The sequence below is a fragment of the Leuciscus leuciscus genome, assembly GCF_965113295.1.
Source record: "Leuciscus leuciscus genome assembly, chromosome: 15".
Lineage (NCBI taxonomy): Eukaryota > Metazoa > Chordata > Actinopteri > Cypriniformes > Leuciscidae > Leuciscus > Leuciscus leuciscus.
Genome location: NC_138739.1, coordinates 30,213,662 through 30,502,019, shown reverse-complemented (window position 1 = coordinate 30,502,019; position 288,358 = coordinate 30,213,662). Strand labels below are relative to the sequence as shown.

Here is a 288,358-nt window from a genome sequence, read left to right as displayed (position 1 = left end):
CATATCGCGACAGCTTGCAATAATATGGGTCATGAACAAAAGACAAAGACAAAATCACTCACTGCTCTTGGCTGAATAACTTTTGTAGCTTTAATAATGTTCTGTTGTTAAATAAACATAATGCAGGCCTACACTGAAAAAAATATTCTTTGAATTTAAATAAAAAAAATGTATGGTAAGTGGTTGCACACAATTGATTTTAGCTACATTTAAACAAATGCATTAAGTTGAACTTAATCAATTTTAGTTCAACTTAATGCATTTGTTTTAATGTAGCTAAAATCAATTGTGTGCAACCACTTACCATAAATTTTTTTTATTTAAATTCAACGAATCATTTTTTTCAGTGTAGCTGAAACCCTAAACCCCGTGGTTTACACTGATGTTAAAATAACACTTCTTATGCTACAGTAAAACACTGCCGTTCACTTTCAGAAGTTAAAATCTGGAAAAAAACAATGTGAAACACGTATGTAGGTTATATCATTTTAAATATATTTTAAAGATAATTTAAGTTTATTTTACACACTTTAAGCATTATCGTATCGAATATCGCATTATTTAATTAGTTATCGCATATCGCATTTTTCTTCGATATCGTGCAGCCCTACAATGGACCTTTTTTGTCACAAAATGTTGCCGAAATGTTGTTAATGTGACTCACCTTTATGAGCTGGTACCTTAAAGGGATAGTTCACCCAAAAATGACCCCATTTTGAAAAATGTCGGTAACCAAACAGTTGATGGACCCCAATGACTTCCATAGTAGGAAAAAAAAATACCATGGAAGTCAATGGGGTCCATCAACTGTTTGGTTACCGACATTTTTCAAAATATCTTCTTTTGTGTTCAGCAGAAAAAAGAAATTCATACAGGTTTGAAACAACTTGAGGGTGAGTAAATGATGACAGAATTTTCATTTTTGGGTGAACTATCCCTTTAAAGTGAATCATAAACCTACAGCACAAGTTTAGTTTCAATCAAGATCGAATGACTCCTTCATTTAAGCGAATTAAAAACGTACAACTCAATGTAAGTCCGCTTCCCAAACCAATGTCTAATGTGAATCAAACCATACAGATTACTCATTAAATACCACTAAGGAATCATTCAATTCTTTAGAATCTACATACCTGTCATTTTCCCTCGTCATGTACAGGATATTATATTAATAATGTTGAGTGAGGATGGGCCCCCGAGAAAGAGCAGGAGCGACTGTCCTATCTCAGGGAAGATTATCTCTAATTGGGTCGAGCAACAGGGGACGGATACTGTCGTTTCCAGGGCAACAAACTCCAGTGAGGAATGACTTGCTGCCAACTGAGAGAGGCACAATTGTCAGTATGTGTATTCGGGAGAATGGGCCTGTGTCAGCAGTTTAACCGTTTTTAACAATCTTTTATTGATTTTGGTTCACAGAGCGCCCACTTGGCCATGATCGACACGCTGATGATGGCATACACAGTGGAGACGGTGAGCGTGGAGAAGGTGATGGCGTGCATGCAGCAATACTCCACCGACTACCCAGACGGAGATGTGCCCTATGACACAGAGGATGCGGTCACCAGCTGGATGAATAAGGTCTTAATGTCCTAAACTTATCTATAACTGTGCCGGATCATCATCTTAATAACACAGTTAGAGTATTGTTGCATTTGAATACCGGCACACTGAATATTTCCTCATTGGCACGTATCATTTCTGAGGGCATCTTTGAGTGTCGGTGACGGGACGACTCATGTTTACATTCCCTTGCAGCCTAAATCAAGACATTACCTCAAATGTACACACACATGCTAAACAGACCATGAGCAAACCATGGGAGACTGCAAGGACATTTCTCCTCCTTTTGTTGTTCTTATTGTTGACTTATGTTGCCATAAACAATACAACATTTGAATATATATAACAAATCTATAACAATATCTCCATTTAATAATGCAATTATTAAACAATTACCCCAATTTACCCCAAATTATTGTTTACATTTGAATGATATCATTAATATAATATAATATAATATAATATAATATAATATAATATAATATAATATAATATAATATAATATAATATAATATAATATAATATAATACACATACATATTTACTTGAAGTACCCTGAGATTTTAAGTTAACATTTAAATAGTGTGTGTGTGTGTGTGTGTGTGTGTATGTGTATGTGTATGTGTGTGTGTGTGTGTGTGTGTGTGTGTGTGTGTGTGTGTGTGTGTGTGTGTGTGTGTGTGTGTGTGTGTGTGTGTGTGTGTGTGTGTGTGTGTGTGTGTGTGTGTGTGTGTATGTGTATGTGTGTGTGTGTGTGTGTGTGTGTGTGTGTGAGATTTTGTTTGGGTGACAGTTGTAGGTTACCGTTTGACAAGAGTTTACAGTTTGACAAAAGCACAATGTTGTGTTTTACACAAATACAAGTAGGCTAAACACTTTTTGCAGTTTTAATGATGTCCTGTATGAACAAAATGACGGAGTAGCGTTCTGGGCCAGTATCGACACGATACCGATGCCGTGGATCGGATCGGGACATCCCTAAATTTAACAATCATTTATTTTCCGTTGTGTTTGTTTTGAAAAAAAATGGTAGTGACTTGTATATAGACTAATATATAGAAGCTCAAAAATTTTGTTTTACCCATTTTCAAGGTGAACGAATACTTGAAGGAAATCGTAAGTCAGGAGCAAAGGAGGATGGAGGCGCAGAACGCAGAGCCGGTTGAGAATCCAAAGGTAAGTGTGCACTTCCTGTTCTTGCTGAAAACCAGCGATGATTCATGTCACTTTCATCTGTAGGAGGAAGATACAAAAAGTGCTAGACATAAGATGGATTTTTGTTATAATGAGCACTTGTACATCTCCGAAATCTGCTTAGAACAACGTTCTGCCAATCTTTTTTTTATGCCTCAAAACTCAAATGCTTGTACAGATTATTCTAAAATTCATGTATTCTGATACACTTGAATACGGTACTGTGCAATACAAGGTTAAATTACTTAAATACAATGTTGCTTCACAATATTGAACATAAAAAGAATGCAAATGATTTGTGAATACTCATTACTTAAATATTTGTTTTCATTATTAATGATGAGCCAAAACAAAATTAATATCTCAGTATTTTTTCAGCCTTTAAATGATATTTCGCTATATATCTTGTTTAATGGGCAAAGTTATCTGCCCTGGATGTTTTTCGCTATATTAATTTAAACAAATAATATTAATAATTAATATTAATTTTGAATTTATATGTACCAATATAAACAATACACTATATATATATATATATATATATATATAAATGAAAAGTCATATATATTTATTTATTTATCCAAAAACATAAAGCAGTAAAAATGTCATATCAGCACTTCAGGCTTTTTTGACAATAATTATGTAATGACATGTAATGTACAGACAAATCTGTGTTTTGACTGTAAACTGATTCATTGAAATAGACCGTTTAAAAGACTGTTTAAGATTTGTGCAAATTAATCAAAAAGTCGAATTTTTCACTAAATATATATCATAAATATTCAAATATATTGTCAGACCAACAAATGACTATACTTAGGTATGTTAAACCACATGGATGGATGTTAGTCTGTTCAGATTTTATATAAAAGCTGCCTCGGGTTCTCCCGTGTAAGCGTTCGCAAAGTTGACCTGAGTTCACAGGACGTGACGGATATCATCAGCCGTGTTGTCGTGTTTTGTAACATGTTGCTGCGTGAGGGTAATTCTGACTTTGCTGAATCACAGTCCTGCGGCGTGCAGTGTCCCGACGTGGACGTTCTGCCAGGCTGATGTAAGAGCAAAATCTTTGCTGATTCATGTTTTAACGCTTCGCATTTCATCTTCCTGTCCCGGTTTGACAGTATATTTGGCGCACGCGGCGGGATGACGTCGGTCTCACCTGGTTTTACCTTCTCTCAGAGGGAATGCTACATTTATGTACACTGTGTCCTTGCTCAAACCCCTAGACACTGCAAGCCTCCGCTAACTTCCCAGTGCTACTTTTGCAGCATTTGGTTTTCGTCCCCCTTAATTCCGTCTTTAATGTCATAATCTGAGTCTTCTTAGAACTTATGAAGTGCAGAGTCATCACACACATTGCCGTGCCGGGGCGTCCCACCCTGTCCTGAGGTCGTCTCTGGGCTAGGCATCTGACGCTAATGAGAGCAGTCAGTTCTCACAGGCGCTGCGCACTAGCATGTGTGTGTTTGAGAGGACACAATCAGTGCCGAGGAGGAATGTCAGGCGGTTACACAACACTATAAACATCCTGAAACAGCCAGCATGGCATGAAGCGCCCAGACTGACACACAAACACACCAGCGGATTGCAGCTCTGCATACACACAGTATAGTATAGTAGTATAGTATAGTATAGTATAGTATAGTATAGTATAGTATAGTATAATTCATTATATATACTATAGACTTGCCCTGTTTTTCTTTCTTTAAGGTCTCAAACTACACACTTGTTTCTAGACATAATCCCCTGGCAAAAGACTAATCCTGTAACTTCGCAGACTTCTTAGGGCATCTTGGGTACTAAAAATGCATTCATATTGTGATTCACAGGGTTTAATGTCTCTTAGATCAGAGAGTATGAGTTTTTCTCTTCTTCAGTTTTTGAACCCCTAAAGATATTTTGGCGTGCTTTTGATGATACTGTTTTTCCCAGTCTTTTAAGTCTTAAAAAAGTTGAGAGAAGCTTAAAACTGAAAACTAAGAACATGGCGAGAACCAGTACACTGTCTTAACCAGCCGTGACAGCGACAAGCAAACCTTTTTTGGTCGTTTGATCTCTATTTCTATCTATCTGTCTATCTGTATGTCTGTCTATCTTATTATTTGTGTTGTGAAAAAGTAACTAAACCCCTCAAGTTTCAAGGGTTGCCGTATTTGTCTGCTAAGTGTTTTCCGGTGATCTTGTTTGTAGTAATGAAGGGATCGTCACGCTTAATCTGATATGGGACGTAAACAGCTGATTGCGTTAAATAACCTCTGCTTGCTGATGTGACTGCTCTGTCTTTTCTCTCTCATTCATTCTTTGACTGGCTGAAGTCTCCAACCAAGTGGTATATGAAGCTGGTTCCCGTAAGTGTAATTGTGAAATGCATTATTTCATCCAGGCTTTTTCCACCTCGTGGTTCCATCATGCTTTTGTTGCCATGACGACTCTTTCCCATTGTCTTCAGCTTCATTAACCACGCAATAAACTGTTGGCATAAAAATATTTATATCAGGCTGCGTATAAAATAGATGTCATGTTGCCATCCAGGTATTTATTTTTCATTTAAATGTCACTTCTGTTAGTTAAAGGAACACTCCACCGTTTTTTGAAATAGGGCTTATTCACCTTCTTTCCTACATTTAGATAGGTGGGCAAATGCATTTTTGTCTCAGTGCATGCATTGTTTTAGTTTGACAGGGTCGGCGTGAGCTTAGCTTAGCATAATGAATGGAATCCTTTGTTGCCAGCTAGCATGTCCTGAGTAAAAGTGATATAAAAAATAAAAAAAACCCACCTAATAACTTCTTGTAGCCTGCGTATTCACAACAAGTAAAAATAGCGATGCAGATTAACACTAGGCGATTTCCTAAGCAGATTTTGACTTGGGACTATATTAGGGGGAAGCACAGGCGAAGCACTGCTACTTGGGCGCAGAGATATCACGCCCAAGTAGCAGTGCTTCGCCTGTGCTTCCCCCTAATATAGTCCTTAATATATAAGTCAATATCTGCTTAGGAAATCGCCTAGTGTTAATCTGCATCGCTATTTGTGCTTGTTGTGAATACGCAGGCCACAAGAAGTAATTAGGTAGGGTTTTTTTTTTTTTATATCACTTTTATTCAGGACATGCTAGCTGGCAACAAAGGATTCCATTCATTATGCTAAGCTAAGCTCACGCCGACCCTGTCAAACTAAAACAATGCATGCACTGAGACAAAAATGCATTTGCCCACCTATCTAAATGTGGGAAAGAAGGTGAATAAGCCCTATTTCAAAAAACGGTGGAGTGTTCCTTTAAAGTTCCCATCGCATGTTGTATTTTCAGTACTTTTCCATACATTAGTAAATTGTTGATTAGGCCATCATGAACTTTCAAATTAAATGTGGTTTATCCAATGCATTTTACTTTACTGAGTCATTTGTGTATGTCTATTCGCTCCAGGCCCGTTATAGGAAGGAGCAGGCTCTGTCCAGGACGGTTCCCTGGATCCCCCCGGTGGACAACCTCCTGAAGGACAGCACAGATGGCTGTGCCCTCGCCGCCCTGCTGCACTTCTACTGCCCCGCCATCATCAGCCTCGGAGGTACGTCCACCTGCCAAAACACGCAACATTACTGTGCGCTAAATAATATGCAAGGTTCAGAGGGAATAGTGTGTGGAGGCTGTTGAAGACCATGGGTAATTCACATTTTCAATTCAGTTCACATTTATTTGTATAGCGTTTTTCACAATACATATCGTTTCAAAGCAGCTTCATTACAATTTAGAGTGATCTGTGTCCAAGTTATATATTTCAGAAATGTAAATATACAAATCAGGCATTTAGCTAACAATGTACAGTATTCATTTAACTGTGTATTAATTTAGGGCAGAAACAATGAGCTCATTAAAGTAATGAATACTTGGATGACTAGGATATATAGAAAAATAATTACAATGATTAATATATAAAATTAACCCTATTTACTTTCTTATTAAATGTACATAGTCTATTAAGGATGCACCAGATATGCACAATTCAGGTTTAATTGCATATCATAAAAATGTAAATGGGGATGGATTATATATTTGTATTATAAAAAGTTTTGGGGTCATATTTTTTTTAATATTATACGATAGGCAAATATTTTTCCTACCACTACATCAAAAAATACAATAATGTTGTGTATTATTTTAATATGTTTTATATTATAAAATAAAAATCATAGCATTAATATAAGTATAATATTATATACATTTTTTCTACAATATTATAATTGAAATAACATGCATTATGCAATAGTCAAATGTATTATTTTTATATAATGAAATAAAACATTATAGTATTACTATAAATATATTATAATTTGTATATATATTAATATTATATATTTTCAGTTGTTGGAGCCCAGACAAATGCTTTTTTAAACATTTCATAACATAACCGTACAAACATTTAAATCTAGAAAAATACTGTGAAAAATATAAATGTAATAATACTACACATGTTAATAATATATTGTTGTTGTTGTTGTTTTTATTTATAGTATAGGATTATATTATGTTTATATTTTTCACAATATAATACAATTTTCCATTTGGCATTTATTCTATTTATATTCTGTTTATTCTTTATGTAAGTGTTATTTACCACTAAATATTTCACTTTAAAATGTCACATTACAAAAGTGAAGTGTTTTGAATGTTATTTTTAACATGCTGTAAATTGATTTCAGCCATTTGACAAGTTTCACTGGACTTTGAATTAGTGAATACAATAGTCTACAACTACTCATTTAGAAATCCTGAACTTTTTTTGTGACTTTAATCATCTTGAATTTACTGTTAATCTAATCGCAGTGATGAAGAGGACTAGAACTGTTTCTCCACCTAGCTGTGAAATCAAATGATGGACGCAATTAGATTTATCTCCAAAGGCTGAATCACATGACTGTCATTTAGACTCCATGATTAATGGGCTTCTCTGTGATTGGTTGAGCCCTTTGAGAATCTGACAAATAGGCCAGATGATCGGTCTCATTGAGGAGTGCCTGGTTAAAGTAGCACTTTGAATCGTTTTTGATTTACAGACATTTTCCTGAAGGAAACCATGTCACTGGCAGACAGTCTGTACAACCTTAAGCTCATCCAGGACTTCTGCAGGGAGCATTTGAACCACTGCTGCCACTTCAATCTGGAGGACATGCTCTACGCTCATTCTTCCATCAAAGTAAGTCTTCAGAGACAACTTATATCCACATTTGGTTTCAGTTAGGGAGCGTTTTACACCCTGATGCCATAGTAGAACCTTAAGTTTCCCAAGTTCATTGCCTTCAAATTTCACTGGTTGATATGTTACAACTGCGGGTCCAAGTTTGTCAAATTTCTAAGGCCACAACATATGTGATTGGTGGGATGCTGGTTTTTTTTTTTAGCCTTTTTAGCAATAGCGCAAATGCCACCCGTGGGAGTTGGCTTTATTCCTGTTAAAAAGCCAAAAGCATAAGGCGTGCCTTTAAACGCTGGTGCTTAAACAAGCCTCCCAATGGAAGCAGATTCTCTAAAGACTATTGACTAAAAGAGCAACAAAATCACATTTAAAAAAAACAGCAGATATTTAAATATAGGAAGCAGAGATGTACCAATACATGTTTTTAAACAACTCAGTTGCACATAAGGTAGTTATAACACTTTTCTTCATGACTAATTTATTCAAGCATACATATCATTAGCAGTAAATAAGCTCTTCTCTAGTGTTTTTATAGAGCTAGCTAACGAACTGTGAACATCGGATAACTTTTCTGAGGTAAATGCAACTTTAAGTGACACATTGTTTACGAGCTGTTTTATTGACGTCTTTCCGCGGTTAAGACACTGATTAAGCGATTACATGAGACGTGATTTATTTCGGTAAGTTGTACTGTGTCTTTCAACGTACCTTATGATGTTCATGCATTGTTTTTTCGAGCTATATTAAAGTAGAAGAAATTACTCCCCGATCTGTCACGTCCCCTTTAAGAAAGTCAAAACACCATTTATTATTTGAATGTCGTGATAAAATGGACAGAATTTGAAAGATGAAGCTTTGTTTATTATCAGAAGTAACAAAGCACAAAGCTCTTTGTGATTATTGGATGGGAGGCACGCTACAAATAATGTTTAGTACAGGGGAAAACTGCAGATCTGGCAACCCTGGCTTTTTTTGTTTTGGTTTTTTTTTACTGTAAATGTATTATTGTGCATTAACTTGCCCAAAATTCAACACGAGAGATTTTCTTCACACACAGTATGAGTTGCAGTCTGAACAAATTTTTCTGCCCCCTTTTGATTGACAGGATATAATCGGCCCTGCTCATTGATTAGTGAAAATAATTGCTTTAACCAATACCGATTATTGGCCGATACATTGGTGAATCTCCAATAGGAAGAATGGTTTGTTTGATAAGCCATTGTGGCATCTTTGCTAAGCCAAAGAAGCCTAGAACATTTTTTTGCTTTTATAATGTACTTTTCTATGAGATTTGCATCCTCTAAGATCTTAAAATGTTATTTAAAAAATTGAAAAAACTTGCATTGCAAACTACATTCATCAAACTGGAGATTTTTACCTTCAGACTACTCTGTCAGTTATAAAACAGACTCTCTAGACTTTCTCGATGAGATCAGATGGAAGGGAAGACCAGTTTTTTTCTTTCCGAATGTTATGTTGTCATGTCTTTGATCTTGTTCCTCTCTGGTCTGGACTCTAGACTGGATAGAAAGAGCATCTGCAGCCAAGATTTTCAGTCGTGGATACCGAGAAGCCTTTGGGGTTTTTTGCATTAAAAATGTATGATTTTTCTGCCGGTAGTGTTGAAATCCATAAGATGAAACGGTTGTGGGTATTGAAAGAGAATGATGAGATGTAGTTTGGCAATTTTTGGTAAAGCAGTCATTTGGATTTGTAAACCTCGCCACACTTACTAAACCATAAAGAGGTTAGGAACTCCTAAACAGAGAGCAATGCAACTGGAATCAACGTCCCACCTGGTTTTTGTTTAAACTGTAGTTCCACAAATGGTAGCAAAATCTCACACTGTGTTGGGTTTTATTTACAAGCCTCTGTTTAGAGGACATGATCAGCGTCTGATACAGTGCCAGACTTCAGAGCTGAATCTCAGAGATGTGAGTGGAATTGAGAGCAGGTCACTGAGCTGTAACCTTGACCCAGTTTCTGTCAGTACTCTAATCCCAGCTGCTTCCTTTTGTTGAAATGTTCAGTGCGGTTTGCACGTGTGCTTCATGTAGTGCTCCTGCAGAAGATGCCGGTTTGAATCTGGAATGTATTGTGACATGATCGCATTAATTTCTTTATCCTTTCAACTGTAGAGTAAAAAGTTGGTTTTTTATATATATATATATATATATATATATATATATATATATATATATTAAATATTTCAATTACAGCAAAAAATTAAGTTAGCATTTTTGATTGATTGACCACACTAAAGATTCTGTTCCATTCTGTTATTAAGAAATTTTTATTTGTGTCAGGAAGCATTATTCAGGTTTTTACATATTATTTTTTAACAATTAATTGTACTAAATTAACACTTTAAATCGGCCTCCCTAATTGAAAGCAACATTTACGTCCCCTAAAATAATAGATAAGCCTTCTAATAATATGTTCACACTTTATGTGTGAATAAGTAGGTGGACAGGCAGATTGGGGAGAGTACGCGTCTGCCAAATACCATCTGGGTACGGACACGCGCCTGCTCCGGCTCTTTCAACCTCTCCATACAAATGTTACCAGTGGACCCCTTTATTTAGTTATTTAGTTATTGCCAATAGTGCTGGTAGATGATGTTTCATGGAAATGCATAAAATCAATGAGGTTGTGTATGAGAGAATATATAAATTTCACTTTAGAGGATATTTGAATAATTTGACAATGGGTGGCGTTGTTTTTGTTAATTTGCTAGCAAGTGACATTCATTTTATTATATTATTAAAGGCAGTTAACAAATGATGCCTTGGATTAAATGATGAATAAATGCTTTAATCATTTGGTTATATGGAATAGATGTGGTTTAGTGCTACTCAAGCCTACAAAGAGAGCAAGGACTCTTTGTTGAAAGTCAATTAAAATGCTGAGGTAATGTCTTCTGGGAGTGGCGTCAGATAATTGCTGCTGTTAACCCTGTGCCTTTTAACTGCTAGGTACAATTTCTGCTGAGTGGGAATAGTGTATCAGAGGCATTTTTCATCATGTCAGGTACCCTCGATGAATTCAAGGTCATGAATTCTGTAGTCTTGGCGTAAAGATGTTGGTCATAACACAAAAAGATTGTGCTATTAGATGAATAGAATTAGCTATTAAGCAAAAATAAAGCTATATAAACCATACATTATGTAATTCCTTAACATTCCTCGTATATAAGCTATACAATTAAATTTGAAGGAAAAGGATGTTCTTGTCTCCAGGTGGTGTCTGTTCATGAACTAACAGGATTTAGAGAAATGCAGAGACATCTTGTGGGAGAGGAGGAATATTGCATGTACTAGTTTCATACAAGCGTATAATTTCAGGGGACCCCTTGCAAAGTTCTCCTTGTTATTATATATATGAAATAATAAAGCTATTGTTGTTTATTTTTTACCAGAATAACTATCTTGTGTTCATGGCTGAGCTCTTCTGGTGGTTTGAGGTTGTTAAGCCGCCATTTGTTGAACCTCAGGTGTTGGACACTGAAGGTAAGCTAATCTCATAACAATGTTTTTGTCAGAAATATTACATATTTGTATTTGTCATATTACATTTGTATACTGACACATTTGTCATGTGATTTATAGCACCAGCCCCTTCACTGAAAAATCTGCCGTCTGTGCCCATCTCAAAAGTCACAAAGCGAAGTTTCATGGAAAGACCTCCTAGTCCAGACAGACCAAGGTATATAAAAAAATATATTTAATGGAAAAATTCCCCCTCCTGCTTTTTACTTTGTTTGTAGATATTGAAAATCAAATGTAAAATTACATTGATATTTTTAATTTTTATTAATTTTTTTATTATGTTTAAGTCTCCCCCTCCGACCTCAACCACAGACTTCAGGCTCAGGTAAAGTTCAGAAGTCTAAGAAAGTGTTTTATGACAAAATATAAGTACTAAATGCACCCAGTACTTTATAAGTTATATATGTGTTATACAGGTGAGATCAGGCGATCAACATCAATGTCATTTGTGGACAGCTTCATGGGTACTTGGCCCAAGGAGAAAAAGTAAGTGCAACTTCATCTCATTATTGAGACTTTAAGCCATAGAGTGTAAAACTACATGCCATTGGATACTATCCTGTCTTCTTTCTGCAGGTCTGCTGCTCAGGGTGTGTCCTTTGAAATCCCATTCGATAAAGAGTGCACCAATCAAACACCTACTGGCCGAGGAATGACTCGGTCTGCCAGCACTGAAGGTTTTGGTTTCAAGATGCCCCACGGAACAAGGGGCATCAAGAGAAACCTGTCCTTTCAGCCTATCAATGGCAAGAACATGGGCATTGAGGAGGAAGGCTGTCCTGACAGCCAGTCAGGAAATCATAACAGCCGTCTAAATGGCTCAGGGCCACCTAGCATCGAAGAGGCCCTTGAGATCATCCACAACTCAGAGAAGCAATCACAGAGCCCCAGGGCCCATGCGGCTGGTGAGGGCTTCTTTCTTCACCTGCAGAGTAAAAGTGAACCGAACCCCAAAGCAAAGGATAGCGAGCTAGACTCAGTTTCAGAATCATTCAAAGGGGTTGCTAGCTCATCCACCACTGAAGTAGACACCGGCATCCATGTGCTTACGGAGGACATCCAAGAGACATTAGATGAGGACTCATCACTTAGGGATTGTACTGTCAGCATGGAGCTTGACACAGATCAAGACTTTGAGGCAAAAGCTTGCCATAGCCAAGGCTCTACTAGCCCATGTCCCAGCAGCCTTGGTGCCAAATCCCCTGCCGGAAGTATCCCAGCCCCTGCTTTTACACCTGGGATTAAGATGACCAGCTTTGCTGAGCAGAAATTCCGTAAACTGAATCCAAACGGGGAGGCCAAAGGTGGTGCTTCCCAAGGCACAACACCAGATGGTTCAGATCTCGGCATTCCTCACTCTGTCTCCTGGGCCCCTTCGCCTGATATCAGCCCTGCACATCAGCCATCCAAGGACCCAGCCCAGACCATGGCTGCAGAAATGGTGCAACTGCGCATGAGACTTGAGGAGAAGCGTCGGGCCATTGAAGCCCAGAAGAAGAAAGTGGAGGCGGCCTTTACCCGACACCGTCAAAAGATGGGACGCAGTGCTTTCCTCACAGTTGTCAAGAGGAAAGGAATAGATGGCACCTCACCATCTCAGGAGAACACTCCCAGCTTAGAGGGAAGAAAGACGCCGGCAGAGACACCCCAACCTGACAAGTCTCCGCAGAAGTCTGCGGGTGAGGATGGCACATGCGAGGCGGACCTGATGGAATATACGCGCTCCATTGATAAGCTCAATTCGTCCCTGAGCTTCTTGCAGACTGAGATGCAGCGACTGGCCCAGCAGCAGGAGGTAATTATGCAGATGCGAGAGCAACAGGCATGGGTTGTTTTACCACCTCAACCTTCACCACAAAAGCAGGTACGAGAGCTCAGAGGGAGTGGGGCTCGCTCTTCTGGGTCTCCCTCACCCGCAGATTCCCCTAGAGCTACACACCGTTCCCCTACAAACCTTAAGAGGAAATCCGCTTCTTTCCATTCCAAGACGCCAAGGACACCCAGACCCAATGAGCTAAAGATCACTCCCTTCAACCGAGTCTTAAACGTTCCACAGTCAGTGGACAGCATCCCACGCCTCAGAAGGTTCTCCCCTTCTCAGCCCATGTCCTGCTCGTTTACTTATTTGGGAAGTGCAAAGAAACCACCATCAGGAGCTGAAACCACAGACAAGGACATTGAACAAGGCCTTGAGTCATTGTCTGTTGAATGTTCTTATGGTACTAACACCTCCCCAACCAAAGAAACCCAACAGGCAGTAACCGAAGACACTGACTTGAGTGCTAAAGAGCCAGAAGATAAAGGAGGGGAGAACAAACCAACAGAAGAAAGGGAATATCTGAAGAAGTCAACAGATGAGTTTAAACCAGCAATGGAATCTAGTGTGTCAGAAGTCTTGTCGCAGATCGTAATGGAGACCGTTATTGTCACTCCCACTGAGCCATTTGACATTGCCCATCAGACCAACAAAAATTTGATTGAGGTTCCACTGTCTGTTCTCAAGCCCCTGGATGGACAAGCATTAGAAGAGGAAGGTGAAAAGGAGACTTCAGGGGAGAATCAGGACGATGAGCAGAAAATGTGCCGTGGATTCTTCTTCAAGGTAGATTTAAATGTCAAAGGATCCTGTAGATAAAGAAAGCTTGGAAATTAAATCCTCCAGTACCACATGTTGTGAATCCCTTAGTGGTGAACGTCACTATTGCTATTGCTTTAGTGATTAGAATGTGAGTTAAAGTTTTAAACTTAAGTGCGTATCTTGTCCAACACCATTTGGGCTAAAAAAACATGAACGATACTTCAAATTATGTTTATTGAGGATATCGATTTTCTAGACTTTGGAGTAGGATATGTCCTGGACCATTAAGCAACCACCTAACAATGGGCTAAAACGATACAGAACACCTTATCAACCAGCTAACAATGCCCTAACAACTGTCCAGAAGACTTTAGCATTGTGGTGGCAAGCACCAGTCAAATTTTAGAAAGAAACTTTAAAAAATCGTGTTGTTTTAGCTGTTAAAGGCCATAGTTAGTACCCGAAATGCCGTATTACCATAGCTTTAGTTTGGGAAAATGCTGTGGTGTGCGTAATATCTGAAATGTTCTTAGTGTGTACAGTCGCAGAAGGAGGTTAGCTTGGGACAGATCACTGGAAAACGCAGCTGTTGGATCTAGGTCAAGAAACGGAGGGAAATAAATCATTCATTTTATTTCATTCTTCAGGGAGTCTGAGCAGTGTAGCGTATATCTGGTTTATTCAGACTGGTCATATCAACATCAGTATACTGCCTTCAGATACTTGGAAAAACCTGGACATAAAAATATATTAACAGAGATTCTTGATAATGTGCTTATTTTTTCAGGATGACATGAAAGGAGAGGACAGCATGGCCGTGAAACGAGCCGCACTTCTGGAGAAAAGGCTGAGAAGAGAACGGGAGAGCCAGCAGAGGAAACAACAGCTGGAGGTGGAGCTTGAACAAAAGAAAGAGGAGGCCAGGTAACAGCCAGCCCATCTGTCAATCACCAAGACTAAACTTCTCCCCCTGATTCTTAAATCAAATATCGGTCTCTTTCCATAGGCTGAAAGCAGAGGAAGACCGCACAAAGAAGGAAGAAGACAAAGCCCGGCGGGAATTTATCAAGCAGGAGTACCTGAGGAGAAAACAGCTGAAACTTATGGAGGACATGGACACGCTTGTCAAACCACGGCCTGCGGGGGCCAAGCAGAGGAAACCAAGGCCCAAGTCCATCCACAGAGATGTGATGGAGTCCCCCAGGACTCCTGTCAGGGCCACGGCAGGTAAAGGGCGAGCGCCCCCTACTGGCGAAGCCCGGCACTGTATGCTTTGTGCTACTCTCAGCCTCTCCCTGTCCAGCTCACTGCATCCCTCTTCTAACACGTGCTATAACACTTGCTCTAAATATCTATTCTAACCAATTTAATAATTTTCTAACTAATGTAACTAAGTGGTTGAACTGAAGTGGTTGAGTGATTTAAGCATTCTTTCAAATTATTTTGTACCAATTATTTGGACACATCCTACTGTACAAGACAGATTTAAAGTAAAAGTTACAGCTCCTTCATGAATACAATATATATAAACTCTTTTTGTTTAGACAGTTTGAAGGAGTTGAAGAGTCCATTTAGCAACATCATTACAGAGAGCTGTACTGTTATGAGGGTAACACAAAGTTTGGCGGGCTTGCTGTTGTCTTGTGTAACTGTGGGACCTGTCCCGTTTTCTGTTGCATCCAGGTTCACGACCTCGTGTTTTTTCAGTGTCCAGCCTGTCTCTGGCGTCTCTTGGAGATAATGACAGTGTCAGCTCAGATAAGAAAACACCCAGGTAAGAGGCGCTTTAAGCAGTCAACTGAATGAGAAAATGTTTATTTCCTTGTTTCCTTTATTGCACAATACTAACCCAGTATCCTTTGAATTCTCTGTATTTTTTCATTCGTATTCTTGAATGTTCTTGCTTCTTAGAAGCTATAGCTTAGCATCTGGCAGTCTTTTCTTCTTTTTGAGCTCTCCTCGTGTGAGAAATAGAAGGTCAGTCTTGGTTGGATAAGACTCTTTATGCATTCATCTTCTGTTCTAGAAGAACATCCTGTTTTGCTATGAGCTTGGCAGAAACACGAGGAATGATCCCCAATCTTTGAACAATAAAGATGGCTATTATAGTTCACCCATCACAGCTTTTTTGTTTTATTTTGTCATTATTAAACAAGCATTGGTTTAAGGTCACTAAGCCTCACACTTAGCATTGAATGGCACTGAAACCGCAAAAACACTACAATAAAGATCTGCACTTAACTTGCAAGAGACTTATTTAGAGGCTTCAGTAATGTTATCTAAAAATAATACATGTTCATGATCTTAAAGGGTTAGTTCACCCAAAAATGAAAATTCTGTCAGTAATTACTCACCTTCATGTTGTTCCAACCCCGTAAGACCTTCGTTCATCTTCGGAACACAAATTAAGATACTTTTGATTAAATCTGAGAGCTGTCTCACTCCTCCATAGGCTTCTAAAGACGTTATAACTTGCTGGCCCAGAAAATGCCTTAAAGACATTGTTAATATAGTCCAAGTGACTCCAGTGGCTCAATCTTACGTTTATAAAGCGACGAGAATACTTTTTGTGCGCAAAAAAACAAACAAAAATAACGACTTTATTCCACTATTCATTTCCTTCTCTCTGGGCCTCGAGTTTTTTTCACGTAGGATAACTGCGCAGCGCTTCTGTGTTGCACGTCACACGCATCACACACATGACCAGCGTCGGCCAATAGTGAGCCTACGTGTGACGTGCAACACAGACGCGCTGCGCAAAAACACTACGTGAAAAAACTCGAGGCCCAGAGAGAAGGAAATGAATAGTGGAATAAAGTCGTTATTTTTGTTTGTTTTTGCGCACAAAAAGTATTCTCGTCGCTTTATAAACTTAAGATTGAGCCACTGTAGTCATGATGTCTTTAATGCATTTTCTGGGCCAGCAAGTTATAACGTCTTTAGAAGCCTATGGAGGAGTGAGACAGCTGTCAGATTTCATCAAAAATATCTTAATTTGTGTTCCGAAGATGAACGAAGGTCTTACGGGGTTGGAACAACATGAGGGTGAGTAATTACTGACAGAATTTTCATTTTTGGGTGAACTAACCCTTTAATGTACATTTAATATTCGATTGCTTTCTGAGATACGTCACATTAAAAGTATTTTATGTTTGTTGTTTCATTTGATGCTTATGACAATGAAATATAAATAAATACATTAGATAAAAACACAATGTTATGATTAAGAGCTATAATTCAGTCACTAAGACCTCACTGCCTGATTTTGCATGAGAGCAGGAGTTGTTAGTAGGTGTATCAGCATTGTTCCTATCAGAGTTGCAGTTTGCAGGACTCAGTTTATCATGTCATCCCAGTAGGCCTGATTCAGCAGACGGGTGCCTGTCGCCCACTCGCTCCAGCAGTCGTAACGGAGAGAAAGACTGGGAGAATGGTTCCACCACATCCTCACTGACATCCAACACGGAATATACAGGTTAAAATTCTAAAGCTGCAGCTCCACCTCCAGTCCACCAGAGGGTGCTGTGGTATAATAGTTCTGAGCAATACTCTCACCATCTAAGCTTTTCTAAATGACCAAACATTTGGGCTGCATCCGAAATCGCATACTCTTTTGAGGAGGTACTTTTTTTGAATAATTAATTACTTCACAACCACTAAAAAAGTATGTTCTATATAGAATTAATGTATATAGTACTTTTTCCCAACTCTTTTATGAGTACTGTAAATTCGGACATACTTTGTCACATACTGTTTTTTGCCAACTATATAGTAGGGAAGTATGCGATTTCTTACATTCTGTATAAAACATGCTCAGAACTTCGGGTGATGGCTCCATCTAGAGGACTGGAGGGTCAACAGCAGACTCAGATGGTACAATATTAAACTATGACATTGCATAATGCACCCTCTATATTTTTGCTGCAGGTCCAAAATTATATAAAGAGCCCAGCGCAAAGTCAAATAAGCATATAATTCAGAATGCTTTGGCACATTGCTGTTTGGCTGGCAAAGTCAATGAGGGACAGAAAAACAAGATTTTGGAGGTAAGCATGTCTGTTCATTTTCATTACATTTCTATTATATTTTAAGTTTTATTCATTATATTTGTTTGTTTTCTCAAGGAAATGGAGAAGTCAGGGGCCAACAACTTCCTGGTCCTGTTCCGGGATTCTGGCTGCCAGTTTCGCTCTCTCTACACGTACTGCCCCGAGATGGAGGAAATCAACAAGTTGGCCGGCATCGGTCCTAAAACCATCTCACGCAAGATGATCGACGGCCTCTACAAGTACAACTCGGACAGGAAGCAGTTCAGCCAAATTCCAGCCAAGACCATGTCTGCAAGCGTCGACGCCATCACGATCCACAGCCACCTGTGGCAGACCAAAAAACCAGGAACACCGAAGAAAGTAGCGGCCGTAAAGTCCTAGTGTCTCTCCACGTCGGATGTACACGATCTCAATGCACTTGTTTGTACATATTCGAATCCTACAACACTTTTTACACTCTTCCGTCAGTTCGGACACACAAGTTTGCGAAAATTATGCACAACTGGAATGTAAAACTCTACGGGGTGGCAAATGGATCAAACTCATGTGTCTAACACCCAAGACTTTCTGATTCAAGCTGTTTTACTGCACCGTGTACGTGTCGTTTTTATTTAAATGTGCCAAAATAATGAAAAGTTGTCAAGGATGACCTGTTATTTGAATTTGGTACACTAAAGCACTGAATGTTCTTAGTTTGTACAGAAATCTCGCACATATGTTGACGTGTGGCCTTTTTTGTCTATATTTTAATCTTGTTTTTATTTGATTTCATTTTTTACGACTGTCCTGATATGATTGTACGGCTGCTTATGGAAAGGTTCTCACATGCGTAGCTTGTGATTATTACAGTTTAGTACTGCAAGGGAATCCTGTCATATCTAGTATTCATTAACCAGTGTGCTAATGTGCAGTGAGTGGTATTGTTTGCAGGCCGAACCCACTTTTGATGGGTTTTTCAACATTATCTGATGGCATTGATTCACAGCAGGATTGTGAATTCATTTCATTTGGTTCCTGTAGGTGTATTTGCTTTTTATATATATTGGGGTGGGGTGGGGTGGGGTGGGGTGGGTGACCGACTGAAGGAAATGTTCAGCATAATGATCAGTATAATCAATATTTATATTTCATAAAAGGTCTTAAATAAGACTAGGGGTTAAAATCCAAACCTTTCTGTTGTATAGGCCTACATTTTTTTTATTGTTGGTGCGATTAAAAAATCAGACGGATTATGGTGGACTGAATTGTTTCAACGATATTTCCACGGATTAAGATATGCTGGAGTAATAACCATTTTCAAAATACTTTTGTACTGTTATGTATGCTTGTGGTGACTGATCTGAAAAATGTTCCCTGTCCTGGGTCACGCAGAACTATTAAAAGCAGTTTACCAAATGATATTTTACCGGATTGTTGGAGACATTTCCATGTTTTGTGACTGAGGACTAAATCGTTTGAGTGGTAAATTATTTAAAATAAGTCATTTTTTGACTTGTTGAAGAGGTCAAAACATGCCACGTTTTGTACGCCTGGAGTCTGTGTGGCATTTTAAAATGTTATGAATCTCAGTCTGTTAGGATTCCCCCGTAAGGTGCGATCATATTAGCTTGTCCAATATTCATTTATGTAAAATTTCTCGGGCAAAAAAAATGTCCATTGTCAATAGTGTAGTGATGCATGAAGCACAGCTCACAACGGTGTCGCTTTAAAACCAAGCAGCTTTCTGTTGGTCAAAGCGGCGAATTTGCGTGAGCATCTCTGCATGCGGGCATCTTTGCGAAATTACCAATCGCGCAAATACCTATTGAAATGACACGATTTCAACAGAGAAAATTTGTCGAACAAGGATAGCTAAATGTGACCGCATCTTCAATCGTCAAAAGGCAAAATGTGGCTGTATACGGGTAGAGGCTTTTGTTGCCTGATTGAAAAACAACAGCCTTCCTTTTGTTTGAGTAGGAATTGTAAAAATTTTCATTATTTTTGGTGCTTGACTCTTGAAACATAAACATGCACACCTGTTCTCACATACAAACATCTACTGAGTAGTTCGAGTGACGTGTCTGTGTTTGGAATGGAAATAATGCGCACAGCCTTCAATTCAAAGTAGCCTTTTAGGACGCCATCTTTAATCCGTTAGAAAAGGTAGCCTACTACTGGAAATGGAATTCTTATTTGGCCATTTCGGGCCACAAACGGGGGTTATTTAACTGTAAATGAGCACGATAGAAAACTGTACAGTGTGTGTTCTCTGATCTCTCCAGCACGTCTCTCTCTCTTTTATTTTCTTTCAGGCGCTGTGCTGTCATATTGTTCAAATAACATGTTCTTTGCATTCAATAAATTTCGCATGGCCTCATTTGCAGCTTGCTGATTATTCTTTAACTTTGTATATTAACATGCATACTAAAATTGCTGTAGTGCACACTTAAGTACTATATAGAAGTAGTAAGTGCAAAAATAATGATACAAGAAATTATTTTAATAATTTAAGGTTTCTAGTACTCAAAAGTGCCTCTAATTAAAGAATCACTCTTGAATATTCATGACAATATGTCCTGTCAAGCGAAAATATATATGTAAAAAAAAAAATCCTGCAACAAAGGTAAATTTTGTGTTGTTTTTGGAAGCAACATTGTACATTTTTAGAACGTTTTCTTGAACATTTAACACTTAATGCATTAATGTTGATGTAACAAGTATGATATTACAAGTAACATGCATTACAAAATCAGACTACTTTTTTGATGTTACGAGCAGTAACGCATTAAAAGTAACATGCATTATGTAATTCGATTACTTTTTGATGTAACAAGCAATGCATTACAAATCACATGCATTACAAAATCAGATTAATTTGTTGATGTAACGAGCAATGCATTACAAATAACATGCATTACATAATCAGATTACTTTTTTGATGTCACGAATAGTAACGCATTAAAAGTAACATGCATTACATAATCAGATTACTTTTTGATGTTACAAGCAATGCATTACAAATCACATGCATTACAAAATCAGATTAATTTGTTGATGTAACGAGCAATACATTACAAATAACATGCATTACATAATCAGATTACTTTTTGATGTAAGCAGCAATGCATTACAAATCACATGCATTACAAAATCAGATTAATTTGTTGATGTAACGAGCAATGCATTACAAAATCACATTACTTTTTTTGATGTTACGAGCAGTAACGCATTAAAAGTAAAATGCATTATGTAATCAGATTTCTTTTTGATGTAACAAGCAATGCATTACAAATCACATGCATTACATAATCAGATTAATTTGTTGATGTAACTAGCAATACATTACAAATAATATGCATTACATAATCAGATTACTTTTTTGTAATAAGCAATGCATTAAAAGTAACATGCATAATGTAATCAATTTACATTTTTGATGTAACAAGCAACACATTACAAGTAACATACATTACATAATCAGATTACTTTTTGATGTTACGAGTGGTAAAGCATTAAAAGTAACATGCATTACGTAATCAGATGACTTTTTTTATGTAGCTGCAAATTACATTATAATAACACAAATACATTTATTTACAACCAAAAAAGTTACTGCAGGTGAAGTATTTTCAAAAACAACAGTCATAGTATGATGTGTAGCTAAAATATAGCAAGTGATGCATGATGATTAATCAGAATTTCCTCCCAAACTAAAATAAATACTTGAAAATGTAACAATGATATGACTTATAAGATGCAACTTGATGTAAAAGATGTTGTTGTTTTTTTACACCAGCAAGAGTCTCCTATGATAGATGGATGGCCAGCTGCCACTTTTGGCAGTGTATAGAAATAATGCAGGAGTGATTATGTGCATTAAGTGATTATGCAATCAAAATCCATACGCAAAATGGCTTTTTGAATAGGTGTCCTCTATGCGTCAAAGGGTTCATTAGCGTCACATTCGTTGACAACATTAAACATTAAATGCACTCAGTCTCAGTCAGCTTGCTGACGAATCTGGAATCTCGGTCCAATGCAGGCTATATTTGCTGTGTATGTAGGCTATATGATTTAAATGGTTATTTGTGTATGTAAATATGCATTAGGCTACTTTAACGAAAATAATGAGTTGTAGCTATTGTGGAATAAACTAATAAAGTATAATACCAGTTTCAGCAATCGTTCTCCCTCAAAGTTTATATGACACGCCCAACTCGGAAACTATAGGGTATCAACATTTTCTCCGAGTTTCCAGAGATTAACTTGACAAGTTCGTGTCCTATTTTCTTACAAGGAAATCCGTTGTTATGATCATTCCGATTGCAAGCGAAGACAGCATAAGTACACGGCTCATCATCCATATCTGATAATTTCACAATCATCAAGCATTGATAGACTGGTGATTCATGACCAGGATGTGACGGTGTCTCTCTCAGGTGTTGGGTCACGCACACACACACACACACACACACACACAGTCAGACTCACTCGGAGTGAACACACATGAGCGACAATTATTCAGCCGTTCAAGAGCATTTCTGACATCTCTGGTGAGTTGATTTATGCTGTAATAATATTTGTTTAGGCTAATTTAGTAGAATGAAAGACTTTTATGCTTAATTAGACGCTAGTCTTTCTGTAAAGGAACGCTTCTTCATAGGGTTTAGTGAATCCATGTGTACTAACTTAACTTTGACATCAATTTACCTAGACTATGTATTATTGGTCAGAAAAATTCAGGAAAACAGGGTCACACTTTAGATTAGGGTCCAATTCTCACTATTAACGAACTATTAACTTAACAATTAGGCTACTGCTTATTAATAGTTAGTAAGGTAGTTGTCAAGTTTAGGTATTGTAGAATATGGTCATGCAGAATAAGGCATTAATATGTGCTTTATAAGTGGCCTACTAATATGCATGCTAAGAAGTGGGAGTTGGACCCTAAAGTGTTACCCAAAAGTTACACATAAAAAGTCTAAATGGCATTGGATTAGATACATCAAACTAAGTGTCGTTAATTTTAAAGAACGATAACACAAGCACACATCTAAAATGTTTTACATGATAAAACAAAATAGGTTGTTCATAATGAGGATGAAAGTGTGGTTGTAAAAAGCATATTCAATGTGATGAAATTCACCTTTGCTTAATAGTGAGAACTTTAGAAGAACTGACTTAATAAATGAACACAAATCACAAATTGCATTTCAAAAATAAACATTCTATTTTGTGATCTAATGCGATGAAATACACATTTTAAGTGTGACTCTTAAAAATAAAGATTTCAAAAGTTGTTGTTTTTCCAGCAATGCCATAGATTAGAAGAACCATGTCTGGTTCCCCAAGGAACCTTTCAGTGAACAGTTCTAAAAAAGAACTCCTCTAAGTGTGAAGAACATTTTATTCATCTTTTCCACTATAAAGAACATTTTGTGGAATGGAAAGGTTCCATGGATGTTAAAGGTTCTTCACGGAACCATAATTGCAGATAAAGAACCTTTATTTTTGAGTGTACACACATCACACATAAAACACTGAGGTAAACTCAACAGCGTCTCAAGTCCTGCTCTGACTTGCCTGAACGCTAGAAGGGAATGTTCCTCTTTTCTTTCTTTTTTACGCCCATCTGTTTTCCCAGGTCTTCATATGATGCACCTTCTCACCTGTGTTTTTAGTTTAAGTACAATTTTTTTGTGTCTTTGTGAATATATTCTGTAGTCGTGCCACAATAGCATTTTGTTGTTGTTGTTGTTGTTCTACAAAGAGCTTTAACCTTTAGCTGATGATGAATGCCACCTTCAGCATTCACTATTATTAAGCGTATTTGTTTTAGTGAATTGTACGAACAAAGGCCAAACTGGGTGTGTTTTTCCACGTAAAAGGATTTCGCAATGCGAGTGACACATGGAGTGTCATTGGAAGGCTGCAGGTTAATAAATCACAAAGCTTTTCAGTTCAACCTGAACCATTTGCATACTCAGGTACTATGTTCCTATACAGTTCAATTAAAAAGGCCTCTAGTTATACATGAAGCTGGAATTACCAGTTGCTAAATGTGCGAAATGACAGAATGACAAGAGATATTAAAAAGATTTTCTAGCTCTAATCTTTGCAATCTTGTTTGTTTTTTACATTAATTGGTTAAAGAATAAATTAAATATTATTTCTGATAAAGTAAAAATAATACAATTTCTGATATTTATAACATTTAAAAATAATAATAATAATCTTAATAAAAATGACATAATATGCCAAAGAATTTTTGAGCATTTTTTAAGGAATTCATTCTTTTAATGAAGCCTTTTTCATATGAAAAAAATATTAAAATGATTGATTTAAAAACGTATTCATGATTTTTTTAAAAACTGCATTTAGGTTATTGGATTTACAAATAGCACTAATTAATTTTTAATGCCCTGATTTATTATTTCAAACAATTAAAAAAAATTATTATTATTATTTTACAGTTAATGCTACAGACTGATATTTTTGTTTGATAGCAATATTTAAATCATTGTACAAGTTGCATTTTAATGTATTTTGAATAAAATAAAATAAATGCAAATTTATTTTATAACCTTTAAAAAATATGATATATTTATTTATTATATTTTATATTTAATGCAACAGACTGAAACAATTATAAAAATGAATACTGATTTTATTATTCTTATTTAAAGGTTGTTATATATATAAGGTAGGAAGGCAAAATGATGAGATCCCTTCATTTGATGGATTTTTGAAGGCAGCATAGATGTATCCTTCACTGCCTTTAATATCCCACAATCCTGTGCGTTCCATTCCTTGACAGTTGAGCTAAAAAAATGTATAAATATGGCGTCTGAAAGTTGCGGTGTCTGGTCAGTTTGTGTGTAAATGTACGTTTTTGACCAACGTTTTCCATTTCTGATGTCATTTCTAGCGAAAAATTATTGTAGTCATTAAATATTTGCTTAGTTTTCACCAAAGCTCGCTCTATTTTGCTGTAGATCATTAAACCATTACACTTCCTCAAGCCTATCAGTTTTGTGAGGGGCCTTCATGCGCAAATGTTGCCTACAAAGCCATTGCCTGATAAGGCAGCGAGGCAACAAGTCAGTTGCCTAATTAGTCTACCAGCCCTGTGAGCATGTGAACAGGTGGGAGAGGCTCGTCCGATAAGTTCTTACTCAGCAATAATTGGATTTGATGAACACTCTCTAAAGGCATGAGTAACAGCAAGCCTGTCTGCCAGAATGACTAACCAGAATTCTGTTTTTAATTAGGCGAAGTAGAAAAATCAAGCACTCACATTCTCCTCAGAAAACTAGCTCTTATCATGCCTGACTTCCAAAAATGAGCTATTTTAACTTTTATTTTCAGGTTGTTATCTTGATCTCGAACTTTTGGATGTTGCTCAATCGAACACGCAAGACAAGAGCATCTCGTTTGAATGTAAACATTTCAAACATGATGACGGTTGTGAATGATCCCACACGCGAACATGTGAGTTTTCGGCCTCAGGCATCAACAATTTCAGGTGTCCTCCTAGTACCCTAATCCGCACATGTCTCAGCCTGCCTCCTTGCTCACATCCAGCCCCGAACCGAGTGGGAAAACGGCCCGTGTTTCTTGTTTTCAACCGCAAACGATTGCTGTGATCTGTCTTGTTGCAACAACAATGAGTCACCGTTGAATTCCTGGTGTTAAATACAGTATTGTACAGGAATGTTTAGGTAAAGCAGCTTTGAGTCGAGGTGTTTACTAAGGGATGAGTTTGAGTGGAGGATTTTGTTTTCTTTTGTCACCCTCCTGTTGAAATCTAATGGTTCAGTGCACTTCATGCAGGAACAGGCCTTCAAGTGAATCTGCGTGTTTGGGAAGTGGGATCATATGTGTGTGTTTTGAAATAGATCTCAGTGTAACGTGTGTTTTTGTTCTACAGATGTAGACGGGACAGTGGACAAGGTTTATTTCCACTCCTTCAGCATCCAGCATCATGGACTACCACTTTTGGCCACGAAAACTCTCAAAGGATAAACGTATTTGGATACGGACGCCTACATATAGCCCAATCTACTATGGAAAAACATGAGTTAAATGCTGATTGTTAAATATGCTAAATATTGAAGTTATCATTTTGTAGTTTTTTTTTTTTTAGTCAAGAACAAAGCCATGTATTATCCTCTGTTATCCTTCATCGTTCTGCATGGCATCTTTCTGACATTTGCCTACACTGGATGGAGCAATCTGAATAGCACCCCCCGAAAAACCATTCAATATGAAGGTAAGAGTCTTCTTTCTTGAGTTTACAATTGAGTACAACTGTACTCAGCAAATGTAGCAAATACAGCACACAAATCTCATGTTTGTCTATTAGATATGTTATAGAAACTACTATCTAACATAAAAGTACACAACCGACGTCTGTACATCAACTTATTAGTGTGATTTTGACATGCGACACCTCTTTTTGTCTGTATCTTTTAATTAAAATATATGACAATGTAAATCACAATTTTGACTTAATGTATCAAAATTATATTTAAATCATTGTTGTGAAACTTTAATGATTAACTGATTTTAATTTAATTTCTAAACCAAAAACGCACTAAAAATAGTTAAACATCAATAAATAATTTCATAAAATGTTCATAAAATTTTTACACAAATTGTAGTGTTGAGTGCATTCATCAAGCTCAATAGTCAACCCTGTTATTGTAAGAATAAAATATCAAACAAATATTTTGTTTTCTAAAAAGTATTTCTTTTATCGGGGTTTATCGGGGTTTATCGGGGTGTATCGGGGTGTATCGGGGTGGTGGCGGCGCAATGGATAAGACACATGCCTTTGGTGTGAGAGACCGGGTTCGAATCCACTGTGAGACACCAATGTGTCCTTGACCAAGACACTTAACCCCTAGTTGCTCCAGAGGCGTGCGACCTCTGACATATATAGCAATTGTAAGTCGCTTTGGATAAAAGTGTCAGCTAAATGTAAAATGTAAATGTAAAAAGTAGTTTTCATATACTAGTTTAGAAATAACTACAAAAGAACATTTGATACCTGGTAGTTTAATTTGCAGCCCTGTTACTTGCAACACATTCTACCATTGTTTTTTTTAATGTAAATAAATATATATTTATTTATTTTATAAACCTGAAAAAAAAAAAAAAAATTATGTAAAAAAGGAACTTACAAAATTACAAAAACCAGGGTTTTTAGTATGTAGACATGTCGCCAAATGTTGGTAATAGGTTTGAAAATCCCCATAGTGCGCAACATTCGATTTCCAGAAGTAAAAGTCCTATTCATTTTCTCCATACAGAAATTTACTTTGAACTATAACTTATAAACCTTTAAAGACCGACCTACTGTGAGGTACGAGGTTGTTAATCGATAATATTTGATTGTGTTGAAGGGCATTAGCCCGCATTATTTCAACTTAGTTTTAAAATAATCGTGTTTAACGGGAATTTGTGGTGAAAACTACATAAACCATAATGCTGTACAGAAAATTCCACCAATCAGAGAGTTCGAGACGATCAAAATGCAAGCTCTTTAGCTCCGCCCACTCACACGAAGCACTGCGAATGGTGTAATCGAGTCAATCTCCCTATAGTACACTCTCAAAATACTTAATTTGTGTATGTGCCTCTGTTTTTAATTCGATTATGCAGTTCGCAATGCTTCATGGGATTGTAGTTCTTTCCCTCACTAAAGTACCTTTGTATTTTTATCCAATTTTCAAATACTTTTTTGCTTCAAATCAAAGTTTGTGAATCAAAGTTTTGATTCACCTTGTGGCTGGTTGGCTTGGTTCATGGCTAATAACGCTTTAATGAAGACTTTTTTTAAATCCCTATGGAAAAATTGGTAACACTTTAGTTTAGGGTCCAATTCTCACTATTAACTAGTTGCTTATTAGCATGCATATTACTAGGATATTGACTGTTTATTAGTACTTATAAAGCAGATATTAATGCCTTATTCTGCATGACCATATTCTACATCCCTTGATCCAACCCAATACCTAAACTTAACAACTAACTATTAATAAGCAGTAATTAAGAGTTTATTAAGACAAAAGTTTTAGTTAATAGTGAGAATTGGACCCTAATCTAAAAAGTGTGACCGAAAAAATACTTCCGGAATCAGTGCTGCTGAAAAAGAGGGCGAAGGCTGTTGCACTCTATAGCAAATGAATGAAAAATAAAACCTCCTGCATGTTCACATATATATTTAATATTTACTTTGACCTCCTGTGGTTGCTGATCAAACATCCTCCGAAGGTTAAGGACTTCCTTTAGAGTTTAACTCTAATTGAACCATGTTCGTGTTTGGATATAGTACTTGACTGACAAATAGAAAACTCATTGTTATTCTACATGCATTTATGTTTTTGTCCTTAGATAACCATGTGATCATGTTTAAAGAGGAAGGTGTCTGGAATTACTCCACAATGCTGATTAGGGAGGATCTGGGTTTGCTGGTGTTGGGGGCGAGAGAGGCCGTCTACGCCCTTGACATAAACAATATCTCCGTTGCCAAGTCTAAGGTGCCGGTTTGATTTCCTTTCCTTTATCTTTTGGCAACAACAAGACAGAATTCTTCCACCCTGTTTCAAAAAAGCACATCTGTATAGTCTGTATTGATTTCTCTCCACCCATCAGGTGCTTTGGAAGGTTACAGAAGAGAAACAAAAGGAGTGCACCTCCAAAGGAAAACTTCCTGACGTGAGTAAAGATCTCTGTAACTGCCACACATTCTCACAAAGACACTAAACACATCAGCTTAAATACTTTGAACAAGGGAGTTTGTTTTTCTATATGATATCAAAAATCTGATTACCTTTTCAGATCGACTGTCATAATTATGTACGGATGCTGCATCAAATGAACAACAGCATGATGTACGTGTGCGGAACAAACGCCTTTAGCCCAACCTGCGATTACATAGTAAGTGACATAACCAGAATTTTAATATTTACACATTTCCTATATTATTATATTTAATAATTTGAAATATAAATCCTTAATTCTATTGTGAACATATATATATATTAAAGTATAAAGACCAAAAAAAAGAAATAATTGGCTTTTACATTGTTATTCTACTCACTGCTTGCATTTCGCAATCACTTTCTTCCTGGTATGAGATTAGGAATGTCAGGTGTTATGTCATCCATCAAGCGCTTGTGTAATAATGCTAAAAAACAAGATAAAAAACCTTGCGTTAATTGCATTTGTCTGAACAGACGTACAATGATGGGCAGCTGAAGCTGGAGGGAAAGCTGGAAGACGGGAGGGGGAAATGTCCTTTCGATCCGTTCCAGAGATCCTCTTCTGTTATGGTTGGTATGTATGTCGTCCATGCAGGTTTTTTTAGCAGTTTAAAGTGTCCTTTTATGCTTTTTTCGAATATAACCTTTCATGCATTGTGTAATATAGCTGTTTGTGAAGGTAAAAAGACAGCAAAGTTTTAAAGATCAAAGTGCACGACAAATTAAGATATTGTCTCTTAAAAGAAAGAATCGATTTAAACTCCCGAAAAGAGTCGTCAGCAATTCAAGTCTCACTTCCTGTTACAAACCTACGTAACAATGTAAGAAATTTGCATAATGCCAGTCTACCGTCTTCATTGGCTGCCCGTGAACAACGTCTACTTTGACTAGCCCTCAAACATTGTAGTTGTAGCTGAGACTGGAAGACTTTGATTTGTGCTGTCGACATTTTGGGAACACTCACGCTGGAACTGATATAGAAAAAACTACGCTGTCTGGTAGTATTATTGTGTATCGAGTGCTGAGGAAGCCTCTAGAGCTAAAATTCAGATATGGTAATAGCGTTTCGTTTCCGACACGCACTGTAAGTGGAAGACCAATCACAACAGACTGGGCCATCTGACCAATCAGAGCAGAGTAGACCAATCATAACAGACTGGGCCATCTGACCAATCAGAGCAGAGTAGACCAATCATAACAGACTGGGCCATCTGACCAATCAGAGCAGAGTAGACCAATCATAACAGACTGGGTCATCCGACCAATCAGAGCAGTGTAGACCAATGACATCAGACTGAACCATCTGACCAATCAGAGCAGAGTAGACCCATCACAACAGACTGAGCCATCTGACCAATCAGAGAAGAGTGGAGGTTTTAGAGAGACTGAATCTTCAAACTAACCGTTTTCAGACTCTTTGAGAAAAGATGTGGTGTGCAATGTTTATTATGAGAAAATTGTAAACCTTTTGTAGGAGACTTCCAAAACAAAGTTAGGAACCTTTAAAATAACATAATATGGGCACTTTAAATGCATTGTGGAGGGGGGAAAAATTATATATATATTTATTTATTTATTTTTCCATAGATGAAGAACTGTATTCTGCCACGTCCTTTAACTTTCTGGGTTCGGACCCGGTCCTACTCCGCACCTCTCCCATTACACTGCGCACAGTGTTAATGAGCTTCAATGGTATGTCAGACTTCCTCCAGGAAACAAAGATTAATTACAGGCTTTTATTATTCTAATTGTAGATTAATAAAAGGCTTTGTGTGAATAATAATCTAGTATTTATTAATATTTTGAATTAGCTTTTTTGAATTATATTCTCATTTTAATTTAAGTTTTAGTAATTTTGTTATGTGCTTTTGTCGTTTTTTTAATTTTAATAATATTTCCATATAGCTTTTATTTATTTCTATTTCAGTTTTAGTAATTCTACATCAACTTAAAGTTAGTGTTTAGTAATGTACTATTAAGTTTGTAATTGTTAGTAATTTACTTCAACTTATTTTAGTTAGTTGCCAAGGAAACGGTTTTTTATGCACGATTTATATTACATTTTTAGCTATTTTCAGTTATATAAAACAACTTTTAATAGTTTTATTTTTAGTTCACAATAACAACTGCTCCGAACATAGTGAAAAATCACATTTCATTACCCACTCAAGAGCCAAGCTTCATCTACATGGACGTGGTCCCAGAAAGTGAGGACAGTCCTGAGGGCGACGATGACAAAGTCTACATGTTCTTCAGTGAGAACGCCGTGGAGTACGACTTCTACAACAAGCTTGTGGTGTCGCGTGTCGCCAGAGTCTGCAAGGTAACCCTTCACTGGTCCTTTTAACCGGTGCAAACGGAAGGATTTAGCATATTTAGCCCTGATCTTGTAAAGACTTTTGTCATTTTCCCGTTTTACAGGGTGATATGGGTGGTCAAAGGACCCTCCAAAGGAAATGGACCTCCTTCTTGAAGGCTCGTCTGGACTGCTCCGTCCCCGAGCCCAGTCTGCCCTACGTCATACAGGACGTCTTCCATGTCCGCCACAAGAAATGGAGGAAAAGTGTATTTTACGCTGTCTTCACCTCTCAATCGTAAGTTTTGTCCTGCGTGGTCTTGCATCTGAATTCACTCATTCGTTCAGTTGACAGTTGTGTTTGTGTATGCAGGAGCTCAACAGATCAGTCTTCAGCGGTATGTGCATTTAATGTAACCGACATCAGCGAGGTGTTCTCTCGTGGCAAATTTAAGACGGAGGTGAGCGTGGAAATGTCTGATGTGAAGTGGGTCACGTACAACGGAGAGCTTCCTGTCCCCCGACCAGGAGCTGTGAGTGGTCATTAATAGTCTTATATATAGTCTTTAAGGGGATGTATGTAATATTTAAGATGTTAAAATAGTTCAAAAAACTATGTACCAGAATTTTTTTGAGATATACTATGGTTTACTTTAAGAACCCTATTTATATAACATGGTATTTAAATTCTGCTGTAACGAATGTCAAATAATATACTGATATTATCAGTATATAAAGTAAAAAAAAGTGTAAAAAAAACCCATCACATTTTTCATGTGCAATATTCACAGTGCATCAACAACGCAGCGAGGAGTTTGGGAATAAAAGGGTCGCTGGATCTCCCTGATAAAACCCTACAGTTCATCCGAGACCGGCCTCTCATGGACGACGCGGTCCGTCCAATCACAGGCAAGCCCCTGCTGCTCAAGAGAGGCCCGGTGTTGACCCGCCTTGTGGTAGACGTCGTAACTGCATCGGACGGACAGTCCTATCCTGTGATGTTTGTCGGCACTGGTGAGATTCCCTTTAGCCTCTAGGGCGGAGCAGCTCTTAAAGTCAGTTAGAGGGTGTGTGTAAACTGTCATTGAGGAATGTTAATTGTACCTTGGACTGAGCTATTGCATTTTTTTTGTTTTGTTTTTTTTGAGTAGTGTTAAAAAGCTGGATGTAGAATTTTGTTTTTGTAGTGAAAGTCAAATTGTTTTCTGTTTTCCATTAGAAAACGGTTATGTGCAGAAAGCTGTGAACTATGATGGAGAAATACATGTCATTGAGGAAGTTAAATTGTTTCAGAACACGGAGCCGATTGACATCCTACGACTTAACCAGAATCAGGTACGCAATACTGGGGATGGGTATAAGAGTTGCTAATTCAATTATATTCAGATTTGATTTAATTCAGATTCATTTGCTTATAACTCACTTTAATGTTAATTTTGCTTCCATAAGAAACAGTATTAACTAAAGTAAGGAGTAATTTCCACATAATTACATTGTTTTTGTTATGACTCTTAATTGCTAATGATTAGAAAGCCAAAGTGGTGGATTATTTAGTTGCATAGTTCATCATGAAAAAAAGCATGAATCATCATGAGTTGTCTGTGTGGTCCAGTTGTACGCAGGCTCTGCGTCCGGGGTCGTACAAATGCCCGTCAGCAACTGCAGTCGTTATTCTTCCTGTCTGGACTGTGTGCTGGCCAGAGACCCTTACTGTTCCTGGGACGTCACCGCTCTGCGGTGCTCTAGATTACCCACATCACCTGAGGTTGCAAAAGGGTAAGACACTCGCACACAAGAACAATCCCATATCAAGGAAGAATTGAGAAAAAAAATCCTGTCACTTACAGGATGAAGTGTCGTTCCAAAACAAAGACTTTCCCAAAACAGATTGTTTTGTTTTTCAGCAAATTAAAAAAAAGTAATAATTTAAAATGTTAACATTTAATTAAAGGTGCAGTAAGCGATTTCTGAGAAACACTGTTGATATTTGAAATCAACCCAAACAAACACACCCCTCCCTTTATTTAGCTCCGCCCCCAAAGAGCAAGTCTCTCTTTATCACAGCTGAAGTGAAGCAAAATAATGCTTTGCAGAAATTAAAGTGAAGATGACGAACAAACGACATGAACATTCGGTACACAAGAGTATACAAGCACGAGTTCATTGTTAGTTGCCAGCAGCACACCAGCTCCAGACAAACAATGACACTCAAAACTCTCCTGTTACTATAGCTAACATCACAACAGCTGGGCTGCGCTCAGCCCCGACAAAACATTGCCCGTTTTTTAAACAGAAACGGTGATGCGTTGAACACACTGTTCTGATGACGCAAGAGTTGCAACTATGGCAGCTGAGAAGGCCATTCTTTGTGTTCTCTGCACTTGCCTCCCAGAACAAAAGAGCACATCCCAATCGAGTGAAGGGATTGCTGAAACTGAAATGGAAGCACACATCTTACCTAATTCAGACTAATACACATCTATTTAGCCTCACATACTGACTTTATTTGTAGTTCATACTGTTTTAATACCCTGTATTTTCTTTCCCATTTTTAGGAAAAGCACTTAATTACCATTGTTTATTTCTATACCAAATGTCATACACTTACAATGAAGCTAAAAATATAAACAACTACATCATGTTGATATCCTATATTTTTACAATAAAACTTACGACAAACATGTCTTCTAATATCCTCAGTTGTTGCGTATACCGAGCTGCATCGAACACATTTGTAAATGACTTTCCTTGAACCCATTGTGCGAGTTCACTTTAATACCGCGTGCTTTATATACATGTCGCTGCTGATTGGACTGCAGTTCTGACACACCCACCAAACAAGAGAAAACGTATCTCAAACCCTGTTGCACACCGTTTCCAGGAAACATGACGTTCAACCCGGAAACCGTAGCAAAACGTTGCGCACCGTTTTGAACTTAAACGTGCCCCTGATTGGCTCACACCCCTATTGCTGATTGGCTCACTCTCTTTCCTCCCCATCATGAGTGGACACGCCCCCTACTGCTGATTGGCTCACTCTCTTTCCTCCCCATCATGAGTGGACACGCCCCCTACTGCTGATTGGCTCACTCTCTTTCCTCCCCATGAGTGGACACGCCCCCTACTGCTGATTGGCTCACTCTCTTTCCTCCCCATCATGAGTGGACACACCCCTACTGCTGATTGGCTCACTCTCTTTCCTCCCCATCATGAGTGGACACGCCCCTACTGCTGATTGGCTACAATGTGTGTGCTGCTCGGTCCAATCCACTTTCTCAGAAATCACTTAATGCACCTTAAAACAATAAAACTAAATTTCATTAAATTCAGTCAGTTTTTTTGTAGCTGAGGCTGAGTAAATCATTCCTTTAACCACCACTTTGCTTATCTAATATCTACCGGACTACATTTAGGTGTGTATAAACAACCCATACTGACAGTTCACGTCAACCTTTTTGCATTTTAGTAATCTGATACAAAGCCTGAAAGACGGGGATGCCACTCGATGCCCAACAACAGGTATGTAGTAACTTTTTTGTTCTGATTCCACATTAAAATCAGGGCTTTATTTAACATGTTTTCCCCTTCATCAGCTACTGTGGAACCAAAGATCTGCACCCTGGTGCTGGGAAACAACATCAGGTTGCTGTGTCAAGCCGACTCTAACCTGGCTCAGGTCAACTGGAACTTTGCTGGAAAGCCTCTCCCCTACTCAAACAGGAAGTACACTGTTTATAGTGATGGCATCCTTATCTACAACGCTTCAGCCAATGACGCTGGACTCTATACCTGCACGTCAGTCGAGCGGGCGAAAGGGAGACAGTACACCCAAACACTGGCCATTTATGACTTGCGTGAACGCTTACCAGTAGGTGTGACGGATAAGATTAAGACTACATTGGGAATACTTACTGAAAGCCACACAACATCACCAGGTTTGCATAAAATCGAAGAGACTCCTTCATATGTTATAAATCAGGGCAGTGAGAGGAAATGGGTGGTAATGCAAGTGGCGCTGGCCGTGATATCCGTTATGATGGCCTGTCTGCTGATCTGGAACTGGTACATGGGCCACATCTCTCCATTTATGTGCTGTGGGAGACAACCTATCAAAAGCCCCAGGAATCTTCTAGAAAGGAAATACATGGACACAGGAAATGATGCCGTGGACGCTAAACAGCCAATGGTCAGGTTGTGTGTCACAACAAACAGTAATATTGAAGCAACCAGCTTCCAAAGGAATAACAGTAATGGGGATACGACAACGGACATTCATATTTTTAAGTACATTACGGATGAGTCTGAGATTTAAGATTGATTGATTTTTTTAATATAATTTTTATACTTATTTATTTTTTATTACTAATAAAAATACAAATTCATAAATTTCAACTATGAAAGTTCAGAGTTTGTCAAAGCCTCATTTAAAAATGTAGATAAATGTGAAAAAAACTAAATTTTTCTTAAGAAATATGAAGCTAAAACATCCTACCAATCAGTAGCTGAACTTCGAAATGAACTTCGCAATCTTTGTGACATTCACTCTCTCAGTGCCTCAGCCATGTCGCTTCTGTGTGAATGTCAATACAAGTCAGTATTATTTGGTGCCGTGACCCGGTGTACTTAAGCACACGTCTGTTCTCTCTCCTGTTTCACCTCAATTAATACTATGAATTTGGACACACTACTCATTTCGCATACTATTATGTGAAATAATCGCCTCACATCGCCTATTATTTACAGAGAGTGACCGCAATGAAAGTGACTACAGTCTGAAAAGTCTGAATGTTTTTATTGAAATAAAGCTGGAGAGCCATTCCAGTCACATGTCATATGCAGGATTGTTAAATACATTGGCTACACAAAGTCAGTCATGAAACGCTGCAAAATCAACCTCCTGTAGCCCTGTGGAGGGAGATATTGAGCAAAAAGGACCAAAGATCAAGTCACATATTAAAAATGAGTGTCAACCAACCAACCAAATGTCAGCCAACCACAACTGTAAACTCAGCGAGATGAAACCAGGAATAAATGCGCAATGCATATTTATACGCCAGTAGTAAAAATAGCACAGGATATAGCCACATCCATGAATAAATTGTAGCACTTTAGGGAAACTCGAAAGCTATTGGTTCACACATGCTTAATATGCATGAAGAATTAAGGCGGTCTTTATTTCAAAGACGTGAAAAGCTTTAAACAGAAAGACAGCAGGCACAAGATGTGTTTGCATTCCCGGTCATAGAATTAAAAAAAAATCTGAAACGCTTTGCAGCAGTGTATAAAAGGGGCGTGTCATATGCAAATCATACCATTTACAAAAACATTTAATTCATGCTTGTGAATCTTAAAAGTACAAGTGAATAATTCTCCTAAGTAAAACATTTTTTTTAATTAACTGCAAAAGCGCTGATGTGGAAGAGATGCAAGATGGGTTTTTTTGAGGTAAATAGAAAAGCTGCCATGATTTAGAAAAGAACACTCAGACATGCTTTTTCCCCTCTCAAATATCACTTTCCCTAAAACAGTAAAGCGATTGTATGTCGCATACATGTGTATATATATATATATATATATGCATTTCTATCCATTTGTTTTAACATGATCTTTGAATTAAATTTGATATGCAACTATTCTTTTCATTTACAAACAAGTCAATGGAATGACAAGAAAAGTCAAGGCTCAGATGAACTGAAATCAATCCATCAATGTAATATTATATAACAGTGTCCTTTTTTTCTATTTTTGAACTAATGTTCCGTAATTTTGCTGTTAGTGTGAGGGTAGTATGTGTTGAGATGTCTTTAAAGGAGCAGTTTGCTTATTTTGATTGGCCATTTATTCTTCTGGTTAGCGTTTCTGTCAGAATTTGCACCCAGAACAGGGTTTTGACACATTTTCGATCGTCAATCACTTCTATTTAAATCAGTGTTCAAGAGATCTACTCTTTACAGCTAAAAAAAAAAATATATATATACTGTTTATCCACATCCTTTTAAGGAATGATTAACATTCAATCTTTTCGCTATGAAAAAAAATTATTACAAAAGCAAAATAACCATTCACAAGTCTGTGATCTGGCTGAAGTGTTTTCTTACATTCTCTGCACAAAAATATTGGGTAACGTCCCTCTGCAAACTGCCCCTTTGATGCTAAGACAAACAGTGGTGCTCTTGCTCCATCTGTAGTTCAGAAAAGGTATCACCAGGGTCCGCTCTCTGGGTAGTTGGGCACAGCGGCTGGATACTGGGGCAGGCTGGGGCCGGTTTCAGAGATGGCGTTGAATCCGGCTTCTCTCACTGGGGGGTTCTTCCACACACCCGTGCTCCACTCTTCCTGCGCCCGCTGTAAACTGCCTCCTCCACCACGATATAGTCGATGGACCTTTGAGGGGACAACACTAATGTGACACTTTGCTCTTTTGTTTTAACTTAAAGCTGCAGTCTGTAGTTTTTCCTCTTTGTCGCCATCTCTGTTCGAAATCTGCAATTGCAGTTATTCGCGGAATTATCAACTTTATGTGGGTTGTGCCTCGGCACGGCACAGCGCGGATGAATCCAATGTTTTGAGGAGAATGTGCGGCTGTCAGTCGCCGCGCCGGTGTGGATCCTGGCATTCGCAATCACAGATTCTACTTTTTGGAAGTATGACCAACATAAGAATTTTCACCGGAAAATGTAATCTGAACAAGTAAGTAACATTCACTTTTGTTCTGACCAACTAAGGGGAAAAAAGCATTGAGGTAAATCGCGCTGATTAAATCTAACGATCGCTTATCATATCACGTCAAACCGTGCAAATTATACTTTGTTCTCCAATTGTTAATCTTAACAACATCAGCATTGCGTGACTACATTTAATATGTATTAGGGCTACCTGTAGTTCAGTTTGACGGGTGAATCTCCAGTTGTCACTGCTTGTCGTTTGAACCTTTCTGGATCCGCCATCAAATTGATAAGTTTAATTCTATCAAGTGCAAAAGGCTATAAATCTCCACCTCCAACATCCTCACACGCAACATAGCCTACTAGCCGAGACTCCTTCTTTATGTGTACAGATGTGACGTAATGACGCAAAGACATGCTCCAATTTCCCGCGAATATCCACCAGTACCACTGGAATTAAAAACATTATTACAAGCTTACCGTTTTGAATGAGCTAAGGCAAGCAGATTGTTCAGAACGCTGGCTGGTTATGTACTTGCTCATAATTTTTATTGACATTTTTTGGATAATTTTTTACCCAAAAAAGTTACAGACTACAGCTTTAAGGATTTTCTCTTTAAAGTAAAGGTTTTTTTAGTAGTAATGATGAGTTAAGGGTTGTGTGCGTGTTCAAATCATACCTTGATGAGAACAAGTCCCATGAGAACCGTAACTACGGTAAAGAGCAGAGTACAGATGAGCATGAATATAGCCGAGGTTACATTCGTGCTGAAAAACATCACTGTGGCGATCCAACCACTGCGAAGAGAGGAAAATATGGCGAGTTAACATCATTGGAAGTATTAAAATGGCCACACAAAGACTGGGTTTATTGACACAACACAAGTTAAGCTCAATGAGTTAAAATAATAATAATGTTGATTATCACAAAAAGATCCCTTTTGAAAACTAAGAATAAAGAACTACAATCATTTATAATTGTTTTGATTATTACAAATAGTTATCAAAAAATAAATATGGGGGGAAAAAAGTTACAGTTGGGGTAAAGCAAAATACAAACTACCGTTTGGGGTCGGTTACATTTTTTAAATGTTTTTGAAAGAAGTCTATCCAACCCCAATTAAACACCTGTGAACCAGCTAATCTTACTAGGCATACTAGAAACTTCCAGACAGGTCTGTTAAGGTAAGTTGGAGCTAAACTCTGCAGGACAGTCGCCCGCCAGGACCGAGTTTGCACACCCCTGTACTGTGATCAAAGCTGAATTTTCAGCATCATTACTCCTGTCTTCAGTGTCACATGATCATTCAGAAATTAATCTGATTTACTGCTCAAGAAACATTTTTTTTTTTTTGCATGATAAAAGTCTATTTAAAGGCACAGTATGCAAACACTAGAGGTCACTTATTCAAAACAATAACAAAGGCATAGTGTGATGACGCCATGAATCATGGGAGTTGTCGTCTCTTTACCTTCACAGCCGATGGTAACATCCGATGGGACTCACGAAATCATGTTCATCTGTGAGCTAATGTATTAAAGTTGTATTAACGTTACTGTGGTATAGAGCAGGGCAGGAGCGAGAGCCTGGTACGTTTTACCGTGCTGTTTTAATATATGCCACAGTCGGCCGCTGCGCTTTGTTGTTTATGCCTATTTTACGATTAAAGTTACGTTTAAAGTAACATCAACCCCTTTTTTTTCTCTGAACTTTAACATTGTTACAGTTAAGTTTGATCTCTTAAATTCACATCATTTTATTAATAATAAAACAGCCACAAGTGCTGAATCACTACTCATGTCACTTTATCTGATGAATTAAAATTGTGGGGTAATGCAGCGCCGTTTTACTTGGTCAAAACAATCACACTAAAATATGTTTAAGTGCGTTGAAAGTTATGTTAACGTTACTCTGTGCGTTCGCTCGGTGGCTGTTATGAGACCCTTGTTGCACGCCGCTGTAAGCTAGATCGATATTAGAATATCATATTAACATAATAAAAGATGAATGACTTGTGTTGCTAAATGGCATGCGGTTTATAAATTGTATGGTGGAGAAAATGCTGTATTACTGTTACTACGAATAAAGCTCTTTCTGATTTTGCCGTTTTAGCCATTTGACAAAATAATGTCTCTGAGGCATGGTACAAACATGGTACTCATGGTAAATAAAGAAAACAAGAGATTCAAACAATAAGATTAACCATGTTAACCATTAAACATGTTAAGTTCACCTGTCTAATAAAACACATATCATATAAAGCATCTTTGGTGTTTGGATGGTTTTGACGGAAGTAAAAACGAAAATCGAGGGTAATGCAGATGCAGACGCGGGCCATTAAACTGGTTAAAATAGCTGATTTCTCTAGATTTAAACATTGTTGGAAACATCTGGGATAATGCAAGTACACAACTCAACAAATTTACATTGTCCTAGTGGTTTTTGGACATTTTAATCTAAAAAATCGTGTGTCTTTAATGCATCTTTGCTGAATAAAGCTGTGGCCAAACTTAAAAAATAAGGAATTTTTAGAGACCTAACATTCCTTTTTCTTGCAGGGTTAACATTTATATGCTTTTGAAAACTAAATGTCCCCAACACTTGGGCCAAAGTTAGTGTGTGTTGAAATAACGGATGCAGATGAAAAAGACTAGACGGCTGTCTAAATATATAAACTCATGACTTGAGTAACAAGCTGAAGTAATCAAGAAATCCAGATTTGCTTCAACCTAGTAACAGAGGATGATTTGCTGAATTAGACATATGAAGAACCAATCGTGTTGGAGAAAAAAAAGATGTAATGGATCATGTCACCATTTTCATGCTCCTATTCTATAAAAACTGTTTCCCTGAAATTGGTCTGAGATCCTCTGGCCGTAATTAAAGCATATTTACAAATGATGTTAACTCAATTCATATTAAATATCGAATATCCTAACATTTCAATGTTACTCACCATGCACCCCAACCTGATATTCCAAGACACTGGATGAAGGCGAGAACACATTGCAGGAAGAAAATGAAGAAGAAGGCCATGAAGTTGAAGGAACTATCCGCCCTGAAAAGACACACAAAAAAAACAGTTCAATCAAAGTGAACAAACCAATCTCAGAAAATGTGTCCTTCGCCAAAAAGAGTTTCCTTGCCTGAATGCTTTATAGAGCGGCCTGAACCAGCAGGTGTAACTACATGGGCTGAAAACCAGCAGCCAGAGAAGCGAAAAGCCAAAGTTGATCCCTCCACCCCCTCCGGCCCACCAGGCTATGCAGGCCACCACATTAACGCACAGTGTGATAGAGTATACTGGAAAAACAGAATATCAATCATCAGATAAAGCGATCAGATCTTACAGTGATAGCTCACCCAAAAATGATCATGTCGTTCCAAACCTGTAAGGCTTTCGTTCATCTTCCGAACACAAATGAAGATCTTTTTCATGAAACATGAGCCAGTTCTGTACTCTCCATTGACAGCTGCGTCATATTGACAGCTACTCCACTGACATATTCATCATATAAAGCGGTCGTGTCTCCAGAAAATTTGGACTAAACCGCTCAGTTCATATGGATTCGTTCTACGATATCTTTATGAACGTTTTGAAGCGTCAAAGTGGTAGTTGCTTAGCTGTCAATGGAGGGACGGAAATCTCTCAGATTTCATTGAAAAGATGTTCATTTGTGTTCCGAAGATGAACGAAAGTCTTACGAGTTTGAAAATACATGAGGGTGAGTAAATTATGACAGAATTTTCATTTTGGGTGAACAATCCATTTAAAGGATTAGTTCACTTTAAAAGGAAAATTAGCCCATGATTTACTCACCCTCAAGCCATCCTAAGTGTATATGGCTTTCTTCTTTCAGACGAATACAATCGGAGGAGTTATATAAAAAAAAATATCCTGGCTCTTCCAAGTTTTATACAGTAATGGCAGTGGATGGCAACCAACAGATTGAAGCTCAGAAACGTGCATCCATCCATCATAAACGAACTCCAAACGGCTCCAGTGGGTTAATAAAGGCCTTCTGAAGCATAACGATGAGTTTGTGTAAGAAAAATATTCATATTTAACACGTTACAAAGTAAAATTCTAGCTTCCGGCCAAACTACTAGCCCCTAATGCGCAACTAACGCAACTCGTGACGTCAGAAGTAGCGTAGTGCGTCATGGCGTAGCGTAAATATCAGCAGTAAGTCGCATTACATCGGAATCCGTACGTTCGTTTGGCCGGAAGCAAGTTATTTTACTTTATAAAGTTTTTACACAAACTCATCGTTTTGCTTCAGAAGGCCTTTATTAACACCCTGGAGCCGTTTGGAGTTTGTTTATGACGGATGGATGCACGTTTTTGAGCTTCAATCTGTTGGCTGCAATCCACTGCCATTATATATATATTTTTAATATAACTCCGACTGTTGTCAAAAGAAACTCATATACACCTAGGATGGCTTGAGGGTGAGTAAATCATGGGCTAATTTTCATTTGAAAGTGAGCCACTCCTTTAACTGCTTCTGTCAAACTTGGGAACTTCTGAAACCAAACTATTCCCAGTAAAGTTTGCATTTCTTTACTCACAGATCCAAAGATTGTAAACACGACGCACAAGCTGGCAGTGGGGTTGGGGAATTTCCTCATCCACATTCTGGTAAAAACATGGCTTTATGCGAAGAAACTTCGGCAGAGGGGGGAAGTTGTTTGCTCGATCTGTCAGGCAAAAAGAGAAATTCATTTTTTTAACCTACAAATAAACAATAACAAGGGACCAAAAAGTCGATAAAAACAGACATTTATAGTTTTTTTTATGCCAAACAAACCAGACCTACCTGTCATTTCTCAATTTTGAGAAAAGGTGGATAATGTTGATTGTCCCTCTCTGAACTGATATACTGATGTTTTCAGTGCTAAAAGACACACAGATATCCTAAAAACATGCAAAACATTATTAAAAAATAGTTTAGGATATAATAATCAGCCTTTAAGTTCTGACAACACAACTTAAGTACATCTATCTATAAATTACAGGAACGTCTGTCTGTGTGTGTGTTATTCGCATTATCTCTCGAACCGTTAGTCCGATGGATTTCATACTTGACAGGTGTCTTGCTACGGGCACAAGTAAGTGCAGTGCAGTTTGACGTTGTTTGGATTAGAAATGCAAAAGATATCGGTAAATATATCGGTAAAAGAAGCACTTAGAAGGTTGTGGTTTAAAAATAAACATTCTGACATTAGAGGGTTGTGGTTTATTCTGACATTAGAGGGTTGTGGTTTAAAATAAATATTCTGACATAAACACTGTCAGCTAAACAAAGTCAGCTACACTGTTTATTTCTGAATATTATATTTTATTCATGGCCATCATTTGTAGTAGCCTATTCACAAACTCTTTGCTCAAGCGTAGCGTTTTCTCGGAGTTCACTGTGTAGCCTGCTCCCTCAATCATGTAGTTAAGTTTTCCATATTTATTGTATGTCATTATGTCAGTATCAGTATTTGCTTTCTACCACGCACTAGGGCTGTCAAAATTGCTCAAAAATGACGTTCGAATATTCCCTCTAAAAAACACACGAATATTCGAACTATTCGAACATCTGGTTGCGCATTTGGTCAATGCGCAACCAGTTATTGACGTATTCGCATTACGTCAATAACAGGACAAATTAATACAAAGAGACATACATACATTTGTATAGGTAGTTAATTTAAGTTTAAACATATTTGACAATGTATTACCAACACAAAACCAAGTAAATAAACTAATGGCCAAGACCGCAGACCTCAGTCTCGCTCACTCGCAGGCACTCTCTCTCTCTCTCTCGCGCGCCCTCGCGCTCACGCTCTCTCTGCTCATAACGGTTTAAATGAACAACAATAAGCACATGTTGAGTGCTGATCAAGAGTTTTGTGCAAGCAATTTAAGGTCGCGACTCTTGTCCCAAATATAGCAGTCTTCATTCAGTGATTGAAACAAATTTATTAACATTAAAAGTTTTACAGTATAGAACCGACATTGAACGATCCGAGCGAGCTGTGCTGTGGTAAACATGGAACATTTCTGTTTAACGTTAAATAAAATGAGGCACACAATTCCGAGAAATGTGACAACAAAGAACTTTTACCCTGAGCCTGAGGTTCATAAAAAATAAAGCGCTATTAAAAAAGAAAAAGGCTACTTACATTATTGGTGCTTGTATTAAAAAAAGGAAAAACTGACTGCAATTTATTCCATTGTCTTTTAGTGCACTGTCAACTTTCGTTGGCTAGACAGTGCGACTCGTGTGACCTGTCCCTCAGGCAGCGCGCGCGCCCACTCGCAGAGCAGACAGCCGCGCCTCTGCTTCCGCGGGCGTGTTTTTCCATATTCGAAATTCACATTCGAATATTAATTTTAACGTTCGAATTTCTGTTTTTTAAAACTATTCGAATATATATTCGAATTTAGAATATTCGTTGACAGCCCTACCACGCACAAATAAAAATGTCACTGAACTTTTGCTGTGTAATATTAACAATGATCACTCAAACACACCGAACCAACAATTACTAAAAACACACACAAAAACTGATTTTGCACTAGTTGAGTAAATGATAAATAATTGTTGATAAGGGCTTGCTTATGTTGTTTTAAATATGTGTTGTTGTTTAAAATAATTCTACATTAACGATATTTTACAGCATAGTTGAAAACATAGCACAGGCCAACAGCTAACCATGCACTGTCAAACACAACTGCAGTAGAAAATCAACAGTCAAACTATTACACATCTACGCAAATTAGAAATGCCATTTCATGTGCTTAAAAGAAAAAAACATTGCTTTGATAGTATAATAAAATCTCATTTTACAATAAAAATACAATAAAACTTATATTCCCGAAGATACGATACCTGAGCACAGCTAAATATGTTGATGGGGATGCGTCTGCAGTCTGCATTGAATCCTGGCGATCATGTGGCGGACTCGAAGCGTTCTGATGCATTGTGGGAAATGTAGTTCTAAACGCGGCCTGTTTTGTAGGTGGCATTCGGACGTTTTAACTGTTGAACACTACAAGCCCCATCACAAGATGATCAAAGGTGTGGTCTCAGCGTTTGTGACTAGAATATTTACCAGTTTCCCTGCCTTCTGGCAATGAATAAATATGACACATTTCTGTTATTTTTGGCAGAAACTTGTGAATATTTGCGTACTTTGGAATTTTATTATCTCAAGATAATTTAAGATATTTTGCGGAATTACTGACGTTTGTACTTATGCTGTTCAAATATCAATCTTTAAATGTGTCAAGCCTCTTCAAAAACACGGAATCATTTGATCTCAACAGTTTTATTTAGAAAAACACTTTTCAATTCTTAAAGTGCTTTCCGTTAAACAGAAACCCTCAAAACACCTAGCCAAAGCAGTTTGTTAGTTGCACGGAATAACTTTGTGACTGGTTATTTTCATCTGACCAATCCTACACGAGAATCACACTCACTGTCAAATCACAGCTCTTTGTACGTGTTGCAAGGCGGGACCTACCGTGACAGCCAATAACGTGACTCTTCGTTGATCTGACGTAGTACGCCACTGGCCAATCACAGCCTGCGATCCATCCCTGCAACAGGCTCCCGCCAATTCTGAGCGGGGAGCGCGAGGGAGTCTAGCCGGGGATGATACGGGAACGACGGGACTAGGATTACACACGAAAAAGCTGATTCTACAACTCTAAAAGTTACAGAAACTCATCAAATTTACAGTTGACACGTTAATGTTACAACTGGAAAAGACGTGGAGTCGATGACTGGCTTTAAGAAGTTGTGCACGGAGTCGAAAAAAGCGCTCCTCGTTTCCGTTGAACGTTTTTAAGTGAGAGGATCGCGCGAGCGCACGGAGCTGAAAGGCGCGCGGATGGTGGTCGTGATGCTCGCGGCTGAAGAGCCTTTGGCCTCCACTCCACGCAGAGGTTTGATGTTAAATATGAAATAAAACTGGGTTAAAGCACGAATAGAGTCTATACACCGGGAATAGTTAGGTAAATAAAGGCATAGACGGCTACTAGCAGAAAAGTCTAAAAACACCACTTATTACCTGAAATTAATTCTAAAACAATTTTATTCTAACTCAGTTTCTCTGACAAACGATAAGAAAATAATTTTAATGACTTTTCCAGGTAGTATTTGGGGTTGTCGAGGGTTTTATAACTTTAATTAGCATGTTAGCAGGTGAGCTATTGGCTCAGATTTGTTATTTGACATTCTAGCGTACTACACATAAAATGTGACTTTCCTCACGTATAATGTTTATTTTTTCCAGTATTCGTGGTGGTGTGTCGAAGCACGTCCCATTTATGTTGTTTTGAGCTCAATCCAGCTCTTTGTTCCTCAGTCTTGCGCTAATGGATGAACTTTTCACGTATTCACAGGTTCAGTTGCCCAAACTGGCCTACAAACCATCATTCACTGAAAGGCGGGAGATCAAAAATAAACATTTTACGTGTAGTGCGTGCTTGCCGTTACTTCGAAAGCCTGTAAGCGTTCTGCGTTTTATGTGAGACGACTTTACGGCATTGAAAAGATTAAAGTTACTATTTATCCTCTAAAATGAATTCGGATGTGACTGTCAACTGGTAGTTAGCATGCAGACGTAGCTATCACCTTTGTTATGAAGAGACGTGCTTTGACAACAAGTTTTGTTTTTTGCCTCAAGTATTGATATTTAACAATATGTCAAAGTTTACGTCAGAGTGATGTCATTTTATTTTGTTATGACTTGGAATATTTATGATGAAGGATTTGACCTTAACACACACTTTATATTTCAGGCATGGATTGTGTGGGCAAAGCTAATACCAGCAAGAAGCTTGTTCAAGGTAAACAGCTCAAATGTTGATAATGTAAAACCATCTCCATCCAGCAAAATACAATATGGTTTAGTAATACTTTGAGGACCCAATCTATTAGATTATTTCATTTGGGGAACTTGACATGAAATGATACTGCATTTTGCTCACGTCTAATATATCAGGACATCCAACAATTTAGAGGGTGTCAAGTGACAGTGACAATTTGTTTTATAGTGTTACTGTCTTCCTGGAAAGTTAAAATGAAAATGCAAGAGCTTTTCTTTAAAGTTTATCTAACTTTTAAAAACGCATCAGCTCGTATTCTGTGTTCCGTTTACCTCGGAAGAGGGATGTCATTGCTGGGAATGATGTCACACCGTTTTCCAGTACACAGGTCGGAAAACTAACATGGACACGTCCAGGCAAACCTTTGTTGTGCTTGCTATTTTTAATTGGAAATGCAAAAAAGCAGTATTTTGCGCTGAAGAAAGTGACATCTGAAGGCTAACTCTGAATTTGTCCTCTGCATTTAACCCGTCTAAGGTAGTGCGCACACACATTGGGAGTAGTGAACACACACACACACACACTGCACATCGTGGACCAACACCCCCGGAGCAGTGGGCACCCATTTTTTGCTGTGGTGCCTTATGAGTGGATGGGGGGTTAGGTGCCTTGCTCAATGGCACTTCAATCATTTCCTGACGGTATTGAGGATTGAATTCGCACCCTGGTTACCAATCTGAGACTCTAACCATTAGGCCACAACTGCCCCCCTGTGTTTGAGACAGACAAATAACTGAGCAGCCATATTGGATTCTAAAGTCGGGGTTGTTCTGCTTCCCCCCGAGTTTCTCAATCGCAACTCTGACTTGAGGGGACATTCCAGTTAAAACTTCGTACTAGGGACTAGGAATTTCTCACTTCCGATGACAAATTAACGTACCATAAAGGCAGAGGAATTGAAGAGTTTTCTCTTTTTTTTAAGTTTAAGTTGTTTTAAGTTTTCTTCTTTTCTAATGGTGGTTTTACTTTACTGTAGGATGATAAAAAGGTAGAGCAAATTGTTATCCGTAATGTAAAATAGAATGCGTTATGAAAATATTAAGTCTTTAATTAATAGCATTGTAACATATACAAGCCATTCTTCTGTTTCTGAATCTCATAAATGCTGGAATACTTTAAAGTCAGAGTCTGAAGTCAAAGTCAGTCTGCAGATTTTGGGCTGTTTATGGAAAGTCAGTTTTTTTTTTTATTATAAATATAATAAAAATCTATGATTCTGTCTAGTCAGTGGATATCAAACATGTATGATTTTTTTGAGCTGATTTTAGAACACATTGTTTTCTTTTGTCATGCATCTACTAGCAACGAGGCACGCTTTTGACTTTGTGTTGGAACAACTTAAGTCTGGTAGTGGGGATGTCACGATACCAAAATTCCAGTAGTCGGTACCGATACCATTAAAATTTTACGGTTCTCGGTACCAATTTCGGTACCACAGCAAAATCTGTAGAAAATCTTCTATTTTATTTAACTATTTGAAAAAAATATTCAATTAAATTCAATTACTTTATTATTTATGACGGTAATCATAAGTAAATAATACATATAAGCACTGAAGGCTACATGCTGTTTAAACGTAAATATTGCTTATAAAAAAATCAAGTGAAAAATAAACAACCTTCTATGCACACATTATTATTAGTAGTCGTAGTATTTTTAATACATGGAGACGTAGCTAAATCTACTGTACAGTAGCCTAATATAATTATTTCAGTCAATTTCTTCAAGTTAAACCGAACTTTTATTTTGACGGGTTGCCGCGAAGACCTTTGAGTTTCTGTGTGTGTATGATATGACGATAGTTTTTCTCAAATGAAACGGTAAAATGCTCATGAAGTGACTCTCAGAGCGGCTCTGGAGATGGATTTCATCATGTCATCATATCGTGAGGCAGCAGAGACTGAAAACAGCGTGAGCGTCACTCGTGCTTCAGTGACAGTGTGTGTGTGTGTGAGGTGAATGAAACCGCACGTCTGCACCATTTATTCACACAGAGACCAGCTCAGAACATGCAGGGTTAATATTTAAATAGTCTTTTTGCTGTTTAATATACACAGACACTATATATATCGTGGTATATATCGGCTACAGACAGTGCTCCTTCTAAAAAAGTTAGTCTGGAGCCCGGCGTTTAGATAACCATGGAAGCGACTGAAAGCAGATGCCTATTAGTGGGTACACCGGTACTACAGAAATGCTGGTATCGTCACGTTTTAAATATTTTGGTACCGAAGTACCGATACTTTTGACAACACTATCTGGTAGTGTGTGATCCTCAGTCATTCACATTGTACGACACCCAGTTGTTCTCTGACAAAGCCGGCAAATGTATAATGCCAAGTGTTTTAAAATCTGTTTAGATTTTGAAAGTCGTTTTGTGTATTCCAGCCTTAACTAACAATGTTACCTCCCCTACAGCACGTCTACCTTTTAAAAGGCTCAACCCAGAACCCAAGGAATGCAGTGAACCCAAAAGAACCAAAGGTCCGGTTGTTCCAAAGTGTTCTGAGCCAAGCGCATCTGATGGAGAAAATGAGATAGACACCTCCTCCTCCCCGATGCACCGTGGCCCGGCTCTGGTAAACGGCCGCGGTCCACTTGATTGCTTCATGAACCGACGGAAACGTTCCCCAGCCCGCTCTGTCCCTGAAGCCACCATTGACCTCACCGAAGACTCAAATGAGGCCGTCAAAAGCCAGCCTGCACCTCCGGTTGCTGCCACCTGCCCCCCTAGTGAAAAACCGACAAAGACTGCAGAAGATACCACAAAATCTACAGAACCAACCACGCCACTGACAGATAAAGAGACTGAAAAGGATGAGGAAGAGGATGAAGACACCCTTCCACTGCTGGACATAACTCAGGAGTCTGAGACGGACGAAGAGGAGCAGCAGGAGACTGAGGTCAGTCCTGGGAATGAGTCTGTGTTGTCGACTGGATCCAACAGCTCTCTTTCAGTGACAGAGAGCTCACCAGAGCCCAGCAAGAGTGCTCCTACCACCCCTGCCTCCGTGAGTAGAAATGAAGCAATTTTTATTGTCCTTTTTTGCTAAAAGTTTAACCTATTGATCAGTCTCTTTTCTTTACGCAGACATCACAAATAAATGCTGCCAGTACAACGAAGCGACGTTCCCTTAAGGTAAAATCCTGCATTTTACAACATTTAGAAACCCACAATTTGTGTAATGTTAATCTGGTCCTATATAAACAGCATGTGCCATGGAATTGAAACATCTTCAAATCCAAAATAAATGCAAAAAACAAGTGCTTAGAACTATTTTATATAAAAATCTATACATTTATATGTAAAAAGTCAATGTGTGACTGATTGAAAAGTTAAGTCATAAAATGAACAAAAACAGTTACATAAAAAAAAAAAGTGGCAGTGTAATATTTTGCGTTTACACTCCAATACTAATGCACAGATCATTTGACTTACAGTATCAGATTGTTTTGATCAGTCCATTGTTATGGTTATCACTGTCAATCGGATTCAATCATGCATTTAAATATGGTTGTCAATCCAGAAACTTTGCCATGTGTCGTATGAAAATTGAAGCTATCTATTACTCAGTTCAATGCTACGTACACAAATTATGCTAAAAAAAAAAAAGTTTTGCCATCACAGAAATAAATTACGATGAATTAAAATAGAAAACATTAAAAAAAAAATATTGTAATGTTTTCACTGTATTTTGATCAAATAAATACATCCTTTGTGAGCTTGAGAGACATGCTAGTTTAAAGTTTTAGTGTATAGGAATACAACACATTAAAATGATAATAGTCTTTTGCATTTAATAAATATTACAGCTAGGGGTGTGACGATAACCGCAATATCGCGTTAATGAGATGCCTACCGTGGTGTGAGGTCATCACCGCACTTTTTTTTTTTTAAGTTACAGGAGTGCATATGATGTGTGATATGAACTATAAACACATTAATATTTGCTTATAATTTACTGTATTCTGCGAGTCCCATGTTCAAGTGCTTCTGGAGAAAAAAAAAAACGCTTCCTGCGCAAGGGATGCATACTTGTCCGTTAAACATATGGGGGATTTATTTTTTTGTGTGTTTCTGATTATTATTAATTAACTGCTAGGTTTCAGTACTTGTGATGTTTACAGATAATGTTCAATTAAATACAAACAAACACAGGCATAAAAGACAAGCATAACGTAAACAGTTGGAGTTAGATTTTAATTGCAAGTAGCGATCTCTCTTATGTGGTATAGGCAATAACAGTTGACGGCGCTAGCCGAATGACATTATTAAAAAAATAGCCACGAAGTGTCTAAGCCAAATACTGTGTCGCCTTTGAGGCAGGTGACAATTAAGGGGAATCCGGTGAATTTGGACAAGGCAATATGCCGTATTTGTCGCACAAAAGTATCCGTCTCGCAAGGAAATACCACTAACTTAAGACCACATCTTAGAAAAATTAACCATCCTGTGGCGTTTGCTGGACTTAAGTGCACCACACCATACCTTAAGTCGGCGACACACCAGGCTGCGTGGCGTGTCCGTTTTTATTTCGGCTCCCATGTTAACAGCTTGCACACTGTGTGCCTGCGTGAGACGCGCGTCTCAGTTGCGGCACGAGCCGCGCGGAAAAAAGCGTGCATGCTAGAAATAGAACCGACGCCTATTTTTCACGCAAGCCTGTTGGAAGCGTTTCCTGGCAAAATAGAATAGGAAAAAAATGTTTGTATGTCATTTTGACATGAATACATATTAATAAATTACATTTTGATGTTTGAAAGTTTAGGTTTTGACATAAATGCAGATATAAATGTAATTAAAAAAAAATTATCGATTTTCAAATATTGCACCTGTCAATACAGAACGAAATATTCTGTAGCCTATTTTGCCATCAATACTGCCGACGCTGTCTTTGCTGTTATATATTTATGTTTAACATTAAGTATAGGCCTTCCACAACTCTCTCCCCATATGTCGAATATATCACCAATGAGGCTTATATGTCACCTAGCAGCAGCAGCGCTGTTTCTGGTGTGCAAAGACATAAAAAAAGCCACGCAGCTGACACGCAACAGAAACGCCACACTCACACCACGCAGCCAGTGTGTCGCCGGCCTTAATTAATAGTTCATTATTAATATTTACAATTTAATATAAATGTTAATTTGTTAATAAAGAATACTGCTTTATGTTATTCATTTCCATTGTCATTTACAAGCTACATGCGTTCTTGATCGCGTCTGCAGTGTGTGACGCGGCCGCGGGTGATTATTATTTTATTTATTTTTTTAATTTGGGGTGGGTGGGTGGGGGGTCGGTTAACCGCCAAACCGCGAGATTTGTTGCTTCTTTACCACGGTAAGAAAAAATCCCATGCTGTCACAGCCCTAATTACAGCTATTGTAATCAATATCGTGATGGATTTAATATAGAAACACTTTTTTGTCACTATGGCTCTTAAAAAAAAAATATATATTTGGCAACAATGTCAACAGCTTGATATCTGTCTGGGATGCAGGTCATGGGTACACTGCCCAAAGCTGATATTTTGGGTTGTTTTTTCCTACCTCAAAAGCAAATAAATAAAATATACCTCAATGTGAATGTTTGCACTCTGTTAAGGGTTCAAGAAGGATTGGTTGTTTCCTTTTACAATCTTGTCACTGTGGAATTTTGCAAAGCGTTTGAAAAGCCCTTTATTGTCCTTTTGTCCCACAGAGTGTCCAAGAGCAGGAGGAGAAGCAGCGACAGAGGGATGAGAAAGAACGCCAGAAACAGGAGGCCAAAGCTGCCAAGGAGAGGATGAAAGAGGAGGCCCGCAAGCTAAAGGAAGAGAAGGAGAGAGAGAAGAAAGAGAAGAAGGAAAAAGATGAAAAGGAGCGGCGGGAGAAAAAGGAGAGGGAGGAGAAAGAAAAGGCAGAGAAACTAAGAGCTAAAGAAGAGCAGCGGCAAATGAAAATTGAGTGAGTGACCCAGTACAGCATCACAATAGTAGTTGTTCTGGTGTTTTCTGTGAGTATTAAACTCTGGTGTTAATCCATTTAGGGCCAGACTGGAAGAGAAAAGGAAGAAAGAGGAAGAAAAACGGTTGAAGGAAGAGAAAGAAGTGAGTGTTTTTATCTATCTAAGGTTTTCTTTATTGCTGATTGCTTCATATTGTCCTCATTGTGTTTGTGCATCTCTTCAGCGAATCAAAGCTGGGAAGGCTGAGATTACACGGTTTCTACAGAAGTCCAAGACCCAGTTGGCACCAAAGGTAAGAGTCACAATATTCAGTGTAGAATGAAGTCCTCCTGTGTCAAACTTCTTGTGTAAAACATTTACAAATGCTACATAAGATATTTAGAGAATGTGGCCTTGTTGGGCATGTAAAGGACGCACACACAAACGAGCAAAAACAAATCTTTCCCAGTGTTTTAATCTCCAAACACGTTGTGTGTTTCAGACTCTGGCATCTGCCTGTGGGAAGTTTGCTCCTTTTGAGATTAAACCGCACATGTCTCTGGCACCACTGACCCGAGTACAATGTGAAGACGCAGTCCTAGAGGAGCTGGACCGTTATCTTGGCCAACCTGACTGCACTCTAGATGGACTAAAGGACTGGACAAGGCACAAACCTCGCAGATCAGGTCCAACCAGGCCCAGTCACAGTGCAGTAAGGTAAAGCCACACTGAGTCGCTGGCGAGATACTTATGTACTCATCATTTATACATGCAGAACACTAGCTGGTGTTTTTGTTAGAGTGATGTGAAAGGCTTATTCTTTGTTTGTTCCTTCGTGTTCTCTGTTATTAGAGATTGTGTGGTCATTCCTGAAAGCCAAAAGGCAGATGGCGTCCCTGACCGCCACCGTTACGGCCGCATGAAACTCTTGCACTTCCATGATAACTATCGTCCAGCTTACTGGGGGACCTGGCGCAAAAAAAGCACTCACATCTCGCCGCGCTGCCCGCTGAGACTGGACAAGGTAAAAACGCAAGAATGTGTCAATGAAATGCTGCATTTAGGCCACCTTAAATCCCACTGTGCTGTTTTAGAGAGGTCATATCTCAAAAATATTGAGGGACATTTGGTTTGTTCATGGAATTTGTCCATGGATACAATCTGTGGCTATAATTTGGCTACTTGTTTGCTTAGAAGTTTGGATGAGATCCAGTCAGGACAATGGCTTGGCAGTTTTTCAGCATGCAAAGAAGCTCATTGGTCAATGTCAAGGGCCTGAGGGTTCATACCCCCCCCCCCCCCCCCCCCCCCCGCTTCCGCTGATTTTAGGCAATTCGGAAATAAACTTTGAGTTGGTTGAACCATTAACTATGGAGGAAGTTTAGTCGTTGCACCGCTGAGAGATGTACTCCCTCTTATGTACTTGAAGTTTAAGAATTGGCTAGTTGACAGCTTAAGATGAGAAATATTGTATGTCCATAACCTATGGTAGCCCATTTCCACCACGTAAGGGGAAAGATCATATCTTGGTAAATCATATATTCCTTTTTGTCATAATTGTGACTTCTGCCATAATTATATATATTTGCATTTTTCAACTCTTTTTTTTTTCTCAGATCATTAATTATGTTGTATGTTAATTTAAACTTTTTATATAAATTATGACATGTTATAACTATTTACCAATGTATATATTTTTTTTTTTCTTATGTGGAGGAAATGGGCTTCCATAGTAACCTGAAGTGTTAATTCGATTTTTATTTATTTTTGGCTTATCAGGAGCTGCTGGATTATGAGGTGGACAGTGATGAAGAGTGGGAGGAGGAGGAGCCGGGAGAGTCTCTGTCACACAGTGAGGGGGTGAGTGATACGACATCATTATTGTTACATTTCTATAGTGACAAATTAGCCACTACAGAAGCCATGCTTCACACCAGTGAAAATTCACACCAAAGTTTGCCAGTTGGAATATGGTGGTGACTTTAATCTTGCTTTTCCCTCCAGGATGACGACGATGAAGGAGGAGATGATGACGATGATGATGATGGGTTCTTTGTGCCCCACGGTTATCTGTCAGAAGGGGAAGGAGCACTTGAAGACGAGGTACATGGAACGTCACCCTCCTTCAATCGCCTCATTCAGTCACGTCATGACACTAACAGTCTGCTCTTGCAGGAGGGTAGAGATCCGGAGAAGCAGAAGGTGCGTCAGAGGATGAAGGCTCGTGAATGGGAGACTGAGCAGATGTCTAAAGGGAGGGTGAAGGTGTTGGAGGCGGTGGTGCGCGGCTGCCTGTGGGAGGGGGAACAGCCTTCGCTGGACCTCCTGCAGCCGTACGCTGTCTGTATGCTGAAGCCTTTACCCAAAGACGAGCAATGCACCCCTGAACAGGACATCTCACGCCAACAGAGGAACGAGAAACGTGAGTACAATGTGTGCTTAACTTTTGAATACTTGGGATATATTTATATTATATTAAAGTTTTCTCATCTGCTGTCCATGTTGCTTTACTATACATTACAGTGTCTTAATTTGTTGGACCGTCTTTTTCAAATCGAATCATCTATATATTGTTAAACTGAGTCTCTACAAGCATTGTTTGTGTGAGAGATCGTCACAATGCAAATGCAATCCTTGCATGAAGTGCGCACACTGTGTATTAACTGAGCTGAAAGTGGCTGTTAATGCAAAGCCAAGCCTAAAGGTATATTCATTCTATGAGAGGTGCAGCAAAGTCATGCAAAACACCAGTGAAAATTCACACCAAAAAAATAGATGCACCCTGAATTTTCATGATCCCCTTACAAGAGATGCATACCTGAACAAACACTGCCTTCATTACTTTAATAGAGTTGCACATTGCTGGTTCTCTTGAGAGTGATTTGTTAGTTAATGTGTTTTTCACTTTTCTTCAGTGCTGTCACGGCTACTGCCTTTGCTTCATGGGAATGTGAACAGCAATAAGGTCATAATCAACGAGTTCCTAGAGATCTGTCGACAGCAAACATCCTCACCCACAGAAAGCTCTTCGAATTGTATTGACAGCGTCCCACCCAGGTAACCCAGCTAACTGTATCTTTAATATCAGTCATTATGCAAAAAAATTTCCATGGAGCACCACAGGGTTTGTGTAATTTTGTAGGCCAACCAGGAAATTAGCATCACCCTAGTTTCTTTGACAAAAAGCCAATAGGATTTTTCCATTGTCTTTTGGGTTATTGCAGAAAATAATCTGGCTCTGTGACCAACTAAAGTTTATGGTTTTTACATGTTTTGTTCATCATGAAAATCTTTTTCAAATGAACTTTACTTTTATGATTTTAAGCCTAAATACAATTGCCAAAAGAAAAAGCTTTGAAAGAGTGTGATTATAAACACCACAAGGCAAGTAGATTAGTTTTCTGGCATGATGAAGATTATTGTCCCTGACAGCCTGTTGTCCCATTTAGCCACTTTTTAGAAACCGCCTTTTTCAAGACATGAACAGGCTTACAGAAATCACGAGTGGTGTAGTAATGAATAATATTTCAGGCATTTATCCAAAAGCCTTTCAAAACGCACATTAGCTGCTTTCCCACCCTCTGGCAACAAATGAGAATGGTTTGGCTTGTTGGTGGAAAAGTGGCTATTGACTTCTTATGATGGAATCACAAGTGCTAAAATGCTACCTTGTTTTGTGGTTTTATGACTCATTTGACTCATTCAGCACTCAATTGTTATTTTCCTTTTGAATTTTTTTTCTATTTTAGTATGTATTTCTGTGTAAACTGTATGACTAATGCCTGGAAACATGATGTCATTGAGAATGACTTCCAGTTTGCACTCTGGTGTGTCAGAATATTAAGTTGTTACTTAAATGAAGCCACACAACTTATTTTGAAGGATACTGATTGTTTTTTTGTTGTTTTTTGGCAATAGGATCCACATCAGGCGTATCATAAAAGAGAACGCTGTCTACGAAAAGCGCTCCACTTACAGACGATGCTGCTGGTACGTGCATGCGGAAGTTCTGACCCGTCATTCTCAGGAGGCCTTGCCCGTTCCCTGCCAGTGGACCTACCTCACCTCCGGGGCTCAGATCACCCGCGACGAGCCCACCGGCTCACAGGGCAACTCGCCCACCATTTCCACTTCCACCACACCCTCCAACAAGAGGAAAAGTGCCAGCAGCCACTCCATCACGAAGTATATGAAGAAATGTGGCGACTCTGAACAGGTACAGACCAATTATATATACTACTGTGCAAAAGTCTTTACACAAAAAAAATCACACAAAAGTATGTCAGTAGGAAATATCAGTTCACATTTCCTTAATTTGAAGATTAAAACAGCTTTTGTCCAGGTACACTTGCACATAGTTTTTCAGGTAGCTTTGCAGGAAGGTTTCTTCAAGCGTCTTGGAGACGTTGCCCCAGTTCTTCTGGATTTAGTCTGTCTCAGTTTTTTCTATTTCTTCATGTAATCACAGACAGACTTGATGGTGAGATCAGATCATACCGGCTGTTGTCAGACTCATTGTGCATACTAAAATCTCACTGGATTATTACAATTAATGGCAAAAGGAATGTTTGGAAATGCAAACTGATATTTTCCTACTGACATACTAGAGAAAAAGATAGAAATAACTGGCTTAACCATTTTTTGGGGGTGAAAATACTAACATGCCTAAGACTTTTGCATAATACTGTACATATCCTATGTATACCTATTTGTAATTAGGGCTGGGCGATATATTGAATATAAGCGATAATATTGCAATAATTTTGACGACGATGTAAAATTAGAAAATATCGTGAATATCAAATATTTCAAATTCAAGCATACTTTCCCAAAGAACGCGCCGAACGTCCAATATTGCGTCCCCCTTTTGTCTTGTCACGTATAACCGTGCAAGAGACGTGAGGTGTGGGAGGGTCTTTTTTTTTCACATTAGCAAAATGGAGATGACAAACAACACGGGTGTGGAAAGAGACATGGGAGGGGATGATGAATTAGTCTCCAAAAGGAACGCACAATCTGTAATATGGGGGTGGTTTGGTTTTCAGATAACCGATACCAATCAAAATACCGTCATTTGCAAGATGTGCAAGAAGATGATCGCTACAAAGGGTGGAAGCACCACTAATCTCTCTCATCACCTCAAGCGGCATCCTGTGCAGTACGAACAATGCATGAAACGAGCACGATGAAACGTGAGCCATCATCACTAGCCTCGGCCCCTTCATCTGACGAAAAATCTGGTAGGCCTTACGGCCCTATACAAATAAAGCTGGTCGATTCATTCTCTTGCGGTGTGCCATATGCGAGACATAGTAAAAAGTGGGGGGAAATTCCATCGGCGGTCACGTTTCACAAAGCCAAAGATAAGATGCCTGTCAGTACCGTGGAAAAACCTGGCTTCAAACGTCTGCTAAAGACAATCGACCCTCGATACAATTTGCCTTGCCGTAAATACTTTGCCCAGGATGTGCTCCCGAAATTGTATTTCAAAGTTCGCGAACAGCTGTCACAGAAGCTTTCTCAGATAACGCACTTCGCGACCACTTCCGAACCTGCGAACCCTACATCAGTCTTACCATTCATTTTATTGATGGCTGAATTTATCATTGCAGAATGCACTCTCTGTGCTTGTTTTGCACTACTTCAGCTACATTTACATCTGTTCATTTAATAAAAAGCAGTACGTAATCACTTGGTCTAGATTTAACTGCTTAAATTTGCACTTAACATTTTGTATTTACTTTGTAACAATAGCTGTTCTATCTAAATTGTTGTTTTTTAATGGGGGTAAAATAAAATCATGTTTTTTTTTTATTATTTAAAAGCAAATGCAAACATATCGTACAAATTTTGACAATATCGAGACATCAATTTTTTTATATATATATCGCCCAGCTCTATTTGTAATACCCATTTAGACCTGTTTAACTTTGGTTTATTCTTTAGACTGAGGCTATGGAGACCGATGGCTTCCAGGCGGACACTGAGGATGATGAAGACGATGATTGCGTCATCATTGGGGAGCAATCTGGTTAGTACGCGTCTCTACTAAAGCTTTGACAACAAAGATAAATCTGCCAGAACAAGCTTGAAATTTTTTTTCTTCGTAATAGGATCCTCGGAACAGGACGCCAACACATCCTTACCACAAACAGAGAGAAACACAGAGCCCATGGACACGAATGCATCCGAAACAGCTGTTCTTGCCATGCCCTGCCTCACACCAGCCACCGCCTGAGATCTGACTCCTTCCTGTTGGGTTTGCATGCACGTGAACCAGGCGTTCAAAATCTGATCTATGATTCGAAGGATCACACAGTATTAAAGGTCCCAAGAAAGAATCAATTTTTTCCTCCTCTTTAAGTGGAGGTCTGTTAGATGGTGTACTGCTCTTCTTCATAGGTGAAGTCCCACTTTTTGAAAGGCTGATACATTCATCAGCTCTGACACCAATCGGGAGGTTGATGCTGTCTGCTGGGCTCAGTGCTCAGCCAAATTGTTTTAAATTGTTTATTTTTTTTCCTCTCTGAATACTTGAACTGGTGTATGTCTTTCAAAAATAATGACAATTGAAATATATTGCACTTTTATATTCCATTTCTGTTTATTTCATTCTTCTACCCCCACCAGAAGTCCTTCACTTGTTTTCTTTTCCAAGAGGCTTTGTATAAAAACAGCATTTGCCATTTGTTGCTCAGGCTGCTATACGCGGTGTAAATACTATTTTTTTGTTTTTTTTTTGAAAAAAAAATGCTGTAGAAGCTGAAATATAGTAGGAGGCCGTCCAACACGGAACAAAAGCAGCAGCATTGGCATTTCTTTTGGCAAAGTATTTTCTTAATTGTTTCGAATAAACTGCACCCTAGTTTGCAGTTGTAATGGGTTTCCTATAAAGCTTGTTTAAATAAAGCATAATTTAAAAACGAACAACTTTTTAATATGCTGTTAACCAACATTTTCAAGACTTCTGCACAGTCAAGCCATTTGATTTCTTTCATATACACTCATCTCTGACAATGCATTTTATTTCATACATCACATCAAAAGCAGCAGAACACATTTTAAACTACAAATTAGTGAGTGCAAAATACAAGCAGTTTTTACAATATAGCATGGTTTAATCAGTGAGTAGGGATGCACCGAAAATGACATTATTTGTGGTTTAGCCGAAAGAGAAAAAATGACCCAGCCCCTCCGTGTTCAGCGATCAGGTTTTACTCTGGCACGTGTGTGCGCTGCGCACTTTACTCTGCCGCTCACGTCCCAAACGCTCCACTCATGTACCGAACACGCTCACCAGAAAAGCAAAGTCCGCTCAAGTAACGTGCCGACATGAAATTTTTCTGTAGTAGACTTGTTTCTGTTTGCGATAGCCCTATTAATACTGTGCTGTAACATTGTGTGGTATAGCCCTGCTGGTAAAAGGATCTCTGCTATCTGCTCTGATAACAAAAGCTTTATAGGACTATATTATTTTGATAATTGTTCAAAATAAAAAATCTGTTAAATCTGATTCTGTTGCATAAACTGAATGAAGACTAATAAATTGATATTTAATATTTTAAGATAAGGCTATTTTCTGTCCAATTTTTGGGTCACTTTTAATTACAGTGGTTATTTTATTTTATTGGCATGTTTTTAAATTCAGATTCAGCAAAATGATTGCATTTCATTTTTAGTCATTTTCGGTTTTCGGCTAAGAGCATCCAAAATGTTCGGTTTCGACCTAGAATTTTCATTTGGGTGCATCCCTATCAGTGAGTGTTATAATCTACACTAACACTCAAAGTATCCACTTCATTTATTTTTCGTAAGAGCTGGTGCATTTTTACAAACACTGGTTTGTAGTGAAAATAGTTATCCTTTACTGTTATTCTTTGAGGTTATGAGCCATAAATATCTTAATATTCATTTAAACTACAGTTGCGCATATCTTAACCTCACATAAGCTTGTCAATTACGAAAAGAGTTTCTTGTCAACTGTGACATAGTCGCCAATGTCAGCACCTTGAGGACAAACTCATTGCAAAACATTGCATGTGCAAAGGGAGCGCATAGTATACACAGTTAGAGGGGAAACCGTCAAACATGCTGCATGTGTGAAAACAAGTATACCTTGGGCTTAATTATACAAGTTAAGTACTTGACATGGTGACAACTGAATTGAACAGACATTTATCTCTATTAGGAGGTAGATCATTGTTGCAGACCACAGCTTTTTGTCTAAATTTAGTTGCGTTATAACATTCAGGCGTAGTCTCATTTTTGTTAAACAACTTCAATTCAAAACAAGAGACAATCTTAACTTGGTGGTGCTCATGTTACATTTCAAACCGTTGACACAATGAGATTTTATGGTACATTAATCAACATTTCTCTCTAAGAAATAGCTAAAAAGTGCTTAAGATTGCAACAGATCCACTCGCAGACCATATCACAGTGCGCAAACTGAGCTTCTTCCGTTATCACATGATGACTGGTCATGTTACTTCAAGCAACAATGCATTATAATAGGACAGACTGTTTTAGAAATAGGCCCTTAAGGTGCTAACACTTCCCATAATACATCACTGACAGGAAACAACTCCTGTTGTTAGCACCATATAAATCCACCTAGCACATGTTGTGGACTCAACCAATCCTGTGGGGTTGTGGACGACGGGAGAGAAAATCACAAGAGAACGCAGGCGGGACAGGGAGACACACAGCAAGACTCAATTTCAGCTCATGCTCTTGATGTTCTCTAATAACGCCGCTTTAAGCAGAACGTCAGTCTTTCCTCCCGCGGCGGCGATGTCTGATAGCACTGCGGCGTCCCACGAGAAAATCAACAGAGCCGCTGGGGCCTGGAAGGTGAAAACAAAAGTGTGACTCAAATATTGTTTAGTAAATTCAACTTTGCAGACAGCGTTCTTTGATCTGCACCTACCAGGTTGCACTCATTCAGAGCGAACTCCTCATCGTCCTTCAGTTTTTGTCCTCCAGGAACCACCAGCTCAAAGGGCTGCCAGCCGTTCTCCAGCGAATCACGCACAAACTGGTACAACGCTGTCACTTTCTCCCACGCCAGGAACGTGCCTGCAGGGCGTTTAAATGCAAGTTACGCTGTGCAACAAGAGCCTTCAGTTGGCCCAAAGAAGCTAAATCATGCATTGACAATGTATCTAATTAAGGGTTAGTTCACCCAAAAATGAAAATTCTGTCAGTAATTACTCACCCTCATGTTGTTCCAACCCCGTAAGACCTTCGTTCATCTTCAGAACACAAATTAAGATATTTTTGATTAAATCTGAGTGCTGGATCACTGCTCCATAAGCTTCTAAGACATTATAACTTGCTCGAGTTTTTTCACGTAGTGTTTAAGCGCAGCGCGTCTGTGTTGCACGTCACCAACACAGTGACGTGCAACACTGTGCACGTCAGGCTCACTATTGGCCGACGCTGGTCATGTGTGTCATGCGTGTGACATACAACACAGAAGCGCTGCGCTATTACACTACGTGAAAAAACTCGAGGGGCAGTCATGGCCTAGTGGTTAGGGAGTTGAACTGATAACCCGAAGGTTGCTGGTTCGATTCCAGAACCGGTGGGAAATGACTGAGGTGCCCTTGAGCAAGGCACCTAACCCCTAATCGCTCCCCGGGCGCCACACAAAGGCTGCCCGCTGCTCTGGGTGTGTGCATTCACGTTTGCAGTGTGTGTGTGTTAACTACTCACTACTCTGCTCCTAATGTGTGTGCATTAACTTGGATGGGTTAAATGCAGAGGTCAAATTCCAAGTATGGGTTACCATACTTGGCCGTCACGTGTCACTTTCACTTTACCACGTAGGCTCACTATTGGCCGACGCTGGTCATGTGTGTCATGCGTGTGACATACAACACAGAAGCGCTGCGCTATTACACTACGTGAAAAAACTCGAGGCCCAGAGAGAAGGAAATGAATAGTGGAATAAAGTCGTTATTTTTGTGTTTTTTTTGCGCACAAAAAGTATTCCCGTCGCTTTATAAACTTAAGATTGAGCCACTGTAGTCACTTGGACTATATTAACGATGTCTTTAATGCATTTTCTGGGCCAGCAAGTTATAATGTCTGAGTGATCCAGCTGTCAGATTTAATAAAAAATATCTTAATTTGTGTTCTGAAGATGAACGAAGGTCTTACGGGGTCGGAACAACATGAGGGTGAGTCATTACTGACAGAATTTTCATTTTTGGGTGAACTAACCCTTTAAGAATAACTACCAACCCTGGAGTATATTTCCATCCGGTAACCGCACTCTCAGAAGGGCGTAGTTGTACTTTCTTCTCTCTCTCTGCTCATCTTTTTCACGCATGGCTTTCGTTCGCAGCATTGCGTTCCTCTCCACGATTTCATTCCTGTGATGAAAGATCATCATAAAAACACGGTACGAGTCTTTCTCCATCAGCTTAGCGCAAACACAACTGTTGTTGATTTCTTTACTTAAGTTGCATTTCTTTCTTCAGCTCCTCTGCAGTCAGATTGTAGAAGTCTGGGGGCAACTCGAAGTTTGTGGCGTTCTGCGAGGGTCTGAAGACCTGCGGTTGGCGATCCAGCTTGGCTCTGATTGGCTCGCCCTTCTGCAGCAGCTCCAAGTCCACCTTTATCTGCTCCAGAGCGTCCGGTTCCTGCGGCGGCAACACCAGGTACTCCTCAGTCCTATCTGAGATATATGTTATTTAGGGATGGAGATGTGTGAGGGGCTTGGCGTTAAAGAAATTACACGCTTGTCTTTGAAATATAATGGCATTACCTTCGCCGTCCACCGGCAGTGCGGTGCTTTCAAATCCCAGGGCCTGAAGATACTCACGAGATCCTTCAATCACACTGACCTTCTCCTTCACGAGTGAAACAACAAGACGTGAGTGAATTCGCTTCATAAATTCAGATTTCTCTATCCTGGCTGAAAACGATCATACCTGAAACACCTTGTTGCTAACTTTGATCTTCCGATACTTTTCCTCAGTCGGATTCTTGCAGATGTTTTCGATGTACCTGTCATTGGATTTCAGTTGTACATTTTACAAACACGTTGTAGAAAGTTAATATAGTCCTACTAAACAGTCCTCACTTGCTAATGATGTCAATGGCAGCCTTCACTTTCTCTTTGTCTTTATTAAAGGTGTGAATCATCATAACGGAGGCCTCCATCACATCCTCTGAGAACCTCTGTGGAAAAAGAAGCACCTTTAGTCAAATCCACGAGTCATTTCGTAAAGTCTTGCAGATTGCCTTATAATCTCACCATAAGAATGGCTTCCTTGATGTGCATCTCTCTTTCAGTCTTTGTTAAGGTTTTTCCAGTAAGAGGACAGATGAAGAAAACTCCCGCCACTGAGAAACAAGACGGATCCTTCTGCGGAACCCCGGAGGCCTGGAAAAAGTATTAATGATCACAGTCAGGAAAAGAGTGTTGAATCTTAAAGGGACAGGTCACCTAAATATGACAATTCTGTCATCATTTGATACATTTTCACTGAACAATACTTTACAACTCTTCTGAAATCATATAATTATGTGTTATAGAGAATTTAGCATTTTGTATGATACTTTTATGCTGCATTTTGTCATTTTGGAGCTTGACAGTTTCGGTCACCATTCATTTTATTTATACAATATTAAAATGTTACCTGGTTTCTTACATGTAAACATTTATATCCCACAAATGAGTGGTAATCATACGGGTTGGGAACCACGTGAAAATGTAAATTAATTTTAATGGGGTTTTATTTCGTGCAACTATTTAAAAAAATGATCATTTGATACTTGAGATTTAAAGGTCCACTAAATACATTTTTGCCGCTTTTCACAAGTTTTACACATACAGATATAAAAAAATATATATTTTGACCAATGTGTTGGAAATGATGTGTACACACAAAAATGTTTATTCTACACCCGTATGATTACCACTCATTTAAGTCTTAAGGGAATCCTTTTGAAGGAAAGGATAATACATTTTTTTTTTACTGTATTTTATTTTTCTAAACTGTTTTAATTATTCTTAATTATTTTTATTTATTCTATGTAAAGCACTTTGAATTGCCATTGTGTATGAAATGTGCTAAACTTGCCTTGCCTACATAATGTTTAGATCACATGACCAAATACTATTAACATAGAGAGTAGTAGGTCATCCGGAGATTTTTCGCCTACAGTTTTATGAATACTGTGCATTCGGACATACTACTCTCTTTTCACACACTGTTTTCGTCAAATATATAGTCGGGAAGTTTGCGATTTTGGATGCAGCCATTATCTTCTTGGTTACCCCTATATATTTTACACCCCTAACACTGTCTGCAAAAACATTCACTTTTATGTGATGCTGCATCCCTGCCAACAGGTGTCAGCATAAAGTTATATTGTCCAGCTAAAAATACGAACAAAACCCAATAAAACCATTGGACTTGCCTCGATATCTGTGTTCTTCTGACTGGCCGCTACGGCAGCCGCCTCTGCTTCAAGTTCTCGCTTCACTGAAATGCAATAACAAAATGAGTGGCTGTTCATGCTTTAAGATTTTTTAATGTTTTTAAGATTTCTATGGAAGCTTGTTTCCACCATGAAATACAATATAAAAAGTACTTGCAACTTTTTAGCTTACAATTCAGATTCATAACTCAACTAACTTCAGCTGTTTACATCTCACAATTCTGAGAAAAAGATTTGCAAGATATAGCCTATGTTGCGTCCGAAATCATATACTGAGTAGGTGCTACATATGAACTTGAATTTACTGTTAAAAAAAGTATGTCCTATGTAGTATAAATGTGTGTAGTATGAATTAAATTTGGACGTACAACATACGCCATGTTGTTATTGTCACGTGACCTACCAGCATCAGTTGCGTCGCTTCACTGCCATTCATAAATCCTCCCCCGTGGCCTCATGGGATAGTAAAGTGTCCATCACATGCACACTTCAGAATCCCGCCGGAAGCAGGAGGTCATCCAGGTACTTCTTCCCTACTGTTTTTCGAATACTATGAATTCAGACATAAGGTGCATCCCAATTTGCGTACTTATGCACTATTCTATGACGTTTTATAGTATAAATATAAATAACCTTATAAAGTTCATACACTACACAAATGAGTACATAGTGCACAAGTACATAGAGCATAAGTGTACAGAGCGCCATTTGGGACGCAACTATACTACTCTTTTAGTGTATTGTTTTTCGCATACTAGGCTATATAGTATTCCAGTAAGTATTGGATTTTGGATGCAGCGATAAACAATTCTGACTTTTTCCACGCAATTTCAAGTTTAAAATGCGCAAAGCTGACTTTTTTCTCCGAATTGTGAGATATAAACTCGGAATAATTTTTTTTTTTTATTTACTCGCAAGACTTTTTTCTGAATAAAATACAGAATTGTGAGTGTATCACATATCACAATTCAGCCTTTATGACTCTGAGTACGAGAGAATATATATCGCAATTCTGACTCATAATTGGGAAATATAAACTGGGAATTTAGGAGAGTCTGCTCATGTCCAGCTCTCCCTCTCTAGGGCTGTGTCCGAAATCGCCCCCTATACCCAGCCATTTGTAGTGGTGTCCGACACCACGGTGGACGTTATCGAGTGCACTCATTCAATCCCACAATGCACCGCAATAACGAGTGTACAACCGATGTACGCTCAATGGCTAGAGAATACCCATAATGCACTGTGAGAGTCTCGAACTGAATGAATTCCCGCGTCTGACCAGAAGATGGCGCCCGCAGCTGAATCATCAATCCATCCATTTTCCAAACGGCCGGTCCAATGTGGCTCCAGCATAACATCACACAGGTATCATTTCCTTTTTAATTGATAATTAAATAGTTTAATCAAAAACAAATTATGCAAAGCGGCAGCCCTTCCGGCGCACTCAGTCTCCGAATTCACTCATTAGTTTTCATTCACTACCTCAAGTGAACTATATTAGTGGAGTATTGTGGGGAATAGGGTATAAGGGGGCGATTTTGAACACAGCCTAGATGTAATTTTGGCATAATGGGTGTAGCTAAGGTCCAACCACACCCTAACCCTATCCCTCCACCCATTAGATCCACAGAGTTGGATTTCCCTTTTTATTCCATGGTGGACAAAAAGCTTCCATAGACTTCTGAGTGGAAAAGCTGTAGTTATACACTTGATGTACCCTGATTCCTTATGGCGTCCTGTGAGGTTAGCACTTTCGGCCGGTGCTGCTGCTCGATGCGGGCCAGGGCTGCGGCCCCTGCCATCTGTGCGCCTCTAGTGGGAGCTTTCCTGGACGCTCCTTTACTGTGAGCAGCCTGAGAGGCTTCAGGTCTAGAGCTGCACGAAACACCAGGTGTCACCCTCTCATTTCTGTGGTTAAAACGGTTGTTGTAACCAAAAACATCACTAAAGCAGCAGTGTTAAGGTGTAAATCACTCCCACGTGACCAACACGGGACCTTTACTAAGCCTGTTATCCTATGAGTAATTATAGCGATAAGGTTAAACTCATAGGTCGGATCCTATTCCGGATCCAAAACTACTCAAACATTGATGCCGTTTCCTAACCCACCATCTCCAGATATGATCATGTTAGAAATGCAGTCAGACATGTACAATCCATACATATTTCTGTTATACATTACTATAGATTTTATGTGTACAAAAAATAGCTTGCTCTATACAGAATTATGTAAAACAAGTATTATCTATAATAAGAAAGCTTGTTATTCGATGCATCATCGTAATCTGATGATATCAACTCATGATAAGTGTGGTTCAGAGCTGTTGACACTGATATCATATCCATATCTGATCTTTTACCTCGATTCTTCTGTAAGTTTCTTTCCTGGCCCAGCTGACTTGAACTTTATATCCTTCTTGATGTCCTCGAAAAACTTCTTCATTCTTAGCGATAAACTATATGCAAAAAATACTGAAATGAAAAATGTGTTGTTTTTAATTATTTATAACTGTCAGGCACACCACCACCCAGAGCGATGTGTTTACAGCGGGAATAGGACCTTTTCTGAACCGGAAATGTGGTCATGAAGCGATCGGGACATAAACATTGAGTTTTAGTGACATCAAGCGGAGGGGAGTGGAATTACGTTGAAGTAGATCGGTGATGGTTTGTTTATTTACACATTTTGTTTGTTTTCTATTTTTATTTAATATATAGACCAGTTTTGGAGTGCATTTATATAATTATAAAGTCTTTGAAACAAACCTTTTGCAAGAATTAAATAATATTTTCTGTTGAGTAATATTCCATAATGTTTTCTGTATTTGACAACCAACTGCAAGAGTATATGCGATATATATATATATATATATATGCGATAATAATTTCTTTATATAATACTTGCAATAAGAATTTCTTTATATAATATGTGCGATTAGAATTTGTAAAAAAAAAAAAAAAAAAACATTTTTCCAAATATATCTTCCTCAAAACTTTACATTCCTTACGATTATCATTCTTACTTTCAGTAGATTAAATATAGTAGTAATTCATTAAAGTGAATCGAGTAAATCTTTTTTTAGATACAAATACATAAAAGTGCCATTACATTACATTGAATGCATTTTATATATATGTTGCAATCAAGAAAGTATATCATTATTTTGATTAGCTCCCGATTTAATTTCCAACAGTCGTTTTATAATCAGCAGTGCGAATCTTAATATAATACTATTAAATTGAAGTCTTTAGCGGTGTACACATTGTGCATTCTTATTGGTGGACGTAAAGAGTGCCAGTCCGTTCCTCCAATCAGCGATCGCCAGAGGGCGGGACTTCCGCTGGCAAAAAAATGGAATGAGCGGAAACCGCTGCAGAAACCAACCGCCTTTCCTCACCTACTGTATCTGCACCAGGACTGTCTTTCGGCCTGAAAAAACGGACCGCGGGCGAACACAAACAAGCAGAACGAGGAGCGGTGCATAGAGGGACGACAAGATGCCGCACAACTTCCGGCCCGGTGATCTTGTCTTTGCTAAAATGAAGGGATATCCCCACTGGCCGGCCCGGGTAAGAGGAGCAGGGGAGCTCGCGCAAGGCTCGCGCTGCATCCAGTGCACACACCCCCCCCCCCCACCAGCTTTACCTCAGTGCCTGGTCGTTTACGAAATATATGTTTGCAGACAAACCCGTGCTATCTATTACTCTAAAGTCTAGGCATCTTAATGGATGTATTTGTTCCATATTTATGACCTTATTCATGAATGTATGAGGCTAGCTGGCTGGCTAACTTGTTTGCTGGAGAAGCAGCTAAGGTCGCGTGAACAAAGTCCTGTTTATTTTTTGTATATTATTCATTGGGAGTCGTCTTTAGATGCATAATGGGATTATATGAATAATTCCTTCATTTAGACTTGAGACTTTTACATTGTATTTACATTGCCCAATCACATGTAAAATGGGGGGGGTGGGGGTTGAGTGTCATGTTTACACATGGACATTCTTTCTGTCCATATTTAAAGTGACCCACCCGGTGCAAAATAGAAAACCCATTTCTAAATTAGTGTTTAATTCTGCAGAACTTCAATTTTCAATGTAGATCTATTTCTGGAAAACATGTGATCACCTTATTGTAATATTTGGACTGTATGTTTCTTCCAGATTGAAGATGTTGCGGAAGGAGCTGTCAAACCACCACCTAATAAGATCCCCATTTTTTTCTTCGGGACTCACGAAACGTACGTATCCCCGGATTTTAATGAGTACCTGGGCGTTACTGATGGTAAATAGAGGCATGTTACTTTAGATCATGGGGCGCCCAATCCTGTTCCTGGAGATCTGCAAAGTTCAGCTCCAACCCTGATCAAACACAACTGAACCAGCTGATTAAGATAGTCAGGATCTTCTTGATAATTACACGCAGGTGTGTTGGATCAGTGTTGAATCCAGGAACAGGATTGGGTAACCCTGGTTTGGATCTTCTAATGAGCTGTGTGCGTTACTTCATTGTTTTCTCTTTATTCTGTTTATTAATGTTGATTGATAATTGCAGTGCTTTTTAAAAAGCATTGCCTGTCAAAACTGCCTTGAAGTAACATATTTAAATTCATCTGACCCCATAAGTCAACAGGTGGCACTATGAGAACTTTTTTATAGATGTCACTCCAGGGATCAGGCCTCATCTGGTTTCCTTTTATATATTAAAGTTGGCATGAAATGAAAATACTAACTATTGTATAAATGCACATTATAGTCTTATTGTAAACCGCTCATCTGTGCACTTTTTTTAATGTTTTGACCTTGTACCACTGAATCAAAATACCATAACTCAAAATCTTCCAGTAAAATTACAGTCTTCTCTCTTGAGACAAATGCAGAATTCTTCAATCCTTTAACTCCTTTATGCTTACATTCAGCTGCGTCCCACCCTACATATTTGTTTTTCCGAAAATCTGTTACACTCGGATGTACATCACAATACAAAAGAAGAGTTTTGATGTTAAATGTATTTATAATTCAGATTTTAACTGCTTCTTATTTTCTTTCAGAGCATTCCTTGCACCTAAGGACCTTTTTGCGTATGAAAAGAACCAAGACCGGTATGGGAAGCCCAACAAAAGGAAAGGGTTCAATGAAGGCTTGTGGGAAATCCAAAACAACCCTCATGCCTCCTATACCACACCTGCAGTAAGACTTCATTTCTACAACCGAAATCTGTTGTTTCGTGACACCAAATGCTAATTTGTCACGTTTGCCTTGTGTTTGTTTAGGCTGCGTCATCATCGGAAAGCGAGGACAACCAACCTGCTGCGGGGAGTGATGCAGAAGATGAAGAGGAAGCAGTGGTACCAAGGAAAGCTGAAACGGGAAGTGATGATTCTGACTCTGGGAGTGAGGATCAAAGGAAGGCGGCAGTGAAGCGGAAAGCTCCTGCTGCAAAGGTATTGAAACATGAAGCAAGCCAACATGATCGCTTATTGTGTAAATCAGCAGTTTATCCTCATTTTCATCTATTCTGTCATTTTTATTTTTTTCTCCTGCAGTGTTATGCGTTATACCTTCAGGTGAATAATAGAATACAAGTATTAGTATTAGTGGTTTTGTTTATTTACCGTATTTTCCGCACTATAAGGCGCACTTAAAAGCCTTTAATTTTTTCAAAAAACGACAGTGCGCCTTATAATCCGGAGCGCCTTATATATGGATCTGGCGCCTTATATTAATGTCTGTAAAACAACCGCTGACTTAAACCTTTTGTTTATACTTTCGCCTGGCACCGGAGCGCGAGCCTCCGCTGACTGCGCGCGCACCTCCCCAAACAGACGAGGCATTTATACTTGACGCAACTGTTTTGTTTTAGACTGAACACCAGACCATACAACTGATTTAGACGCGCAAACTGGGTGCCAGTGTGATGAGATGTACTAATATCCGTCTGCTCGGGCAGATTCGGCTCAAAGTCGTGCATCTTCGGATGCGGAGGCGCGCGCGCTGTCACAATGACGTCATTTTGCCGCGCGCGCGCCTCCGCATCCGAAGATGCACGACTGGGAGCCGAATCTGCCCGAGCAGACGGATATTAGTTTTTTATTACCTTCGCGCTCATGCGGACGCGTCAAGGTTTTACAGCTCAGCCACATGTTTTTTCATATTTTTTCATATTTTTTTGCAAGTGGTAGATCTTGGTTTACATTTGGACTTTGGATGTGATCTTAGGCTTGAAAAGGTTGGTGACCACTGCATAACGCAAACCCAGTCAAACGTTTGACTGCAGTATCTTCTATTCTATGCGCCTTATAATCCGGTGCGCCCTATATATGAAAACAGTTCTAAAATAGGCCATTCATTGAAGGTGCGCCTTATAATCCGGTGCGCCTTATAGTGCGGAAAATACGGTAGCTTGAATTGATTTTTAGGGGTTCAAGGCATAGGTGTATCAAGTTTCTTATATCGTTGGAACCCTTTGAATTTCTCCTTAACGTCATAGTTTTAGTTAGTCACAATATTTATAGTGTTAAATAGAAAAGTGTTTGTAGAGGAATCAGTGTTTTGCCATCTAGTTTTTATTTAAGCATTAGGGTCCTTCTATGTTATGAATGTTGTTATGGCTAAAGCCCAAAGTATACATATTTTACATTTACGCTAGGGTTTGTATACAGTGCTTGTGGCATAATTTCGTCATCAGCACTGTACGCACACACTGCACGCGTTCTGCATGTTTTTTAACCACATGTGCTATGTCCGCTCAGTTTGCACGTGTGCTTCGAATTATTTAGCACTAATTAGTTTGTCCACAAAGTGGAGACACTGGCTCGGCCCGTTGTTTTCCGTAAACGAGACGGATGAAATGGAACAACAACAAAAAACTGCTGGAGACACAACAACAATAGACACGCACATTGTGTGAAGGGGTTAATAAATACATGCAACTCTAGTTTAAGTGCTTATTTACACCTGGTCACTTCATACGTTTTCTCTGATCAGATAGCTGTCGGATTGTGAAAAAACCAGGGCTGCGTTTCCCAAAAGCATCGTAAGCCCAAGTTGATCCATCGTTAGCCCAAGCCACCAATGGTGTCTATGATCAACTTAGTCTAACGATGCTTTTGGGAAATGCAGCCCAGGTGTAAATGCCCTCCGAAATGCTTTCGAGATCTGATCACTCAAACCACTTCAAATAAATGAAATGCAGCTCATATCTGTTGCTTTCATTGACGTGAACTTCGTTGAATTTGCATGTAGCGCTGGAATTGAAGATTGGGTTTATATTGATTTTGCGGAGACACATTTATGTGGCCAAGTGTAAATGGAACAATTTTAGCATATTGTATATCTCTCCGATCAGTAAAAACGCATAAATGACCTGGTGTAAACAAGAGCGCAAAGACATTTATCACTAATACCTTTTGGAGAAAAATAGCACAGACACTCTGGACAAGGTTGAAACCTTTTAATGCGTATATTTGTGTTCATGCACGCTAACAAACGGAGTATTCTTTGAAAGGCCGTGCATTTGGCTGTGTTAAAGTGTACTTTGGGCTTAAAGGATGTAGTTGGGCAAAACATCCAATGGAGTACCTGCTTTATACTTGGAGTAAAACTCAAATGAACTACTTTTATGGTGCTTTTGTGTCTCAATACTTTGTAATTGCATGGACAAGATGTATAAAAAAAACAGTTAAATTAATTTTTGACTTTTAATTGACTTTGCAGCGGCCACCAGTGAAGAGAACACGGGCATCATCCAGTGATCGAGATGTAGAGGAGAGTGGATCTCCCTCAGAACCGGAACCATCACCCAGCTCTGACTCTGAATCCGGCAAAAACAGCGACCAGGTATTCTTGTCTGGAATTGTACTGGGTCGATAATTTGCTCAAACACCTCAAGGCTTCATTATTGCCAAAAATGCTATTAAAATTGTATTAAGTTACTAATGTGTTCTCCAGGACTTCACACCACAGAAGGATTCAGGCGGTCGAGGTGGCAAAAAGCCAGCTGGCAGAGGCAGGAGGAAGGTGAGAAGACCTCAGTGACATTGGCTGTCTATAATTACATACTTGCTTGATGTTAAACTGTTTTTGTATCATCTTAGAAGGCATCATCAGGCTCTGATTCAGACTCTGGCTCCCAGTCAGATCAGAAAGCTGCTAAGAGCGAATCAGAAGACGATAAGCCACGGCCGGCCGTCTCTGGATCCGAATCGCAGTCTGGATCCAAATCCGATTCCGATTCCGAACCTCCTCCTGCAAGGAAAGGCCCTCAAGGGCGCAAGAAAGGTGAGAACGCTTTGCAACATGAACCCAGCATATATTATAATTGGTTTTAATGGTTGAGTAATTGCGTTGAATAGCAAGTGGATGGAAACATTACCTGAGACGGTTATCCTCAGCACTCGGATATCAGGAATCCTAGACAAGTACATCAGAATACTAAAGGACACTTTTCTTTTTGCTTCATTTTCCAAGCGGAGAAACCTCCACCAAAGCCACGTGGAAGGAAAACCAAACCAGCTCCAGAAAGGCCTCCTTCCTCTTCATCAGATAGTGATAGGTGAGTTTGGTTTCTTTTCCTTTCTAGCATTTTTTACATGTACATTTACACTAATAATGTTAATACTTTTGTTTTGCCTTAAAATTTGTTCAATATGACAATTTTCCACCCTCTTTCGGACCCTTAATGCTTGTTCACGCTAACATGAAAGTTAAACGTAAAAATTCAGACCAATGCAAAAAAAATTGTAGATAGTCTATCTTAGATATATGCAACCTAGATTTAGATATGCAAAATCACTTTGATAGTTGGTGGCACTTGCAGAAAAGCAAAAATGTGTTTTATTTTTTACACAAAACCAAATACAAGTTAACAGAGACAAAAGCCGGTCTTCTCCGATTGTTCCTCTGCTATTCGCTGTTGCTTAGCAAAATGGTGTTCATTAACGCCACCTAGTCATAGTTTAATGTTACAGCAGTGGTATGTGATCTTAAGCGTAAATCTAATTGGTTGGCCAATTTTTTTCACAATGCGTGGAAAAGAGATGGAAAAAAACCGACTACATAATAAGTAGTGTAACAGATTTCCCATAAGACTACATGTCATGTGACCTCAAAGTTTTAAAAACTACAAAACTACCTGTTTTTACAACTTAATTGCAATAAATGGTTCATTTTAAATATGAAAAATTTGTAGAAACATCATCAGACTAATATGTCCGATTTTAATATATTGTCAAAAACAGTTCCCATGATATACAAAGAACATCAAAATATTCTATGAATTTGAGCAACACATGTATGGTTATTTGAGTTTGTCTTTGTTTTTTTTTTAATGCGAAGCGATAGCGGGGCGGACCGCGTCAGTGAGTGGAAAAAGAGAGATGAGGAGCGGCGGAAGGAACTGGAGGAGCGAAGGAAGAGGGAGGAGGCAGAAGAGCTCCGTCGGCTCCGGGAGCGAGAAAAAGAGGAGGAAGAACAAAGGAAAAAAGAGAAAGAGACCAAGGCCAGGAGAGGAAGCAGCAGCAGTGGCAGCAGCAGCAGCTCTGATGAGGACGTGGAAGATCACCCTCTCAAAAAATCCAAGAAACCTCCCCCTGCCCCCATCCCTGCTCCATCAGACTCCGACTCTCCACCTCCCTCAGAGGTCAGTCACCACAACTTTCTCAACTCTTTGTACTTGTGTCGTTTCTCAAAATGTTAACTGCGTTTGGGTTGTTGCGTTTCTTCTCTAGGTAAAAAAATCGGCCAAGCGTCAAGATAGCCAGAAAGGGCGGCAAAAGAAAGAGAAGGAGGTGAAAGAGAAAAAGGAGAGACATAACAAAGAAAGGAAGCCACAGAGATCAGAGGAGAAACACAAAGCGAGGTATGTATTTGGATTGCACTGTTCAAATAGCAACATGCTAACAAAACTATTGGAATCAATGGGCTCTATGCACGAACGCTGCTGACGTATTTCCGGTAGGATCTCAGCCAGCGTCTTTACTTCCGCATAGAGCGTTCTATAGCGAAGTGTATAGCGGCAAAACTTTAATAAAATTCATTTTCTCAGAAACGGAGACAACGATTTTAGAAACTGATTCGCTAGTCGGATTTCGCGCGATATGAGAGGATACTCGCCCTCAAAGTTGTCGATGTAGCTCGAAATTTCTAATTTAAAGCCCTTCTCTTTCTTCCTCTTATGTGTGACAGCTAACTGCCTCGCAATATTGTTAACATCATTCACGTTAACCGCTGCAAGTTCTTGTAAACAGCGAGTGTAATTTGCCATTATCTCAACCTAATGCAAAAACGGCTTCCGACGCAGCACCGGATGTAACTGGGCGGGCTGAGACAAACCGCGGAAGCGATCGTGCATAGAGCCTGTTGAGTCGAATCAACTGTGCGCCTCGCAGTGCTATTTGCAGTATTTCCCACCATTTTAGTATTATTTGTATTCAAATAGTTTTATATTGAGTTTTCATTTTAATTTGACGTGCGTTTGTCATTTGTATTAGTTTTTTTGTTTTTGTTTATTTAGCTTGAATTGATTTTTAGGGGTTCAAGGCATAGGTGTATCAAGGCATAGGTGTATCAAGGCATAGGTGTATCAAGGCATAGGTGTATCAAGGCATAGGTGTATCAAGGCATAGGTGTATCAAGTTTCTTATATCATTGGAATCCTTGGCTACTAGATTTTTGCTATAACATTAACATAAGTATGGCTATAACTATGCAACCCTAAGTCTGATTGACTTGAACATTGGCATGCTGTGTCATCGTCCAAGGTGCCAAGAATGCCAATGAAGTTTGAGGATCTTTCAGACAAGGGTAACAGAGGCTGATAGAAACTAAACTCGCTGGGGCTGTTTGACTCACGGCTAGGGCTGGGATAAACGATTATTTTTTTAAACGATTAATCTAGCGATTATTTTTCCGATGCATCGATTAATCTAACGATTCATTTTTCCGGTTCGATTATCGATTATCTCCCCAATCCCCATTAATTGACTAATAGCAATTTATACATGTTAATTTACATATCTGAATGAAAAAAACATGAATTCCTTAACATTGCAATATATGTTTATTGCTCTTAAAATTCCAAAATAAAAGACTATACAAGTGCATAGTAATGCATTCTTAGTCAGAGGTAGCATTCAATAAAACCTCAAAGTCTTGAAAACACATAGCTTACTGAAACAAGCTTACTGAACACATAGGGCCTAGCTTACTGAAAAAAAGTTCTTCTTTCAGATGAAAATAACAACTTGATGTCTAGCATTCAATAAAAAAATAAAAAGGTCACCCAAAATACTTGTTTAGAGCAATTGAAAGAATACAGTAACCAATGTAAACTTGAGGACTTTAAGCTAATACAGAGAGTGCTTTTCCAAGAAAAAATCTCGACGCGTTGTCCCAGCCCTACTCACGGCCCTAGAGGCCTGTGAGAAAATTTGAAAGAAATTGGCCACCTTCGTGTTTTCCGCATGCTTAAAGGATTGTATACCACGCGATTTTCATACCGCATGGTAGAACTCCTCATTCTGAGCAACTTTGCCTCTTCGACCACCGCTGTCAATCGAATCGTTCATTAAATATTGGAGATTATTTCAAAAAAACAACTTTTGCAAACTAGTCCTAGGTTTTTCAGGCTCAACCTTGATAAAACCACTGCGGCACAACTCTTGGGACTCTCTATGTCATTAATTATTACTGTTTCCCACTAGGTCTAAGCCCGAGAAGCCAAAACGGAAGTCGGTGCGTCAACCTGAGAAGAAAGTTGAGAAGAAAAAAGGTCACATGAAACGTTCTCATGGTGGTTCAGTCCTTTTTTAAAAATCATTTCTATGGTCAATCAGACTTTAAGTATTGTTTCTATCGTCCTGTATAAATTCAGAACCCTCACCTGAAGAGAAACTACAGAAGCTCCACACAGACATCAAGTTTGCACTGAAAGTTGACAACCCAGTAAGTAGTCTTGTCATCAAAATGACCTTTTGAAATTCATCGGGATCAGTAGTCACTTTCACACATGAAAGCCATTAACATTACACTGGCAAAGGTACCATGTCTAGTATTCACACAAGCAATGTTTCTGGTTAAGCACGCTCTTTTAGGATGTCCAATTCATCCAATCAGTTGATTCAAACGCTTCTTTTACTTCATTCTGTTCATTTAAATCACTCCACAGAAGTCAATGCACACTTCATTTTTATTTGTAGTGAAACAAATAGTTTGATTTATTACTGTTATTTTTGTACAGGAATTTATTTATTTTTTAATGTTTGTTTTTTAAATATATTACAGTTTCAAGTAGTTTCAATCTGAGTTGATTAGAGATAGGTTTAATTTATTTTTATTTCAGTTTAAGCTTTTATTAATTGGCAGTTAGTAATTTTAGTGGTTCGACTTCAACTTATTTCAGTTTGTTGCCAATGCAACATTTACATTTTTTTAGTTTTTTGTATATTTATATTTTATTTCAGCTGTATTTCAATTAACGATAATAACCCTAGTTCAGCCACTCATCATTCTCTGCCAGACGCCATATTTCTAGCAACAGTTGTACTTGTGAAAGCGCCCTGATGTGAGTCCCCTGGTATCATTCTGCTTCCTTTCAATCTGTAGGACATTGAGAAGTGTCTACAGGCCTTGGATGAGCTCGGCTCGGTACAAGTGACCACTCACATCTTGCAGAAGAACGCAGATGTTATTGCCACACTCAAAAAGGTACAAGAACTTACAGAAAACCTGAAAACGACACGCTGATATCTAAAAGTCGATGTGAATTTCCATTTGCAATCCGTTTTACTATTTAAAGGTGCAGTATGCAGTTTTGACAACTAGCGATTGACATGGGATAGCATTCCCATCATAACACTTGCACACTTCTGACTGTCTTTTTGTCTTTTAGATTCGCCGGTACAAAGCAAGTAGTGCAGTGATGGAGAAGGCCACCGCAGTCTACAATAAACTAAAGCTCCAGTTCATTGGCAAGATTGAGACCGGTAAATCAAAACCGGATGAAAAGAACCAAGAAAGCAATGAGCAAGACACACAAAACACAGGTAAACTGTGAATCTGGAACGTTTCCACATCATTTCAAGCATTTAAACCAGTTTTAAAATATGCTTTCTGCTTGCGCTTTGTTTCTTTCTCCCAGACGACTCTAAACCAGTGAACGGAGAATCAGAAAGCGAGATAAAAGACGTTTCTGATACCGAAAGCAAGCCCAATCCCACAGACCATGAGAAACAGGATGAGAACAAATCCCCAAACGGCATCAGGTGAAGAGCGGCCATCTTTCGCCTTGTTTTAATAATTAGTTTACAAATTTTCCTAGTTCTTTTTACAGTTGCAGTTTTCTTTAGTGTGTAATGTTGCTGTTGTTACAAAGCACCAAGTCACTCCAGAGGGAATTATTCAGTGCACACTGTTTCTGAACTTCCTTAAGAGCCTCGATTGTAGTCTTGAGTTTTCTTCCTGGAACAAACATGCCACAATATTCCTCATTTAAAGGGGACTTATTATGCAAAATTCACTTTTATAAGGTGTTTGAACACAGATGTGTGTCCACAGTGTGTGTAAAAATCTACCTAATACTTTTTTTTATAATCCCCATGTATCATTATCAATCTCTCAAATTTCCCCCTACTCTAAGAGTAGGGAAACCCCGCCCACGACGGGTGACGATCTGCACTAGATCCCGCCCTGGCTCTGTGGGCATCCTAATACAGTTCACACACAAGCACCTATACAACAGTTTATAGATTAACATGACGGTACAGGCTAGTCGATGAGATGAATAAACGTAACTCCACAACAACTAAGTAACATAAATGGAAATGTCCATGTACAGTCTAACAGTTGCAGTCTCTCCATTTGTGTCTGACTCCGGTTCAAACATATAAGGCTGCACTCCGCTACTGGGTATTATTGACATTTTGCCTGAGAGAAATTCGGCTTTTATGTTGTTCCAGTTTCGGAAGCTCGTGCAAAGGATCGGCCGTCTTCTGAACGGGGGCGGGTAGCAGCAGCTCATTTGCATTTAAAGGAACACACACAAAAAACGGCACGTTTTGCCTCACACCCAAAAACTTTTTTCTCACACCCAGGAACTTTTACAAGACACATTCTGAAGACATCAGAGATTTATATTACATCATGTGAAAATGGGCATTATAGGTCACCTTTAAAGGGTTGGTTCACCCAAAAATGTTATTATCCCGTAAATTACTCGCCCTCAAGCCATCCTAGGTGTTTATGACTTTCTCCTTTCAGCCAAACACAGAGTTATATAAAAAAAAAAATCCTGGCTCTTCCCAGCTTTATAATGGCCGTGAATGGTACCTTGTTTTTTGAAGCCCAAAAAAGTGCATCCATCCATCATGAAAGTAATCCTTACGACTTCAGGGGGTTAATAAAGGCCTTCTGAAGCGAAGTGATGCGTTTGTGACTTTGTGTAAGAAAACAATCCATATTTATATCTTTATAATCTCTAATCACTGGCAACGGCCGTACGGGAGTTCTGGCGAAAAAGTGACCTCTGACCCTATAATTTTCTTTTTTGGGTGGACTAATCTCTTTAATGAATTCCTGCCCAAGGCATATGCAAAAAATGAGGCGAGGCCTGGTTGAGTTGCGTTAGTAGTGTGCTGTAACTCACGGTTATGGAAAGGTCCGTGGCTTTTCTGAAACGCGTTTGAAGCGGTTGACCAATCACAACACACTGGTCCAGCCACACAATCATAGCACATTGCACTTTTCAGAAGGAGGGGCTTCATGGAGACAAGAACTAAACAGGGGTGCGTTTCCCGTACAACAACATGACTCACTGCTTAAGTACCATACTAGCTAGTCACGACTGTTTCCTGAAACCGTACTGTCGCAAATTGGTCGTTCAACCACGTTGGTTAATGATGTCACGCAGGTGGTGGAGTAATAACTTATTTTACTGAATCTTTAAATAAATTACGGACATGGCATCTGAGGACCATTTCTCATTTTTCTCAGTTATTTTGCTTTATTTCCAGATTCAATAATAGGCTCGTTCTTACGTAGTAAAGCACGTACGCACATGCGCACTCTTCAAAAACGGTGCTTTTAACCTCTTGACAAATTAAAAGATGTAAATGACATTTGTACTTATTCTAAATAAAAGATATAGATTGTACTGAATGTCAGCTTGCTTACTTGGCTCATGCAAACAAGAAACTATGCTTCTAACCACAGAGCTGTCGTTCCAACCACACAACTTTGCGATGCTGTTTGCGAATGTTCGTTTAGAACTACGCTTTCGGGAAACGGACTCGTTGAACTACGCTGATAACATTCAAACATGAAGGCCTATTCTAGTAGAGACAAAAATCAAGACTTTGTAAAAGGACATAGATGGCCCATTCAATCTAAATACATGCAGACTAATGTTTTATTTGTCTTCCAGGCCTAATCCAGATGACCCTATAGAGCAGCAAACACTCACAACTGACTCTCCAGAGCCCAATCCGACAGCAGACACAGACGTAAAAGAGGACAGCAGAGCACAGGACGAGCAGATGTCTTCTGAGAGCTGAACTGCGTTTGTCTCTTTTACGCTCACAAACACACTTTGGCTTCCTTCATTCATTTGTGTTACTTTTTGTCTGCCCACCTTTGTGACCTACATGAGTTTTTCGTGTTGTACATAAAACGTGATATGAACATTATTAGCACTTTTGAATCGAGACGTCACGAGGCAAACAAGCGCCTTAATCTAAATGTTGGATGTGTATGTTTCTGCACTAACCACATTTGGATAGCCGAAGGGGAACGTTACATTTCAGAACCACACTGACGTCTAGGGGGGGGGGGGGGGGAACACCGAAGCCCAAATGTATTTGAAGACTGTGCTTGTTCTATGTAGCTGCTTTTTATGAGTAACTTTTTTCCTTTTGTTTTTTTATGAAAAAGGAAAATGTTTAAAAAAAAGAAAAGTAAAGCAGGCTGGTTTTGTTGATTGACACCCACTACAAGAGATCATGAAGTTTCATCATTTTTAGTGCTCAAATCTACATCTGATCTGTCTGGTATGGATTTCAATAACTCTGTCTATGGACTTTTACTAAATTCTGTAGACATACCTTTTGTTGTCTGTTGTTTGGTCCTCTAATATTCACAACTTACATCTGCATAGGTTGACCCCAATAATGCTATTCTTTTTTTGGATGTCATAAAACATGCTTATTATAAACATGTTTCTAGTGCTATGTAACTTGGTCCAAGCTTTTTTTAGTATCCGTGAAGGATTAAATAAAAAATTCCGCATGATGGCCGACAATGTTGTTATAAGGATATTCACTGGACATGTTTGGAATAGAGTACTAACATACTGCCTAGTGCATACTACACAGTATAGACTGTATGTTTCAGTGTTAGTAGGAGTAGTATGGAACAATGCGTCTACAAACATACACATTATGACTGACTGGTATTACTTTAAAAAATGTGTAAAATAATATTGAATGTAATTTAAATAGCGTATGTTATGTAAATCACCAGCTCATTAACATTTTAATTATTTAGTTTTTTCTGTGCGAAGTTTTTAATCTTATAATGAATACTCTTGGCTTACGGCAAACTCGTTCAGTTGCTTGTATAAACAAAGGCTTTGATTGGTCTACTGAGCGCTGACGTCATACGAACGCAAACCCCTAATGACGCGTCGCGCTAGCTTGCGGTCTAGACAGTTTTATTTGTAATATATTCATTTATTTAATTCAAAGTGCAACTTGATATTATAAAATAACGGAAATAGGAGATTACAAATGATCCCAAGTGAAGAATACGGAGTTATTTGATGATTAATCATTCGGTTTTTTTTGTTTTTTTTGTTTTGTTTTTTAAACAGCTTGATTCAACTTAGTCTAGAAAGTAAGGTTTTCTATTAACGTTATCTGATTAGAATTATTTATGCAATGTGAAACTTGGCTAAGATTATTATAATAATAATGAAAATGAATCCGTGAAAAAAACAACAACAAAAAAAAAACATTCTTCACAACATCAAGAAGGAAATGTGAAATAATAATCCCAATAAACGACACGCTGGGATTGGGAAGCGTCTGCGTCGCGTCGCGCGCTAGCAGTGTGCATGGGTTTGTCAGTCAGGTGACCTGTCCGCCATTTTGTCAGCCATTTCCTAGACGGGTCCGCTGCAGATCAGCACTTACAGAAAGAGCAAAACCCCTCCTGCACAGGCCGCTGTTCGGGACTGAATGAGAGACTAGCGCTCCTGCGGGCCGGTCAGTACTCAGATAAAGCCCGTGTTTGCGGTTCGGTCCGGTCGGACAGGAGGGAAATCATCATGGCTCTGAAGATCGTAAAGGGGAGCATCGATCGGATGTTCGATAAAAACCTGCAGGATTTAGTACGTGGCATTAGGAACCATAAGGAAGATGAGGTGAGACACTTCTATCAGTTTATTTCCTTTTATATTAAAATCAGAATTGGATGTTTTTGTAAATATGCCTTAAACGCAGCTGGTATAAATGAATCAAGTTGATCTCGTGTCAGTGATTTCAAATCACCTGATTTCAGGTGAGCTAACCGGCTATAACCTGTCAAATGTGCTTAGATAACAAACTATATTTATATATTAAACTCAAAATATTATTATTTCGGTGATTTATTAATCCTGGTGTGGTAGGTGACAGCTGTTAATGTTGTTAGAACAGTCTGTCATCGTTTTGTTTATCATGTATGAGGCCAGTTAGCATTGCTAACGGTTATGACACCTATATAAATATATTCTTTAAAATAAATACAAATTTGAGTCCATCTTGTTTCTTGTGTAATTATGCATGTGATAAACCGATTCGGTACGCTAAAAGAAAGATGTTAATTCAATAGGCTATAGCTTGCCTCACTTATGCGTGTCATGAGATTGGCCGTGTCACAAAACCTATCTAGAAGCCTATCTAGGAGACAGCTTTTCGGGGGGCATCATAGGCGCGTTCTACGATGTTCGATTCGAAGATTCGAACGCGCATGATGCCTGTGATGTTTGAACACCTATCAAATGCACCTATGTTGCCCAAATATTTGGTTCAAATGGTCCTACATTTAAAATATGAACTAAATGTTCTTGTCAAACGTTTGAACTTGCGTACGATGTGTTAGATTTGAACGTTCTGACTGATGTGCTTAAGATGGCCACAAATGTTCAATTCGAGTGTTCGAACACCATTTAATGGTGTTCTGATTCTTTTATGATTCCCAAAAGGTTCAAACCCGTATAGAATTCCCCAAAACATTTAATCAAAATATTTGAACAACAGCCATGTGATTCAATTTAAATGTTCAAATGCACCTTCATCATGCAAAATGTTCAGGTCAAAAATTTTAACTTACATATGATTTGAATGCTATGATGCGCTTATGATGCCCACAAATGTCCAATTTGAGAGTTCAAACACATTTGAATGGAAATGTTCAGTTGAGTGTTGCACGATACACCGGCACTAGATAGGTATTGCGATACCCTGCTGTCAAAAACTGTATGGTTCCACATTTTATTAGTTCCAGAACTTTAAGAATGACAGCATTCTATTAAGAGCCATATTTCATCATTTGAGTTGATGTGTGACATTGTCACGTGTGTGCAAAGCAAAGCGCAGGAAGTGTTCGATGTTAACAGTTTTTAAAAACAACTAGCCTCGAAAAAGATTTCATAGTTGGCCTTCAGAATTCTGATAGAATTCGATCTTGAATTCAGTTCTCTTTCACGGATTATTGCGCTTGAATGGTCAAAAATATGCTAAAATGCCTGGCGAGTATCCATGCACACAGTCAGTGTGTCCAGTTAACTTAATTGGTTAAGAAAGAAATTGGAGGTGTTCCAATGTATTGGATCCGTGCATCAGCTCTTAAAGGGTTAGTTCACCCAAAAATGAAAATTCTGTCAGTAATTACTCACCCTCATGTTGTTCCAACCCCGTAAGACATTCGTTCGTCTTCGGAACACAAATTAAGATATTTTTGATGAAATCTGACAGCTGGATCACTTCTCCATAGGCTTCTAAGGGACTGAAACTGTTATTAAAGAGATCGTTAATATAGTCCAAGTGACTCCAGTGGCTCAATCTTAAGTATATCAAGCGACGAGAATACTTTTTGTGCGCAAAAACCCCCAAAAATAACTACTTTATTCCACTATTCATTTCATTCTCTCTGGGCCTCGAGTTTCACGTAGTGTTTTTGCGCAACGCGTCTGTGTTACACGTCACCACGTAGGCTCACTATTGGCCGACGCTGGTCATGTGTGTAATGCCTGTCACGTACAACACTGACGCACTGCGCAAAAACACTACGTGAACCAACTCGAGGCCCAGAGAGAATGAAATGAATAGTGGAATAAAGTCATTATTTTTGTTGTTTTTTGCGCACAAAAAGTATTCTCGTCGCTTGATATACTTAAGATTGAGCCACTGGAGTCACTTGGACTATATTAACGATCTCTTTAATAACTTTTCTGGGCCAGCAAGTTTCAGTCCCTTAGAAGCCTATGGAGAAGTGATCCAGCTGTCAGATTTCATCAAAAATATCTTAATTTGTGTTCCGAAGATGAACGAAGGTCTTACGGGGTTGGAACAACATGAGGGTGAGTAATTACTGACAGAATTTTCATTTTTGGGTGAACTAACCCTTTAAAGAGATAGAGGCGTAATAAACCTGCTGCTGTCTGTGTGATTAATGTTAATCAAACAACGAAAGAAAAGAGAAAACCACCCACTGCTTGACTGACTATCTTAAATATATTTATTAGGTGTATAGTTAGGCTAATTTATAGATTAAAGACTATTCAGTGTTTTTTTTATTTTTTTTATTATAATTTCTTACTTGAATGCTACTGATGTTAAATGGACCTATTGTAGGTCTATTTGTCATATTGATTGTAATTTTCATCTTTGCTTATTTTAAATTTTAAATATATTTTAAGATGACTGTATTGTGATTTAAAATTGCATAAAAAAATATTAAATTATTCATATCGTGAAATAAGATTCTGATCCTGTCACCCATGCCTATCCCAAACTGTTCAGAATTATTAAAGGTTAACGAATGTAATTGATAGTGTTTTTATTTTATTTTAATATAACAATGATTTTTAAGTTCTGTCGTATTATTCAATTACTTTTACTGTTGTTTTAGTTTATTGCAATGGTATCGATTGGTATTTTAGTCGGGTATCGTGACATCACTAGTTCAGATGAGGCCCAAAATGTTCAAACATGCATATGATGCCCCCCAAAAAGTTTGATTTTAAATGTTCGAACGGGCTTATAGGCTAATACCCTAATATGTTTGATTTCAAATTTGTCTGAGATGCCCAAAAAATGTTGTCTAGGTAGGCAGCTGACTAGGTATTGAGACGCAGCCGTCGTCTTGGATCTGTCAGGGATGAAAATCGCTGGTTTCTTGTCGTTTATTTTGTGATCTGTGGTTGAAATAAAGATGAAATGATGAAGTAGGAAGTAGGCCTCAGGCTTCCTGTTCACCTATAATGACAAAGCTGAATTCTCTTTTGCAATATGCTCCGTCCTCGCCCCTCCCTTTGGGAAAAAAGAGAACAAGATGCTGTAAAACTGAGCATTTATAATCAAATAGGGCTTTCCCTCTTTAACTTCTTCAGTGTTCTGTTCCCTTTTTTGGAGATTCATATTGATTTTAGTCACCGGTTTGTCAGATCAGTGATTTACGTGTTATGAAATGTAATAAATTTAGTAAACACTGGACACTGATGCCATGCGTTTCTAATGTGCTAAAGACGGTGTGAACCTTCTTGAACAACCAGCCTTGTCCGATGTGGCCTTGAGTCTCTGGCAAAAAATGTTGCATCATGATCTCATCTATGAAGATAACAAGCTGTCTGAGTTATGGCTCTCGAAAACTTTTATATCGGATATGTAATTATTCTTGTTCAAGTAGTTAGTTGGCACCTCATTACATTGACTTCATACTACAAACTTGATTCTGGTCTGACTGGTTTTGATCTCCTACTTTCATTTCAATTGAATATCAAACCATGTTTTAATCACACCTTGCGTGCCATGCGTTCAAATACAAACATCCTTAAAACTTGCTTTGTTCATTGCTTTAACATTCCAGTTCTAGTCTCCTGGCCCTGTTTAATCTGCAAACATCTGGAGTCGGGTATCAGCAAGGCTTCATCAATGTAACCTGTACCGGCGTACCTAGATGCCGTGTCTGTTACCTGGCCAACAGCGGACAGTCCTGTGAAATATTCATAGCCTCCTGAATGAACTGTATGTGTGTTCACTGCTCTGTTTGCTCTCTGCCTGTGGTTTCATATGAGACCTCTATATTTGTTTTCCACAAGAGGTGGGTGTACTTAGCCAAAGCACTCGCTGGGTCTCAGAACTAGTGAGCTGCCCTCCTAAATGTTTTTTTGGACACCATAGCCGCGCTTGAGCCAAGTAATTTTGATATATGCGCGTTTGAATATTAATTTTGGGGCATCATTGGCATGTTTGAACATGCTGGTAGTGCTTGAAAAGATGGAAGGACTCCTCAGACTGTGCTCTCTTGTTTGCCTGAGAAGGACGTTGAGTTCGTCTTCATACTTGACTGATGGTTTGCTGAGCTGGTCAAATCCAACTCTTGGCTAACTCACAAATATTTCAGTCATGGCAATGGGCTGAAATTACCCATAATACATGATTCATTAGAACTGAATGAGGATGGGACAAGGAACATCTTCTGGAGAACATTCTATTCCCTTATGGTTTTGTTCTTACAGGGATGAAATTACCCATAATGCATCATTCATGACTATTTGATAACTAGTTTCCCTCTAGAGTTTCATTTTTACTGGGTCGAAGTTACCCTGAACTCTTTCCCCACCAATGTTTTGTTGCAAGCATTTTTGATATTTTTCACACAAAATTTCATTGCCCCCAGAATATTTTGTTTGTATTTTATTCTAGCTTCATGCATTCTTTTTTTATCAACACTTGAATGTGGGTAAGTTTAATTAAAAAAAAAAATCAACTTTTTGAACAAAAAGCTGTCAAAGGCTACAACATAACACAAGATAATACATGCATAATCAATGGTTTTATCATCTGTTTCTGCTGCTTTTTTGCCTGTTTTGATCCGGAGATTCTCTACTCTTTCAGAAGATGCGTAATGACGCCCCTACTGTAGAACACTTAAACACTGAAAGCTAAAAAGTTCTGTCAATGGCGGGGAAAGAAGGAGGAAGAAGTTTCATTCATAAGAACATGAAGATTTGTCACTAACCTGAAGAATCTTCATATTTTCTGTCTCAGTTTTTGAGAATTACCCATAGTGCATCATTCATAAAAACTAGGCCTACATGAAGATTTGACAGGAAAACCTATTTACCTCTTATTTTGTATTATTTCTTAATGGAAATCACCCAGAATGCACCATTTGTAAAGATGTTCCTGTTAGGGCTGGGGTAAACGATTATTAATTAAACGATTAGTCGGGCGATTATTTTATCGATTAGTCGACTAATCTAACGACTAATTGGAATTATTTATCCTGTCTGTTATTCGCATATCTCTGTCGAGCCGTTACTCCGATGGATTTCAAACTCGACAGCTGTCTGGGCACGAGTAAGTGCAGTGCCAAGTTTGACGTTGTTTGGATGAGAAATGCAAAAGATATGTTAAATATATTGGTAAAAGAAGCACTTAGAAGGTTGTGGTTTAAAAATAAACATTCTGACATAAACACACTGTCAGCTACAATGTTTACTTCTGAATAATATAGTATAAATGTGATAAATCCTTTTTTTTTTCATGCAATTAATCCATTGAATCAATATAAAAGTTATTTTTCACATTGAAACTGTTGAAAATACACAACAAAGTAAGTTGATCCACATATGACAGCCTCTGAACTCGGTCAATACTAATCTGGACTAAACATAGGCTACATTCAATCAGCCATCGCTAGAAATACCTTCTGAACGACGGCGACCTTCTTTTTTGACGGCGATCAGCTGTAAAATGGCTTAGGTCCTGCTCGGTTTTCGTTGACTTTGAGTACAAGAATTGAAAGTTTTTTAAAAGATCCCCTGGGGTTAACGTGTCAGCATTCGACAGAAGTTTGACGCTGTCGTGTGAGAACAAGCATCAGTCGGCATTTCTCTTCCTCCCGCGTGCCTCATCTTCTTAATCTCCTCACGTAAATGATTAGATTTCGATGGCTTACGTTTCTTCCCTACGGCAGAATCCACCACAGGTTCATCAATGTATTATTTTTTTTGTTTGTTTGTTGATCAAAAAGTGCAAAGTAGATAAGGAAAACTAGGATGCCGGGTGTCAGAGCGCCACCGTTACTGTTTACAATGCGTGGAATGGTGCGCTGTGATTGGTTGAGCGGATTTGTGGCATTCTGCAGAGAAAGGAGACTGGCGTTTGTCGCGGTTTGGAAAGAAAGGGAGAAAACATGGCAGAATAACACGGCGGGCGGTGTGTGTGTGGCGAGCTGTACCTCCGGGAATGGTGCAAAAAAATAAATAGATAATAAATAAAGAAGCGTCGACGCAAAAAATATGACGTCGACGTAATTTTGGCGTCGACGTCATCGACGCACCGCTACAGCTCTAGTTCCTGTTGATTTCCTTGTATTTCAGCCTCTCTTGCCTCTAAGTACCCATAATGCACCATTCATAGAACTGCATGAAGATTTGACAAGAGAACCGTCTTTTACCTCATTTTTATTTGTTCTATGTGCACCATAATGCACCATTCACAATAATTTTTCAGGAAAACCTGGAGAATCTTCGTTTATCCCTTTTTTTTTTTCAGTCTCAGTGGTTGGAAATGATCCGTAATGCATCATTCACAAGAATGTTGTAAAGACGTGACAAGAACCTTCTGGAGAACCTTTGTTTACCTGGTATTTTCTCTCTGCGCTTAAACGACTCATAATGCATCATTCACAAGGGTTTCGAAAAGATGTGGAAATCTTATGTTGAACTTTCATTTACCACATATTTGCACTCTTTACCCCAGTGAAGACGTCTTGCTTTCCTTCACTGTGGTAAACGAGAGGTTATGCCCATTTAAAGGTTCTCCAAGCCCTTCAGTTCTTCCCCTCCTGTCACTGCTCTGGCTGTCTCATGACTAAAGACACATGACCACCACACTCGCCCCATACAACAACACTTTGTGTGTGTCCCTGAGATGCAGAGAGCGTGTGTCTTGAGTGCTGGTTGAAGGTTCTTCTCTCTCTTTTTTTTTATATTTTCATTTAATCATTTAACAATTTTATGTCTCTGGCCATGAGATATTGTGGTTTGTCAGTTCTTTTAGGCTAGTCATCCATTGATTCTTCACGCATACACACACGCCACAAACATACTGACCTAGTTTTGAGCATGTTTTTTATTATTATTTTTAGCTTCTGGGTTTCAACAATGCGTCTTTGATTGTGGCTTATATATATATAAAGCCTAATGTGAGAACATGTCTGAAAAATCATGAAGCATTCCATTCATGTCCTGAATTTTAGAAAAGATTTAACTCTCTGGTTCCCATCCACTTTCATTGTATGGAAAAGAGCAGCTTGGACATTTTACTAAATATGTCTTTTTGTGTTTATCAAGGATAAAAATTTGGTTTGGAACGTGACCTCATTTAGGTTACTATACTTTTTGAAAAAATGCTAATTATGGCTGATAATCACCTTTATATATCGCTTTGATAGATGTCTATCTAGGCATGTTGTCAGGTAAAGACAAGGCAAAACGTTTAATCTCACTCTCTTTTAATTTGAACACTTTTCTTCTCAGTTAAGTTCTGGCAGTGATTTGACATGCTGTTGACAACAGGAAGCTAAATGATGCTCAGGGCTGTTATGGAGAGCATTGTTTTTATTTTCGTCTCACTCTTTCTAACAATACTTCCTGTTCCTTCAACAGGCCAAATACATCTCGACATGCATCGATGAGATCAAACAAGAACTCAAACAGGACAACATCGCGGTTAAAGCCAACGCAGTCTGCAAGCTCACCTACGTAAGATCATTGATATCCTTTCCCATCTGCTTCGAAATAAGCTCAATCCATCACTTATTCTTTTGATATCTCTTTCGAACAGTTGCAGATGCTTGGCTATGATGTCAGTTGGGCTGCGTTCAACATCGTGGAGGTGATGAGCTCCTCCAAATTCACCTACAAGGTGAGAAAAATTATATTTGCGTTCAGTCGCAACTTATTTTAGGATTATTTATATACTATTTATTAATATTTTTAATTTGCTTTTATTTTAATATTTCTTTTTTTATTCTATTATATTTATTATTTACTTGTCTCTTTTTTTTATTTATTTTTTGGTCTTTTGGTAACACTTTACAATAAGGTTCAATTAGCTAACAACGGAAAATACTTTCTTACTAAAGCATTTATTAATTCTCGTAAGGATTTGTTAATCTTAGTTCGTTAATTTCAACATTAATAAATGCATAATAAAAATCAAAAGTTGTGACTGTTAATACTTTATGGACCTGAGCTGACATGAACTAACAGTTGTATTTTTAACTAATGTTAACAAAGATTAATAAATATTGTAAATGTGTTGCTCATTGTTAGTTAATTTTAGCTAATGCATTAACCAATATGAGCTTATACTAAAGTGTTACTGGGTTTTTTATTTATATTTGGCTTTCATTTATTTTTATTTCAGTTTTTGTTATTTTAGTACTTTACATTTTATCTCAGTTAGTTGCCAAGGCAACAATTCAATAGTTTTAGTTAGCAACATTGGTTCACAAATGCCTTTTTTCTTCTCGTTTTCAGCGAATCGGCTACCTTGCGGCATCGCAATGCTTTCATGAGGGCACTGATGTCATCATGCTGACGACCAATCAGATCCGCAAGGTGCGTTTTGAACTTCCTGTTCACCTGCGTTTGTTTTGATTATGCTGGTTGCTATAGGATGCTTTCATCATCTCTCACCAGGATCTCAGTAGTCCCAACCAGTACGACACCGGCGTGGCTCTGACTGGCCTTTCCTGCTTTGTGACCCCAGACCTGGCTCGTGACCTGGCCAATGACATCATGACTTTGGTAAAGCCATTCAGAGTGTTTATGCAAGGCAAATATTGACATTCAGCACATATTCATTCCTTCTTACCCTTCCTCCTTCTCAGATGTCCCACACTAAGCCATACATTCGCAAGAAGGCGGTGCTGATCATGTACAAAGTGTTCCTGAAGTACCCTGAGTCCCTGCGTCCTGCCTTCCCACGACTCAAAGAGAAGCTGGAGGACCCAGATCCCGGTACAAATGCTGAATCATCATCTTAATGTGGCTCGCTAAATGCTAATATTTCAGCCGTTCCACCTGAACGTTTGATTGTGTATGTCCCAGGTGTCCAGTCAGCGGCTGTGAACGTCATCTGTGAGCTGGCCAGAAGAAATCCCAAGAACTACCTTTCCCTGGCGCCCCTGTTCTTCAAACTCATGACCTCCTCCACCAACAACTGGGTCCTTATTAAGATCATTAAGCTGGTAAGAAACTATATATGTTGGGTTTTCACCCTGTAAAGTCTGATGTAGTCATAAAAGTATATGTAGGAGTATGATAAGTAGTATGATATAGGAGTATATGGAGGAGGAAAAACAAATATTCAGAGGCCAAAACTGATTTGGTGCAGTTGCTGATGATATTTTATACAGCCATATACAATAGCAAAGCAGACCACTTGCATAAAATGCAATACATATCAGTTGTCACTCTATATCTGCCAATAATATGTCTTAGTAAGATGAAATTTAAAGTGTAGTTTTATGATCAAAGCTGTTTTTATCGTGGGGCAAAACACAAAATGCAATGCAATACAATGATGTGGATGATGGACGAATAGATGTTCATCAAAAGCCTGATTTTTCTAAAAAATAATATATGGATAATTAAGTAAATCTATGTTGATTTCATTTTGAAATAATACTAACAATATAATAGTTCCTCTTAGGTAAGATTTCACAACAAAATGGCACGAATTTCACAACCGGAGGGTAGTGTGATACTAAAAGGCCTTTTGCTTTTTAAAAAGTTATAAACTATCAATCAATGACAGATGGCATGTAGTACATTAATCATGTTGATCATTTAGAGGCCTTGGAGTTGTGCATATTGAATATGATGCATTTAGGGTTAAAGGGGACAGATTCAACACTTTTTTTGTAATGAGATTTCTGTTTTTTTATTTAATTTTTTTTTAAGTTTGGTGCTCTCACTCCTTTGGAGCCTCGTTTGGGAAAGAAGCTGATCGAGCCCCTAACAAACCTCATCCACAGGTAACAATGATACTAAAACACACCAAAGCACTAAAGCTGGCTAAAAATATTAGGGTTAAATATAATATCTCTTTTTTTTTCTTCTTTTTTTTTTTTTTCCTCTTGTCCTTACTCTCATTGCCTCTCTCAGTACCTCAGCCATGTCGCTTCTGTATGAGTGTGTCAACACTGTCATAGCAGGTCAGTATTATTTGGTGCCGTGACCCGGTGTTGTTCTCAACACATATTTCTTAACAACACCATTGATGTCTTTTCTCTCTCCTGTTTTACCTCAGTGCTGATCTCACTGTCCTCTGGGATGCCCAATCACAGTGCTAGCATACAGGTGGGCCATTGTCACATTACTCAATATGACCTGCAGTTTTTATATGTTCAGGGAAATATCTGGTCAGATTTAAGGCCCCGTTCACACCAAGAATGATAACTATAAAGATAGCTATATTAGCGTCCACATCAGCGGACGATTTTGTTCTGTTTATTCTAACCGGGTGCTTCTCTATCAATTTAAATGCTTGAGCTCTTTGAAGCTGGGTGGATTCTTATTGGCTGTCAATGTTGTTATCGTTAATCAGCTGGATAAATCGTTCTGAAAGTGTTTCCAACGATATTGTTTCTCTGTGCTGTTATCGTTATAGCTGTGCTGTGAACTCTGCTATTCTTTAATATTGAGAGAGTTTTTTTAGAACTACTTTATCGTTTTCTTTATAGTTATCGTTCTTGGTGTGAACAGGCCTTTATACTTGACATTGAATTAGTGTGTTAATTCCTCAAAGCCCAATATGGAGATGCTTTAGAATAAGAATGTGTTGATAAAATCATATAGCGATATATCACAATTAAGAGGTTACATTGATACTTCATGTCCTTGGATGAATATTATTTTATGTCTCCATTCATTTCATTTCCTACTGTTCAATTAATGAAAAAACAAAGAAGCAGGTTATCTAAAGCACAAACATATTAAATTATTATTTTTTGTGAATTGGATAAATATTGGACGTTAAATCCAATTTCTCAAATTTTATTTAATTAATAAAATATTTAAAATACATCTAAATGTATACAATTTGATAAATATTTAGTAGTATATGTCCTTTCATATATCTTCCAATTAATGATGAAACATCATCTAACGCACAATTAATATTATTGTTATAATAAAAAATTTTAATCGAGCAAATATTGGACATTTTGGGACAATGTTTTCAATTTTATAATATTAAACAAATATTTATTCATATATTCATGTATATTCAGATGCATACAATTTAATACATTTTGGTATTTGCTAAATGAATGAATAATTGTCAATTATATTATATATTGGCCACCTCAGTCTCTAGATATCAGCGTTCAGCCATTGCAAAGACTGCTCAACCCCTACTGATTTTTATAGAGTATAAGTGGATTTCAAACAAGCACTTGACCCATCTGAAGTTGGCTTGGGCGTTGATGTAAGATGGTGTGGAAAGGTTTTTAACATGGTAGTAATGCCTTTTGTCTCTCCTTCTGTTTTCCCTTTCTCTCCGCTCCACAGCTCTGTGTGCAGAAACTGCGAATCCTGATTGAAGACTCGGACCAGAACTGTGAGCCTTCTGTCAATGCCTGCAGTGTGTCATTCTCTCATTGTCTGTGTGTTTCTGAGACCCCCCCCTCTGGCCCTGTAGATGGAGTACATGTAGATCTCCATCTCGGATAACTCGAAGACACCTCAGTGCTTCAATAGGAAATTGGCAAGAGTCATTCGTAACTTTTTAGCTTGAGGAACTTCAAGAAAAAATTCCTCTGAAAAGCAATAATATTTCAAGACATGTGCATTAAGTAATCTGAATTATCTTGCAGGAGTTCGAGTTATCGGTGTCCCAGTGATGCCGGCCGTAGAGTAGCTCTGTGAATCCTGGACTGCTATGTTTTGTTTCTCAAAAACCGCAGAGTTTCCTCACAGGGCCATTTGATATTTACTTCCAGCTGAATGTTTTGGCATTCTGTCAATCCTGAAGCCCCTTGTGCTCCTTAAATAGATCAGTGTATTTGTACATTTTGTTTTGGCATCAACAAGGCTAAACAGTAGAGGATATGCCTACTGTCCTAATGGCCCAAGACCACAGAACTGTGGCTCTAACTGTCTTGCATCTATATTTAGTTGATTTGATTTTATGGGCAATTAAAACATTAGTTGCTTTATATCAAATATGCATTTAATCTGTTATGCATAATGCACATAACTTTTAAAAATCTGGCAGAGTAAAACAAAACTGAAGTCCGTTTGTGTTCTTGTGGGGGTGAGTGTTCCTGGGTGTGTGTGTGTTTGTTGTCCTTCGTGTTTGTGTTTTCTTTTCCCATTGTCTTGTTTGTTTTTTTCTCCATGTAGATTTACATATTCAGATTTGAAAGTAGTAAATGGCTAGAATGGCATCAGTTCTAAAATACTGTAGATTTTAGCTGAAGGCTTCAGACTGCAGTCGTCATGAAATGGTAGTTCACCCTATCTATTGACTACTGTTGACTTCACTTTATTGTGAACAATTCTTCCATACATGTTTCTCAATGTTCCGGTGAAACCATACATCGGTGGTGATGTATGTCGAACTTCTCCAATCAATTAGTGTGCTCAAACTCCGCCCCTTTCTTTCAATCGACCGCAAGCTTGCATTGAGGGTACGTTTACACAGCAACGATATGCTTAAAATGGAGAAGTTTTTCCTTTGAGTTTTCCGCGTACAGACAAAACATTTACATTGTCAAAACGATCCCCATTCACACGGATCCGCGAAAACGACTAAAAACGCTGTATTCTGCTGCCAGGCCATTAGATGGCCATGAAACACTATAGACTGAACACGTAATACGCATGTGCATAACGTCATCGTTTTCAGAGATTCGCGTTTTTGTGGTTTACATGGGAAACCGCTTTCAAAAACGTGCACCCAAAACGCTGTTGTCGTGTAAATGAACGGCCAAAACGCATAAAGTTTGACATTTTTAGTTGAAAACGGTGTCATGTAAACAGCCCCTCAGATCTGCCTTCATCCAGTCAACAACCGATGGATAGAACCAAGTCCCGTCCTACATTTAAAAAAAAAAAATTCAATAATTGTTTTACTCGGATGTGTCTCTATGGAAGAAAAAGTCTGTCACTACTTCCATTACATGGCGACTTTAATAGTCTAAATAGAAGAACTGAGCTAAATGACAATTAACATAAATGCAATACAGCTGTAGTTAGAGAACAGAGAGGCTACGCTTCATTGCAAGAGTCACTTAGGCACTGTGGTGTTTTGCAGTGAAGTACTTGGGTCTTCTGGCCATGTCCAAGATCCTGAAGACGCACCCGAAGTCCGTTCAGTCGCACAAGGACTTGATCCTTCAGTGTTTGGACGACAAAGATGAGTCTATCCGCCTGAGAGCCCTGGATCTGCTCTACGGCATGGTATGTTGAACAATTGTTTGGTAACGTTCTTCTAACTCAGGGGTGCCCAATCCTGTTCCTGGAGATCTACCTACCTGCAGAGTTCAGATCCAACCGTGACCCAGCACACCTGTCTCTAATTATCAAGTGATCCTGAAGATCTTTATATTAGCTGGTTCAGTTGCGTTTGATCAGGGTTGGAGCTGATCTTTGCAGGAAGGTAGATCTTCAGGAACAGGATTGGGCACCCCCTGCTCTAAGTCATTTTGTGTAGACTTAAAATATAACGAGTTGCTAAAATGTGTCTAGGTCTCGAAGAAGAACCTGATGGAGATTGTGAAGAAGCTCATGCTGCATGTGGACAAAGCAGAAGGCACCACTTACCGAGATGAATTGCTCACCAAGATCATCGACATCTGCAGCCAGAGCAACTACCAGTATATCACAAACTTTGAATGGTAAGACTAAACGGCCAAGGACACACCAAGGCCGCATTTACATTACATGGTATATTATTTTATTTTTTTTCTCCCATGTGACCCACAAACATGTAAGCAGGAAAAAAGCACATGGATTCTGATATTCTCAGATCAGTTTCATACCTCATTCACATGTGGAAATAAATCTGATATGATTCGGATACGTGCATTTGCGGACAGATGGGATATTTTCGTCAAATGCGTACACCATTGAAAATGCAATGGTGGCGAATTACGTCAGCTTAGGTGGACACCAACTGCAATCACATGACTCTTCAATGGCTCAATGGAGGATGAAGGCTAAACCTTATGTTTTGCTGACCTTTAAAGATGTTTGGGGAAGCAAAAGCTTGTATTACCATTTAATCCGCATCCATTGCAAATCACATCGTTTTTACTTCCTTTTTAGCCTAAGTTTTTTGGTCAGTAGGTCTAGCTTTGGTTGTTTCGCCAAGTGTATAGTGCAAATGCAGATATCGGATATGGGTCACTTTTTAGGTCACAGCAGGTCGTCAAAAAAATCAGATCTAGTCGTCAAATCGTAATTGGGCCTCAAGACCTGCAGTGTAAATGCGGCCTACTGAACTGCTTTTCCATTGTTTTTCTATGTAAACATGAGCAAGACGGATCTCTTTGACTATTTTACTCACGCCTCGCATTTTGCAGTGTCTTGCGCATGACATTGCATTCTAAAAATGTGCCACTCAAGTTAAAATGAGTGATGAATGATTTTTTTTGTGAATTGATTTTGAGGCATTTTTTGTGAATGCCTCAAATTTAGTTTAATTTTTAAAATATATAATACATATACAGGGCTCTCAAGTTTTGAAGACAGGCAAGAGTGACATTCCCCCCCAAACAACCATGAGAGAGAGAGAGAGAGAGGGAGAGAGAGAGATTATGACTGGTGTTGTTTATTGTAAGTGTTTGTTGCCTTTTTGGACTTGTTGCCTTCCACCTGCACTCTTCCTCTGTCTCTTCCTCTAATGGGTCTACCCTATTCGCTACCTTCTCTGGGACAGCATCCTCTAACCTGGCCTTTTTAGGGGACTTTCCTCTCAGGGCGAATGAGAGGATGCTTAATTGCTTTTTACCTGACATCTTTGAAAGACATGCAATGATTAATGCATCCATGGCCAGGATATAATTATAAAGTATGACATGATTTTAAAAGTGACCTATAACATAGACTATGCAATACACTTTAATTTATTTAGTGCTTATAAAATTATTAAGCCTATTTTGGAGAGAGATGTTTATAATGTGACAATATGTCAGTCATTGTGTGATAACGAAAACATGACTAGGCCTAGACTAGACTACTTGTTCTGAGCAGGTGTTGTCAGTGAACAGGCTGTAAAACTGTAGGCTAAGTTACAGACACTCATGAAAAACTGATGAGCTGGGAAACATTCTCTAACAGCAGTCAAGTTGTCACTGTTTGTGTCAAACAAATTGTGAATTTGTTGTAACATTAAAACAGGAGATCATGACTTTGATCTCAGTAATGCTCGGAGTGGTTTCCAGTCTGTGGGTGAACGAAATTTTCGGAAGACGTTGTCGCAGAATCACGTGAACAATTCCAGCATATGCTTTTTTTTTCATTGGTTGTTGCGTTAAATCTTACCCAGATACAATAGTGCTATTTTCTGATTGGCTATTGTGTAGCCCTTTCTTTTTTTGATTGGCTGATAAGACGCGCGTGATTCCTGCCGGTTCCACAGTGAGAGCGGCGCGGCCAGATACATTTTGGGCGCTGCGGCATATTAAATATATTATAAATAGTTTTTCCGCGTGAGAAATACAATGTGTGGCGGGAGTGCGTGACAAGAGACTGAAATGAGTGACTGTCACGCTCAATGCGTGACACTTGAGAGCCCTGCATATAAATGTATACAATTTGATAAATATTGGACCTTGCATTCTTCCCCCATTCCACTGCCACGTGGCTCACATTTTTAAAGAAAATACATGTTTTCTGTGAACCGTCCCCAATTGTATTCCCAAGACCTTTTTTTTTTTTCATTCTACTGTTCTGTGTTAAACAGCCCTTGAGGGAAAGAGACCTTGCCCTCTTTCTTGCGTTGAACCAATATGTTGTTAGTTAGATACAAAGTCACAACCTTATCTTTCTTCCAGGTACATCAGCATCCTGGTAGAACTGACTCGTCTGGAGGGCACAAGGCACGGCCACCTAATCGCCTCTCAGATGCTGGACGTAGCCATCCGCGTCAAAGCCATCCGGGGCTTCGCCGTGGCTCAGATGGCCACTCTGCTGGACAACGCACACCTGCTGACCGGCAACACGCAGCGCAACGGCATCTGCGAGGTTCTCTACGCCGCGGCGTGGATTTGCGGGGAGTTCTCAGAGTACGTGGTGACAACCTGGAAAGGTTCAAGATTCAAACATATTAACAAAATACTAATGTTTAACCTTCCTTCACAGGCATCTGGAGGACCCCATGCAGACCTTGGAGGCCATGCTGAGACCCAAAGTGGCCACCCTGCCCGGTCACATCCAGGCGGTGTACGTACAAAATGCTGCCAAGCTGTTCGCGACCGTGCTGCAGAAGCACGAAGGGGAGACCGACAGCCAGGTAGCGCAAGAGACCAGCCAGCTGCTTATAGAAAGACTGCCGCTGTTCGTCCAGAGTGCCAACCTGGAAGTGCAGGAGAGGGTGAGGAATTCAGCATGAAATGAAAATTCAACACCCAAATCTCAAAATCCAATCAACAACCGATGAAGAGAACCAAGGCCCCACCGTTCTTTCTTTTTTTTCTCGATAATCTGTTACATTCAGATGTATGTCACAATATGAAAGAAAAGATCTGTTGATAAGTCAGCATGAAACTGAAACTGAGATAGTCTTTTCTTCCCTATTGTGACGTATATCAGAGTGAAACGGCTTCGAGAGCGGGAAAAAAATGCTGGGCGGAACTTGATTTTGTCTATCTGGAATTGATTGGATGGTTGTGGTTTGCTATTGGACGATTTTATGTGAGTGACAGGCTGTCCCGCATCATCAGAGAAGAGATGTCACTGCAAGAGGGAGGGGAAGTTATTTGATGAATGAACACAAGGGCACATTAATTATAAAATAATGTTGTGCATGAACAAATCATTTATAATAAAATGCAATGTTCCATAAAAATAAGAATTGTCAATTTGGATTTCATGGTGACTTTAAAAGATGCCCAGCTTTGGCCAAAATATAAGAGGTTTTCAAATGCATCCTGCTTGTGTGTAGTGACAAGATCGAAGAAGGATAAGGTGTGCTAAAACATGCCAGCATCATGTTGCAACATTCTAGCATTGTGTTAAAACATGCTAGCAACCTATTAGCAACATTCTAAAATGTTGGAAACGTGCCAATAGGCTAGAAACATGAGAAATATTAAGTCATTTTAGAAGCATGCAAGCAACATGCTCAAGTCATGCGAGCGATATGTTAAAACATATAAAAAATTAGTACAACATGTTAGCAATGTGATAAACATGACCGCAATCTAGAAACAAGCTAGCAATGCTAATGTGGATTATTGGGCATCTGAAGAATGTTTAAAGTGGTCTGATGCTGTGTAATGTGGTTTTGGGTGGTGTCAATGGGGTCTGCAAAGTTCTGATATGGTCTATTTGAGTCTTTATTGCTCTGTCTGATGTTTAAACCAACATTAAACTTTATCTAGTTTGAGTATTTAGCTTAGCAATGTGCTAATGTCAAACTCCACTGGAGTCAATTGTGAGTGTGAGCAAAATGCTGTTCATGGGTAGCAATTCCAATAATACGACTTTGAAACGGAGTTGCGTGTACACACTGTGATAGTTTATTTGCAATGCTTAGTAGCATTACGTCAATGTGACGTCATTTCACACAGATACTGCAACATTAACCGTGATGTTCCTCCACAGGCGTCCTGCATCATCCAGCTGGTGAAGTACATCCAGAAGCTGCAGCAGAAGAATGTGGAGGTGGCCGACGAAGTGACGGCTCTCTTCGCCGGAGAGCTCAACCCCGTGGCCCCCAAGGCCCAGAAGAAAGTGCCTATACCAGAAGGGTGAGCCTTTCTTCAGTGTATCGCAAGGGAATCGACAGGAAAAGATCTTACAACTGTTGTTTTTCCACCTTCAGTCTGGATTTGGACGCCTGGATCAATGAGCCTCCGTCAGAGAGCGAGTCTGAGGACGAGAAGCCCAAATCCAAAGCGGTGTTCGCTAAAGAGGAACCCAAACATTCCAGAAGACACACTGAGGTGGACGAGAAAGAGTTGGCCAGGGTAAGTGCATGCAGTCTGTCAGACTTTCAGAAAATATAAAAATATAGTTGTCCTAACTGTACCTAAATAAACTTGCCTGATTTTAAACAGAGGAGGGAAGTCAGGAAGCAGGAACAGGCCAACAACCCGTTCTACATCAAGGCCTCGCCATCATCTCAGAAGGTATGTGATTTCAACAAATGAGACTTTCTTTACATCATGCTGTTTTGAACCTTGAAACATTTCAAAAATCAAAGGGTTCGCCACTAGACTCTTTGATCTAGTTAAATTGATTCAGAACTCCAAAAAGCTTTGTTTCTCCCATCACTACTTCCTTGAACTTTTTCCGCAATTGCAGGTGTTTGACGCGCCAGGTGTAGAACACATTCCGGTGGTTCAGATCGACCTAAGTGTGCCTCTTAAAGTCCCAGGTGAGCAAATCTACAATGCTTAACATTTAATTCGCTTCAGCAGACCAAATAAAAAAACTCTTTCATCTCATTGTCCTTCGTTTGGTCCAGGGATGCCCATGTCCGACCAGTACGTGAAGCTGGAGGAGGAGCGCCGGCAGAAAGACAAGGCGGATAAGAAGAAGAAGGATAAGAAGAAAAAGCGGGAGAAGCGAGGGAAAGGGAGGAAGGCGGATTCGGGTCCCGAGAGCGAGGAAGACATCACGCCCGCTCAACAAGTGGACATAGTCACAGAGGAAATGCCAGAGGTGGGCAGCGGTCACTTTAAAGTGTTTAAAACTGTTATCCACAAAACTATCCGCAGTAATGTTGGTGTGTGTCTCTGTTCCCAGAATGCCTTACCGAGTGACGATGACGATAAAGATCCCAATGATCCTCATAAAGCTCTGGACATCGATCTGGACAAGTATGTACCACATCGTCACCATCTACAGTTCATATATGCGCTACAAATAGGGATGCACCAAAATATATTTTTTGTTGCGCATCAAGGAATTTATTTGGTTATGTGTTTCCATCAGTTTAGCGCATGCGTTTTTTCGGATTTTTAGAATTTATGTCTTGGCATTTCCATCCAGCATTTTTTTTTTATAAATGTGATATCACAGAATTCGCTTAAAAAGGTGGATGGAAAAATAGCTATGGTTTTGGTTAATGATTTTGTCCTCCCCAAACTTGTCTCAATTTTGGTGCATCGCTACACATGTTAAACTCTTATTTCCTTGTTATCCAATTTAGGAATTCTCATTGATTTGTCTCCATTGTTCGGTACAAGACGCTCTTAGTCTGAGGACATTAATTCCCACTTAATTTTCAGTATCGATTTCCTTCTAGTTATTTTCAGTTTCATGCTTCTCTCCGCTGTCATTCATTTAAACCACTTTTAGCAGATGCTGATCGATGAGTCTACAGATGTGAAACAACTCTAGTTGTCTTTTGCATCTGTTGGGTTTTCCGAGTTCTGGTATCAAAGAACTTTCTCCAATTCTCCTGTTTCCTCTCCACACTCTCACACACACACTGCTCTCTCTCTATCTCTCTCTCCCTCATGCACGCACGCATCTGCCCTCCTGAAAGTCTGCTATCTGGTGCTAGCTCAAGGTGAGTTCTTCCTGTGGTCACATGACCCAACGGAATCCACTGCCCAACTACCAACACCCGTTGCTCCTTTTTTTTTCCTGGCAATTGCAGTATGTCACTGCTGGAGTGTTAATATTTATTAAGAATGCGTCATGCATGACTGATCAGCTCACCTGCTAGTTGGGTTTTGGCTGTGGTCAAAATGCTATAACTTGTACACTTCCATTTTAAAAGTTTGGGGTCAGTAAGATTTTTTTATTATTGTGGTTCTTCTGCTCGCCAAGGCTGCATTTATTTGATTAAAAAAAACAGTAATATTATGAAATATTTTTGTAATTTAAAATAACTGTTTTCTGTTTGAATGCAATTTATTCCTGTGATGCAAAACTACTTTTTTAAGCAGCCATTACTGCAGTTTGCAGGGTCACATGACATTTCAGAAATCAGTTTAATTTGCTGCTCATCATTTTTATCAATGTTAAAAACCATTGTGCTTCATATTTTTTTATGATTAACAACATGACACATTTTTTCAGTATTCTTTGATTTATAGAAAGTTCAAAAGAACATCTTCTTTACTGACACACATGATATGCATCCTTGCTGAATAAAAGTATTAATAAAAAAATATATATATATATATACCCAAACTTTTGGATGGTAGTGTAAGTACATGCCAGCGTTGACAGCCTTGCCTGGCTTCAGTTTTTCTCTTGAAACTTGAGCACAGGTTTTAAACCTCTCCTGTTTGTAGCTTTATTGTATAGGAAACTGAATCCTGCTTTAAAGGCCTCTTTACACCAAATCTGAAGATCTGACTCAAAACAAATGCACCACATGATTTTAAACGAAGCAAAGCAAACCCCTTCACAGTCAAAAATATTACAATTCAATTATTTGTCTTTTGTGGTGTTTGGAGGCTAGGTCAGTTTTCGTTTTATTTTCGGTTTGGTTTTGCTTTGCTTTGTATAGATTTTTTTTTTTTTTTTTTTTTTGACCAGTTCAATCAACTAATGAGTTTGAATTTGGGAGTGTTTTGACCGACTGCAAACACACAGCCTAATTTATTTTGCCTTTGCACACTAAAGCCCTATTCGCACGGGATTAGTATTACCTAGGGACCTCCGGTAATTTGTAATAATCGCAGAGGTCGTCTGTGATTTTTATCCCGTGCGAATCTGTAAAAATGTCTGTAAAAATGTCTGTAAAAATTCCCCCGAAAATTACGTACCGTATTTCGGCCAACACAGGGGTCCTCTGATAATACCAGTCCCGTGCGAATCCCCATGTCTGTGATTTGGGCTGTTTTTCTGTGAGCCTATCGTTTCCTAAAGAACGTAATAACCATTATGGGCCGTTTAACAGTCCATTTTACGTCTGTATTAAAACTATATTAACAATAAAATCTCTCGATATGCTCTACTCCAATCCGATTATAGTTTTTCTCCAATAAAAACTATGAAGTGCTGCAAAAGAGAAAACAAACTACAGTAAAGACATGATCCGGAAGCTCAATTCGGACCGTTGTCATGGAAACGTCAAATTAAGTATTTTGGCGCAACATGGACTTTCCAACAAGCTCTTTTGGAAAGTTTGGACGCTTTTTGTGGTAGTGTAATTTAGTAGTCTGTATCGTGGAGCATTTCTTTGTCTCACACGGCCTCTAAAGACGTTCATCCTGTAAGTATCTCAAGAAATCAAAGTGTGAAAGAGTAAAAATGATATAAAATGAAATAAACCAAATAAAATGAATAGAAAAACAAGCCTATCGCGACGTTTCGGTATTTATAATTCCTTCTTCAGGCAGGCTTGTTGTAAATATGGACAAAGAATAAAAGAAAAGAAGATATATTATATATTTATACAATAATATCATATTCTATAATATATATCATATATTTCTCTAATAAATTGGTTTTAAATAAGTTCTTTTTTTGAATTGCAATACTCCAGCGCGATCTTCGTTTCAGCACGTTCAGCTAGTGAAGTGTGAATGGGTGGGCGCACGCTGTAAAGTCCGTAAACTCGAGGGAATTACGAACATTTATTTGCCCGTGTGAATGAGCCACCAAAAACACAGACGTCAGAGGGTAATTTCTTAATTACAGAGGTCCAAGGGTAATACTAATCCCGTGCGAATAGGGCTTAAAACCATATTTTGTTCATATTTGTGTAGAAATGCAGAAGTTAAACAAATTAAAATCCTTCAGTTCCAGTAGTGGTTTTGTTATTGTTTTTCTTTTATTTGTTACATTAGACCAATTCTCAACACTAGTTGTTGTAAGAAAAATGGTGTGGATTGTTTTGGTGCAGCCTAAGTTGTTAGTTGAAGAAATATACTTTTTTTTGTGGCACTTTGTCACATCAGACTTGTTGCAAACAGGCCTTTATACTTTTGAACCGTATATTGAATAAGCTGAAGTCTTTCCCAGCTTCCATGTGACTGTCCCTCTTATCTCTCTCGCTCACTGTCTCCTTTTCTTTCTGTCCATCTAATCTCTTTTTCTCTTATTCTCTCCAGGCCGCTTGCAGACAGCGAGAAGCTTCCCGTGAGGACCCACCGTCCAGAGGTGCTGAAGAGCCCTGCCGAGGACCGAGAGAACGAGAGCATCCCACAGGAGTCCAAGAAGAAGAGCAGTAAGGAGAAGAAAGAGAAGAAGAAAGACAAGGAGAAGGACAGGAAGGTGAGATGTCCTGAGAGCTTAAATGCAGTTGTATAACATTAGTTTCATAAATGATGATGATGATTTTGATGTTGTAGAGGAGCAAAGAGGAAAAGAAGAAAAAGAAGAAACACAAAGAAGTGGAGGAGGAGCTGATGGAGTCCCAGCCAGAAGAGGCCGTCCAATCAGAGGACACTAAAGAGATGGCAGTCCCGCCCACATCTGCTGAGGTATGATTGTTTTTGAATGAATAGTTAAGTAGATACAAAAGCTTGTCTTATAACCTCCTCATCACTAACTTTCGGTATTTGCTTTATTTAAACCGCTTTGAAATATTCCATTACTTTGTTGAAACTTAAATCGGGCTGATATAAGAATCATCGTTTCTATATAAAGACAAAAAGCATGAAAATGCATTTGTTTTAGTGGCCACCTGCAGTCTATACTGCCCTTTAGATTACTGGACAATTAATTTTTTATTGTTAATTCAATCAAGCAAGCTTATTTATATCAACTAAATTGATTTTAGCACAAACGCATGAGTGTATGCAGGTATCCTCACCTAAAATGTAGTGATATATTATTCTCTTTACCCAGACATGTTATTATTTAACTGTAGTCCAAAGTTAAAAACATTTATTTTTATTTTATGTTTTGTTTTTTGGTAGAATGTCATATCTATATATTTATAATAGAATACCTGTTATAACAATTACATGTCTAATATAACAATAGTCTGTTTGCAAATAGTAAAAACAATAATTATTAACATCAACTAGTGGATTAATGGTAAATAAAATAACTTCGTAGTAAATTGGCTTAAATTAGTTAAAATACATTGGAAATACAATAAAATATGATTTAATGTGTTTATTAATAAGAAAATATCTAGTTTGTATACATTTTTGTATAGTTTTTAAATTTTTGTTTTGTTTTTTTTGTTTTGGATCTTGTTTGTGCTTTGGTTTATTTATATGTTTTTAGTATGTATTTATTTATTTATATATTTATTTAGTTTGACTGATTCAAATCAGTAACTCATGAGATAAATTAAGTGTTTTGACCGATTAAGAAAACATTTCCTTTGTTTATAACACTGGTTCCACTATATTGCATTGCAGGCAACAAAATTCATACAAAGACATAATTTAAATACGTTCATATTTTAATTCAATAAATGAAATTAAGGATACACGATATATCGGTCACCATATCGGTATCGGCAGATATATGTTCATTTTTAATGTTATCGTTATCGGCCCGATAAGAACATTTGGCTGATATATTAAAGCTGATAAATAATCTATAATTTTTTTCAGCTGAGACGCTTCAGATGCACAAACTGAATTGCTTGAAATATGATTAGAATCACTTCAAAAAAGAAAAATCCAGTTAAGTGCAACATGAGCAGTGCAAGTCTGTCATATAAGCGACATAAAATTAAAATTATAATTTATATATATGGTGAGACTTTTATTTTTGTAATCAGGCTCTCAGAAATTATATAAAAGTTCGGATTTAGGTTTATCGGTTCTCTGCTCTCAAATATAAAGAATTATCGGTATTGGGTCAATTTTCATATCAGTTTGTACCTATTTTAAATTGTAGTATAAAGAAACTACTATTAATATTATTAGGTTTCTTTCATGTATATTTTGCAGTATTGACCTTAATGAATTGATTGTTCATTTTAGTTATAATTATGACTATGAATCACTATGAAAATTGCTATCAAAAGGGAGGTTATAGTGTAAATCATAATATTTTTGCCTAAATGAAAACAAATTATGTCTACATTTTGCTTAATAAAATTCAAAATTCATAAATTAATTGAATAGTAATAATAGTAATATTATTCATATAATAAAAAAAAATCTAAATTTGATATGTAAAGTGAACATAAATATAACAAACATGGTGATGGAATATATGCTTACTTTGTTTTCTGAGGTTGTCAGAGCGTTTGTTTGGGGTTCTGTTGGAGTCAAACTGGATTCGACTCATTTTCCCCCACCCTGCCTTTTCTGTTGTAGGCCTCGGATCTGGATTTCTGGCTCTCTAGCGCTCCTGTTCCCCCCGCCGCCCAGGTCCGGTCCCTCACGCTCTCTCCTCCCCCTCTGCTCATACCGCTGTCAGTCTGCCGTGTTGTTAATGAGCGTCTGTTTTGTATTTCCCCCTCTGGACTCTCTCGTTTCTTGACTTCTCTTTGTCTCTTTTCGCTGCTTTTCACAGGTCTCGCACATTTTTGTCTGTTTTGCATATGCTTGTTTTAGTTAGGGATGCATGTGTGCACGTGTAGAGGTGTAAATGTGTCTAAATGACTGGTGTGAGAAACTTCTCCTGTATGATCGTGTCCGTATCATCATAAATAGTCAGGATTCTTGACAGTTCTTGCGGTTCCAGTCAAACAGCTCAAGTATTTGCCCCATGAATCAAATGAAGTTACTTGATGTAATTTTTTTTTTTTACCTGCACAAACATCATAGTTCGGTACCTCCTAATGCAAACAGAGTGTTGACTTTTAAAGCGAAAAACAAAACCATCACTTTCTCACTGCAGGTTCACCACTTTTTCACCATTTTCTCCCACTGTGACGATCCAACTTCATCAAATCAACTTTCTTTCCCTTCTTAATCATGATATTGTTAATTCTGCATGATTCATAGTTTAGATGATCATTCTTCAGTCTTTGTGGAAGGTTTTTTTGTTCGTGTTTTTAATGAATGTTAACACATTTTAATGGATGTTTGTTTACAGGAAGTGACGGCACCCTCTTCTACTGCTGCTGTGGACACGAGCTCTGCGGCTGCTGCAGAATCTGAGCCTGATGAGCCTAAAGACACAGAACCAGAGGACACGGTGGGTCTAACGCAAAGGTTTTATATACCGCCCTGGAAAAAATTAAAGGGATACTCCACCGTTTTTACATATTAAACTGTTATTCCCTTAACTAAGACGAGTTGATGCATACCTCTCTCATCTCAGTGCGTGCACTTAATCGCTCTTGCGCGCGGCGACACTTTGATTGCACTTAGCTTAGCCCAGTATATTCAATGGTATCTAACAGCAATGAATTTAGAAGTGACCAAACACATCAACGTTTTCCCTATTTAAAATCAGTTACACGAGTAGTTATACGACCAAGTATGGAGACACAAAATAAAACGTGGCGCTTTTCTAAGCGGGTTAAAAAGGATAACTATAATGTATGGCGGAATAGCACTTTTGGGAGTACTTCGACTCGGCGCAGTAAAACGTCACGCCTGATCCTCTTCCTCTCACTTCTGTCAATAGTGGGAAGAAGATCAGGCGTGACTTTTTACTGCGCCACGTTTTATTTTGTCACCCTACTTACTACTCGTGTAACTGTTTTTAAAGGGTTAGTTCACCCAAAAATGAAAATTCTGTCAGTAATTACTCACCCTCATGTTGTTCCAACCGCGTAAGACCTTCGTTCATCTTCGGAACACAAATTAAGATATTTTTGATGAAATCTGAGAGCTGATCACTACTCCATAGGCTGCTAGGTGGCCCAAACTTGCTGGCCCAGAAAAGTTATTAATAACATTGATTTTCTTGGCATGCTCTCCTCCGGTCTTTCACATTGATGTTGGGTCACACTCCTGGTGCAAAATTTCAAGCAGCTCGGCTTTGTTTGATGGCTTGTGACCATCCATCTTCCTCTTGATCACATTCCAGAGGTTTTCAATTTCATAATGTGATCCAAAACACACACTTTCAATTCTTTTACTTCAATGAAAGGTTATATTTTTGCAATTTTTTTTGATGAAAGATCAAAAGGATAAACAATGCAGATTTATTTTTTATAGCCATCTTTGATCATATTTACCAGGAGTGCCATTGATTCTGACCACAACTGTATATACACATGTATACATGGATGGATGGATGGACTCCCATAATGCATTGTGACTTATATTTGAGAATTTTGCAATAGACTTGAAATATAATTGCATTTTATATTTAAAATCATTGACTTATTATCATTTGTTTTACATTGTACTGTCATTGCTGATTCAATTTAGTCATTTGCAATGCTTAATGGGATGAACAGGTCACATGACATGTTCCTTTCTTTCTTTTTCTTGGTTTTCATGTACTTTTAGGTTAGGAATGGCAGTAATGTTGAAAAAAATCATCAGAAAAACACTTCCACAACCCAGTATGCTCCAAAATGATGCTCTATTGAAACCAGATTAAGCTAACTGTTTATTGGTTTCCTGTTTAGAAATCATCTAAACACAAGAAGAAGAAGCAGAAGAAAGAAAAGGAGGAGAAGGAGAAGAAAAAGAAGAAGCGACACCACCACCACCACCATCATCGCCATCACAGTGACGGCGGCGGGGAGGATTCGGTGCAAAACGGCACCGTGGAGGACGAGGAGCCTCTGCCAGTCAGTATCCGTCCAGCCAGCCAATCAGAGAAGGCCTCTCTGTGTCATTAAATGCTTTGTAAATGCACTTTATCTTGTACTTATCCAACCTCCATCTCGTTTCAGCCCATGTCCAACTACTCTCTGCTGGCCGAGAACTCCTACATCAAGATGGTGAGTGTGATTTGGAGATGACTCAATCTATTTGTGTTCCCTGCACCAGCGTGAAGCTCAAGCCGTGATTAAGATCCAATGATCCTGAGACACGACTGTTGTTTTTATCAAACTGACTCATTGCTTTAAGTAATTCCGGTCTCTAGTCTATGAATGATATATTGTCCCATGTGTCTCTGCGTGCATGTTTAAAGATGAGGAACGATGCTGATCAGGTAACCATAGAAACAGAACTACGGTTATTGCTGCTAACTTGCTGTGATGCAGACTTTAGGCACAATAGACACCATGTACAAACAAAATCAGAGGTTAAGAGGCCAGACCATGTCACACCGATGTTTGTGAATTATACATTTAATATATATATAAATTAGTGCTGTCAAATTGATTTAATCGTGTCAAACATAAAAGTTTGTAAATATATATAATTAATGTGTGTGTACACATACATACATACATACATACATGCACACACACACACATATAATTTGTTTTTAATACACTTTATATATTATACAAGTATTAGTTTTATACAGTTATACTATTAGTTTTAATTTATAACAAATATATTTATATAATTGTACAATTACCACATCCCTCACTGCCTTGTTTTCTTTTGTCCAATGAAATATGGCGTTTACTGTGACTAAAGTCTGTTGAGTGCTGTAAGACTGTGCAATTGCCTTTGAGCTCGGACTTGAAGCATCAGTTATTAAATGTTCCCTTGTTTTAGGTGATGATACCTAAGACGTTTTAACTCTTTTGATCAGATTTTTGGGCTTGTTATACTCTTCCATTTCTTCTGGCCTTATTTAACCTCTGAGATCCAAGTGTTGCGTGTGCTGGCATGATCTGCGTGTTTAGGCCGTTTAGGATCGTTTCCTACTGATAAATCTTCCCTTTTTTGCAGGTGTACGATATCCAGGGCAACCATCAGGATGAGAGCAAAGTTGTGGTGTCGGTCATCTTTGAGAACAAGAGCGACAGCTTCCTCAAGTCAATGGAGTTCAATGTACTGGATTCCCTCAACTCCAAACTGCAGCGACCGGACGGAGCCGGACCTCACGATGGCCTCACCGTCCCCTTCCAACTGCCACCAGGTCAGAAGAGCGACACTCCTAAAAAGTGCCATTGACCAGGCAGATTTTACTCATTCATTTGGTCTTTTTCCAGGGGTTTCAAACGAGGCGCGCTTCGTTTTCACAGTGCAGAGTATCGTCATGCCTCAGAAACTAAAGGGAACCCTCACCTTTATAGTTAAGGTAAGAAACTCCATTACACACATGAAAACATATACATTTCCATACGGTTCTAGTGTTGTGAGTGTTAGTATTGTTCATGTGCGTATTGATTGTTTTCTGGCGTAGTCTGAAGAATCCTCCACTCACGAGAAACTGGACTTCAAACTGCACTTTACATGCACGTCATACCTGATCACCACTCCCTGCTACAGGTGAGGAACACTTTACCTTAAATACAGCACTATAAATACACATATGGAGTGCTCCGTTTATGTATAATACAGTGATACACACACACAGGGGTAGGGGTGTGACTGCACTTATCTCACGAGACACGAGATTGGCTTCACGAGAACGAGACGAGATTTTGCACAATATTATAGAAATCCTCAATGACAAATATCTTGACTAGAAACATAGTCTGCAGGTTCATTTTGAAATGTTCTAACTAATAATCTTGTAATGAATGTCATTTCACTTCTACGTTGAGTAGAACAAAAGTGCATTATCAAATGCATTGAACAATGCAACAATATACATTATATGTGGCGGCCCTTTAAAGGTGCAGATATGACAATATGCAGATTTAAATATATCAGAGCTGATTTAACACAGATGAGGATATTTCTTCAGAATAAATTATATTTACAGCACACACACACCAAAAACATTCCGGACAAGCAACTTTTTTACTCGGACAAGTGAATGACACATTTTCTTGTCCAGAGGACAAGCACATGAAAAGGCTTAATGTCGAGCCCTGAGTGAGTCGGAGTTGATAGCAATGACAAAGTGCCAAGGTTATTATTCACCTTATTAGGGCTAAGGGCTATGGTTAGGATAACTCAAGGGCTAGGGTTAAGATAAGGACAACTGAAACTCAACACTACAAAAAAAAACATAATTGACAATGACAATAGGCCTACTTAATGATAACAATTAAACATTAGTGTACCTAATATGTATGATGGGTGTGACAGTGTCACACTTATACCTTATAGTAAGTAGTAAGTGGTGCTTTACATACCCCGCCCACCCCACCACACCCACCAAAAAAGGGCTGCTGCTTGATGTCATGATGGTAGTAAAAAATATTGTGGAGGTGGTAAAAAAGGTAGTAAAAGGTAGTAAATTCATCTCTATGATTCCTGCATATACCCTGTCATAATTGAACTAATTTCCACAAATTGAACATAGAAATAAAAACAGTATAACTAACAAAAATAAATAACTTATTTTTTTCTTAGTCTTAAGTGCAAACCATAAGTGCAAGTGCAACCATAATCAAAGTACTCTCTCAGTATTCAAGTGCAAACCGAGACCAAAACAGAGACCAGAGCCACAACTACACAGTCCAGAGATAGGTTTGATATTGGGAGATGGGCTATTGTATGCAGCCTAATTTGCGCGCATCATGGACTATAATAGAGCATAAATTTTTTATGTTATTTATATTAGGGCTGTTAAAACTAAATAAAAGTAGTCTTAAGGTACTTATACGAAATTTCCGAACTCTGTGTGCGTGTTTTTTTCGCATTCGTCATGCAGTGGCTCTGAATTGTCAAAACACCTTTGAAAAAATGATTGCCATGGATGCGAAAAACGCAGAAAATCGAACCCAATCCGAATATTTTTATGAACGACGAAAGTTTCGGACTCAGTGTGCAAGGACCTTTACTGTACTGGGCTGCGTTTCTCAAAAGCATCGTACGCCTAAGTAGATCGTAGAGTAATTGCCGCCAATGGTCTCTACGATCAACTTAGCTCGCAATGCTTTTGAGAAACGCAGCCCTGAGTGATTTCATGTAGCTGAACGTTTGTCTTGTGTTTGTCAGTGACGCATACGCTAAGCTGCTGGAGTCGGGCGACCTGAAGGGCAGCTCTCTACGGCTAGAGGGGGTCAACATGCCCTTCCACCACCTGCTGGCCAGGATCTGCTTCCACCATCACTTCTCTGGTGCGCTGACTTCACAAAGAAGCCTGTAGTGCGTTTGATTAAAATGAAAACCCTTCAATCTTTCGTGCTCTTCTTTCCTGTTTCCACAGTTGTGGAGAGGATTGACTCCTGCGCCTCCATGTACAGCAGGTCGATCCAGGGACACCACGTCTGTTTGCTGGTCAAAACCGTGAGTGCGCCTCAGATGAATCCAAGGGATACAGATCTCAAGGAATTGAATCGTATTGATTCTGATTCCACCAAACGATTCTTTAAGTATTAAAGATCAGCGCTGAATTTGCTTGATGCATCGGCTCCTTCGTTCATGCTAACCTCTCATTTCTCTCTTTCTCTCCTCCAGTCCGATCAGACCGTCACCATCGACGCCAAGTGCGACGAGCCATCGCTGCTGGGGAATGTGCTGGACGAAATCAAGCAGACCTTCTCGAAATGCTGATTGTGACCCCCTCACGGCCCAGTAACCCCTCTGAACCCCCACACGCTCAGAATCATATACCCTTGCTCTGAGACTCGTGTCCCTCCTCTGAACCTTTGTATTTATTGGAATCGGTCGTTCTCTGTTCTTCTTTTAAGACCGTCTCTTGCCTTTGTTTCCCCTCCTCAACTGTGTCTGACCTCCGACGTGCATCTGAATCTCACTCTTCATCCTGCATCCTTCGTCTCTCTCTGACGCTCTTTCCATTGTCTTAACGGTCCATGACATTCATCTTGATTGAGAACTGGATTTCTTCGTTGTCGACGCTTGAGTTGTGTGCTTTTTCTTTTTTTTTTTTTTTTTAAGTGTTTTGCGTTGTGTTGTTTGCCGAGTTTGTTTTCTGTCCTGAACTCCATCAGCGCCTTTCTCTGCATTAAACATCAGCGTGTCTGTTCCCTACCAGGTTCATGTTGCTCTTTTCGAAGGCTAGCAGGACTGGTTTAAGATCCACATCTCCAACTCAAACTGCCTCTGAGCAACTAATGTCACTCCGAGCCTCACAAGTGCAGTCGTACGTTTCGTTAGGACTTATAGGTACACGGTTGCATTCAACCACGATATCATGTGATGGCCCACTACTATTTGAGTCCTAATGTTGACAGGTAAAACTACATTGCTAACTACAATAGCATGTAACTAACAAAACTGCACACTTACAAACCTTTTGCTCAGGATAATGGCGGGTCATAAAAGTGGCGAAATGAACAATTTCATGTCTCACAAATCCGTGTTCTGGTCTCCATCAGGATGAAATCTCCAAGTTGCTTGTTTACCATTCTGATTTGTGCTTCAGTTTGTGAAAAAAACCCCACCAAAAATGCACTTCCTCAATGGTAGTCAATGGGTACATGCTCGAACAATGGAAGTCTATAGAGCAACTATAACTGTACACTTGCCCCATTGACTTCCATTGTAAGAGCGTGTACGTGAACTTTGTTTTGTTACGAACTGAAGTACGCTTTGAAATTATTTCCTGATAGCGCTAATCTTTAAAGGTTTTAACCTCAAACATGCCATTTAACACATTGACAGTGTCTCATGTTTCTGGACAGTATTATATCAAAGTCATCCCTTGTTTCTAAAACTTAAGACTATAAGGGAGCCTGAAAACTTAAATGTGCACTTCCTGTCTATCACATCCATCGAACGCCTCTGTGGCTTTGACATCATCCGAACTCATGCTTCTACATGTGTTCTTCAGCTCTTAGAACTGCCGTCTTGTACATTTGCAGATTACAATGAATCACTTTTTTTTTTTTTATATGCTCTTAAATGCCTTTTTATTTCCCCCCCCCCACACTAATGAACTTGTACTGACTAATTCCGGCACATGCTTTAAGTAATTCCTGTGTTTAACTGTCTGATCCAGCACGCTGTAGCGCTCGGTTGTAAGGACGCAACCAAAATAGTGGTTATCTGCTCACGGGACGTTATCCTGAGGGTACCCTGCAAGTGTTTTCCAATGTAAGAGCAAGTTCATCAACAAGAAGTGACTTGAATAGAACGTTTCTGGGGAAAAAAACAGCAGCTCTAGATGTTTCCAGGCCATGTAAAGACTTGAATCATCTGACGTGGATGGAAGCGACTTATTAACACATTAAGTCACATTGAAATGTATAACTTGCATGGGTAGGAATGTAAACTTTTGCCTACTTTTCTGGTTTTGACTAATACATGAACACTTGCATAGAAAATTCCCCCATCATTCCTTGATTGTCGCGATTATTTTCTAGTTAGTTTTTTTTACGTAAAAGTTGGCTTCACCATATTACACCTTTTGATGGTAAAATGTATTTTTATTTGTTATGAGTACATAAACTTCAAAAGATGTCTTGGAATGTTTTTAAAAAATTGCATTTTGCATTAAATTATTATTATATATATACATATATATAGATATATATCTCAATCTCAATAGAGGGGGTTTGGGGGGATTTAGGGGGTCCATATAGATACTTAGCTGTTAAATGTGATTCAAGTGAAGTGGCCCAGCTAATCTAATAAGGTTTTCCCTCTGGCAAGTTATAGTGCAGATATGGCTGGATTTGGCTTTTCATTAAATATACTCTCATTGCTCTTCGTTTGAAGGTACTGTCCAACTCCTTCATATGTATTTTCCGACTGTATGATGTAATATAATGTTTTAAGATGAATAAATGAGCTAAAAGAATGACCAATAATGTGCAAGCTACATTCTTGAGATGTCCACCTGAGAGTTTGAGAAGGATGCTATAGTTTAATGTGTGTACCAATAAATTCATACATGTAGACCAAATGTCTGTCTCTGTTTGAACAACTACATATGTTTCTTGTTTCTAATCGTGTGTGTGAACACATTTTTTTTCTTAAGTTTTAATATTTAGCATCTGAACAACGTTAGAATACTTATGCATGTAAACATTTACACTAAGAGCAAATTAGTTTGCTGTTTGGTCAATGGGGCAGATAGATAGATAGATAGATAGATACGTGTTTCATAATTGTTTTGCTATATTTCTAAAAAGGCTGTCTAATGGAAGTTACTTTGTGACAAATTACCTCGTGTGGGGTTTTTTTTATTTTATTTTTTTTAAGTCAACGTGTTTTGTTAATATTTGCCATATATTATTGATAATGTAGTATTATAATTAAGCGTTGTTAAAATATATTCCTTCCGTTGTGTTTTACTCGTAGGGTTAAGCTACTCAGCGTGCCCTCCATTGGTTGCAGGAGGATATTAGGAGGGACGTGGTCTACTGGTGGCACCGTGTCTCGCGTGACGCTGCTGGGGGAGGGAGCGAGACGACTCGAACAAGCTGCCCCGCATTGCATGTTTGTTTACTGGCGGAACGCTTGATTAGTTTAACACGTTTAATATCGACGGCAGGTGCGTAACGTGGGACTTCAAATGCCCGACGCGAACAGCAAATCCGCTGGGGCTGGTACTCGCTAAGCGAAAATTGTCATCGAGCGATTTATCTCGCGTTTGTTAGCTCGACTTCAGCGTGTACAGCCACTGACCTAGCGGCGCGTTTGTGAAACGGACGCATCAAACTTGTTTGCGGGGTTGTTTTGGATGCCTGGTCGTTTGTTTTTGGAATATGGCTCAGCATAGACACCACCATGTTGCGAGTTCCCAAAAGGCTTTAATGCTGGAGCTAAAAAGTCTCCAGGACGAGCCGGTTGAAGGCTTTAAAATAACTTTAGTCGATGAGTCGGACTTGTACAACTGGGAAGTCGCGATTTTTGGACCCCCCAACACGCACTATGAAGGGGGGTATTTTAAGGTGAGTGACGGCTTACTGTCTTATATTTTGTTAATTGGTGAGTTTTATACATGGATTAATTTTTTATCATGGTGTGTAAATGTCATTTTTGAGGGTCAGTGACTCTGTTTTATTACCATTGTTTATGACGTCTGATGTAAACGTTGTTTCTTTGCCCAATTATTTTTATTTTTAAAGAAGTGACGTTCTGTGGTTTTAAACCTGTTTGACTTCCTTTCTTCCTTGGAACACACAATGAAATATATGAAGGAAATATGTGACTGATGCTGTCATTATTTTTCTGCCTATGTGTCCTTTTGTGTTCCGCGGAAGAAAGAACGATTTTGAACGACATGTGGGTGATAATAGAATTTTCATTTTTCGCTGTACTGTCACTTTAAAACCGCGGTTCGGCGTTCTACTTTTCGAAACGCCAACGTTCCATTCGTCCAACATTTGCTCTTGTTCCCATAGTGTTACTTTTTACACGCAGCTCTTTAGAACATTGACTGAACGTTGTAAAGTTCTCTCAATGTGATTTACTTGGTTAAAGTTCAAAGTTTAGGCGTATTTCAAAGATAATAAACCACAACAACGTTTCCTCAAGATGGACATTGACTATCTTTTTCCAGAGCCAACCTATCACCCTATCACAATCTATTGCTTCATTTTTGGAGCTGTATCACTTAGTGTTGTTCTACATGTTGAACATTTTCTGTCAACAGGAAAACATCAGTCATATTTATTGCTTCATCTGTCAATAGCTTTCATGACTCATGTGAGTTCTTTACAAAAAATAATCCAATGCATTAACCTGAAATACTGTAACATATTAGATAGACATAGGCTACTCTGTAATGTAACCTATGTTAAATACCTTGTGCTGTGTCCAAGCAAAGTCACTCTGGCAGACTACAACAATGGTGGAGTTATATTTAGCCTGGCTTCATAGCTATGCCTGTGTCGTTGGCTTGCATGCTGGCCAACCATCCTCCACACACACACTCACACACACATGCCATCAGCAAGTGGCCACCGACCGGCTGGGCACATTGGCTACAACCTGGTTTGAACCAGAAACAAATGTATTATGCTAGTTCAGTCTCCTTTTCATGTTGTCTAAACTTTAGAGACGATTCATAGCTGTGAACATTCAGTTCAATCAAAGTCTTTGGTTCAGTCCTGTTGTTGTCCTGCATTGATGTGGAAAACGGTGTGTGTTTCTGTTTGTTGTCGAGGAGGAAGGAAGCAGGTCAGCCATGGGACCCTCTCAGAGTCTCTTCCAACAGGAAGAGATGAGTAACCATGACTTCCTGCACACTACTACCCCATCAGAAACAGACTGGTTTCTCTTCTGCATTTGTTTTTCTCTGTTGAAATGGACCTTTTATTCTGTTTTTTTGGCATTATGATTGTTCACAACAAAACTATATTATGTACGTATATGGAAATCTGAAAACCAATGCCCATGTTGTGGGGCCTAATTTCACTTGTAGCATTTATACAGGAAGAATTGTAGGTTTTATTTTTTGTTTTATATAATACTTTATTTAGACAAAATGGTATAAAATTGAATTATCTTCATTTCTTTTAAGCCATAATGTGAGAATTATTGGCTTGTTACAGAAGTTCAGGAGAAATGTGAAAATCTACCTATCACTCTCAGTTGTTCAATCTATTTATCTGTCTATCTTGCCTGTCTATCTATCTGTTGTTCTGTCTGTAATCTGTCTATCTGTTAATTTATCTGTCTATCTTTGTCTGTCGTTCTATACTTCTGTCGATTTATCTTTGTCCATCTATCTGTTGGTCTGTCGTTCTATTTCTCATGTCTGTCTGTCTCAGCGACAACACACAAATGTCAAATAAATAGTAGTTTAAAACTAATTTTCAGTCAAGTGTATTTCATTATTTTAACAAATTTGACGTATTACCGTAGAATTTACCGTATTTTTGTAGTCAATTTACCGCGGCTACGAACACTGCTCATCCATTCAGAACTGAATCGGAACAATCCGTTAATAAGATTAGGCTATATAAAACCTTTTTTGAGTTTCTGACAAAAAGGTAATATTAATCGGAAGAGAAATCGTTCCTGTAATATAAAATGACTCATATCGCGTTCGTCAGATTTTGGTCATGCCGTCCACCCCTAACGTCACTCTGTTTCTGTCTTCAATTTTCCAGCTAAGAGAGATTTGGCACCGTCATTAAGTTCTCATGAGTGGGATCCCTTTAAGCAGGCTTCAAGTTCTTACACGTGGCGCTTAGCTGACAGGTAGCAGGGTTGGCTCCTGAGCCCCAGTGAAGCATGCACACGCCCAGGCCCTTTGGCAGGTGTTGTGAGCTGGGCTTGACTCGAGTCATGTTACCCGCTGACGGGAATGTCACAGAAATGAGAGACTGATGCTCTAACTGTGCCTGTTCTGGCTTCATTCTGTGCCTGGAAGGTGTTTGGAGTGAGTCAGCCCATAATAACAACTCAAGTTAACTCTTTCAAGATGTGTGCTGAATGGTCAGATCAGATTTGACTTAGTTTTACTCATGCTTACCTCAATAGTGAATGAAGGGTTTTGTACACTTCATATGATGTGTTATAGGGTCATTCCATGTCAAATCAACCAAATTTCGGAAACTTCCCCGGCTCAAATTTTTGATTTTGGTAATATTATTTTTTTCTGTAGAAAGACAAACATAAGTAGCCTAAGGGTGAAAGACAAAATATTAAATGTAATTTATGTATATTTACTGAGTAATGCACTATTTTATAGAGGGAGGTCAAAATGTAAATTTTCACCTGAGATTTAGAGCCAAATTACAGGGGGGTAAAATGACTTAAGAAAGATGGCCGCATCTTTATTCTATTTTTTTTACACTGATTGGAAAGTCTATTAGTCAAATCTTTTGAATTTAGCAATCTTTGTTGCATTATAATCCAACGGTGACAGTTCAAAAATGGAAAAAAGCTAAGTTTGCATGCCTGTAACTCAAGAAGTATCAAAGATATCATAATATCCTTATATTTTCTGGTGCTTAATAAACTTTACTTTTGGTGTTTTCATTTCAAAGGCCCATGATAGTTCAATCCCAGCGATATGGAGATCTTAATGTGGCTCTATGAGTAAATTGGTCAATTTTAGCATTTAATTTGGCCACCATTTTCATGCTTTATTCTTTTAAAGAGAAATATCTTAAGAAAAAAGTTGAAACTAGAAATGTATCCATCAACACAATTGCATAAACGCACCAGTCTGGGTGTCATGAACATTGTTTTTCCAAAGTGGGCATGCCTGTAACTCTAAAAGTATTCAAGATATCTTAATATCCTTCTAGATTCTCATTCTTGATTTAACTTTGTTCTTTAAAATTTTTATTTTTTTTGTCATTTAAGGCCTTTTCATATAGTTCAGTCCCATAGATATGGGGGTTTTAAAGCAGCTCCATGTTCAAATTGTTGAATTGTATCTATTTTCAATGGTCAAGAGCCAAGGTAACTTTTTAAACGGCTGATAGTTGTTTAAAGAAGAATGTCTGAAGAACAAATAATACTGCCATGAATATTGTTTTTCCAAAGTTTGCGTGCCTGTAACTCTAAAAGTATTCAAGATATCTTAATATCCTTATAGATTCTCATTCTGGATAAACTTTTCTTTTGGAACCTTCACTTTTAAGGCCCTATGTAGTTCAGTCCCATAGATATGTGGATCTCAATGCAGCTTCATGTTAAATCTGTTGTATTTTACCCAATTTAAAAACCAAATGTGGTTTCCTTTGCACACAACTGATACTTACTGCATTTTTAAAGGGGAATGTCTGAAGAATAAATGTTGAAACTAGAAATGTATCTTGTTTCCCTCTATCAAAATAATTATATAGAACACATTCCTCTCAAGAGACTATAAGAATCTATGTTTGAATCAGTTTCAGGGATGTTTGGAAGAAGGGATTTGTTCATTTTAACAGCTTCTGAAGCTTCCAAGAGTTCAAATACGCAGTGTCATTAACCACACGTTACATTGACATCCCAATATGGGATTAAACCACATAGGGCCTTAAAAATGAAGATTCCAAAAGAAAAGTTTATTCCAAATTAGAATCTATAAGGATATTAAGATATCTTTAATACGTTTAGTTACAGGCACGCCAACTGTGGGGGAAAAAATATTTATGGCACTCAGACAGGTATATTCTATGTAATTGTTTATAGAAAAAAACAAGATACATTTCCAGTTTCAACATTAGGCCTATTTGTTGTTCAGATATTCCTCTTTAAAAGGTGGGCGAAAATTACTTTAGAATTACTTTTCATGAGACATCATCAGCATCATTTTATTTGCACACATGGTTAGGCGTATTAGTAAATTCAATGGTAACACTTTATTTTGATGGTCCTTTTTGAACATTATGACTAAGTAACTTTGCAACTACATGTCAGTTAACTCTCATTAGGGTATTAGTAGACTGTCTGCTTAATATCTGCTAACTCTTTATTGTGATGATCCTCAACAGACATTCTACTGACTAAGTAACTTTGCAACTATATGTCAACTTATTCTAACCCTACCAGTCTACTGACACTCTAATGAGAGTTAGTAGACATGTAGATGCAAAGTTACTTGGTCAACAGAATGTGTTAAAGGGACCATCAAAATAAAGTGAAACCAATCCTTGTTGCAATAGTGACATTTCAAAAATAGGAAAAAGCACCTCATGTTTTTCCCCAAAAGCTTGCATACCTGTAACTCAAGAAGTATTAAAGATATCATATCCTTTATCTAATATCTTAGATTTGGGTAATAACAAACTTTATTTTGATATCTTCACTTTTAAGGCTCTATATGGTTCAGTCCCATAGATATGGGGGTTTTGTGGCTCCATGAGTAAATTGTAGACCTTTTCAGTGGTCGAAAACCAAATGTGGGTCGCTTTGCATACAGCTGATACTTGTTTCTGTTACAGAGGAATGTCTGAGGAACAAATAATGTTACAACTAGAATTAGCAGTGTAAATTAACTGTGTAAAGTTCCTGGGGGAAAAAAAACTATGGAAAATGTGAGATGTGAAGCTAGAAAATGAAGTGTGGTTTAAATGCTAAAATGTTTCCATCTGAACGGTCAGGTTGGATTGGACTTTTTTTAGTTTTTGCTCATTCTTACCTAAATCAATGAAGGTTTTTGTACTAATCATATAGCTGTGGGAATTAAAAGAACAACTTCCTACCTATGACCCTCAGGGACTGTCCAACACTTTCCCCTCAAGGACACCATTTTCCCGTCCGCTCTAATGTTTCAGTTGGGATGGAGGGAGTGAGATTATGCAACGGAAAATGAGGAAGTGATAGAGGTGTAGGAGAACAGGACTTTTTTTTTTTTTTTCAAGGAGAGCAGCAGTGACCTGGTTTATGTCCTCTACCAGCTCAATATCCATGGGATTCTCGTTTACTCAAATGGGATTGTAGGATAGAGATTTATATTTAGGTAGCTCTAAGACAGGGATTTTTCAAGCAAAAACTTATTTTTAATTCCAAGATGCCCATAATGTCACTTCAACCAAATATACGGATATGAGTGTATATTGCAGAATGAGTTTCTCACGTAAACCAAATGCTGTATTTGGCTCGTTCACAAAGTTTAACATCTGTTGAATCAACCGTTCCAAAAACAATGAGCTGTGACACATCATATGAGACTCATCTTGCCAGTAGATATTCAGTTGTACCAACCATTAAGGAATCATATAATGCAAACGACCACTTCCCCTTCATCGAATTTAGAGTATTTCGAATTGGGGAGATAAATAGAGATGTAACAGATCAGGCCCCATTTACACCTGGTATTAAGAAGCGTTTTCGAGTTGATGACGCTAAATACAGGTGTAAACAGGGTCTAAATTGTTTTGACCTTGTCCACTTTCAACCACCTCAAGTCGAAAACGCATTCGACCGGATTGCTTTCGTAGTGTGAAAAACACTCATGTGATCGAATGTGTTCAAACAGCCACAAAAGACCGTCTACTCTCCGCCTAATGCTTAAACATAATGGGAAGCGAACTAGCCAGACAGGATCTCAACTTTGTCGGCTGAAGACCCGAGTTTGATTTGAAAACGAAAAACGTACCAAGCACAATGATCTGAAAAAAACCCATACAGTAACATTTACCCGCCCAATAGACCCTCCCCTTGAAGAAATCAGGACCGAAGGGATTGAAAGTGGACAAAAGAGGCGGATTAAAACACCAGGGCCCGTATTCATAAAGAATCTTAATGCAAAGAGTAGCTCCTAGAGACAAAATTCTAAGAAAATTCTTAGAAATGTGGGCGTTTACTCTTAAAATTAAAGAAAAAATCCTAGTAAAGAAAAAAGTAATTCAGAAAGCATCTTAACCCTTAAAAGAGGTCTTAAGGTCAAAATTGTTAGGAGCACGGACGAGGACTTTTAAGAGGCTTAAGAGTTTCTTTAGCAGAGGAGAACATGGCAGAAAGACGAAGAAGGAGAAGAAATGTGTTGCAGACAATGAATAACAGTGAGTTAATAAGACGCTATAGATTAGATCATGCAGGGATCATGTTTGTGACTGATCTTATTAGAGACACGCTAATATCTCCGATACAGCGCATATGCCATAGCGCCAGAAATGAAAGTAATCACTACATTACGATATTTGGCAACTGGGAAAATTCCATGTTTGATACATTAAAACCAACATTCAAACCACCACTTAAATAGACATGCCAGCAATCAGTGTAATTGGAAAGAGTGGAACAATTTTTATCATTCTAAGCCAAGCAAATACCTTATAGGAAATTAACAGCATGGTAAATAAAAATAAAAAGGATTTATATACACATATATAATGTGTGTGTGTGTGTGTGTGTGTGAGTGTGTGTGTGAGAACGGTCAAATAGGAAAAATGACGCATGTAATTTCAAAGTGAAGGCTTAGAACAGACCCTATACTTAAAATCACTTTTTTTCCCCTTCTTGGACAACCAACCAATCACAGTCGTCAAAAGATTGTGTCATACATAGCAACGGGGTCAACCCCGCCTCCTTACTAAGATGAAAGTTTTTGTCTTTTCCTTACTCAGAGTTGCTCTCAGATCAGTCCCGAATTGCTCTTAAGCTAAGACTCCTACGTAAAAGTTTTTAAGCTAAATTAAGAGTTTTCTGAGAGGATTCTTAGAATCTTTATGAATACGGGCCCAGGTGTAAACGGGAATGTGTCTCCCTCGTCTACTTGTGATCCGATCGACCAAAACGCATATTAATACCAGGTGTAAACAGGGCCTCAGATTCGTAGATGCATTGCGTTTTTTGTTGTTGTTGTGGTTGGGAGATTTTGCATAGAAATAATGAATATGGTTTACTGCGGACACAGTTCACGATAATTTTTAAACGTGTCAAAAAAATTGTCGCTCTTTGCTTGAATTTGTGTGTGAACAGTGTCTCTGTTTCTTCTGACCTCATGTTTTTAAATGCTTAAAGTTGCACAACTTCTTGATATTGGACTTCTTATGGCAGAGTGTCTTTGTACACTTTGTACACTCAAATTGCTAATCTTATGCCGTTGTTGACGCATTTGCTTTAGCTTATCTTTTGTTTTTTGTTTTTTTTTTCAATCTATGTGATGCATCTTAATCCACCAAATTACAGAAGCTGACTTTATCGTATTTCAACAACTAATTAAAAAACGCTGTTAAATTTATGGAAAAGTTTGAAAGATTTCCCTTGTAGGCCAAAAATTGGCAATCTTTAGTCAGCTAGTGTGACATTCACTGATGCCTTTGCAATAAATCTCAGCCTCTGACAAAGTTCTGGCAGCATCAGAAAGTTTGTCGCGCAGTTGTTCATTGACCTTTAACCCTGTTGATTGGTACATCTCATTCTTAGCTATGATGTATATCATACAGTCTGATAGACGGCTGGTGTTGCACAAGCAATGATCGTAAAAATCATACACAGCCTATTTGCACAGGGGCTTCAAGTACTGACTGGTACGCAAAAATCTGTAGTTTTGTACATCCCTGTGCCTTAAGTTGAAGTCCTCTCGTCTAGTTGTTAGATAATGTAGCTAAAGAGAGACACTGCTGTCACAAGCTCTTGTGTGTCGGGTCATGTGCAGCGGCGACTCCTGTAAGCTGCCTCTGGCGAAACGTAATACCGTTACCTTCTTACACGGATCCCTACTTGAGGTTTAATACGCTTGCTTGCTTGAAAGTTGCCCTGCGCTACTCAGGTTTCAGGAATCGAGTATCACTTGATGCGTACAGGTGGCACTGTGTGTGTGTGTTTGGTTGCTGGCTCTCCCAACCCCCAGTCTCCCCTCCGAGAGCGAGCCCTTTGAAGCACACACCAGCTGACCGTGCCAAATCAGCAAATGTGTATGTATGTGTGGGGGTTGCGGAGTGGTCCGTATGCATGTGTGCCCACCACCCTCTGTATTGTAAGGCACCAGGCTCAGCTTTCTACAGATTGTGAAGGATCTGTGTGTGTATAAAGGGTTTGTTTATGCTCGGATATACATGAATATGCATGTCGCTGATCCAGTGTGTAATTGTATCACTGAATTTAAAATCTGAACAAGTTTAGACCTCGGCGAACCTTTAATATGGTGCCTCCAACCCCACTGTTGGAACGATAGTCCATGAACCGATGATTTTCCCTTTTCATAAAGCTATTAGGTTTCTTCTAGGTAAGAAGTTCACAATCCATCATGAACCCCTGGTGGATCTACAAGTTGTTTTTAAGATTGCTGCTCTACCTGTGAAAAGTGTAGTTGTAGATGTTACTTGTCTTGGTAATTCTGCCTGCTAACACCCACATGAAGCTTATAGTGCTCACGCTTTTAACTGATAGTATTTATACATGTTTGAGGATGTGTAATTCTACAGTCTTCTGTCGAAATTTTGGCCGGATTATCAGCCTGCGCCACAAATCAGTGTATATGCTGTTGGCTGCGTTGCAGATGGTAGCTTAACTTGTAACAGGCTTTCAGCTAAATCAGATATTCTCAAATGGGAAACGTATCAAAGGGTAGTGCTTGATTTTGAAAGGGATGTGTGGTCTGGAGCATGAGGGATTTTTGTAATTTACCCAAGCAGTTTTTACCACTCAGCCATTGAATAGATCATTAAATGTGTCATGGAGGTGTATTTCGCTGTTAAATGACAAAGCCATACAGTACCCGTAGAGATTGGGTGTTGGTGTTATATTGCTCCATTGAGTGAGCTCATCACGTATTGTTGGAAGACAATGTGCTATTACATCCGTTCCCTAATAAATGTGTTATTTCTTCCAGGCACGCATCAAATTCCCCATTGACTACCCGTACTCGCCTCCTGCCTTCAGATTCCTCACCAAGATGTGGCATCCCAACATCTATGAGGTTATACTCAAACCAGATCAAACTACAGCCTGATCAGTGTTGACTTTCATTCAAACTTGTGTGAATTCAATTCATTTTATTACACAAACATGTAATGCTTATTATGAATTTTATCTTTTTATTTAAAATAAATGAATGTAGGAATTTACCTAATTTGACCATCCTAATTGCTTTTGCATCAGACCCTTTTTTTCTCTTTTTTTGTCTTTCTTTTTTTTCTTAAAAATGGAACTGAGTGTGATAAAATAAATGCACTGTTTATACAGAAGTCCACACTGAAAATCTGGTATTTTAAATCTATATATCTTTTTTTTTTAAATGAAAAGATTAAAACAAAGACAGGTTATAATGTAAACTATTTCTAGGTCACTAATCATATCAAGTTTATTTATGGCACTTTAAAAATTGGTTTAAAGCTTTTCAATAAAAATCAGTGCATGATAATAATGAATGTAAAAAAATAAAAAAATGTATTCACTCAGTTTTAATGCTGGTAATATAATTTATTTGATAAATGAGGGGAAATTTCACTAATGAAATTTGACTTGTGGTTTTAAGACTTTTGAACTCCAAAATAAATAATAAAAAAATAAATTTTTTAATTTTTTTTATTAACTCTTTCCCTGTCATTGACCGAATTTTCCGGCTTTTTGTGTTTTACCCACATTCGAGTGTTGATTAAAAAAAGAATGCGTTAAAGCTAGAATTAAACATTTATTTTAAAGCAGAGGCTCTGTTCTTTCTTTTAAAATATTGCATCTTCAGATATTCATACAAATAAATATTCTGTGGGCCATGAAATTGTGAAAATTATCAAAAATGCTGGTGGTGGCTGGCAACTTTTTTTTTTATTATTATTATTTATTTAAACCTCTGGTAAGGAAAGAGTTAACAAAGTCAATAGATCATGCACAATTAAGTATTCAAACGTATTGACAGCCCCTTTAACATGACATTATTTCAGAATGGCGACGTATGTATTTCCATCCTGCACCCGCCAGTGGACGATCCCCAGAGTGGAGAACTGCCATCAGAGAGGTGGAACCCAACACAGAATGTGAGGTACAACATCCTTCTTAATCTAAAGCCTGTCTGAATGTTACAGCAGGATATTCCTTGTGTCCCTTGTGATGTTTACATAATTCCTCTTCCTCTTAGTTCACCTCAACAGTTTGAGATTAATAATTAAGCCAAATGGTCGTAATTGGTTTCGTTTAATCGGCTGATATCTACTTCCCTTTCAGAACGATCTTATTGAGCGTTATCTCGCTGTTGAATGAACCCAACACCTTCTCGCCAGCCAACGTGGACGCCTCTGTCATGTACCGCAAATGGAGGGACAGTAAGGGGAAAGACCGCGAATATGCAGAGATCATCAGGTTCAAAAAACCCTTTCACTCATTTGCGGTCATGCTTAGACATATTTGCATATTTACATGCATAATGTTCATAATTTGTGTTGTATTTTGAGGGTTGCACTCAACTGCATGTTTTGGTCCTGGTTCACAGGAAGCAGGTTTTAGCCACCAAAGCCGAAGCAGAACGGGACGGGGTCAAAGTGCCCACCACACTGGCGGAATACTGCATCCGTACCCGCGCCCCACCCGCCGACGAGGGCACCACCTTATTCTACGATGACTACTACGATGATGAGGATTTAGACGACGACGATGAAGAGGAAGGTGAGGGCTGTCGCTATGATGAAGACGACTCTGGGACGGAGGACTCTTGACGACCCGAGCTTTCCGAACTCTCCACTTCTGGTTTCCGTTTGGTTTTTAAATCAAGGAAAAGGAATATTTTTCTGTTTGAAGGTCCTGAGCTCCCTAACTCAAGAGGGCAAGAGGTTATTGATCCCGATGAACTGTTTTTGTACTTCTGTTCGAACGGCAACTGACAGTTGCAGTCGACTCCAAACCCAGATGCTTTGAGGGTTTGTTTTTTATTTCTTACATTTTTGTTTTGTCTGGTTTTTTGGGGGGCAGGTTTGGTTCAACCAATCAGTGTGAAACAGTCGAGCTCATGTTTATTTGGTCCTTGATAAACAACTAACTTGCCTTTCAAAGGCACCTGATCTCAGGTTTTCCATTTCTGTGATTTAACAGTATTGGCGTCTTGAGTGGGGGGGGGGGGGGGGGGGAAGTAGCTAATACACATTCTCAGGGCTACTTCTCTTTCTTACACCACAATGCATTATATTGTGCTTCTGTAGCCAAGGAATGAACGAGCTTCTCCGATAAATGTTCTCCAGAAGAGGATTTCGGCGAGGCGTTTGATAAATTGATGCATCGCATACAGTTCACACCATTCTAAGCTCGGTTTCCTTTGGGACTTCAATACGTGTCATTTTACCCACAAACAAACCTGTCTTTATGTGTGTTTTTGTTTTTCGATTTTATGGGGGTTGCGAGGTAGTTTGAATCTTTTGAGTTTGATTCTGCGCTATATTTAGCTACTCTTTGACATTTGAGGGTATTTTAGTTTTGTTATTCTGTATATCCTTATTCATTTTAAAGCTTTGTGGTGACTTTATTTGGAACCTAAAATCCTCCTCAGGAAAACATTGGTGTGTTTGTGGCTCACCTTTTGACCCCAACAGACTCTCCAAACCCGCTCAGCTGATTTATATGCACAAAGGGGTATTTTAGGCCACTTTCCCTTTTTGTTTGTACTTTCTTTTCTTTTTGGTATGCTTTGTAAATCTATTTAAAGTCTGAATAAAGGTCTTTATTAGAATTGCTGTAATTCAATTATGTTGATGAATAAACAAATAATAAAATCAATGATATAATGAATAGTAAATGATCTTTCTACACTGCAATATATATGTTTTTTTTTATATATATAAAAATGAAATTAAAGCAACTGTAGATGGTGCCACTGTGCCGACTGGTACCAATTTTGCCACTAGAGGGCAGCAGTGGGCTTCTTATTGTAATGGAATTACATTTGTCAACCTAGCCTAACTATAGCTAATAGGTTAATGTGTTTATCTACCTGACATTTCTTTCTCAAAATTGAGCGTTTGGTTTAAATTTGATACATTTCAAATTAAAGCAGCTCAAAATTAATGACATTTATGTACTTCAATACCAGTGTCTGGAATATGTAAGTGAGTCAACATGGATCATGACATGCTGATGATGTAATTCCCTTGTGTATATATATTAAGATAAAGCACCATACTTTATAGTACAGTGCAAGTGAAGAAAAGGCTTATGCTAGACAGTCATCCATTAAATAGATGTGAAGGAATAATTTGCTATTTAAAGGTATAAATCTTGATAGTAGCCTATAGGTGGTAGACCTTTCATGGAATGAGGAGTGAATGGAGTTTCACACACATGCCAAGATCCATTTTGAAGGGGCTTTGTCAAGATGCCACTGTAGTCTGGAGTTTTTCTGCACATCTAAGACGCCGACAAACCTTGAAGGTCAGCTAAACTGAAAGGTCTTTGATTGGAGGCATAAGGCACTGATGATCTGCGACTCTGATCGGTCACGCCAGAGCCATTGCTAAAATTCACGGAGCCGGGACAAATTTTTGTTGATCGACACGTTTTGATTTTATATTTCAGGGGCCTTTTTAAAAAACAAATGTAATTGTAACATTTAAATAAATAAAAATAATGCATGAATAAAAAAACTCAATGTTTTGGAAAAAAATACATGTTTTTGCATCCAAACATGATTCCATATTTATATTGTATTTTGTGACCGCAATCTCTACTGGATTTAAAATCCTTATCCAGTAATCATTAATGACTTGGTCATTGGTCAAATGATGTGGAAATCCTGTAAAACCTTTTAGCTTATCTTGGAACGCAACAATATATAACCACATTCTGTGTTGTGCCACAACTTAAAGGGACAGATTTCCCAAAAATGTAAATTCTGTCAGCAATTTCTTTCTTCTGCTGAAGAAGATATTTTGAAGAATAACCAAAGTTGACAGACTTCCATATATGACTTTTTGGTTACTGACGTTCTTCAAAATATCTTTTGTGTTCAGCAGAAGAAAGAAATTGCTGACAGAATTTACATTTTTGTGTAAACTGTCCCTTTAAGTTGTGGCACAACACAGAATGTGGTTATATATGAAGTATTGTAGAAACTTAGCAGAAGAAAGATGTTCATGCAGGTTTGGAACAACTTGAGGGCGAGTAAATAATGACAGAATTTTCATTTTTTGGGTGAACTATCTCTTTAATGTTTCATTATAGGTTTAACTACTGTATATGAAGCATCCTTAACCCATCATAATAACAGGGTCTTGCCCTCCAGACAGGAGTGTTCTTCTCACACACTCTTCGCTGTTGCTGATTGGTGGGTCGAGCGATTCAGACAAGAGGTTGATGGGAAAAACTTGAAGTCTCCCAGGAGGGTATGAGTGTGTCGCTGTCGCCAAGGAAACCAATGACGGGCAATGTAGTTTAACAATAAACCCTACTGTGAAATGAGTGAGTGGTGTTTATTCTCTTCCTTTCTCCCCACTTGCGTTTGTCAAAGAACATAAATGAACCCATGTGAGCCATACATTACTTGTTAGAACACTAAGAGCTCTTAGCCTTTTGGCTGTCCAACTGTGGATTTTTAATTCATTTTCTAGTTCAAGCCTGTTTTCTTGTTATACTGGATCTTTATTTCTGTCCTCTAGTCATCCATTCAAACTCTTGAAATAGAGGCACACAGTGCGACTTGGTAATGGCACTTGACATGAGTTCATACTGAATTTGGTGAACAGACTATCTATGCTACATTTAGCATAAAAAAAAACCCCATTGTAACGACTTAAAGGGACAGTTCACCCAAAAATGAAAATTCTGTCATCATTTACTCACCCTCGTGTCGTTCCAAACCCGCAAGACTTTCGTTAATCTTCGGAAAACAAATGAACATCTTTTTGATGAAATATGAGATTTCTGTCCCTCCATTGACAGCTAAGCAACTACCACTTTGACGCTTCAAAAAGTTTATGAAGAGATCGTAAAACTAATCCATATGAATTGAGTGGTTTAGTCAAGATTTTCTGAAGAGACTCGATCGCTATATATGATGAACAGATTGAATTTTAGGCTTTTATTCACATATAATTGATCAGCAAATATGAATTGAAGCTCAACCGTACTTGCAAGAACAAAGCTCACTGGTTCTTGCTGAGGCTCAAATGTGCTGCAACACAAAAATGAACCTCATTGGTTCTTGTTGAAGCTCAAATGTGATGCGTAACACATGAGAATGAACCTCATTGGTTCTTGTTGAAGCTCAAATGTGATGCGTAACACATGAGAATGAACCTCATTGGTTCTTGTTGAAGCTCAAATGTGATGTAACACATGAGAATGAACCTCATTGGTTCTTGTTGAAGCTCAAATGTGATGCGTAACACATGAGAATGAACCTCATTGGTTCTTGTTGAAGCTCAAATGTGATGCGTAACACATGAGAATGAACCTCACTGGTTCTTGTTGAAGCTCAAATGTGATGCGTAACACATGAGAATGAACCTCATTGGTTCTTGTTGAAGCTCAAATGTGATGCGTAACACATGAGAATGAACCTCATGAAGCTCAAAGTGCTGCGTAACATGAGAATGAACCTCGTAGGAATAAAAGCCTAAATTCAAATTGTTCATCATACAAAGCGATCGAGTCTCTTCAGAAAATTTGCACTAAACAGCTTGATTCATGTGGATTAGTTTTACAATCTCCATATGAACTTTTTGAAGCATCAAGTGGTAGTTGTGTAGCTGAGGGACAGAAATCTCTCAGATTTCATAAAAAATATCAAAAATGTTGTTCCGAAGATGAATGAAAGTCTTACGGGTTTGGAACGACACGAGGGTGCAGTAATTAATGACAGAATTTTCATTTTTGGGTGGACTATGGAGGCCTACTGGTAATTTTTGTTTCATTGCAATTATAGTAAGTTTTTTTACTTCAAAAAGCACCAGAAAAGTTTCATAAACGTGTTCTATTTGCCTCGTTAGCTATATTCTATGTCTTTTGAAGTCATAGGCTACTATAGCTTTGTGAGAGAAACCGATCTAAATGTAGGCTGTTAACCGCTGAGTCAGTCCTTCCTCTTCCCGATCGAATCATTTACATTTTAGATTTTGTCAACCGATTAATTGAAAAGATTGTAACAATTTAATCAGAAGATGGACATCGTTACTTTTCTCAATAAGCTAGCCTATTTGGGCTATCAATAGCCTATTTTCATTAGTAAATAAAAACTTAAGTTGTGTTCTGTTTCTCACAAATATCGTATGGCTTCAGGCTTAGCCTAGCCTATAGCACATCACGTGAACTTCTTTTTTTATATAAGCTTTTCGTGAAAGTACATGTCCATAATAAGTCAATGCTTAATCTATTCCTGGAGCCCCACAGCATCACCCCGGGGTTTCTTTCTTTCCCCACGGGTCACCTATTTGGAACCTGTTCTATTTCTGCTTCTGTAAAAATCTATTTGTTGCCATAGATATGGCAAGGTCTCCAGGGAAACCAATGATCGCGGCAGAAGATTGGCAAGTGATTTAAATTAAATTAAGTCAAGTGCTTTTGTGCTCCGCTGACTTCACTTTTTCAGAACAGTCAATTTTAGCAGTGACTGAGCAACTAACAAGCGATGATGGAGTAGCCTATGCTTATTTTGCACATCCTCTTCTGTGAGAACAGATTTAATCAACTCCAGACATTACTGTCTGAAGGCTATAGCCTACACACTGTTGCTATTACTAAAGCTATTCAGTTGAGACAGTGTCTAACAAATTAATGATGATTTGAACGATTCTGGTAGGCTAATGAGAACATTTCAGATTCAGAAAAGAACAAATAGCCTATTATAGCATAGTTCTAAACAATTGTAATTAAAAAACAAATCTAGAATATAAGACAAAACATTGTTTATAATGACGTTAAGGAAACCGACACATACAATTATATATATAAAAAAAGATTTTTAACGGAAACTGTTCCGAATTCTCCGTTTACAGTAAATCCTAAATTGACTTTATTTTTAGGTAGGCTACTACAACATCAACATACATGTCCTTTTAACAATATTTGAAACCATAATCTTTAAATCAACCAGGCACAGCCCTGTGTGTTTTTTTTTTAAACCCAGCATTTATTTAGCTCTGATTGTTTTCAGTCCTCGGCTTCGCTGAATCGATTCATCTCCAATCGGAAGAGCATCGTTTCCTCTGATTGGTTCGTTCAGGCGCGCGCGCGTCTGCAGTAGGACTATATAAGCGCAACAGGAGCCCTGCGGATCTGCACCTCTCTCACCGCGGGCTGGGGAAACACTGCAGCACACAGACTAATGAACACTCAAGTGCCTGTAAAGGTGAAAACCGTGTGAGGATTCGCAACGGAGAGGAAAACCATTAACAAATCCAGTAGGTAATTTATGCAACAGGTTTAAAAGTTTACTTTTCTTGAACTTCATTGTAATTAAGAATTGTTATTATTTGATAGGCTATTAGACGATTAATTAGAAACTAGTGATTTGTTTTACAGGATACAAATTCTTTCATAGTCTATTGAAACTCTTATCATAAGCTGTTGTCTTTGTCTTGTTTTCCAGTAATTTATAGTTATGCTTAAGTCAAAATATACATTTATGATGCTTTCACTGTCCTTTCACTGCTTTCACTGTCCAAATGTACAAGTAGGCTACATTTGAAACTGTTACAACTCTCACCATCTGGTTACTCATTTTGTACTTTTGTAGAGGAAAAGTTGGATGTTGTGGATGTTACATATTTTAAATTAAGCAAAAATAATCTGCTGATTGAGATTATGTCATTTTGATTTTCAAGCACCATTTTTTAAACGAGAAATTCTGTAAATTAATTCTGTTAAATTCTTTCATAAGTGAGTGGCAGTTGTCAGAGAAGTTGAACAATGAATCAGACAAACCATCAGCATGTTCAGTGCAACCTGTTGCTATTCCTGTGCATTCAGTCTCAGTTTTGGATATTTAATAAATAAGAATTATCAACATGATTAAGTCACTTTTGTGTTAATCTTAACAGCTTATCATGTCCAAACGTTGCTGTTATTTGAATGCTACCGATCCTGATCTGAATTCTGACTTGTAATGCTGCCTGAATCATAATCACACCGTGTTCGTTCGTTGACCAGAGGAGAACTGAACTGAGCTGGACGATGACATCACTGTTTTCTGAAGAACTGCTTTATAGATGAACTATGAACTAATTTAATAATTGATGATCTTTACAACGGATCTGAATCAACATTGAACTGACAGCCGAAATGCATAATTTTCCTGTTATCACTGTAAAGCTTCTTTGAAAGCTTCTGTATTGTATAAGCTATATAAATAAAGGGGACTTTTTTTTTTTTTATCTACCTAAATTAGTTGTTCTCAATTCTTGTCCGAAGTACCCCAGTGCACATTATTTTGGATGTCGCCCTTATCTGACGCACCCAGTAAAGGTCTCTTCAGAGCCTCTCATGAGTTGATGATATTAATCAGGTGTGTGTCATACGGACAAAATGTCCTATGATTGAGTACTTCAGGACCAGGACTGAGAACAATAAAGAAAAGAAGAAAAATATATAATCTGCATGGTGCCAGAAAAAAAAATGTCAGGCACTTTTTTTCCTTCGATTTTCTGTCTACAGTCATAGTTTTTCAAATATCATTAGATTTGTTTGATCTTGATATTTATTTTGTCAGATAATTTGCTTTAAATACCATGTCACACAAAGTCTATATACTGTAAATGAGCTTCATGTACTAGCATGTTGTTTTATTCAAGTCATGAAGTCAAGCAGGGGCTTGAACCTCCACCCACCTCACAAAAAAATAAATAAAATTGCAACCCTCAAAGTCCCCCCTGAAAATTGCTGTATATGTCACCCTACAACTTTACATATGTGGGACGATTGTTCATGATATAATGGTGCATTGTTGTTGTAATGGTAAACAGTAAGTTATTATTAGCTGTGCGTATCTAAGGCTCATTGCTGAACGTTTTATTACTTGTTACAGGCGACGGCGGATCACCCAGTGGGTTAAACCCAGAGGGATCATGTGGGTTCTGGAGAAGATCCGGGACTCAGTTGAAACAAATGTGCTCCGGCAAGGAGAGGCAGGTGACAAGGGGAAGGGGCCTGTCTATAGCAATGTCCTCACACCTGATAAGATTCCAGATTTCTTCATCCCTCCAAAGCTGGTAAGCTGCCCACCAGAGACCGAAGCTTCTGACGTCAAGTCCAAAGAAAGTCTGAGACCCTCAACGTCTGAGCAAACCATCAACAACAAGAAGATCAGTTGCCCTCGTAGCCCACGATTGGTCAGCAAGTTGGCAGGAGACACCAAGAACCTGCTTAGGGCGGCAAACCGCCACATCATTCAGATCGAGAGTGCGGACGACGTTGTAGCAGGTGACACAAACGCCGACCCTCAATCCCAGACCGCCATGTCACTTCCTTACATTCCAAAGACTCAGACTTCTTATGGCTTTGCCACATTGATGGAGAGTCCCCACACCCGGCGAAAAGAATCCCTGTTCCACTGTGACCACACCAGCCCAGTAACTTCACCCAACACTCAGCGCAAGACCCAAAGCAAGAGCACCAACGAGGGGAATCACCTCAACCCTCCGGACTTCAACACCTCGCACATAAACCCCTACCGATACTTTAGCGGTGGCGAGAGCGACACTTGCTCTTCGGCAGAGTCCTCCCCATTTAGTTCACCACTGCTATCCCGTTCCGCCTCCCTACTCAAGATCTTCACACATGAGACACAGGCCAAGGTTGCAAAAGGCAAGCGGACATTTGCCAGGCATAGTTCCTTGTCCACAGACGAGTGCAGTTCGGCGGAGCCCAGCCCGAATGTTCCTAGACGGAGCCACTGTTCCTCCTTGCAAGGTGGAGGAGCTCTGGAGCATCTTCAACACAAGGAGCACACCATCAACATGCACAAAGGAGGCACCGTCCGACTTTGTGCAGATTACGACGCGGGTACGGCCCGCCTGCGAATCCGCATTATGGCGGCCGAGGACCTGTATGATCCCACGTTTGATATTAAAAGCATCAACTGTTGCGTGTCGCTCTACCTCAATCCAGGCAAGTTGCAGAAGCAGAGGAGCACGATAATCAAGAACAGCCGCAATCCCATCTTCAACGAGGACTTCTTTTTTGATGCGGTGACTTCGGCTCAGGTTAAGAACCTAGCTTTGAAGATCAAGGTTGTGAATAAAGGCACTAGCCTGAAAAGAGACATGCTGTTAGGTGAACGGGAGGTCCCTTTGTGCAAGCTCTTGTCTGGATTTTAGGCCTTAATAATGGGACACTGTCTTCAATAGGGTAAAAGGGGTCTTCTGTACTATTTGCTTCGTTGTCTTTCATGTGGCCTAATACTATGGTTGATATAATATTCACAAATTCAGAAAAAACTGCTCAAGATCAACATAGGCGTAATTTGCGAGGGGAGGGGGGGACATGCCCCCCACTACTTTTTGAAACATTTCCCGGCACAGTTGTACCTAATGCAAAGTAAACAACTCCAGTTGACTATCAAAGTATTAATTTAGTTTGTATGTGTTAAATAAGAGGCAATCTGGCACTGGAAGGTGTTGTTATTGAAATTCATTTTGGTGAAATCACAAAACAAAACGCACACAAACGTGTCCCTGCTCTTGACATATCCCTGATGAACGTCTTTGGTTTTAATGAGAATAAGGGCAGATTAGAAGCCAGAACCTTCGACACGCTTTACAAAAATTCTACCACTAGACCGTTGACACATGAACATCAACTGCAAACTTGTTCCCCCCCCCCCCAAAACACACCAGTCCCAACCACTTTTTAAAACCAAATTACGCCAATGATAGATCAAGGTATTAGCATAGCTTTGAATTTGTTGCCTGTAAATATAAAAGAGTCTTTGACAAGAAACTATGACAAAGTCTTTTTGTATGTTGCCTTCCGTATTTCAGTTGTACTCATTTAGCCTGATTAAAACCAAGTGTTTACCTTTTTGATTGTAAAGACTTTTTTCAACAGAGCTACGCAGTCCTTTGAAGCTACACAATGGCCCTCTGTGCTAATGTTAGCTTTGATCCTGGATGCATCTGCTGTTTAATTTGGAGGATAAATAACCAGACTGAACAATCCTGTGTCACACTGCATGTGTTTGCGTAAACTTGTAAATGTGATGACGTATTCTTGCAACAGTGTGCAGAATGTCATTTGGTGAAACCCAGAAGCCTTACTAAAGAGCGATTTTTGCATGTTTAGATTTGCTCAAATTGGATCATTGTTTGACTAAGTGTCATTATCTGTATCTATTTGTTGGATATCAAATGAAATGAGTGTTTTGGCTTGGACTCTTTGTCAAAAAGCCTTTTATAAAACATGGTCCATATGAAACACTTTCTTTGAAAGTCTTTCCATGCACACTACTTACCCAGAGGAAAGTACTTAGTGAAATATCAACTAATATTTGTGTTATATAAAGATTTAAATGCCAATCTATGCCACATTCCATCTGTAGTAAAAGAGATATTTTCAACGGCCAAATTTTATGTGAAATTCATATGGAAAGGAAATGGAGGTATATATGCTGCATGTTTCATTATGCAACCGAGTGATATGATGTGCAATGTGCTTTTTCAACAAACAGAAACTGTATGAATAGAATGAAATATGACATGAGTATGATAATGAATGAATGGATGGATAAGTGGATGAATGGATCTTTTTGGCTTGAGATATTATTTTTCTAGTAAAATCTGGCAAATGGCTATTACGTTATTGGAAGAAACATTTATCCTCCTTTGATGTTTCATAATAAATTATATAAATTTAGTAAGCATTTATTCCTTTCCTGGCTCCATTTTATAGATGAAGAGCAGAAAAGGCATCTTTGAGGTAATGAGTTGGCTATTGCTCATTAAAATGTTTTTTTTTTTTTTTTTTTTTTACATCACAAATGGCCCCATTGATACTAACTAATTGCTGGTTGGTTACACAAGCAAAGCAGGGAATGGACAAGAATGTTTCTATATTTATGACCTGTGGATTGTGCAGTAATTATTGGAGTGCATAAAGCATACAAAGCTTTTCATTTATATTCAGGTGTTTCATCAAGTCTTTAATATCCTAAACCACTCGAATGCTGGAGTCTTCCTGTTTTAACAGGTGTATGAAAAAAGTGCCAATCCTATGTACTTGATATGGATGTGAACTGTTCACCTGACGTTCAGTGTGCTTTTTTCATAGTGGATCTTGTCAACTCTGGTGTTTGTAACTTGTGTGCATGGATAATATTTTCACTGTGGTAATCAATCAATAATATTTTTGTGAGTGTGAGTGTTTGATGGAAATTTCAGTGTTTTTTCTGCACCTCTGCATGGATGTTCAACTGGTGTATTTGTATCTTAGATGGACAAAGTTTGCAAGTCATGAAAGAAATAATAAAAAATAACAAAACATTTGTGGCCATTTTGAATTTTATTTCATTTTGTTTGATCACTGTACTTCAGTTTAACCATGTGGTCAAAACTGTCATAAACTCTTAAATATGGTGTCAGAAATATCAACTTATTTTAGAGGAAATATCACAGCAAAATGGGGTTAAACCATAAATTGGGGATAAAGAGGCAAAAACTAATAGGGGGAAAAGTTAAAATATAACCCATTTAAATATCATGGTGATAAATGGGGAAATGAACATTGTCTAATATTCTGATAATTGTCAGAAAATTGACATCTTTTATGCGACAAGAAACACCTGGTGACACAAGACAAAATGTATTTAATTCTGCTATGTTTTTGTTCATTTCATTATTTTCAACAACACTCATGGAACTTCTAACGCTATTTGCCATTGTGATAGATATGTGCATCTCAGACTTTTTCTCTGTCCCCTAAAAAGAATGTGAACTCTGTGCTATGAGAAGGCAAAGTTTAATGCAATATGTGTCAATGGTCACCAAGGGAAACCTTTCCAAAAGTTTCTACAAAGGTTTCTGAGCAAACCGAAAGGTTCAAAGGGGGCTGAAAATACCAGACATCTCTTTCTGGTAAACAGATAACAGCAGAGGGTCATCTGTCTTCGCTGTCCGCCTGGCCTCCACCTCATTAGGCCGGAGGAAAAAAGAGGGCGAGAGTAGAGCAGAAAGAAAGACTGAGAGGTAACAGAGCATACCTGTTTTTCCAAATGAGCCATCCATAGTTTCACCCCTCTTTCTCTGAGCCTGTCTCTATGATGGCCATACATATTATTATCCATTTCTGCCTCTTTTCTTCACTAACTTGATATGGAAATCCAGAGGTTCCCACAATATTCACAGAAACTGAAAGTATAGCATCTATAAATAACATTACATACATAGAAATAACATGAGAAACTGCCGCCAACCCTTAGCAAGCGTTACTAAAAAATACTAATTCATAGATCTTATTCAGAGGTATGACATCACTTTGTATTCAGAGGTATGACATCACTTTGTAGGCCAAACCGTGAAAAAGAGTTCGAATTTTAGCACCTCCGGTTCCATTGCCCCAAAGTCAATGGGTTTTTTCAATGGGTTTTTGGTTAAATGGCTGAAATAAGATCTGTGGTGAACACAAGCTCAAGACACTTTCCCGGTTTATTCTCCGACATAAAATACATACATCAGTATTACCCTACTCGCGATATTTTGAAGCTGTAAGCTGAAGTGTAAGTATCATAAACTTTTGTTGATCACAGAGCTTTAACTGGAACTGAAACCGTCGGTATACTTTCATGTCTCTCGTATCACACCGTACCCTGGAAATCCAGAGTTCTCGCGAGAGCACAAGTTGAATTTGCCCAGCGAGTTTACTCTGGCATCGAGTAATGATGCTCATTAAATATGCCCTTACATCCGAGCTGCACCAATCACATTGGGTTATCTGATATAGGCGGGCCAGAGGCGAGCTAAACAGATGATGACATCGCTGTGACGTCGAAGTCATTAGTAAACATTGCAAGATGGCTATGGATGAACACCAGTTGTTTGAAACGGCTTTGGCCGCTACAATGAACGAGTTAGACTTTGCTTTTTATCTAAAAGAGGAACAGAAGACGCCGCTCGAATCCTTCCTTTGCAAGAAGGGCGTTTTTTGCTGTTTTGCCGACCGGATACGGCAAGAGTCTAATCTACCTCCGCTGGTAGCTAAGCATATGGGGCTTGTTGTGATTGGTCGTAGTGTTATCCAATTGCATGCAGTGAGATTTTCAAATGCATGCTTGGTGCCGCCCCTCGAGCTGGCCGATTTTCATTAGTCGATGCCAGACCATTAATCTTTCAGATTTAGGTCTGGATTTCCAGGCTAATCACACCGTGGATTTGCGGTGAATCTCAGAATCTCGCCTGAAGTAGTAGGTCATCCGGGCACTTTTTGCCTATACTTTTTGTCAAATATTTATTCGGACATATTTCTCTGTTGGCATAGGCTACTGTTTTTGCATGCTATTGATACTTTGCAGTCATGTGACAAACGGCGGGCAACAAACGCGGTTAGAGCATCCAATCGCACAACAACTATCTGACATGTCGTGTACACCTCAAAACACCAACTTTTGTATATTAAAACTGGCAACGTCCTGGCAAGATCCTTGATTAGTTTACTGGTTTTCGTTGCTAGAGAATGACGTTCTTGCCCGCCAGCCAGTACAACTGACGTCACGTGCAAAGTATCAATATAGACCTTATGCGCCAGAGAAACGAGGGCGCCGCCATCTTTAGAATATTGTCTTTTAACTTCCGTTTTTGCAGTCGCTCTGTATATTTCTATGGCGCTGCTGTCCAGGAGTAATTAGCATTTGAAGTGGATTTACTTAATGTAAAGTTAACGGACGTTATCATGAGGACTCTGTTTAAAGCAGATGACTTAACAAATGTCAGTCGACCGGGAAGATTTTAAAACGAGCCGTTCATTAATAAACACGCAAAATCGCTGTGAAAATACAGACCGGAAGTCAAAAGACAATCCCTGCGTCCCAATGTGCATACTATCCACCATATGTACCCTAAATAGTATTGACAATTACTAATGTCACATACTATTTAGGATGAATAGTATGCACATTGGGACGCAGGCAATGAGCGCAGCGCTGAAAAGGGGCGGGGCTACATAAGGTCTTATAGTAGGAAAGTATTCGATTTTGGACTTCTATTATTGCAGTGTTCCTCTAGTTGATTTTGTACATTGTAGTGAAATATTTGTACTTTTCAGAATTAGCTTTAAAATACTCTACAGGTAATATTATAAAACCATTTCAACTCAAATCAATATTTCAATCATTTATTTGTTAAGTATTCTACCGAATAATGTTCAATCATTATCACTCAATAAAATCATTGCACATTTGGATATTCTTTGGAAACCAAATAATAACGTTCAGGGAACAAAACTTTTTTCGCTGGGAATGTATTTTGTGAAATAATGAATCAGTTCTGTAAAATTCTTAATTTAGAAACCTGACTGATGCGTACATTCATTTGTGTGTAGAGTGTTAATCTTGATAAGACGTCTCAGAAGACAAGGTTTCATTTGTCACCAGAAATGGCACATTATTCAGGCGCAGACGACAACTACTTCCTCACGATTTGTTGAGATAAAAAGCCCTTCATTCCTTATCAACATGGTGATTTGTTCAAGACTTGTGACATTTGTGTAGGATTACAGCATTTCTCTAAATCTGACATGACGTTCTTTGAAAATGCCCTATCACACAGTTCAGAAATTGATTTTTTGTTTTATTATATTGGAAGCTGGGGGTAATATACTGTCTGTTGCAGCATGAACTCTTTGACATCTGCTGGAATTAGTTTTTCACATGGCTCATAGCAGAATGATAAGTGATCTCTCCTGCTGGAATACTTGCTAGTGGGGACGATTTTAGCTTTTGGAAAGCGTCCACAAGAAATCTGGAATTTTATATCAGATCATCAAACCTGTGCCATATGTTTTTTCTTCTGTTATCATCGGGTGCAGATGTTCCTGGGGTTTCCATGGGAACGCACGTCACTCTCCATTCTCGAACTTTCTATTGGCCGGTTGGTGCCTGTAGGTGCAATAAACCTGATCTGTGAGGAGGATCCCTGGAGTGAGCTTCATTAATCACGCTGGATGAAAAGACAAGATAAGACAATCTAAGATGGTACAGGTCATCTTAAAAGGTCATGGAAAGATTGTCAAGAAAGACAATTGGACATGGAAATGACCATGTAAGTGGTCCATTTGTAAAGTGATCCATGGTAAATATTGTGCTCTGGATTGAATTATTAATTTATAAAATGTTCTTGAAATTATACAATAAAAAGACATAAAAAATTAAACAATCGAGTAAATCATTAAGTACTGTAATTTGTTCCTTAACCCTCTGGTGCTCATTTTTGACTGCAAAAGAAATTGTATGTTTAGATTTATTAGAAGTTTTTACTTCATCGGAATGGTACGGAACTTGGTAAAGGTTTTGGCTCTTGCTATGTGAACAAACACACACACACACACAAACACACACACAAAAAAATATCATGCAAATGGTCATGGAAATAGTCACACTTACTGTTTGTGGTTTGAAAATCGCATTAGAAACAAAAGGGAAGCAAATTTCATCTAGTGGAAAGGTCTGGTACAGTACTGCGCCCAAACAAAATCTTACTGAAAGCTAATTTTTTGAGATATCAACCTCAAATTTGGAACAAAACTTGTTTAGATTTAGGGCTTTGATTTTCTCAGTGTTTTAGAAAATATATATCTCATATAAAAAAAAAAAAAAACATATTTTTCATAATAATAAACTTAAACTTCTATAATTTTTTTATTTCACTATTTTAACTTTTTTCACATGCAACATGTAATAAAAAATAAAAAAATCTGAATTGTTAAAACACTAAACCCCATTCTCTGAACAAAATTCTCAACAGCCTAAACCAATTTGTCAAATAAACCACTCTTTCTGTAAAACCTTCGTACAAGTTCAGGTAGTTAAGACACTGTTTGCTAATCTCATACACTCTTTTTGCAAAACTCTAAACACATTCTCACTCACTAAAACACATTTTTCACTGTGATGCAGTAGTGTTTCAAAACGCTAAACACGGGCGGGCAAAAGTTAAACACAACTACAACACGGTTATCATTGTTTAGACACAATGAATGACTCAAAATTGTTCACACTTATTTCTAATGGTTTGACCAAACCAACTGTAGCTTGCATAATATAAGTTCAGTTCAGAGTGCCAAAAATGACTCAAAATGTTGCACTGAATGTTGATACCAACAATGGGTGGAAACAATATAAGAGGGAGAGGAGGTACGTGAGTTTTTTACCGTAATCTTTTTGGCTTTTGCAATTGGGCCACTGTATTTTCATAGTATGCAAGTACTGAATATACAGACATTTTTGGCAGGTTTCTATACTGTATTCTATACAATACTTTATAATTCATTGATATTCATCAAAGAAAAACTACACAAGCTGTTATGTTGCAGAAAAACGAACAAACTGTTCTGTTGCAGATCTTCCTGCATGATTTGTCAGAGTCTCTTGGACGACCGTCTCTCCCCATTTCATTCCAGCACATGCATAACGGACAGACAGCAGCCCCTTCACTTGCTCCCCGACTCTGTTGTTGCCATAGCAATCCCCCAGCCAATAACAACCCTTACCTTTTGCTCCCTGAAACCAAAGGGAAGCACATGAATATGTGGTCTCACAGCTGACTCTCTTTTCTCCATAGTGGGCTTCTGAATGTGAGTGAAAATTCCCCATGCAAAACTCGTTGCCATGCTGCAGGAGTGTTTTGCTTGGTTGCCAGGGTGTTGCTTGGGGTTACCAGGGTGTTCTGAGTGGTTTCTAGTTGCGTCCACCAAATTTGCGAAATTTTTACAAAATTTTGTGCGTAAAAAACGTGGATTCCTATTGAAATCACTGGATATCGGCCATTAAAATTTGCCAAACAAACGGTAAATGCGCACCAAACTTCACAGATTTTTAACTCGCTTTGTATCGTTACAATGTCGCGGTATTATTTGTAAATGAACAATGTTTACTCGTCCCTTGTGTTACCTGGACGGAGAAATGAACATTTATCTGTCAGTAAAAGTCTGCTGGATGATGATAAACGCTCCAGGGCTTTTGTGAAAACTATAGATTTATATATTTCCGCATTTTTATGTCCCCGCCCACAAACAGTCTGATCGGCAGAGGGTTATCAACAGGACAGTTATTATTATGAGAGCAGGTTTATCACTGAAAATTGTTTCGTACTTTGTCTACTCTTTAAACAGCATTATGGTAAAAACGGGATACTGTGGCAACAGCTTTAAGTATGTTACAAGCCTAGCAACCACACATTGTAGCAGTGAGTTCAATACATATTAAACGTTCATATTTTTATGTGCGCTAATAGTGTTTTTATGCATGGCGATAGTGTAATTAGTAGAGGTTGAGAGGTCAGCAGAGAGTTTTGTCATGCATGATGTACTTATCACTTAAAGTACAGATCCCAGCAGCCCTACACTTACAACTGAGATGTAAAAAAGGAACACAGTGTCTGTTGTGATAAAAGAGACTCCCAGAGAAATCACTCTGAACTGTACGGCCTGTGGGGAAAAAAAACAAAACCCATCATTCTGATAGGCAATTCCTGGAGTGGTGTTTCCATGAAAGACTCCTCTCTCTTTAATGAAGATTGTGCCATATGTGCAGCCATAGAAAATGATGCTGAGTAACAGAAACGAGTGAACATATTTATTGATTTGGTTGCTAGTGTTTAGACAAGACAAATATATCCTCATGTGTCCAATATATATCCAATTTTTTTAAACCAAAATGATCATTTGCTAGAAGAAAATCATAGTCGTGTTTATTTATTTAACAAGCAGGTAATACAAATTAAATTCAATATTTAAAAAAAACATTTTTGGGGGGAATCTTGACTTTTAGGCTACAAATTTGAATGCTTTAGATTTTAATAGGGTCTCCAAATAGCAAATTTTTGTCAATCTGAGTGCATCATTAACACAGTTACATTTATTTGTGTGTGTATTTGAGATACAGTGGAAGAACAATGGTAATAATAAAGTTTTAGATTCTAAATGTCACTTAAAATTTCACAATTAATGGCAAACGGCAAAATAAAATCTTTATGCCAGTGTTTTTAGTATTATTTATATACTACTATAGCCTAGTTTTTATTAATAATTTGAAAAAGCAGCTTTTATTTACATTTTAATTTAATTTGGTTATGTCCTCATGTTAGCTTTTTTTATTCATTTTTTTTTATATTAAAATTTAGGTTTAATTTATTTCAGTTTTAGTTTTTATATTCCAGCAAGTAAGTTTAGTGCTTCAACCTAAACTTATAAATGCCTAAAGGAATCCTTCGCACAAAAATGAATATTCTGTCATAATTTACTCACCCTCATGTCATTCCAAACTTGTATGACTTTCTTTCTCCTGTGGAACACAAAATATATTTTTTTAAAGAACGCCATTACTACTGTTAAACAGCATTGAACCCCACTGACTTTCATTGTATCGACAATGTTTTCAAAATTAATCTGTTTTCCACAGAAGAAGGACAGTCATACCGGTTTGGAAAAACATGAGGGTTGAGTAAATGAGTACATTTTGGGGTGAACTATGACTAAAAGAGTTGTTTGGACTTTTCACTTGATTTGACAGGGTTCAATGCACTGTTGCATAATCCTAATCAGGCTTGGCTGAAATGTTAGCTTCACGAGGCCATTCCAGATTTGACACATCATAACGAGAATGCAAATCAAAATCCAGCCCAATACTGTATTCAAACCTTCCACTGTTTCCACGTGAATGCGCTCAAATTGCAATCAACTCTTTCTCATTTTCCAGTAAGAAATGGGGCGAGGTGAGCTCGCAGTCATTGTTTGCGGTCGGGATTAATCAGCATTGATAAAATGTGTGGGGATTAATGGGATACCTAGCCGTTGCCATGGAGACGCAGTCGACGCGGACACCTGTGAATTAATAACCGCCTGCCTGCGAGCAACAACAGCCGAAGCTTTAATTAGAGTATGGGGCGGGGGACATGACAAACGGTGAAACGGATTTTGGCATCCCTTTTAACGCACTGCTTCCATAAAATCAAAGAGAATTATCTCACAATTGAACAGGTGTCCACAAAGTGCCAAGGCTATATCCTCTCAGTCTCAATCTTTTCATGTTATTCAAGACACGCACAATATACCAACACCTCTGTTAATCCCAGGTGTCTGTCTGCGGTCTGCTTATTAAGAGCGAATTAAAGACCAAGATATCTCTAATTTCAGTTATAGTTTCTTCTTTCGCTCCTTGTGTGAAGTTGATGGCTGTGTTCCAAAACCTAGTGAGGATTATCAGATATGTTGCCTGTAGATATTTTTAAAGGCATAATAAGCCCCAAAATGAAAGTTCTGTCATCATTTACTCACCCTCAAGTTGTTCCAAACCTGTATGAGTTTGTTTATTCCATGGAACACACAAAAAAAGAAGATATTTGGAAGAACTTTTGGTTCAAAACAGCATGAATCACTTGCTGATGAGAAAATAATGACAGAATTTTTGGGGTGAACTTGTCACATACTTTGTGAAGAAGTCCATCCCAGAATACATTGTGGCAAACAAAATATAATTCCAACACAGTAAAAAATGATATGGTCAATAAGTTATGACAACATGTTTTTACGTTGCTTTAACTATAAGCTAAGACATTTTCAACTTTTTTTTGTTATACAAGATTCAACTTTTCAAGATTCAAGATTCAAAAGTCAGTTTAATGTAATTTAAGTTGAAATGACTTAAACATCCAAGTTGCTTGTAGCCCTACTTTAAGCGCAAATTTGTTTTACAGTGAATATGATGAAAAAGTTTTATACGTTGAAAGTATAAAATAGTCAATCTAATTTAAAATTGACTATTTACCAATATTTGTGTTTGCTGTATATTTTTATGCTCAGAACATCACGTTATTATCATTAGCTTAGCAAAATGCTACATTAGGCATTATCGCATGTTTTTATTTTTTTCGCTGTTTCTTTTCGCGTTGCCTAAAGCCACAGTCACACTAAACTTTGAGCATGCTAAATTTCTTTGCATTGCAAATAATAATGAATCCAAAATTTGAAAACATACAAGCTATGAGGTCATGCCGTGACATCTTGATCTTCTATTGGTAACACAGTTTGTACGTAGCCTAATACAAATTTGCAGGTCAGAGTTCATCAGTTTTGAACTTTGGAAAGCAGCTAAATGCTAAACATTCGTTTGGTTACATATCATTGTTGGGGGGGGGATTTTCGCATGGTAAAATCCAGTAATTTATGTAGGAACCCACGTGATCGGAAATCAAGAAATCGCACGTGAAAGATGCATTCCCCAATGCAAATTCTGCTCCAGGTTCAAGTTTGGTCTGACAGAAAGCTGATTGTTTTGACCGTGACTTCTGTGTGAGTTGAGCTTCATAAATTGCTACAATAACGACAATAGACAATGGACCTTTTTTCCCTGAGAAATTTCACCCAAAATTTGTTAACGAGACTGCACCTTTAAGAAGCATGAAATTATGTGCAAATCCCATGATTATATGCTCTAAATTGTCGCAGTACTGCGGATCCGTGAATCAGTCCACAATGCATCTGGGGTTCAGAGGTTTTGTTGAAAAAAATCCAGTGAATGGGATTTATTTGTGGCTAGGCTATTGTGACAAGCTGCTTTGACGTCATGTGCGATAGACATGGAAACTTCCACTGCATCCGCCAGGAAGAGCGACAGGTGTTTCTCCGACCTCTTATCAAGAGTGAGCTGTTCTTTATGGAGGACAGCTGAGTTGGAAAAATGCATTTTTCTTTATATCTCATATGCGTGAAATCCTGAGGTGCCTTTTTCTGCACTATTATTTGAATTGACTTGCCTGGTGGACAATCCAGCTTTAACTTTAGAGAACAGGAGAAATAGTTTTACCCTTTAAGAATGCATAATCCTAATTCTATATGAAACATAATTCTAGTCAGCACATCTATCTATCTATCTATCTATCTATCTATCTGTACAAATACATGAATTATTAAATATATAATTAAAGTGTGAATCAACCATAAAATCATTAAATCACTACAAATAATTACAAAACAAATTAATAAATCTCCATTCTATTTCATTTTAGAATTACTTGCCCTTTTAATTTATGGAGGGCCAAATTACTTAAATGAAATCATTTATAGTAAATATAAATATCTAAATTGATAAATAAATTACATTACATTTTAAATTTTACATTTGTAATTTTAAATTACATTAGAATACAAAAATCATTAAATTAATTATTAAATATATATGCTGTTGTTTGGCCTAAATTAAACTTATGGTTCTCATAAATGAATGAAATATAACATAGCAATGAAAACTTTACTAATAATCTTAATGGTAATTTTTTTTTTTTATGTTTACCAAAATTACTAATTAATAAAAATTTTTTACTATAATTAATTGAATATCAGTTCAATAGACAGTTCAACAGGCCATATTGTGCCCTTTTACAAAGTCTTGATTTAGTTTTTGGGGTTTACTTGAATAGGTTTTTACGCTTGAATGCTCAAAAATATTTTTCATTGTTGCAGAACCTCTTTTCCCAGTCTGTCAGTAACACTCTGTTTAGTTCCTGTCTTTATGAAGCCCCTCCTTATGAAAGGCGAAATGTGCTCTGATTGGTCGGCAGCACCAGCGTGTTGTGATTGGTCAACATCTTTAAATGTGTTTCGGAAAAGCCACACCCCTTACATTAACCCCGCCCCCTTTTTTGCGAAGGCCTTGGGCTGGAATTATTTAAACTAGGGATATTGTGACGTGTTTGTTCCCGGTAGAAAACTCAAAAGTGGACTTTGTGCTTTGTAACTTTGCAGACCCATTCCATGCTCAAACAGCAACATTATACACTAAAGAAAGTAAAAAAAATAAAAATCATTATAGCATAATAGGTCCTCTTTAATGATTTTGACTGCTGGAGACAGTCATTTCAAGTTAGGTTCATTTTATGTCAGATAAACAAAAGCATGGGAAACATTTGCGTTTCTAATACTTTCCACACTGTGGAAAGTGTCTTCATATTTATTGCACAACGTTGCAAAGCTCACCAGAAGGAGGCAACAGAACGAATCAGCATGACACTGAGATTATTACTGCTATGATCATCAGCAGGATGAAGTCCTGACGTTTCCTCTTTTATGGAAAACACCAAAACCGCTCGTAGCACACAGCTGTGCACAGTGAGCACCGAGGGTGAAACACAGCCTCCTCTGGAGAGCATAACTATTCCAGTCGTGCTCCAAGAAAATTGCTTTTATTGGAGTCTCTGCAGCTGTTACATTCAATAGCATGAAAACAATAACACACGCTGTATAGCGTCAGCGATGACCTAACCTCCAACATCATATCCATACCCATTCTATAATAACCTGAATCTAAAGATAGAAAGAAAACAAGCTGCTCTCAACAAGTTCATATGAGCTATTGGCAAAAACAGCTAATCATGATGTGCAAATGGGGCTGAGGATTGGATGTCATCTGCTAAAACTAGTAGTCACTTAGCAAAGAGAGAGGGGAGGAAAAAACAAATTTAATTAACCCAAAATTGCTGCTGTATCTGAATAAAAATAGTCCATTTAAATGAAAAGGTGTTTGTGAGGGGAAATGTTCATTATTTGCTGAAAAGACGGGAGATGTTTGCTTCCCCGTGTCATTATTCTGCTGTTGTAGAGGCTAATTTCTGCTCTGCCTGTCTGTGTTATGAGAATGAGTGTGTGTGTGTGTGTGTGTGTGTGTGTGTGTGGTTCTGAAGAGTGTGGTCGTTCTCATGCCGAGAGAGTGATTAACACAACAAAGACGGTGTTAGCAGGAGATGCTCTCGGTGAGCAGTCATAACAGTTCCTCAGACCCATGGTGACTTTACATGGACTTTCATGGATATGAATAACTTGGATCCGAATATGGCAATCTTGGAAAGGTCAACATATAGTTTGTGCAGTTTATATAGGTCATACATAGCACAGTATGTTAAACTACATTTATGTCCAAGAGGGTTGATTTTTATTGAAACCATCATTTACTTTTTATTTAAGCTATAAATGTTACTTTAAAACTGTATTTACTTTGTTTTACCCTTGTCCTTGCATTTGCAAATATAAAAAACATCTATGCATCAAATATGATAAATAAAGAGTGAAATAAACATATGCCATTTCCTTATTTATTATTAACAATTATTCATATCAGTTTGACACAAATTTGTGTCCCTCAATTGTGGTGTGATTTCCACCAGTTTACCCTTAATAGCGTTTTTGTAAAGTTAGTATACTACGATATTAATCCTTGTTTTATTTCTACTTTTGTCCCAAAGTTTGCTTGCCATGGTCCATAATGTTTGAACGAAACAACAACAGCGTGAGCGTGCCGCTAGACGTTACGCAGTTTTCCACGTCTGTTGCCATGGTTACTATGGCAGTTATGGCAGTACAAGCGGAAACCAGGGATAACGCGGATATTACGTCCCTATTTAAAATAGTTAATTTCTCTGAATTTACACATTCTTGGAAACATTTAGGATAATGTAAGTACACAACTGAAAGAAATATATAGCCAAATATGTGCTGTGCAAGTGTTATTTGGATATTTTGATACAAAATTCTTACACATTGTACCTTTAAGATAAAAGAGTCAGACATTTTATTAAAAAAAAATCTCACTCTTATCAAAACTTGGAATATTTTCTTTTTATTGATTATCTATTAAAACAGTTTTTCCTGTGTTCTCCATCCATCCTGTTATTCTTGTGTAATATCCCTTTAAATAAATAAAATTCCCTCATGACATCCTCCGGGAAGTAGGCTAACATCATTTTGGAGGGAAAATAACAAAACAAACACAGTAAGTATTAGCAATGGATTTGATTAATTATGTGGTGTTATGTGTTTTTGCAAACTCTGAGTAATCCATGGATAACTTTAGCTCTTTGAATCAATTGTAAATTATACAAATAAATATATATTCTGCTGGCAGGCCAGTAGTTGGCGATGTCACTTTGTAAAGAAACACGTCACTGTTTTCACATATTCACGTTAACGATAACGGTATTATTTAAAAAAACGGCACTTTGAAACCCGTTTTCAAAAGTTTACGTCTTCAGGCCCCCAAAACACCACTGTTGTGTAAATGAATGGCAAAAACTATTTTGTTGTTGTTGTTGAAAACGGTGTCGTGTAAATGTTCCCTAAGAGAGTCAACTTGGTCCCTTGAGCAAGTTTGCCCATGAGAATCAGCGAAAAGAGTTTCCCCACTAAACGGAGCCCAAATGCTTGAAGCCACAGGTGCATTTTTCATCTCACTAACAAGTGGAATCTGTACTCGGCTCACATAGCACGTAATAGCATCGCAACACACCAAGAGCTTCAACTCACAGCGCTCATGGGAGAAGAACATGACGGCGTCAAGCTCTCTGTTGAGATCCTCTCATCAACCTCTGATTTCCTGTCTGTTTCCTTTCTCTCTAAATCCCAGAAATCCAAATGTTTGCTCAATCGATTTCCCACTGTCACTCCCAGATGATTCTGCAGGCTGACAATATCAGAGCAGGCAACAGGCCCGGATCAGTCTGAAGTGCCGTCATATATGAGGTCAGTCCGTGTTCTTGTTTTCTTCTGCATATCTTGAGATGTTTTTGAAAGAAGTCTCTCATGCTGACCAAGGCTGCATTTATTTGATCAAAAACACAGTAATATTGTGAAATATTATTACAATTTAAATCTATCTGCATACATTTTAGAATGTAATTTATTCCTGAATTTTCAGCATCATTACTCCAGTCTTCAGTGTCACATGATCCTTCCGAAATCAGTCTAATATGCTGATTTGATGATCAAGAAACCTTTCTCATTATTATCAATGTTAAAAACAGTTGTGCTGCTTTATACCTTTTTTTCAGGATTCTGTGATAAATAAAAAGTTCAAAAGAACAGCATTTATTTGAATTGAAATCCTTTGTAAACATTTTTTTGTCATTTTTGAGCAATTGAATGCGTCCTTGCTGAATAAAAGTATTAATTTAGTTTAAAAAACGGTAGTCTACCATAACCATCATAACTGTGGACATTTATCAATGTTAACAATAGTCAATCGGTCAGTGTAATAAATAAATAATTTAATGTTTTTATTGAAAAATTATAATAATTACAACATTACATTTTCTAATATTTAATATTGTTATTTGTAATAATATAGATAATATTAATTACAGTTTTAATAGATACCCAACTATATAAGTGCGAGAGAACGCAAAAGCATTGAAATATATTTTTCCTCCCATCTCATCTTTTTTTCCATCACCATCTTTTTTTCCATCACCATGTCCCTTTCGGGGCTCCGTAGAATGCGCCATTTCCTTTCCGAACATAGTATTCGGGCTTCGGCACATCCCTAATGCGCATGATGTCACTGTATCCACAATTTCGCGTTTATGTAGTCTATACGAAGACAATAATGGTATCGTTTTCAAAAACGTACACTTTGAAACCCATTTTCAAAAGTTTGCATTTTCAAGCCCCCAAAAATTGTTAAATGAATCCGTTTTCAGTTGAAAACAGCGTCTAGTAAACCGCCCCTGATTTTATCAGCCAAGGTGAACTTTTCGGGTGAACTTTTCGGTCAGTTTTTGCTCCCCTTGCGTTTTAATCTCCCTCTTATCATAGCTTCCCTCTTGTGTCGATCATAATCTCGCTTTGAAATCTCTTGTCCCGTTTTAGCAACTTTGGGCCGGCTGTGAGAGGATTAGCTTTATTTCAGATTCCGTCTGTTGGCCGCATGAAATCCCTGCTGGCAGCTGTATTGATTTCCATTCCATTCTCTGTGATTTCCTGCCAATGGCCAATAACAGCTCGGCTTTTTATTGCACCCGACACAAAGAAAATACGTGTTTGCTTTGCTCCTTGTAGTGATTCCTCAAGGGGTAAAGTCTGATGACGTGTGCTTGAGCTCTCACAGCTGTGCTTTTAAGGTAAGTGCCGAGATGTTGTTTCCTCTTTGCTCACCTGTCGCTTCTCTGACATTCATTTGCTCTTTGATTGTCCTTCATCTTTACTTCTCTTCTTCTCTGCCTCCGTTGGGACAAAATGGTACAAACATCCAAAAGGTACCTTTGAAAACACTCTGGAACTATGCAGCCAATCTGTCAGTTTTACCTGGTCAAAAACAGCTCTGTTTTCAGCACGCCGTTTAAGTGCATGTGTCTTTAAATGATAATGAGCTTTGCTCACCCCGTCCCTCTGTTCTGTGCGTACACCGTTTGTAACACAATAACCATAACGTGTTGTTCATTATAAACGTGGGATTATGAATTATATTGAGAACGTCGTACATAGAAAACATGCCGTAATGTACCCTGAGTGTAAACAGCCGCATTCATCGTGAAGCGTGCAGCAAGCGATTTGCAAAGATTAATATAAATATTAATATAAAGGTTAATAAAAAGTCTGTTCCTTCTGTTCTACACCCAAGAACAGAACACCACAATTGCTTAGACGCCATTCTGCTCCAGCGTATCAACAATGACCGCGCGGACTATGATTGACAGCTCGCTCACGAGCGAGGGTGGGTCTGTGTTGAAACGCTGCTGTCAATCAACAATCGTAGGAGGGGCGTCGATTTTGTGATGTCACAAAATCGAACGGCTTGATTTGAGAGGGGGGAAAACATATAAGGAGATAAAAAAAAACACTGGATGGATTTTTATCATTTTATGATGGTTGTGTACAGTCACTGCCAACACACATTTCAGTACAATCAACTAGTAAAAGTGCATGTACCATTATATGACCCCTTTAAGACTCATGATTAATGGCTATATGTGAATAAAAGCCTGTTTTCAATCTGTTCATCATATAAAGCGATCAAGTTTCTTCATAAAATTTGGACTAAACCGCTCGATTCATATGGATTAGTTTTACGATCTCTTTATGATCTTTTTGAAGCGTCAAAGTGGTAGTTGCGAAGCTGTCTGAAGGGACAGAACTCACTCCGATTTCTTTAAAAATATCTTCATTTGTGTTTCAAAGATGAACGAAAGTCTTACAGGTTTGGAACGACATAAGGGTGAGTAATTAATGATAATGAATTTTTTTTTTTTTTCATTTTTGGGTGAACTAACCCTTTAATATACCAAAAGGGGAATAAAAAAACATACTTTCCCCCGGATTGTTCTGTCCTGCTTCTTCAATTCCCTGTCGTTCCTCTCTCCATCCCTCTCACCAATCATTTCAACGCGTCCTCCTCCGGGACCAACTTTAATTTCATTCCTGATTTGCTTCGCCATCTCATGATCCACCTTCGCTCGAAAGCGAAGAGAGCAAATCTCAATGAGAGATCTCTCAAAACACATTCTCTATCTTTCTCCCCATCCACTCTATTTCTGCCAAGCTCTCGCCGCTGGATTTCTGTCACTTACCGAAGCTCAGTCTAAAACATAAGCAAGAGGCATTAGATGCTGAATGCTAACAGGATGGCATGACCGATTGAATACGCTCGAGAAGTGATTTTAAATCTTCTTTATTATAATCTAATACGGCTAATGAAGCTCTTTTTCACCTCCCAGACCCTGTTGCTTTCATTAGCTCTAATGGGCGGCAGTGAAGGCAGAATGCGTGAAGAAAAGAGAGACTGCCTCGGGTCAAAGGAGGACACAGTGTTGTGCAACAATTTGCAACATGCTGTATTTATTATTTACTGGAAACCATCACCATATTCCATAACCATATTCGTTTTGAATATATTTGAGTTATTTGAGGGGGCTATGCTGAAATTTTGGGTTGTACTTTTCTTTGTACCTACCTACGTTTCTCTCATCTCAGGATGGTCACCAGTAAAGGACATCAGAACTATACAGATGGTTCCATAAAGGCTGAGAAGATCAGAGAGAGATGGATGGACGTAGAAGCCAGGCTATTTATCTCTGCAGCAGTCCCTGTAATCTGGGCCTTTGTTGATGCTTTTTAAGCGTTTTTCTTTTCTTTTTCCTTCTCTGTTTGCTCTTTAGTCGGCCTTGTTTACACCGTTCGGGTTTAGAAAACGCAAATGTTCATCTTTCAGTTCTGTTGTGCTGTAATTGGTGTCATTTTTCCATTTTCCGAGTAAATCCGGATTTCTGTGCCTGAGGAAGATGAAGACTTGCCACAATTCTCCTCTCAAAAAGCATTTGACTAATTAGATTTCTTGAGATGAAAGTGCCTTTGTGTGAGTGTGTGTGTGTAAGTGTGTGTGTGTGTGTCTTCGTGTGTTTGGCTCATTATCACACTATCAAATGGCTTCCTCATTCTGAAAGGGAAAAAGGATAATCTACTGGGGAATATCAGCCACAAGAGTGGAAAATTATAGTTGCAATATTCTCATGGAAATTCTAATTATAACACATTATCAGTTTTGATGATTGCCCCCATAATTGTTAATGGCTGGGGGTTTAATTAGATGCATTTATATGCTTTTAATTTGATCATATTCTATTTGCAAAGTTTAATGAATCAAGATGGTTCAAACTTGAATTTCACAGAATACAATTCCCATCATCATGAATAATTTAGTTACAGCACTGGGATTGTTTGTATCATCCCACCGGACCAGAGTATTTGAGCAGTGCGGAGTTGTATGTAATGCAATATCTATGCACTTTTGACTTTGTGCATCATTTAAAGCCACTCTTTGTGGTTAACTACTATATTAAGTAGTTTCGATGTAGTTAGCGAATTTTTGTTAGCAGCTTATAGTGTAGCTAACAACATTTCCAAAAGCTTTTCTAATGTTGACAAGTTTACTTGAATAACAACATACACTAAAATAAGTTGCTGCCTTAAATTTTTAAGTATAATCAACTTGATGTTTAAGTCATTTCACCTTAAATTACATTAAACTGACTTTAAAAAAAAATAGTCGAATCTTGTTTAACTTATAAATATGTGGTTTAATAGCACAGATGCAATGCACTAGCTGAGCATTAGCATCTACACTTGCGTAGAATGCATTTCTGGCATAACAAAAGAGTTCAGGAAAGCATAAATGACCAAATGGTTGTATCTGAGAACACCTGAGCCCAAACACCCTTGTCTTAACCTCTTAGCACAACAATATTAAGTTGTACAACTCCAGTAATGGCATTGACTGTAGGGAATTAGCCATTAGCATTAGCCTCATGCTATCCTCAGTGCCCCAAGGCTGAAAAAGATCTCCTTTTCCTGTCTATAAAATATCCTGATTTTGCGGCCCATCACTTTAAGTGCTGGCTAATGTCTTATTGGAAAGGTCAACTAGGCTTTTAAGCCTCCCTGTAGACCTGCTGACAGAACCAGCCTTGAAATTACAGAATACATTATGGCAGATTGACCTCACCTCGGAACTCCATCAACAAGAAAATTACTTGCGACGTACACATTAGAAAACACTCTCTTCTGTTCGGTGTCTGCTTTAAAGTCTGTGTGGGCTCATATTTCTGTGTATAAATACATATGGATGTGCTTTTTGTCCATATCGGTCTCTAACTGTAGGCGTGATGGTGTGCGCCCTTGCGCTCTTTATACATTGTGCCTAAGTCAGCAAGCGAGCATCACATTTAGAATGGTTCTGCTGAAATCAACAAACTGGTCTACATCGCAAACAAGTTAATTATAACTGGCAATTATAACAATAGCAGTGCCTGGAAAAAGTTTAATAATGTTTTTCATATGGGCCAGCAAATGACTAGCTCGAACAAGTTAGAAACTATATTATGTTCCAAAATACAGCTGCACCAACAAACTCCTACTTTGCAGGTTTGGTTCCATTAAAACAAACTCTGGTGAGGTTGTTCTGTTAGTGCGGTTAATTTGAATAAGTGCGAACGCTGCCAACCGAACCCTGGTGCACACCAAACAAGCGGACCGAGACCACTGAAAAGATGGGTCTTTGTTTGTGTGTGTGACGGAGGGATTCCAGCCGCTTTTAAAAGCTCGTCACGAGTTCTCAGCTCTATCACATGTACGCACATACAAAAAGCACATTTAGTCCAGCACACAGCATTGTTTTGGATGTTCTACCTATGATATTTCCGTTGTGAAATATACGTCATACATTTTTTTTTTTTATCTTTAGGTTCGGTCTTAAAACGAACCAACGTCGAGGTTACCAGGACTAAATGTATAATTTTCTTTTTTGGCCCGGACCAAAAGAAACAAGTGAACACACCCTTATTCAAATAGACCACACTAACAGATCAGTCGCACCAGAGTTGAACCCAACCTGCCACGTGTGAACACAACCTTAATCAAGATTAAAACTGGTAGATCATCTTGGTTTAGACTACTGGGCGTCTACCAGTTTATAAGCTATCGACCATGTTCCAAAAATCCGACTCACCACCTTAAACCAGCCTAAATTGGTCTTGGCTGGATTAAACTGGTATCCTAATAGCTTGACCAAAGGTTTTTTTCTGGGTGAAAATGCCCAAAAACGTTGTTGTGTGCATGTAGTTATTTTCATTTTAAAACTGCCCAAAATCCATCGCAAGTTTTTGTTTGTGTGTCCCTGCTGGGTGTCTCTCCATTACAATTAGAGTCTCTGCGTGTCTGTGGGATTCATCACTGGAATAGTGTGGCAGAAAAGGTCAGTCTCGTTCACCCCTTCAATTCAAACACTCATTAATATTCAATATGGAAATACGAGAGCTCGCTCTTTCCAACCAAAGGCAGTTTCGGCTTTGACCACCCACCAGGACTGATTTCCAGAGAGGGATTTATGTCACTGAACCATTTGTTCAGACAGTGTACTAGTAAATATAGTCCACTATATATGCACTTTATGTATTAAACTATGAAAATCTTATAGTTTAATCTATATAAATATTATTGCATTTTAATACTTGACATTTATTTTCAATGTTTATCGTGTACAGATTATTTAGCTCATTTACATTCTACACAAATGACCTTTGTCCTTCAGTTGTGGCATCATCCCCATCCTAACTAGTTTTTTAACTAACCTCTTTTTTGATATCACGGAATGGATACAATAATGTGTGCGAAGAGCTTGAGATGTCTGAAGAAAATTAGTTAATATCACAGAATATTTCCAATCAAGCTCTAATTTTGTTCAATTCAGTGAAATTAAGTATTTAATTTGACACAAATAATCTTAAAATAATAAGACACAAAAATAATAAATAAATAGGCCATTTTTGAAAACATCAGCAGTCTTCCATTAAAGTAAACTATTGAATTATTAAAAGTTTATATAATAATAATAATATATACAGTACATATTGCTATAAATTCTGGTGATCTTGCAATACACTGGTGAATACAAAAAGTAGTTCTGTTAACCAGAGGTGAATGCGATGCATTGAATAACCAGATTACTTGTTTTTGTTTTATGTCACAAGCTTAGGTTTACAGTATTAGTCCTATCCTCTGCACTTATCAGAAGTTACATTAGCAAAAAAACAGATTCGGTGCCTCAAGGCAAAAGAGAGACAGATAAAACTGTCCCGCCTCCATGTGGTGTTTGAACGTCTCTGTGGCACCATTTTATTCTCGTGATGTTTGCTTTTCCAACGACACTTGTGTCAACATAACCGTTTCTCCGCAACCATTTCACAACTAGCCTTGGATTGGTTGGATAGTTTATTCATGCACCTTTCAGGATGTGGTACAGAGAGTCCAACAGGATGTTTAGCAACATAATTGTGGCTGCCCTGAAAAGATCAAGGAAATTAAAGTTTGTGCTTTGACTAGGTTCCTTGTGCATGATGTTAAAACATTGATTTGAAGTTTCTTTTGTATTTGAAAAGAGTTTCAGGTGTCCTTTCATCTGATATCCTTTCAAGTTTGAGATAAATGGGGTTTAAACTCATTATCGATCGGAGGTGTTTATTACACTGTTTATCTCTTGTTAGCCGTCTAGTCTTTTTATATGCAGCTCATTTACAAAACATGACTGTTTTATTTAAGCTGTTATGACTGCTGGCTTATCACCTATAGTAACTGAAAGACTGAAAGAGACATAAATAAAAAACAAGACAGATCGCAGTGGGTGGTGTGGACACAGTCTGTCGGGACGGGGTGAGGGCTGTGTATTTAATGATTTGTCTGCACTGTGATAATTTAGACGCAGAGGCTCAACAGGAGGACATGCCCTGCCATTCATCTTCATTTTAATTGGGAACATTTTGTGTTTGGTGTTTCTCAGCATTAATAATCTAAAAGCCCTGAGCTGTTTTGGTTAAATCTAATTAATGGCCTCAAAACAGGTGCATTTGCGTCTCTGTGTGTGTTCCAGCGAGAGCAGAACAGACTGGGTCTTAAATGAAGACAAATAGAGTAGAAACTCGATTTTTTAGAATTTCACGATGAGAAAATGTGAGTGGCACTTGCCAGTGCGAAACAAGCTTTGCTATGTGGTTGCAAGGGTATTCTGGGTGGTTGCTAGGGGGCTCAAAGTGGTTACTAGGTAGTAAAGGCAAAGTCAAAAGTACCACCTTTAAGTATGATTCAGGTCCCTCCTTCAGTGTCTACAAGAATTTTTATATTCTTCACTATATTCACTTAATAATTTTAAGTGAAACTGATTTGAGAAATTTAACACTTAAGTTTGTGGGTCCTATGAAAATTCTGTTTTGTTATTTTCAAAATTAATTTTTTTCTGTTTTAAATTTTCTAGATTCCATTTTTTTAATAATTTGATTAGATTTTAATAATCAAAAAGGATGTCTAATCAAGTGAATTGATACAACTTTAACAATTTAATAATTTATTAAACTATTAAAAATATTAGTGCCTTATGAAATGTTTTCTTTTTCTTAAGAAATTCTGTTGTTTGTTTAAATTTTTTGTGATTCGGTGTTTTATGATTGAATAAAATCATAAACTGGAGTGATGAAATTAATGCATAAAACCTCAAACATATAATTAATCTTAAAATGGAATAAATTCCATACATTTTTTTTTTTTTTGGCAAACAAAGTGCCTAGGTTTACAGTTTAAATGAAAACATGGATGCAACTTTGTGATATTTCTTAAACAATTATGTTTTATGAAACTTGTATTATTATTATTACATTGAAAAGTACATACTCTACAATAGTAACATATTTCTGTCATAATTTCTTCAAGATAAACTGAACTTTTATTTTGGCGTGCTGTAGTGAAGACATGCAGACTTCATATTTAAAGTCTTTTTGCGTTTAATTTTCACTGACACTAGTCCATATCACAATTTAATTGAGTGTACAGCCGTATTTTTTATTTATTAAAACATTTCTATGACTGGATTTCAAGATTCTGCCCACGTTTTCCGCATCTTAGACATCATAGGGCCCCGAGTATGAGCAATAGTGTTAATTACATAAATATTTGTTTGTTTTGCAGTTGACTTTGGACAACAACAATGCCTGCACCGCTAATGTAACAAGAAAAGGAGGAAAGCGATGCATCTTCATGCGAATAAAGGACAGTTAAGGTTTCATGAGGATAGTCATCAGGTATTTGCATAGAACATTGACTTTGACACTGCGTTACCAGTCGAATATTGATATTTTGCATACAGTAGGTGGTCAGAACATATAGCTGAAGTGGAAAGACACTTTCCAAACATCAGTGAAGTCAGAAACTGTTTGATAAATCCACAGAGGAACCTCAAAAGCCGGCTCTAGTCAGTTTATTTATTTTCCTAAAGTACCTTCCTGTAGGTGTGTGTGTGTGTGTGTGTGTGTGTGTGTGTGAGAGGCAGGACGGATTTGGCAGCGTCTTATCAGCAAATGCAGTCCGCGCCACAGTGACACCATGGCCGCCCATGCAGCTAATGCGACAGCATCTCTGCGAGGTCACACTCTAAAGATACCTGAACTCCAGCGGCTTGGCCACAGTACGCTACGTATTTTATTAATTACATTTTTGGTGAGCTATCATACTGGGTTTATAATGTTATGTTTGGCTCAATAAATCAACGAAAGCTTTGGTCAAATAATTGTTTTTTAAATGAGATTGGAAATCTTCGGTCTAGCCCACGTTCACACAAACCTGCCATATTAATCAATCTCATGCAGCAGATGAATAAATCTTTCTAAATGTCAGATAATAACCGTCTGAGATTCTTAAATAGGCACCAAAGTAACCCTGAGATTAATAAAACCTGGTGCAAGCACAGTCTCAAAATGACTTGGCTTGGGATTTTACAGTTTTTGGCACAAATATTTAAAGAGCGACAGAGAAGATAAAAAAAAAAAAACAAGCATTTTTTAATGTGCTTAAAGGATAGTCCACAAACTTTCAATTCTGTCAGTTTTTTTCATCCTCTTGCAGTCCTGAGCCTGTGTCACCTTGAAAATGTTAAGCAAAATGTCCAAATAGCTCTCAATCTCCAAAAAACGTAGTTTTTTTTTTTAAGCTGTTCAATATCTTTGTGTTTGGAAGACCATTTCTACCACAAAAAAATCATGCTGTGGTAAATCATAATTATGACATAAAAAGCTGAAATTATGAGATACTAAGGGGACGTTTACACAACTCCATTTTCAACTAAAAACAGAAAACTTTGTATGCGTTTTGGCCATTCATTTACACAACAACAGCGTTTTGGGGGCCTGAAAATGCAAACTTTTGAAAATGGGTTTCAAGTGCAAGTTTTTGAAAATGATAGCATTATCGTCTCTGTGTAAACTACGAAAACGCAAATTCGTGAAAATGGTTACGTCATGCGTGTACAGTCTATATGCGTGTACTATTTCTTTACAAAGTGACAGCGCCAACTACTGGCCTGGCATGAATAATACAGCATTTTACAGACTTTTTTTTTTTTTTTTTTTTTTTTGGAGCGTGTGAACAGGGATTGTTTTGACAACGCTGTCAAAATTTTGTCAAAACGCTGTACACGAAAAACGTTTTCGTTTTAGTACATTGTTGTAGTGTAAACATACCCTAATTCATAATAATTAGATAGAAAGTTGAAATTATGACATACTAAGTCAATTATTATGAGTCAAAATTTACGTTTTCTCTCATAATCCTGACTTTTTTCTATGCATGTAAAATGTAATCATTTTGAATATTATATCATAATTATGATCTTTTGATCATTTCGATCTCATTATTGTCTTTTATGTAAATTGCGACTTATGTCATAATTGACATTTTATATTATAATTTTTTTGCTTTTTGTCCTTTTTGCTTAGCTTCAAAACACATGAAATATAAATGTTATGGTATTTTTGTTGTGCTTGTTGTCATTTTCATTGTTCTGAAAAGTGCAGCTTGGACATTCTGTCGAACATTTTCTTTTATGTTCAACAAAAGAAAGAATGCTCAGGTTTGGAACACTGTGAGTAAATGAAGACAGATTTTCTCTCTTGAACTAAGCCACGTTGTTAAATTCAGACTATTATCACATCTACCCTGATCTCAGGCAATGGAGAAGGGCAGCAGAGTTTGTCGGAGTGGCAAGCAGATCTAACGAGGCGTCCTGAGCTCTGACAGGGCCAGTGAGGCTGGCTGTGCCACGGCTGTCGCTTGTAGGAAGCTGATACACACGACACACACGAGGTGCCCAGCGGGGAGAGTGTCAGCTCAACTAACGGAGAATGACAGTCACCAGTGCCACCGGATCACACATCAAGACGCACTTCAGTGCACGTTTCCGGCTCGCTGTCTATTAGTGCGCGTGGGTAGGTAAACTGGTGCCATGTCTGCGAATATGCCTATTATTAGGCTTTACTCATAATGGTTTACCATGGCTAGGGTATTTTGGTATAAACTACTGAACATTACCATGATAAAAACAATCGGCTGTATCAAATATCACCCTAAACATCTGAAAACATGCGTTTCTGGCAGAACGCTTTACAGCGCTTCAGAATAAATGTATCTTCTGTTCATAAATCAATAAGGAAGTATTTTCAGGCTGGTCTGACTTGGTCCTTGTGTACATTCGAATGCTAATCGGCTGAGCAAATCTTTCATGACACTTTGAATGATAGCAGATGCTCCAGTGAGTCAAGGTCAAGGCGTGCACTGTCATGTGATCATTATATTTGCGTATTCTTCAGATAATTCTTAAAAATAGACCATGAAAGAAAATGACGTTTTCAGTGTATTTAATATTTACGGTTACACTTTATTTTAAGGTGTCATTGTTACAGTGTAATTATATATTTAAGTACTGAGTAATATTAAGCAACTACATGTACTTACTATAGGGTTATGGTAGGATTAGGATTTGGTTGAGGGTTAGTTGCATGTAATTATGTATAATTTATAGTTATTACTATGGTAACATGTAACATAACAAGGACACTGTAAAATAAAGTGTTACCGTATTTACATCTATATAGCTGTTTTGGTAACACTTTACAATAAGGTTTCATTAGTTAATAAATTAGCTAACAATGAACATAATATTTGTTACAGTATTTATTAATTTTTTGTTAATATTAGTTAATAAAAAATACAGTCGTTTATTGTTTGTTCATGTTAGTTCACAGTGCATTAACTAATGTTGACAAATAAAACTTTTGATTTTAATAATGTATTAGTAAATGTTGAAATTAACATTAATTTAGATTAATAAATGCTGTAAAAGTCTTGTTCATTCTTAATCCATGTTAGCTAAATTAGTTGACTAATGTTAACTAATGAAACCTTGTTGTAAAGTGTTACCGGTGTTTTTATGCACTTTATGTTGAATGCTCCTGCAAGATCAATTTTCTTTCTATCTTTTTAGCAACTTAATGTCAACCAATTAAAGAACAACCATAAGCAAGGTGCAATATAACTTACTGTATATACATACTAAATAGAATATGTGCTGTAAATATACATATGATTTTATATATAATCTGCAATAATCTACAGCAACAACAGGAGCAATAAAAGATGCAGCAATAATCTACAGCAGCAGAAGCAATAAAAGCCGCCGCAGCCATAATCTGCAGCAGCACCAATAAAAACAGCAGCAGCAGCAATAATCTACAGCAGCAGCATCAGCAGCAGCAATAATCTACAGCAGCGGAAGCAATAAAAGCAGCAGCAGCAATAATCTACAGCAGCAGCAGCAGCAGCAGCAATAATCTACAGCAGCAGAAGCAATAAAAGCAGTAGCAGCAATAATCTACAGCAGCAGCAGCAATAATCTGCAGAAGCAATAAAAGCAGCAGCAGCAGCAATAATCTACAGCAGCAGAAGCAATAAAACCAGCAGCAGCAATAATCTACAGCAGCAGAAGCAATAAAACCAGCAGCAGCAATAATCTACAGCAGCAGAAGCAATAAAAGCAGCAGCAGCAATAATCTATAGCAGCAGCAGCAATAATCTACAGCAGCAGAAGCAATTAAAACAGCAGCAGCAATAATCTACAGCAGCAGAAGCAATAAAAGCAGCAGCAGCAATAATCTACAGCAGCAGAAGCAATAAAAGCAGCAGCAGCAATAATCTATAGCAGCAGCAGCAATAATCTACAGCAGCAGAAGCAATAAAAGCAGAAGCAGCAATAATCTACAGCAGCAGAAGTAATAAAAGCAGCAGCAGCAATAATCTACAGCAGCAGAAGCAATAAAAGCAGCAGCAGCAATAATCTATAGCAGCAGCAGCAATAATCTACAGCAGCAGAAGCAATTAAAACAGCAGCAGCAGCAGCAATAATCTACAGCAGCAGAAGCAATTAAAACAGCAGCAGCAATAATCTACAGCAGCAGAAGCAATAAAAGCAGCAGCAATAATCTACAGCAGCAGAAGCAATAAAAGCAGCAGCAGCAATAATCTACAGCAGCAGAAGCAATAAAAGCAGCAGCAGCAATAATCTATAGCAGCAGCAGCAGCAGCAATAATCTACAGCAGCAGAAGCAATAAAAGCAGCAGCAGCAATAATCTAAAGCAGCAGAAGCAATAAAAGCAGCAGCAGCAATAATCTATAGCAGCAGCAGCAGCAGCAATAATCTACAGCAGCAGAAGCAATAAAAACAGCAGCAGCAATAATCTACAGCAGCAGAAGCAATAAAAACAGCAGCAGCAATAATCTACAGCAGCAGAAGCAATAAAAGCAGCAGCAGCAATAATCTACAGCAGCAGAAGCAATAAAAGCAGCAGCAGCAATAATCTAAAGCAGCAGAAGCAATAAAAGCAGCAGCAGCAATAATCTACAGCAGCAGAAGCAATAAAAACAGCAGCAGCAATAATCTACAGCAGCAGAAGCAATAAAAACAGCAGCAGCAATAATCTATAGCAGCAGAAGCAATAAAAACAGCAGCAGCAATAATCTACAGCAGCAGAAGCAATAAAAACAGCAGCAGCAATAATCTACAGCAGCAGAAGCAATAAAAACAGCAGCAGCAATAATCTACAGCAGCAGAAGCAATTAAAGCAGCAGCAGCAATAATCTGCAGAAGCAATAAAAACAGCAGCAGCAATAATTTAAAGCAGCAGATGCAATAAAAGCAGCAGCAGCAATAATCTACAGCAGCAGAAGCAATAAAAGCAGCAGCAGCAGCAATAATCTACAGCAGCAGAAGCAATAAAAGCAGCAGCAGCAGCAGCAATAATCTACAGCAGCAGAAGCAATAAAAGCAGAAGCAGCAATAAGCAGCAGAAGCAATAAAAGCAGCAGCAGCTGCTGCAAACAGGGTTTGAAATTAACATCCGCCAACCCACCAAATGCGGGTCAAAATCAGCTGTGGCGGGTAACGCTGTCAAATCACTTGCCAATTTTGCCTGTTACTTATTATGTTTACTCACTTTGCTGGGGAAGTTCGTGTAAGCCAAATCTGCGCAAATATTCAACTCGTGAGTCATCATGATATATTAAATACAGCGTATTTTGCAGAATCTGCGCATGTCTGGCTTACTTTACTGGCTTTACTTTACCCGCATTTGGCGGGATGGCAGGTGTTAATCTCAAACCCTGGTCATACCCCTTACCATGCCAAACACTCAGAAAGTTGTCATGACAGAAATATTCTATATATGAGGGAAGAAAAATGTAATTTGGTTAAGGTATTTATTTATCTGACAAAATTATTTGGCAAAAAGGCAAACCAAAGCTACAGGTTTTATTTTACAATGCAAAATTGCATAGAAAAACATAAACTTACCACAACATAATCTGTTATTAATATTACATTGGTTCATATTTTCTTTGTATGAAGCCTGGCCAAAAAAGATGTTGGCTCAATTTGGTATGTTTCATTGCGTTATAACAAATTCAACAATTGACTTCAAGCACAACTATGCAATATGCTTACAACATCTTTAACTAATTTTTAAGAATATTAGAATAAAGGGTAAAGATGTCCATTTTCTTAGGCCGGACATCACTTTTGGCCACGACTATGGCTGATAGTAATATTTCAATAAAGCCTTTGTCATTCTTTTCAGTTGTTTTTACATAAATTTGGCTTACACTTTTCATCCTCCATATATTTTGCTAGAAAAATTGACATACTCAACAAGATTGTGGACCATCGTTTGTGTGGCTTTCACCAAACCCAAGAAAGCAGCCGAGACATCCATGTTCACTCCGAACTGCTGTCCTCGTTGCTTTCATCTTCAGACTTCTCTCTCTCACCTAATTTCATCTTAAATTGGGTCTGGGGATTCAGGAAAGATCTAGATTCTAGATGTGAGCTTGAACAGCTTGCTTAGGGTGATTGTCAGCAGGCCATGGAATGCATTTCGAGATGAGCTAATCAGTGTATGGGGCGGCTCATTACAAAAATGACACTGAGCATTTCCAATCTGTTGCGTTTTCTTTAGAGGTCTCAAAGTGATTGCAACCCACTGGGAGATGAAACGGAGTAGGAAAAAATACAATTGCACGTTTGTCTAAACTGACCTGAGCTTTACTTGCCATTCGTGATTAGCCAAGCAAAAGTTCCTGAAATTTGCATCATTATTATTGATTTTTTGTTTTGTTTGTAGAAAATTACTTTTATTTTTAAGTTATTAATTTATTTTATTTAATATTTATTTTATTCAATTTATTAAATAGCACCTCCTCCAATGCTAAATAATTAATGTCTTGTAGTATAAAGTATAAATCTGATTTCAAAAACAAATTTCAATGTTTTTCTTTTTATTATATAAATATCACACTCTTGGAAACTTTTTACCATCATTATTCATTTTTGTTTGTTCATTTCTTTGGTAACACTTCACAATAAGGTCTAATTTGTTCATATTAGTTAATGCATTAACTAACAAAGTAACGATGAATAATATATTCTTACAGTATTTATTAACCTTTGTTAATGTTAGTTAAAAAATGTTCATGCAAGTTCACGTTGCATTAACTAACAATTTTAATTATGCAAAAAAAAAAATAGTTTGTGTATTTAGGGCAGATAAAACACTAGCTTTAAGACTAGATGGGTAAAGTTTGGTGAAAAACATTGATGTTGGCTTGACAATGCCTTAAAATAACTTAAAGCTTGAAAATAGAAGGTTTTACTCAAAGAAGTTTTGTTAACGTTCTATCACATTGCTAGCATGTTTCAAGTCGCTAACATGTTTTAGCATGAGTACATTGCAGGCATGTTTATAACATAAATTAGCACATTGCAGCATTATTTAACATGTTGCTACCATGATTTAACACATTGCTGGTATGTTTCAGAGTTATTTAGCACATAGCAAGCATGTTTAAACATGTTGCTAGCATGATTGATCATTTTCCTAGCATGAATTAACACATTGCGAGCATGTGTCTTGTATGATTTAGCACATTGCTAACATGTTGCTAACATGTTGCTAACATGATTAAACACATTGCTAACATGTTTTAAACATGTTGCTAGCATAATTTAGCACATTGCTAGCATGATTTTGCAGGTTGCAGAGTCAACATAGCGCAAAAAAGTAATTTTATTAAAAAAATGAAATTTCTATTGTCGTTATTTCCACTACAGAATGCTATTAAACACAAGTACATCATTTGAGATATGCTCAAAATGATGATGTTCATGGCTTTCAGAATGACAAAATTCTCCTGTGATGTTTGTTAGACATTCATATCAGACAAATAGAGAGTAGTGAATCACAGCAAGTGAGAGTGTCTGTTTTCAAACACCTTCTAAAAGCATGTGAGAATGTGATTGTGCTCTGCATCATGCTAAAATTATAAGCAATTAGAGGCTCTTCTCTCACTCGGGTCACAAAGAGCCTGTACAAGTGTGACAAGTGGACTCTATAGTAATGAGTATCAATCCACCCATGTGCGCTCAAGTACTTTCACCCATTTATCAAATAAATAGAGAGGAGAAGAGATGAAATTTGGTGTGATGTCATTTTTCCACTTATTCCAGTTGAAGGCCTACAACCTATAGCCTGTCATTACTGTTCTCTGTCTAAAACCCATAGAAAAGAGCTTGTAGATTACTTAGAGAGCACTTGGACCCCTGGTAGGTTCTGCAAATATAGGTTATGGCTCTGGAAGTTATTGTAGTGTAGAGGAGAAAGTGAAGCAAGCGGGTTAGAGGAATATCCTCAAGCTTGAGTGGGTTATAATTGAGCTGAACGGATCCCTCGGGAAATAGACCACGCAGATACTTTCCGCATTAAAGGATAACTGTCGCCAAAATGCAACCTAGGGTATTTTTGTGAATCTACCCGAGGCAAACTTTCATTTAAAAGCATAATTAGAATGGAAACGCCACTTTTAAGTTTGACCGTATTTTCGTTTTCGGTCAAATTGCCTTTTGAATGGGAGTGCTTGGGGCACTAGTATTATAGCATCAAAAATAGCTATTTTTAAAACACTAGGAAGGCTCGACACAACATGAAACTTTGCTCGAAGTATCACCAGGGTCTCTACACATGAACTCCAGCATTGAGAACATTGTTTGTGTACACAGAGTTTACTAAAAAGAAAGATTTTGAACAACTCACTGTAGCTGTGTCCGCCGGCATTTTGACAGTCAAAAATAGTCGATCTCCGAATGCAACGTAACAGGGAGGAGAGCAAAGATGGAAAGCTCCTAAAGCTTAGTTCCATATAAATTCACGGATAATTTGTTGTTTTGTCGTTAGTGAAAATCAATATTGACCTTGTATTTGAAAAAGTGCTCATATAAGAAACAAAACTAAAATTCAGAGTCAGTTCATTCGCATTCGGAGATCGACTATTTTTGACTGGCGGACACACAGCTACAGTGAGTTGTTCAAAATCTTTCTTTTTAGTAAACTCTGTGTACACAAACAATGTTCTCAATGCTCGATTTCATGTGTAGAGCCCCTGGTGATACTTCCAGCTGGTTTCATGTTGTGTCGAGCCTTCGTAGTGTTTCAAAAATAGTGATTTTTGATGCTATCATAGTAGTGCCCCAAGCACTCCCATTCAAAAGGCAATTTGACCGAAAACGAAAATACGGTCAAACTTAAAAGTGGCGTTTCCATTCTAATTATGCTTTCAAACGAAAGTTTGCCTCGGGTAGATTCACAAAAAGACCCTAGGTTGCATTTTGGTGACAGTTATCCTGTGTTTATTTATGTTGTCTTGTAGTCTCAAGACATACGTTCATTTAAAATCATATATTAATAAATTGTTGTGCTATTCCACAGACTTTTACACTTCTTTAATATTAGGTATACTATTATTATAATACTATATATAATTGTATGTTATATAGGCCAACACCGTTCAAAAGTTTGTGGTCGATACGATTTTTTAAATGTGCTTGAAAGAAGTCTCACCAAGGCTGCATATATTTGATCATAAACAAAGTAAAAACAGTAATATTGTGGAATATCATCACAATTTAAAAGAACTGTTTCAGAATGTAAATGTTAATGTATTTTAAAATGTAATGTATTCCTGTGATTCAAAGCTGAATTTTCAGAATCATTACTCTACAATTTCTGTCACTTTTGATCAATTGAATGCCTACTTGCTGAATAGAAGTATTGATTTCTTTCAAATAAAATCATACTTACCACAAACTTTTTAATGGTTGTGTGCATATGCAAAAGTCGCTGTGTGTATTTAAATAGGCAAATGCTTAAGATTCTATGATTGGATCATTATTGCAGTGTTTATGTTTCTAGCATGTTTGCCAACAGTTCATCTAACCCTAAATGATGGAGTGTGTAGCTTTTCATTTCTTAATCAACCATGTAGGAAGAAACATCATGGCCATATTCCAAGATGTCAAGATTCATCAGCTCAAATCATGAAAGAATGGTTGGGAAGGAGCTATAAATAATCAGTTTCACACATGAAATGGCACCTCTGAGTCAGATCTTATACTCATTGAAAGTCTTTGGGATGTGCTGGAGGAGACTTTACAGAGTGCTGGACTCTTGCATTGACAATACAAGATCTTGACCAAAAATTGATGCACCTTTTGATGGAAGCAACATTACAACATTTATTTCCATCAAGAGGTGCATACATTTCTGACTTTTTCCCCCCTGACTGTTTGTTTAATTTTTTTCGTCATGTCATTCTTTAACATTTTGGATCAAAATCACTTTTGGATTTGAACTGAACCAGAATCCTGTCAGAAGTAGTAGGTCATCTGGATACTTATTACTACCCTATACTGTTTTATGAATAATGTGAATTCAGACATACAACTCATTTCACATACTGGTTTTCACCTATACTATACAGTAAAAAAACAAACAAGTTGCTGCCTTAAATGTTTAAGTACAAACAACTTGGATTACATTAAATTGACTTAACAATATGAGTTGAATCTTGAATAACTTATAAAAAAATAAAAAAAATTACTTAACCTTGTTTGATGAGTTAAAGCGATGTAAAACACATGTTGTCATAACTTATAGATCATATCATTTTTTATAGTGTATATAGGAAGGTTGGTGTCTGAGGCACATTCTTGGCTCAGAGCAGATGCCATTTTTAAGCAATCCATAAAGTTTTAAGACAATAAATATTATCATTGACAAAAATGTATCCAAAAATAACGTTGAGACAAAATTTCATAGGAAATGAATACGGGTCAATTAGACCCGCTTTATGCATTCTTGGGGTAATGATACAAATATATTTTTTTCCCATCCTATGACCAAGAAATATGAAAATTATATTGATGAGGGCCAGAAAAAAAGGCCCCTTTTTTTCTTCTTTTTTTTTGTGAAGAATTCATGGAATACCAAGTAAATAAATGTTTTCATTGATAAAATATTAAAAGAAATCATTGCTTGCCAGGTCAATTTGACCCTCTTTATGCGTTCAACTGAAATAGATGTATTTATAGTGTGCAATATTGGGTCTATTGTGGGCAAATATGGAATAAATGCGAGTACTTGATTAATTGTCATTTAGAAAACCGTTTTTATTCAAAGAGACTTGCAGTATATACATTTCAGGGACAATCTAACATTATACCATAACAAGGGGACATTTTGTCCATTTCTTCAAATCCTTGTCATATTGTCTTATACGCATAACCAGTAGTGCCTCTTTATTTTCAGTTATTGATATTTTGTGATACTCTTTTTCAACAGAATATGCTCATTTATTTCAGTGTAATGACAGTCAGAAAGTCCCATTTTGCATTTAATGGTTAAAAAAAGAAATGAAACAAAATATTTCTGAATGCAATGAATCAGTCAGTAGAGTTCAAATTAGCTGTATACATTCATAGGCATATCCATTCAACCCTGTTCTAACTTTTTTGGTGAGCTTCACAATTTATTTGTCTTTCCAGGAAGCAGTTCAGATGAAGCCCCTCAGTATCTTAAAGCATACCGTAAGACTGCAGTTCCTTGATGAGAACCGTTTTCTTGACATCATAGAAGACCTTGCGGATGTTGTCAGTGTCGGTTGCACAGGTAAAGTGTTTGTAAATTTGCTTCCGTCCTTGATTTCGTTTTTCACGGCTTGAAGCTTCTTTAAGGTACAGATCACTGATGTAGTCCATCGCTTCATCCTTGTTTTTCTTTTGGCCTGGCATCATTATAGGGTGGAGTTGGAGAACATCGAGATAAAAAAGACAAGGAAAAGGGAAATAAAATTCAACCGAAATTTGGATTTGAAAAAAATGTCCACCATCGAAAACCAGTTTAATGATGTTAAAGTTAAAGGCAGTTTCCATGTATATGGTACACTTTGTTTGTTTTTTGCATTAGAGGCAAAACAAATTTTTTTTGAGAATTATTAGAAGTCAAACTACTTTTGGTAACACTTTATTTTATTTTACAATGTCCTTTTTACACATGTAGTTACTATAATTACTTTAAATTAGGCATACTTACATGCAACTAACCCTAAAACAAACTCTTACTCTATAGTAAGTACATCGAGTTAATTAGTATTACTCGTTACTCAGTCCTGAATAATTACACTGTTACGCCTTAAAGTGTAACCTTGTTTTTACATAACACATCTAAGTCTTTCTACAGCATGCAGAGAAGCAAGTGAGATTATTCAATTCATTCAATTTTCAGAATTTGTATACAAATTGTAGTGTTGACTTCAATCATCAAGCACAAAACTGTTACCCAAGTTTTTGTGCGAAATTATTTTTATTTGATTCATGGGAAATATGTTGATCAGTACCTAAAGTGTAGCCCCAAAAATGTAGTTACTGAGTAACAGCTTCATTTAGACATTTAGTGCGACCCTGTAACCCATTCTTTTTTCTTTTATGTTTATTTCATGCTTATTGGTATGAAATTGCAGCGACAAATTGTATTCAAATAGTTTTTAGACACAATTTAAATATAATTTATTGGTAACAGGGTTGCAAAAATTGAAAACTACATATAAAATGAATAGACAATACAAATGTAAAATGTAGTTTTTACCTCCTGAGGTTCACAATAAGTATTTTCCGAAGATGAACCACTTCCTTCATCAACCATTTGTTGAGGAACAAAAAAACTTTGGTATTAGTATATTTGAATACCCTATTCATGGAAAATGCCTAATTTCTAGTTTGATGCTGGTGATGATTATAAACATAAATATTAGACTTGTTGCATTTCCAGTTATTGTTAATAATTCAGGAAATAACATGTTTTTTCTTTTATTTATCAGTAATTATAAACATATTGCGTATATCTTTCCTGACCGATTCACAGTAAACACACTAATATTATAAATTATTTCTAATTTTAATGACAGCAGATGGACTGATTAGATTCATTTAAATGCTTAAATAACAGCTAACCCTACCTAATTAGTAGAGCGTTCTATGTAGGTTGTATCAGCGATTTTAGGCCCAAAAAAGGCCCAAACATAAATGATCACATTCATCTAATCTTTCCTAACGATCCGCTAGCTGCCCGTCCCATAAGCAGGCCGTCAAAAAACCGCGTCTTTGTAGGCAGCCTAGGCTCTGAGATCTGCACACAAAAACAATTGGTTTCACCAACCACTCAAAACCAAAATAAACAGTGTTCCAACCAATCACCGACAGGGGGAGGGTGTTGTGAGGTTTTGCGCTCGTGCACGGCTGCACGCGAAGTCGGAGAACACGGAGAACACCAGCGCAAAACCTTTGTCCAGGACCTCCAGCAGAAAAATATGCCCACAACATTAAAGATCCAACGGTATATTAAATTGTACATTGTACAACGGTTTTACTCATTGTGATGGATGATTAAGGGAATTTGGCCTTTGTGTTTCCTCATATTTAAACTCCTGTGAAACAAGAAGTCATAGCTAGACAATTTCATGTTCCTAGTCACCCTGGTGTGCTAAAAAAGGTAAATATTAATGGAATATACTTAAGAGATATTTTACTTGTAAAAAAAATTCTAGGGGTGCCAATAATTGTGGCCAATGTGTTTTGGAGAAAAACATTTATTTCATAATGTGACCCCCCCCACCCCCACTTTCAATTCTTTTACTTCAATGAAAAGTTAGATTTTTGCAAAAAAAATTAATGAATGATCAAAAGGATAAACAATGCAGATTTATTTTTTACAGCCATTTTTGATCATATTTACCAGGGGTGCCATTAATTCTGACCACAACTGTATATATATATATATATATACATACGGTAAAACATTATTTTACAGAGTCCTTGTTACATGTACTTACTGTAAAAAGTAATCAGTTGAAAAAAATTGCCTTAAAATTATCATTGTGAATAAACAATACTTAATTGAAAAAATTAAGTTATGTGAACTTGACAATTCCACATTACGTAATTTTTTCGATTAAGTATGAAGTTTATTTACTTAATAATTTTAAGGCAACGGGTTTCCTAAAAAATTTTAAGTTAAGTCAACTAATCACTTTTTACAGTGAGTTATTACAATAAATTATGGATTTACATGCAACTAACCCTGAACCAAACCCTATAGTTCATTTATTACTATATGACTCAGTACTTATATGTTTAATTACACTGTAACAGTGACACCTTAAAATAAAGTGTAACCCATCCTACTGTATATATACACAAAGTCACACATTTTATAACAACTTAAACTTGCATGACAGGAAAATAACAGTATAAGCTCCATTTTGAGACTATATTGCTCTAAAATAATATAATTGTTTTAAATTAAGCAAAATAGAAACAAGTCCCTAACTTACATTTTTGCTTGTGCGATAAATAGTAGATCATGTTACATAAAGGAAATATTATTTTGTTTTTGCTTCTTTTCGAAAAGAAAGCAGTGCAGTGACTAATGACAAATATCAGATCAGTCTCAGGTCAGTCTCGCTGGCAGCTACGGTGTTGTATTCTTCTCGCCGCCTCCTCGAAACTAGAACTCGCTGATAATCTGTCAGCTGTTTAGCTGTATATCCTCATACTTTCAGAGTGATGTCACTTTAAGCAGACTGTCAGTGTTGGAATGAGGGGAAAGTGTGTCATACCGTAAGAACATGCAGATGTTTTGATCCACCAAAATGATGAAACAAACAGAAGTAGGTTTATAAGAAAAGATGAAGAGAAAGACAAGGAAAAGCATAGGGGATGCACAAGGAAAAATAATTCAAGCCATCCTTTGTGCGTCCCTCCAAAGTCATTTTATTAGATTGGCAAAAACTGGTGCTTCACGGGCCGCTCAAAGCACCCCGTACTCCTGCAGAGACTTGATCAGGACCGTGTCTTTCACGTCAGTGAAAACCATCCGGATGTTATTGGTGTCCGTTGCGCAGGTGAAGTGAGGGTAGATGTTTTTGCAATCCTTTGACTCTGTATTCACGGCCTTCTGTTTGTACATCTCTCTGATGTAGTTCCTGGCGTCTTGTGCGTCCCGCTGTTTGCCTGAGGGTGGCACCAAACCACAGAGGAGGGGAGGGGTTAGTACGAGTATGAAAAGGTATGAGTGATTAAAATAGGAGGAGCACAAGCAAATTAAAGAGGGGGGAAGAATGAGGTAAGAAGAGAGAGAGAGAGAATCTGACTAGGCAAACATTTTTAAAATCACTATTGTCAAGAGCTTCTGCTTGAAAATTAATATTTAACCCTTTTGGAGTCACTGGAGCTCAAAGTTCGTTTGTATTAAAGGGGCAGTTCACTCAAAAAGGAAAATGCTGTCATCTTATACTGACTTATACATCTTAATTTGACTTTTCTTTGATCAAAAATAATTTGATTATTTCTTTATTTGATCAGTAATATTGTGAAAAAATATTTTATATATTTTTATTTATATAACACAAATAATATTTGTAATATAATATTATATAAAATTATTTATAAATAAAAACAATAAATATAAATTATACAGTGTTTATATATATATATTAGTTCTATATATATAAAATTGATTAATCACAATTAATCACATCTAATAAAAGTTTGTTATTATAATAAAATATTAGGGGTGCAATGATTCTCAGTAAAAAGAGAATTTTTTTTTACCGCAGTTCATCTCAAATCTGATGACGCATCTATAATATGGTTTGTTGAAAATAACTACGAGTAAAACAGACAGACAGAGTTCGGCTAATGTGTGTTTCTGTCAATGGATACGCATTCTGGCTTCCCAATACACTACAACAGCGATGATCAAAAAAACGTGGACAAAACAGTCACTCTTTGTAAACTTTATTCAATAGGAGTGCCGTATGCTCTAATACGACCAGTCATTTATGGTCATCATTTGGTGTTGATAGCGCGCGAGTGCAGGTGAGACCTGAACAGCACATGTTGCTATCTACTACAGAGTTACGGTTAGGGTTTGGTTTAGGGTTACTTGTTATTATGCATCATTTACTGTTATTACTACACTAAAAATAATTTTCAGGATTATCACATTTTTTTTTCTTCTGTCAAATCAACTTAATTAATGTGGTTTAGATAACATAATATTTTGAGTTTCTGTTGATTGAACCAATCTCCATTACTCAATTTTTTTTCTTCAATGAACTCAAAATAAAGGCAACCAACCAGGTAACTCAACTTTTTAAGTTAAACCAAAAATATATTAAGCCTCGCCAATTTAAACATTCAAGCGCAAGAATACACGAAAGAGAACTCGTGCTGTGTGAAGATTTGTGTCTGCACTCATCCGAAGCGCGCACATGGAAAGCCGCGTCTCAGACAGAATATTAAGTTCTCTTTTAAGTCTTGCGCTTGAATGGACAAATTCACACAAAAAGTATGTCAACATGCCTTATGCCTGCTATAGACTGTGCGATCTCAGCAATCCTATAAGATCATTACAAATCACACTGAACGACATGGATCTAATAAACTTGGGTATGTAGACTGTACGATGATGACACCGATTGAATCGTAGCCTACAAAGCAAATTAGTATAGAAGGATAAAATGTCATCAGCATGCACAAGTGGTAAACAAATAGATGAATCGCACTTTGGCAATTGTGGTTTTTAATGTGCGCTGAAAAAAAGAGGAGGAAGTGAAAGAGGAGAATACGGACGCGGTCATGGCTATGGAAAAGAGGCCAACTTCGCATTCCAATTTTGTAAATGGAGCTTGAGGTAATAGTTTTAAGTTTTAGCGCCATGTCACATTAATCAATACGCCATTTCATGTTGCATTTTTATTGGCTAGAGATCTGTCCTACCCATCTCCTGTGAAGCAAAACCTGTTCCAATGGCTCTATCAATTCTGTTTCCTACATACTCCCATCCTAAGGGGCAGGGCAGGTCAGGGCCTGTTTACTAAGTTGTTAGTGCGCAAACCCTTCTTTCCATACCTCCAAAGCCTGGGAAGTAACTTTTTAAGTCAGACGTCTTGATCTTTTCCTCCAGGATGTCCATCTTGTTTAGGAAGAGGATGATGGAGGCGCTGGCGAACCACGGCGAGTGGATGGTGGTGTAGAAGAGCGACAAGCTCTCTTTCATGCGGTTCTGGAGCCGGAGAGAGGAAGGGTTCAGAGCAAAAGTTATTCAAGTTTTTTGGACCACTGAGATGTTTCGCATTGTGACATTATACAATTAAATCCTGTCAGTAGCCTATTTATATATATATACTGTATATATATAAAACATTTCATTCTCATTACTGTTATACACAGAAACAAATTTCAAAAGTATTTTTAAAATCTTGGTATTACTTATACTGAATTTTAAGTAGTCATGAAATAGAAGTTTCAATCGTCTTTTCTTCCCTTCAATATTCCATACAAAATAAGAAAATTATACTCTAATTGAATAAAATAAATACATTCATATTTATTGTACTGAATTTTTATTTAATTTATCATGGGAAACAAATCATGTGTCCAGACTAGATTATGAAGTGTCATTTTAGTATTATTTATAATACTAAAGTAATGTTAATGTAAGTACTATAGTATTTATATACTATTATATCATTTATTAATAACAATTTTTTTAAATCATTTTATTTTAAGATAGTCATTTTGTTGTGTGCTTTTGTCATTTTTATATTTTAGTTTTTATATATTTATATTTAGCTTTATTTAATATCAATTTTAGTAATTTTTTTAAGTTTTTCTTCTAATGTTTGTATTTTATTTTATTGCAGCCTTATTTGAATTAACAAAAACTATTTTTAATAGCAAAACTTTAGTTTGTATATTGTAGTTTTAGTTAACAGTACTGATTTATACAGGGCTGCCAACTTTTGAGTTTAGCTTGGAGTGAGAAAAAAGGAAGGGGGGTTAAAATAAGTGTATTGTGATTGTCAAAACATTTTGGAATTCATGGAATTTCATTAAGTTTAGTGACAACATGTCACAATGTTTACAATGGTACAATGACTGGTAGGCTACTGTTTTTATTAGTGCTTGACACAAATTTCACAATTTTAATTCATAAGCTTGCGATTTGATTCCGATCTTGATTCAATATCGATTCATTTGGATAAATATCAGGTACAGTAGCTACATGTTAATTTTTCTCAAGGAAAAAAAATCTCTCAACTAATGCTCTAAACAAACAGTGAAACCTGGCATTATTATTAAAGGTTAAAATTAACAACTCAAATTAACATGATGTGGATTTCATAATAATAAAATTATAATACTTTTTAATGATATGAGTGAAAATATAATATGTGCATATACTTAGCAAAATACTCCTCTATATAGTTCGTTTTTCTAGCAAACTAACATAATGGGCCCTATCTTGCACCCAGCGCAATGTATCATACAGCGACGCATGTATCATTCCTATTTTGCACCCGCGCACAGCGGACTTTTCCCTCCACAGACGCACGTCGGTAAACTAGGAAATACACTTGCGCTCCCGGGGCGGTTCAGCGCAAAGAGGAGGCGTGTTCCGGCACAAACGTTCCCTCATGCTATTTTGCACGTTTAGAAAACAATTCCGCCACTAACCGAAAAAATCTAGTTTAAAGTCAGTGGCGCGTTGCGCATGTTATTCATATGCTATTTTAAGGGCGCATGCTTGGCCATAATCAATGTAGCGTGTGCACAATGCGCATACACTTTGATTCTCTCATCTACACAGAAGCAGCAGTTTTCATTTTTGCAAATCATACATTATTACGTTAGATAGATAGATAGTTAGATAGATAGATATAGTTTATTATAAAAGCATACATCTAGCTTACACATTTACCCAAATTATCATACGCCTGTTTAACCGAAGTTAATTTGGGTGTGTTTCTCCATCCCCAACGTCACTTCTCTGTGTTTTACGGCCCTGACGAGAACGTCGCTCTCCTCGGCTGTGAACCGCTCCTGGCGCGCGTCTGGCAAATCCGCCGTTATAATAGGAATCCGCTATAGAATAAGCGCGTCTGCTCTTAAAGGGAATGTGAGATGTCGCTCTGATTGGTTTATTTCACGTTACGCCCAAACCACACCTATGAATAATGAAGCTACTTCAGACCAACCCATTTTAGATTTGCGTCGGGCGCAAGAGTCATTTATCCCGCCGGTATAATAACAACAGCGCCCAAGACCCGCCCACAAAGTTACTTGCGTTTCGCGCTTGATACTTGCGTTTCAGATCGTTAAAATAGGGCCCAATGTGTTAGTTGGTAATTATGGAGTACTATGGTAATTAAATGGCTTTCATGAGGTAAATAACGTTAAGTGACATTGTTCTCCAGCTGTTTTATTTACCTCTTTCTGCAGTTGAAACACAGATTTTGAGCGTTATGCACATACATTTTTTTCTTTGGATTTGCAGTGAAATATGACTCAGGACTCGGGCGAAACCGACCCAAGATATGCTAATCAAAGCCATTGATTAGTATGAGAAGGAAGGAGAGAGATACAGACAGACTGGGGCGATGGAGATGCTCACCTCCACGTTATTTTCCTCCAGGACCTGGTCGAACTCACTGAGGGAGGCTAAAAATATGAGCGATGTCACATTCTCAAAGCAATGGATCCACTTCCGCCTCTCTGACTTCTGGCCACCAACATCTACAATCCTTCGGGGAAAAAAAGTGGTAAGATCGAGATTAAAATGTTTATTCTTGAAACTTTCTGTCTAAACCAAAAACATTCAACACTAACTGTAAACCCCTATTGATTTGTTCCTACTTCCTTGCTGTCATATATCAAACCTGTCTACCTCAAAATATACTGGACAGCATCAGGAAATCAACTCACGTCTTGTTTATAAAACTCACATTTTTCAACATAATTTACATTTTCTGAAACTTGCCACAACAAGGCTAGAATGCTCACTAAGGTTGTCAAATCATTGCTATTGCTAAGGTGTTTTTTATAGGTGGTTGCCAGGCAGAAATGAAATCTTAATAAGTCAAGTCAAGTTAAGTTTATTTGTATAGCGCTTTTCACAATACAGATTGCATCAAAGCAGCTTCACAGTATTAAATTAAAATAATACAACAAAGTTTGTTTCAAGAGGAATTTATTGATTGATAAAATTAAATTAAATATCCCCAAAATATCCCCAACTGAGCAAGCCAAAGGCAACAGTGGCAAGGAACCGAAAAACTCCATCAAGTGACCTAATGGTGTCCTAAAACTCCATCAGGTGACCTAATGGTGTCCTAAAACTCCATCAGGTGCCTTAATGTAGAAAAAAAAACCTTGGGAGAACCCAGGCTCAGTCGGGGGCCAGTTCTCCTCTGGCATTGGATAGAGGCCGGATTGTAGTTTGAACTGTAGGATTATATGAATGCCTGGCTGAAGAGATGCGACTTTAATCTAGTTTTAAACTGGGAGAGCGAGTCTGAGCAACGAACAGTATCAGGAAGACTATTCCAGAGTTTTGGAGCCAAATGTGAAAATGCTCTCCCTCCTTTGGTGGTTCTGGATATCCTAGGTATGACCAAAAGCCTTGAATTTAGTGATCTTAAAGAGCGCGATGGATTATAGGGCGATAGAAGATCCGTTAAATAGACTGGAGCTAAGCCGTTTAGGGCTTTATAGGTCAGTAGCAATACCTTGTAATTAATACGGAACTTTATAGGTAACCAATGCAGTGATGATAAAATCGGTGTTATATGATCATATTTTCTTGATCTCGTAAGAACTCTAGCGGCGGCATTTTGGACTAACTGTAGCTTGTTTATTGAGGATGCAGGACAACCAGCTAATAAAGCATTACAGTAATCCAGTCTCGAGGTCATGAATGCATGAACTAACTTTTCTGCATCAGAAACTGATAGCATATTACGTAGCTTAGCAATGTTTCTAAGGTGGAAAAAGGCTGTTTTTGTAACATATGAAATATGATTTTCAAAAGACAGGTTGCAATCGAGTATAACACCCAGGTCTTTTACTGTAGAGGATACAGTAACAGGACATCCTATGATGTTAATACTTTTATAACAGCAGGGTTTCCTGAACTGCGATTTGCGACCCCTATAGGTTTGTGACGGAACTGCAGGGGGTTCACGATTTAAAGGGATAGTTCACCCACAAATGAAAATTAGCCCATGATTTACTCACCCTAAAGCCATCCTAGATGTTTATGACTTTCTTCTTTCATACGAACACAATCGGAGACATAATAAAAAAAATGTCCTGGCTCTTCCACGCTTTATAATGGCAGAGAATGGAAGACAAGATTTTGAAGCCCAAAAAAGTGCACCCATCCATCATAAACGTACTCCACACGGCTTCGGGGGGTTAATAAAGGCAGAGGATAGAGCAAAACAAAACACCCCTGCCAATGTCCAAGTGATCTGATCTGACGTGTACGCAGACTGGTGCATAGATATATACACACTAGAAGTCGCCTTGTCTACGGCGGGTTCATTGGAACGAATGTCTTTAAGGCGACATCTAGTGTATATATCTATGCACCAGTCTGCGTACACGTCAGATCAGATCACTTCGACATGGCTGTGTATAAGAGGTAAAAACTATATAAATACTGTTCGTTTTCTCACACAAACCGCTCGTTTCGTGTCTTAGGCCATCAATGTGTACTTACAATGGGGAATTGTTTAATTTGGACGACGGGGAATTGTTTTAATTTGGACTCTGTGCATGCTCTTTGAGACAGTGACCATCGACCTGCATTATATGACTGACAGACAAGAACGGTTTGACCTAAAAATATCAAAATTGAAACTACTGCGGAAAAAAAGACACCTACATCTTGGATGCCCTTGAGGTAAGCTAAAACATACCAAAAATTTATTTCAAAGTGAACTATCCCTTTAAGCCTCGTCTGTGAAACCGGGGGGAAATATTCTTACGGTACCTGAGGGTGATCTTCTCCACGCTGAAGGTGTAATCGTTGATGCCTGTGGTGGGGAATCGGACTCGCAGCACGTCCTGGGCTGTTGGGATGTAGTCTGGGGCCGCGATACGGTCCAAATTTGTCATATAGCTAAAAAAAAAAAAGCAACATACTTGAGTGTTACATTTCAGAACTGTGCGAGTGTGATAAAGTGCCATGATGTTTGCCTTTTGCTTTATTGGTGTTTGTGCTTTAAACGGCAGTTTAATTAAACGTCCAGGTTTGTTTGTGTTTCTTATCACGGCCAGGTTTGTAGAACTGAAAACAGGATCGGGGAAGCAGGAGGAGAGAATGAGAAGGACATGCAGAACTGTGTAAAGGAGTGATTAGGTAACGATTAACAAGAACACCCTGATGTACTTTACAGGAAATTTGCTTAACAATATGCAGCACTGACTTAATTTAAAGGGCTTCAGGTCTGTCAATGGCATTAACAAAAAAAACAAAACAAAACATACTATGACAATCTGAGAACTGAAAAGCATCAATCGTCAATATAAGAGAATGGAGGGAAATACTGACTTGCATGCATGTCTAAAGATATAACTGTATTGCCCTCCAATGGTGCCATTTGGATCTGCACAAACTATTTCAGGGTTTTTTCAACATTTTATGCTTTTGACACAAAAAGTCCTTGCTCGGTTTAACTGGGAAATTAAAGTGATTTTTTAATTAGACAATTTAAAATGAAACGGTCAAAATTATTGTTAATATCAACATTTTATTATTAGCATTATATGGTACTATTGATACAATAACAATATTTGTATATATCTATATATATGTTAGAAATATATTAGTTAATGTAATTATATAAACGTGATTCTAATAATGTTGATCATTTAATATTTAATAAATGCAAATTAATATCATAATATAATTTAAAAAACAAATGACCTAATGTTTATATATTAGATAATATTGTTAATATAATTCTAATTTTAAAAATGTATTTAGTAAAAATTTCATAAATAATAATGCATATTCAATTTAATAAATGTATATAAAATAGATTTTTTTATTAATTCATTTAATATTAGAAAATTACTATTATTATTATTATTATAATAATATATTAATAAAGGTTAGTATAATATTGATTATTAGATTAGATTTAAGAAATATGTCAATAATTCATATCCTAATTATTTATATTAATAATTATGTCTCGATTTTGTTTCACAGCTCGCTGAAATAATTGATTCTGATGGGTCAGTATTGTTCACATTCTGTGGTCAATATGTTTTACAAATATGCATTACTCTGCTGGTGTCACGAACTGGCTGTAAAGAGCGGACGACGGAACATAAATAGTCAAAAATATTTAATACATCCAACCGGGAACACAAAGGAGATCGCAGGAGAATAAACAAACACATCCACGTTAAACTTAAACGATACCAGATAAAGAAAAACAGGAAACTCAGGGTTTAAATACATGGAGGATGACTGACTAAAACAAAACTGGTGTTAACTATTTAAGTACCAGGGAGACTAACAAGGGAAACGGGAACACGGAAGCTAAACAAAACAGAGCATACATATGACAGCTGGCTTTTAAATGAATATTTCATGACCATATTATTATTTTTTTTTTCATGTAATAAACATGCTAATGTACAGTCAACTAGTCATCATTTCAAAATCAAACCCTTCAGAATGATATACTGTAAGACTTCATGTCAGGGTCCTGATCACCCTGTCCGAGTAGAACTTTTGATAGAGATACTTACTATTCTGTCGAGTCCAGAAGCTGGTACTCTCTACGGCGACTGTAACAGGCCTTGATACCCGCGTCAACCCAAAGTCGACGGATACCTTCCACATACATTCTGTCCAAATGTGTTATCTGACGTATTTCCACTTCCTGAAACTGTTGCCCATATACCTAAGGATATAAATGGAAACAATTGAGGCTTGTTTATAAGAATATAGTGTGGTTGAAAGAAGAACTCTTACAGTTATTCTGTTTTAACAATATATATATATATATAGTATTTTTATAATGCTTATACATTTTATATTTATAAGGACATTACATATTTTTTATAGAATTTCATAATTTTTATTTTAATGTACATATTATACATATTCATAAGTGTATATTTTATAAGTATATATATATTCATGTATATATAAATATTCAATATACTGTACATGAACATAAGTGTAAGTATCATATATATTTATAGATTGATTGGGTTTAAATGTACATAATTTAAGTATTTTAACTAATTTAAATATGAATATTTTATATTAGTAATACTAATACTTTATATACCAATGATTTATAATAATTTTACAGTAACTATTATATATTTTTATAAAGTAAAAAAGTAATTTACAGTATATTCTTTTATTTTAATTTTTTTTTCTACAAAAGGAACATTGTGCACTTTATTTCAACTTTACAACTGGGATGGGTTCAAAAACAATTAGAGCTTTTCTTTGGCAGCTCACCTCGTTCTGTGGGTTAGCGTAGGGAATCCTTAAGGTGTTCATCGCCACTGTCAGAGCCTTCATAACTGTGAAGATATTCTGGAAAACCATTTTAGTGTAGCCACGCCTGTCTTCTTCCGAAAAGCCCTTGCCGTGAATAATCCTCATCTGCTTAATAAAAGTCGTCTTCCCGCTTTCTCCAGTGCCTGAAATCCACAAGAATAAAAGGACCTACTTCATATTAAATGCCTTTAACTACTATGTACAAACATTTAATTTAATCATTTGATACAATGCACTTATTTGTGTAAATGTTTTATGTAATTACATCTGTAATTAATTCTGTAATTACACCCATAATTATACTGTTGACTCTATCCTTACCTCTTATCCACAAAAAAAGTTCCCCCATTAAAGTGTTATAAGCCATGAACCAAGCCAACCAGTAACGAAGTGAATCAAACTTTATCTGAAGCAAAAAAGTATTTGAAAATCTGACAAAAATACAAAGGTACATGACTGTGTATTTGACGGATTTAAGTCAGAGAAAGGACTACAATCCCATGAAGCATTGCGAACAGCGTAATTAAATTAAAAACGATAGAGATAAAACTACTCATTTGCAAATGTTGATTAAGGGGGCATTTACATGACACTGTTTTCAACAAAAAATAGAAAACTTTTTATGCGTTTTGGCCGTTCATTTCCATTTCTGTCCTTTTGGCCGTTCAACTGTGTTTTGGGGGCCTGAAAATGCAAGTTTTTGAAAACGATACCTTTGTAGTCTCAGTGTAAACTACAAAAACATACATTTGTGAAAACGGTGATGTCATGCACATGTGTATTAAGTGTTCAGTCTATATGCGTAGTGTTTATTTACAAAGTGACGTCGCCAACTACTGGCCTGGCAGCAGAATACAGCTTTTTTTTGTCGTTTTCGTGGATCCGTGTGAAGGGGGATCAAGTATTTTGAGAGTGTAAGGAGACCGACTCGAATACATCATTCGCAATGCTTCATGGGAGTGGGCAGAGCTAAAGAGCTCTTTAGGCGTGTTTAGCTTTTTTCGAGTTTTCTGTACAGCATCATGGGTAATGTAGTTTTTCATCAGGAATTCAACTGTTAAACTCTTATTTTAAAAATAAGCTGAAATAGAAGCAAATACCATGGATTAACAACCTCGTGGCTCACTGTAGGTCTGTCTTTAAAGGTTTATAAGTTATCGTTCAAAATCAATTTTCGAGATTTTACTTCCGGAACCCGACCGTTGCACTCTATGGTGGCAAAAGTGTTTCGCAATACAAGATGAAAAAAAAGAAGTGCATTGACATAAGTACAATAGTATCTAAAGACACCTAATATAAAGTCAGGCCGAATAAAAAAAATTAAGTAAATATTACATTAAAAAGAAAAGGGATGTCAAACACTAGTACTGAAACCAGGTCACGGCATGACAAAAAGAGAGGAATGCAAGGTGCAGATGATAGCATTTGAGGCTTTTCTCATGCACAAAGGAATGTTATCTGCCCTGTTAACAAAGCGAGATGTTTGAATCTCACACTGACATTCAGAGACGTGCCCTGTCAGAAAGCATGTGGCCGGACGTGTTTGGATGCCTTCACCATCGGGGGACTTTCTCTGCTGTAAAGTCTACAACTATTTCTCTAGTTTTCATTTGATGGATTTGAGCAGATAAGCGTTAACTAGTTATCGGTAACTCAAACTGCAAATATTTGACAGGCAAACAATCACATCACATAATCAAAGCAATGCCAGAAAGGGTTTCGAAAGAACAAGAAAAAACATTTCAGGCATGTCCTTCTGATGTTCTTGAGCACTTCAAGAATGTGTCACTCAAGACATCACGAGACAAATTTGATATCATTCATACTAGGTAGGTGGCTCAACAACAATGACTTGTCATGCTGTGATATTCTTTACAACACCCTTATTACCTCCATTTAATTAATTTGTCACAACAATAATATGCCATTCTTGCTTGCTGATTGTATCCAACAGTAATGCAGTTAAAATGATCAATATATTATTATATATCAAATAATCAAAAAAACATATTACTGCATGTTGTAATCTCCCTCATTGTATTAAATAACATTTTTAATTTCAATGAACTCAAAATTGAGGCAACCAGTTAACTTTCAGTTAAACCAAAAATAATTATTTTGACAGTAGGCTATATATATATATATATGTATATATATAGGCCCTAGGCTTTTTTCAAAAATCCCCATTTCACTGAGTCAATAAGAACATGCATAAACATGTATTTTCCAAATTATGGTTTACTCTCTTTACAGTAAAGATGACTCCAGATCCACTCACCTGATCTCATCTCCTTAATTGCCATAATTGCGCTTTTAAATATATTTTAATAGGTAAAAAGATCTTACCTAATAAAAGTATTTTAATTTCTCTCCGTTCTCTTTTCTTCTGGTCAGCAAGGATTTTTTTTATTTCATTGTGAATGGCCATGGCGCTCTTCTCATCTTCAGACATGCAACAGGTGCACGTTGTATAGCACCATCTCCAACAGCTCCCCATCTCTCCTATAGGACAGAATTAAACTTTATGAAGAGCACATTTGATTTCAGTTTCCCCTTAAATATAATAGCTCTTAAGAAAAGGAGGAATTAAGAAATTTGTTACAATTGCGAGTCGAATCTTTCAAAAAGAATCAATTGAACCGGTTCACAAAACCGTCTGAACAATTCGTTCATGACTGTATCGGTTCTTCAGTTAATGATTGATTAGTAAGTAAGTAGCATTAAGTGCAGAAATGTTTCTAGCTAAAAAAGAAAAGAAAAAAATAAGTAAATTAATTATATCAAATTGTATTTATGTACAAATACTTTGTTTTTAAGAGCCATGTTGGCTGCAACAAACTGAACTGAGACACACGAGCTTGAAATATGCTAGAGACTGAGGTAGGCTAATTGCGTTGTGACACAAAAGAATCACTTAATAGTTTTATACACTGCTCGAAAGAACCGATTCGCGGAAATGAGCCGAACTTCCATCATTAGTGTAGGCTACCCTTTAAATGTATAAAATTATATTCGAATTCATTCTTAGGCTATGTATTAATGGACTATTCTGGGGAAATTTACTATTCTCTTGTTTAATTATGATATTGTTTTAAAGCTCCATTTGAAAGAAATACATTTTACAATCTCGGACTTCACCTAAGAAGAAAAAGATGAAACCTTATTTATAATTACAGGTGGGCAGTGCCTTTTATTATAGCCTAATTATAAAGAAAAAAAGGGAATATAATTAAATAGAGACAACATAAATGCGTTGAATCACTTACCTGCATTCGTCGACACACCTGTACGGAGTCAGTAATGCCTTTACGAAACACGATCCATTTTCCTCCCTGAGCCGAACTGGATCTTAACCAACTTTTTTCCTCCTGTAGAAGGTTTCTCAGAGGTTTTCCCCTCCGAAAAAAAACCAAGATTTCTCTGTAAACGTTACATCATTTCCCCCCCTGGCTTCAGAAAGATCTACCTACAATTCAGGAAAGTCCTTCTTGAACTCTGTGAATATGCGCTGTCTCAAAACCTAAATCAGCTGCCTACTTAGACAGCAGTTTGAGCGTTCTTGTGTTTAAATGCTGCAAAACGGAACAGAACGGAGGGGTCTCGAGGTGCGTTTTCAAAAGTTTTTAGCTCGACGAAAAACGCTCGAGACGCGACGCAAGGTTCGTCTGACGCATGCGTATAGACGAAAAAGTACGCGCCCGGTGTGAACGCCCCCCTAGGCGTGCACCAGTCAGCATTTTTAGGCATCATATCTCCTAGAAATGCCTTCTTAGTGGACAGCATCTTAAGTTTTGAAACACATCCGTTAATAAGTGGAATGAACGCTAAAGTGACTATAAACCTAAAAGCTGTATACTAACCCATTGACATTGAATAGGATAGATACTGACCCAAGAAGGTGAGTATATACATAAGGCTCTAGATTATACAAAACCTGTTCTAAGCCACAAGTGGTGTTAATTTCTTGAATAGCTGTGCAGGTATTTGACACTCCTCTCTCTCTCTCGAGCTCTGTGGATGTCAGTCTTTTGTCTTCGCAGGCAGAACCGGTTTATCTGGCCTTTCTCAGTGTTGTGAGATATCGAGATTGCCTATAGTCCACAAATCGCCATGGGAACCAGGTAAGTAAGTCAAAGTCCTGGAGAAAGTCAGAATGATTTCGGTAGGCCTATATTTTTAAACAGATAATCTATAGAAACCATTTGTTGGCAAATTACCTATTGGCAAATAGCATTTCTAGTTTTGTTATTCCAGGCAGTTGCCACATGGTGCCATCAAAGACCTAAGAATAGTCCCATGCCAATGTATTTCATTTTCAAGTAGGCTAGACTTAAAAAAAATAAAAAAAAATATAGGTATCTCAGCTGAACAAGTGACCTGGAAAGGACTTGAAGGAAGATGACAGCTTGCATTCATGCAAGTAGAATCAAAACACACTTTAGAGGAAATTTGGCTTGTGCCCTGTAAAGGTCAGCATGCTGTTACTTTCAGTTTAATCTTAATATAATATAATAGTATAAAAAATACATTTCAATTCCAGGATGAGGAGGATATTTTTTGGAGTATAGCTTGCTATTTGTGAAGCATATTTGCACCATCTGTTGTGAAAGCTGTAGTTGTGGAATTGCTATTCACTCCAAATACAATGCAAGATGTAGATTCAGGCATTCAAGAATGATTTAGCTTTGATACTAAAACCATTCAAATGTGTTGGATTTGTTGAACTGCTTTAAATGACATCGATTCGAAACATGTGCTTCGATTTACAAGAATATGTATGACTTTTTATTGCTTTTGTTCAGTGGCCTATTTTCAGTGGGAAATATATGTACCTGCATTATAGATTTAAATGGTCATGAGATGTTGTGGCTTTTTGGTTACAAAAAGACACTGTGTCCTTATTGCCCTATGAATAGAGGATAGTGTGATAATGTGTATGTGTAGTAGGGTTCCTGGAAATCCCTGACATTGTATTTAATTTAACATTTTTGACTGGTCCAGTGTCACACTGGTGCTACAGTCTGTTATAAAACAGTTTTGGTTTCTCGAATTTGATTGGCTGAGCAGTGTTCACGGATGCATTTACAGCGATAGTGTTACAAGATTAATAATGAATAATTTCAGAACCATAACCTTATAAAAATAACCGTTATTCCTAGTGAAGCATAAATTGTTGTAATTTCTTAATGACTTTGGAATGTAGTGGTCAGTTTACTGAAATGAAGCATCCTCAATGACGCCTTCGAATTGAGACCATAGACCAGGGTTCACCAATCTCGGTCCTGGAGGGCCGCTGTCCTGCAGAGTTTAGCTCCAACCAGCTCCAACACACCTGTTTGAAAGTTTCTAGTATGCCTAATGAGACCTTGATTAGCTGGTTCAGGTGTGTTTAATTGGAGTTGGAGCTAAACTCTGCAGGACAGCGGCCCTCCAGGACCGAGATTGGTGAACCCTGCCATAGACTGTCATGTCTGTCAGATGGAGTGGCCATGATAGCCACCAGAGGGCACACCTCCTGTCTCCTTGATCATACCATGAATTGCATTTCCCATGATTCATTGCTTGGACTTATGTTCTGATTCCTGCCACCTGTATGTGATTTATCTCAGTCATGTTTGCCTATTTAAGCCTTGTGTAATGGAAACACTGTATTTTCAGGAATGACCATATATTATCTTTTATGTGTATCTGCTTGTTGTAAGAGACCTGCAATGTGTTTTGTCAGATTTGATTGGGACTATTTTTGTGGCCGACATAGACACACATTTTTCGACATTTCACGACCATGATTGCATTTAACTTCACTTTTAGACAAACACTCACAAATTTTACTAAGAACTTCCCCTCGGGGGAATCCCTGCTGCCATTTTGAAGTGTTTTCAACTTTGTTAAGTAGGCAAGGGAAGTTTATTTGGACAGACCATCGACCCCTCGATTTTGACTGAGGGAGCGAGTCTACTCAATATGTAAAGGTGCATTCATAATTACCATAGATTTCAGCTTGCACCACCTGACCTCTGCAGATTTATTTAGGCGTTGATATTGTTGCCATAGAAACAAATTATTCCCAGTCCGAGAACGACATGGCGTGAGCGCAGAAACACTTCATAGACCACAATGCAACACGGTTGTGAAGTCACAGCAGATCGTGCTTAATTTACCCCCACCCCACATAACTCTACTGTATGATATTGGAGTTATTTTGACATTTAACCACATACTTAACCAACATACTTGTAGCTACCTTAAGCTGACTGTTTACAGTTATAATTATTGTATTGTTATCATTTTTGTCTGTGTCATTTTTTTATATTTTCTCCAACAGCCAAAGCATACAAACAGGCCAATAGAAAACTAACTCATAATTACATTTTTGTCCAGGAATGCTCTGTTATAAATAATGATAAAACATACATTTTGCTGATGAGTATGCAAACAGAAGGTGCGTTTAGGGCTTATTAGATAATTCCAAAGTCCTCTAAGGCCTTGACAAGGACAGTGTCTTTCACATCGGTGAAGACTTTGTTGATGTTTTTGGTGTCCGTGGCGCAGGTGAAGTGAGGGAAGATTTGTTTGGAGATCTTTGTCTCGTAGGAAACTGCATTGTTTATATATAAACTTCTGATGAAATCCATGGCATCTTGAGCGTCCCGACGTCTACCTGAAGGTGGCATCAAACCACAGAGGAAAGGAAAGGAAGAGTCAATCAGGTATGACAAACAAGAGATTATGCTGCCTTTCACTTTGATTGAATGTGGACCAAACTACCTTCAAATCCAGGAAAGTATGTTTTTAGATCTGAGAACTGAATCTTTTCAGCCAGGATGTCGATTTTGTTCAGGAACAGGATGATAGAGGAATGAGCAAACCACATTGAGTGGATGGTAGTGTAGAACAGTGACAAGCTCTCTTCCATACGGTTCTGTAGCCAAAGAGAGGAAGAGTACAAAGATTAAGAAATGTATCAATTTTACACTGGAAGGACAGGAGAGATATTAGGAAGCATACATCCTTGTTATTCTCCTCCAGAAGTTGGTCGTACTCGCTGATGGAGGCTAGAAATATGAGCGATGTCACATTTTCAAAGCAATGGATCCACTTCCTTCTCTGTCCTCTCTGACCACCGACATCTACAATCCTGAAAAGACAGACAGACCAGAAATCAAGTTTAGTCCCATCCACTTTTATCATCTGGTGTGGTGAATTTTCACCAGGCCTATGATTTGTCCCTAAAATCTGTTCCTTATTCCTTTATCACATTTCTTCTGAATTAGATGGCTTCTCACCTTGATTTTTTATTTACAGAAACACTAGGGACTAAACAAGGTAATTAACAAGACACTGGGGGGTATTCCAGAAAGCAGGTTATGTGACATACCCGGATATGTTTAAGAGTAAGCGAACAAACTCAACTTTCGGTTCCAAAAACTGAGGTAATTTTCAGGGTATGCAAGTAGCCATAGCAACTTCCTCTCTGAACGTAACCAGAGCAGGTTCTGTTCCAGGGAAGAAGAAAGAAGTAGGGGTGCTTCTCAATACTCAAATTGATGCTTCCTCACTCTGTCCACAAGCCCGTGACTCGGAAACTCATCGGACTCAGCCATCTTTAAGGGCATCTCAATTTTCTAATTGCACCACGAGGAGGCAAGAAACGAGGAGCGAGGAAGCTTCCTGAGGAGTCCTTCCCTCGCATCCTAAGGGAGTGGAGCTAAGAGGCAAGGATGAGAAATGAGGATGCACAAATAAGAAATGAGAAGCACCCATAGTATGGCACGCTTTTTCTTAGCGTCCGTTTCCATGGTGACTCGTCGATTCGCCGCTCTGTTGAGAATGTCTTGTGTGTTAACAATGAACATACTCTGGGTTGACTGAACTTACTCCCGGACATGTTTTTGGAACCCGCATACCTCGAGTAAACAAGGTTTGGGTTAATCAAACGAGAGTTCAGGGTATGTTTGACTGTAAGATAACCTTGCTTTCTGGAATACACCTCAGGAATATGTGGGGATGTTGATAGACTAAATCTACTCCATCTATGTTTTGATCATCGTTCTGATGTTCCCAACGATAAAAGTTTTGTAAAAAAGATGAAAAATCCTGACGCTGCCTGGCAAAACGCTGGGGAAAGAGTTAAATATACATTTAAAGGTATATTTCAAGTAAAAAAATAAATAAAATGATACCTAAATAGGAACATAGTAGTCTACTTACAGTGCAAAAGTAATATATAAATAGTAAACTATAAGTATGATGTTAAGTTCACTTCAAGAAAACTTACAAGTATACGTGCAGTGTAAAACTACTAAACTAGTAGTTTACTGAGTATACTTCAAAGTGTACTTTCATAAACTAAAAAAATGTGCTACAAGTATTTAAATAGTAAACTATCAGTATACCTATAAGTTCACTTGTAGTTGCAGTGCAAATGATAAATGTGATTGTAAACTAGTTGTGTACTCAAAGTTTACTACTTTTACACTTAAAGTATACTTAAAAGTATACTATTCTACACTAAAAAGTGGGCCAATTTAATCCTTAGTACTGAAATAGTACACATACAAGTATACATACTAGTACATTGACATCAGTATACTTACTACATAAAGTATACTTAAAATATATTCTTTCAAAAAATAAGTATGCATTAATTTTATTAAGTGGAAACTGTGATACATTGTCATTATTGTGTTATAAAATGAGTCATAATGTGATTTTGGTCATATTGCTCACCTCTACTTCCACAGAAGAAAGAAAGTCATGACAGTTTCGTGTGAAATGTCTCTTTCAATGCCCACATAACTTATAATGTTGAGACATTGCCGTACCTGAGAGTCATCTTCTCCAATTCAAAGCAATAGTCTATGATGCCGGAAGTGGGGAATCTGACTTGAAGAACATCTTGATTTGTTGGGATGTAGCCTTCGGCTGTGATGCGATCCAAGTCACTAATAAAGCTATAAGAAACACGTAATTCAGACACTTTTATTGAAAACCATACCATGTGCCGGGAATTGGTTATGAAGGGATTGTTTGCATAATTATTTGCATATGATTCATAGACGAACATGAAGGAAGTAATAGCAATAAAGAAGCAATAAAAGACAGGAATTGTCTTGAACACACTTACTACTTAGTGGAGTCTAGTAGCTGATACTCTCTGCGCCGTCCATAGCAGACCTTAAAGCCTTGGTCTTCCCATAGGTGACGAATAGCCTCTACGTAACTTCTCTGCAGCTGCGTTATCTGATGTATGTCCTGATCCTGGAACCGCTGGGCATAAATCTACAGATATCACAGAACTCATGAGACTGGAAATTCAATTACAGTGCAAGATCTTTATTAAAAAGCATCCCTATTATGCTATTTTAAAGGTTCCTAAATTTCTCCTCCAAAAAAAGGTTTACATGCATCCAAGGTCAAAAACTTGAATTTTTCTTATAATACATTGCAGCATCTCCTTTTTCTCACTGTGTCTGAAACGGTTCAATAAAGGATTCGGTCTTTCTAAACCCATCCTTTCCTCTGATTGGTCAGATGGCCCAGTTTTATGTGATTGGTCTACTCTGCTCTGATTGGTCAGATGGCCCAGTCTGTTTTGATTGGTCTGTTGTGATTGGTCTACTCTGGGGAGCATGATTCTGTTGTGTAACTTATATTTGCTTTTACATTTTTTGTTGTATTGTGCACTACTGGGCCTATGGAAGTAAAATAATGACAAATGTTTTTGAAACAAAAAAGCTTGTTGAATTGCACTACTTGAAAAAATATGCATTGCATTAACCATGCTTGCATTTTAATGCATTGTATTTTTATGGGCTGAAATTCAACATGGTTGTATATTTAAGCTGTGAATATTTCAATTCAAAAACATTTCACACACGTTTTCATTTTTAAAAATTCAATAATCCATATTCACCTTTCAGATTTCACTTCCAAAATATTAATTCTGTTTAAAAATACAACCTATAATATTCAACAGGCAATTTTCGGTCCATTTTATTTTGCTTTACAAATTCGGTATTTGTGATGATTAGCAGGGCCAGTATATATATGGAAAAGCTGATAAAGACACAAAAGCTGTGTTTACATTTAAGTCATCACATTTAGTTTTGCACATGTAAGCAGCTTTCTCTACCGTGAACGAGATTATAATGTTATTCCCTGATGCTGATGTACAGATAAAACGTTTTTCTTTGTGTTATTATATACAGACCCTTTCCAAAAAATTTGAATATCATGGAAAAGTTTATTTATTTCCATAATTCCATTCAAAACGTTAAACTTCCATAGATTATAGATTCAGGGCCCACAACTTAAACGATTTCAAGTATTTAGTTGTTTATTTGTACATAATTTGGGCTTCCAGCTCATAAAACCCACGAAAACAGGATTTCAAAAAATTTGAATATTACATGAAATCACACAGTAATTATACAGTAATACCATGGTCATTGAACCAGGTTTTGGTTCTTTTGGCAGTGTGGGCAGGTGCAAATCCTGCTGGAAAATGAAGGAAGCATGAAGTGCTCTGAAAATGTCCTGGTAGACGGCTGCGTTGACTCTTGATTTAATAAAGCACAGTGGATTAAAGTCCTCTTTTCTGATGAGAGCAAATTTTGCATCTCATTTGGAAACCAAGCTCCCAGAGTCTGGAGGAAGAATGGAGAGGCACACAATCCAAGATGCTTGAAGTCCAGTGTGAAGTTTCCACAGTCTGTGTTGGTTTGGGGAGCCATGTCATCGGCTGGTGTTGGTCCACTGTGCTGTCCACTCAACGCAGCCGTCTACCAGGACATTTTCAGAGCACTTCATGCTGACTTCATTTTCCAGCAGGATTTGCACCTGCCCACACTGCCAAAAGAACCAAAACCTGGTTCAATGACCATGGTATTACTGTGTAATTACTGTGTGATTTCATGTAATATTCAAATTTTTTTAAATCCTGTTTTCGTGGGTTTTATGAGCTGGAAGCCCAAATTATGTACAAATAAACAACTAAATACTTGAAATCGTTTAAGTTGTGGGCCCTGAATCTATAATCTATGGAAGTTTAACGTTTTGAATGGAATTATGGAAATAAATAAACTTTTCCATGATATTCTAATTTTTTGGAAAGGGTCTGTATATATAAATTATTTAATAATTAATATTTTTATAATCTTTTATTATTTATCTATAATATATAATTTATTAACATTTGCCAAACCCACTACTACCCACAGGATAGTTGATATAAAATGGCCCTCATGAATCTCCGGACTCAACAGAAACACACTCGGCCTCTTGATTACCTCATTCTGTGGGTTGGAGTAGGGAATCTTTAGTGTGTTCATGGCTTCTGTTATTGCTCTCATAGCTTGGAAGATATTCTGATAAACCAGTTTAGAGTAGCTACGCCTCTCGTCAGTTGAGAAGCCCTTGCCATGAATAATCCTCATCTGCTTCGTAAACGTTGTCTTTCCGCTTTCTCCCGTGCCTAAATGAAAGCAAAATGTATTTCTTTTTAAATTTCTTTTATATATATATATCTTTTTTGGTAATTTCTTTTTCATTTTTCATTAATTTAATAGCTCAGTGCTGAGTGTGTTTTGATATTTCTGCCTTAAGTTTTATGAACTCAGAAAATACACAGATGAACCATTACATTATGACAACCTACCTAATAACCTGTAGGACCTCCTTTAGGACCTAAAGGAGCGAGGCATTGATTTGACGAGGTGGCGAAATGTCTCCTGGGGTATCTGGTACCATAATGTCAACAGCAGGTCCTCCAGTTCCCATTCATTGCAGGGCGGTGGTGATGTAGCGCAAACCTGCTTTTCCAAGTCGAACTACAAATGTTCGATTGGGTAAATGTCAGGTGAACTTGGAGGCCAAGGCATTAACAGTGGTTCCTCAAACCACCCCTTGACGATACAAGCAGTGTGGCATGGCGCATTATCCTGTTGGTAATGGCCATCACCAGCAGGGAACACAGTTGCCATAAATGGGTGCACTTGGTCTGCAACAATGTTCAGATACCTGACAGCTGTCAGGGATTGTGCTATTGGAAAGGAAACATCGCCCACAGCATAACACCGCCGCCTCCGGCCTGTGTCCGCCCAACAGTGCATCCAGGTGTCATTGCCTCTGTTGGAAATCGGTGTGTCCACACTCGGCTGTCGACGTGATGCACCAGGAATCTTGATTCGCAAGACCAGGCCAATTTATTCCAATCATCCAATCTCGATGATCTTGGGCCCATTTCATGCGTTGTTGGCGTGCAGTTAGCATGGGGATCCGGCTGGGTCGTCAACTACACAGGCCCATGCGATTAACTGTGTGCAGTGACACATTGCCGTGGTCACTACTGTTGTAGCTGCCGGTGATTTGTTGCACTGTGGCCCTGTGGTCGCTGTGAACAATGCACGACAGTCTCTGCCCCCCTCTGGCATCAATGAGCTGTGGACGACACATGGCTGGACGACGGTTCATCGTTTGGCCATTGTTGCACCACTTTTCATATGTACTCACTACAGTGGCACATGAACAACCCAAAAGGCGATCGAAGTTCCGAGGCACCATGCCATTACAATTTGTCCTTTATCAAACTCCCTGACACCGAACACTCTACTGACTAATCCGCTGGTGGTATATACAGTGCATCCGGAAAGTTTTCACAGCGCTTCACTCTTTCCACATTTCCACATTTTGTTATTTTACAGCCTTATTCCAAAATGGATTCATTATTTTCCTCAATTCTACAAACAATACCCCATAATGACAACGTGAAAGAAGTTTGTTTGAAATCTTTGCAAATTTATTAAAAATAAAAAACGGAAAATAAAAAATAAAATCACATGTACATAAGTATTTGTATAGCCTTTGCTCAATACTTTGTTGAAGCGCCTTTGGCACCAATTACAGCCTCAAGTCTTTTTAAGTATGATTCTCCCAGCTTGGCACACCTATTTTTGTGCAGTTTGTCCCATTCTTCTTTGCAGGACCTCTCAAGCTCCATCAGGTTGGATGGAGAGCGTCGGTGCATAACCATTTTCAGAACTCTCCAGAGAGGATCAATTGGGTTCAAGTCTGGGCTCTGGCTGGGCCACTCTAGGACATTCACAGAGTTGTCCCGTAGCCACTCCTTTGTTATCTTGGCTGTGTGCTTAGGGTCGTTGTCCTGTTGCAAGTTGAACTGTCGCCCCAGTCTGAGGTCCGGAGTGCTCTGGAGCAGATTTTCATCAAGGATGTCCCTGTACATTGCTGCATTAATCTTTCCCTCGATCCTGACTAGTCCCTCGATCCTGGCCAGGTCTCTCTTGGAAAAGAGGTTTCAAATCTCAATGAGATTTTCGCAAACCTCCAGACATGACGCTTGCCATTCAGGCCAAAGAGTTCAATCTTTGTTTCTCATGGTCTGCGAGTCCTTCAGGTGCCTTTTGGCAAACTCCAGGTGGGCTGTCTTGTGCCTTTTCCCGAGGAGTGGCTTCCGTCTGGCACTCTACCATACAGGCCTGATTGGTGGAGTGCTGCAGAGATGGTTGTTCTTCTGGAAGGTTCTCCTCTCTTCACAGAGAAACACTGGAGCTCTGTCAGAGTGACCATCTGGTTCATGGTCACCTCCCTGACTAAGGCCCTTCTCCCCCGATCACTCAGTTTGGCCGGGCGGCCAGTTCTAGGAAGAGTCCTGGTGGTTCCAAACTTCTTCCATTTACAGATGATGGAGGCCACTGTGTTCATTGGGACCTTCAATGCTGCAGAAATGTTTCTGTACCCTTCCCCAGATCTGTGCCTCGATACAATCCTGTCTTGGAGGTCTACAGGCAATTCCTTGGATTTCATGGCATGGTTTGTGCTCAGACATGCACTGTTAACTGTGGAACCTTATATAGACAGGTGTGTGCCTTTCCAAATCAACTGAATTTACCACAAGTGGACTCCAATCAAGTTGTAGAAACATCAAGGATGATCAGTGGAAACAGGATGCACCTGAGCTCAATTTTGAGTGTCATGGCAAAGGCTATGAATACTTAAGTACATGTGATTTTTTTTTTTTTTTTTATTATAAATTTGCTACGTTTTCAAATAAACTTCTTTTACGTTGTCATTATGGGGTATTGTTTGCAGAATTTTGAGGAAAATAATGAATTTAATCCATTTTGGAATAAGGCTGTAACATAACAAAATGTGGAAAAAGTGAAGTGCTGTGAATATTTTCCGGATGCACTGTATACTGATCTGTGAACTGCACCTGCAGTTTGCCAGGCGTGCTGATTGCTCTTGGCTTGGGGTGGTCATAATGTAATGGCTCATCTGTGTATATGCCTTTATGTATTGTGTTACAAAAATGCTGTTCCTGCTTAGCAAAGATTAGCAAAGATTTTAAAGCCCTCCTGTAGCCAATAATTTTATCCCTTAAAACTCATCTTTGATCAACAAATTACATATTTAAAAGTTTTTTCCTTAAAAAAAAATCATCATTCCTTAAAATAACTTGAATGTAAATCTACACCCTTGCCTCATTTAGTATACTTGGTTCTATGAATATGCAAATGATCCCCGCCTCCACTCTGTCTTTGTTTCACTGCAGTTTTAAAGGGGCAATGTGTCAAATTTATGAGTATCTATTTTCAGAAATCCATTATAATAAGAGTGGTGTATAAAGACCTTACAAAATTAACCGTTATGTTTTTATTACCTTAGAATGATCCATTTCTATCTACATACACCGCAGGTCACCTTACATGTTAAGTCGACGTTTTGCGCCGCCATGTTTTCTACAGTAGCCCTAAACGGACAAACTTCTCTACAGAGCGCGTTTCGTCACTGTTGTTTTAGCTTCTTCTTCGTTGGTGTTTTTAGAGGCAACTTGCACCGTCACTACATTGAATACACACGAAGAAGCGTATTAGCGTTTGTAGAAGTAGTAACGAAGTACGATTGTAAGTAGTGAAATTTTAACAAATGGAGGATCACACGTAGGCTATCATTTTGCACAAGAGCCGACAGAGTGGCAATCGTCGGCAAAGATGAGACAACACAATGCAGCCAGGTGAAGTCGGGACATATGACGGCATCAATCCCGTTTTAACGTTGGTGGGGCTTTTTCCAGATGGAAGATGTTGAAGCAGGAAAAATGTTTTAAAACCGACAGCGAAGTTGCCTGTTTTCTGCTGTTTCTGTGGTACAGAAACAGTGACAATGGTACACACTCTTGGCTTACATTTCCCATGCTATCTGTCAGTGGCCAAAATTTCTTATTTTTGTAAAGAAACCTTGTTTTTTGACTGACTCACTGCTGTCTCAGATGACGACATGTTTGTTTTGTGTTGGCCACCAAAGCTGCTTCGAAAGGGAGGGGTGAGCGCGGGCTGAGCCGTTGGTTGCAATTCGCAACCAAGCCACTAGGTGCCGCTAAAATTCACACACTGCGCCTTTAAGGAGAAAATATTCAGCAATGGTGTTGACTCATGAATTTGCACATGGTTTGTCTTAAAGCATATTATAAAAACACCACATAGACATATAAACAACATTAAAAACTTGATGTTAACCACAGGGTAAAAACTTTTTTTTTTTTTGGGGGGGGGGGGGTAATTATGCAAAGATGATGAGACAAAATAAATTTTAACTTTTAAAGTAAAGTGTAATTAAATATATAACCTATATAGAGCATATCTACACTATTTCTAGTTGTATAATATTGGTCAACAAAATAGCAATTATTAAAAAAATAAAGAAAGACATCACAAACACACTTCTCAAGCAAAACATTGCAAAAAAAAAAAAAAACAGTCATGACACCTGAGTGAAGGGGAACTGACGACAAACATCCACTAAAATCACCTCAGGACCAGGAAAGTTACTTTTAAGTCTCAGGTCTATCCAGGGCTGGACTGGGACAAAAAATCGGCCCGGGCATTTTGGCCCAGACTGGCCCACTATATGATCATAAACACAACCCATCTTTGCACGCCCTTAATTATATGCATACCAACTCCTATTCCTTAAAACCACTAATGCCATGTCATGAGTGAGTATAGGAACGAGTGAAAATTTGACATTTATTAATTAATACAGTTGAACTATACTCCACAGTGATGAATCCTAAAACAAGCTATAAGCTGCAATGGCATAGCAATACCAGTGTTTCTCACAGGATTTTTGGTAAAACTTTGGTGGGTGGACCTTGGTTCTTCTAGGGAGGTCCAGGGGCATGCCCCCACGTGAGAAAATTTTGTGCATTTTAATGTTAAATTCATCAATCTGGTGCACTTTGAGAGTTCAAAATTAAAATCTCCAACCCATATTCAGTGTGCAAATTAAACGAAAAATTCAAACCTCTTTTAGTTACAGTGTCTATTTACATTACACCTACTACATAATAATAGTTATAATATTAATCCAATGACAGTAATAGCCATATTTTGTAAAACAAATGCACTAAAAAATAAAGGAAACTTTCATAATTAGTTTTGGACCAATTTCTATACTTGAAAGAGATAAGCACATGATCTATTATTTTGACGCAAACTGCATCAAGCTTTTATTTTGGCGGAAAACATGGTTTACAAACGCCTCTCATTAAATTTCTAGTGAATTGCGGTAATCGTCTTTATATACTGTCTATGTAATCAATCGTCAACTATGCAATGTGGAAATAATCTGTAACTGGGTTATGGGTTCCTACACTCGATCATGACATAGCTTAAGTGTTTTGAAAGTAGTTCTGCTTACCGCAGGCTCTACACTTTCTCATCTCTCTCCTGATCCTCCTCACTATCATCATCATCACAGGAGCTGATGAAGGGCAGAAAAACATATATTTTGACACATTTTACAGTGTCTGCTTTAAGGGCCTGGTTAAATTTTTTCACGCTATTTCTCTGCACAATCCTTGCGTTTCTTCTCCATCTCGCAGACTACTTTGACAGATACAACTGAAACTGCTGCACGCGCGCTCACTAGTTTAAAGTTGTGATTGGGCCAGCCCAGTGTCAATCAAGAAAAGAACCAATGGGCCGCTGATCTACGTGTTTCATGGGCTGGTCTGTCAGAAAAAATAAAAATAACACTGACTTTTTTTGACCACTGCATTACACCGGCACAAACCCAGCGCCGCCAATTAAGCAAAACAAAACAAAACGAATGGGCCGCCGATGTACACATTTTATGGGCCGTTAAAAAAAAAAAAAAAATAGAAAAATAATAAAAATTATGTATGAGTATGAGATGTATCGGCCCAAAAAGCACGTCGGCCCACCGGGCAAATGCCCGGTATGCCCGATGGCCAGTCCAGCCCTGGGTCTATCAGCTCTCTTATATAATCACATTTCAGGAAAGTCCCTCAAGAGAAATGGCCCAAAATGGCATTTAATAAAAACAACTTTTCATGCTCTGACTAAATTTACTTTCACTTTCAGACAAAAAATATCTGCAAATAATTTTTTTTTTATGTGTCAAATAAAGTCTTTTTGTGTGTGCTTATTTTATACTTTTTCCACATGATGACTTAAAACGAATCAACGTGTTTATAAGTTTTAATACAATTCAGATAAAAAAAAAAAAGACTGACAGAATCATCTCACCTAATAAAAGCAACTTGATTTCTCTCCGTTCTCTTTTCCTCTGCTCTGCAAGGATGTGTTTGATTTCCTTATTTATGGTGATGGCGTTCATTTCCTCTTCAGACAAGAAACAGGTGAAACATCTACAGCAGAAGTACTGCCCCATTACTCCAACAGAAATTGAGTAACTAAAAAAAAAACATAAATAAATAATTATAGCCATTCAGCATTAACCTATTTGACCATGTAGTTGGGGTGAATTCAGGTTGTTAAGGGAGGGACACTTCGCAATGGCAAAAAGTGACGCAGTCCACCTGAATTCACCCTATTTGTAAGTTCTTAATTAAATGCAAATTTGGCAGTTTGGGTTTCTTGGACTAGTGTGCGGGGAGCTGGAAATGGAAAACTCTGAGTCGAGTTTGAGCGGAGTAATTACAAAACGTTTTGAGGCGGTAGAGATGTAGGCTAAACCACTCTTATCCAAACCGGTTTTTAGTTTGTACATTGCCAGGTGACACGTAATTTAAGCCTGTATAACTCGATATCAGGGCTGTAACCAACATAGTGAGTTGTTCGGATTATTTTTTAGAAAAGGTTGAAAAAGACTATGAAAACTAGACTGGTCTAGTCTAACAGCGCTCGTCAATATTAAAATGACTAGATGACCAGTTAAATCCAAGAAGGCGGGCTTTACTGTAAACAGAAGCAGCGCGCGAATTCAGGGCTCTACCGTTTAGTTTTAACGGCCAGTGCGATCCGAGGTAGCTAAACATTTAATATTTGTCTATTGTTTAACGACATACATTTAAACGACGGTAATATTGAAGCAAACTACACGTTTTGTTTTTAAATGTAGCCGTTTTTAATAGAAAATACTATTTACATGAGCCCAGCATTTTGCAATTTGAAATGTTACGTGACAAAATACATAAACGGAAATTAAATTATTTAACTAGAACTTTAAACCTTAAACCCCAACTAGAACAAGAAAAAATTATTGTGTCCCCTATAGGCCTACTTAAAACAGATATGGCCTAAAATGATTAACTGAGGAATGGAATGGATATTACTCTTCAAAAACGACATTGAGGTAAACAGTAAACATTGAGGTTGTATGCTTTGTTGTGTGATATTGCTTAGCTAAAATAATGGAATTCATTTTAATTGTTTAATTGTTATATCCTAGTAAATGAAAGCCATATTACACTCAAAATAGGCTATGCACTCTTGCTTAAAATAAGCCAAACCTTTTAACATTGGCCTACTGTAGTGTGTAGATCCTGACATCACCACTAATAGTGTAAAAACAGCTCTACAAGTCTGTAATAAAATGTAAATGGAGTCTCTGACTTAAATGAAAATGTGAAAGTTCTTCTGTGGACAACAAATAAACAGTCATATATCGTATTTAACAACAGCAAAAACTAGGGAAATAGGGGTAACAAAGAGAATCGCTCACCTTCATTCACAACAGTATGCTTTCCATTTTCCTTGAAACAAACAATGTCAGTGGCACCTTGAAGGAGTTTTCCTGAATGCAGTTTTCTGTCATTCACGTCACGTTCGTTCACTTCAGATAAACCAGTTGCACTTCCCGAAAGTCTGACTTTAATGCATGATATGCCAGGTATGTTGCAGAGCAGAAGAGAACCAATGAGAAGTCAGTGGAATGCACCCTGTATTATTCCTCCCAGCTTTTATTTAAAGTGACTGACACATCTTTTTAACTAAAAGTAGCTCTTTCCATAGTGTTAATCTGTTTATGTTGATTTATTAGATACTTGCGAGGGGAAAACGGGGCTAGTTGTCACACAGGAAGTCTTAAAAGCTACATGGGACTGGTTGTAACTTTTATTTATTTTTTTGCCACAATTTATTAATTTATAAATTGTTTTTTAAACGAAACAATGGTTTACTGTGGTTTAAATGATTTATCATATTTTGTTGATTTAAAATCATTGAACTGTATAAATGTAGCAGAAAAGTCTATCATAAGCTGTGTTATGGCAGGTTCCCATTGGCCCCGTTTCCTGCGTTTTCAGTGATCCGATCTCAAGTGGTCACTATTTCTTATAGCACCGCTATTTGGGCATGTCACAAAAGTCTTAAACACTTTGTTTACTGAACTGTTTATTTTTTTCCCCTTGAATGAATGAACGAGGCTTTTCATATGTATACTGTACATAACGGGACTGTACGTACTGTTAAAAAAAAAACTGATGACTTCGGGACTATGGAACTGGAAATTCAAAAATTCTAACTCTTTTCCAGGTTTTGGCCTATAAAAATGCATCATCCCTACACCACTCTATTCGAAGGCTCCTTCAAATGGGTCCTTCGTTTCCCGTGCAATGAAGGATCCAACAGTTTGATCCTTCGCCGGCCTTGCCTCCCCCAGAATTCATTGCGCGCCAGTGACGACAGGATTTTTTTGAAAGAAATTGCCGAATTACACTTTTAAAACGTAAGTATTGGGTTTGAACTTACTCAAAAATCTAATGATACAAATGTAAAAATAAAAAATAAACTTTAAAGCAGTTCAAATGTTGACATATCTTACTAAGAAGCGATTATAGTTTATACTCTTAATTATATACAGAAATGGACCATGGTGAACATATTTAGACACTGTTTTGTTTTCAGACAGTTTAATATAACTTTCAAAAAAGTCCAGTACAAACGTTACTGTCACTCAAAGGCAGCTGTCACAATTGCTAGGCGACATGAACAGTCTACCGTAGGCTAGACCGTCCCATTTAACAATGCTCATTCAGACCTTCATGGCCTTCGTAGAATTAAAGTCTGTGCCCTTTTGAAGGATGCAGCCTCTTGTTCCCAAGTCATATCAAAGGTTTGTTTAAAATGAACAAATCAGTCATGATCGACCCAGTACTAATAGCAACTACAGGTCAGTAGTAGCAACTTTTCAACAATTCAAATATTTTGGTACAATAAAATATTAGTTATATACATTGATTAAAATGAGAACACGTTTTCTAGACCTGTTTACGTGTACACAATAATACACATGTAAAAATAATAATAATGCAGTACATAATAATATAGTGTTTTGAAATATTTTGTGTCACTGGGCGGCACATACTGTACATGAATCAAAAATAACCTTTTTTTCTTATTGGAATGGAAGGTTTCCAATAAAGAAACCCTTATTGATGTTAGTGAAATTCAGAATTGTCGCATCACTATTTCATTTTACAGTATGTTGAATATATAGGCTATGAGGTTATAGATATACAATAGATCTGCTTCTGCAAATGGACCCCACAAATGTGAGCATGTAAATATATATTATTTTTTAACAAAAGTTTAGTGAAAACCTTAATTAAATTTCTTTCAAGCATGCTCTGTCATCAATAATGTTAAAACGTTGATCATGTTGCTTTATAAAATAGTAGTGTCTTTGAATGCAGATTCATTGTCATTGAGATCAAGACTGAGTGACTGCAACTGAAGGTGCGTTCTGGGATAATAATAGCACTTTATATTATATAATTGAATTCTTAATCAAAGATTGCCCTAAGAGAGCATCTTTCACTTCATTGAAGAGTATCGGGCCGTCAATGTAGTCCTTGGCACAGATTAAATGAGAGTAAATGTGTTTGGAGTTCTCATTGCTAACTGATTTCTGTGTATATAACTTTCTGATGAACTGCTTGGCATCTTCAATGTCCCAGCGTTTGCCTGAAGGTGGCGCCGACCCACAAAGGAAGGTAAAGGAAGAGTGAATCAGGTACAACAAAGAAAATAGATCACACAGATAATGCAGCCTTTCCTTTCATTTAATGTGCACCAAAATACCTTCAAATTCAGGAAAGTATGTATGTTCGCAAATCCGAGAACAGAATCTTCTTGGCCAAGATGTCCATTTTGTTCTGGAACAGGATGACAGAGGAATGAGCAAACCATGTTGAGTGGATGGTGGTGTAGAACAGTGATAAGCTCTCTTCCATACGGTTCTGTAGCCAAAGAGAGGAAGAGTACATAGATTAACATATGTATTACACAGGAAGGACAGGAGACATATGAGAACAAACTGACATAAGAGGTAATAGAGTGCAACATTGCTCGTCCCCTTTTTCAGCAGCGCTGGCTTCAGAAGTTTTTTTTTCATTCATTTTTCCCAAAGGGATTTTAAAATAGTCATTGTTAAAGAGTTGCCATGAACCAAGCCAACTTGTAATGAGGGGAATCACAACAATAGAAACTTTGATCTGAAGCAAAACAGTTTTTGAAAACTGGACCAAAAATACAAAGGTACAAGACTGTACTTAACTGTTTATTGTGAGGAAAAGAACTACAATCCCATGAAGCATTGCGAACAGCATAGTAGAATTAAAAATGACGGAGAAATATAAAACTACTCATTTACAAATATTGATTATATGTAAAAAAACAATAAATTTTAAATGTATTGTAAAATCTACATACATATATATATAGTATGCTAGTATGTTATTCAGAATTCAGAGTGTGACTATTTTTGGAATGGAATACTAGTGTACTGATTGCTGAATACTTAAAAAAAAAAAAATTTGTAGGATTGCCACCTCATTACATATGAGTTGTGGGCTTAATGTTTGGTTAGCACACAGTTTATTTTTAAGTTTACCCCAATGGCCAGCTATATTTGACAAATTGTGAAGTGTACACAATGCAATACACTCAACTTGAAATTTGACTAATAAAATTATCTTTATTTGATCAGAATTTCAGAATGCCACTGTCAATGGGAGAAAGAGCAACTGCCGTTAGAAGCTCCGGTGGCCATAGAAATAACCAGTGTCCTGAGACGCACACTTAGGACTGCACATGCGCATTGGCTGGACCAACTTTAAATATACGCTGGCTGTTTCTCAGTCATAAGGCTGCATATCTCGGCTGCCATGCCGTCAAGATCCGTCAAAGGATGTCTCAATTTAAAGGATCCTTTGAAGGCAGCCCTAGTTTTACGTCCTTAATTTGGCCTATTTTGAAGGATGCATCAAGTGTATCCATCACATCCTCCAAACACCCACAAACCTTTGCACACATTCCAATTCACAAAAAAGAATTAGCAGCGAATGAATGGACATTGTCCAATTTCACAACATAATGCAAGACAAACATTTTTTGGGGGGAGATAAAGCCATTGTTTTGTTTTGTAAATTAAACATAATGCTAAACTGTGCATAATGTAAACCGCTGGAAGACCACAGAAGCACCTGCTATTTGACCATAAGAAACAACATTTTTGGGACAGTTCACGTTAAATTTTGTTGCTGATTTGAAATGTTATTTAAATGTGAGTGTGGATGAAATAGATTCCCGGAAGCTTTGGAAATATATGGCTGCTGTAAACTGATTTTCCTTGGGGAAGGAGAGAGACAAAAACATACAGTCTGGTTATTCTCAGAACAAACATAAAACAAATACAACAGAACTATATATAATATAGTATATAATCAGGGGTGCACATAACTGGTGGGCAGATGTGCATGCATAGTAAAAATAAACGATGAGCAGCAGAAAACGTGGAAGGAAGCGCTTTTGAGTACCAACATTTTTGGGGACAGGGAAAAGTTTACTTACTGGAGAAGGATTTTTCTGGTAAGATAGCAATCATGATGATAAGTGTGTTCATTAAAGGAGCCGTATGTAAGATTGTGGCCAAAACTGGTACTGCAATCACTTTCAAATTACTGTAGAGCGGTGTATCCCCTCCCTTGAAATACATTTCAATTTACATTTGAATTTACATTTCAAATTCAAGAAATTGAAATACATTTCTTACATACAGCTCCTTTAATTATTAGGGGTGCAATAGATGGCAGTTGATCAGTGATTCTTTCGGACCTCGCCCAACCGTTCGGCCACGCATGTCATTTGTGGATTTACCGTTACGTTTAACCATCATAGAGTGACAGTTTATCATTTGGATGTGTTTTGTCTTGCCAATTTACACATTCAAACTATTTTAAACTCAAAAGAAGAGGGGAAAATTGGGACTCGCGCGCTGCACACCCGAAGCATGCTCACACACACAGAGAGAGAGAGAGAGATAGAGTGGCGCATTTCAGACAGCGATCAAACACTGAATTGATTCCTCTTTCGCGTTTACTTGTGCTTGAACAGACACATACACACAGAATTATGTCAAAATACCCGTCTTGTCAAGTATTCTCTCGGTTATGTCATAAGTGAACAGTTAAGAACAAACCAGATGTGTGCCAGTATATTTGGTCCATGCATCCGGCCTTAAAGTGACAGCAGCATAATATTCCTGCTGATGTCTGTGCCATTAATGTTAATAAAATAAAAAATACAGCTTTAACAAAGATGAACCTGTATTTCATTTCTAAAGTGAACAGACAGTGTTATAGTGAGGAGAGCAGTCAGGAGGAAAGTGATGACGACAGCTTGTGGCGCTTTTCCGCTGCATGGTACGGTACGGCTCGGTTCGGTACGGCACGCTTTGGCGCTTTTCCACTGCATGGTACGGTACGGCTCGGTTCAGTACGGCTCACTTATGACGCATTTCCACTGCATGGTACGGTACGGTACGGCTCGCTTCGGCTCGCTTTAAATGGTACCACCTCTGTTGAGGTTCCAAGCGTACCGTACCGATACTAAAATGTGACGTGGAAACACTGCAGATCACTGATTGGTCAGACAGAATCATCACTACCAGCGTCATTGTATTTACAACACGAGACACTAAACCCGCTAGATTTAAATAGCCAGTAGACAACAGCCAACACTGTAGCGCCTGTTTTAAAAGTATTTGCTTCAAAAAAATAGTATAAACTTAAAAAAAGAAATTCCTGAATCGTGGTCAGTGGACGAGGTGCAGACGTTCCTCTCGTTGGTTGCCGAGGAGCGGATGGGGAAACCCGGAATGAAAAATTCGCATTTAATATGATGATGTCATGGCAGTAGAGACGGCAACTATAACGATCAGTCCCACCCACTTTGAAGCGGTACTAACTGCAGTGGAAAAGCAACCGAGCTAAAGCGAAGCGAACTGTGCCGTACCGAGCCGTGTCGTACCACGCAGTGGAAAAGCGAAGCGAGCCGAACCGTTCCGTGCAGAGTCGAACCGTACCGAGCCGAACCGAGCCGTACCATGCAGTGGAAAAGCGCCATTGTAGGATAAGTGTGCTGCGTAAAGTACCAAGCAGCACCTTCAGCTTCCTTGAGAACCAGACCAAAAAAGTTGTGTGCACCCCTCTATATAAAGGCTATTCACATTAGCAAATTTTAACTAAAGTATTTATACTTATTTATTACTTAATTTGATATGCTAGTCCACATAGGAAGAACAGACATGCCAACTATTTACTGACCTGATGCAGACTTAAATACACATAGCTGAAGTGGATTGATCATCTTGGGCTAGAGCGAGGTTTACATAAGGTGATGTGAAAATAAGCGAGGCAGTCTGAAATCTGCCCCAATGGCTCTTAATTAAAGTGCACTGCAGTTCCATTTTTCATCACAGATTTACATAGGAAAATTGTGGGGTGCTGTAGAGCTGGGGAGGGCTCCGAGACCGACTGCCTCGCTTAGTGTTGTGATGCATACCTGCCGAATCCATGCGCTAAATTTTTATATATCCTCCTGACTTTAAAACAGATAAGAATCTGAAAAATATTTGTTGCAGAATGCTGATCACTTATATAATTTATTATTGATTCAGTTCACATAGCGGCTCACTTGATTTCTTCTAACATTTGATTTTGAGTAAAAAAATAATGACAGTATTTGGGTGAACTGTCCTTTTAAATGCCAGCATAAGCTTGGTTGGTCACTGGCGTACCTCAGAGTGATCTTCTCGATAATAACACGCTCCTCTATGATGCTGTTGGTGGGACATCGGACACGTAGAATGTCTTGATTTGTAGGGATAAAGTCTTCGGCTGTGATGCGGTCCAAGTGTTCAATAAAGCTTTAAAAACATATTTGTTATTATTATTAATAAAAGATGTGAAAATAATGCAATAACAAATATCACTTTGACTGAAAACCATGTGTGGCGTAGAATTGCTTATGAAGGCATTATTTGCTTAACTAACTTGCATAACATTCATTTAGTAGCATCAGGAAAGGAGAAGACACATGCAGGAAGTCAGTTAAAGACAGGAATGGATAGGAATTGTCTTGAACACACTTACTACTTAGTGGAGTCTAGTAGCTGATACTCTCTGCGCCGTTCGTAGCAGATCATAAAGCCTTGGTCTACCCATAGGTGACGAATAGCCTCTACATAATTTCTCTGCAAATGCGTTATCTGATGTATGTCCTGATCCTGGAACCACTGGGCATAAATCTACAGATATCACAGAACTCATGAGACTGCAAAAACATTACAGTACAACATATAATATTTATTAAATTAGTGCAAGCATGCAGATTTTTTTTTACTGTTAGTGTATATGTACAAATAATGTAATCATTATTTAATATTTCTTATAATAATTATAATTAGATTATTATTAGATTAATAATAAACTTCAATATGATATATATATTATATATATAAAATCTCACCAATATGATAGTTCCTCATAAATCTCCAGGCTCAACAGAAACACACTTAGTCTCTTGGTCACCTCGTGTGGGTTGGAGTAGGGAATCTTAGCGTGCTCATGGCTTTTGTCATTGCACTCATTGCTTGGAAGATATTCTGGAAAACCAGTTTAGAGTAGCTACACCTCTCATCAATTGAGAAGCCCTTGCCATGCATAATCCTCATCTGCTTCGAAAACGTTGTCTTTCCGCTTTCTCCCGTGCCTAAATGAAAGGAAAAAAATAATGTGCTTCAGCATTGAAAACCTGCTAACTGGACACCTGAAAATAAATGCACTTAATAGTGGATTACATAACTTTATACTGCTCTTAAAATAGTCAATTGCCATTATGCAATCTGTCCTGTATAAGAATAGTTGATGTCTTAATTGTGTATTAATTGAATTGTCTTTTCAGAAAGCTCTTCATTGAGCTGTATGAAACGTCTCGGTTCCGTATGTAACCCTCGTTCCCTGAAGGAGGGAACGAAGACGTAGTCGACATGTCAACTGTTTGGGATCACGCTAGGGAGCCTTTCATCTTCGAGTATTTTAAAAACGAGCCAATGGACATTGGCGTGAGTGAATCACATCACACACCCCGCCACGCAGCGCGGGTATAAATACAAAAGTGGATGCACACACCAGTTGTTTTTCGCTGAGGAGCCGAGTGGGCCCCGGTCAGTGGTGGTACAGCAATAGTGGCTGGGGGACTACGTCTCCGTTCCCTCCTTCAGGGAACGAGGGTTACATACATAACCGAGACGTTCCCTTTCAGTCGGACATGACGTGTCGACTGATTGGGATCCCTACTAAGACGCCACTAGTGCTGCCACCTTTCAGTGCCTAGACAAAAGCTTCCTGATCTTTCCGCAATTTGAGCGAATAGGGCAGGGCTTAGGCCAGGAAAGTCACTGCTTTTCCACAGGACCACTGGGAAAGTATTTCGTTGGAAGGCAAACGCTGCGGAAGCCACATCCTGCCCGAAGGAGGTAACATGTGGAGAAACATATGGACTGAGCGACTTAGCGAGCAGGACAATATATGGCATGTCACTGAGGTGGCTCCAGCCTATAACAGGGGGGAGACACATCCGGCCATTAATGGCAGAGCAGGCTCTGCCAAGGGAAGACACGGAAGCATAGAAGAATACACATATGGGATCACCGTAGGGATCACAACATATGGACCCCACCTAACACAAGTTACACAAGCATACAAGTGATAGGTCTAGCATCGGATGCTCCGCCACGTCGAACACCAATGGGGTGAGGAGGAACTCAACAGGGTTCGCAGAGGGAACTCAACTGGAGCAAAAAGGCGCACTGGTCCAGTCCAAAGGAGGGGAATGGCGCAGCAATCCGACACTACAAACCGGGCTAAGGTGAAGCTGGCTTCGTGTGAAGGGACCCCACGGAAGCAACTGGCTCGACACATAGGCTAATTTATTAGTGAATGTGCTGGTGTCGCCCAGTCCACAGGTCTTAATCTGTCGGCGAGGCACTCGTGTCAACGCCCAGGAAGGAGCTACACTCTCTTTTTGGAGGAGCTCACTACCCAGGTGGTCACGGTGCACCTTGGGAATTTCACCAAGATGATGGCAACACTAATCTTTTAGTGGGTCAACCTCTGCATGGAAACCGCCTTCCCTTCTGCTGGTTTCCGAAACAGACGAGAGCTGGAGAGGTCCTGTGACTTTGCATTCTGTCCTGAATAACCACAAGGCGGGAAGAACAGAGAAAGTCAGGGCTGGGTCTGCCTCCTCCGAGGCAGCACTTGCAGACTCACCAACGGGTTCTGTTTTAAGGGAGAGGTAGGAACCTTGGGCACATATCCAGACTGGGGTCTCACATTAGTGAGAGTTAGCCGGCCCGAAACCAGGCACGATTTGTTGACCGAAAATATGTGCAGGTCCCCTACCTTCTTGATAGAGCAAGCAAGCAGGAGAACTGTTTCTTTAAAAACAGATGTTTAACTCAACTACCTGTAATGTTCAGGGGAGGTCTCAGAGTGCAGTAGCACTGGACCCATCTTCTGCAGGAAGGAAGCCCAGAAGTGATCGAACACTCTCGGGGGTCCTCTCATGAGAAGAACACCAACAACGAACAGGTTCTTCCTCAGATCTTAAGCAAGCCTCATTCTTTAGAGGGAGCTCTCGCAGAAGTAATAGTATCTACGTTCTTTCAGAGGTAGATAGCTGAACCACAGCAATGGAACCTGGATTTCTCCGGTTCGGTGTGGGTGCCAACGGTGCCCCATCCCTGAGAAGTCTCAGAGGAATGAGTCAGGAAGGCTGTCTAGGGAACGAGGTCCTAGTTGGGCCATTATGGGGCAACTAAAAGAACCTGCTCCTTCTTACCTGACTTAACACAGTGATGTGCAAGAGTGTTCACTGGGAAATTAACACATTTTGCGTAGGCCCTGGCGTCAGCTGTAAGCCGGTGTCTCTGTGTTTAAGGGAGTAGCCAACTGGCAAGGGGACAAGATCAGTGCGGCAACAGATGTAGCTGGAACGCCTGGGGATGGAGTCTCCACTCTCTTTGGTAACAGGCTGTTGTGAGGTCACATGGGCGGCACGATTGAGCAGGCCAGAATTTAAAGTGGAAGAAGTGACCTCCATAGGAGGAGGTGGCAGGTGAGTTGTGACATGTCGAGGGAAGCGTATGAGCAACGGTCGCTGTACTGGGCAATGCATCTTGCTGAGCAGCGGCATCAAGCAAGGAAACTGCTAACAACTCGAGGTAACTGAATGCCAATGCAGTGTGAGGTATGCCCAAGCCCTCCTTACTGCATGCCCGTTATACATGGCCCCTGAGCTACTGTTTTGTAGACACTTCTGTTCTAGGAGCGATTAGCCCAGAGAAACAAAAGGTCTGAACACTGCTTAGAGTTTGGCAGCATACCAGATGTTGTTAACACACGGAGCGTGCTGCTCTGCCACGGCCACCTAGGGACTTGGTCATAAAGTCAGTGCTGAAGCGGTCATCATATGGAGGAAACCATTTACATGCTGCTGCGTCTCACATATGCCCCAGGAGCCTCTGAAGTTTTTTCAGTGGGACCCTTTCTCACCTCTAAGCACCGACCGGACACATTCCAGTTGAGAAACATGTAAACCAAGTCCACCTCCGTACTGGAAAAAAACTCCTCAGTCCGTAGACGAGTTACTCCTCTCCAGTTGACCTGAAGACCCAACTGGCTATGTAGCTCTCGAAGGGAGGGACTTGTACTGAGACTTCGACCCCTCACCGTAAGACACAGGATGGCCCGTGTTTACGGAGGAGTGGTTATCTGAAGTACGCGTCCTTCAGGTCCCACGCTGCTGAACATTCATAGGGATGAGCATTGGTAATGCGTACTGTGTAGTAACTTGAACGGGGGCTTGAAAAAGGGCCAGAATCAAGCAGACAGATCCCTGATGGTCTAACTCACTGTAGTTTGAGTACAATGAAGAACAGGTCTCACTTAGAAGCCTATCTTCATATCGTCTGGAGGAACGGCTCGATCGTAACCTTTGCCAGTGGGAAGTGACGACCACACACACGGCATCACAATTCGGAACACAGAAGTGTAACAAACAGCGCTGCACATGGGAGGGTGCCGGACGAACTGTATCGTCTTAGCCGAGTCTGATGATACAAGAACCGGTCGGGAGCACCTTTCAGTGCTACAAAGGACCAACACAGGGGGCCCAAAGTATCAGAGACGTACTCAGAGTGAGGCAGCGGGTTAGAGACAGGGACCCAGCTGCGAAGGCCCGAAGGCGGCCCGAAGCAAGGTCTGAGTTGTAAACACCTGTCTCTAGGTAGAGGCAGAGAATGCCTGAGAAGGCGTGAATGGGTCCTCGAACGCACTCAATGCCAGCTAATGAAGCCGAGTCTGTAGGTATGTGGGAACCTCTGGATCAGCCAGGAGCGACCCTTACCTGTCTCTAGATGACCTCATAGAGTGCCTGAGAAGGCGAAAATGGGTCCTCGAACTGCACCCAACTGTTGGCTGGCGAAGCAAGAGGTAGCTGAAGGTTGCAAGGCTGTACAGGGTCGCACACCAACAGTCTAAATCTCTATGGACTCAGGAACAAAGGAAATTGCTCTTTCTTTGAAAATGTAGATACCGCTGGCTCCACTTTTATGAGAGCCAGTGGTGGAACAGACATACACAAACAAAGACTCCTCCCGGTCCTCCACCGGGGGGAGGGAGTGGATCGGTGACCATCTCCAAGAGTTCTCTACTCCATCCCTGAATGGCCCGCTTCAGGAGCGCTTGCGCTTGCCATCTGGCTTGGCAGCACCTGGAGCTGGAGCGGGCGGGGCGCCCCGTCTGCGACCGGGTCCACGCTGAGATCTGGGTGGAGGCTGCTGTGATTTACTCAGCGGGAGCAGAGGAAGAAGTAGATGGACAACATCGGCGATGAGTAGGCGGAGGATCTGCCCCGGTCGGACGGGTGGAGGCAGCAGCGGGCCGCCGGAGCAGGATGTGCCGGATGGCCTCCGTCTGCTTCTGGACAGCAACTGGGAGTCCAGGAACCGAACCTTGTCCACTTCCCTCATATCCGCCAGGTTGAGCCAGAGATGGCGCTCTTGGACCACCTACGTGGATATCGCCAGACCGAATGCGCAAGCTGCAACCTTCGTACCCCGGAGGGCAAGGTCAGTTGAAGTGTGGAGCTCACCCATGAGCTCACGGTCTTAGCTACCCTCATGTATATCCATGAGTGCTTGGGCCTGGTGGACCTGAAGCAATGCCATAGCATGCAGTGAATATGCAGCTTGCCCATAGGCTTTGTAAGCTTTACCCGTAAGGCCGGACGAAAACTTACAGGCCTTCGAGGGGAGACGAGGATCCCCCTTCCATGAGGTAGTGGTCGCCGGACACAGTTGCATCGCGACAGATTGCTCCACTGGTGGGATAGTCTCGTAACCTTTAGCCGCACCTCCATCAAGGGTAGTGAGGGAGAAGGAACAACTAAGGCGGTTTCTGGCAGAGAAAGGTGCCGTCCACAACCTAGTTATCTCCTCATGCACTTCAGGAAAGAAAGGTATTGGGGCGGCAGGCTGAGAACCAGCCCCTCCCGCCCCAAGAAACCAATCATTCAAACGAGATGGTTTGGGACACAGTGGAGAATTCCAGACGAGCCCTACTGCCTCGGCGGCCCTTTTCAGCATAGCTGACATCTCAGGATCTGGCTCGGGCAGCGCTGCTTTCCCAGAAGGAGGCAACTGAGCTGAGTCGTCATCTCCAGAGCATAGCTCTCCCCCCGATGCTGCAATGGACATCCTCTCCTCTGGAGGGGCCCCGAACGAAGCGGCTGGTCGGTCCCCTACAAAGGGACCAGCACGTTCCTCTGGGAGCTCTACCGGCTGCGGTGTAAGAGAGGAGGGAGGGATCCACTGGGCTTTGCCGGGCAGATTTTCCCTCACCGTAATCCTCAGATCACCCAAACCATGTGGCACTCCAGGCTTCCCCTGGGAAGTTGACCCAGAGGGAGCTCTAGAGCGGGTCATGTCTCGAACTTAACACCGAGATTACCATGTTCCCACGGTGAGAGCATGAATCATCCACGAGAGCTGCTTCAGCGTGCTGTAAGCCCAAACACGTGATGCATCTATTGTGACCGTCAGAGAGGGACAGAGCCCTACCGCACCCAGAAACGCATGGATGGAATGGCATCTTGAAAAAGACGCAAACACACCCATGTTGCTCTTTCAGGAAATGGGACCCGTCACCAGTGCTGGAACACACATGGGAACAACCGCGGCAACACTTTACAGTGAAGCACTCACTACTTCCGCCCTCAACCGGCCGTCAACAAAACACTCTTTATAAAAATGCTGTTAAAACAGCGAACGTGACCGACTGAAAGGGAATCAGAAAATATGTCATAAATGTTCCTGCTTTAGTGTTAGAAAAGATAAAAAGCAAGTTGAAGATGACATGATGAACTACATATTAGTAATAAAAAAACAACAATTATGTATCAAAATGTTTCACTTTCACAGTACTGCCTGTAACTACTTTATATATACTGTATAGACTTTATTGAGCATAAAACACCTGAGTGAAGGGGAACTGCAGTCATACATCCACTATGAGAAAAGTGAATTTAGTTTTGAGTCACAGGAATATTCAGCTGATGATCACAGGTCCCCTCAAAAGATGATGTAACAAATAGAAAATGGTATTTATCCGCATTGTGTCATAACATATAATGCCCTAAGTTTACCTTCAATTTTAGAGACCAAAAAAAGTAAATATTTCAAAATGTTTCACTTCTTGTCCCTATGGGAGTACTGTATCTTGTTGTGAGAAAGCAAAAATAAGCACACATGATCACTTCACATAAATGAGATTGAGTGGAAGTTTTAATGACATTTCTGATAAAGGACTGACAGAATCATCGCACCCAATAAAAGCAATTTGAGTTCTCTATGTTCACTTTCCCTCTGCTCCACCAGGATGAGGTGGATTTCCTTATTTTTGGCAATGGCGTTCCTCTTTTTTTTAGACAAGCAATAGATGCAACATCCACAGTAGTAGTAATCCCCCATTTCTCCTTCAGAAATACAATAACTACAAAAAACATCAATATTCAGCACTATTTTTAACACAATGTAGGAGATTTGTATTGTATTACTGCTACACGTAGTTTACAAAAGCCAAAAAGTAAGTCCTGCATTAAATGCAAATTCAGACAGTTGAGTTTCTCGCAATAATGTACAGGGAGCTGGAAAAGGAAAAGCCGGAGTGGAGATTGATTACAGAATGCTTTGAGTGGGAGGTTCTACTCATTTATGCTTATCCACACCGGTTTTAGCGTTGCCAGGTGACACGCAAAGCCTTGACTTCATCTGGAACTTTTTTGTTATTGAAGTAATAATACTCTCTGGCCAGTTTTTGTCGGAAAATGAATTGACTTGATATTAATTACTCGTTTAATTGATGTATGAAAACAATGTTACACTCAAAATCAACATTCAGATTGTTTCTAATAAAATATAGCTTACTGGAATGCAAATGTGAAAGTTCTTCTATAGACAACAAATAAAGCCAGGCATAGCAACAAAAAAAAAATTACATAATCTTCTCAAATGAATACAACCTTTATGAATTTTGAAGCTGAATTATAATCGGCAGAAGTAAAAAGCTAAACAAACTACACTACGGTCACATGACTTCAACGCCACCATCTCTAAGCTTCAGACAACTCTTTCAGTCTTTGTTTAAAAATATTTTCCTGAAAGTTCAAGTTATAGTAGTTTGCAAGAGCGTGATTATAAACACAACGAGGCTATGAAAGTGGACTAGTGAGTAGATGGGTTTAGTTTACCTGTTCGGCTGATAATGTCTCTGATGTATTTTATGTTGTATAATAAAACGTGAATATATCTTGAGCTTGTGTTCACCACAGACCTTATTTTACACATTTAATCAAAAACTCATCGCTGCAGCACTCTATTGAATGCTAGAATGAAATAATTCTACCCACATGGTCACAGTTATTGCAGTTTTATAGTCAATTTCTAATGAAAGTTATTTATTTGACCATTACCAATGTACCATTTTGTTGTGGGTGAGAGACAGCAGTGTTCTTACAGCAAACATGCTCTTCTGATTGGCTGACTGTTTTTTTGGAAATTATTTTGTTGTCTCTTGTAGTATTGTCTCTTTTGATGCGGACAGACAAAAATGTATGTCGCTGAAATCTTATCGCATCGCTTCTTCTTAAAGGGGTCATGAACTGCATTGTTTTATTGTTTCATAATGTTTCCTGGGGTGCGCTTATAATGTTAGCATGATTTTTACTTCAAAAATTGACATAATTTAGAAATAAAAGGCATTTTTCCTAGCCTGATTTTAGTTTAAATAACAGATTATTTACACCCTACTAAGAGAAACAATGTGAAGTTGACCATTTAGTCACTGGTTTGATTTACTGACAGGACAAAGAACATCTGATTGTAGCTACATGAATCATTACATCAGAAATCACTGGTCACAAATCAGGCATTAGAATGAACAGGGTTACTAACATGTTGTGGCAATACTGTCGAGTCCATATCATAAAAGCCTGCGCCGAGTTTGTGGACTGATTTACTAAAGAATCCAGTGAAATGTACCGAACACGAAAAAATAATGTTCAACTGCGACAACTGAGACACCCTGTGCTCTTCTCTCTTCCTCATCTCACTAACGCCAGTGGGCGGGGCCTAAGTTGATTTTCTTGCAGAGGCGATCTTTCACTACCTTATTACATCATAAAGAGGCACATTCCAGGACGAGGCGTTCGCTGGGCCTGGTAACAATAAAAGCTGATTTTGGACTAACAAGGATGTTTTCAGTTCTGAAACTTTCAGGATATTATTATAATATGATGACCTCTTGTATGTCAAAACCTCAAGGAAAATTTGATGATCCCTTTAATCAAACAACAAAGAGAGAAAATCACTAACTTTGTAACTTTAATTAGAACAAATGTATATTTACTTGACTTGACTTGACATTTTATTATCTCTGTGGGGAAATTTTTGTTGCTTGAGTTTCAACATGCGTACACACAAAGAACCAACAATGTACATAAATATAAAAACACAAAAGCACACATAATAAAAAAAATATATAGTTTTAGTTTTTGTGTGGAGTTTTAGTTTTTGTTATACATTTGATTACTTTATACAATTTAGGTAGCATTTCTTATTCTTATTTCGTTTTTCAGGTCTATTTTAGTTGTCTTTGTTCTATTGTTGTAGTTTTTGTCCTATTGCTTGTAATTAGTTTATTTGTTCTTATTTTATCACTGACTGTTTACATGTCTTCAGTAAATATGAAAACCTTATTTAAAGCAAAAATGACTATATCGTGACATATTGTAATCGTGAAATAAAATTATTCATATCGTGATATAAGATTTTTGTCGTATCGCCCACCCCTGCAAACAAATATGGCTGAATTTAACCAATATTTACAATTGCCAGCATTTACTACAATTCCAATTGTAGCGATTACTACAGTTGACCAAGTGGATCAGGTAGTTTGAGCTGGTGCAATTGAGCAGAGGCGGGGACTATTTGCATATTCATTGATCCCCGTTTACTAAATGATGCAAGGGTGTAGAATTCCTTTCAAGCTATTTTAAGGCGTGAAAAAATGTTCACAGGAAGAAATGTTAGTTTAAGGTTGCAGTACAAACTAAAAATGTAGTTGTAAACTAGGTGTGTACTCCGCTTACTGTTACACTTAAAATATATTTAAAAGTATACTTTTATACACTGACTAAAAAGTAGGACAAGTTAGTCCCAATTAGTATTCAAATTGTACACTTATGTACACTACTAGTTCATTGATATACTTACTACATAAAGTATATATTATATATTCTACTAGTAGAATATTTTCCCGAATTGAATGGTAGTTTGATGCACATTAAATTTAGTTTAAGGAAACATTACAGGTGCTTCTCAAATGGAAAGGTGCATTCTAGTAACGCTGTGTAATGTGTATTAACATGAATGACAGACAGCAGGAATATTAGGCTGTTGTCACTTTAAGAGCTTCCCGGATCCAATATACTGTTACACATGCGTTTCCTTTCTCAACTGTGTGCCCTGTGTGTGCCCTGTGGAACTGTGGAATGTGCCCTTTCTTTACATTCACTTAAGACATAAATGAATGTATTTACTAGGATACTTGCAAAGACAGGCATTTTGACACCTACAAGTGTGTATTTAGCTGTTCAAGGCCAATAAAGGGGCACAAATAAGTCAGGACACACTCGCTCATTGAGCAGCAGGCTTCACGTGTGCGCGTCTCTCAGACAGTCAGTGGCGGAGCCAGAGGGGTCCGGGCCCGGGGTGGCACTGGACACCCCTGACATGCGATTGGCCACCCCGGGTGCCACCCCAAAATTGTATTTGCTACTGGCAGTTGCTGATGAAAAATTACGTTCGCCGGCAGCGCAGTTTTCAAACGGACGAGCAGAGGACGAGAGATGGTTGCAAGATACCGAACTTCACAGAATAAGAAAACATCATATTTGAAGTAAGTTTTTAAGGTTTAGCATCAGGGTGGTTTGCTCCGAATAGCCTACATTAGGCCTAATACACGCATACAGTACCTTGCCGTGTGTACATTACAGTATACAAATGTTCTAGCTAATGTGAGGATAGGAGATCAAAACGCAGGCAAAGAAGAGCAGAAACAAGCGATATCATAAAGCGATCACTATAGGACTTTGAAGCTTTATGGGTAGGGTGTTGATGGACTCGATCTACTGTGTTTTGATCATCATTAAATCTGATCTAGATGTAGTCTTTGATAAAAATGCGATTTTCTCAGCTTTTTGCTCATGTTGCTTTTTATGAAACTTACCAACATTTTTGATAAAAAAAGACGCACGAAGCTAGAATAAAACATTATTTTTTGTTTAAAAGCACAGGGTCTGTTCTTTCTTTTGGTATGTTCAGATATTCATACAACAAAATATTCTGGGGTGCCATGAAATTGTGAAAATTACCAAAAACACCTCTTTTTTTTATACCGGCGAGAAAGAGTTAAGATAAAAATGTTGGTAATTGGATGATGATTAGAATATGAATATGATTGGAATCATATTTTAAATTTGTCATATTTTTGAACAGGGTCAATTAAACATGAAAAGAAAGGGAGAGATATCTGAGTTCTTTTTAAATAAGCACAAACATAGTCCAGTCATTTTATGAAAAAAGGTTGAACAAATTGCAACAGAAGCAAACTCAAATAATTTTGTATCCTCATTATGTCCTTACCTTATCTAAGGTATTTTACTTACCTTTTGTCTTCTGCATTCTCCTTACCCTTGTCTCCTGTTCTTCCCTCAGACTCGTCCCCCAGAAACAGTCCCACAGACCCAGCCCCAAACCCCATCTCTGCTATAATAATGAATAAAGGCTGCTAAAGTACTTCTTCCTGCCTCTATGTATTAATGCTCATGGGTAGCCTAAATGGGTTCCATTCAGACCTTAACATTAAGTATTTTACTGTTATGTGTCAACAAGACATTTTCACCTGACTATACTCAATGTTTAGATCTGTTGTGGTATTTATGCAAATTAGCACATACATAATTTGATTATGCACCGTTTGCCCATCTTAACAAACAATTAAAAAAAACTTGTAATACATTTTTTGTTTGTCTTGATGTAAGTAATCAACTCAGTAATTTTCATGGTGATATCTAACGGTTAAACTTTTTACCCTATTCACGTGAGAAAAAGAATGAATAGGCGTATGAATAGACTATATATGTGGGTCTTTTTCAAAACTTTCCCCTAATGGGATTCTTCGGGACTTTTTTTTTCCTTACTCAGGACATATTGAGGATACAAAATCAGTTGAGTTTGGTTCTGTTGCAATTTGTTCAAGGTTGACCCCCATTTTGGCTTAAAATGACTGGACTAATAGGCAGATCAGGTGCAAACAGACCCCAGCCCTTACATCACCACTCAGAGTCAGAGTCAGTGTGGTCAGACTTCAGGACCAGGAACAGGTCAGACTCAGAGCATCTACCAGACACAGGCAGTCAATCACATACCCAATTCAGGAATTTAAGTTGAGATGATTTTGCCAGATTAAAAGGATAGTTCACCCAAAAATGAACAAAAAAAAAAAAAAAAAAAATGTTTAATAATTATAATTAGAAAGAATTATTATAAATTATTATAAAGAAAGAATTATATTGTATTAAATCTTCCTAGGATAAGATTTTATGATGGGCAATAAAATTGTTTACGTTTTTCAAGGACATGTCTGCTTGATGCCTATATCTAATAAATTTTTTTTTTTTTTTTTAAATAAACGCAGCAGTTCATAACAGACACATGCGGTATCTACATTTACATTTACATTTAGTCATTTAGCAGACGCCTTTATCCAAAGCGACTTACAAATTAGGACTAAATTCAGCGAGTCATCATAAAGAGGCAAAAGCAACAACAACGCAAGAAGTGCTCAAAATACAAAGTTCAGGTATTATTCAGAGTAGCATAAGCCTGATAAGTGATGTTTCGAAGGGAAAGGAATTTTTTTTTTTTTTTTTTCTATGAGGTTAAGTGCTCACGGAAGAGATTGGTTTTCAGCTGTCTTTTGAATGTTGTCAGGGATTCTGCATTCCGGATGAGGGTGGGGAGAGCGTTCCACCAGCATGGAACTGTGAATGAGAATGTTCTGGAAAGTGATTTTGTGGCTTTCTGCGATGGAACCACGAGACGTCGCTCGTTGACCGATCGTAGGTGTCTGGTAGGGATGTAGACTCGTAGGAGTGAGTGAAAGTAGGAGGGAGCTGACTCTGAGCCTGTGATAGTTCTGTAAGCAAGCGTCAGTGCCTTGAACTTGATGCGAGCAGCGAGAGGTAGCCAGTGCAGAGAGATGAACAGAGGAGTGACGTGGGCCCTCTTGGGCTCGTTGAAGACAGTATCTTATCTCCTTGGTGCTTCAGCTTTGTTTTCTGCAAATATTTTGGATGTTCAACACTTAGACACAAACAGAGTGACCCAATTCCTTTCACAAGCTTTTCCACTGTGTGTGTGTGTGTGTGTGCGTGCGTGCGTGCGTGTGCTGTGTACCCCCGAAAGTAGCAGTGGCCACCCCCTGGCCACCCCATGTATAAAACTCTAGTTCCGCCACTGCAGACAGCGCTTGGAAACAGTCTCTCAGAAATGAGTTCTGTTTCATATTATATTCATATTCTCTTATCAGTTGGGCAACGTGCACGGTTCTCTAACAAAATTTACTCGCACCGGCAAGAACATTTTTTCGCCCAAATCCGACCATTTGGTCCCAGTTTGGTTCCCTGAGCCAAGTTTAACTGCCAAAAAGTAATTCCTTCATTAAATGCAAATCCGGACAGTCTGGTTTTCTTACACTAGTTGGGGAGCTGGAAAAGGAAACATTGTGTGGAGTTTGATAACAGAACGCTTTGAGCGGGTCCAGCGGGAGGTAAAATGTAGACCCGCTCCCCCAAAAACTGAGAAAACAGAGGCGAATCACTCACCTTACTTCATAAAACCTACGGCGTAGATGGCGAAATCTTCCTTAGAAATAAACAATGGCTGTGACACATTGAAGGAGTTTTTCCAAATGCGGTTTTCTGTCAATTGCGTCACGTTCGTTCACTAAAGACAATTAAAGTTCCCGAAAGTCTGACTTTAATGCATAATGTGCTGGGTATGTTTCAGTCATGCAGAGCAGATGGGAATTAGTCATTGGAATGTGCCCTGACATTTAAAGTGACTGACACTAGTTTTCAACTTAAAGTAGCTGTTTCCATAATGTTTAGAATCTGTTTGTGTTCATTTATTAGATTACTTGGTAGGGGAGAACGGGGCTAGATGTCACACAGATGTCACACAGGGAAGTTATAGCTATAGTATATTGGGACTGATTGTCACATTTGTTTGTCACTATTTATTAATTACGTTTTCTGCTGATCAGAACAATGGTTTACTGTAGTTTAAACGGGCTATTTATGTTTTATTTGATTGTACTGTATAAATGTAGCAGAAAAGTATTATAAGCTGTGTTGTGGCCGGCCATGTTTCCTGCATTTTCAGCGATCCGATCACAAGTGGTCGCTATTTCTCATAGCATACAATAGCATTAAAGTCCACATGAAATTAAAATTGTGTTTTGTGCTTTTAGTATGAATATGTTAGCCTTACTGTTATCTATAAGCAAGTGTGCTCCAAAACAATGACAACATTTGCATTTAGAAGATATAAGCATTCAAAACATAGAGTCTTTTCACTTTCGCCAATATGGATCAATGATTTTGATGACATCACTCTGCACTTCATCTTCTCATCAGATTTTCTTTCCTGTCAAATGCTCTCTAGAATCTGAAGTGTCCCGCCCCTACACTATAAATGGACGCTGAAGCTGTGGCTAAAATCGGTCACTTGTTCACACATTTAGTATTTTCTAATGGTTAATAGTATTTTGAATGGCACATAGTGCACTATATAGGGGATAGGAAACAAATTCAGACAGTGAAAATATGCTTTCCTCTGGGTCGAATGAAGTCTGATTTCACATTAGTGTCACGTGAACCGCTGTAACGCACACACAGTCTGCTCCAGTCCAGAGACACGATCATAGCACAGAGCGGATCATATGTGCGAGTTGGTGCAGACCACAAAACATATCGGATCCATTTGAATTCAGCACAGAAAGCTATATTTTAAAGTCATAATATGCAATTTCTTGTTTTCCTTTTTCTTTAGTGTGTTATGTAGCTGCTTGTGCATGTATAAGATCTGCAGAGTTACAAAGCTCAAAGTCTCAAACGCAATGAGATATTCTTTGTAAAAGTTAAGGCTCAGCCACGCCTTCCTAAAACGCTTCAATTTCATAACACCGGCCAAATGTATGATTGGTGCTGGTGGCGCCGCCATGTTGTGGAGACGCTGTGTTTTTCGTTGCGAAAGCCAAACTACCTTGTTTGGCCTTCCAAAAGAGGACACAATTAGAAAACAGTGGTTAAGCTTTATTTACAACACTGTTCCAGAACAGTTCAACCAAAATATTCGACTGTATGCTGTGCATTTTTCAGAGGACTGTTTCCAGAACCTGTGAGATTACAAGGCCGGCTGTGCACAAAGGCTGATTCTAAAAAGTGGGGAAATTCCATCTTTGCACGTACAGTCTGGCGCTTCTGACTCACAGACACAGGCCTGTAAGTATGTTTTCATGTTTTAAAAATTTGCTACTGACTGTTCAAACCCGAGTTTTGAGCAGTATAAAGTAACGCTTGTGTGTCGTTTGTACGATCACAAATGCAGACATGGTTTCATGTTTACATAGTGTTCTCCCCCTGTAGCGCGGCTCGACGGGTAAAAAGACAGCATAAGTCATTATAATCATTAAAGGGATACTTCCGGATTTAGCATTAAGCTTTGTATTAGTAGAAACCTGTAGTATTTTCGAATTACCGTGCTTTCCACCCTCATATGCCCCTGAGACGAGAGATTTATGTATTTTTTGTCTGGAAAAAATCCTCCGATGACGCAAAAATCGTCATTTTGCGTCATCGGAGGATTTTTTTGGCCAGAGGCTAAAGACTACAGCCAGTAGTAGGGGCTGTCCCGCATGTTTTCAACCCGCCCATAGAGGGTGGGATCTCACTCACAGAATGTACACATAGTGTCAGCCATCTTTTTGGAAGCTAAGCTAACAGGCTCTTGTTCTGTGGAGAAAGCTGAGTAGTAACGGGTTACAATACTCTTTTCCCCGGACATGTCCTGCCGTCGAGATCGTCCAAAATGTCCGGGATTCGGCTTTTGCTTTCTGCGGTCGCCATTCATTGTTTACATGCACACCTTTTGTTTCAATTTAGCTGAATTCATTCCGATTGGTGAATCTGAATGTAGTGTTTACATGAACGCTAAACAAGTGATCGGTTGATGTGCGTTTTAACATTGCTAAGAAAATTCCCGCTCCTCTGTGAGAGATACGAGACCGGTGCGTCTCAGTAATCACGCCACCGGCCTCGCGCCGTTCTCCCGCGCCCCTCAGCCTCATCCTGCTCGCCACAGTAAACATAATAGGCTTGTTTGAGATGAGCAAAATCTGCGCAGAACAGATCACCGGTGATCAGCGCGAGATGCATGCCGGTTAGAAATGTGTCCGAGTGCGGTCCGCCTTGCTCTGATGTCATGCTGACGTATGTCAAAAATCTCTCGCGAGCGCAAGGCGGACGTGTCGGATTCTGCAGTCGGGCGCAGTTGCTCTCCACCGACTGCGCTGATCAAAAGCACGATGGGAAACGACTTGCTGACGACACAGCTTAATGCTCATTGGTTTAAACAACTGTGATGTATTGTTCTCTTTTAAAATGTTTGATTTTAAAACTCTAATATCATGTTTTATGTGTATATGTTATGTGTGAATATTCCCAAACTATCTGACAGTGCGATCTCTTTGGGTTATGCAATTTAATTTTTATTAAAATAAATAAATAACTAAAAACACATGTATGTATCAAAGAAAAAATTATTGATAAACATGTATTTGGAATGGAATTAAAAATGAAAAAAGTTCATTTTATTTATTTTCATATAGACCTTATGCAGCCCCGCCCCTTTTCAGCGCTGCGCTCGTTGTCTTTTGACTTCCGGTCTGTATTTTCACAGTGATATTGCGTATTTATGAATGAACGGCTCGTTTTAAAATCTTCCCGGTCTACTGACATTTGTTAAGACATCTGGTTTAAACATTACAATCCTTATGATAACTTTCGTTAACTTTACATTAAGTAAATCCACTTCAAAAGCTAATTACTCCAGGACAGCAATGCCATAGAAATAGACAGAGCGACCGCAAAAACGGAATTTCAAAGACAATATTCTAAAGATGGCGGCGCCCTCGTTTCTCTGGCGCATAAGGTCCAGGGGGGCAGGGTTTCATATTATTTTGAAGCTTCCCCGGGCGCCGCCATTGATTAGCCGACCCCCACCTGCTGTTAGCATTCCATTGACTCCCATTCATTTTGGCGTCACTTTCAAAGCGAATAACTTTACATCTGAGGCGTTTAAAGACTCCATTTGTCCATTATTTATTTCTAAAGAAACACGAAAATGTATAAAAGGCTCCATTACCTTGTAGCTTACGTTATGGCCCCGTAGAAGCAATTTTTGTAAAAATAGGCTAACGATTGCATCATAACCACGCGACTCTCTGTCGCACAGTAGAGAAATTACCGTATGGACAGGAGGAGAAGCTCGCGGGCAATCGGGGGGACGTGGAGGCAAAATGACAAAATACTCCTACTCACACTCTCCGTCTCTGCAAGTTTCGGAAGGGAATGATTCAGATTTCTCTTGGCACAGCTACTAGAAGACAGACAGGTTGCTCGCGTCAAATCTACGTCGTCAAGCTCAGTTTGAGTCTGCGCAGTACGCTCGACCCCTAGGAAGTGAGAGCTTCTAATTGACTTCACTTGGGTCGCTGTGTCCAGTTTATATACTGTCTATGATAAGGTCTATAAAAGCAACAGAACTTGAATTACATCCTGTTTATTAGCAACACTGTGGACAAGCGTCAATCCCGCGATATCCATCTATGATCTCGCAGGTTTCAGATCCACTACGAGAAGAGAGAGAGATCTGTCCGGCTTGCCTGCGCTTTTTTCACTCCTCCTCTCACCACAGCCGCCTACTCTCGCATACATTTCAGGCGAGGCAAGGCGCATCTCAAACAAGCCTATTGAGTGGCGACTGTAGAACGCAAAAGCCGAATCCCGGACATTTTGGGCGATCTCGAAATCTCGGGCAAACTCGTCACGGAGACTCACTAGTAGCCTAGCCTTGTTGTTTTAAACTGCGCTCTCTTACCGGTAGGCGTGGCTTGGGAGTGGCCTCCTAGGGCAGCGAAGCAAGTGCATTCTGGGAGTTGTTATCTTTCATCCACATAAGCCAAAAATACATTTTCTGGCTTTTCTCAGTCTAGAAAGCTCCAAATTAAAAAATAATTTCACATTTCTTCTACATAAATGACCCATTTTAAATACACATTCATCTTTCCAGAGGTGAAGTATCCCTTTAATTATGTCCCCAATGAAATAAAACCTTACCAATCTAAAACGTTCAAGTCCAGTCGCGCTGGCAAAGTTGATCGATCAGCTTGGTCATCTGCATTTTTCGGATCAGATTCAGGCTCGAATTGATAAGGTAAGTACTGACATTATCACCTGGGGAGCTGATGTTCCAAATATGGTAAGGGAAGCGACATTTCCATCACACGCTTAAGGTTTTCGGGCCAATCACAATGCACTGGATCGCTGGCCAATCAGAGCACTTTGCGCTTTTCAGAACGATGAGCTTTGTAAAAATCACCGCATTTCAGAAAGGCGGGGCATAGAGGAGCAGCAATAATGTAAGATATGTGTAAAATAATAACTTTTTTTTAACCTAAAACCACGTAAACACATTGCATTAAACCAAATACACAAAATAATGTTCTTTTTAGAACCGTCATATGACCCCTTTAAAGTGAGATTACGAGGAAACTGCGGCTTTACCAAGCTCAACAGCTCTGGCTGAGCTGTGATATAAACAAAACGCCATTGGCAGTTTTAAAAAAGAGGATAAGCTGTTCGATATGTCCCGCCCCATTTTCCTGTTTCAGTGGAAATGATGTCAACACATTGAATAATGCTGCGCATTTCAAGGCACTTCAGAGGGACTTTAATGTTTGTTTGTTTTTTTAGTTTGGACTTTAAGAAGAGAAGATTTTATACAACAACAACAACAACAAAAACTTTCCCTGAGAAATATTCAATGGAGTCAATTATGTGACAACTGGTATATTTAATTTGTTATTTTACTAGTAACAATTATTATATGGAAATGCAATTATAAGCAATTATTTGAAATACGACGGAAGTGAATCAATCAAAATTAACTTTAGCTGGACAATAACTGTATTCTAGAGCTGATGTAAAGCTAAAACAATCTATGTTACTTTAATTTCCTATTATCACTGTAAAGCTGCTTTGAAACAATCTATATTGTTAAAAGCGCTATATAAATGAAGGTGACTTAACTTGACTAGTCAAGTGCTTAAATAGGTTACATCCAACTACAGGATCAGTAGCAGCTTTTAAATAGTTCCAACTATGATAAATATAATTTTAATAGTTATATACATAGTTAATAGTTTATTCAAATTGGAAGTAAGAACAAACTGTCTGGACCTTGTTCATTAAGTGTTACATTTAAGTTTAAATTAAAACGTCCCATAGTCAGGGGTGGACACAATTTTAACAGTGCCCCAATTATACAATTTCCTACTCTTTTCTTCCAAGCAGTTTCCACATGGTGTCGATAAAGAGCTAGGAATCATCTGCAAATCTGGACGTTGATTCTCTCTTATTACAGTTTGACAATGACACCACTCAAGTCAAGTCACTTCAACTATAAACGGAACAGAAGCACCATGTGTATATATAGTCTGTGAGTGGTTTGAGTAATACGCATTTGTACATATGCGTTATATATTTTATTAAACTATTTGAGGTGTTACAGAGGCTAGGACTTAACCAGATATGTTTGACTAGGAATGGGCGTTGTCCATTCAGTCGAATAGCAGGGTTTGTGGCGAGACACGCCCCGCGAGCTCCACAGTCGTTCCTCCACCAACCTTGCCTCATTCCGTGCCCCGCCCCCTCGCGCGTCTCTACCTCTGATTTGCTCCGCGCCCTGTCACTCACGCTCCATTTTCCAGCTGTCGCAGCTCCAGGTTTGTGTGCGACTCACACCGGACTGGACGGTGCGATCATCTGGAAATTTTTTCACTCCGTCGATTTTTTTAGGAGCCCACACCTGTGTCATTTTTTCGTCCATTTCTCGTCTTTAAATATTCATTAACCCCAATCGGATGCAAAGAAATGAGCGGTGAAATCAGCGCGCGTAGTGTAAATAAAGATTCCGGCTAGCTAGCAGGTTAGCCCACCCAATTAAGCTAGTTAGTGCGCTTAGCTAATTAACTTATCGGGTTTTGTATGCTCGGAATCAAATGTTTGCACTGTAGTCAGTGTTGTATGTGCACACAGCGTCTTTAAAAGCGCATATGGCTGTCTTCTGCCACCTGTCGCCGTGTGTTAGCCAGAGATCCGGGTAGCTGATGGACAGTGTTGCGGTGATTCTGGGCAGTGGGGCGGTTAGCTTAGCGAGACAGCAAAGGACAGCACGGATGTCGTGGCAGGCTAGTTTGTCCCTCCGGGACTCTAGTTGGTAGTCATCACAGATTATTAAAAACAGGGCTTGGGTTGGTCTGATTGTGGGGAGATCTTTGGATTCACATCTGGCCTCCAATCTCATCCAGTCTTTGGCCTTGTTTGATAGACCCGTTTGTATGAGCAGGCTGAGGTTGTGGTGCTCTATTTTACTTCATCGATTTACGTGTACCATCATAAGGCATCCTGGATCGCATGCTGCATTTTTAAACAACATTCCCCCAAATCCGTCCTGTTCCTCTTTCGACACGGTTGCAAAGGGAAGCGGACCGTAGAAGTGTGTCAGATCAGGGTTGGGATCTCCAAACGCTGTGGTGATGACTCTGGAGTCCATGATGGCCTGTTGCATGAGTGAAGAGGCGAAGGAGTCCAAAAGAATCAACGCCGAGATCGACAAGCAGCTCCGGAGAGACAAGCGAGATGCCAGGCGGGAGCTCAAACTCCTCTTACTGGGTAAGTGCATCTCTGACAGCTGCTGATGGCGAACACAGAAACGCATATTGCTTTGTGGATCTAATGCATAGTGATGCTGACATGCGGTTTAAATCCAAATCAAAGGCAAAACGTGTTACTTTCACTGCTTCGTGTACATATGATTTCACTTTATGTAATTCATGCACGTGTCGCATTGTGCTTTTAGGAGGATTGTTCCACGAAATGTCCTTGTCAAAAATCCTACAGAGAATGCTGATGGAATGTTTATCTTAATTAGACCCATTTCTAATAGGATCTAGCGGTCATAGAACTATCAGGGACTTTCATGGCATATTCTATAGTGATTTTTCTTTTCTTCTTCCATTTTTGCTTGAGTACATGGGGAAAATATTTAAAAATATGTTTAAAATGAAGTGTTTTTACATTTTTGCTTGGCTACTATATATATATATATATATGATTTTTACTTTATATAGTTCATGTGTTAGGCATTGTGTTTTTTGTGATATTCCGCAATATCTTGTTAAAAATCCAAAAAGGAAAAAAATCCCAGTCATGGAAACCTGGAAATATGAAGGAACTTAATGGAATATTCTATTGAATTATTATAATTTTTTTTCAGTTTTTGCTTGCCTGCATGGGTAAAAATATTTTAAAAATGTATTCAATATAGTGAATGTATTTAGTTATATAAGGGAAAATATTCTAAAATGTATAGCGAGCGTGTTTTTACATTTTTGCTTGGTTATATTAGGGGAAAATATTGTAAATTATAGGCTATTCCAAATACATAGGGAATGTGTTTGTATTTTTTTCTTGGTTACATGTGGTATTTAAAAATATTTGTACAAATTCCCAAGGATCAAACATGAATCCTCAAAGAATCAGAAAAGTTCCTATTTGATGGCTCAAATCCGATTTCAATAGTTCCCAAATTATAGTAGAAATTTAATTTATGAAAGTACCCGAACAATTGCAGTGTTTTTTTTTTTTTTTTACCCGTTAAACTTTCACTAAAAGTCTAGATGTTAATTTATTAGCACTGAACATTAGTGTTTTAGAGTTGCACGAGTGTCAGTTTACATTCATCTCGTGATCTGACCATTAGTCTGCTCTTTGCTTTCGTTTTGGTGTCAGAGCCATTAGGTCATTTGTGGCTGTAAGCAAAGCTAAATTGTCAGCAATTTAAGCCTAAGAGATTGTATCTGAATATTTCAGTACTGCAGAAGCGCTTCAATAACACGCGTCCTTACATTATTCTCAGAACGGAGAGATGCAGTAACTATGAAAATAATTAGATCAGAGGCTTAATTTGAAACTCGGGTTGCGAAATCTATTTAGGACGGTGTTTGCATCCCAGTTAATCGCTGCTAAAGTCAAAGAGAGTCCAGATTTGATCTTTTCTGATTGAGTATCTTTAACCCGATCCTTGGCTCTCGGATGAGCCACAGCGAGAGCACGCAGCGCTAACGTGCAGAATGAAACCTATTGTGACCAGATTGTGGTTTTACAAGCCGATCCGGTTCCCAAAAATGGCAAAAACTGGCAGCCGTGCGGCAGGTTGCTGTTAAAAATGGCTGATCTGGTCAGAAAGGGATCCTCGAATTGCGTAGATGAACAGACACGGTCACGGGCGCTTGTTGTGTGGTGTGGGCTGACCCGTAAAAGTGCTTCATAGAATGCATGTCCTTAGAAAGCTTTGGCCCAGCTGCGTGCAACACAACCAGCCTTTGTGCCGAGACTCTCAGAGGAAAGACGGCAATAAGATACGCCTCGGTGGAGGAAGAGGGCCTTGCGTGACCAACGAACGCTGTTAACCTCCTGCTTCTGTCTCGGTAGACTCTCGACCGCTCTGTCTGAAAGCTGACAGGAAGTTGTCATCTCTCAGTGTTTTAGGGGGGTTTGGAAAACCATGTTCTCACAGATCAACAGATTTCAGTTTTACTTGTATGCTCAGGCCCGGTTTCACAGACAGGGCTTAGATTAAGCCAGGAGTAAACCTTGGTTCAATTAGGACATTTTAGTAGCTTTTATAAACGTGCCTCTTATAAACAGCTCTAACATGCATTTTAGTCTGTGAAACCAGGGGTGAGTTTCTTTTTGAGGTTTATAAAAAAAAATTCTCATTGTGCCGTGTTCCTCAGAAGTCTTCCAGCACTTAGATTTCCTCCCCCCACTTTCCAAGAAAAACGTCTGTTTTGGATGTCTGGTTAAACCGGATTCTTAAAGTGTGCTTAAATAGGCATGATATGGCTTATTTGAAGCCTTTGACCTCGCTCTGAATATTTGATCAAGTTGTAAGCGTGACAACCTTTCCTAATATTGTCGTTTCTTTCCAGAGTAATGTGTCGGAAGAGTTTGCTGCATGTGATGCTCAACATTCATGTGAGATCTGATGTTTGTTCAAACACTAGTTGGAATACTGAAGATAAATGCCTTCTGTTTGAACCAGTTTATTTTTTCCTGATTACAACACTTTTTATTGTACTAGAAACCAATTCGTAAGATTACTTTTGTAATTTGTTTTAAATGTTCCGTCTCCATGCTCGTTTCTTGGAATGTGTAAAATATTTAGTTTTTCCATTTACTTTGTTTCTCTTAGTAGCTTTGACAATTAAATGAGACATGAAATGAAAATTCACCCTATTTTATATATGCGTGGTATTGATCTCATATCCATATCAACTTTTTTTGTTTGTTTGACTATTTTTGATTAAAATATCATAACTCGATTTTGTCTTGAAATGACAGACTTCTCTTTGGTGATGTATGCAGGACTTCTCCAATCATTTTGTCCACTCAAACTCCTCTCCTTTCCTCCAATCGACTGCAAGTTCACAACATTCATATCTGCCTTCATCTTTTGCAGATAAATTATGGCCGTTATTCTAATTCCTTATTTTAAATGATACTAGTGAATTGTGGCATCACAACATTATAATACACAGTGTGAAAAATGGATATTATGGCAGAGTTAATCAAAACGTAAAATATCTGAAATGTGCAAATATCCAATATCTACTGATAAATAAATCAAAAAGATTTCGTAATATTGTGCGTTAACTGATATGGTATCGACATATCGTTCATGCACAGACCCAACTGAACTTTTTTAGGTCTTTTTAAAAATAAAATAACGGTAAACTATTCATGGTTTGCGAAAATGATCTGTATAAAATAAGGTATATATATGGATGAAAAGAGTGAAATTTTGGATGATAATGTTTTTTTTTTTTAATGTAAAATATTTTTTTTTACTCCAACAAAAGAATTTTGGCGTTGCAACATTATAAGGTACAGTATGAAAAGTGGATATTCATTTTCAGATTTGCTAAAGATTCATTTTAAATGACTGCTAGATGATTGAAAAAGTAATTAAAGTTTTTATTTAATTTAATTTTATATGCAATATTGCCTGATAAGTAACTGATATGATACCAATGATATTGTGCATCCAAAATTGAAGCACAGAGCCAATTAATCACCTTTAACATTCGTCGTCAGCTATTTTCATTCATCGATTTGTATGGTTTTGACCGGTTTGTTGTAGCGGCCCAGCGCGTATGAGCTGCGTTTTGTTCTCTGCTGCAGGAGCTGAAGATACAGGCTGATTGAGGTAGAGAGAAGCCTGTGTGTGTGTTGGCGTTCTCTGCTGGAGGGACTTGAGCCGAGGGCAACCACTCTTCATTTTCAGCCCACACTTCTGCTGCACACATGAATGCACGCTGTTGCTGTGTCACATGATCTGGAGGCAGAGATCCAGAGAGAAAGAAAGCAAGGAAAAGATCTCGTCCGTCACTCACTTGAATACCTTATTCACGAAAACGTGCTACTAAGCAACTTGTTTCTGGCGCGGGCACGTCTGAATGACAACCCGGACTTCCAGGTTTCTTGTTACGCCACACGGTCGGCTCTAGCCAATATTTACCTAGCCGAGTCGAAAGCGCGCTGGAGTATAGAGTCTATAACACCTGAGTGTTGTGGAGGAGCTCGATGACTCATAAAGATTGTACAGAATGTTTGTTTTTGGACACACCTAGCACAAAGCTGACATTGTTCTCATGCAACCAACATATGGCCTGTTTTCGTTTCACTTTATTGCTAAATAAAGTCCACGTTGCCCCTTGGTGTCGTTCAGTGCTTCTATACGAACCGCTCAGAATCCGAATTTTAAGTATTACTCAACCCACTCGCGATGAATTGCTCTCGGAAAAAAAACTGATTTGTTTCAAACTCTGCTCCTCACTCAAGCGAAGCAATCTGACCACTGTGGTGGTGGTGTTTATTAAACGCCGGGTTCGCATTTGCAACCACATAACGATAAGGATTCGGTATTTGCATGCAAGTTTAAAACCATGCAAATAGCCCGCTAATACACACCTCATGATTTCCATGTTCAAACCAGTGAGCTGGAGTTGCAGAGACTGTAGAAAGTGTTTGTGTTTGTTCAACAACGCTTCGGTATCGGGTTCAATCTTGTGAAAAAGGAGGGACCGGCAAAGTAGAATTAGTTGGTTTTCTTTTAAAATCACCACAGTGCCTTTCGTTGTTAATTTTTATTTTATTTGACTATATATATAAAAAAAATATATTATTATATAAATTTTTTTTTGTTACAATTTACTTTTATTATTATATTGTTTTATCTTTTTTTTTATTATTATTATTATTATTTTTCTTTAATTCTGTGAAATAGGAGGGGCCGGCAAAGTAGTATTAGCTAGTTTCTTTTATAAAACCCACAGTGTTTATTTTAATTTTTTTTTACTTAGTTTTTTATAATTGTTTGTATTTTTTTCCATTTTTTTTTCTAATTTAATTAAAATAGGAGGGACTGGCAGAGTAGAGTTTTTATTAAATTTTTATTATTTATTTATTTATTTATTTATTGTAAGTTCATGTCTGAAGGCATCTCCGTGTGCTTTTGTTGGACTGTAGTGACTTTTAGTGGTAAATATGCTATAAAAAACATTGCAGAATCTGGTTTCACTGCAAGATTCAAATGTTACATCTGTTGATAGGGAAGCTTTGTCTTACCCTCGCTTCCAGTTCTCCAGTATGTGTGTTTAGCAAGCACCCACACACACTTGTATCTCGACATGGGTGTATTAGCTGATGTGAGCTGATTTTACTATCCGCCATTTTACACTAGCAGGGGAAACCGGTTATGTAGAGCTGGAACTTTTGATTGAACTGATATCAATTTTGGAGTGTAATCAGATGAATGTGTAAGTTATAGAATATAGGTTGAAATGAAAAATGATTTTAATTGTCTAATTTCCTACAAAATGTGCCTCAGTTAAATTGCTGCCATACATCATGGCTGTTATCTAATGAGTTTTGCCAGTATAATACCAATATATTTGACAGTACAAAAATAAAAGTTTGACATTAAATTCAAAATGTACTCTAATACATGTTCCTGGTCTAATTGTGCACTACTCATGGGTGTACGTCAAAATTTGCTAACTTGCTCCTAGGGTTGTCAAAAGTACCTGCGCGTCGGTACCAAATTGGTACTGAAATTTTGAAAACGTGACCATACCAACATTTCTGTAGTACCGAGTACCTGGTATATCGGGATCGGGACCCACTGAGAGGCAACTGCTTTCAGTCGCTTTTGTGTTTATTGAAGTGCGTCAAAGGTGTCTATTTACGTGTTTTTTAAGTGTTGATCTTTGTCATTTATATAGCTCTTTTAACAATATAGATTGTTTCAAAGCAGCTTTACAGTGATAATAGGAAATTTAAGTAACAGAGATTGTTTTGGCTTTACAGCAGCTCTAGAATACAGTTACTGTCCAGCTAAAGTTAGTTTTGATCGATTCACTTCCGTCGCAAAGATCATGGGCCCTATCTTGCACCCAGCGCAATTGACTTTGTACACCGACGCATGTATCATTCCTATTTTGCACCCGCGCAAAGCGCGCTTTTCCCTCCACAGAAGCACGTCGCTAAACTAGGGAATGAACTTGCGCTCCCGGGGGCGGTTCAGCGCAAAAAAGGAGGCGTGTTCCGGCGCAAACGTTCCTTCGTGCTATTTTGATGGTTTAGAAAACAATTGCGCCACTAACCAGGAAAAAATTGTTTAAAGTCAGTGGCACGTTGCGCATGTTATTCATATTCTATTTTAAGGGCGCATGCTTGGCCATAATCAATGTAGCGTGTGCACAATGCGCATACACTTTGATTCTCTCATCTACACAGAAGCAGCAGTTTTCATTTTTGCAAATCATACATTATTACGATCGATAGATAGATAGATAGATAGACAATTTATTATAAAAGCATACATCTATCTTAAAACATTTACCCAAATTATCATACGCCTGTTTAACCGAAGTTAATTTGGGTGGGTTTCTCCATTTCAATGTAACTTCTCTCTTTTACGGCAGTGACGAGAACGTCGGTCTCCTCGGCTGTGAACCGCTCCTGGCGCGCGTCTGGCAAATCCGCTGTTACAATAGTTACAATCCGTTATGGAAAAAGCGCGTCTGCTCTTAAAGGGAATGTGAGATGACGCTCTGATTGGTTTATTTCACGTTACGCCCAAACCACACCTATGAATAATGATGCTACTTCAGACCAACCCATTTTAGATTTGCGCCTGGCGCAAGAGTCAGAGTTCTTTGCGCTTGACACTTGCGTTTCAGATCGTTAAAATAGGGCCCTATAAGTTATTAGCTCACACGACACCGTTCTAACTGAAAACCCTTAACGTGCTCCGGCCCGCTCTTTCGCACAACAACAGTGCCTGGTGGCTCGAGAATGCAAGCCTTGAAAAAATAAAAAATAAAATAGAATTATATCTGGGCAAACTTCAACAATGCAAACCTGTGAGAACACTGATGGTATACAGAATATGTGTGCAGGTGTGTAGTGTTTCTTTACAAATTGACCTCAACAAATTACTTGTCTGGCCTTAATTTATAATACCGAATTTTTTATCAGATCCGGCGGACTGCGGTAAAGCTCTGGATAAACAGAGAGAATAATATTAGCGTAGATGCCATTCTTTTTCAAGTCAAGTCACCATTTATGGAATCAGACATACACCAGTGGGAAATACACCAGTCATGTATTGAATACATCAGGATTTATGGGAAGTGTTCCCGGTTCCGGCTGACCTAATCTATGCAGCCTAACATTGTGAATTCTAGAAGTTTATAATGTGTTATGTGTATGCTAGGTCAAAGAAATGTGTTTTTAGTCTAGATTTAAACTGACAAAGTGTGTCTGCTTCCCAGACAATATTAGGAAGACTGTTCCAAAGTTTTGGTGCTAAATAGGAAAAGGATCTACCGCCAGCAGTCGATTTTGACATTCTAGGTATTATCAAATGGCCGGAATTTTGAGACCGCAATAGACTTGAAGGACTATAATGCGTTAAGAGCTCGATCAAGTACTGCAGAGTTAAACCATTTAGTGCTTTGTAAGTAATCAGCAGTATTTTAAAATGTATACAATGTTTAATAGGGAGCCAATGCAGTGTTGACAGAACCGGGCTAATATGGTCATACTTCCTGGTTCTGGTAAGAACTCGAGCTGCTGCGTTTTGGACCAGCTGTAGTTTGTTTATTATGCGTGCAGGGCAACCACCCAAAAGAGCATTACAATAATCTAGCTAATTGTTCCGCATTTGTCATTGAGAGCATATGACGTAATTTAGATATATTTTTTAGATGGAAGAATGCGGTTTTACAGATACTAGAAACGTGACTTTCAAAATAATTTGTGACTCTTAATGAGAGCTGTCTCAGTACTATGGTACGATCTAACTCCTGACTGTAGCCAATCACAGCCAATCTCTGTCCAGTTAACACAGTATAATGTAAACAATGTACATTTACATTACATTAGATATATTACCGACATTGTAACAATACAAAACGGGTTCAAAATCAACAGTTACACTTTAATGTAAAGTGAGGAGGATGTATGGCACATACAACAGTCTTTGAAATGGTCATTGTTTATTTTTTCATGAGTTTATTTTTTGGTTATTTTTAATCTTGTTTCGCTTAGTCTAATCAATAACTGATTGTAATTGTAGCTGTTCTTTTAGCTATATTTGTCATTAAGATTTGTCAGGGAGTTGAGTATAGGACCCCATCACCTCATTTCCTTGTCCAGTAGTGTTTCGCAATACAAAACATGCATTGCTATTATTGCAACGCCATTTTATTGGCTTTATATATTATCTTGTAGCAAGCAGCAACCTGGCATGGCTGAAATGTAGAAATGGTTTAACAAATTTGCTAATTCCTGCTTGCCATTTTGTTTCCGTTGGTGGATTGACACATTTGATGGTGGAAGAAGAGTAGGGCTTGCTAATGTATGGCTCCTCTTTGAATCATTGCTGTGTGGTAAATGCTTTAAAAATGTTGCCATGGTAACCTGCTTTGCTGCACTGTGAGCTCACAGACTTGAATATAGGATGGATCCAGTCTCAATGGTGTTGAACGCTGTGTCCTTCCCCAATAAAGAGACAATGGGCCTCGTCACCTTGAGTTTTGACCTGTCATATTTAAGAATGCCTGTGTAGTTCTTAGGAGATTTTGATGTCATGAAATCAAAATTGGCACCATTTGCGTTACATATTCTTGGTCTTATGCACAATTCATCCATTTACACTATTCTATTATTATTATTTTGTTCAAAATATTTTATCCAATATCATACTTTTTGCCTGGAACTAATGATTACCGTGGCGTGTACTACATTTTAAAAGTTTGGGGTCTGTACAAGTTTTTGAGAGAAGTATCTTATGCTCACCAAGGATGGATTTATTTGATCAAAAATATAGTAAAAACAGTGAAATAGTATTACAATTTAAAATAAATGTTTTCTGTTTGAATATATTTTAAAATGTAATTTATTCCTGTGATGGCAAAGCTGAATTTTCAGCATCATTACTCCAGTTTTCAGTGTCATATGATAATCAATGTAGAAAACAGTTGAGCTGCTTAATTTTCAAAAAAAAAATCAGGATTCTTAATTTATCTAAATATATAGTATTTGTCCTTTATTGAAGTGTTATTATTGGCGCTTTTCCACTGCATGGTACGGTACGGCTCGGTTCGGTACGGCACGCTTTGGCGCTTTTCCACTGCATGGTACGGTACGGCTCGGTTCAGTACGGCTCACTTATGACGCGTTTCCCACTGCATGGTACGGTACGGTACGGTACGGCTCGCTTCGGCTCGCTTTAAATGGTACCACCTCTGTTGAGGTTCCAAGCGTACCGTACCGATACTAAAATGTGACGTGATACACTGCAGATCACTGATTGGTCAGACAGAATCATCACTACCAGCGTCATTGTATTTACAACACGAGACACTAAACCCGCTAGATTTAAATAGCCAGTAGACAACAGCCAACGCTGTAGCGCCTGTTTTAAAAGTATTTGCTTAAAAAAAATAGTATAAAATTCAAAAAAAGAAATGGCTGAATCGTGGTCAGTGGACGAGGTGCAGACGTTCCTCTTGTTGGTTGCCGAGGAGTGGATGGGGAAACCCGGAATGAAAAATTCGCATTTAATATGATGATGTCATGGCAGTAGAGACGGCAACTATAACGATCAGTCCCACCCACTTTGAAGCGGTACTAACTGCAGTGGAAAAGCAACCGAGCTAAAGCGAACCGAACCGTGCAGTACCGAGCCGAGTCGTACCACGCAGTGGAAAAGCGAAGCGAGCCGAACCGTTCCGCGCCGAGTCGAACCGTACCGAGCCGTACCATGCAGTGGAAAAGCGCCATATGTTTACTGCCTCAACTTCTGATTGGTAGTAAAATATTTTTACATTAGATTTAGTTGTTGTTGGTGGTGTTATTAATAGCCTATATATTTTATTTTCTCTGTTGATGCCACTTGGTTAAATGTTTGGATAATAGCCTATTTAACCAATAGACAGCTTTTTAGCCATTGTTTTAAAATTCCTAATCAGTTAGCCTCCGTTTGGGTATATATTCGGGTATGTATTTTCACCATCCAATCAATTCCCGAAGGATAAAATGTAGGATTCCCCCCTCACCATGTTGCCCATCACATTTCGATTAAATGCATCTAATTACGGAAATAAATTGGTTGCAAACAGCAATTTACGGTGACAAATACCCATCTATTATTTCTTTGCTTTGTAAAATTAAACTCACTATTTGTTTTGCGCATGCATTAGTTTCACTACCAGGTCTCCGGTTTCTTTTTATGGTCTTAGTATTGTCATTCCACCAAACTATAGTGTGTTTGTTACCCTCAAAATGACCTAATATGGAGGAAAACCTGATATCAAGGTGCTCCAGTAATGTTCAAACAGTTGTGGTGCTATTTCTATGGAGCAACTGTTGGAAAGCTTCAGGGAGGTGCAGCTATTTGGCAAGCTGAGGGAGCCAGGAGTGCAGCGGTTATGCAACCAGGCTTTTTATTGGGTTTCCCCTGTCAGCAAACCACCGGCAGACGGAGATGAAGACGGAGCAGACAGTCAGCTGGGAGGCCGGAGCATGACAGTCCAGCTGTTGGAGTTAAAACTACCCATGACTCGGCTAAGGGAGAGATGGGACAGGAAATTGATGGGAAATCGAACCCGTTACGGGTTCAGAGTATCTTGAGCGTGTGAACCAACCGTTCGGCCTTGGCTTCTAGAAAAGATTTCTAAAGCCTGGTTGAGACTAATGTAATTTAAAAAAGCTTGTGTTTGTGACTCATGAAATTTGAAGCCCAGACAAGGACACCTTTTGTTTGAATAGAAACCCAGAACTATGGTGCATTTAAATACAAATTCACAACAACAAAAAATGTCTGATTCCTCTGAAATGCATGTTTTAAGTTGCAAAAATGACATCACAGGGAACTTCTCCATGTAAAAATCGTTTGTTTCCTTACCTGAAAAGTGGGTTCTAGCAATTCAATATTGATAGGCCTACACTTGTGTTTTTTTATATTTTTTTATTTAGCCTTTCTTGTTTATTTAAATAAATGGCAGTTGTCAAGGATGTCAATCGCATGTATGCCAAGATAAAACTTGTGGAACTGGTTATCATACCAATCGAAGCGTGACTTTCCAAACTGTTGACATTGTATTGTCAAGAACGTGATAAATTTCGAAAACTGGAACAGTTACTTGACTTGTTTTTCCCCCTGCCGGTCCAAGACCTCCCAAGTTTCCAGGGAAGTCATATTGTTGAACTTTGGGGATGGCTAAAACATTTTTATTGGCTTGAGTCATCAGGACCAAAGAAATTTACGGGGAGATGGTTCTTTTTATAGGATTTCTGTTTTAAAGTGCTGTATGTGTTTACATAATGTTAATATTGTTTACCGCAAGATTAGATCCTGAACTTAAATTAATAAAAGTTTTTATCTCCTCAAAGTTGATTTTGTGGGGAGGGGGGCATACTTTTTTTTTTTTTATATATTCCAATTCCAATATCAGATTATCATGTGTTAACTTAAAGTTCTGCATAACTCAAGTTACTTATTACGCCTGTACAATAATGATTTTGCAGTTCAGGCAGTATGTTGTTAAGTGTAGAAAGTGTAAAGACCAATAAGGACACACATAAACATTTATTAAATATTGTTATTAAACATTTTGGATAATTGTTTTCTGATACCGGTTAGTGTCTAGTAATCTTAAATGTGAAGGTGTCTTTTTAAATTTTTAAATGTGTTTGTTTATAATTATTTCTATTTATTTTATTTAAGTGTAGAATTTGTCAACATGGCTTATTAAATACATTCTGATACCAATAAATGTCTAGTGATCTTAGTTCAGTTTAACACATTACTATATATTAAAATCAAATGTATAATAATCATAGTAATGCGTGTAATATTAATAAATGTATTGTTGTTTGTGACACTGTTTTTTTTATACTTTTGCAAGGCTGTTATTAAATGTGTATGTGTAATGTTATTTATTAATTTAATGAGTGTAGAAATTTAAATAAACAATGAATCAATATTTGCCTAAATGGCTTTAGTGATCTTTGTTCTGTCAATAATAATAAATTAATAGTCAATATATTATTGTAGTTTGTTTGGGGTGCTGTCTTTTATACTTTAATTATTATTATTATTATTTTTTTTATTTTTTTTTATTTTTTTTTTTAATATTATTATTATTATTATTATTTTAATAATTTGTTGCCCTAAAGTATTGATTTTATTGTTATTATACTGAAGCTGAAATATTATCTAATCCTATTCCAACATTTGTGTTTTTTTTCCTCTTTCTCTCTTCAGGCACAGGAGAGAGCGGCAAGAGTACGTTCATCAAACAGATGCGCATCATTCACGGGACAGGCTACACCGACGAGGACAAGCGCGGCTTCACCAAACTCGTCTACCAGAACATCTTCACCTCCATGCAGGCCATGATCCGTGCCACCGAGCACCTCAAGATCCCATTCAAATACGAAGAGAACAAGGTGACAATCCCTGGCCGTCACTGCGCCGTAATCATCTATTTGATGCCCAGAGTGCACGTCGAGATGCAAATCAAACCCAGATAGGCCATAAACGTGGCTATAAAAAGCACTGCGAGCCTCACTTGTAAATTTTATTGCTGTCACACCATGGTCAGCTGTCTGTCTTCTGTGAAGGATTACGGGTTAATTATTCTCATGTTTTGCTTTTACAGAATCAGTTAATATTTCCTAAAGAAGATCCTTAAACTTTAACTCGACAACTTGTGACCTAGTTGGTGCTAAACCCCTCTGGAAGTCATTAGTATTACACTGCCATTAAGTCATAAACTGGGTTGTTTACTGTGTACTGTGTCTTTATCCACAGTCCAACGCTCTGGTGGTGCGAGACGTTGATGTGGAGAAGGTTTGCTCCTTTGAACAGCCCTATATCAATGCAATAAAGATGCTCTGGGCGGATCCAGGCATCCAGGAAGCCTATGACCGCAGGCGAGAGTACCAGCTCTCCGACTCCACTAAATAGTAAGTGTGTGTTCTGTCATTAGCCATTAGATCCTTTTAACTTCATTGCTTTAAAATGAGTTGTTGAATGCTCTGTCTTTGAATCCTTGAGGTCAGTTAGAAGCATATTTCTTTTCATGTATAAATGCAGTATTAAGGCCCGTTCACATCAACAACAATGGTATAACTGTAATAGCATCCACATCAACAAGCACTTATGCTCTGTTTATTATAAGCGCGCACTGCAGTTATGTTGCCTGCCACTTTAAATGGTTGAGCTCTTCAAAGTCAGGTGGATTCTGATTGGCTGTCGAGGTTTTAGTGTTCATCATTCTAAAAGTGATTCCAAAAATATTGCTTCTCCGTGTCGTTATCGTTATAGTTGTGGTGTGGACTTCTCTACTCGCATAGAATGAGAATAATTATTCTTTAAAACTGTTTCTTTATAATTATCATCTTTGGTGTGAACGGCCCTTTACAATACAGTAATGTAATTTATTTTGATCACAAATGGCATAATTCGTTTGTTACACCCACATGGAATCTACGCTCTTCCCAAAAACTTGTGAATTTAATATTTCTACCCCCGTAGAACAGAAAAGGAGACATTTTGAAGAATGTATACGCTGCTCTTTTTTTAATACATTAAAAAGCTCCTAATGAGAAAAGGCTGTCAGGATCCAAGAATATGCCATAAAAGAAGCCCAAGTGATTGTGAGCAATGTCTTCTAAATTTGTATGATATCTTTGCTCATAAGGTTCGGTCACACTGCGCTTTTTCAATATATTAGCTTCTATATCTATATGTATGCGAATACAGGGGACGGAAAACTATGTGAATTTGCTGCGGTCTAAAGTTCAAGTATGTAGAATTTGTATCACGTGAAAATGTGTGCCCAATAGAAGACAGATATGTAGAATTTTACATTATGGATGGATATATTATACATGGAATTGTTTAAAAAAAAGAAATTGTAGAGTTTGACGTCATATTTCGACTTTTGCGTTTGTAGAAATGTCATGTGCGTAATGTCTGGTGTGACACTGGCTTCAGGGTGTTTTCACGCCTGGCTTGTTTGGTTAAAAAAAAAAAAAAAAATTGTTTTATGCATATACGCACACGGCAGTTGCACTCGAATACGCATCAAACCAGTTGGTCCAAGATCACCTGAACGAGGTGTTTTCTGGCCAAATGAAGACTAACTCTGGAGTGGTTCGCGTCTAGTCAAAAAGTCTGACCCGACGGACCAAAGAACCAATATCTTTATGAATGATTCCAGCTCAAAATCATAAATTTTGTGGCAATGTTGTCAGACATAAATGACACACTTCTGACCAATGAGAGGACAGTTTACTCAATTGTGACATGTATTAAAAAATGTGTCAGTTTAAAAATGTTGGCTTGTGAAAGAAAACCAAGAAAAAAATTCAATATTGTAGCAATTTCAACCACAAAAAGTAAACAAACTATATTATATTATATTATAATATAATATAATATAATATATAATTTATTGATTTATTGGAATTAATATTTAATAAATTAGAAATAAATCATTTGAAAATGAATTGTAAAAAAGTCTCTGAATTAAACACTTACTTCAGATGCCTACTCCTTTACTCTGTCATATTTCAGTATTTTTCACAAATAAAGACATTTTATTACATAAAGTGTCAACACTGTAACCAATAAGGCACTCCGTAGTTAAGTTTGTGCACTCTGGGAATCATATTTTTTCAAATAAAGACAAAGTAACAGTAATTTTACACACAGCACAGTGAAAATGACATTAATATGACATAGTGGGCAACTGAATATAGCACAGCATAATTTGAAATCAAGGGTTGAAGTTTGTCGATCGTGCGTCTCCAGTGAAGCTGAACTCTCCTGTCCGCATTCAGTTCACGCGGACCGACCGTCACGCACAGAGTAACGCGCACTTCAGAATATCAGCTGGATTTGACTAAGTCTGCAAGGTTTGTGAAATTAAATGTTTATTAGATATTCAAAGATTTGTTTAAATTATATAAATGCGTATTTGCTGAATGCTGATGGTAAATGAGAAAGTATTAAGTGTTTGCCTTTGTTACTAATAATATAAAAGCAAATGCTATAATACTTTTTCGTACACAGTTTACTTTGTTTAACAGTTATATCTAGTAACGTATTAAACAACTGTTAAGAGACCATAACTAAAGACCGTCAAAATAAAAGTCCCACTTCCAACACATTCCAAAAGTTATCGGCCGAGGATGATATTTAAAAAAAATGCTGATATCGGTCGACCACTACTGAAAATCCCCTTGAATCTCATATTAAAACCCGTTGTGTCAGGTTTGACTTGCTATCGACTCTTACGTGGCTCGTAAAACCGAATGAGCCGAGGTAAGTTAGAATGGGGGGAAAAAGAGCAGCATGAAAAATCCTTGAACCTTCTGTTTTACGAAACAAAATCAAACAGGTTTGGAATGACGAGGGTGAGCTTTTCCAAAACTGGCTGGAAAAATATGAAAAGCTTGTGAATTCCATGTGGGTCTACCTCTGTAGTTCTGTATATGCACATGTACATGCCTGTGTTTCTTACCGGTTCATCCCCACAGTTACCTTAATGATTTAGAGCGTATATCAACTTCGGGATACGTGCCCACCCAGCAGGATGTGCTGAGGGTCCGAGTGCCCACTACTGGCATCATAGAGTATCCCTTTGACCTAGAGAATATAATCTTCAGGTATCGCCAATCCACGGCACACCCTCACTGCCGCCGCTGTCTCCTGACCTTTAACCTGCTGCTGCAAATGCACTGCTGCCTTCCCTGATCGCATTCTCACACCCACCCGGGGCTCAGCTATTGCTGTTGTTGTTTCCTTGCTACTCTTAAAGAGTTTTGTTTCGGGGAACTCGTTAGAGATCTTCACCGGAGTAAGCAGAAGGTTGTGCCGTCGCATCCCAGGATCCCCGAGCGGCATTCTCTCACTGCTTTTCCAAAGCTCTCAGGCTCTTAAAGGGATCTGCTGCCATGCTTTATTTTGTTTTCTTCCTCCTTCTCTCTCTCCGTCTCTCCTTGTCTCTAGCTATCTAAGCGATTTGGACCGTATCGCAGAGCCGTCGTATCTGCCGACCCAGCAAGACGTGCTTAGGGTTCGCATCCCTACCACAGGGATTATTGAATATCCCTTCGACTTGCAAAGCATCATTTTCAGGTAGATTATAATGCCGGCGAGGACTCCTCCCCGTTTCAATGTCTCCATGTTTGTAACATTTTGCAAATCAGTGCGTTGATCTGGTCCACCGCGGCCAGCTGAACGAACGAGGTTCGATCAGTTCATCCACTTTTCTGTGACGTCATTGGCTGTTAATGTCCTTCTTAGTCATTAACCTCTTTGCATCATTAACTTCATTAACATTCATCCATTTGTTTGTCTTTATCGTATGAAATTGAGGGGATTGTAGAATGATTTGGGGTCATCCTTTTTCTTTTCTTTTTTAAACCAGTAACTTTCACTTTTTTATTATAAAATAAATGGATTTAAATATTTTGCGCTATTGAGTTTAAAAAGGATAATGTACTTTTTTTTTACCTTATTTTTTAACTTTATTTTTCATTTTGGTACCAAAGCTTTTGTTTTTGTTTTGTTGTGAATATAAAATATATTTATTTAAATATTTTTAGCTGTATGTAACAATCAAATTCAAGAAACAGAAGGTGATATGAAGTCTTTTAGACCCTGTTTACACCTGGTATTAACGTTTTGGTCGATCGGATCACAAGTGGACGACTCTAAATACAGGTGTAAACTGGGTCTAAAACGTTTTGAGTTTGTCCATTTTCGACCACTTCCAGAGGTAGTCAAACACATTCAACAACGGCGATTTCGTAGTGTGAACGCTTATGTTGTCCTTTGAGTCCGAACAGCCACGAAAGACCGTCTTCTCTCCGCCTACTGACCTAATGCAACATTATGGGATTACATTAATTATGGGAACATTAAACTTTGTCGGCTGAAGTCCCAAATTTAGTTTGAAGATGAAAAACGTACCAAGCACAATGTTCTCTCACCATTTCTGATTTCTAACACACTCTCAGCGTTTGGCTGGTCTTGTGTCTGTCAGAGCAGAAACTAAAGCTACTGCTCGTTTCTCCGTCGTCTCGGGGCGCGTTCATATTTAAATTCTTATTTCGTCCATTAGATTGAAAGATCTGAAAAAACACACACATTTACCCACCAATAGACCCTCCCCAAATCAGAACTGAAGTGGTCAAAAGTGGACAAAAGAGAATAATTTAAATACTTGAAATACATCTACTTGTGATCCGATTGACCAAACGCATCTTAATACCAGGTGTAAACGGAGCCTATTTTAAATATTACATTTTCATACCAAAGCTCTTGTTTTGTTTTGCCTTTTGTTTTTGTTTTGAATATAACATTTTAGTATTTAAATCTAATTAACAATGTTTAGCAATCAAATTCAAATAAACCGGTAAAATAAAGTCTCTTTTTGATGCGGCGAAAATAATTTTCTAAAGCATTTTTTTATTTCAATTTTGCCTTTTGTCTGACGTTCTTGAATGCCCACAATTTATTTTCTTTTTTTGTCTGTGAGCTCAGAAAGCACATTGACGCAAATTTAGTCTACTTTTAATAAAGACTTTGCTCTTAATTATTAAAGGGATACTCCACCGTTTTTTCATATTAAACTATGTTATTCCCTTAACTAAGACGAGTTGATGCATACCTCTCTCGTCTCAGTGCGTGCACTCAATCGCTCTGGCGCGCGGCGACACTTTGATAGCACTTAGCTTAGCCCAGGTCATTCATTAGGGACCAAACAGAGATGAAGTTAGAAGCGACCAAATACCTCCACGTTTTTCCTATTTAAATACAGTTACACGAGTAGTTACACGACCAAGTATGGTGACACAAAATAAAACGTGCCGCTTTTCTAAGCGGGTAAAAAGGATAACTATAATGTATGGCGGAATAGCACTTGGGAGCACTTCGACTCGGCGCAGTAAAAAGTCACTCCTGAAAAATCCTCTCCCCCTCTCCCTCTCACTTCTGTCATTAGAACCAACGTGACTTTTTACTGCGCCGAGTCGAAGTGCTCCCAAGTGCTATTCCGCCATACATTATAGTTATCCTTTTTACCCGCTTAGAAAAGCGGCACGTTTTATTTTGTGTCACCATACTTGGTCGTGTAACTACTCGTGTAACTGTATTTAAATAGGAAAAACGTGAAGGTATTTGGTCGCTTCTAACTTCATCTCTGTTTGGTCCCTAATGAATGACCTGGGCTAAGCTAAGTGCTATCAAAGTGTCACTGCGCGCCAGAGCGATTGAGTGCACGCACTGAGACGAGAGAGGTATGCATCAACTCGTCTTAGTTAAGGGAATAACAGTTTAATATGAAAAAAACGGTGAAGTATCCCTTTAATTGCATAATGACAAATTTGGCCAAAATTTTTTATTTTATCAACCACATACCAGATTGAGTTCATGCTACAGAAACCGTATAAATCCTAGCATGGTATCGCTTGTTTTAATAGTGCCGATGATCTTGTTTTGAAGTTCATGGTGGCCAGGCGGCAGAGTTCTTTGACAATGATCAAATGTACCTTTTTACACATTGCAACTGAAGGAGCACACAAATGCACATTAGCGCACAGGCAGGAGTTTGAGCTCAGGCCTCTGAACGGGGGAACGTTTCCGAACCGCAGGTGATGCGGCAACGAGAAGCCCTCCACAACCCCCCCGTTTAGAGCCGAGATGAGAGAGAGAGAGAGAGTTCCTCTGAAGAGAGGTGATCACAAAAGCCCACAAATCGATTGGAAGCCAGCGTGTCAAACCCCTCCTACGCACGCTGGCGCCAGAAATAACTTCACTTACAACAAGATTCCCTCTTGATCTTGCTTGACAAGTACAAATAACGTATTTGTGAATGTTTATTGTGTATTTATTTACGTGTGCACTTCCAAACAGCTCAGGAAGGTGACTGGGGCACATTCCAGGTAAATGTTGAGGTAGATCTAGTACCTTCAAAGACCTCTTGTGGTTTTAGGTGATGCATACTACAAAATGCAAATAACCTGTAGGCGATGTTACGAAATACAGGTGAAGTGTTTTGGTTAAGTAACCTACATGGTTCCGCACTTAACTCAACCCCAGCCATTAAAACATTCTGCAACAAGGTTGAGTTGTCTTCCTCGTCCTCCAGAGTAAGAGAGCTTATCCTCGTAAGTAGGTCAGCTGTACCTCCTGCAGGAATGGAGGCTGGCTGAAGAGGCTTTATTTTAGGTTGTAGCTCCTGAAGGAGTCCATTTATCAAAGCTTTACGCCTGGCCGCTAGAGACTGAGCTAGCGAGACTGTGTTGCCTACATAAAATAAAACCCTTCTCTAATGTTTTCCCTTACTGAGCCTGAGTGCAGGTGTGATGGGCGGCCGGAGGGGGGGGGGGATAGCACAGCACAGATGAGAATTGCTCTGATTATTCCCTTGTTTTAGCTGGAATCTCCTGTGAGTTGTCTCCGTACATTTCCATTAATTTAGGAGCAGTGAGCGTTACCCGACTGCTGGGCTGGGAATGGCCCATATTCTTGTAATGTGCTGTAATTTTAGGCGAAGTGTTAAGGTCTGTTCACGTTAAGAGTGACACAGAAAAGCAGTTTGATCATTCGCCTGCTTTAATGCAAGATATAATCAGTGCTGGGCTGATTACTTGCTAATTGTAGTCCGTTACTGATTACAAATTACACGACGAAAATTATTAGTAATGTAATGATTCCTCATTAAAGGTTATGTGTTCAGATAAATTAGGTCAAAAGTAATCTAAATGTAGGTAGTCGCTTTGTTCATCACTTGAATGGGATTGTACACCATATTGATGAATAAAAAAAAAAATTCCATTCTTTATCAACATGACATGCTTTAAGCATTACATTATGCCAGGACTTTCCCAAAAGGGAGAATCAGTTAATTATGAATAATTTACTGCCATTGTGTGAATATGTAATCATGTAATCCATTAGTTAACATCAGTTAGTGCATTAACTAACATTAACAATGAGCAGTACTTTTGTTACAGTATTTATAAATCTTTGTTAACATTAGTTACATAAAAATACAAGTGTTCGTTATTAGTTAGTGTTAGCTCAGGTCTATTAAATAACATCACGTACAACATTTGATTTTAAAAATGTATTAGCAGATTAGCATGAACTAATGAGGCATTTAATGCTAATAAATGTTGATATAATAATGATATAATAAAATGTGAAAAAAAAATTTATATATATATATATATATATATATATATATAATTTCTGCAAGTTTCTGTGGTAAATTTTTTTTATTTTTTTTATTTTTTTTATTTTTTTTATTTTTTTTATAAAACCTGCAAATCACCTTAAAAAAAAATCAACATTTCTGAATAGTTTTTTTTTAACACCATTCCTTTTATTTTTATTTCTTGATTTGAGTTTTACCTCAGATTTTAACCTAAAAATATAGGTTATTTTAGGTTAAAAACTATATCATTTCAAACTATAAAATCTAAGTAATATAGTGTTAATAATAAAATCAAAAAAATTAAGAATGACTTAAAAAAATGTTTTTATTGTATTAATTACCAATAAATGAATTACGACTGTCCCACTGTGGCATTACTTACACCACGCCGAACAGATTTTTCCCCCCTAATGAATGTTTTTTTAGGGTACTTGTTTACCATACGCTAAGTGTTCGTAAAGAGCTTGCTTAAGATGAAACATGATGTTATTAAATTAGTGTGTTAATTTGATTAACTTTATAAAGTCCACAGGGCCAAAAGAGCCTGTAGAAATGTCCACATAGCCAAAAGCTCACATCTGATTGGTCAATGAGGTTTAAAAGAAAAATCTACAATCACTCGGAAGTCATATTACTTTTTGTCCATGATATACTAAGGCCTAGGAATATAATTTGTTTATCTTCAATAATCGCCCTTTTCTTATTCCTGGAGCACCTTAGAATTGCGTATCTGTTTTTCCATCTGTCCAAAGTCTGAGCACGCTATTTCCTCGCTCAACCACCCCATCCGTCATGTCCATTTTTCTCATTGTCTTTGCATGGATGTTACTAATCCCAGCGTGCATTTGAAACTCTACACTTCTCTTTTTGTTTGTGGCGTATCTATAAGTGTTTTTGTGTAAGTTTTGCTTCCTTTGTGAAACAATGTCACTGTTCTTTCAGAACTGAACTGAAGACGGCCGGCTCCATACTTGACCATAGATTCATTCTCCCGCCCAAAAACTCTCCTGTCACATGATGAAACCATAATTACGCGCTTGTTTTCCCGTTTCGATACTTCTGTAATTCTTTGTACTAAATTAAGAAGGTTTTACCTCTGCTGTCATGTTTTGAGCTGGTCTTGTTCGGTTCACGTTTGATCCAAACAGTTGATACCTGGAAACCGTGCGATGTCACGACTTAATTTGTGCATGTTTGTGAGAATGAATTCCAGATGTAATGCGATTAACCTCATGATTTTCCTGCCAAAATGTTAATATAATGATAACCGACATGTGATTTTTGAGGTGCATCTAATTTTGTATGACAAGTGGTTCCCATCCTGAAGTGCCCATTTATTTTTGCTGCCGTTGCAGGGCCACTAGATGTAATTCGATTTAATAAATGGGCAATATTGTTACCCTTCGAGAAGTATAGAAAGAGCAAACTTCTTTCAGAAATGGCCCTTTTTTTTTCTCAACGACCAACAAAACTTAGTTTAAAGGACTAGTAATTTTAATTCAATGTCCTGATTGGTCACCATATGCAAGTGGAAAAGGACTATATGTAGCCTTCGTTTTTCTCTGCTTTTTCATTGCACTCCTCATCAAACCATTGTTTATGTGTACTCATACTTTGTTGCCTCTGTCTCAGGATGGTGGATGTCGGAGGGCAGAGATCAGAGCGCAGGAAGTGGATCCACTGCTTTGAGAATGTCACATCTATCATGTTCCTGGTTGCCTTGAGCGAATACGACCAGGTCCTTGTTGAATCTGACAATGAGGTGATTATTTAGATTTTGGTTTTTTTGTTGTGTGTATTTATTTTGTGTTATTTTATGTGTGTGTGTGTATATGTCTGAATATGTGTGTGTATAAATGAGTACAATATACATATAATTTTTTTCATTGTTATATTTATAGGTTTTTGAATGTATTATTTATTAATATAATTTTTTAAAAATATTTTATAATGTATAATCAAGTAGTTAATTTTTTTTAATTAATTTTGTCATTGTATTTATAGGTTTTTATTATATTTATGTATTTATTATAGGTTATTTTGTTTTATAATGTATACAAATATTAAAACAAATGAATATAATATACATTTGTAAATTAAAATGATATTTTAAGATTTGTTTAGATTTAAGATTTTTAATGTATTATTATTATTATTAATATATTACATATTTTATAATGTATAAACATACTAAATGTACATTAATATAATATAAAATGTTATTTATGTTTAGTTCATTTTTCATATATTAGTTTTTTCTTTTAAATGCATTCTAATATATATATTTTTTATTATGGTACATTATAGAGTAGTATAACATTACAATATAGTATATTCGGAAATGCATCAATTAATTTAATTGGTGTTCATGGAACAGTTAGAAGTGCATTTAACCATGTTTAATGATGCTTGACAGTAATGCATTAGTCCTCAGCGCAGTCGAAGCTGGGCCGCCCTTTCATTGTGGTAATTTTGTTTCTGAAATCTGCAGAATCGCATGGAGGAAAGCAAAGCTCTGTTTCGCACAATCATCACCTACCCCTGGTTCCAGAACTCTTCAGTCATTCTGTTCCTGAACAAGAAAGACCTTCTGGAGGAGAAGATTATGTACTCTCACCTAGTGGACTACTTCCCTGAATTTGATGGTAACATCCTCTTAAAATTCAGATGAAGCCAACACTGACACCATGTGGTAGACTTGTAAACTGCAGCCACTTCCAAAAAACATTGTTTTACTTCCATAGCCTGTTTTGTCTCCGTAATCAGTGATTTGTTTACTTGTCTCATCTACCGACTCTACAGGTCCACAGAGGGACGCCCAGGCGGGCCGCGAATTCATCCTGAAGATGTTTGTGGACCTGAACCCGGACAGCGACAAGATCATCTACTCGCACTTCACCTGCGCCACAGACACCGAAAACATCCGCTTCGTCTTCGCGGCGGTCAAGGACACCATCCTGCAGCACAACCTAAAAGAGTACAACCTAGTGTGAGAGAGAGAGAGAGAGAGACCGAAAGAAAGCGAGACACCTGCAGCCCACATACGGCCGAAAGCACTACACACCTCACACGCAGAAACACACACGCACGGGAACCGTGCGGCCACACCTTCACTCCCATTTGGCACTGGATCTTCATGTAGTCCTTTTCTTTGCCTGTTTTTTCCTCTCTTCCTGAGTGTCGACCCCCTCCAGTTGATAGCTTTATCATCCACTCTTCCTCAAACCCGAGGGCTGGGCCGCTAAACCGGTGCCTAATGATAAAGAGCATTCGTTTGCTCTGTAGATGGGCTGTAGGTGGGCTCTACCTGAATGAAACTGAGGTACGAACTTAACGGAAACACTCGGTGGAGGCGCACGTGTCCGTAAACGAAGAGTGGGCGACATTCTTGAAAGACTTTACACCTCGCATCACTGAATTTAACCAGGTGTTAGTTGTGCAATCACATGCTATAACACTAGAGGTGAAGGTGATTGGATGATTTGATTTAATACTATTTTAGGAGTGATGTATAGAGATTTCCCATCACTACTTGAGTACTTGGAGAAGACCATGTGACTTTTTCCGAGACGTGAGGAAGAGAAAATGAGTAACGAGAGCCGCCGCAGATTTGAAATGTGTGATTTTGATCGAATTGTGTTCAACTGTCTCTGAAATTTTTCAACAAACTCCCAGGTTTCATCTGTATCCTCTAAATTTATCATTTAGGCGCCAAACTGTTTCCTCCAGTCCAGTAGTTGGCAGTATTTGGTGTTTAATCAGTATAATTAAATGGATCCAGCTAGTATTCAAAGATATTAACCGAAAGATTGTGATTTGTTTACATGCTTCGACACAAATCAGTTTTGAATCTTTGAAGGAATCAAATAAACGCCTTTCCCAGCTGATTCATATACATTTTACTCCGTATTACATTATAAAAATATGAATATCCAGTGATTGAAATGTTCGTAAACACTCAACGCAGCACAACACAAAAGTGCTATATAGGGTGAAATCGGTTAGTTTTTTTTATTTATGTAATTTATGGACCAGATATGTAATCGGACTCACTTTTCCGCATGAGCGCACTACAACGAAAGCGGGGGTTGAGTCTCTACTGCTGTAAAAAAATCCATTGGCAAGTGATCTTTTCTTTTTTGGTATTGATAAATTGATTGTCACCGTTCTGTTCTTTTTTTTTGTTTGTTTTTTTCCCGAATATTTGAAATGCTTGAAAATGGGAAGTTGAATTTCCATTTCATCAACGTCGCTTTATGCAAATAGGAAATTGAGAATTTTATCAGTGGTTGAATTCTTAACTGGTCTCTGCTTGCATTGTTTTGTTTTTTTTGAGAGTTCGCTCTTGGTTTCGTAGTATCATATCTTAGTTCTCACTTGATTAGCTTTTTGGATCCCATAGCTAGCTGGCTTTTTTGGGATCTTTATGATGTAATTCAGGTGAGTTTTCATACTTTTCATTACAAGGGCTAATTGTGGGCGGAGAATGAACCGACTCTATGGAGACTATAGAGCAATAGGTACGCCGAAGTGGGTATCTGAATCAGGGACAGCGCGGGTGGCGCCACAGGAGTTGCCATTTTTCCGTAGGTTCGACTTGCAGTGCATCCAGGGAGCACCTTTTTGTGTGGCCCTTGTGATCCTCGGAAAAAGTACGCTATTTCTTGCCGTGAGTTAAGCGACTTTTGGATGGGCTGTTTTGATTCTGTAAGTTGATGGATGAAGTATTAACTGTTTTACTCGGTGGCGGTGGTGTCGCACATTTTTATTTGCCATGTTTGGTTTTGGGGGCCATGACGGTATCGCTTTTGAGTCCCGTTTACTCATTTATCGCACACCTTGAATTTATCGCACATTAGCACTCGTACAGTCTTATTGGCTTTTGTTTGTATTATTGAAACAAAATAGCTCGAGAGAACCTGATTCGTTGGAATTTGCGAAAATAGCGAAATCTCACGTTAATCACGATTATTGCCGCAGTTTTTTTTGTTTGTTTTAAACTTGTAATTGAATGTATTTTAAGAGGTTTCTCTATTTGTGACGAATTCTAGAGTTTGGAAGTGTCGGTCAGTGCACAAGGCTTTTGAAGGTGTTATTTATACGCATTTTCCCCCAACCGCAGCTGTATATTTGCGGTTTTGTTGCGTTTAATCCTGCAAGCCTTCTTTACATACATTTGGACCTTTTGGTGCATTGTAAGACTTGTTTGCCAAATTGCGAAAAAAAACTAAACATTTTTTGTTTAACTAAACGATCCTCCCGTGCCAGGCCAGTTAAGCGTTTTGTTGTTTTGTTTCGTTGTTTGTTTCGTTGTTTTGCTTTGTTTAATTTGTTTTGTTTCGTTGTTTTGTTTCATTGCTTTGTTGTTTTGCTTTGTTTCATTTGTTTTGTTTCATTGCTTTGTTGTTTTGCTTTGTTTCATTGTTTTGTTTTGTTTCCTTTCCTTGTTTCGTTTAGATTTTTGTTCGTTTCTCAAACATCCAGAATTTGCATACCGTCATGCTTCTTGGGCGGGGTTTCATTCATTTTAAACCGTATGTTTACTTGGGTGGGATGGTACTGTCAAGTCGTCATATGCCAATTTCAAACGGTTGCGTTGTTGTACAAATAGTGGACCTGCAAATTATGACGGCATTTTTGAACATGTGAGCGTTTGAAGCTTGTACATACAGCTTTCATTTTAAAGGGCTAGGCCTAATCTGAGAAACACCTTTCTTTCTTTATCCAACTAAAACACTACAGCCATTCATTTCGTACCCATCAAGTACAAAAGTACCAAAACATCATATGTTGTGCTGATGGTAAAAATAGCTTTGATATGCTATTCAACTGGTGTTTAAGTTTTTTTTTTTTTTTTTTTTTTTTTTTTGTCCTCAACAATTTGCGATGAAGTTTGATACGTTTTTCCTCCCTGGGTCAATGCACTGAACCTACTCTGCAGTAATGAAACTAACTCCACTCATGTGATGTATCTGTTCCTCCAAACTTGTTCCTGGTACTCTGAGAGATGCAGACACTAATGAATAGAAATGACGCTTTCGCTTGAGGTCCACACTGACGTGATGGATGCGTACAATATGAAGCTATCTTTACTTTTTTTTTTTTTCTTCTGACGTCGATGCATTACCTGAACACTTGTATGTAGGACACTTTAATATAATACATTTGTTTTTGATAAAACCGGTAAAAATAAACTTGTGTAGTGGTGTATAAAATCAAAGTATTGTATTACTTTGTAATGTATTGTTCAGTTGGTTGCTCTTTTTTTTTTTTTTAGTTCCTTTTTCTTTTTTTTCTTTTTTTTTAAGCATACCAAATGTAAATGATGTACTATATTGAGTGTGCCAATCCCTTTGATTTGTAGAGCCAGACTCTTTACAAGTGCCAATGTTGTGGAAATCATTTAAAAAGGACTCGTGTATTTTATGGTCCGGTTTTTAAAAACAAATAAACATTAAGTATGTGATTATGGTAAATGCGCAACAGGAAAAGGACAATTTTATTCTGTATTTAAGATTAAAGATGACAAACTGCTGTTTTTAAAAAGAAATGACATTTTAATTGCATGTGTTTGTTTTCGGTGGAGAGGGTTAGGTAAAGGAGAAACCGTATTAACGCAAAACCCTGCTGACAAGGGGCTTAATTATTGTTCATTTACAGTATTTTAGACATATTTCTCTTTTTGTATGTTTCATTTCAACCACTGTTGCCTGAACCTCATTCATACATGAAAATGACTTTCATAGCCTTCTCCTTTCAAGAAAAAAAATATCCATTTTAAATTGGAATAAAATTTGTTCCTATACATTTGGGTCTGTGTTGAGCTTTTGTCCGTCATTTATTACATGAAAGATGAACAAGGTAGATGATTCTCCTGGTGAAATATGAACTACAATAAGAGTCCTTATGGTTATAACGATAATCCCAGTTTCCACCAAAATGCCATATTTGAGCTTGGTGTTACTCTTCCTTCTCATGAAGAATTAAATGGATGACAAAATGATTCAAACAATGTTCAACAGATCTCATATTATAATATAATCTCAGCTGCAGAGATATCATTAAGTCTCATTTCTGCATATTTATTGGATGACTGTCGCATGCGCTTATTTAATATATGTAAACATTGGAAAAATCATTAATGTTCATCAGCACATTGAGTAAATCTGAAAAAAATAAATGTTTATATATACAGTATAAACATATACATATTTTTTTTTTAAAAATATATTTGCATGATATACTTTTTATTTACAAAATGAATTATGTAAAAAAAAATTACGTAAATTAATTGTAAAAATCAAATAAAATGAAATTAATAGATATATATTTGATTTTGTTATATATTAATCATAAAACTATATAATAAAAATGAAATAAAAATATAAAAATTTATTTATATAAATATTTGAGCTATAAATATTTTTTACAATATTTTTTTATAAATGGTGAGGTGTAAAAAAGTAAATCAAATAAAACAATATATAAAGTTATTTTATATATTTATGTGAGCTGTTTACTGCCATTGTTTTGATATTATTTTTTTTACATTCAATAATTAATATTATTGATATCAGATAATATATACCTATCTATATATATATATATATATAATAAAAAATAATAAAAAATCTATAAATATTCCAGCTATGTGGTGGTTCTGTTTTAATACTGTTACATATTAAATATTTTAATATAAATTATGTAAATAGAATGTATATCAAATAAAAATATGAAAATTATTTTATATATTTATATGAGCTGTTTTCTGGTGCTGTTTGGATACTGTTATATATTAATTATATACTAACAATATATAGATTATATATATATATAAATGTTTTTCTATAGATTTGATATATTCAAGCTATGTGGTGGTTTGTTTTAATATTGTTATGTATTAAAAACAGTTTTATATAAATGATTATTTATGTAAATAAAAAGTAGATCATATAAAATTGTATATATTTATACTAACTCTTTGCTGGAGCTGTTTTGATATTATTATATTAGTTATTATATATATATATATATATATATATACACACACATACACATATATAGACACATATATATATATATATTCACATATATATATATATATATTCACATATATATATATATATATATATATATATATATATATATTCACATATATATATATATTCACATATATATATATATTCACATATATATATATATATTCACATATATATATATATATATATATATATATATATATATATATATATATATATATTCATATATATATATATATATATTCATATATATATATATATATATATATATATATATTCACATATATATATATATATTCACATATATATATATTCACATATATATATATTCACATATATATATATATATATATATATATATATATATATATATATATATATATTCACATATATATACATACACAATTTTTTTATTTTTTTATTACAAATATTTTAGATATTTGGTGGTTCCCGTTTTTATATCGTCACATATGGAAAGAAAGAAAAAAACAGCAGCAGCCATCAGCTCCCAAACTCCACTTCAGCTCTTGCACAGCCACTCGGTTTCCTCCAACCAGGGAGGAGAGAGACACACCAGCCCTTGTCTTAGCTCATTCCCAACGTGGAAAAGGACAGGAAAGATACCATATCAAATCAGCAGATTCCAGCAAATCATCTACGGATCATTTCCCATGCCGAATGCGTGTTAAAGAGCGCGCTCAGTGCGGCACACATCATCAGGCTGTGCTTTATTGCCATAGCAGCAGCGCGAGCTGCCTGTAGCTGGCACAGGAGCTAGCGACGAAACAAAGGAAACACTCACTAAATATACACGTCTACTGAGCAAACTGCTTCCCTGTTCTTTAAGGAGGAGAAGGCAAGACCTCGAAGACCAAAACTGACATGATGTTTCCACAATCCAGGCACTCGGTGAGTGTAAATCGAGCTGTTTGCTGGCGCTGTGTTGATGTTGTTAGCTGGCTTGAGCTTAGCATTGGCAGGAGAGACATCCGTGCGAGTGTGTGTATGCTGAAACTTATCGCAAAGATTAAAAAATGTAACACATATTTCATAATATCGTCTTATAACCTTTTATATTTCCAAACCACACGTTTCTGACTTAAAAATCCACTAATGCGTGATTTGGCAGGGCATAACTGGGTTCGCAAATGGGAACAATGTAGATGTTGTGTGCTTCAATGTGACATTTAACAGTTGGTGAATTGTGTTTTATTAGATTCAACTTCACTCTCAAACCTCATAAATGTGGCGCATAACCGTTTATATCTCTTTATTAGTCTGTACTTTGCAACAACGCATGGAATTAGGAGATTTCAGATGTTTATGTTGACATCTTTCAGTCTTTTCTGATGAACTCTCATCATTTTGCCTGTGGCTCAAATGGAGAAGTGCCAAAATCCATCGGTTAACTAACACTGCAATCACAGACCTTTTGAAGAACACTTCTTTTTTATTTATTTATTACTTTTGCCAAAAACCGAAGGTGTAAATCTGTAATGACATGCATTTGCATTATGCAAGATGTTTTCCCTGCAGCAAAGCAGAGGTGTGTGTGTGTGTGTGTGTGTGTGTGTGTGTGTGTGTTGTGCACCACCTCTTGATCCTTTAGCCAAAGTCTCTATCACTGCTTTGAACTAATTTATGGATTGAGTTGAACATAACAAGTTGCTTCCTTATCAGCCTGACTAACCTAGGTAAGTGATTTAAAAGTGGGTTTAGAGTATTTGCAATATGCCCAGACTGTGAAACCTCATCACATGTTAAGTTTCCTGCTGGCTGTTACTGATTAATGAGCTAATATGACAGATATTTTGATTAGACGCTCTTGATTAAAGCCGTAAGGCTGGAAATAGTAAGGAACTAGATGTTGATGAGCTGCATGATCTGGTTTGCTTTTAAAATTATCTTGTCACATTTGATCGCCACTTAAAATAAACGTATAGTGGCATCCGCAGCCCGTTTTATGGCAATAATGCTGTATTTTCAAGTGAAACTGAGCAAAAATGTAGGGTGACACTTGATTGGTTAGTGTGAAGTGGACTTGGTGATGTCACGCGGAGAGGAAAGTCGTTTCAGTGGCGGAGCGGTTTGTTTTGAATAAAGATTTAGATTAGACCGGGAACACGTGGATGTTTATTTTTGTTCCTATTAATTAATTAAAAATAAATGCATTATAAATACATCTCTTTTGTGACGAGCATGTTTCATTTTTATTTTAAGTCAAACAAGGATGATTCCAACAATAACAAGGTTTCCTTTTCAAGAATTTCTTCTTTTTTTGTGGGTCATTTAAGTCTTTTTATCTTGCATCACATAAAATTCACATATCTGTAAATTTTTAAGGCAAGTCAAGGTTATTTTAGTTTGTAAAATGTCATGTGACCCCCCCCCCCCCCCCCCCAAAAAGAAAAAGGATTTTTAATTAATTTTAAATGTGTAAAGTAAAGTGTCCTTGAATAACAGATTAAAAAAAGACTAATTTTTGAGTCATTCAATAATCCTTGAAAAGCTTTTCTTGAAAATGGAAGTTTTCCGAAAAATCATACGAAACCGACGTGAATGTGAAGAACTTTGCACTTGTTTTAAACTAGATTTAAAAAAAAAAAAATTTATCGTGGATACTCTTTTATGTCATTGACCCATTAAGAAAGTAAATGGGGTCAATTTTGATGTTGACTAACATCAGGACTTCTTTGCATTGGCTGAATGTTGGATGAATGGCTCATCCAACTATATCATATCATAGCCTATATTTTCCAGGTGTTTGAGCTGGGAGGTGATGAACTGAACGTCTCCTTTACAGTCTGATAATGAAGGGCCGACGGGGAGCATGTGAAAATGTGGGCCCGGTTGTAGTCGGCACTACTTTGTTGCCACGGCACTGAGACTCCATAGCAACGACTTCTCACCAGACTTGACACAGAAGGTGTTTACTCTGACCAGCCTGAACAGTTCATGACTTCAATTGTTCACCCCGGTGTAGTTGTACACACAAGCCTTTTTAATCGTGCCAGCCCACCGCAACCGTTTTTTCCGAGGTCATCTAATGATGTTTGTATTCTCGTGACGACATTTTCGAACCTTACCCTCCTTAATTGGAGTATTAAGACCCAATACACCAAGTTATATCAGGGATTACAGATTTAAACCCTACATATGGGAAACGCATCTCGCTGTGTGCGCTCTAAAATACCTGAAATGTTTAGTTGGCATTGTACTAACGTTACTCTAGTAAGTAACTGCAAACATATCTCGTTTTTTGTGTGCCTGATGACACTTAATAGCGTTTTGTCCTCCATTTTGTTTGTTGAGTCGAGATCCGGACGAGTGATGTCATAATGGTGGGGATTTGTGAATTGGAGTGCGCCATTGATTGTGGCTTTTCAAGGAGTCATTTCTGAAAGCCATTGTTGCGGTAATGGCTTGAAAGAGAAGCGAGAGTTGGCACAGAAATGAACACACCAATGTGTGTGTGTGTGAGTGTGTGTGTGTGTTGCCCCCGACCTGATGCTTTGGGTGGGGCATTCGGGTCAGATTTATTAAGTCGAGTGAGCAGGACAGATCTCCGTCTTTCCCTCCCCAGATCCCTCAACGCGGCGGATAATCCCACATCTTGCTCATTAAATAAACTCTGTTTCTTACACACACTCACAGCCACATCCACACACACACACACACTCGCTTATGCATGCCCGCCGAAAAATGTATTGCGTACTGCAACTACTTTTTTTTTGCCACGCTAAGATTAAAAAAATGACTTGATTTGCTTGTATAGTGGTGGAAGTTTAAATCTGGCTCACGTCACTTGCCGATTTAGTATTTTTTTCATTTCCTGTCCCTTTAAAAGGAAAAAGGAAAAGCAAATAAAAATAATATTGAAGTAACAAGTATATGAATAATGAAAAAAGAATAAATAATTCGAACAAAAATGAGCTTCAAATATATTTCTGTATATTGCGGCTTTTCCCTCACAATGTTGCATCATTTATCTTTTTTTTTTTTTATGTAATTTCTCAGTTCAATTAAAAGTGGGTCGTTTAAATTAATAAACTCTGAAATTAACATTTAGATGTGGTACTCGACAAAAATAAAGTGAAAGTTGCGAGAGTTACAGTTTAAGATGTGACTCAATATCTTAAATAGAATAATTCAATCATATTGTAAATACATGTATCATATGTATTGCAATCTGTATTGTGAGGTTGTTGGCGATACTATATTAATGTTTCATGTATAGCACAAATTTTTGTGTTTTATATTTGTGTTTTATATTATAATATACATCAATTAATTGTGTGTATATGTGTGTGTGTGTGTATATATATATATATATATACACACACACACACACACACACACACACAAATTTAAATAATTCAAGCATGTTAACATAGTAATAATAATGCGTGCCTTAACATGCACTGCTAATATATAAAAACATAAATATAATCTTTAATAAAGAAATATTTAATGAACATGTAGCAATTTTAATTCTTGCCTTTGCAACCATGACTAATAGTCTTTGACCAATTAAGTAAATAGGCAGCAACAAATCCAGTGTTCATTTCTGCAGGTTGAAATTGTAACGCGCACACACACACACTCCTGAGCAGATGTCTTGGTTGTTGATGGCAAATCTGCTCATTAGCATCGCAAATAGGTATTCGAACACCTATCTGGACTGAAAAGGTGTATGTGGAGAAGACAAAGAAAAAGAGTGCCCATAGGTGTCACTGACTCCTTTATTTCCCTGATTTTTAGTATTAAATGAAAAATTCAGGCCGCTTCAAAAGAGGCGCTGCTGACAATACAGCATCCGCCGTGAATGGGCTCGGCCTGTACTGTGGTGAAAGGACGAGGCACGGATGGCTTAATTAGCTTGTCTGACTGTTTGTGTTCCTCCTGGCCTTTGGTGTGAAGGACGCGTGCTGGGATAATTGCGTTGCAGGATTATTTTTACTAGCGCAGGTTTTTTGCCAGTTGCTTGTGGCTTAGAGGCTTTGTATGTTGCACACATGTTTCTGGATGTGTGTGTGTGTGTGTGTGTGTGTGCGCACTGAGACAGACGGGCTGCATCAGTATTCTCTGGCAGTGATGGACTTGCGCTGTGGGAAAGCTGCGCCCCAGAGTAAAGCAGCGGTCTGGAACAAAGCAGCCTGGTGGGGGACTGTTTAATGTGGCAGCACCTCGCTCAGACCTGCCTGTCGACAGACACACCGGCCTGAAGAACCCTTTCTAAAGCGCTTCCGCCTCTACAACCAAAGACCATGAGCAGCTCTCTTCTTATGGTGTGTGCACACCAAAAGAAAATGTAATTATTTGCGTGAGTACATACGAAGTCAATGCAAAGAAGAATAGATGCGAATTCGCCGCTGGGCGACGCGAATTGGCTGTCACGATTGCCGCGAACGTGTGATATTCGCATCATGTGTTGTCGAGTTTGAGTTTTTTTTTATGTTTTATTTTATTTCAGGGGGCATGTACATAATATACACATTTATTGCGTTTTGGGTGTTCATTTACACAACAATGGGGTGGGCCTGAAAATGCAAACTTTCCTGAAGTGAAAAGTTTTTAAAAACGATATACCTTTATCGTCTCAGTGTAAAGTACAAAAATGTGAATTTGTGCAAACGGTGATGTCATGTGCATACATAGGCTATTAAATGTTCAGTCTATATGCGCGCAGCGTTTCTTTACAAAGTGACATCGCTAACTACTGGCCTGGTATAAATACAGCGTTTTTAGTCATTTCAACAAAGTTGTTAGCCTGGGTTTCCCCATGCTGCCTTGTGCGCAGCGCGGTTTTATTCACGCTGCTAGGCAGCCTGGATTCCATGGACTAGATTTTCGCCTCAGCGAGGGAACCAATCACAGAACGGGGAGGGAGCAGCAAGACGATGGCGACGTCTATGCGACACAACAAAGCAGTTTGTTTATATCTATGGATCCAACATGGCAGCAGACGCGAAGTTACCTTTCGATGCAGGCTTAGATAGTGTTCTAAGTAGTTTAGAACGCAAGTTTATTTCGTCTTCTTCCTCGTCGAATTTCTGTCGCTCTACATACGTCATCTGGTATAATTGAAACGATTGGCTATGAGCTACGTACAGGCACATTTGATAGACATTCGTAGCGCCCAATAAACGGCTCTGGGCATTCGTAAACCACGCCTCAAATACGAGAAAATGAACATGTGGTTCCCAGACCACGTCTCAATGAGAAAGAGGTCTGACGTTAGCCAGGCTACAAAGTTGTCGTTTCTAGGCGAAACTTTCCGTCATGTCTCATTGAAATTTAACAACTTTTTTTACATTTGAGTCTATTAGACTAACTTTTGTTCAATTATACGTGCATTAATGTAAACACACTTTCCATTGTCTGGTATTTGCCAGAATGTGCACAGCTTTTTTTCTAAGTTGTATTTAACAACAGTGTATCAGTGTTGTTATTGTTAACCAAACTAAAATGATTAAATCTTTTTCATTATTTAAAATAAAGCTGAAATAAAATACTAATAAAAACAAATTGACTAAAACTTAAACTGTCATTAAAATGAAAACTAAAAGCTAATTCAAAATACCCTTATATCTAAAATAAATGGACTTGCAGTAGAATGTTAATAAACCAATCTTATACGATATTTTGGTTTAACTGTGAAACGTGAAGTGAATGAGTCTCCAGGGTTCTTTCCAAGGGGTCATTATTTGTGGGCAGCCGCTCGCCTCCCATAGCTGTGCCATTTGTTACAGAGTCGGGAGTAATCGGCTGTCTTCCGGAGTCTCTGACCCATGCCGAGCTCTTTACCAACAAGGCATCAATCACAAATCGCTACTGTTCCATCTGTAATCTCGCAATCACCTTGACCCGCCTGCTTTTAATTTCCAGTCTTGAGCCGCTGTGCTGTTTGAGCTCTCTTCTTGACTGACGTTCCCATCGCTCGCTCTCTTGATTCCTCCTTCTCTTTCACTACCCCCTACCCGCTGTGTTGTGTATCCTTTATGCTGTGTGACAGCTATTTGTCTGTAATTTGACTGCCACCGTCAGCCTTTCCAGCGAGAGGAAGCTCGTGTTTGGGAGTGTGCGGCGCCTGAAGTGATAAAAGTTGAATAATTCCCTTCCAAACGACTCGATGAGGATGGATTGGAGCCGGGAAGTGGGATAACACCATTTCTCCTAAAGTGAAAGGGGGTGAGGGTTTGCAGTGACTGAGGATGGGCGAAGAGATAATCATCAAATCAACTTCCTGCCTTAACGTGATTAGCCACAGCCATCATTTGGCTGTGTGGCTTCCGGTTCACAAGCCCCCATGAGGCTTTTGCCTCTTTGAAGAAACACTGTACCTTAAGTCTAATGTGGATACAGGTTTGGATACAGTAAGAGGTCTGTTCTTGTTGAATCATCAAGTTCTTATATTGCTGAGTTGCATTTTACAACTGGTTCCCGTTGGTGCCACAAAATGTTTTGTTGCACTAATTATTATTATTCATTTTTTATTTAAATTTTTTTTGCTGCCAATTTTTTGTGGAACCAGTTTTAAGCGTGGTGTGGCACAGAAATCTCCATTACAAACCCCTGTCAGAACCTAAAATGAATCAAACTTTACATAAACCTAGGAGCCCTAACCTTTTAAACTGTTGTTTTGTTTTTCGGTTTGTGTTCGGTTTGTTTTTTCAGTGGAAATACAAATACAAAGTTTGTTTTCGAGAAACCAAATTTACATCCCACTATGGTAATGGGGATTCATACGTGGTTTTTACCTGTGGTTACCATGGTCCCATTAAGTTTAAAAAAATTATGAATAATGTGCAATTTAAAACCTGAACCTTCATAAATTACCCCAAATTTTCAGTAAAAACTGATAAACAATTCAGTGCTTTAGTATTTAGTCTATGTGTTTGTCTTTTTGGTGCAATAAATACACTAATATCACCATAATAATCAGGCCCTCTTCTATCTGTACAACTTTTAGGCTATTAGGCCAAATCTAATTTTGTGTATATCCGATTGAAATCCAATCAGATTTAGAAAGTGTAAACGGCAAAAAAATCACATGAAATACGATTTTTGCTAATCTGTTTCGAGCTACATTCATAAGGTTTGAAATCCTATTCAAATCGGTTTTCTGGAAATCTGTTTGTCTGCCTGCTCTGATTGGATTTTGCGTGGTTTGTGATTTTTCTCACCTCACGCAAAACGTAAACGTCAGACGTTGTTATAGGAAACATGCTGAAAGTCGCTGCAGAAACAAGGTTGTGTTGTTACAAAGTAGGGATGCACCGACATCACTTTTTCCAGAACGAGTCCGATAACGATGCTGTCATTTTTGGTACTTACCGATACCTGTATTTTCACTGTATTTGTTATTTTTAGATGTATTGGTAGAGAAACCAAAAGAATATAATTCATATTATTTGGCTAAGTTAACTTAGTTGGCCAAGTTATTTTCATTAAAGCCTGCTAACATGCTTTGTATGAACTTGTTACTTTCACTGTTCATATTGCTCTATCATATTTTATCTTTCATTTAACAGTACAGCAGATATTTAGAGCTGCTCCAGCAGGGCTCAGTGCTGAGGATTGGGTCAGTGGTACAAATGTTTAGACACAAGTGAAAAATCAATTATTTAATACAATTTTGAGACTACAACAAAAACTACAGTAATTAATCAAATGTGAAAAAACGCTGCATATTCATTGCTGTATTAATTAAATATAGATGGATCTTTTTTATTTAGTCAAGAGCAGTGAGTAATTTATTTGTCCTTTGTTTGATTGAACATTAAACAATGTTTGAACATTAAAACATAGCAGCAGGTTTATTAGACTGCTGCCCCTTTAAGACCGAACGCACGGACCCCATTTGAATATACTGTTTACGTTCACTTGAAATGTAACTGACTTTGTTTACACGGATACTTGCCAAGACAGACGTTTTTACATAATTTTGTGTGAATTCGTCAGTTCAAGTGCAAGACGTTAAAAGGCGATTCAATTCAGTATTCGCGCTGTCTGATACGTTGGTTTCCGGGGCGCGTGCTTTGGATGTTTGTGTTGGAACTTCTTGTATGTGAAACTTCTTGGCCTGCAAACATCCTGTAAGTAATAATGTAGGGAAGCACTCGTTATACATAAATCAGGTAACAGTTCATGTTTTACTTGCATATACAATTTAGTTTTAATCCAAATAACACGTCCTGAGTGAACGATCAGCAATCAAGAGTAGGGATGGGACGATTACCGGTTTCACTATAAACCACGATAAAATGTACTGATGGTTAGTATAATCGTTTAAAATTGTATTATCTTTAAAACCGTGTTTGATTATCGCAATTTTATTAACTCGCTGTAAATCCTGTCCAGCCAGCAACAGTGTGACGCAGGCGCAGCGCGCAATGTTGGGTTTTTTTTATTCGAGAAGGAAGGGCGGAAGACAGTGATTGGGTGATCGTGCTCGGGAGATTTTTCAGCCTTTTAAGAGGACCAAATCTGAGGTGTGGTCATATTTTGGCTTTTATTTTTCCTTTTGTACAGCGTACAAAACAATCGTCCAGACAAGATGATCACAACAATATTATCAAACTCTGTAAACAATAAATCAACTCAGATTTCATTTTCAATAGAATTAAAAATGGAGACGCAAGACGGCAAGTTGTATGTGAATGAAACGAGAGAGCGCATCCGTTGTTATACATGGATGTGCGCTGTGTTATAATACGTTGCTATTGACGACGGTCATTATAAGGAAGGAAATGCCACAGAATATAATCTTGCTTAAAAAAAGTGCATAGAGCTGCTTGTTTTATTTGTTGTTTGTTGATTTTCAAATATACTGTTTTCAGTGTGAGCATCAGTTCTTTTTGAACACTTTCATCTCGTTTTAACAAAACCGTGATAATATTGATAATCACGATAATTTTGGTCACTATAATCGTGATAAGAAATTTTCATACCGTCCCATCCCTAATCAAGAGCATTCAACAGAAGTGCTCTCTCTCGCTCTCTCTCTCTGTTAACGTTAATAATAAGCTACATGCCTCGTTTTACTTTCTTTGCCATTGACATCTGAGTGATCTGACTCAGAGCCATAGAGAGAGAGAGTTGCGACACTCTTTGATGTCGCCGCTATGGCTGTCACGTGGTTCATGTAAGCCCCAATAGTTCCAAAACGTACGCTGGCTGTCATGTTCTTCTATGGGACAGACAGCAGCGATTGCATTATTGAACGGTAAATATAAAATAAAACACACACCCAAGTACTTTTTCAGCTGTTATTGCATTATTGCATTTTGTTAATGTCAGTTTTGCATTTGGAGATAAGTTTTAGGCTATATTTTTGGAGGGAAAAGCTTAGTGTTCATGTTCGCATGGGTAGTAGCACTGGCTTTAGCGGCTCTAACTTAACTTTTCCATATCATTCATCTGATGATGGACGTCTCATGATATTTATTTTAGCACAACTGGGCTGTATTAGGCTATTGATTCCCGTGATTTTGCTTATAAATTTTGATTCAGCCATTAGCCTACCTTCGTGATCACGCAAAGAGTTCTGCCGTGGCGGTCCGTTCAGAATTCGCTTAGAAGCTAGCTCACTTCTTCTGATGAAAGTGGCCACCCCCAGGACCACAACGTGAAACATGATCATGTTAAGACTAAGAATATTATTTTAAGATTAAGGCCATACACATTATCAAAACTATAACAGATTAAAAACGAATTTAAGCATGGCTGATACAAATGAAGGTTTTCAAATAAAATATTTTTTATTAAACAATGACAGACAACAAAAATGTGTGCTTGTGTGAGTGTGTGTGAACAAGAAAAACAAAAACCAGGGGCAGGTGATCCATGAAACAGACAGGACTGGTGATGGCCATAACAATCCTAAAGGTCCAGCATTGTTCTCACAAGCCGCTTCACTCAAGACAATAATAACATAATGAAAAGTTAGTATATCCCAAAAAATAAAATAAAATAAAATAAAAGTTGCTATAAAGGTGGTAGCGATTCATTACCGAACTCTTAGCTGACGAAGTCGCGCTAGCTAACTAACGTTAGCTAGCAGGCAGTGCTTGAAAATTGGTTGAAACAACCAACATAAAATATGAATAATTACGCTGTGCATGTACAAATGAAGACCAGTATAAGCATCGCAAAGGGCCTCTGATACAATATAGACAGTTGACAATTCAAAAGAGGTCGATATTTCGGCAACTTAACTCTGGAACAACTCGACGCGCAGCAATGTAAGTGAATGGTGTCCAACGCCCAAATGACAGTGTTTGGAACTATTCCGATCTTCATATCCCGGAAGTAGGCGGTTAAAAGCGCCGCCATTATTTACAACGGAGGTCTATGGGAGTGTCGCAACTCTCTCTCTCTATGGCTCTGATCTGACTGAACTACAAACTTTCCACTGACGTCTGTTAAAAAGTCAGTGGACACACACACTGTTCTTTGTCTGGACGCACACACTGTACAAACGCTGCCTGGTATCGGTTGTTGGTATCGGAGCATTTTTACGAGTACATGAGCTCAGTATCGGGCCGATACCGATACTAGTATCGGTGGCAGTGCATCCCTAATGCAAAGTGCATACGAGCAGAAAATGGTGAAATAGGAGACATGTTTGACCTATGGTTCTGCCGCTGCCTCAGAAGACGCAGTTGTCCAGCGCAGCGGCTACACTCTGTCATGTAAATAAGACAACATTTGTATTGCCAACCCCTCCATGTTGTTGTGTTGGTGGTTGTTGTTTTTGGCGTATACCTACCAACGCAATGTCACTGCCATAGACACCAATGCAGATATTCCGGAAAACGAAAGGGCAGCATGGGACACACAAATTGGATTTGAACAGTTGCTTGCGATACACAATGTGGGCAGTCAATAATTTCAGATCACATTCCAATCGGATAAACAAATTATCCGATTTGGACTGACAGGGTATACTGGTCTGGAGTCTTTGACCATTTTTGGTCAAATAATTAATATCATGAAATTGAAGTTCAAGTTGAGGGCATTGCATTGTGGGATACTGTATTCCTCACAGCATGCATTGTTTCATACTTCACAGTTTGACTAATGTCATGGTATAAACTGGGTGTTGTATATGTATACTATATACTACAGAAATAGTACAAGTAGTATGCTATTCCAAACATAGCATCAGTTACAGGAAGACTAGGGGTGAGGATTTGGCTGTAGTTATCCTAGTGGCTCTTGGTTTGCCGGCATTTCACCGAACCACATTCGCTGTAATTCAAGTATAAAAACTCTCTTCTCTTCTTCAGATAACTACATCTGGGTCTTTGTATGTAATCCTTTGGGATAAAAAAAAAAAAAAAACTGCCAACGTTAGAGTTGAAAGATTTTTCTAGAACATTTCCTTTTCTGTTAAACGGTGGGGTGGGAGGCACAACTGTAAATTACTGGAATGATGAATCCCATTTAGCCACAGAAGACTCACAATTTGCCCACCAGCGTATAAAGCCTTTTAATGGTTTAATTGCATCTCAAAGGAGAAGCGCACAGAGGCAGAGTCAAATTAGGGATTGTCCCATATTTTGGCTCTTGTGCTACATGAGTGCGTCTGTGTGTGGTTTTCTTTTTTTTTAAGTGAATATGGGATTTGCTCTAAAGCTTAAAATCATTAGACTAAGCTTCGCAACCCTGAAGGTTTCCATCGCTTCATTAAGGCTGGTGTAGCTTAGTGGTTAAAGATTTGACCTGGTAACCAAAAGGTTGCAAGTATACTTGGGATTCAACAACCGAATCTGTAGCTCAAATTGTAGAGAAGAGCCATGAGTCATTTTGAAAAAGTCAGATCACTCAGTAGTGGCTATTTTTGCAAGGTTTCTGAGAAGCTATTTCCAGTTCTACACGTACAGCTCTTATCTACTTTAATGGGAAAAAACAGAAATCTCCTGTGTGAAATGTTTGTTTGAATAACATATTTCAAATTTGCACAAAAAATCTGACAACAATGGCATCATAAATTGTGGTTATTTTGCTCAATTCACACGTAAAAAATATTTTACTTGTATAATGGTAATGCACATGACCACTCAAGTTTAAGACACTAAAGGTAAAATGGTATTATGGTACCGAGTATTGATAATTATTAGACCGATAAGTAATTAGGATGATACTGACATTTTCTACTTTTTTTGTAAAAGAAAAAGAAAGAAATAAAGCACTTAAAAATCGATTTCTTTAAAATGCTACAAATTAACTTCGGCATCACTATTAAAACCTGATATTGATTTAGCTATTTAATTGCTAAAGCTTACATTTAGGATATTTAATACATAACATTTTAAGTGACTACGTTTCTGTAAATGTAGCTAAATCACCATTGCATACTTGGGCCAGGCATTTACTGTAACTCCAGGATACTCAATATAAAGATTGACTTTGTAAGTGTTCTTGAAGTTGCTTTGAATAAACACATCACTTAAATGTCAAAGTAGCAAAGTTTAGTCATTATAAAAAGTATTTATTTCTTTAGGACTCTAAAGCACGTTTTCATTCACACAGCATGTTTAAATCTGTTTCAACACACTTGTATTAATGTATTAAAGACCGGTTTAAAGTCCTCTCTTTGCTTAGCACACAGCTAACACTGTTCAGTGCCTGCTTAAACCGCATGGATGACGTTATGCTGTAGCAAGCAGGTCAGCAATGGCCTCTGTTGAAAGCAAGTATTGTGCGTACGTAACACCCGTGATCTCCCCGTCGCCGGACACTCCAGCAGGGGCTATCGACTCAAACTTTCCCAATCGGCCCCATTCCCCCAGCATTCCCTAAGGAAACCGTATCTCCAGTGGTCACGCAGAAATGTGAGGACTACTGTTAGCGGCGTCTGAAAAAGATTGACTGTTTGGGCACTAAGTGCTCGCTGTTGACACAAGCCTCTCTTTCATATGCAGTGGAGCGCAGAGCGCTCGGGCTAAGTACACAGTTTGTGTTAAAGGTTGGTCCGCTCGTACCATGGGTTTCAAGAATTTCATCCCCCGAGCTCTCACCCTGCAGAGCGGCACAGGATTTTTGAAACGGAAAAACGCAAACACTCGAAAGGAGTCAAGAACGGGTTGGCAATTTGGAAAATAACGTGATGAATTAGCTGCTAGATTGTTCAGAAGAGATCAGAGCGTCAAATAAAGCCCAACCAAGTCCAGAATGCTGATGGATGACTAGTGTCTGAATTTTGTTTTCTTGCGTCTGTTTACTTGTAGGACCACAAGATCAAACATGAAAACATAATTATTATCATTGTGTTTGTACTGATTTTGTTCTTCGTCTTTCTGCCCTAAAAGTGTATGAACGTCAGAGACCTCAAATCGTAGAGACACCAAAATTGGCAGAATGGTTCTAATCTTGGTCCGACACTAGGTGGCACTATAAAATAAGGTGATTTGCGTTTTGGGTCATAACTTTGGAACCCTAAGGCTAGAAGCAAAAAAAAAAATCCTTTTTCCCTGAATCCTAGTCAAGCCCTACAATGTATAGCCCAAACTCTACCCTGCTTTTTGCAAAGTTATTGGTAAATTAAATGACACTTGACATATATTTTAACGAAACTTAATACAGAGACCACAGGACATTTTGTCTATAGGCCTAATTCAAGTTTCGCTTCGTTTTGAGTCTGAGAGTAATGACTTGTGGTTCAGTAAGTGAGTCATTCACATTAATTCACCAAAGATTCAAATTCATTTGACTCATGTCTACATGGACTGGTTAATTTGCTCATCGTCGACCCTCATTCTACCCAGAGAACAGTTCATTCTACTGTCACGTAACAAAGTAGTCAAAATGACCAAAATACTCATTTTTAGAGTTCATTTTCAATAGCCAGAATCTGAAACATTGGTAATAGCAGAGATCTTGTTTTTTCTTTGGTGTGTTTTTTTCAGCATTACTAGAATTACAGCTGGAAGGTCTGCATTCATCAAAATTCAAGTGTGGCAGTTGCTTATTGGGAAAACTGCCAACATATCACCAAGTCTAGGAAAAATCTACCCTGAAAAGTGCAAAATGGTTCCAATAACATCTGCATTTTCCCTGCAGGTGTGGCCCCCACACTAGGGAAATAAGCTCACCTGCAAGCCGAATACATGTAATTCAAAAACCTTGGTTGATGTCGAGCTCCAGACATGACTGACGCCTTCTAAATGATGAGTTTTGAATATCGCAATAAGCCCTGTGAGATTTTATTTGCTGATTTTTATACAGTACACTTGAATTCACTCTTGATTACAAAATTTCCTGTTTAGAAAGCTGCATCTGTTTTGGCCGGAGTTCTCTGTTCTTGGCATTGAAGCTGCTGTGATGCTCCGTCCCCTGGATGCCCAGCTGATGCTGCGACTCACGCTTTCTGAATAATGCAATTGACCGCCGTAAATTGCTTTCGTTCCAGGCTTCATCGCAGCAGCTGAAGTTCACAACGTCAGACTCGTGCGACCGCATCAAGGACGAGTTCCAGTTCCTTCAAGCACAATACCACAGGTATGCGCACACACTTGCAACACCTTGAAGGAATAGTTCACTTAAATTTAAATAATCATCCTTTACTCGCTTGTCGTTCGAAACTTGTGTGAGGTTCTCTCTTCTGTGGCAGTCATTTTATTTACTATTATAGTATATTTTATTAATTCCTTTTAATTCGCTTATATTTTATATTTTAGTTTGAGTAATTTATTCTGGCTTTTGTTATTGTTCAGTTTTTTATATTTCTTTTTAGCTTTATTTCAGTTTTATTTTAGTACTTTTAATTTAGAAAATTATTGAATTTAACGACTTTAACATCCAAACTGCATGGACCTGTTTTATGATACTTTAAAGGTGCTTTTGCGTCCCTTTTGAAGCTTTAGATGGAAATACAATGACTCGTTCAGATATTAATTTAGTAACTGTTCTGACTGATTCTGTGAGTTCATTCTGTGAAGGAATCAGCAGTTTGATTCAGACCCATAACTCATGAGTCGTCTTGTGCAATTCATCAAAATAATTTGTTTGAGTCATTTGTTGTTGAATCAGATTACAGTAGAAAAAAACAACCAGCACAGTATGATTCGGAAAGTAGTCAGATGTAGTCAACTGCTTTGATTGATTCACTGAGTGTGTTCTGTGAGGTAATTGCCAGATTGATTCAGACCCATAACTCATAAGTTGTTATGTTCGTTAATAGAACCGTTCAGAAGACTCATTTGTTCTTGAATCCGACTATAGTAGAAAAGTAATGACTTGTGATTCAGTGAGTGAGTCAGATGTCAATAGACCTTTATCACAGTCTGCGTGTTGTCGTATCCTGCCCTGATTAGTAGCGTAATTGGATTCCCGCCTTCATTATTGTCAATGGACGATCGCCAGTTTTGACAAGAAAATTACACTACACTTAGGTGTAGATGTTTCAAATGGGTTTATTTAGCCTTATATGATACCCTGCCATTTGTGTAGTCTTCCATTTTAATGTGCAACGAGGCTATTGTCAGCGCTGCCGGTGTTGACCACGGCGAACGCTGTGAGTGTGTGTTAGAAATCAGGAATGCTGAGAGAACATTGTGCATGGTACGTTTTTCATCTTCAAATCAAACTTCAGCCGAAAAAGTTTAAATCCCGTCTGGCTAGAGTGCTTCCCATAATATGTATGCATTAGGTCAGTAGGCGGAGAGTAGACTGTCTTTTGTGGCTGTTCGAACTCATTCGAATGTGTTTTGGACTACCTCTGGAAGTGGTCGAAAGTGGACAAGCTCAAAACGCTTTAGACCCGGTTTACATCTGTATTTAGAGTCGTCCACTTGTGATCTGATCGACCAAAATGCATCCAAGGTGTAAACAGGGCCATAGATGAAGTATCTATGATGAACTGTTCATCAATAAATCTCAACAGTGCTGTGCTATGGGCACTTCCATTGATACAGGCTACAACATAAATTATTTTACGCTACTATTTTAAGCTCTTGCGGAAGTCTGATAAAGGCCTATTTACAGTAGTAACTGCTCTGATTCAGAAGCAGAACAGAGCAACCAGAACCTTACGAGTCAAAAAGTAATGACATAATAAAAGTAATGACTTGTGTGTGAATGAGTCAGATGTTAATTCAGTTGCTGCTCTGATTGATTCAGTGAGTTAATCCTGTATCACCAGTTCCTTAAAAGAACCAGTTCATCAGTCATTTGTTCTTGAATCAGACTACTCCAGAAAAGAGCAACCAGCACATTATCAAAAGTTTCACAGAAGAAAGCAAGCCAATCGGGTTCAAAACAACATTCCTTTTAACCGTTTCCTTAGGGTGGTCCTCTACAAAGCAGTGTGACTAAATTCACTATTAGCCGGCATATTTGTTTTATCACTTCTAACAAGCTTCCCCTAGTGCCTCATTCCCATGCCGATTAACACGGAGCGGCTACTGTGATCTGATCCGTCTGATGCCTTAACTCCTGTAAATGGAGACGGAAGACTCTTTAAAGACACAAAGACGCTGCTACTGTCCCGTCTTTAAGGCAACATGTCTTTCCCTCCCTATTCCCATGACAACGAGCAAACCCTCATTTAACCCTGATTCACAGAAGAATAGGCCCTACGTTTTTGTATGTGTATTCAGAGCATGGATTCACCGCCATTGACTTCAATTGAGATTCAACAGACAAGGGCTTTTTTGGTGCTGCGTTCAGCCTTTTAAAGGAAATGTACTGCAGGCGGTCCCCAGAGCCTCGCCGAGCTGTCGCTCCCTTCTACAAATGCATAAATAGATCAGGGAATACATAAATCAAAATAAGGATGACAGCAGGAGCGATTTGGAGGCGGAAAGTAACGGCAATACAACTCCATCAATGTGTCGTTTTTTGGCGTCTTTTTTTTTTTCTCCGAGAGCATCTTTGGAACCTTCAGGAGGTCTCGGCCAATCAGTGGCTGGCATGGCCAATCACAGGTAGCCTGGCAGCAGGGAGGATGGTCACCATGACAACCCCCAATATATGTTACACAGTCATAACAGCCCATTTTTTCCCCCCCTTTTTTGGGATAAGTGGAAGCAGCAGACTGGAGAGGTATGAAGAGACAGAATGCTTGTCATACGCCAACGAAACAAAAACCTCTAGTATGTCGTGTCACTTTATTTGTATAGCTTTCTCTTGGCTTTCTTTTGTCAGATGCTTTCCCAATCCCACTTTTTTTTTTCCATATGGAATTACTAGTTGATTATTCACTTTGATTTCTTTGGGAAGAAATTAAATAATGTGTCTTGAAAGGAGTCACGGCCTAGCGGTTCGTACACATGCTGACGTCACATCTAGCCATGGTGCATGGTGGGAAATTCTGGTTCGATTCCAGTTTGTGTGGTGTGATAAACCAGTTCCTGCCGTTTTCTCCTCAATAATGCCACAACTAAATGATAAAAATGTATCAAATATTTTTGAACAAAATGTACATTTTTGCATCCAATAAATCAATTTAAAGGACAAGTTCGGTATTTTACACTTAAAGCCCTGTTTACAGATCGTATCTGATGAAATAGAACGGTTAAGATTAAAATTTGGACACATGCTGCTGTCCCGAGAATTTTAGGTTTATTTCGCTTTCCCCCCCCACCCCCACAATGGTTGTCTATATGCACTGGAAGATTCCGTCCTAAAAACACATTAAACTTTCGTTTACAAAGACGTGAAACTCACCGAGTGGTCAGGGGGTGTTCACTGATATGTGCACTCAAAAATCGCTGAAAAAGATGCATTCCAACAGGTTTTATCGTAGTTTTTGTCCAACTCCATTGACTCAATAGGACGTGCTGTGAGACCGCAGCACCTTTACGGTATTACTCCGCCGCTTCTTCTTCTGCTTCTTCTGTGTATTCAATGAAATGCCCGTGGTTTGCTTGCAATTGGCAAAGGTGCATTATCGCCACCAACTGGGCTGGAGTGTCTATTATTCAAGCTCTCAACGGAAGAATCACGGGTGTGACGCGTTTGGCAAAATAGGTCCACAAAAGCGAAATAAACCTAAAATTCTCGGGACAGGAGCATGTGTCCAAATTTTAATCTTAACCGTTCTATTTCATCAGATACGATCTGTAAACAGGGCTTTAAGTGTAAAATACCGAACTTGTCCTTTAACATTAAAAATATCGTAGTATCGCGCTACAGTGCACATGCTGTCAGTTGCAGTTCTGGCGCCTCAAGATGCTGTACAATGCCACATACATTCACATCACGTTTAGTAACACAGCGGAAGGGTTACGCTCAAGTGACATTGCAGTTCTTCGCAATCATGAACGTTTATTATTTGCATGCGTTTTAAAGCCTTGCCAGTTAAACCATTTTATTCGCATGCTGTTCAGTGCGCACACTAAAAGCCTGTCGCACAGCGTGTGAGCACTAAACCAAGTTCTCTTTCACGTCTTATTGCGCTTAAACTGTCAAATACACGCCAGGTTTACATAAAGGTAGTCAGTTATGTCTTAAGTGACCATAAAAAGTTTGGAGAAAATCGGATGCATATCTGTATAAGAGATCTGTGCATTCGGTCTTAAAGTGACAGCAGCCTAATATACCAGCTACCATTTGTCATTAATGTTAATTAAAAAAAGGCAAAAAGAAAATCACTTACCGCTCTTCACTGAATAACTTCTGTAGCTTTAATAAGAATCAATGTATCATTTATACAGTTGAACAGATGTAGTGTTTTATTTTTAACATTTGTTTATTCAATTTCTTACTTGAATGCTACTGTTAAATACTGCAGGCAAAGAGCTTTTCTGATTGGCTAGTTTTCTGATTGGTAGATGTGACATTAAATGAGTGGCCTTAGTGTTTTTAGCTGACTATTAGCTCTAAATTTCTCTCCCCATCTACCGACTCTGCCAAAAGAATGTGAAAAAGTCAGAAAAGTCTCTGAAGCAGTCTGAACTCTTCAACTGATCTGTTGCATAATATATGTCTAGTCAGTGTCTGTTCTATTTTATTGACCAGTCTTTTTTCCCTCTTTTCAGTCTGAAGCTCGAATGTGACAAGCTGGCCAGCGAGAAGTCAGAAATGCAACGTCATTATATCATGGTAAGTCTGCACAGAACGCACTCTCCTCCAGAGGGACCCGCCTTAGGCTGGATGTGCCGGAACATATTCACATCCTGCAAGAAACTCACCTAGCCCTCACCTGTCTGATTTCATTGTGTCTTATTCTCTGTCTGCCTCAACACTCTTTTCTGCTGCCCTATTAACATTCTGTACCTCCTGTCCACCCAGAGGCGTCATGCACCTCTCTTTTGAGGGGACGCCAGTGGCATACCTGACCTACTTGTTATCATAGATGAGATTAGACTTGACTAATTATATTATATTATATTATATTATATTATATTATATTATATTATATTATATTATATTATATTATATTATATTATATTATATTATATTGATTATTTATTGACAACTTGGCAGTTCATTATATTATATTATTAATTTTCAGCTTGATTGTTCTTATATTCTTATAAGGTTGTTATATTATTAAATTTTCTTTTGTTGTTTACAAACAACAGTATATGTGTGTGTGTGTATGTGTATATATATATATATATATATATATATATATATATATATATATCACGATTCTTAATATAAGAACAGTCACATTATATAAAAGTTGTTATATATTGTGCATGTATGCATTTACTTATTTACAAACAACTTAGCAGTTCTTATATTATTTATTTATTTATTTATTTACAAACAACTAAATTATATTAAAGGGTTTTTTTCAGCTTAGCGGTTCTTATATGTGGTAAATGTGTGTTTATATAATATTTTTTTAAATATTTGTTCAGCTTGGTGGTTTTTATATTTTATATTAATCTATTATGTTATATTAGGTACAATTTTTCTCATTCTTATATATTATATTAACTTGTTTTGTATATTATATATTTATTTGTTTATATATTATACATGTATATTTATTATATATGTATATTTATTAAAAAAACAACTTAATGATTATTTTATATTATATAATTTTTTATTTAATTGTTCAATAATTCTTCAGTTTATATTTCAATGAATATTTTACTTTCACTAATTGTGCAACTTAATTTTCTAGAATGCAAGTAAAATAAATGTTTAAGAAGTTGCATCAAAAATCTTTCATGTTGAATCTGGCCGTGATCTTCAGGCATCATGTATGCTTTGTCTTCCTCTCCTCTCTAGTCTTCCACCCCCCCCCCCCCATCCTCTCCATCCCCTCCTTTTTACCTTGTCTGCCATTCCTCCTTTTGTCCATACTCTGCTCTCTCTTTTCCCATCCATCCCCCCCGATGATATCCCCTCCCTCCTTCCCCTCCACTCTAACCTCGTTGTCTCCGGCCCGGGCCTCGTGTTGCTGTCTGATATTCCGCCTCTAATTGATCTGTCGAGCGGCTTAATCTCATTTAATCTGTGCGGCGTTGCTCTCACGCGCATCAGCCAGAGCACCCTCCCTACCTCTAATAGCCTATCGGGTTCCCCCGCTCTGTCCGCACCCGCTGGAAGATGGGGAGGGTGGGCGTCTGCTTTGCGTGGGTGGTAATTGCTTTAGGGACCTACTGCTGCTTGGCAAAGCCGACCCTGATCCAACTCTGGCTCCATCACTGATGCTCCCCGGTCTTGTTTAGCTGCAGAGGTTGTGTTACGCTGCTCGCTGACGTGTGGATGATGAGCGAGGCTAACACTTTAGCACGTAGTACGCACTAGTATGCCCGCACATGTTACACTGGGGTTCTAGATGTTCAGTGCTGTAATACTAAAAGTTCATGTCTGACTTTATTTCTTTGCAGTACTATGAGATGTCCTATGGGCTGAATATCGAAATGCACAAGCAGGTGAGTTCCTCGCTTCTACGTCTAATCTGATGAAATTACACCCATCCAGTTTACACTCTCATCAACATCTTCATCACTTTTGCTCAACTGTATTGAATGCTGATGCTTTTAGTTTGAGACTGTCTAAACACAGAAGTGTCAGTAGGGGGCCAAATTATGCATTAAAGGGTTAGTTCACCCAATTACTAACCCTCATGTTGTTCCAAACCCGTAAGACTTTTATTCATCTTCAAAACACAATTTTTTAAATGAAATCGGAGAGATTTCTGTCCCTCCATTGATAGTCTTCGCAACTACCACTTTGACGCTTCGAAAAGATCCTTATGAATCAAGTGGTTTAGTCCTAATTTTCTGAAGAGACTAGCGCTTTCTATGATGAACAGATTGAATTTATGTTTTTGTTCAATGGACTGAAATCTGAGAGATTTCTGTCCCTCCATTGACATTTAAAATACCCTCATTTGTGTTTTGATGATGAACCAAAAGCTGACAGGTTTGGAACGACATGAGGGTGAGTAAATGATGACAGAATTTTCATTTTTGGCTGAACTATCCCTTCAACAATTTATGACAACTGGTTTATTCACGTCATGCTATTTGACTACACTTTATAGGCTGTGATAGCTGGGAGATTTTTGATGAATATGGGACACAAAAACACTGAAATGGTCCATAAAAATGAAACATTTTTACCTGTTTTGTTGTTGTTTTTGGCTTGCCTTTCTAACATTTAATGGCTCTATCACAAAAAAAAAAGTTTAATAACTTTATTTTATTTATTTTGTGTACACTGCATTTCTACGTCAAATTTTTTTTAAAGAAATTAATTATTTAATTCAGGAGGGGTGCATTGATTTGATCGAAAAATACTTTTGCATTGTAACAAAAGATTTCTATTTTGTGTTCATCAAACAGAAAAATGTCCACAAAAATATTTAACAGCACAACTGTTTTCAACATTGATTTCTAAACCGCAAATCAGAATGATTTCTGAAGGATCATGTGACACTGAAGACTTGAGTAATGATGCTGAATATTCAGCTTTGGCATCACGGATATATAAATGAGTATTTGAATCATGCAGTGACTGAAATTGTTTTGTTTTTCCCTCAAAATGAGAAATGCTCCAATAAGTGTTGATTTACAGAACAGTTAGTGGTTAGTAGGGCGTCGAAATCTAACCATGTGCCATTGCGCCGCTGCAGCCAGTCTCGAGAACACAATTCATCAGTCCCTGACCCTTTATATGACACAGGTGAAATATGTTTTAAAAAAGTCAGCCAGCCACGGAAGAGTGTGTGCGAAAGAGAAATACAGGGCATGAATGCAAGGAATAAGGCATGCCAGTGTTTGGTATGCAGTCATTTCACTTTTTCCTCTCTCTCTCTTCTGCATGCTGTAAGAAGTGTCAGCATGGCAGGCTATTGAAACAGGGTTATTGTTGCCTCTCTCTTTGTCCCACTGCATGTTTTTTTTTTCTCCCAAAAAAAAAAAATCTCAAGCTCTCGCAGGCTTTTCAGTGCTCAGAAAAATCACGTTTCCTGACATGAGCTTTCTCTATATTCATCTATATATCAATCTCTTTATTTAGAAGTTTTTTATACCTAAATACGTGCGTGTGTTTATATATATATATGTATGTATATGTATATATATATATGTATGTGTATGTATATAGCTAAAAGTAAGATATGAAAAAAAAAAATCTATTACATTTTCTTGTGAGCCATCAAGTGTTCTCAAGGCAAGCCATATATATTAGTCATAATCATTTATTATTTATTCTGTATTTTTATTTTTGCTGTCAATTACATAGTCAGGAATATGTTTGTTTATATTTTTTGGAGCTGAATAACTGGGCCATTTGTGGCTAATTTAAAAGGGAAGAATTTGCTGAGTGTGTGTGTGTTTCTCCCTGCAGGCAGAGATCGTGAAGAGATTAAATGGGATCTGTGCTCAAGTCTTGCCTTACCTGTCTCAAGAGGTACAGAGAGATAGCAGCGCTACCTCAGCATTTAGTTTATAGCATTACACTTCCGTCTTAAACGCTCAGTTAGTCTGATTTGATTTTAATGATTTTAATGTGAGTGTGGGATCTTAAGGAGCATATAGCACGAGATGTGATTGTGATTCAGATTATTATTATTTTCCAGCACCAGCAGCAGGTTCTGGGGGCGATAGAGAGAGCCAAACAGGTCACCCCACCAGAGATGAACTCCATCATACGGGTAAAGTGTGTGTTTGTGTGTGGGATGACACACAGGTTTATACAGAAGGCTGTTTATGGAAATGCATCTGAATGAGTTTATGCAAGTCTAATTATGTATAAAGAAAGGCTTTATTAATTAGTTTTGTGCATTGTTTCTGTGCTCTTTGAATATCTTAACTCTTAGTGTAGAAACAATTTTCACAGAAATTGCTAGTAAATTTCACAAATAATTACAAAGAAACGGCAAGCAACACATTGGGTTAAACGCAAAAAATGTAAGTAGAAAGAATGAATAGTATTGTCTTGTAAAATGGACACCAGTAATCTTTGATATATATTTTTTTACAGTGCATGACAAAAACAACATTCATTAAGCATTTGCAGCTCTTGCTTTGTACAGTGAGAATGCAAAATAATCCAATGCAAAAATAAAGAAAAAACAAAAACACAGTGCAAATGGAGTAAACAAGCAATATTATAAATGACATAACCAATCAAATAAAACCACGAGAGGCCATGCAGTGTAATTATTTTTTACCTCAATTAATAAGAGTATTAAATAAAACACAAAATACCATATTTTATCAAATTACAGGAGTGATCTAAAAATACCAGTGTTCAATAATTCATTACTGATTACATTTATTAATAAATAATAATCACAGTTAATAGTTTTTGCACCATGTAACATAGGTCAAATAGATCAATGGATACTATCATTTTGTGTCTTATTCTCACCAAGTTTGCATTTATTTAGGGGGGGAAAACAGTAATATAGTGGAATATTATTACAATTTAAAATAGCTGTTTGTTACTTTTAATATATTTTAAAATTCCTATGATTGCAAAGCTAAATTTTCAGCAGCCATTAGAATAGAACAGCATTTTTTGGGAAATAAAGCCTTTTTTTGACATTATACATATTTGTACTGTCTAATGCATCCTTGCTGAATAAAACGTTTAATCTCACTGACCCCAAATTTTAGAATGGTAGTGTAAATAGATTTGATTAATTAATTTAGAATTGGCAGGTTCATCCAATATAAACTTTTGAGTTGAAACTGTATTTCATAATAATGTTGTAAGTGCAAAGTAAACTAAGAAAGTGTAAAAGTAAAAGTAAGAAATCCCTGTATGTGTGTGTTGTGTAGCAGCAGCTCCAGGCTCACCAGCTCTCTCAGCTGCAGGGGCTGGCACTGCCCATGACCCCTCTCCCTCTGGGTCTCAGCCAACCGGCCGGCCTCCCCGCCGTCACCTCCAGCTCCGGCCTCTTCTCCCTCTCCAGCATCCTGGCCTCTCAGGCCCAGCTGGCCAAGGAGGACAAGAGCACACGCGAGACCTCCGACAGCCACCGCGAGGAAGACGGAGACAAGTCCGACTAGTCGCCCCGCCGCCAAACCCGTTCCTTCGTCCGGTCATCATCCAGAGCTCAACGTAGAGCAGAGGCACTTGTTTCCCTTTTTCTTTTCCTTCATTTTCCACTCCTTTTCCATCTTTCTATCTTCCCCTCTAAATTGCTACTGTGTTCACATGCCTAACGTCATTCGTTCTGGTTCATTCCCGCAGCTTTCTATATGTATTGATACCAATCCACCTTTTTATTGTGTTACGGATGCTTGATTTGATTTTCTTTACACTATTTCTTGCCTGCGTGTGTGTGTGTGTGTGTGTGTATATATATATATATATATATATATATATATATATATATATATATATAAAATTGTATATTTCTTATGCTAATTGAGGAAATGGTCTACAAAATGGTGCGACCGTTAATGGACCATCGACCCTTCAGTAATAATTCCTTTTTGTTTTTTTTTCCCCTCGCTCACTCTTTTCCTCTTAAAATCTTTCACCTTTTAAAGCTACAATCTACAATAACTGAGTCAAAAGCACTTTGGCCCTAGGCAGTAACTCTGAGACTAAAAGCAACTTTGCATCTAAAAACTTAGCCGCAGCATAATCCATTTAGAGTTTAAAGGATCGGTGTTATTTCTCGAAGGCACGGCTGTTGCATCTATCCTACCTTAAAGGGATAGTTCAAGTAAAAATTAGGTTTTGTTTTATTTTTATGTTGTTCCAAAATTATTTTACCTACGTTCTTCTGTGGAACACAAAAGGAGACGTTTTGAAGAATGTTCACACTGCTCCTTTCCATACAATGAATGGGTACAGACAAAAAAAATCCTAGTCCATATGACTTGTGTACTAAATTTGAATTGTTCTGAAGCCATTTGTGTGTAAAACTAAAATTTAAGATGTTATTCACTGGAAAAGTTTGCTTGATAGCGAAGTCACCATTTTGTTTTTTGTTTTGTTTTTTTATGGAAAAGAGCAACTTCGACATTCCACAGAAAACATATTTTGTACTTAACAAAAGAAAGTCATACATATGACATTTTTGAGTGAGTAAATGATGATCAAATCTTGTTTCAAACCTGTTTGACTTTTCTTCTGTGGAGCACAGAATGAAGACGTTTTGAAGAATGGTCATGCTGCTCCTTGAGAGTGAATAGGGACCAAAAAATAAACTACACCACATGACTTCTGTATTCCATTCCAAGTGTTTTGAAGCCATTTGTTTGAGAAATTGAAGGTGTTATTCACTGGAAATTTTGCTGGATAGCTGTGGTCACCATTCACTTTCATTAAACGGGAAAACATCTAAACATCTCCTTTTGTGTTCCACTGAAGAAAGTAATGCTGATTTAGAGCGACATGAGGGTGAATAAATGATGATTGAATCTTCCTGTTGTTTCAAACCTGTTTGTCTGACTTTTCTTCTGTGAAAGACAAAAGGTGATGTTTTGAGGAATGTCAAAGCTGCTCCTTTCCATGCAATGAAAGTCAATGGGGACCAAAGCTGTCAAGCTTCAAAATGGAAAAAGCATCATAAAACTAGTCCATATGACTCCTGTATTATATTCTGAAGCCATTTATCTGAAGAAACGTGAATAATTTAAGTCGTTATTTATTGAAAATTTAGTTTGATTGCTGTGGTCACCATTCACTTTTGTTGTGTGGACAAGAGCAGCTTGGACATTGCTCAAAACATCTCCTTTTGTGTTCCACTGAAGAAAGAATGTCATACAGGTTTGGAACAACATGAGAGTGAGTAAATGATGACATTTTTGGGTGAACTGTCCTTTCAAACTGCTTGACGAAACGTGATGAATAGTGTTGAAATGAAGAAAGAACATTCCTGCAAGGCTCTTCAACGTACTGTATATCTATATACCCGTTTGCCTGATTTCTAATGTGTTTGGAAGCTGTGTTGTGCTGTCTTAGACAGAGAATATTAGATGAATCCTCTGAGAAGCTAGCTAACCTGCTCACCAAGTGAAAAGGGATGCTGTTTAAAAGATATTTTTGGTCTTCTTTTATAGTAATGTTGATTGTCTACATGGTGAAAGTCATGTTGTTTTCTTTATAAGTTTAGTTGTAAGAGAAAGGTATTTGAAAAATGAGAAGCACCTTCTTTAAACATTTATTTTTCGTTGTTTTGATCGCACTACAGAAACAGGAAGTATGCGAAATCATATGTATAATGATCCCAACAAAGAGAAAAGAAATTTAGCACATTGCTTTCTTAAGTGGTCTTAAGGTAAAGGTAAAAACATTTTGGTGTTTTTTTTTTTTTATAGTCACATCTCCTAGTGTGATATTGTAGTATGAGATTCTACCAAGAGGGGGCAGTAAGTCCATAGCAAGTCCACACTAACACCCTTCATGGTCACTTTAGTTTGAAGTTGTGCTATTTTAGGTGTCCTATGTATGTTTCTGCAAACATATGATATAAAATATGCTTCTTTTGACAAGCCCACAAAATAAATAACCAGTCTAACATTTATTCTAGATTGCATTAAAAAAAGCTGTTTTTGTGTCGAATTGAAATTATTATTCATAGAGTCATAGATTGTCGTAATTTTTTCCCCCCATTTTCTCATTTTGATGTATTCTGGAAATGAAAACTAGACTTAACACGTCTTTTCCTTCTAGCTCTATGCTTTTTTTTACCGGCATTGTGTGGAGACTTTAGATTTGCGTTGTCCAAATGTTTTCTTTCCAAAACCGTAGACGCATTTAAACTAGTGCAATTAATCGCATCCAACATAAAACTTTGTAAATGTATAATGTGTGTGTGTGTGTGTATACACACACACATACTCGCATATTTACAAACTTTTATGTTAGATGTTATTAATCACGATTAATCAACTTGACAACACTATTTTAAACCATATTGGATTAAGGAGTGAAGCTGCTTCCTAAACTTGTCTTAAAGGGACAGTGCACCGTTTTTTAATTAAATTGTCTGAATTATGGCAGTGCCAACATAAGAATACATAAATGAAAGGCCTCCTAATGATATTGTAGTGCTTTCAAAACAAATCTGCTCACAGTGTTTATTGGTACAATGTTTTCTGTTTGATTCTGCCAGTGTATTTATGATAGAAGTGCCAGGATCTCTCCTCGTAGCTTGCTACATATGCTCAAATCTATTCTGTTGACGTTTTTCTTTTTAAGGACAGAGTCGCTACGTAAACGTTAAGAGTTCAAAATCAGATCTAGCCAAACGCAAAGTGTTTTGCTATAAAGGTGGGCCGCGGGTGTACCGTATGTGTACGTTATACATAGACCTAAAGCTTTATGTGCAAACGGATGCTTTCGTGTCAGTCTTGGATGATACGTCTGTGTTTTAGGGGACTCTTAACTCGTGAGGCACTTGAGAGCAGGTTGTCGCCCCCATCATCCATCCTTTCTTTCTTTCTTGAACCCCCCCGACAGCCCTCGCTCTTTCCAGAATTCATTGCTTGCCTTTTGCCATTTCTTACAAGCATTGTAAGCATTCTGTGCTTTATAAAAGTCTTTTCGTTTGTTTGTTTTTCAATTCCTAATTTTATGTATATTGTACAACCTACAGTGCAAAGATAATTGTGTTATAAAATAGCTTCATTCCATATTAAAACAAAGTACATAAACATTTACTATACATAAATGGAAATTTCTGCAGTAAGGAAATGCTTCTGGTGCCTTACAAATAAAATCAATCAAATCAATGTAGAAAATGTCAATGTTTTTATTTGTGTTTGTGTCCTTGTGGGAATTGGGATTAGAAATGAAGTATTAATTTTTCTTATTATTTTTTATTTTATTTTTGTAATCTACCAACAGCTTTAATTTTAAAGTCATTTTCATTTTAAGCCCCAAAAAAATGTAATTAAGACAAATTATATTAAGTCAGTATTTTATATATTTATATACTACTGTTGTAGTTGTATTATTATGGTAATTGCATTATGCTTTTTTGTGCGTTTCATGTTCATTTGAGGGGAAAAAATCATGACAAAACCATAATCTAATTTTAATTACTGTAATACAATATAAAGTTAGTAATTTGTTGTTATTTTGCATTACGGTAATAAGTGAGAAACAAATTTCAATGTCAA

At 38.1% G+C, this 288,358-nt stretch overlaps 13 protein-coding genes, 2 long non-coding RNA genes and 1 pseudogene across 27 annotated transcripts in view; 11 read left to right on the top strand and 5 right to left on the bottom strand.

Annotated features, from left to right (window-relative positions):
* The window catches only part of camsap2a (calmodulin regulated spectrin-associated protein family, member 2a), a 41,400-nt gene extending 20,912 nt beyond the window's left edge, over positions 1-20,488 (top strand). Inside the window, exons 3-18 of one of the 3 annotated variants that reach the window (XM_082139805.1) lie at positions 1,420-1,581; positions 2,655-2,738; positions 5,075-5,107; positions 6,187-6,328; positions 7,815-7,954; positions 11,373-11,463; positions 11,563-11,659; positions 11,790-11,827; positions 11,919-11,988; positions 12,079-14,104; positions 14,868-15,004; positions 15,087-15,307; positions 15,788-15,854; positions 17,437-17,555; positions 18,008-18,126; positions 18,205-20,488. In XM_082139805.1, coding sequence (XP_081995931.1) covers positions 1,420-1,581; positions 2,655-2,738; positions 5,075-5,107; positions 6,187-6,328; positions 7,815-7,954; positions 11,373-11,463; positions 11,563-11,659; positions 11,790-11,827; positions 11,919-11,988; positions 12,079-14,104; positions 14,868-15,004; positions 15,087-15,307; positions 15,788-15,854; positions 17,437-17,555; positions 18,008-18,126; positions 18,205-18,510 — 3,852 coding nt within the window. In that variant the 3' untranslated portion in view covers positions 18,511-20,488. Of the gene's footprint in view, positions 1-1,419; positions 1,582-2,654; positions 2,739-5,074; positions 5,108-6,186; positions 6,329-7,814; positions 7,955-11,372; positions 11,464-11,562; positions 11,660-11,789; positions 11,828-11,918; positions 11,989-12,078; positions 14,105-14,867; positions 15,005-15,086; positions 15,308-15,763; positions 15,855-17,436; positions 17,556-18,007; positions 18,127-18,204 lie in introns of all 3 variants that reach the window. The other 2 variants (XM_082139804.1, XM_082139806.1) reach the window with 2 other exon arrangements.
* Positions 20,489-22,492: 2,004 nt separating this feature from the next.
* LOC309476680 (semaphorin-4E) lies at positions 22,493-35,568 on the top strand. The gene is made up of 15 exons (XM_082139826.1): positions 22,493-22,664; positions 26,042-26,383; positions 28,510-28,655; positions 28,771-28,833; positions 28,957-29,055; positions 29,355-29,454; positions 30,468-30,572; positions 31,052-31,203; positions 31,302-31,474; positions 31,550-31,709; positions 31,968-32,190; positions 32,396-32,511; positions 32,789-32,952; positions 34,643-34,695; positions 34,770-35,568. The coding sequence occupies exons 2-15, from the start codon at positions 26,272-26,274 to the stop codon at positions 35,486-35,488; spliced, it is 2,385 nt and encodes a 794-aa protein (XP_081995952.1). The 5' UTR covers positions 22,493-22,664; positions 26,042-26,271; the 3' UTR covers positions 35,489-35,568.
* Positions 35,569-35,949: 381 nt separating this feature from the next.
* On the bottom strand, positions 35,950-44,809 carry scamp4 (secretory carrier membrane protein 4). Its single transcript, XM_082139902.1, has 7 exons — positions 44,727-44,809; positions 42,663-42,760; positions 42,415-42,543; positions 40,989-41,145; positions 40,799-40,900; positions 38,522-38,639; positions 35,950-37,560 (listed from the first exon to the last, which is right to left on the bottom strand). The coding sequence occupies exons 2-7, from the start codon at positions 42,667-42,669 to the stop codon at positions 37,378-37,380; spliced, it is 696 nt and encodes a 231-aa protein (XP_081996028.1). The 5' UTR covers positions 42,670-42,760; positions 44,727-44,809; the 3' UTR covers positions 35,950-37,377.
* On the top strand, positions 38,647-39,945 carry LOC309476757. The gene is made up of 2 exons (XR_014198340.1): positions 38,647-38,877; positions 39,013-39,945. It is a non-coding gene; the product is annotated as an uncharacterized lncRNA (long non-coding RNA).
* Positions 44,810-45,455: 646 nt separating the features above from the next.
* chaf1a (chromatin assembly factor 1, subunit A (p150)) lies at positions 45,456-59,252 on the top strand. The gene is made up of 16 exons (XM_082139824.1): positions 45,456-45,784; positions 46,643-46,690; positions 49,148-49,740; positions 49,821-49,868; positions 52,431-52,675; positions 52,758-52,818; positions 52,900-52,968; positions 53,158-53,372; positions 53,508-53,679; positions 54,435-54,515; positions 54,660-54,758; positions 54,831-55,077; positions 55,571-55,712; positions 56,574-56,871; positions 58,602-58,686; positions 58,769-59,252. Exons 1-16 carry the CDS (start codon positions 45,730-45,732, stop codon positions 58,891-58,893), a joined length of 2,583 nt encoding a protein of 860 aa, XP_081995950.1. The 5' UTR covers positions 45,456-45,729; the 3' UTR covers positions 58,894-59,252.
* A 412-nt stretch (positions 59,253-59,664) lies between these two features.
* Positions 59,665-67,694, bottom strand: ubxn6 (UBX domain protein 6). 2 transcript variants are annotated; one of them, XM_082139880.1, is made up of 11 exons: positions 67,472-67,694; positions 66,829-66,986; positions 65,091-65,155; positions 63,922-64,050; positions 63,748-63,845; positions 63,596-63,671; positions 63,430-63,514; positions 63,120-63,339; positions 62,904-63,034; positions 61,585-61,733; positions 59,665-61,501 (listed from the first exon to the last, which is right to left on the bottom strand). In XM_082139880.1, the coding sequence occupies exons 1-11, from the start codon at positions 67,552-67,554 to the stop codon at positions 61,376-61,378; spliced, it is 1,320 nt and encodes a 439-aa protein (XP_081996006.1). In that variant the 5' UTR covers positions 67,555-67,694; the 3' UTR covers positions 59,665-61,375. The 2 variants fall into 2 exon arrangements, with proteins under 2 accessions (XP_081996006.1, XP_081996005.1); XM_082139879.1 differs by having other exon boundaries at positions 66,829-67,019; positions 67,472-67,693.
* A 757-nt stretch (positions 67,695-68,451) lies between these two features.
* hdgfl2 (HDGF like 2) lies at positions 68,452-81,399 on the top strand. Of its 2 annotated transcripts, none has more exons than XM_082139839.1 (16): positions 68,452-68,681; positions 69,273-69,349; positions 70,160-70,298; positions 70,382-70,552; positions 72,825-72,947; positions 73,059-73,127; positions 73,208-73,388; positions 73,578-73,662; positions 74,445-74,748; positions 74,837-74,967; positions 76,811-76,878; positions 76,981-77,051; positions 77,712-77,813; positions 77,998-78,151; positions 78,247-78,370; positions 80,527-81,399. In XM_082139839.1, the coding sequence occupies exons 1-16, from the start codon at positions 68,610-68,612 to the stop codon at positions 80,654-80,656; spliced, it is 2,001 nt and encodes a 666-aa protein (XP_081995965.1). In that variant the 5' UTR covers positions 68,452-68,609; the 3' UTR covers positions 80,657-81,399. The 2 variants fall into 2 exon arrangements, with proteins under 2 accessions (XP_081995965.1, XP_081995964.1); XM_082139838.1 differs by having other exon boundaries at positions 73,205-73,388.
* Positions 81,400-82,236: 837 nt separating this feature from the next.
* ap3d1 (adaptor related protein complex 3 subunit delta 1) lies at positions 82,237-115,280 on the top strand. 2 transcript variants are annotated; one of them, XM_082139812.1, is made up of 33 exons: positions 82,241-82,521; positions 90,040-90,135; positions 90,218-90,298; positions 90,916-90,996; positions 91,078-91,185; positions 91,269-91,398; positions 91,489-91,628; positions 92,344-92,417; positions 92,548-92,597; positions 92,693-92,742; positions 93,955-94,003; positions 95,702-95,847; positions 96,136-96,284; positions 98,445-98,675; positions 98,752-98,983; positions 100,216-100,361; positions 100,436-100,580; positions 100,671-100,742; positions 100,918-100,990; positions 101,081-101,277; positions 101,362-101,435; positions 104,631-104,793; positions 104,871-105,002; positions 106,806-106,859; positions 107,530-107,631; positions 109,022-109,186; positions 109,292-109,339; positions 110,250-110,439; positions 110,513-110,601; positions 110,707-110,792; positions 112,416-112,537; positions 112,627-112,706; positions 112,878-115,280. In XM_082139812.1, exons 1-33 carry the CDS (start codon positions 82,426-82,428, stop codon positions 112,971-112,973), a joined length of 3,747 nt encoding a protein of 1,248 aa, XP_081995938.1. In that variant the 5' UTR covers positions 82,241-82,425; the 3' UTR covers positions 112,974-115,280. The 2 variants fall into 2 exon arrangements, with proteins under 2 accessions (XP_081995937.1, XP_081995938.1); XM_082139811.1 differs by lacking the exon at positions 106,806-106,859 and having other exon boundaries at positions 82,237-82,521.
* A 488-nt stretch (positions 115,281-115,768) lies between these two features.
* On the top strand, positions 115,769-128,423 carry cdc34a (cell division cycle 34 homolog a). Its single transcript, XM_082139901.1, has 5 exons — positions 115,769-116,278; positions 125,554-125,640; positions 126,605-126,702; positions 126,885-127,019; positions 127,150-128,423. Exons 1-5 carry the CDS (start codon positions 116,093-116,095, stop codon positions 127,370-127,372), a joined length of 729 nt encoding a protein of 242 aa, XP_081996027.1. The 5' UTR covers positions 115,769-116,092; the 3' UTR covers positions 127,373-128,423.
* A 4,478-nt stretch (positions 128,424-132,901) lies between these two features.
* Positions 132,902-136,437, top strand: LOC309475015 (C2 calcium-dependent domain-containing protein 4C). 2 transcript variants are annotated; one of them, XM_082137633.1, is made up of 2 exons: positions 132,902-133,039; positions 134,662-136,437. In XM_082137633.1, the coding sequence occupies exon 2, from the start codon at positions 134,702-134,704 to the stop codon at positions 135,950-135,952; it is 1,251 nt and encodes a 416-aa protein (XP_081993759.1). In that variant the 5' UTR covers positions 132,902-133,039; positions 134,662-134,701; the 3' UTR covers positions 135,953-136,437. The 2 variants fall into 2 exon arrangements, with proteins under 2 accessions (XP_081993759.1, XP_081993760.1); XM_082137634.1 differs by having other exon boundaries at positions 132,921-133,043.
* Positions 136,438-166,863: 30,426 nt separating this feature from the next.
* Positions 166,864-170,569, top strand: LOC309476765. The gene is made up of 2 exons (XR_014198347.1): positions 166,864-168,974; positions 169,030-170,569. It is a non-coding gene; the product is annotated as an uncharacterized lncRNA (long non-coding RNA).
* A 423-nt stretch (positions 170,570-170,992) lies between these two features.
* Positions 170,993-187,930, bottom strand: LOC309476715 (guanine nucleotide-binding protein G(q) subunit alpha-like). Of its 3 annotated transcripts, none has more exons than XM_082139887.1 (8): positions 187,547-187,930; positions 186,627-186,782; positions 184,239-184,423; positions 183,512-183,666; positions 181,740-181,868; positions 179,358-179,487; positions 176,813-176,966; positions 170,993-171,627 (listed from the first exon to the last, which is right to left on the bottom strand). In XM_082139887.1, the coding sequence occupies exons 2-8, from the start codon at positions 186,775-186,777 to the stop codon at positions 171,419-171,421; spliced, it is 1,113 nt and encodes a 370-aa protein (XP_081996013.1). In that variant the 5' UTR covers positions 186,778-186,782; positions 187,547-187,930; the 3' UTR covers positions 170,993-171,418. The 3 variants fall into 3 exon arrangements, with proteins under 3 accessions (XP_081996013.1, XP_081996015.1, XP_081996014.1); XM_082139888.1 differs by lacking the exon at positions 170,993-171,627 and adding an exon at positions 173,580-174,910 and having other exon boundaries at positions 187,547-187,929; XM_082139889.1 differs by lacking the exon at positions 187,547-187,930 and having other exon boundaries at positions 184,239-184,448; positions 186,627-186,766.
* Positions 187,931-190,285: 2,355 nt separating this feature from the next.
* On the bottom strand, positions 190,286-203,445 carry gna15.2 (guanine nucleotide binding protein (G protein), alpha 15 (Gq class), tandem duplicate 2). Of its 2 annotated transcripts, XM_082139892.1 has the most exons (8): positions 203,289-203,445; positions 201,851-202,017; positions 195,572-195,756; positions 193,408-193,562; positions 193,106-193,234; positions 191,289-191,418; positions 191,049-191,202; positions 190,286-190,941 (listed from the first exon to the last, which is right to left on the bottom strand). In XM_082139892.1, exons 2-8 carry the CDS (start codon positions 201,993-201,995, stop codon positions 190,739-190,741), a joined length of 1,101 nt encoding a protein of 366 aa, XP_081996018.1. In that variant the 5' UTR covers positions 201,996-202,017; positions 203,289-203,445; the 3' UTR covers positions 190,286-190,738. The 2 variants fall into 2 exon arrangements, with proteins under 2 accessions (XP_081996018.1, XP_081996019.1); XM_082139893.1 differs by lacking the exons at positions 201,851-202,017; positions 203,289-203,445 and adding an exon at positions 195,940-197,552.
* Positions 203,446-209,033: 5,588 nt separating this feature from the next.
* On the bottom strand, positions 209,034-219,366 carry LOC309475407 (guanine nucleotide-binding protein subunit alpha-14-like; annotated as a pseudogene). Its single transcript, XR_014211674.1, has 5 exons — positions 216,797-219,366; positions 210,377-210,619; positions 210,237-210,249; positions 210,001-210,155; positions 209,034-209,774 (listed from the first exon to the last, which is right to left on the bottom strand). The product of XR_014211674.1 is annotated as a guanine nucleotide-binding protein subunit alpha-14-like (transcript).
* A 10,235-nt stretch (positions 219,367-229,601) lies between these two features.
* On the top strand, positions 229,602-257,614 carry LOC309475786 (guanine nucleotide-binding protein G(q) subunit alpha-like). 2 transcript variants are annotated; one of them, XM_082138684.1, is made up of 7 exons: positions 229,602-230,608; positions 242,838-243,022; positions 243,387-243,541; positions 246,594-246,722; positions 252,442-252,571; positions 253,301-253,454; positions 253,612-257,614. In XM_082138684.1, exons 1-7 carry the CDS (start codon positions 230,473-230,475, stop codon positions 253,800-253,802), a joined length of 1,080 nt encoding a protein of 359 aa, XP_081994810.1. In that variant the 5' UTR covers positions 229,602-230,472; the 3' UTR covers positions 253,803-257,614. The 2 variants fall into 2 exon arrangements, with proteins under 2 accessions (XP_081994810.1, XP_081994809.1); XM_082138683.1 differs by lacking the exon at positions 246,594-246,722 and adding an exon at positions 246,122-246,250 and having other exon boundaries at positions 229,605-230,608.
* A 1,737-nt stretch (positions 257,615-259,351) lies between these two features.
* On the top strand, positions 259,352-287,968 carry tle5 (TLE family member 5, transcriptional modulator). 2 transcript variants are annotated; one of them, XM_082139699.1, is made up of 7 exons: positions 259,352-259,757; positions 274,267-274,355; positions 278,837-278,900; positions 280,652-280,696; positions 282,618-282,680; positions 282,850-282,924; positions 284,060-287,968. In XM_082139699.1, exons 1-7 carry the CDS (start codon positions 259,731-259,733, stop codon positions 284,285-284,287), a joined length of 591 nt encoding a protein of 196 aa, XP_081995825.1. In that variant the 5' UTR covers positions 259,352-259,730; the 3' UTR covers positions 284,288-287,968. The 2 variants fall into 2 exon arrangements, with proteins under 2 accessions (XP_081995825.1, XP_081995824.1); XM_082139698.1 differs by having other exon boundaries at positions 259,356-259,757; positions 284,057-287,968.
* Positions 287,969-288,358: the final 390 nt, after the last annotated feature.

Bases quoted from the DNA above. Each gene is read 5' to 3' on its own strand.
- LOC309476680 (XM_082139826.1), top strand. From the start codon at position 26,272: ATGTATTATCCTCTGTTATCCTTCATCGTTCTGCATGGCATCTTTCTG. The intron at 31,204-31,301 runs GTAACCCTTCAC...CCCGTTTTACAG, and splicing joins GTGTCGCCAGAGTCTGCAAG to GGTGATATGGGTGGTCAAAG. The intron at 34,696-34,769 runs GTATGTAGTAAC...CCCCTTCATCAG, and splicing joins CACTCGATGCCCAACAACAG to CTACTGTGGAACCAAAGATC.
- scamp4 (XM_082139902.1), bottom strand. The intron at 41,146-42,414 runs GTGAGTAAAGAA...CTGTTTTTCCAG, and splicing joins TGTTTACAATCTTTGGATCT to TATACTCTATCACACTGTGC. The intron at 37,561-38,521 runs GTATGATTTGAA...GTCCCCTCAAAG, and splicing joins TGGGACTTGTTCTCATCAAG to GTCCATCGACTATATCGTGG.
- chaf1a (XM_082139824.1), top strand. From the start codon at position 45,730: ATGGTGGTCGTGATGCTCGCGGCTGAAGAGCCTTTGGCCTCCACTCCA. The intron at 53,373-53,507 runs GTAAAGCCACAC...CTCTGTTATTAG, and splicing joins CCCAGTCACAGTGCAGTAAG to AGATTGTGTGGTCATTCCTG. The intron at 55,078-55,570 runs GTGAGTACAATG...ACTTTTCTTCAG, and splicing joins CCAACAGAGGAACGAGAAAC to TGCTGTCACGGCTACTGCCT.
- ubxn6 (XM_082139879.1), bottom strand. From the start codon at position 67,554: ATGAAGAAGTTTTTCGAGGACATCAAGAAGGATATAAAGTTCAAGTCA. The intron at 65,156-66,828 runs GTACATCAAGTG...ATTGCATTTCAG, and splicing joins GGACGCCATAAGGAATCAGG to TGAAGCGAGAACTTGAAGCA. The intron at 63,846-63,921 runs GTGAGATTATAA...CTTTTTCCACAG, and splicing joins TCAAGGAAGCCATTCTTATG to AGGTTCTCAGAGGATGTGAT.
- hdgfl2 (XM_082139838.1), top strand. From the start codon at position 68,610: ATGCCGCACAACTTCCGGCCCGGTGATCTTGTCTTTGCTAAAATGAAG. The intron at 73,128-73,204 runs GTGAGAAGACCT...GTATCATCTTAG, and splicing joins CTGGCAGAGGCAGGAGGAAG to AAGGCATCATCAGGCTCTGA. The intron at 76,879-76,980 runs GTCACATGAAAC...GTATAAATTCAG, and splicing joins GAAAGTTGAGAAGAAAAAAG to AACCCTCACCTGAAGAGAAA.
- ap3d1 (XM_082139812.1), top strand. From the start codon at position 82,426: ATGGCTCTGAAGATCGTAAAGGGGAGCATCGATCGGATGTTCGATAAA. The intron at 90,997-91,077 runs GTGCGTTTTGAA...ATCTCTCACCAG, and splicing joins CGACCAATCAGATCCGCAAG to GATCTCAGTAGTCCCAACCA. The intron at 106,860-107,529 runs GTCCGGTCCCTC...GTTTGTTTACAG, and splicing joins CTGTTCCCCCCGCCGCCCAG to GAAGTGACGGCACCCTCTTC.
- cdc34a (XM_082139901.1), top strand. From the start codon at position 116,093: ATGGCTCAGCATAGACACCACCATGTTGCGAGTTCCCAAAAGGCTTTA. The intron at 125,641-126,604 runs GTTATACTCAAA...ACATTATTTCAG, and splicing joins GGCATCCCAACATCTATGAG to AATGGCGACGTATGTATTTC. The intron at 127,020-127,149 runs GTTCAAAAAACC...CCTGGTTCACAG, and splicing joins GAATATGCAGAGATCATCAG to GAAGCAGGTTTTAGCCACCA.
- LOC309475015 (XM_082137633.1), top strand. From the start codon at position 134,702: ATGTGGGTTCTGGAGAAGATCCGGGACTCAGTTGAAACAAATGTGCTC.
- LOC309476715 (XM_082139887.1), bottom strand. From the start codon at position 186,777: ATGGGGAGCTGTTGGAGATGGTGCTATACAACGTGCACCTGTTGCATG. The intron at 183,667-184,238 runs GTGAGCTGCCAA...TTATATCCTTAG, and splicing joins ACGCTAACCCACAGAACGAG to GTATATGGGCAACAGTTTCA. The intron at 181,869-183,511 runs GTAAGTATCTCT...TTTTTTTTTTAG, and splicing joins CTTCTGGACTCGACAGAATA to CTATATGACAAATTTGGACC.
- gna15.2 (XM_082139892.1), bottom strand. From the start codon at position 201,995: ATGGGGCAGTACTTCTGCTGTAGATGTTTCACCTGTTTCTTGTCTGAA. The intron at 191,203-191,288 runs GTATGCTTCCTA...CTTTGGCTACAG, and splicing joins TGGAGGAGAATAACAAGGAT to AACCGTATGGAAGAGAGCTT. The intron at 190,942-191,048 runs GTAGTTTGGTCC...TGCCACCTTCAG, and splicing joins ATACTTTCCTGGATTTGAAG to GTAGACGTCGGGACGCTCAA.
- LOC309475786 (XM_082138684.1), top strand. From the start codon at position 230,473: ATGACTCTGGAGTCCATGATGGCCTGTTGCATGAGTGAAGAGGCGAAG. The intron at 230,609-242,837 runs GTAAGTGCATCT...TTCTCTCTTCAG, and splicing joins GCTCAAACTCCTCTTACTGG to GCACAGGAGAGAGCGGCAAG. The intron at 253,455-253,611 runs GTAACATCCTCT...CCGACTCTACAG, and splicing joins CTACTTCCCTGAATTTGATG to GTCCACAGAGGGACGCCCAG.
- tle5 (XM_082139698.1), top strand. From the start codon at position 259,731: ATGATGTTTCCACAATCCAGGCACTCG. The intron at 274,356-278,836 runs GTATGCGCACAC...CCCTCTTTTCAG, and splicing joins CTTCAAGCACAATACCACAG to TCTGAAGCTCGAATGTGACA. The intron at 282,681-282,849 runs GTACAGAGAGAT...ATTATTTTCCAG, and splicing joins TGCCTTACCTGTCTCAAGAG to CACCAGCAGCAGGTTCTGGG.